This window comes from Hemibagrus wyckioides, linkage group LG20, assembly GCF_019097595.1.
Source record: "Hemibagrus wyckioides isolate EC202008001 linkage group LG20, SWU_Hwy_1.0, whole genome shotgun sequence".
In the NCBI taxonomy this organism is placed as follows: Eukaryota; Metazoa; Chordata; class Actinopteri; order Siluriformes; family Bagridae; genus Hemibagrus; species Hemibagrus wyckioides.
Window position 1 is genome coordinate 1,551,917 of NC_080729.1, and position 225,000 is coordinate 1,776,916.

The 225,000-nt window shown below is 40.8% G+C and overlaps 3 protein-coding genes across 7 annotated transcripts in view; 1 reads left to right on the forward strand and 2 right to left on the reverse strand.

The window, feature by feature from the left end:
- The window catches only part of dlgap1a (discs, large (Drosophila) homolog-associated protein 1a), an 81,587-nt gene extending 63,386 nt beyond the window's left edge, over positions 1-18,201 (reverse strand). For 2 of the 4 annotated variants that reach the window (XM_058418854.1, XM_058418853.1), the window contains exon 1: positions 18,038-18,201. In XM_058418854.1, the coding sequence (XP_058274837.1) occupies positions 18,038-18,061 (24 nt within the window). In that variant the 5' untranslated portion in view covers positions 18,062-18,201. The remainder of the gene's footprint in view (positions 1-18,037) is intronic. The other 2 variants (XM_058418852.1, XM_058418851.1) reach the window with 1 other exon arrangement.
- Positions 18,202-23,496: 5,295 nt separating this feature from the next.
- cahz (carbonic anhydrase) lies at positions 23,497-29,824 on the forward strand. The gene is made up of 7 exons (XM_058418625.1): positions 23,497-24,333; positions 25,225-25,422; positions 26,440-26,558; positions 27,102-27,194; positions 27,286-27,348; positions 27,439-27,594; positions 28,739-29,824. The coding sequence occupies exons 1-7, from the start codon at positions 24,300-24,302 to the stop codon at positions 28,856-28,858; spliced, it is 783 nt and encodes a 260-aa protein (XP_058274608.1). The 5' UTR covers positions 23,497-24,299; the 3' UTR covers positions 28,859-29,824.
- Positions 29,825-105,606: 75,782 nt separating this feature from the next.
- On the reverse strand, positions 105,607-216,563 carry cdh18a (cadherin 18, type 2a). 2 transcript variants are annotated; one of them, XM_058417857.1, is made up of 12 exons: positions 216,376-216,563; positions 152,365-152,963; positions 135,740-136,034; positions 131,889-132,008; positions 117,830-117,997; positions 117,521-117,708; positions 116,959-117,212; positions 115,946-116,082; positions 113,109-113,230; positions 111,078-111,192; positions 106,945-107,196; positions 105,607-106,427 (listed from the first exon to the last, which is right to left on the reverse strand). In XM_058417857.1, exons 2-12 carry the CDS (start codon positions 152,734-152,736, stop codon positions 105,907-105,909), a joined length of 2,544 nt encoding a protein of 847 aa, XP_058273840.1. In that variant the 5' UTR covers positions 152,737-152,963; positions 216,376-216,563; the 3' UTR covers positions 105,607-105,906. The 2 variants fall into 2 exon arrangements, with proteins under 2 accessions (XP_058273840.1, XP_058273839.1); XM_058417856.1 differs by lacking the exon at positions 216,376-216,563 and adding an exon at positions 167,915-168,086.
- Between the last annotated feature and the right edge of the window lie 8,437 nt (positions 216,564-225,000).

Below are 225,000 nucleotides of genomic sequence, written 5' to 3' on the forward strand. Positions count from 1 at the left end.
CTTGATTGTGAGCCTCAGGGGAATGAAAATGTTTTTGCTGTTTGCTCTGTCATTGTTCTAATCAGGTGGAAATTGCACTGTGTGCACGTGTGAGAGTGTGTGTGTGTGTGTGTGTGTGTGGCAGCTGTCGGCGTGCAGTGTGTCAGAACACACAGCTCACTTTTCACGCAGAAACACACTGTTGTTCCCGTGATGTCTTTATCACCTCTGATTGCTGTGTGTTGGATCAGGAGCTGAAATGTTGCTCCAGGCTCGTTTGACTATTTTTATTGTCTGTGATGAGAAACCGGGTCTGAAGCTGATTTATCCTGCGCTAACATCAGCGATGAGATGTGACATGACAGAGTGGGCGGGACGAGTGAGACAACAAGGTTAAGCAAACTTCTACTGTATGCAAATGAGAAACAAAGGGAACTGTGGTGAGATCCAATAGGAGCAAGAGACGGAGAAAGCTTTCACTTTCAGCCTAAATTATGAAACATTCTGTGTTTTAGGGCTCTGTATACTGTGCTCACGCCTCCTTCCTCCTCCATATACAAAGGCCACGCCTCCTTCCTCCTCTATATACAAAGGCCACGCCTCCTTTCTCCTCCATATACAGAGGCCACACCTCTTTCACTCAGATTGACATAAAGACCATGCTTCCTTCACTGAGACTGACATAAAGGCCACACCTCCTCCACTGAGACTGACAAAGGCCACGCCTCCTTCACTGAGATTGACACGAAGGCCACGCCTCCTTCACTGTGACTACTGACATAAAGGCCACACCTCTTTTTCTACACAGAGACCAGGTTTCCTTCATTGAGACTGACCTGGTGTGAAAGACACGGAAAAGTGCAGCCTTGGTCTCTCTCTCTCTCTCTCTCTCTCACACACACACACATATATATATATATACACAGAGAAACCCTCAGCAGATCCCTGAGGAGCGAATCTTCAGTAGTGGATCAATATGAGCATTATGAGGCAGGATTTTCCAGTCCATATGCTTAAAGCCATTGTGTGTTATTAACCTTTCTATAGGGATGTGTGTGTGTGTTTGTGTGTGTGTGTGTGTGGTGCATGATGTTAACTCTCAGGGATCAACAAGTCAGTGGATTCCTGTATAAACCTGAAGTGAACCAGACAACAATTTATTTTTTTATTTATAGAGCTTGAGAAAGCATGGGCTGAACTCAGAGATACTTCACACCAGATTTCTGCGTATGTGCTCACGTGTGAAACAGACACTATGACACTTTTACGACGGCTGATTAAAAACACAACGATGAAGAACGACCTTAAACGTTGACATTAAAAATAAACAGCAGAAATTTATTGCTAAATTTCAGAAGAGTACAGCTTTTTCAGCAGAGAAGAAAATTCTAATCTATTACTTTAAGATTTTTTTAGCACATTCTTTGGAAGTCAGTGAGATAAGTGTGTGTCTGTGTGTGTGTGTGTGTGTGTGTAAAGTGTGTGAGAGAGCGGTATAAACGCTGATCACCCATCAGCTCTCCTGTGGGAAATGTGATTTCAGCATCAAGCCCTCAGCCAGATGACTCGAGTCATGACGAGGTGAGAAACGGACTCGCTCTGGGGAGATACACCGAGCTGCTGCGAGGGCAAGAGAGAAAAAAATACATCAGCGCTTCAAGAGAGACTCAGGAGAGGAGGAATGAGAGGAACGAGAGCTGTGCTGCAGCTCACACATCATCTCTGCTCTCCTTTAAAGTCAGATTAGAATTTATTAGGTTTTAAATTTTTCATTCAGAGCATTTAGGAGGATTCCTTCATTTCAGGGCCGTCCAGGAACTCAAACACTGCTGAGGGTGCCAATACTTTAATCTGTAGAGGACATTCCACAGCTCAGCTAGCATGAGACCTGGGTTTAGTAGAGGAACCAAATTCACAACATTCTGACACCAAGTTCAGAACCAGGAGCACACTCAGAGAACCACAGGGGTCAACACACGGAGGAGATAACGAGTCTACCTGTACCTCAGACAAAAGACCAGAAATATCTGTGTGTGTGTGTGTGTGTGTGTGTGTGTGTGTGTGATAGCATGAACATTTAGCCTGTGCGACACTGAGAGACTAAATAAAGGCTGATAGAATAGTGAGAGTCTCTGAATGAGCTTTTATCTCCAGCAGTTTGGGATGATTAAGACAAGAACACACACACACACATACACATACATACACACACACACACACATATTATATATATATATATATATATATAGTGTATATATTCACACACACACACACATTTGCCCTACCGCTGAGAGATGGCACAGAGTGGGTGAGCAGACTGGCACCTCGTTGACGCCAGTCTCTCAGAACGCCTTCACACACACACACACACACACACACACACACACGGCTGGATCACCCTCAGTGTGGCCTCTCGTGTTGTATAAATGGCTGAGATTTTCTCATTGCAGCTCTGACATCACGTTGCCATGACAACCACAGAGGACCGAGTGTAATGTAAAGCAGCGACCAAGACAATTTTTTTTAATCACACACACACAGAAGTAGCTCTTACAAGAACTACTATACAAAAAAACCCTTCTTTTTATGCAGCATAAAGCTACAGAATGTTCTAGAAAGGTTCGACGCCTCCAAGAGCAAAGCAACAGGATTTCACTAAATAGAACACACCGGATTCTTCCTGTATTTACGCTAGTAGGTGTGATACGCCATGATTAACGCTAGTGTAACGCTGGGAAATGTGGCTGTGTCAAAACGCCTCGTTACTATACTGCACATGAAATAAAAAAACATCCACTAGAGCATAGCTACAAAGCTCTGACACTGGAGACTCCTTCCATTAATGTAAAGAACTCCATACAGGAAAAACTCCATATTAACTTCATGTGAAGGAGCCGTTCCTACAGAATCATTAACCCTTCACTTGCTGTTAAAGAAAAAAAAACTCAATACCTTCTAACCAATCAGAATCCAGAATTCAGTTCCGAACCCTATTTCCTGCTTTCTTCGCTAGTTCATTTCTACGTTAGCTCATCATTCAGATGCAAAATCTCCATAAACTGTAAATATTATGTCGGGGAACATTGGCTTATTTCACAAGCTGTTTAAAACATTTCCTCTCTCTCTCTCTCTCTCTCTCTCTCTCTCTCTCTCTCTCTCTCTCTCTAGTGCTCCATCTTCCCAAAATGAGCAATCACAGTCTGTCAGGGATTAGTGCCGATTACGTGTTCTGCATGGCTGATAACCGATTACATCATCCCCTCATCCCTGTCACACAAATATAATACTTTTATTGCAGCTTGTGAACATGGAGAAAAATACTGCTCCTTCACGTCTAAACACACGACACACGACCCGGAGCTGCGACGATGACGTGGACGTGTTGACCCTAGAGCTGTGAGCGAAACCCGGCAGGGAGCTTAACCCCTTACACACCCTCTGATGGAGCGTAAATGAGTGTGTGTGTGTGGTTCTAATTACATCTCATTGCATTACCATGTCACTGCTACTGTTTGTGTTTGCACCCATATTACATACTTAGAGGTCTGTGTGTGTGAGTGTGTGTGTCTCTACAAAGACCGAGATTTCATTGTACATGACCTTTAAGCTCACAGAGCACAAAGGCCATGCTGCCTTTCATATCACACGCCGCTCTGCCGAACACAGCCGCGCTTACCAACCGCATCTGATCTGCAATCTGACTCTCAGCGCCGGAACCAGATGGAACTGTGATCCCGACTCAAACCGCCTCGTCTCGACTAATCCCAGCACTTCACTGAAGCCTGCTCGGATCTGGATGGATCACGAGTACAAAAGACGAGCGCTCGAGTGTCCAAAAGAGTTAAACTCGACTTCCAGACAGATTCTGCTGATTCACTTTGAATAAAAGCATCTGCTACAAAAATAAATCAACCACCTGATGTGTGTGTATCGTGGGTTTAATTAGGAGTCTCACCACATTCATTCAAATAGAGCAAAACATGACAGACTCGCAAGATTTGACCCTAGATTTGAAATTTGGTCCTAAACTGATTCTATCTGATTCTGAACTGAATCAAATCAAATTGTAGAAAATATTGAACCGAATCATTAGAATCAAACCCGTATCCTATCATACATCACATCCTACAGCATCATAGCAGATATACTGATACTGAATAAACATTGCACTATACTGAATAACAGCAGACTCACTAAACATCGAATCGAATCGTATTGTATCAAACCGAATTAGTGGAAACGTCAAATATCGAATCATTTCATTATGAATCAAAATTGTATTGAATCCTTTTGTAGATGATTCACCTGTAGCGTCAATAATCGAATTACAGCTTTAAGAATTGCAAATGAAACAGATTCCGTGGCATGAATTGAGATTCAGACTCAGCAAATAAAGAATCATTTTCCAATGAATCAGAATCAAAATCATACCATAATGATACAGTGGCAACATTTAAATGTTATCAAATTAGAATCTGTTGGTGTGAACGTCTGAAGTTAGCAGGAACTTGCAGTGACAAAGAAATCTGAAGGCTTTGCTGAATTGTGTGAAAGATTCGGTTCCTCTCAGTATCTTGCTAGACCGATAAACAACCGTCAACACGTGACATAAACAAAAGACGCCACTGTGCTGCGAATATCTTCAATTCCAAAGCAATGACACATCCGCGGGGGTTTAAACTTTTTCAAAGGGCAATGCTGACTACATTAATAAATAAAAAAAAGAAAAAAAAAATGAAAAATAGATGCTCTGTTTGCTTTATTCTGTTCTGTTTCTCTTGCCAGCTGTGTACCAGCGGTTACTGGGGCAGGAAGGCGTAAATCCACCCCCACAGCTCCGTTTGAAAACACACACCGGTTCGATTTGCCTGATAAACGTCGCTAATTTGCAGCGTGAGTGTATTCTCTCCTATAACAGTAAAAGTAATATCGATTCCTTTTGACTCACATGTTGGACTTTTCTTCCTCCACAAGCTGCTTCTGAGCGCAACAGTGAAGTGCACTGAAACACTGAGGAGACATTTCACGCTTTTATAAATAAACATCACCAAAAAAAAGTTTTTTTCACCGAGTGAATCAGTCGGTGAATCAAACAGAAGTGTGTTTGTTTTGTTGAAAGCAATGACAGCATCTGAGGAACATCTACTGACGCTGCCGGCCGGATGTTAATAACTCTTTCACTTCATGCCACAATGATGCTAATGATGAGCTTCTGACTGTTGACCTTAGCTCACATCATTAATCTTGTAATAAATAAATCAGACAGCTCTGACCGGACAGTGTGTAACATCACGACTGAACACACTGCCAGCGTTGATCAAACCTTCCTTATTATTTTCTAGCCATAAAACAGCTACCGCTAGTTTCCAAACCTACTGAGGCATGAAACTACTGACCTTAAAACCTTCCTCTTAAATTCTCCTAAAGCAAATTGGAATCATAAGAAAGCTCCGCCGTCGGAAATTCCACCAAAGGTCAAACTAGCGTTAGCGTCGTGTATTGAATTACATCTGGGCTCAGCTGCATGCCATGATTACTTTTCCACTGAGGTATAAAAACGCTTCCGTCTCACACGTCCGCACCGAGCTGATGTTATTCGCAATTTTCCTACGTCACATGGCGCTTATTCTGCAGGGTTGAAATGTCTCGAAGGTCTCACTCCTTTTAGCACACAAACGCAGGCTAGCTAGAGTTCGCAATTTCTTCATGTTTTTCAGCTCACCGAGCTGCGTAACGCCACATGACCTTTTAGTTAGCGGTATAGGTAACCATGTGGCTGACTTTAGATAACGGGACGGTATCTATAGCAACCGCAGTTTAAACTGGAAACTGTTTACCTTTGCTAATCTGCAAAACACTAGAAACCGCTAAAGATCGTTTTTTTTTTTACTTCTTTTTAAACGCGATGCTTTAATAAAACACAAAAGCCTCATCAACCTTCACAAGAGCGTGCCTCTTCCTGTTTCCTGTAACTAACCAAATGTTTAACAAGGCTCTCATTTCCACTTCATAGATAATTACTATAAATTTTATTCCAGTCACGCTAGTTTTCAGCTCAAACCGGTGGCTCTCGGTTTAACTCGGCAATCGTCAGTAAATAAAACTCCTTCAATCTACTGACATGCTAATAATCTACACAGCTCTCACACTAATCTACTTTTTCTGCGCTACCTTGCTGTACCTTACACACGGCTAGTGTGTTACTGCGCTCCCTGATTGCTGCTAATATTTATAACACACTCAAAGGAGGAAATAAAACTAACACACAAAATACTTTATGTAAAGTCATGTCCCATGTGTTTTTCTAATGATCTGGAGATGTTATGTAAAAGCCTAGCTAGTAAACGTTCAGCATCGGGTTCTGTTTCAGATTATTGAGTGATTATTAGAACATTGTCAGGTCTTTGTTCCTCAATGGATTGACATTCCTAAAGACAGGCTAATTATGTAGCACAGAGCAAACTAAACTCTGTTTCTGAGGCACTTAGCATCCGTTTATGTCTGTTTTCTAGACAGATGCAGCGGAAATAAAACAGATAACTGATGCGAAAAACCATAACTGTAAACCATCATTAATCTTTAAATAAAAAACATAATGTTTTATGAAGCGTTTAATGCTAAATTCTGAGGAAAATTTGTTTAAAAAAGTTCATTTGATGATAAATATATCCCAGATCTATATCCCAGATAGAGATAACGGATGTAACGGATGTATATTTATAAATATTATGCGGATGTTCTTTGTACTCGTGTGTGTATCGATGTGTATTGACGCCAATCAGACGTCAATTACCATAAATTTACATATATCCACGCCCACTAAGCTCCTTAACTGAATAGGCTAAACGTGTGCTATTTCATTAATTTAATCAGTTAAAGGAAACGGCACTGCGCTGCTTTCTTTCATACTTCTCCTTCATTGCATGCTTTTTTTCCCCATCTACAGCCCTGACAGCTCAGAAGCGAGACCTGATGTTTCCAAACGTCTAAAGAAAGCTGGTAAGAGCAGACTCGCTCCCTACCTCCCACAAGGCAGTTAAACGGCCTGGTGTCAAATGACCTGCTTTCTTCCTTGAACCTTTAACAGACGGAGGGAATAAAGCGGGAAGAGAGAGAAAGAGCGAGAGAGAGAAAGAGAAATTGATAGAGTTTATTCTCTCCTGCTGCTGGATTCCCGCCGCAGGCGAACACTTTGCCTCGTTTCGTACTGCTGCTCAGCCCGAGCTGATTTGCAAACAAAAGGAGCCACTGATCATCCTCCACGTTTCGAGGGAGCCACAGGCATCAGACTGTGAGAGAGAGAGAGAGAGAGAGAGAGAGAGAGAGGCCCTCACCGGTTCTACTCACGTCTCAGTAGCGCTTTTTACACTTCCAGCTAGGTTTGTTATGGTGTCGCTGTTAGTCATGGCACACGGCCGGACGCTTGTATGTCTATTTCCGTGTATTCATTCATTTTTTTTCTTAATACGTCAGTGGTATCTGTCACTTCTGTGTACAGCTGCGACTCCTCGAACCCAATCTCACGGGACTCGCCCTTAATCACACCGCAGCAGCTACGATTCCTCAACTGACTGCACTGAAATCCTGCACACTCTTACCACCACTAGCATGTTTTTAACTTCATCATCCGCACGGAGAACACGGCATTGCTGATCACAGCTAAAAACAAACAACCTGCTATTTTTGGTTGAGCGGCTAACGGGGAGAAAATCAAAATGTCCTGATTACCTCAACGTTTAAGAACGTGTTTAGACGAGCCCTTTTACTATGCAAGCTAATTTCCGGCTCATGCTGGATAATGACGAAAGCAGAATGTAGTAAATTTATTTAATCGTTAAAAGATAACTGTTTATCTTATAATCTGACACGGATCTGAAAACACATGCTATCACTTTTCTGATTCAACTGGAATCTCGTACGGTAATAACGACCCATTTAACTTGAAAAGTGCTAAGGAACTGACTGATGGAATCAGGAATCGATTTTAGATTATGACAAGCAAACCCTAAGAATCAAATCAAACCAATAATAACATATAAAATATGTATTTAGCAAAAAATGTTAGCAAAGAATTTGCAACACACAAAAAGCCTCATCCCCAGGCTAGCATCCGTCATTGAGGTATACCACCTGAAGGAAATCTGTGCTACCAGCAACTTTCTGTGAAACCGTTTAATTACCTTAGAATATTACACTTCTGAGAACAAAATGGCCGACGTCCTTCAAGATGGATGATGCAGCAACAGTTCACTAAATAGAAACGCAAAGCTACATGATCAGTGGAGCAGGAACAAAAACTACAGCGAGAATAAAACACAGACAAAAAACCCCTGGGCTCCAGTTAGCATGAACACACCTGCATGAGGCTAATACGTGTCATTATGTTATGCTTTCACTGACCATTAGTCACATTAGCGGTCCTAATGGAGTTAAGCGTGTGTAAGCATTATGTATCTCGATTTCTAATCTTGAAAAACCAAATGCTCTAAAATGGGAAAAAATAAATAAAAACACAAGTTGCCACATGTTAGGCCATTGATCTTAAAGTAGAGAAGCCACAGCACGAGTCAGACAAATCAATCCGGCTTCATGGTAGCGCTTTCATTACCGACGGTGTCCACAAAAATAATGAGACCTTGCCTTTAAAAAGAAAATCATTACAGAAGCACACCTGCCGGCTAGCGGAGCCCACATACGGTGCGCCGAGTGAAAAGGTGCCGGATGTGCGCTCCATAACAGGCTTGTTTCTAAGCAACACTGCTGATCAACAGTGATTTCTGTGCTTATGGCATGGCTGTGTTTCAATTCCAGCACACACACACACACACACAGCTGCTGCTGTACATTATATATGTTATATTTATACATCACTTTAACTCTGTGTGTTTTGATAGAGCTGCTAATCAAATGTCTCCTAAAAACAGCTAACGGTCTCCGAGACGAAGCGTCCCTTGTTAACGAGCGTTGTAATGACCCCAGAGCTGTTTACAGACAACTTGAAAAACGTCAGACGACAGTTTGATCTTTAATCCCGTTACCGGTTAAAACAAGCCAGATGTTGCAGGTTTCTATGAAAGCTGGTTTCAGATAAAACTCGGTGTCGTGTTGAATCTTAGAGAATGATGACGATGATGAACGACAGGAAGGAGTGATGAAGATTATATGAAGTTTATTCTGAAGTTTCCTGCAGCAGTGCATCATGAAAAGTGTTCTACTCGGCTTGAAACACCACAGTTCCAGTTTTTTGATTCACTTTTTGATAGAAGGTGTTTCTATTCGTGTGAAACGTCCATAAAAGGAGTTCCTGTTCGTCGTTCCCTCACCAGCCTCAGCTTTTTTACATCTCAGCAGATGAACCGATTACATTCTGGATTTCAGCCCAACAGGATCAAAGTCATGGCAAGGTCAAACATCCGAACTAGTTTATCTTCCTCTCTGAAGTCTATTCTAATGATATTTCTGGAATATAAATAATTAATAATTACGTTTAGACAGACTTCTGACTGTTTCAAAGCACTGACACTGGAGACTCCTTCCACATCTTACACCTCTGTTAAATTAGAAAACCCTGTATGGCCATGAAAATGAGTGGTTACTATAGAAACGATATGAAATATAGACCCGCGGTTTGTTTGGACCAATCCGTGTCAATAATGCGGCAGTGTTCCTTTTATTTTACAGAAAGGATGCTACACCTTCACTCCGATCAGCTCAGATTTCTCTTTGTAGGTAAAATTTATTCTCTCTAGTATCAGTTATCAGTATTAATAATTTTAGAATTATGAAAAACTTTATAGAATCGTTAACGTGATTCCATACCGAATGACACACAGCAGTTTAAGTCACGTTGATATCTTACAGGCATTGTGTAAACGGTGAGAATGAAACACTTCTGAAGCTTCGCACCACCTTCACGATCCTTCATTTACAGTTGGAGAAGGCGTGAAGAAACATCTGGCGAGCTTTAATATTAGACAATAGCGTCAAACTTTCCAGCTCCGGATGACTGAAGATGTTCCACACACAGGAGTCTGAGGAGACCGAGTGTACGCTGTAGAGCTGCAGGTGTGTCCACAATGCCATTTTTGACCTACATCTGACCTGCGTGTGGATCAAACAGGGTCTGGAGCTCAGAGAGCCACTCAGGGAGGTCTGGGAGTGGATCGGATAGCTCTCAGGTGGAGGTGAACGCTGTTGATAAGCAGGATGGTGATCTCAGTGTGAATTTCACTCCAGTGTCATTTTGCAGCATCCGAAATGTTTGTATATGTAGGGATGCGATAACTGTGTGTGTGTGTGTGTGTGTGTGTGTGTGTTAATACAGCTACTAGCAGTGGATATGTGAATGTCATCACACTTTTGGAAGAATCGAGCCAAAGAGATTTTGTCGAATCCTGAGCAGATAACCTTGATGATATCTGTACAACCTTATAAAATATTTATGGTTCAAAATTCTTTTTAAATTTTAATAAAATACTAATACTGATAATATAGTCTTTTTTCATGAGCTATGTCTTTTATAAAGGAGCAATGAGAAGTTCTCCCAGACTAGAGAGAGCCCAAAGAGGATCTGCTGGTCCACTGGTGTGTGGAAGGTCAAAATATATACTCCAAAAATCTAAAATCTAATCTAAAATATGACGAGCCGTCATTACGAGAAGAGCATCAGGAGTTAGTGGCTTTATGACAGAATTGGACATAAAGTACCTGCTGGACACAGAGTTATCTGTTTACTTGGCTTTCATATTAACTTTAATTCGTGAGTAAGCTAGAGAGTAAATTACAGCAAAGAACTAAAAAAATGAAGCCAATTATCCTGTAACCAGGAGAAAGTCTCAGATTTTGTCCAGTTGAATTACTGATCCAAGTTCTGATACTGGCATCTGACTTCAAACTTTCTCTAGAGGCTCTGGTGCATTTCTTTAATAAACACGGCCAAGATCAGATCCGCCCACTTTCACTGAAGATGCGACTGACAGAGATGGAGCTCTGAGATGTTCCTGTAGCACGACTTCCTGCTTCAAACAACTCAGATGACTGGAGATTGTTGTGTTCAATCCACCGACTAGATCTACTTTAGCTCTGAGAGATATTTTGTGGTATTCTTTTCTCACTGGATAGAATACGCTCACAACTTTAAAGCTTCTGAAGATTCTAGAAAAGATTTCATATGGAAACCTCGCCAGGTCTGGTGTATTCTCTCATCACCGAATGCTTTGAATTGAGAGGGAGCCATAAATTGCGTAACACACGCACTACTTGACAGTCTTCTCCGACTCCTTCATCATTATCATCATCATCATCATCATTTTCTTCTTCTTCTTGTGTACAGTCAGTCCTGACACACAGAGCACTAGTGTGATTCACGGCTCGTTTTGTGACGCAATGCCCCTGCTATACCGAGAGCAGCGCTTTTTTCTTTTTTTCCCCTGTGAATCATCCTCCCACCTTGTGGAGCATAAATACCACCTGTTCAGAGTGCAAAAACTCGCCGAGACACGGACCGAACACTGTACAGAAACCTTCATTAGCATGCAGACCCCCCACCTCCTCCAGCTGCAGCTGAAATGCATATTAACGCTATTTTTAGCGCAGTGGGGGAAGCTCAAGAAAGAAGCTTCAGAGTCAAACAATCTAAAGTGGTCTGGAAATTGATTCACCAACAGAGAATAGGATTTTGATATAATTCGACATCAGGGATACATACACTGATCAGGCATAACATTATGACCACCTGCCTAATATTGTGTTGGTCCCCGTTTTGTCACCAAAACAGCCACTGCACTGTGTATTCTGACCCCTTTCTATCAGAACCAGCATTAACTTCTTCAGCAATTTGAGCAACAGCAGCTCGTTTGTTGGATCGAAGGAGAAGAAGGGGGAGAAGAAGGAGAAGGAAGAGAAGGAGAAGGAGGAGAAGAAGGAGACAAAGAAGAAGGAGAAGTAGAAGAAGGAGAAGAAGAAGACCAACTTTCTCCAGATTTGAAGAAGATCTGAAGAACATGTGAAGTCTTTCTTTCTCTACAGTATTACAATATACAATATAACTGTTCGTTCTTCGAGATGCTCCCATGAGCACACTTGGCAGCAATCGATCCTCATGGTCATTGTGAGTCCGGTGCTGTTCATTAGTTCATTATGGAGAGTTTAATGCACTCTGATGAGGTCATAACATGCCATAAAGCGAAACCTCCCTGTGCCATGTGAGAATAATTTACCCTGAAAGTGTGTCAGCTCAGCTGAATCATACCAAAGGAGCTGATCAAATTGAAAGTCATACAGCATTATGGCAATCAGGTTGACGCATTATGTCGTCTCTCACATCTGCACACACACACACACACACACACACACACACACACACACACTTCATCCTCTGCCCTTCCTCCACCATCAATCTGTACTATCATATAATAAACCCCTTCATATTTGCAAGACTAAATAGTTTTCTACATTTTTTTTTAATTCACTTTATTTTGAGTCACTGCGTAAAAAGTTGCAAGGACGTCACGGTCGCAGGACGCGAGTCACCCTCAGGCGTATTATTTTAATCTGATTATTGTCTTAATTGAGCTTTATGCCGCTAACAAGATTATTTCCAAATAAAGCAGCTCTCTAGCCAGTGTTTGTTCAGATGAAGCTCCAGCAGACCTGATAGAAACCTCTGAAACTTAATGCCATGTTGCTCTGTAGCTCTGCCCTGACACACTGCAGTCCACCTGTTGCTCTGACACAAAGTATTGGCACCCCTCTTACCCTCTTAGTTCTGAGAAACGTGAAGATCTATATGATGAGCAGATAGGATCCACAGCGCTGCTTTAATACTGACGTAGCTGCAGCTGTGATGATCCATGAGCCAAAAGTCTCCAACAAACAACCGTACTGTGGTCATAAACATCACCCTGATGAAGACTAATGTCTGGAATTAAACGCTGGGTGTGTAATAAAATGCTTTAAGTATTTATTACAGTGTCGAACATATACTCTGACTCTAATAATACTAATATTAATACTAACAATTACAATATTAAAAGTAATACAGAATCATATTATAATCATTTATTAGGTTTTCAAAACTGATGAATAATTACTTTATAAAAGTTATTTTTTCAGCATTAGCTCTGTCGTTACCTTTTATCATCCTCACTCAGAAATATATTTTATTTAAGCCAGAAGTGAAGCCGAATTTCCTCCAAACTGCTTCCTGTTCGCTACAGACGCTCACTACGCAGCGTATAACCGACTCTAATGAGGTAAAATGAAGCACATTTCTTGTCGTTAAAGAGTTCCTCGAATAAAACTGAAAGGACTTTTATAAAACTACTCTTACAAGCACAGTTTATTTAAAAGGGCCATAAACGCCACTGCTGCTGGATGAGTTGGAAACAAGGATTAGGGACGGAGACGGAGTCTGGTCTGAGAGCGTGAGGACTCTGGTCAACGTGAGGACTCTGGTCAACGTGAGGAATCTGGTCAACGTGAGGAATCTGGTCAGCGCGAGGAATCTGGTCAGCGCGAGGAATCTGGTCAGCGCGAGGAATCTGGTCAGCGCGAGGAATCTGGTCAGCGCGAGGAATCTGGTAAGCATGAGGAATCTGGGAAGCGAGAGGAATCTGGGAGGTGTGAGGAATCTGGTAAGTGTGAGGAATCTGGTAAGCGTGAGGAATCTGGTAAGCGTGAGGAATCTGGTGAGTGTGAGGAATCTGGTCAGCATGAGGACTGGTCAGCGTGAGGAATCTGGTAAGCGTGAGGAATCTGGGAAGCACGAGGAATCTGGGAAGCACGAGGAATCTGGGAGGTGTGAGGAATCTGGTAAGCGTGAGGAATCTGGTAAGCGTGAGGAATCTGGTGAGTGTGAGGAATCTGGTCAGCATGAGGACTGGTCAGCGTGAGGAATCTGGTAAGCGTGAGGAATCTGGGAAGCACGAGGAATCTGGGAAGCACGAGGAATCTGGGAGGTGTGAGGAATCTGGTAAGCGTGAGGAATCTGGTAAGCGTGAGGAATCTGGTAAGCGTGAGGAATCTGGTGAGTGTGAGGAATCTGGTCAGCATGAGGACTGGTCAGCGTGAGGAATCTGGTAAGCGTGAGGAATCTGGTAAGCACGAGGAATCTGGGAAGCACGAGGAAGTAAGCATGAGGAATCTGATCAGCGTGAGGAATCTGATCAGCGTGAGGAATCTGATCAGCGTGAGGAATATGATCAGCGTGAGGAATCTGGTCAGCGTGAGGAAGTAAGCATGAGGAATCTGGTAAGCGTGAGGAATCTGGTAAGCATGAGGAATCTGGGAGGCGTGAGGAATCTGGTAAGTGTGAGGAATCTGGTCAGCGTGAGGAATCTGGTAAGCGCGAGGAATCTGGTAAGCGCGAGGAATCTGGTCAGCGCGAGGAAGTAAGCATGAGGAATCTGGTAAGCGTGAGGAATCTGATCAGCGTGAGGAATCTGGTCAGCGTGAGGAATCTGGTCAGCGTGAGGAATCTGGTCAGCGCGAGGAAGTAAGCATGAGGAATCTGGTAAGTGTGAGGAATCTGGTCAGCGTGAGGAATCTGGTCAGCGCGAGGAAGTAAGCATGAGGAATCTGGTCAGCGTGAGGAATCTGGTCAGCGCGAGGAAGTAAGCATGAGGAATCTGGTCAGCGTGAGGAATCTGGTCAGCGTGAGGAATCTGGTCAGTGTGAGGAAGTAAGTGTGAGGAATCTGGTAAGCGTGAGGAAGTAAGCGTGAGGAATCTGGTCAGTGTGAGGAATCTGGTCAGCATGAGGAAGTAAGTGTGAGGAATCTGGTAAACGTGAGGAAGTAAGCGTGAGGAATCTGGTCAGCGTGAGGAATCTGGTCAGCGTGAGGAAGTAAGTGTGAGGAATCTGGTAAGCGTGAGGAAGTAAGCGTGAGGACTCTGGTCAGTGTGAGGAATCTGGTCAGCATGAGGAATCTGGTCAGCGTGAGGAATCTGGTCAGCGTGAGGAATCTGGTCAGCGTGAGGAATCTGGTAAATGTGAGGAATAGCGTAGCTTCAGTCCCAGGATCGTTTGGGTGGAGATGGCATGTATCGTTTAAACGGCAGGACTGTTTTACAGCTCAGGTCTTTGCTTCTTATTTTAATGAGCCATATTTAAATCATACCACTCTGAGATTCATGCTGCTTTCATTTTCTTTTAAGTACCTGGGAAAAGAAGAAAAAAATTAAAGCACCAAGGAAAAGTCTCTCTCTCTCTCTCTCTCTCTCTCTCTCTCTATCTTGGGCTCTGTGTGTCTGTCTTACTCTCTCTGTCTTGCTCCCTCCTGGTCTCTGACTGTTGGTCTCTCTGTCTCTTGGTATCTGTCTGTCTGTCTATCTGCCTGTCTCACTCTCTCTCTTTGCCAGACTGTCTGTCCCTCTCTCTGCTGACTTCTCTTTTCGAGCTATCTGTCTTCTGGTATCTCTTTGTCTGTCTGTCTCTCTCTCCCTTTTTTGTGTGTGAGTGTCTTTCTCTCTCTGCCTCCTACTGTCTCTCTGTGTGTGTCTCTCTGCCTCTGACTCATCTCCTTTCCCTGTCTGTCTTTCATTGCCTGCCTTTTTCTCTCTAGCTCTTGGTACCTGTCTGTCTGTCTGTCTGTTTGTCTGTCTGTCTCACATCTACAAAAAAATTTCCGCAGCCCAAAACACACAGTATGTTTGATTCACTTCCTGTAGGTGAGTCGATTCAGAGTCAAAACGCTTCTCAATTCATTCGAGTTCAGTTGGAATAAAATGGACAGAACCTCACTCTGGTGCTCCTGGATTCGTTTTTTTTGTCTGAGAAAGCATCGAGCTCGATAGTTTGTACATACAGAATGACAGAATAGCAAAATAAACCATAAACCAGTTGAACTGTTGTGATACAACACGTGATGTATGACAATATTAGCACAAAGCGCTAAGAGTCTTTTTTAATGATACTCTAATGAATCTAATTATACAGTACATCTCCTCTCTCTCTCTCTCTCTCCCTCTCTCTCTCCCTTTCTCTCTCTCCTGTCACCTTTCCTCACATCACCCACCAGCAGTCAGCTATATGAAGGCTTCCTGACTGAAGCCTGGAAGATTACACCACGTTTCCTCTGCAGCTGTTGTTAAACGCATCAATAATCACTGCACCATCCGGTCGTTTACTTCCATCTTTATTTCAGCAAAGTGAGATGAGAATAAAACACAATTCTGTTCGTTTTAAAGAAATCCGAAAGGTCTTCTTTAACCATGACACTGTTAGCTACCAGTTTATACAAATCAACACCATCCCACAGCGGCGTCTCTTTGGTCAGCTCTCAAACGTCTCAAACAGACGTGGTTTATGTCACTGTGCTTTCTAAAAACACTGAGAGAAGGACAGAGTTACAGATAGAAAACAATAACTGTGTAACTTTCATCCTCAGAGCATAATCCATCACTCTGGCACTAAACTCCGGATGGAGGCGTGGCCTAACGTTTGATTGGATGGTGAGATTTGTGCTTAAAGTAAATTCTGAGCCAAATTCCAGCTTCCTGTGTCCTTATTCGTGAAGCACACGAGGAAGAACTGACATTCACGTTGCCTGTTTTCTGCACAAGCTGATTTCCGGATCCCTCTGAGTGATGACGTGATGAACTTACAGGATCTACGTCTTATACTCTGACGAGGAGAACACACGTTACCAAACAGTCTGATGCGGAACTCAGCTGAGGATTTATCAGGATAAGGTACGGCGTGACACGTAATAATCACAGCCTAAAACTGGCTCAGACGTGCAGATGGAACGGCACACAACTTGTAGCTTTAAGCTTCAATTATCTGTTATTCTGTACCTTTTATTTTGCCTGAAACATTCCTCCTCTCTCAGGTTCCTGTTCTGGAGAATCACATGTTCTCCACATCCAGGATTTCTCCTGGTTCTCTGGTTTCCTCCCATCTCAAAAACCATACCCGCTTCTCTAAACTGCCCCATGTGTGAATACGTGTGTACAATGGACACACGTCCATCCCCTATCTCACTCAGCTTGTGTTCCTGCCTCACTCCCAGTGTTCCCAGGATCAACTCCGGATCCATGGAGACCCTGACCAGGATAAAGCACATGCTGAAGGTGAATAAAGCTTCCAAAAACGAGCAAAAGGAAGCTTCTCTCGTTTTGGGAGGTCATGGTAGGGTTTGAGAGGAAGTGGACATAATTATCTTAGAGAAAATAAAAGAGAAAAAGCACAGTCAATAAAACAAAGATTGGAGAAAAAGCCATTTCTGTGAGTCGAATCAATACGAGCTAGTGGCGTTTGTTGGTGTTTCACCTCATAACACAGAGAGACCCGAGAGGCCAGAGACAGCAGCAGGGATGTGAAACAGGTTGTGATGAGATACATAAACTAATCAACACACAATATACATATGTAATAATAACAATAAGTCAGACTGAAGAACCCGAGTGTTTAGATGGTTTACACACCGCCTGAGCAAATCCACAGCATTAATTAAGAGACTGAACGTGTGTGTGTGTGTGTGTGTGTTGCAATTTGATCAGATTTAAAAATGAAGAAGGCGAGTGTCGACTGATTAAAGCTCAAAAGCAGACTGCAGCATTTACACTCATCTCTATTTTTGGTCTGTCTTTAAGTTCCTGAGACGCAGAAAAATGCTGTCTGATGCACAATGAAGTGGAAAAGATCGGATTCTCTGGATAGATGAATCGGATCTCGGAGCATCTTTCTGTGCTGTTGCGCAAGAGCCTCCGCTCACTTCACCAGGCGAATCCGATCCCTAAATGCGCACTTAGGAATCTCTGACATTCCCAAATCCTTTGGCGCAACACGTCACGCCATTCCTTTACATCACATCCCTTTCCATCCATTCCCGTTTAAAAGCCTGCTGCCATTTCAGCACGCATCCTCGAATCCCGAACCATTCTCCATCCACCGAGCGAGCCGGACACTGCGGACTCCCCGCAATCCCCGAGCCTCGTAAACACGCACGCAGGAGGAAAACGCAACGTCGCGCGCGCGCTCACACAAATTCCCCGCACACACCGGACTCTAATAAAGCTGCATAAAGCCATCAAAAATCAGCGAGGTTTCATCTTACCTGGTGTTCTTTATTAATCACCATTCATGATCCTGCAGAGCTGATGGATGAGGATCAGAGAGAGAGAGAGAGAGAGAGAGAGAGAGAGAGAGGACCGCGCTGGATGAAGGAGAGCTGATTGAGACGCAGAAACAGAGCGGGTTCCTACACCTACACTTACTCTCTCTCTCTCTCACACACACACACACACACACACACACACACACACACACTTGACAGCGACGCTCTAATTCGGGGTGCGTCTCAAATCGAACACTGCTCCCTCGCTTGCGTCTGTAAGCTTACTTATTTATTTTTCTTTTATTCTTTATTTTCTTTCTTTCTTTTATTTATATTCATTTTCTTTTTTCTATTTTCTTTCTTTTTTTTTAATTATTTATGTTTTGCTTGCGTCTGTAAGCGACTTCTAGTGCGGAACTTCTCCAGCTGGCTCTCTGGCGCCTCATTGGCTAGAATATGTCACGTGATTACTCACTGACGTGGACATTATATATCTAATGTCTATAGAGATCATTTACATATGAGCGGACAGTATACGCTTCATGTTCACACAACAATGTTTGTGTCAAGTGCCTCGTGATTGTGGGCGTGTCCTGTGCAGTGGTTTTGTTTTTTAAGCACGAATTTAAGAATTTACAAGAAATTCTTATAGACAAAATATTTATCCTGCAGTTCATCAGCGGGTTAAATAAATAACGCACACATGAAATAACACACCAGTCGAGGTGAAATGATCGGATGTCATTGATTTTGTGCTCGGATTTATTCTAGCGTCATTCTCAGATTAGATTAGCAAACCACGCTAGCTGTACGGGCTATGTACACTCACCGGAGGCACAGCTAGCTTAATTCCAAGGTTTATTTTTTATTTGTAACGTCTCTACACGTTATTAATAAGCATTTTGATATTATACGATAAAATGAAACCGTTGTTATTCTTTCATTTTATTTCTTTTTTTTGCTATATATTTACATTTTTATTTTAAGAAATGATGCTACATTATATATTAAATGGTGAAATACAACAGATTTATTCACTTCATTAGGTATATCAATCAGTCCATTATATCCATTGTCTTTCTTAAAGTGTTAGCAAAGCGAGCGCTGCAGCAGGTTAGCATTCCCTGGCTATTTTTCTCAGGTGTCTTTGAGTGACCAGATCAGTCAGGGAGCTCGTGCGTCCAGTGAAATCTGCAGGACATTCTCAAATAATGAAAATTCCATCACATCTGAACGGTTTGTAGACAGAACGCACTAGAAAATGGCCGAATCTCCAGCTAGCTCTCAGAGCACGGAAGTAGCCGTCGATTTGAGACGCACCCCTGATCTCAGCTCAGGCTGGACTCCTGGAAAATCCGGAGAGGAGTCTGAGCGGAACTGAACTGAACTGAAATGAGGTGTGATTTGAAATAATGAACGGCTTTCGAGCTTGAAGTGGTGAATAAACTGAAAGAGCTGGAAGCTTGAGAGATAAAGAGGATAAAGAGATGAAAGAATTTACACAGAATTTAGGAAATCAAAGGCAAGAGAGAATAAAAAGCACTGTTTTTGGCATTAAAATCGGCTCGTTTAAGACTTGTGGTCAACAACAGCGTGTACAACTGATGACCCTAAGAGTAAAGATTCACATTTAACCATTTAATAATCTGATCAATCATTTTATTAAGAATATCATGTTAAAAATACCTTAAAATACTATTTCATCAACAATTATGGCTTCTTTCTTTCTTTCTTTCAGCAGCAGCTCTAACAGAAGCGCAGGTTTATATTAACACATTGGTTTTAATGCCTTGTCGTTTCTATAGCAACAGCTGATTCACATGCACGCACACAGCAGACTCACTGATAACAAACTGTGTTGATTTCACATTTATATTTATTTATTTCTATTGTTAAATTTTAAGTTAAATGGCTTAGACAAACCTGGATATAATAATAAATATATTTTGCGTTCATCTTTTCCACTTGATGCTGAGGCTCAGAAGAGAAATGCATTATGGGATGTAAAAGTCAGCTCCATTCCCTCCTTTGTGCTGCTGATTTCCAGTGCACTTTGCTCTGATTGAACCCTGAACAAGTCACTTTATCATCTGAGGTCACTAAAACGCAGAAAAAACAAAGACGTGAAAGGTCTCCGAGTCAGAGAGGAGGCCTCGGTCAAGCTGCTGTTCATTCAGATCCTTCAGATTCATCTGCAGCTAATGAAGTAAAATAAGTTTGTGTTTCGTTATTTTTCTGTCTTACGTTCAAACTCTTAGTTTGAGTTACTGAGCTAAATGTTGTTTTTTAAGGACATGCAGAGGTTTGCATGATGGTGAAGTGGGAGCTGTAGACTTCTGGCATGAGTCTGGTTCATGTCTTAGCCTTAAAACTTCAGGAGCAAAGGAAAGCAGCACAGAAGATGACCTCACTGATCGATGGAGTAAATCTGAGTTAAAGAAATCATCCTGTATTTTAGTTTTCTGGCTCGTGGTACAGCAGGTTGAGGCGCTGCCTCACAGCTCCAGGGTCCCAAGTTTGATCCTGAGTTCAGGTTTTACTGTTTGGAGTTCTCCATGACACGGGTTTCCTCATGGGTTCTCCAGTTTCCTTCCATATCCCAAAAACATACCTGGTGACTCAAATCTGGCCCCACTGTAAATGTGTGTAGCGTCCTATCCCCAGTTACATCTTGCTTCACACCCAGTATAGACTGCTGATCCACACCTTTATCCTGAGAGACTTTATACATAAGATAAGATAAGATAAGATAAGATAAGATAAGATAAGATAAGATAAACCTTTATTCGTCCAACAGTGGGGAAATTTCCATGTTACAGCACCAAGAATAAAAGAAAAAATATGCAAATATGAAGCAGAGATTAAGAAATCTGCACATTTGAGGGTTTAAGGGCCTTGCTCAAGGACTGGTAGCTCGGTGGTGATGGGATTTTAATTCACAACTCAAGAAGATGAATGAGTGCGCTTATTTTTATATAAAAATATGGGTGCAGTTTTAGGTTTTGGCCACAAGGTGGCAGCAAAGTGACGCTGGCGCTGGTGGAGATGAGACAGGTGAAGGCCACGCCCCCACAACCTGCCACGCGCTATTCATGCCAACAAAATTTCATCAGAAATAATAATAATTGTTGCAATTAAATTGTAAGGTCAATCACAATAAAATAAAAACCATAAATAAATTTTTAAATTAAGAATAAAAGGCATGGCGTGTTGTTTGTGGTTGTTGTGGACTGGTAAGGACAAAGGCTGATCAAAAGGACAAAAGGGATATAAGGTCATAGTCCAGTACAAGCTCGCGCAAAGTCCCACAGATAACTGCCCAGCGGGCACACTGATATCAATTTGATGTCAAATATTAGTCAAGACTTGATCAAGATGCTGTATAACATTATTTTAAATTCAGTTTGGAAGGCAATTTCTTCCAGTGATAATTGTTTTAAAACAGGAAGTTAATCCTACACTGAAATTGGTTTATTATATATGTAGGCCAAAATGTTTGACGTTCAATTTACATCAAATCAGTGTCATGTTTTAGACGTGAAATTGATGTCATATTGACATCACACTGACATCAATAATTCAGCTGTTTAGCACTTTTTTCTTAAGGCCTCATCATTTGGCATCTGCTGACTTTCCCGTTAATCTCAGTAATTTAAAAAACAACAACAAAAATATTTCGGAATGGTTATTATTTTTTTATTTTTAATGATACCATAATGCTGTGTAATTACAATACTGAAATTACTATATTTTTTTGTAATAATGTATTGCCAGTTAATTTATTTACAGTAAATATTTATTTATTTTTATAATTCCCTGGAATTATTCCTTTTCGCGTTGACAAATGCTTTCTCTGCAGTTCACCGCCACACCTGTAGATGGCGCAGGGGCGACGAGATCCAATTGAAGACTCCAGAATCAATCCAAACCCTTCCCATTCTCGTTAACGTGAACGTTTATCATGTAGGTAAATGTGTTGACAACTCATAAAAATGTAGAATATAAATTATTTTGGGCAAATTTTAAACGTTTTAATGAAATATGACTCTGTGCAAGGACGTTTGGTACTTTTTGTCTCTTTGTGCTATTTCCAAAGTTTTTATATCCTGTATTAGTTTAGCTTGCTGTGGCTTATGTGAACAGAATCGTTTTAATCTTACCTTTTGTGTTCAGACTAACGGGCAGCAGGGTGGCTTAGTGGTTATCGCTGTTGTCTCACAGCAAGAAGGTTCGAATCCCGGGTTCGACATGTATATTATGTTGGTTGGTAATTCTAAATTGGCCATAAAAGTGAGTGTGTAGTTGTCTGTCTGTGTGACCCTGTGATGGACGGGCAGGGTGGGATAGACTCCAGCAGACTCCTGTGACCCTAATTAGGAATAAAGCTGGTATAGACAATGGGTGTGTTCGGACTAAGAAAGTGTACAAACACCTGATAAATAAAATATTTCTTACTTTAGTTGCTTTTGTGTCATTATTTTGGTGTTCAAAATAAGACGTCAATATGTGGATAAGACGTCAATTTGATTTGCATTTTGACTTGTTTTTTGGCGTATTTTGGACATAAATTTGACATTTTTTTGGCATCAATCTGATGTCATTTCGACATCAAATTGCCCACTGGGTGACAACAACCTTTTACCGCGATTTTACGCAATTATCCCTCATCATCATCATGCCGTTATTTTGAACAGAACGTTTCGAACTATTATAATATAACAATAAACAGAATCATAAAAAAGTTCATGTAACCTGTATTTAGAGTTATTACATGGGTGTATTTATCATCGTGTTCTTCCCTCAGGGCCTCTTTAAATGCGCGCGCCACAGGAGTTCAGTCACGCGCTGCCGAGTCTCTTTACTGATTCGATTCTTTCGGAACGAACTGAATTCATGATTCATTGATTCTTCCTTCAGATGTGTGTGGCGTGGGATGGTGTCGACTCTTTCACACTACTTTCCCATACTTAAACTTAAAAAAAAAACATTAAACATTAATAAAACAAACTCTTGACATCTTTAGACAGTAAAAATTAGACAATTAAATACACATTGCATAACGTGAAAATGTTACGAAGAATCATGTTTGCAATCATGTGAAGGCGACACAACATACCAGAGCAGATAATAATAATAATAATAATAATAATAATAATAATATATCAGGGGCATCACTGATCATTAACAATTTATAAAACTACAAAGAATAACCCCGTAACCCCCCACGCCCCTCCAAATGAATCATTAGTTAATTTTTGTTAAATTATTTATTAAAGAAAACCGATTAATGTTAGAAGGAAGCCTTATAGTTTCTTATTATATTCCTGATGATATTCAGCCAATCAGATTCGATCTAAAGCCAGACGTAATCGAAATTAAACATATATGAATCTCAGAAAGAATCGTTCAAAAAAACAAAAAAGAGTCGGTTCCTTTTTGTCGATACTCGGCGCGTGGGAGTCACACCGCATGCGAAGCTTCTCGTATGGATTTCCTTCTTCTAAATAAAAATGTGGACTTACAGGTAACTAAAGCCAGATGTGGGCTGAAAGAAAGTGCTACTCTGTGTGTTTTAAAGACAGAGTTAATGTTTTTTGGGCGAGGATAAACGTGCTCCGTGGTTCAGTCCGGATGAATGAGGTGGAAGGAGTGAGGAAGATGGACTGGACGGAGCTCTCGGGACAACAGAAATTCTGGAAATAAATCAGAAAAATAGAACAAGAAGAAGAAGTAGAACAACAGCTACAACAGACCTCTATTGTGGATGTGTTTCTGTGCGGAAAGAACCACAGCTGTTAGCGCTGGACTGTTGATGACTCGGTTCATACTTGGGTGATTCGATTCCCCAGAACAGTTATGACAATAATGATGTTTTTCACTGTGCTTGAACCCTGGAGAGTTAGCTGACATTATCCAATGTGTTTTTTTCTTGAAAGTAAGCTTTAAGTAAGCTTTGAAGCTGCACATGAACCTGCAACCTGCAGTAATCCTGCTCGGAGTCGTTTGTTCGAAAGAACCGAGTCTTACAAATGATTCGGAGATAGCATCACTCCAGTGATCAACTGAGCCGGTTTGACCCAACCTCCATCTGTGTGTGTGTGTGTGTGTGTGTGTGTGTGTGTGTGCCAACCCCTCTGATGTTGAGACTGATGTGAGGCAGGTTTCTGAGTGTGTGTATAAAAGCTCCTCACACTGACTCAGCTGTCCGGCTGTAAGGAACCTAAAGAAAGGAGAACTTTAGAACTTGGACAAAAAAGGAAGCATGTCTCATCACTGGGGTTACAGCTCTCATGATGGTAAGAGCAGAAAAATTTAATCCATCAGGATGAAAACTGGTTGGTTTCTGAAACTCGAAGTAAAAAAGATCATTTGTAAATGTACAATATTTGTGAGTGTTGCACTGCATACAGTTCTGACTCAAGAGTTTATTTATTTATTTACTTATTTATTATTATTATTATTATTATTATTATTATTATTATTATTTTTAGAGGATCTTATGCTTTTAATGATTCAACAATTTACTTTTGATTAATTTTTAAGTTTAAAATAACAACTGACGAAAAAATAGATTTTTTTAACAATTCAGAAAAATATCTACTTATCTATCTTTACTTAAAAATGTACACATATTTAAGTAATATTTAAAATCTTTTTAAAAATAAATAAATAAATAAGTTGATTAATTAATTAAAGTTCTCACCTTATTATTTTTATTATTGTATATATATATATATTTTTTTTTTAAATATTTATTTTCTAACATTTAATAAACCAAACTAAGTATATATTTCAACCAAATCAATAATAATTATTATATTAATAATATTAATTATTATTTAATGATATTAATATTTAATATTAATATTAAATTAATTATTTAATAATTTCTCCCTTCCTCTCTTTTTTATATATTTATTGATTTAACAAAAATGTATTCAATTTTTTTTAATTTGCTCTACAGTGCTAGTCATTATAGAGTACAGGTCAGTTCAGGTTCGGTTGTTATCAGCTCAGTAAAGTGACCCCTCCTGCAGAGAACGCTTATATATGCACTCTGTCCTGCACACCAGTGAGAAGACGATTATAATATTTCCTGATTGCATATGAAAATGCATGCGTACTGCAAACTATTTTATTTCCTCCACTTTACTAAATAAATAAATATAATTATGTTCCTTGTCCAGGTCCTGATAAATGGGCTGACCACTTCCCCATTGCTAACGGACCCCGGCAGTCTCCCATTAACATCATCCCGAGCCAGGCCCAGTTCGACTCTTCTCTCAAGCCGCTCAAGATCCATTACGATCCGTCTACGTCCAAAGACATCATGAACAATGGCCATTCATTTCAAGTCAACTTCCTGGACGAGGACGACAGCACAAGTTAGTGCATCGGTCACTTGGTTACTCTGTAGTGCAACAAATCCATGTCAGGTCATTTTCAGTCACCGTCACTGTGAAGACTCATGCTGTGAAGACTCTCTAAACAAATGACAGCAAGGAATTTCTGAGCTACTAAAATTTTGATTACAGAAATTCCCCCTGAGACAGGCGTAGCAGGGTCTGTTTATTATTTCTCTTTAATATAGGGTTTGTCTTATTAACTTTTAAGAGAGAGGCTGAGGAGAGAATGACATTTTATAGCTCCCGTGACCTCAGGAAAAGCTCTGAGACTGAAGACTCCTTTCATAAATGTGCAGAAAACGTCCATATGAGCATTCAGTAATAAACCACCTGGTCTTTGATGATTTTCCTACAGCAGCACCACACACGGTTTTATTCCTCATAATTAGAGCTACATATTTAAAAGAGGTGTAGGTTTGACTTGCTCTTTGTATCCATGGTAACGCAGTAGCTTTAACAGGTCGAGTGCTACTTTGAGCTGGTCATCATCAGGCTCTTAGCTTTAGTGATATTATGGGATGGAGAAGAGATTCAGGATGTGCTGGTGGTCACGCCACACTGCCCATGAATGCCCTGAGAACGTTATGTAAAGTTTTTACACTCTGAAGAAGGAAAATAATTAAATGCCCTCCATCCATAATGTCTTAGCGATTTCTGATGTTTATGGTCCAAAGAAATTTCTAGTCACAGAGTGAGGTTTAATTCCAGTCGCTGGATATTGTGTCTGGAGTCGCGGCTCTGCAGGAAGTGTGTCAGTGCGTGAAGAGAGAGATAACGTGTTCTGTCTCTTGGGGAAAACAAAGCCTTCCTGCTGAAGTGTTTAGAGTTCTGCACTTTGTTTAGCTTCAAGTGACCTTTAATCCAAATGATGTGGCAATAAAACAAATAATAAAGCAAAAAACAAACCAACATGACAACATACTCCTTTACATCATGTGTGTGCAGTGTATACTGTAGCATCCTGACTGTAAATTGTGTGTGTGTGTGTGTGTGTAGTTCTGACTGGTGGACCCGTCACTGGCACCTACAGACTGACTCAGTTCCACTGCCACTGGGGTGCGAGTGACGACAAAGGGTCCGAGCACACCGTCGATGGCATCAAATACCCCTGTGAGGTAACACAATGTCCAGCACACACTGACCACGCCCACTCACTCCTTTAGATACTCGGACCACACCCACTCTGTGCTTTAGATATATTTAGTTATTCTGATTACTCACGTCTCACCTGAAGATCTTCTGACCACAATTACTGTTTCCTTTGGATATTCCTCCTGTAGAAACTCTGACCACTCCCACCTTTTCCTGTAGATATTCTGACCACTCCCGCATCTCCTTTAGGTTCTCTGACCACTCCCACATACTCCTATAGAATCTCTGACCACTCCCACCTTCTCCTGTAGTTTCTCTGACCACTCCCACATTTTCCTTTTGATATTCTTTTGCTTTTGCGGACACTCTGACCGCCCTCACCATCTGTAGAAACTCTGAGCATGAGAACAGTGACCGTGGGACCTTTTCTTCAGATACAGTGTTTTCTCTTTCTTCTTCTTCTGCTCTGAGTCATGGCACCACAGATGGTTTCACCTTGAACCTCAGGAACCGCAATTTTACATCTCTCTTCATCTCGCTCTGTGTTTTTTTTTTTTTGCCCTCAGCTTCATCTGGTGCACTGGAACACCAAGTATGCAAACTTTGGTGAGGCCGTGGACAAACCAGATGGCTTGGCGGTTATCGGAGTTTTTCTGAAGGTCAGACTTTTATCCCTAGCACCACACCTCAGTTGATTCTCCTGAAGTTTCTAGATTCAGACATAACTCTTTTCCTCTTCCTTCACCTCAGATTGGTTCTGCCAATCCCCGACTGCAGAAAGTTCTGGATACCTTCGATGCCATCAAAGCAAAGGTGACTCTCCGTTGATTCCTTAATTCTTTGCTGTTTCTTAGCTCATAAATACGACGTTGGGTGACTTTTCTTTTCTCTAAATTTCCTCAGGGTCACCAAACCACTTTCAAGAACTTTGACCCCAAGAACCTGTTGCCTGCCTCCCTGAATTTTTGGACGTATGAAGGTTCTCTCACCACACCACCTCTGTTTGAGAGCGTGACCTGGATCGTCCTCAGAGACCCGATTAGCGTGAGCTCTGCCCAGGTATGCAGTTTATCTAGCCAGAATAAATAATTCAGACAACAGTTAACAGTTGATAAGCTAACAGCTAACAGCGCCATGATAGAAACAGATACCCAAGTAAAAAAACATAGCTTGGGTTTATTTAAGCTAAATTTGCTAAATAGTGTGAACTGATGCTAGTTTTAGCTATAACTAAATTTTAAAATTTTAATTTTAATTTTAAAAACTAGCTTTCTTTACTTTTTAAAGTACTTCAAAGATTAGTGTTTACATTTTGACGTCAATCTAGTGCAGTTTTAGTTGCATATTTTTAGGTTTTTCGCACAATTCATGCTAATCCAAAACGTACAAGCAGTTAGCATGATACCACGTTCCACTCTGAGGCAACACACCTGAAACTGTTGAGCCGTAGAATTTTCACTTCTCTGATTTATTAAGCAATTAATATTCATAAGTTCACAGCTTATATTAATATTTACACAACTAGCATGAGTGGCCTTGAAGTAAACGTCCGTGCCTGAAAGGAAAAAAAAACAGGGAGGGTCTGTGAGTAGTGTTTAATGAGATTAGATTATCTACACTAACACTCCTCGAAGCTAGCGTTAGCGTCACATATGAAAAGGCTGAGTGTGGTAGCTGAACCGATACCATCTCTTCACACCTCATGTCTTTTATTTTTCTTCTCTCAGTAACCACTAGCCATCTGGTAGCACTGGTTTTTCCTAGAACATTCTCTCTCACTCAGACGCTGAAGAACATCCTCAGTTAAGGTGTGTTCTCCTCAGTCCTACAGGTCTCACCCAAATAACCTGCAATTTCTAACTAAGTTAATTTTAAACGTAGTGCAGCGTGAGGTTAAAGTGACTGCAGAGCACTGTGGCACACACAGGAAGTCAGTCAGGGTGCATCTGGTGCAGACAGGAAGTGGCAATGGGCTCAAGTTTGCTCTAAGTTTAATCTTCTCCCACAAACCCTGGGTGAAGTAAAGGTCCACATGTGGTATGGGAGTGAATGTGTGTCAAAGGTCAAGCTGAGAATGGCTAACAGGAGTAGAGAAGCGCCGCGTGACGTTAAGATTACACACAACCCGTTCTTCGCTGTCAGGTGGCTGTGCATGTTGGTACATGTAGTCATTTGTAGACAACATTTCTTTTTCTTTCTTTAGATGGAGAAATTCCGCAAGCTGTTGTTCAGCTCAGAGGAAGAACATCCTCGCTGTATGTGCGATAACTACAGACCGCCTCAACCCGTAAAAGGACGCAAAGTTCGCACCAACTTTAAATAAACCCCAGAAAGCGCCCCTGACTCCGCCCACTCGACGCACCTCGGCCAATCGCATCGCTTCTTTTCCTTCTGTCCTTTTTGAACTCTTGAGATCATGCTTATATTTTGCTATATTTTGTTCTATATTTTCTATATCCTATAATCCTATATTTTGCTAGGGTTCATTTGAATAATTGACTCTCTTTTCGATAACACAATGTTATGAATCAGTTCTTTAAATCGACTCATTTGTGCCAGTTGATTTGATTCAAATGAACCGACTGCCTTACTGGGTGGACTGAAAAATGAATCATTGAATGAATCATTTGAACCGAAGTCGGTTCATTCGAATTCTACTTGGCTGTACAAAGTATAAAGGTGTATAAATCAGTGGGTTTAAATCTTTAAAACAAATTTAGCAACTGAAATGAAAAGAAATGAACTGCTTTCTAAATTTCTAATTTTCTAAATTTTGGAGAAAAAAAACATTTGAATTGAAAATACCCGATTGAGTCAATTGGTTAATTGAGTTACTTGGTTAATCTATTCAAATGATTTGTTACAACCGGTTACATGTAAAACCAATGACCATATTGTATCAATTATTCATATTTTATTTCATTTTTAATTATAAATTGTTTACCTATTCAGACCTCCATGCTAGGAAAGAGATATTAATGCTCAATGTTCCCATTAATTTAAGTTTCCATTTCTCCTGATCTAATGGATTATTATTATTATTATTATTATTATTATTATTATTATTATTTTACAGTATATATATTTTAGGTTGAGATGTGTGAAATGTTCAGGGTGCAGAGCAGAGTGAAGAAGAAACCTTCTAGTGAAGCACTTTTTTCTTTCAGAAGCAGCTATAGAGAAAACCTAGAAAAAAAAATATTGTTTATAAAAAATATATCTATTGTTTTATCAGAAGGATGAATTCTTATAAATAAAGCTTTAATATATTTAAAGATAAAGATTTAAAGACTTTGTTGAGTGTGATTTATTGAAGCTAGAACAATCTGGTGTCTTTTGTGCAGCTGAACTGAAAGGAATCATTAGTGTCGTTATTGAAATAATGACATGTTTTGTTTTCACCTGCTTATTCTTTTATTCAGACTAACCTTTAGTTTCTTACTACATGTACTACACATACTACTAGCTACTGACATGACATGAAAATATCCTCAGGCTATTTTTACCATTATCTCACTCCAGGCCTGGTGTTTTTTTAATGAATTGAATGCTGAATTGACTCATTTGAACAAACTCTTTTGAATTTGTCCAAACAAATCAGTTGCTCATTTGAATTCTTCAGAAATACAAAATAAAATAAAACTCACTGAATGACAAATTGACTCATTTAAACACCCTTGTCTAAACTGGTCAAAATGAATCAGATGCTTTATTTGAATTCTTAAATAATGCTAAATGATATAAATGCTTTGAATGACAGATTGACTCATTTGTGGCTCAGTTGAATCAGTTGCTGTATTATAATTCTGAACTCATTTAAAATTTGAATCATGAGTTGACTCCTTTGATTCATTTGAACAAACCCAATCTCAGTGAATCATTAATTGTATTTGAACTCTGAACCAGAAGAAATCTAAAATGACACGAATCATTTGGAGTCTGTGCATCAGCTCATTAGGGAACATCAACAATCCCATTACGTCAATCATTCTGTTTCTGAAATGCGCGTTGATTTAAACAGTGAACTCACCCCAGGCCTTTCACCTTTGTTTGCTCTGTTTGCTCAGTGCGCTCATTACAGAACAAGGGATTATGAAAGACGTTTCTTTCATTAGGTGTTGGCAGACGGTTCTGGGTGCCATGTGTCCACTTCTCAGTACTGCTTTGACACATGGCTTGCGTAGGGAGTGTGTGTGTGATTGTGGTGTTTGTCCTTTTTGAGGTCTCTGGCAGCTTTGCGTACTCTGAGCATGAATAGATTTAGTCAGTGGAGTTATGACGGAATGAGACACAGCGAGAACACTGGGTCTGAAAAACAAAAAACAAAAACAAAATGTTGTGCTTTGTTTGCACATTTGGAGACGGAACGCAAAGGTTTGCACACAAAAATCTGGCCTAAAGTGTGTACACTTTTATCTCCTCTGCCTCAGAAGACTTTACTTCTGAGAGTTTGAACATTTCAATACAATAACCATCCCTCCATCCATTTTCTATACCTGCTTTATTCCTAATTAGAGTTACAGGGGTCTACAGGGGTCTGCTGGAGCCTATCCCAGTCACCAGTCCATCACAGGGCCACACATATAGACAGACAACCACACACACTCACACTCACTCCTATGGGCAATTTAGAATTACCAATCAACCTAATGTACATGTTTTTGGACTGTGGGAGGAAACCGGAGTACCCTGAGTAAACCCATGCACAGGGAGAACATGCAAACTCCACACAGAAAGGCCTCTGCCTGTTTGAACCCGGGATTCCAACCCAGGACCTTCTTGCTGTGAGGCAACAGTGCTGACCACTAAAGCTTCAATACAATATTTTCAGTCAAATTCAACAAAATGAACATGACCAGGTCAGTACATGCTTTCACTCTTGCTAATAAAATAATTGCCCTAAACCTGTTACTACAGTGTAAGAAGATCCCTAGCCTATAGAGGCCAAGAGCTACAGACATGTCAGTCTTTATTCTCTGAGCCACATGTTTTAGATCCTGAGAAGTCTCCTATTCAGAGTTCCATAAAAGAAAGAATGTGTAATTAAGTTGTGCCTATGCTGCAGGCGAGTGCAATCAGCCTACATGCACAGCTCAGTCTTACCCTCTGGTTACAGAGGAGAGAAATTAGAGGGCAGGCAGACAGAGAGGAATGAGATGGGACAAGGAGAAGTGACGATAAAAAGAGATGGAGGCAGACAGGAGACGAGGAAATGAGGTAGTGAGGTGTATCAGGAAGTTAAGCCTCCTCTCTTGCTGCTACGGCTACTTGGAGCATTCATGATATTAAAATAGCAACATTAATGAAAATGGTAAGAATATTCATTTGGAAAGCTGCTTACAGACTGAAATACACCTTCACAAGGAAGTAAAAACACAACCATTCATTTATTTACTCCATTTCATGCAAAGTTCATGAAAAACTTTTCAAAACGTCTGCTTATTCAATACAATACACTTTTTAAATGCAATGTCATCACATATATATGATCAGGCATAACATTATGTCCACCTGCCTAATATTGTGCCGGTCCCCCTTTTGCTGCCCAAAAAGCCCTGACCCGTCCTGCACTGTGTATTCTGACCCCTTTCTATCAGAACCAGCATTAATTTCTTCAGCAGTTTGAGCAACAGTAACACATCAACTTTGAGGACAAAATATTGACTTGCTGCCTAATATATCCCACCCACTAACAGGTGCCATGATGAGGAGATACTCAGTCTTATTCACTTCACCTCTCACTGCTCACAGTGTTTTATATATATATACACCCTCTGAGCTGTATATTCAGAGTAGAGATTTAACAGTTCAATCTGTCTGCAGGTTGACTAATCTGAAGGGAATCTGGATAACATTTTGAATAGTTAGGATAAAAATGAAGCTATTATTTATTAATAAATCTGTGTCACTGTTATCAAACCTTTATAACTGATTCCTCAGAGGAGACAAAGTGCTTTTGCAGAGTCACAGGAACACAGTTGCTGAAAGCAACAGGAAACATGTTGAGGAAATAAAAGCTGCTGCCATTAGGCTGCTCTTTTGTTCAAACACACAAATATTCTTTGTGTAATTTGTCTTCTAATTTAAGCAGCTATGGATTAAAAATCCTTCACCTGAACACACACACACACACACCTCTACAAAGCAGCTTAGCATCATATAACAAACTGAAAAAAAGACATAGACGTAAGTAAAGCTGTGAAGCTGATCCACCTTAATGGGCCTGTAGCTTATTATTATTAGCGACTAGCTGTAGCGAAGCTTAGTGTTGAGTTATAGGATTTCCAGACACTCACGCACTCAAAAAATCATTAAAATGCTGCTTTTGGGGGTGGACTCATTAGTGATTAGCTGTAACGTTAAGGTTTTTCCTACTGTAATGGTTTGAACTGCAGGAATTGCAGACCCCAATAAAACAACAACAACAGCAACAACAACAAAACACATTTAAATGCATGTTTTTGTGCTTTCTTGTTCATCAGCTTAGAAAGAGCTAAAGTTTCGGTCTCAGTCACAGTTAGCGTCATGTCTTAGCATCAAACTAAAAGAAAGGTTAGCAAAGTAAACTAGCAGCCAAGCAGCACAGTCTGAACCGAACCGAAAGTTTTACAGAAACAGCCAGCGATAATGTTTACATTTTTATTTTTTGTACAAAAGCTTTAGCAGAACAGTGGGCGAGTCTCAAGGCTGCGAGCTCGCTGATAAGCAGCGTGATAAGAGCTGGGTGTGTGACCCCGAGTGTACAATTATGCAACACCCAGTGCACAAACACACAGGCTTTCATTCTTTTCTTGTCCCTTTTTAAAATAATGGCATGACAAAAAAAAAACAAACAAAACGTGTAATCAGCTAGCTCTTACACCTCAACTGCTGTAAGATTTCTATGAAATATGGACTTATGGCTAAATTTCTAGTCTAATTTAATCTGTTTGTATTAACACTATATTGCCAAAAGTGTTGGGACACCCCTCCAAATCATTGAGTTCAGGTGTTGTTTTTCAGGGGTTGGGCTCGGCCCATTAGTTCCAGTGAAAGGAACTCTTAATGCTTCAGCTTCATACCAAGACATTTTGGACAATTTCATGCTCTTTGTGGGAACAGTTTGGGGATGACCCCTTCCTGTTCCAACATGACTGCACACCAGTGACCAAAGCAAGGTCCATAAAGACATGGATGAGTGAGTTTGGTGTGGAGGAACTTGACTGGCCTGCACAGAGTCCTGACCTCAACCCCATAGAACACCTTTGGGATGAATTAGAGTGGAGACTGTGAGCCAGACCTTCTCGTCCAACATCAGTGCCTGACCTCACAAATGTGCTTCTAGAGGAATGGTCAAAAATTCCCGTAAACACACTCCTAAACCTTGTGGAAAGCCTTCCCAGAAGAGTTGAAGCTTTTCTAGGTGCAAAGGGTGGGACAACTCCATATTACATTCATGTGCAGGTAAAGGCAGACGTCCCAAAACATTTGGCAATGCAGTGTATCTGTTGCATCACAAAGCGTACTTCCAGTTAAACCACTCCCTTGAAAGTGGAGTTAGTAATAAATTCACTGACAGGTTATAAATCAGTAAACTTTCATGGCCCTTCATCAGATGAAATCAAGAAGCTCAGAAACATCCTAAAATTCTAGTTTGGATGTTTGAGACAGTAATTATTCCTGTTGGATTTGAAGGCAGTGTTAATTGCAATGCTAACAGCGCATTATGGGAAATGACTGACGGCAAATATCTCATGTCTTTAAAGAGTTTGATGTTCTGTGTTTCTGAAATAGCTGCAGGTAGGAACATTATTTAAACATGACTAGCACTGTAGTGAATCCGCCCGTAGAATTTCTCGTTATAGGTGACGTTACTCCTACACCCGATTGCAACTCTGACCTCAAACTGCCTTTGAGGGTTCATAGATGTCTACTTCTCGACCAACTAACAGCACATCTTGTGTTTCTTTCTTTAACCAACACCTTACTTCTGAGTAAATGTGCTCTGTAATTAATCGCGTGACTGTACAGACCTGAAGAATGAGTTGTGTGAGAGAGAGAGTCTGTGTGTCTGTGTCTGTGTGTGTGTGCTCTTTTCACGTTTCTCATCGTATCTTCTCAGTGCTGCTCAGACGGATATCTCCAGGGGTGATTTTAATGCATGAGGAGGAGATAAATGAGGAGGTACAGGAGAAAGAGGTAAAAGATTAGAGGGGGCTAAAGAAGGATTAGGAGGAGGTAAAGGAGGAAGAGGAGGAAGAAGAGGTAAAGAAGGAGATGGTGGAGGAGGTAAAGACAGGAGGAGGTAAATGAGGAGGTAAAAGAGGAAGAGGTAAAGCATTAGGAGGTGGTAAAGAAAGATTAGGAGAAAGAGGATGTAAAGAAGGATTAGGAGGCGGTAAAGGAGGATTAGGAGGATGTAAAGAAAGATGAGAAGGAGGTAAATAAGGAGGTACAGGAGGAAGAGGTGAAGGATTAGAAGGAAGTAAAGATGACTCACATGGAGTTCATGACACCAGCTACCTCTCAGGTTGTGCATGTTGTCGAGGAACTGCTGAAACTCATCCTTCTGGTTGTTCTGTTTATTCTGGAACGTGTTCACTCGCTCCCACGTGATGTTACTCATGTTTCAGCAGTGTTCATTAACACACTCACTTTTTTAGATTACATTATATATGTGTGAATCACGGCATCACACAAGTGACAACACACACAAAGGAAATCTTTTTTTTTTAAACTCGAGTTGAACTCTGATGAACTCTCTGAACGCTGATGGCTCCGTGTAGATGTTCTTTAGCGTAATAGAACCATTAACCATCCAAAAATAATCTTTTCCTCAGAGTAGGAGGAGTTTTTTTAACTACAGAGTTTGCTCAGCAGCTAGCAGAGGTATATTATAATATGGCACAATTATTAGCTGAGTAGGGACACGTCGGTGAGCATCATGCATTTGATTTCATTTCATTTGTGTAATTTATACTGAATATTATGGTAACAATAGCACTAGTGTATTATATAATTCAGAATATCTTCTGTTTCTGAAAGAAAACAAACTTCTGATCATGAACTTTCAGACTAAAGTTGGAAAAAAGAGCTCTTTTTCGAGAGTTTAGTTTGAATGCAGCGAGCTAGTGGAGAGTAAATGTGGGCGGAGCTTGCCGTATCAGTTTAGCAGGCATTTCCTGTTCATAAAACTCCACAGACTCTGTAGAGGTTCAGCTTGTGAGAGAACGTGAGATATTTGAGATGTTTGTCGTACTCAGATCAGGTATCTCTAGCTAGCATCTCGAGCTGATCGAGCTACACAGAAGGACAACATTTCTTCTTATCAGCTAATTTGCTAATTAGTTAATTAATGTGAATAGTTAACTAGCTAGTGAAGAAATAAATACACTGCATTTTTGTATTATGTTTTTATATTTTTAATAATCCTTGGAAATTTTATTTCAACTTATTATTAAAATATTATTAGGCACTTATTAAAATTATATATAAAAATTGAAATTATATTTAATTTTTATAACATATTTGCCTTAGCTCCAGTGCTAACATCATGCCTCATTATTATATCTGAGTGTTTATAAAAAAACTAATGATTAAATCATCTCTGTCCTGCTGTTTACTCTCTCAGCTCTCTGGGTTATGATGACCTCCGCGCTCTCTCTCTCTTCTCTGTCTTTCTCTCTCTCTCTCTGTTTCTCTCTCTCTCTCTCCCTCTCTCTGTTTCTCTCTCTCTCTCTCTCTCTCTCTCTGAGATCACAGGCATGTGGGTGGAGGTGGGTGGGGTTTCTTTCTGCTCTAATCATGACTTTGCACCTGGCCTTAGCACCTTGTTGCCCACCCTGTTGACCCAGATGACATGCCCCCGGGGGCAGATGCTCACAGACTCTACCACCAGGACATCAAGATGGCTGGTACGACTGCCATGTTGGATTTTCTACCTACTGAGAATCAGAGATCCTGAATATCTCATTCCTGGGGTTAGAGGAACTCCAGGAGGAACTGGTTCTTGAAGTCGACACTGCCCCTGGTGGCATATCTACACTTCTGTACATTAACGATAACCAAATTAAAATATGTGCCATGTTGTTCTGTTACAAATATTCATTTGTAAATGTTGATTTTACTGTGGTGTAAAATAAAGGTTTCATTCTTCTTTTAAATCACAAATTTTTAGATACCGGTACATTTATTTTATTTATTTTAAATTTATTTTATTTTATATATATTACTTATGCGAACCTTAATGTGTATTATTTTCCCTTTAATTGTATAAATAAATAAATGAATTAATAAATAAAAAACCCAAATTATTATGACTATAATGCAATAGCTGCACATATAGTGAGTCAGAATTTAATATTCATGGGAAAATCCAGGGTTATGTGTCCGGTTCTGCCTGTACACGCTGTGATCAGAGATCGGACCATCCCATTGTAATGTTGGTGGGGGTGATGGGAAACGGGCAGTGTGTCTTTACATGTTTACTAACATTCCTCACCTCCCACACATCTGTTCCAGTGAGCCGAATAAGCAGCGGTATGTAACCAGAGCTGTGGGCTGAACCATGAGCTCATGCATCAGATTAAGATCAAAGTAAGAGAGATGGAAAATAAATGAGGTTTGCAGTTCACATGTATAATGTCATGGCATCCAGAGGTGTGAAACTGGCAAAAATAAATAGTGCCACGGACTTCCCCCTCCTTTACAAATGGTTTGTTCCATTCTGACACACACCATGGCCTAATTTTCAATCAGCTGTCAATCAAATGCAGAGTTTAAAATAGCAAAGAAATCCAATCACCTTTTTTCGAAAATGAAATTAATACAATGTCTCATGACTTCTTTCCTTCTGCACAGGCGCTACACGGCTAACGTCGCTACAGAGTGATGTAACGTATAGCTAGCTGTTTAGCATTGAGCAAGGTGACTGCATGAATCAGTAACATCTTCAGATTACAAAGTGTAACGATTTTAGCCACATTTTACGAATTACTTGTGAAAATGAATGAATCCCTTTTGAAAATGAATGAATCCCTTTTGAAAATGAATGAATCACTTGTGAAAATGAATCATTTGTGAAAATGAATCACTTGCGAAAATGAATCACTTGTGAAAATGAATGAATCACTTGTGAAAATGAATCTCTTGTGAAAAGGAAACAATCACTTGTGAAAAAGAATGAATCACTTGTGAAAATGAATCATTTCTGAAAATGAATCACTTGTGAAAAAGAATGAATCACTTGTGAAAATGAATCTCTTGTGAAAAGGAATGAATCACTTGCGAAAATGAATCACTTGTGAAAATGAATCATTTGTGAAAATGAATCATTTGTGAAAATTAATTACTTGTGAAAAGGAATCAATCACTTGTGAAAAAGAATGAATCACTTTTGAAAATGAATCACTTGTGAAAATTAATCATTTGTGAAATTAAATGAATCACTTGTGAAAAGGAATGAATCATTTGTGAAAATCACTTGTGTAAAGGAATGAATCACTTGCACTCGACACTGCCCCCGGTGGCTCAGGTTAATATCTACACTTCTGTACATTAAGGAAAATACACTATATTGCCAAAAGTATTCTCTCACCTGCCTTGACTCGCATATGAACTTAAGTGACATCCCATTCCTAATCCATAGGGTTCAATATGACGTCGGTCCACCCTTTACAGCTATAACAGCTTCAACTCTTCTGGGAAGGCTGTCCACAAGGTTTAGGAGTGTGTTTATGGGAATTATTGACCATTCTTCCAGAAGCGCATTTGTGAGGTCACACACTGATGTTGGACGAGAAGGCCTGGCTCTCAGTCTCCGCTCTAATTCATCCCAAAGGTGTTCTATCGGGTTGAGGTCAGGACTCTGTGCAGGCCAGTCAAGTTCATCCACACCAGACTCTGTCATCCATGTCTTTATGGACCTTGCTTTGGTCACTGGTGCACAGTCATGTTGGAAGAGGAAGGGGCCAGCTCCAAACTGTTCCCACAAAGTTGGGAGCATGGAATTGTCCAAAATGTCTTGGTATGCTGAAGCATTCAGAGTTCCTTTCACTGGAACTAAGGGGTCAAGCCCAGCTCCTGAAAAACAACCCCACACCATAATCCCCCCTCCACCAAACTTTACACTTGGCACAATGCAGTCAGACAAGTACCGTTCTCCTGGCAACCGCCAAACCCAGACTCGTCCATCAGATTGCCAGATGGAGAAGCGCGATTCGTCACTCCAGAGAACGCGTCTCCACTGCTCTAGAGTCCAGTGGCGGCGTGCTTTACACCACTGCATCCGACGCTTTGCATTGCACTTGGTGATGTATGGCTTGGATGCAGCTGCTCGGCCATGGAAACCCATTCCATGAAGCTCTCTGCGCACTGTTCTTGAGCTAATCTGAAGGCCACATGAAGTTTGGAGGTCTGTAGCGATTGACTCTGCAGAAAGTTGGCGACCTCTTCGCACTATGCGCCTCAGCATCCGCTGACCCCGCTCCGTCAGTTTACGTGGCCTACCACTTCGTGGCTGAGTTGCTGTCGTTCCCAAACACTTCCACGTTCTTATAATACAGCTGACAGTTGACTGTGGAATATTTAGGAGTGAGGAAATTTCACGACTGGATTTGTTGCACAGGTGGCATCCTATCACAGTTCCACGCTGGAATTCACTGAGCTCCTGAGAGCGACCCATTCTTTCACAAATGTTTGTAAAAACAGTCTGCATGCCTAGGTGCTTGATTTTATACACCTGTGGCCATGGAAGTGATTGGAACACCTGATTCTGATTATTTGGATGGGTGAGCGAATACTTTTGGCAATATAGTGTATCTAGAAAGTAATTAAATGTAAAGATAAACAAATTAAAATACGTGGCATGTTGTTCTGTAATAAATATTCATTTGTAAATGTTAATCATTTTCTGCGGTATAAAATGAGAAAAGGTTTCAGTCTTCCTTTAAATCGGAAATTCTTAGATACGGGTACATGTTTTTATTTTGTTTTATATATATTACTTATGTGAACATTTATGTGTGTTATTCTCCCTTTAATATTATAAATCACTTGTAAAAATGAATCAAAGGGAAATGAAACCAATCATCAGAATTTAGTCTAGTGTACAGTTTCACCCTAAAACATTAAGCTTTAAAAACAATTAGAGAACAGCGAGGAGAGGCTTCAGCTTGACAAACGTCTTCTATAATGTTCTGCTGTGTGGAGGTGTGTGTGTTTTGGTGCATCAACAATAGTGCAAGCGAGAACACAGATAAAGAACCTCAGATAAAGTGTGTGTGTGTGTGTATATGTGTGTGTGTGTGTGTGTGTAGTGTGTGTAGTGTGGGGGCAGATTCTTTCCAGGCTGCTTGTACAGGTAAACTGACACACCATTAGAGAGCACACACATTCTCTCTCTCTCTCTCTCTCTCTCTCTCTCTCTCTCTCACTGTTGTTTGCAAAAGGAGGGATTTTCAACCAAAGAACACTAAATGAAAGATTGCTAATCTATGGGGTGTTTCTCTCTCTCTCTCTCTCACGTTCAGGTTTTAGTCACATGATCATGGCTTAGCTGTTGCCCAACATGCCTTTTCAAGCCACACACACACACACACACACACACGCACACACACGCACACACACACACACACACACAATAAGGAAATCTTATTCTTAGAACTGTGTAGGAGAGACAGGATGACAGGGTGCTGCTTAAGTGTCTCACTTTACATCTGTGTGTGTGTGTGTGTGTGTGTTTGTTTAGATGAAAGGCAAGCTGACCAAATGCTTGGACTAAGCAATGATTAGGAAGACAGAAAAAGACAGAGTCACAGAGAGAGAGAGAGAGAGAGAGAGAGAGAGAGAGAGAGAGAATAAATCTTTCTCCCTGTCTCCATTTACATTTCAGTTTTTCATCTATTTTAGCCTTTCACTCTATCTTTATCTCATCTCATCTCATCTCATCTCTCTCTCCCTCCCTCTCTCTCTTTCCCCCTCTCTCTCTCTCTCTCTCTCTCTCTCTCACTCTCACACACACACACCATCGCTTAGCATTTTCCCACGGCCTCTCTCGACCTTCTCTCTTTTTTCTACCTGTTTCTCTCTCTCTCTTCCCCTCACACACAAACTGCCCATCACCATCCTCCTCACTCCCTTTTCATCTTCGTCTCTTTTCCCTTCCTCGTTTGTAACGCCTCAGTGCTCACCGTTTCCATAGCAACTGTAGGTTCATGGTTATGGTGTAGTGGAAACGTCAACTGATTTGGAGGAAAAACGTAATTTAATCTTCTCCCTACAGCCTGAACACTGACACACACACACACACACACATGGGTATAGTCTGGATTTATCCATGATCACTTTTAAAATGCCTTCAGTCACAAAAACACATTTTTGGGATGTTTATCTGTTGCTACACAGTACAGGGAAAATACACACACACACACACACACGCACACATGCACACACACAACATCTCAATAATAGAATAAATCATCTCACCTTAAACCCAGCTTCTCATCACTGCATCACTCTATCAGACAGAATTCTGGAATCTGATTGGTTACTGTTTCCATAGTAACAGCTCATTAGCAGGAATTTCTACAACAGACCCTCCACATAAACGAGTAAAGGAACAGGTCAGTCATTACTGACTTGTGAGGAGGCATTTATTTATTTAATATTTATGGAAGGAGTCTCCAGTGTCAGAGACATTTTTTTAACTGTATGACTAAAAAAATGGAGAAAAAGTGCTTAGATCTCTGTCTCTAATATAACAAGCTGGTTTATTTCATTTAAGCTGAAATAAAGAAAAAGAATAATTTTAGCTTCTAAATATCAAACTATTTATTGATTTTTGTTGGGAAATGGTCAATAGTTTGAAATCTTTAAAGACATGGATGAGTGAGTTTGGTGTGGAGGAACTTGACTGACCTGCACAGAGTCCTGACCTCAACCCCACAGAACACCTTTGGGATGAATTAGAGTGGAGACTGTGAGACAGACCTTCTCGTCCAACATGAGTGCCTGACCTCACAAATGTGCTTCTTCTATAGAGGAATGGTCAAAAATTCCCATAAACACACTCCTAAACCTTGTGGAAAGCCTTCCCAGAAGAGTTGAAGCTGTTATAGCTGCAAAGGGCGGGACAACTCCATATTACATTCATGTGCAGGTAAAGGTAGATATCCCAATACTTTTGGCAGTATAGTGTAGCTTTTCACCAAACATTATTCGAGAATGGGGTTTCTTTAAATAATGATAATAATGTTGTTGTTCTTTCGGCTGCTCCTTATGTGTGTGAGGGGTCACCATAGCGGACCAACTTTGGCACAGGTTTTTATGACGGATGCCCTCACTGACGCAACCCTCCCATTTTTTTTATCTGGGCTTGGGACCGACACTGCACCCAGTGGCTGGGGTTTGGGCACTGGCTGGGAATTGAACCCAGACCTTCCGCATGGTAGGCGAGAAACCTAATAATAATAATAATAATAATAATAATAATAATAATAATAATAATAATAATAATGGCTGTTGTTTGCCTACATCACTGCAGTCATGGTGTGTCATGTGACCTGTGGATCAGCTCTTTCACATTAATGATAATTCCTCATACACACTTCCCTCCGGTTTCACCTCCATTAAACCTCAAGCTGATGAAAGCTGCACCTGTTCATCAGAGTGTCACCTGAACCGAACCCGAGCAGCTTCCCCCCTCTCTCTCTCACTCTGTGGAGGCTTTGTTCATGTCCTGGGTTCTCTCAGGCTTCAGTGATCTCAGCACACACTCAGATTTCTGTGTGTTAGTGAAATACAGAGCCTCTTTATTACCGATGCAGAGACAGATGCAGCGCCTGACAGGGGAATAAACAGCATAAAACTAAACCTGGATGTCATTTCATCAGGGATACTCGGAGGATTTGGGACAGAATGTGATATCGTATCTGGGACAGACCATCAGACGTGGCTTTACTTATCCCCCAAAATTCCACAGTCGCTCTATACAAAGACAATCTGATGAAGTGATAAAAGGAGGACAGGAACTTAGGCAGTAAAATCTCATGAACCTAAACGTCACTCTGCTGCATTCAGAGATGAAAGCAGTTAAACCACTGATGCACATCTGGAGCTGGTTTACTCAAGACGTCAAAGATTACAAAGATTAGATCTGTTTTACTGATCATCGCTTACTAGAAAAACTGATTCATTACCTTCATCTTCTGGTTGGACTTCAGCGACTCGACATGAGCAGGCTTTTAGTGTCACACACAAGCTTTTGTGTTCAAAGCTAAGAAAAGATGTCTTTATTTATTTATTTATTTATTTATTTAAATGGCACAACAAAACATTGCTCCATATAACCTCATATGACCTGAATGAATCCCTCTGTATAATTTATGTGAGCTGTTCATAATCCTAACCCAAAAAACACAAGGATGATTCAGACAGAAGGTAGGTATAGTTTGAGAATGGAATTCTTCCCTCTGATTGGACGAGACATCGGTCACTCGGGATCTACAGGAAGTCCAGCAGTAGCTGCAGCAGTAGAAAGTGGATTGGTGTGTGTATGAACACAGTTCTGCTCTTATAGCGCTCCTTACATCCTTTAATCTGGTGAATCTTTCAGTGAATCATTGTTTCAGTTAGTGATTCCTTTTGAACATGAATTGTATTTAAAAGTGAATCATATGGCTTTTCATGAATCAAAAAGTATTTGACTCAGTGAATCTTTCTGTCTTGACCGAGATGCAATCCTGTGTCGTTCGGTGAATCAGTTTTGACTCTTTGAATCTTTTGGTCATGACTGACTTGTTCAGTGAATCAGTGTTTTTATTCACGACTAAAATCTGGAATAGTTTGGTCTTCTAAACATTCCTGGTGTGTTAGAGATCGCTAACTAATCTTTATGCCATGATACATTATCAGTATATCCAACATTTGAGTGAGTTTGATAAAGGGCCAAATTGTGATGGCTAGACCACTGGATCAGAGCATCTCCAAAACTGCAGCTCTTGTGGGGTGTTCCCGGTCTGCAGTGGTCAGTATCTATCAAAAGTGGTCCAAGGAAGGAACAGTGGTGAACTGGTGACAGGGTCATGGGTGGTCAAGGCTCATTGATGCATGTGGGGAGAGAAGGCTGGCCCGTGTGATCCGATCCAACAGATGAGCTACTGTTGCTGAAACTGCTGAAGAAGTTAATGCAGGTTCTGACAGAAAGGGGTCAGAATACACAGTGCAGGACGGGTCAGGGCTGTTTTAGCAGCAAAGGGCGACCAACACAATATTAGGCATGTTATTACATGTTCTTAAAAAACTTCAATCCTAATAATCTAAATTTGACATGAATTCTATTTGTATTTTGTTCTAGATTAAATCATTATAAAATAATAATTATAATTTGCCCCAATGTGGAAGATCTATCAGATTTCACATTAACCTTTGATTCATGACGCGTGTCATTAACTAGCCAAACATGCTAAAAACGTTCTGTTTTCCCATCATTCCTTGCTGTATAGGTCGGTATTCAAGAGGTTTGGTGTGAAACTCCGAGCTCGATGTTCACACACGTTTAAACAGACCAGGCTCTCTCCAAATGAGCTCCAGGTGTGAAAGGTCTAAGAACTTCCTGAATTCTTTTCTCACGCTGACCTCCCAGTGACACTGACCACATGGCATTACATTAATAAAATACAAACCAGGCTGCTTTCCTTACAGAACAGTTTGCAAGTGGTTTTCCTCAGGATGGGCAGTTTGACCACTAATTATGCTCCTGAGGTTTAACCCTGCTGAGATAACACCATGATACCACTTCCTGCTGGGATGCAGAGCGGAGCAGATTATCCGATTATATCAGACGCCAAGGCATCAGATAAACCTCCCGCATCAGACAAGTTCAGTGCAGTATCAAGCGTTCAGATCATCTAGTGCTTCATGCTTGTGGAAAACAAAAAAGTTCTTTGGAATAAACATTCTTTATTGAGTCAGTGATGTAATCACACGCTTGGTGACAGAACAGTGGAAACTTTTCTGAAGATGTATCTACAGTAAACAACACATTCATACCATGTAATAATGCTTCATAAAGCAAAGGACTCATGGTTATAATTATCTATAAATACTTTATATACTTTATAGCTATTGATAAATTCACAAAGTCAGTATATGTTATATATCTACTCCATGTGGTTGCTAACCGAAAGTCCCCAAAATCTGAAAATGTTAATGATGATCTCTGTTTAAAATCGTACACGCCCTTCAGGGATGTGATAGATATCGTCTAAGGACTTGATTAATCTGCTTTCTTTCCAACAGTTTTTGTAAATACACTGTTTTTTTTTCATCCAGAAACCACGGGATGCACAAACTTTTTGTGCAAGGAAACTTGCTGAAAAATGTATTTGTCCTTTTAAAGTTTTTAACACTTCACTTAACCCTTTGAAGATACTCTATGTAGTTTCCCTGTGTAGGTTCCATGTGTAGGTTCCCTGTGTAGGTTCCATGTGTAGGTTCCCTATGTAGGTTCCCTGTGTAGGTTCTATGTGTAGGTTCCATGTGTAGGTTCCCTATGTAGTTTCCCTGTGTAGGTTCCATGTGTAGGTTCCCTGTGTAGGTTCCATGTGTAGGTTCCCTATGTAGGTTCCCTGTGTAGGTTCTATGTGTAGGTTCCATGTGTAGGTTCCCTATGTAGGCTCCCTGTGTAGGTTCCATGTGTAGGTTCCCTATGTAGGCTCCCTGTGTAGGTTCCATGTGTAGGTTCCCTATGTAGGCTCCCTGTGTAGGTTCCATGTGTAGGTTCCCTATGTAGGCTCCCTGTGTAGGTTCCATGTGTAGGTTCCATGTGTAGGTTCCCTATGTAGGCTCCCTGTGTAGGTTCTATGTGTAGGTTCCATGAGTAGGTTCCCTATGTAGGTTCCATGTGTAGGTGCTGTAGGTTAAAGACATAATAGCTGCTGTTGTGTTTTGTATGTGTGTGTGCGTGTGTGTGTGTGTGTGTGTGAGAGTGTGTGTGTGCCAGATAAATCCAGGACACACAAGAGACTGGTGCAGGATCTCCAACCTTCTCTGAACCCTCTTTTTTGAGCTGTGACCTTTCCCATCGCTCGGAGGTTAGCCTCTTCACGCTAACCCCAAATTCCCACACAGTGTTTAGGTGAAGAGTGATCTGTACCTCACACATTCTCACTCTCCTTAGGAATGTTTATTTCTTTTACAGCAGTGATGTTGTTTTAATTCATTAGCAGATTGCTGGTTGAGACCTACAGCATGTTACAACATTAACCGGATTAGCTATCTACATTTAGGCACTTGAATTTAAAAGTACTAGCTAAAAATCTAGCAAAATCTTTTATAATATTGATAAATTTACATGCTGTGTCAGTTTAACTAGCTGAATTTAACCAGAAAGACTTTATTACATCTTTATTTTTTTAGTACAGTGTCTCATAACTGAATCTTTCCTGAAAACTGAACCAAACAAACGATTCTGATTCTTTCTCGTTTGACTCTGTTTGAAAGACTGATCACTCTGCAGTGTGTTACTTTACTCAGTCCTGCTCAGTTTTCAGTTCTTTAGTCACTTAGAGATAAGAGATATGGGAGAGATAAGAGAGTTCTGTGGAAATATGGAAATTAAGCCATGATGCAAAGTGAATCAAACATACACAAAGAATAATGCAAGATGCAAATTCTACCATGAGTCTGGGGTTCATGAACAGATAATAAGCGACTCATCATGGCTGAAGAGATGTTTATTTTGGGCAGGTGTGTGTATATACTGCCCTCTACATGACGTGTGGTGAATAACACCGGATTAACAAACTGAAGTACAGAAAAAGTACAGGGTTTATACCTTCATATAAAATGAGAAGGATGTTATAATAAAAAATCCTTATTTTCCCACCCTAGAAATTCTACCTGCATTACCACAGTGCAGCTGTGTTCTGTGTTGTTCTGTGTTGTTTTTGTGGACTCGCTGCCCTCCCACTGTATGTAAACACAACACACACAATTGTCGAGAGTTAGACAAAGTGACGCGTAACAAGAGACTATGATTAGATTAGATTAGAGCCGGAGCTCAGGATATGACAAAGACCAGAGAACATGAGACTCAGACTGATCCTTCATGCAAAAAACAACCCCATGAGATTCAGATTCAGAGTCATTTTTAGAATCAGACTCAGAATCAGATTTGAAGACTAATCATCTGATTCAGAATCGGTTTCTGAACAATAAGATTCAGGGTCAGAATCTGATTCAGAGCCAAATACAGAGTCCGTTTTGGAAACAGATTTGGAATCAGAATCAGATTTAAAGACGATGAATCTGATTCAGAGTCAGTGTCTGATCAATTAGATTCAGAGTCAGAATCAGATTCAGAGTCAATGTCAGATTCAATTTTAGATTCAAATTCAGTTTCAGATTTGAAGACAAAGAATCTGATTCAGAGTTTCTGATCAATAAGATTCAGAATATATTCTTGTTGTGTCACCTTCCAAAATCCATGACTATAAAAAAGGAAGATATGAATCACACTTAAGACAATGTAGAGAAGAAATAATATGAAGATATCACTTTATAAATTTGTGCAATAAAACTGCATTCAATCGAATTCAGAAATCATTGTTGATCATGAAATAAAAAGTTTTTGTATTATGTACAAAAGCTTGTGTTGTGAATTCTGGTGTAATTACAGTATATACAGATTACAGTTTATTTTACAGGAGCAGTTCATTATCAGCACATTAATCATTAAACGCAGGTAAAATAAAAAAGCTGATAAAGCTGAAAGCTTTTGCGCTTCATGTGCTTACACCGCCACCTGGTGGTAATGTACTAACACTACAGCGTAAGTCACCGGAAGTCTCTTGCCACCACAGAAAAGTCATCTGTTATTTATTTCCCCTCCAGTGAATCCCACCCGCCTCTCATGATGAGATCAGATCATTAGCAGGTGCGCAGACAGACGCAGATCCAGTCTGGAATTCTGTCTTTCTCCGACTGAGAGTGAGAAATGGCATGGGGAATGCTGAACTGCTGAAACATCCAGTTTTCTTTTTACTCAGATGCTTCAAAAAATGTTTTCAGTGCTTTCATTTTTACTCTCAGCTGCTTTTAGATGTGTTCAAACTTCTAACTTCTAACTTTATGACCTTTAATAACCTTTAATTTTCCCTGTGACGTGAATTTACTGACTGGAACTGGTTGAGGGAATGGACGAATGCATGGAGGGATGACTGAAGGGATGGATGAATAGACAGGTACACAAATGAATAAATAAATAAATGAATGAATGGGATTAGTGGAAGGATGGATAAATGCATGGATGAATGGATAGATAAATGTTTGAGTGAAGGGATGGAGAAATAGACAGATGCACAAATGAATTAACAGTTGGATGAATAGATAGAGGAATGGTGGATGAATGAATGATTTAGGATGAAAAACATGAATGAATGGATGATTAAGACAATAGATCAATGGATATATGAATAAATGAGTAGATGGATGGAAAGAAAAATTAAATGAGTAACTGATGAATGAATGAATAGATGCATATACACTATATTGCCAAAAGTATTCGCTCACCCATCCAAATAATCAGAATCAGGTGTTCCAATCACTTCCATGGCCACAGGTGTATAAAATCAAGCACCTAGGCATGCAGACTGTTTTTACAAACATTTGTGAAAGAATGGGTCGCTCTCAGGAGCTCAGTGAATTCCAGCGTGGAACTGTGATAGGATGCCACCTGTGCAACAAATCCAGTCGTGAAATTTCCTCGCTCCTAAATATTCCACAGTCAACTGTCAGCTGTATTATAAGAACGTGGAAGTGTTTGGGAACGACAGCAACTCAGCCACGAAGTGGTAGGTCACGTAAACTGACGGAGCGGGGTCAGCGGATGCTGAGGCGCATAGTGCGAAGAGGTCGCCAACTTTCTGCAGAGTCCATCGCTACAGACCTCCAAACTTCATGTGGCCTTCAGATTAGCTCAAGAACAGTGCGCAGAGAGCTTCATGGAATGGGTTTCCATGGCCGAGCAGCTGCATCCAAGCCATACATCACCAAGTGCAATGCAAAGCGTCGGATGCAGTGGTGTAAAGCACGCCGCCACTGGACTCTAGAGCAGTGGAGACGCGTTCTCTGGAGTGACGAATCGCGCTTCTCCATCTGGCAATCTGATGGACGAGTCTGGGTTTGGCGGTTGCCAGGAGAACGGTACTTGTCTGACTGCATTGTGCCAAGTGTAAAGTTTGGTGGAGGGGGGATTATGGTGTGGGGTTGTTTTTCAGGAGCTGGGCTTGGCCCCTTAGTTCCAGTGAAAGGAACTCTGAATGCTTCAGCATACCAAGACATTTTGGACAATTCCATGCTCCCAACTTTGTGGGAACAGTTTGGAGCTGGCCCCTTCCTCTTCCAACATGACTGTGCACCAGTGACCAAAGCAAGGTCCATAAAGACATGGATGACAGAGTCTGGTGTGGATGAACTTGACTGGCCTGCACAGAGTCCTGACCTCAACCCGATAGAACACCTTTGGGATGAATTAGAGCGGAGACTGAGAGCCAGACCTTCTCGTCCAACATCAGTGTGTGACCTCACAAATGCGCTTCTGGAAGAATGGTCAAAAATTCCCATAAACACACTCCTAAACCTTGTGGACAGCCTTCCCAGAAGAGTTGAAGCTGTTATAGCTGCAAAGGGTGGACCGACGTCATATTGAACCCTATGGATTAGGAATGGGATGTCACTTAAGTTCATATGCGAGTCAAGGCAGGTGAGCAAATACTTTTGGCAATATAGCGTATGTGCAGTATGCATGGATAAATGGATGAATAAATGAATAAAGTAATAAAGTTATGTTGTTTATATTTGTGTAGAAATGCTTATCATGACAAACAGCATCTTTAAATTGATTAATGGATGGGTGGGTGTGTCAATGGCTGGATGGGTGGATGGATGGAGGGATGGATAGATGGATGGATTGATGGATGGATGGATGGATGGGTGGGTCAATGGCTGGATGGGTGGATGGATGGATGGGTGGATGGATGGATGGATAGAAAGATGGATGGGTGGATGCATGGGTGGATTGATGGATGGATGGGTGGGTCAATGGCTGGATGGGTGGATGGATGGATAGATGGGGGTGAGTGTATGGATAGATGGATAGATAGATGGATGGATAGGTGGATGGATGGATAGATGGGGGTGAGTGTATGGATAGATGGATAGATAGATGGATGGACAGGTGGATGGATGGATGGATGAATGAATGGATAGATGGATGAATGGATGAATGAGTAAATGTAGTTTTACAGATTTAGAAATATTTGAACATTTAAAAATGACACATTGCATCTAAAGCAGCGTCCGTGATTCTCCTGGCTGTTAAAGTCAGAAGTTCCACATGAAGGTTTGTGTGTATGTGTGTGTGTGTGTGTTCTCTGGTATGGAGAATAATTGGGGTTGAGTTGGGGAGCAGAGACGAGGGCGGCCGCTGGGTGATCTGTAAAAGTAGCATCAGCGATCCTGTGTGTCCTTGTTTCCACAACACTTTTTCACTTCATTAGTCTTGTAAAGGTTAAACTTCATCTCAGCTGAGACTTCGCCCACAGCCGCTGGCTTTTAATAAGCACTTTTTAGCAAACTGTAACCGGGTCGTTCAGGTCCTCAAGCCTCCCAGAGGTCTGGGTCTAAAATATAATCATAAAAAAAAGCTCTGGGAAGAGACATGCAGGTTTATTGTGTCTTATTGTATATGCAGACTACAAGAGTTGTGCCCATATATGGAAATGTGGGTGTGTCTGTGAGTGTGTAAAAGGAAATACAAGCAGGTCTGAATGGACATAAGGAAAGTGCAGGAAAAGAGGCGTGTCTGAGTCCATGTATGGAAATGTGGCTGTGTCATTCATTTTGTGTATGGCAATATGAGCAGGTCTGTGCCTTTAGAGCGATAGACAGCAGTGTGGGCGTATCTTATATAAGTCCATATATGGAAGTCTTCAAGTAGAAACAATAAATCTATTAGCCAAGTGGTGTAACTTTGAGTCCATATATGGAAATGTATGTGTAATAAGTGTGGGCGTGGTTTATATGAAATCCTTTTATGGAAATGTTGTAAAAAAGTATAGCCACTGTAATATTTTATATATATATATATATATATATATATATATATATATATATATATATATATATATATATATATATATATATATTAATATCATTATTAATATCATTATCATTAATATCATTATTATATTATATATATATATAATATATACACATTTTTGTAAATATTTTATTATATCTTTTCATGTGACAACACTGAAGAAATGACACTCTGCTACAGTGTAAAGTAGTGAGTGTCCAGCCTGTATAACAGTGTAAATTTACTGTCCCCTCAAAATAACTCAACACACAGACATTAATGTCTAAACCGTTGGCAACAAAAGTGAGTCCACCCCTATAGCCTAGTCACACTACAGGATTTTAAGCCCAATTTAACCATGATTTGCAAATTAACGAGCTCGCCGACAGATCGGTCTGTGATCGTGGGAAAATCAGCGGGTGATCAGCGCTCTGCAATCCTACTCAACGACGCATCAAAGAGGCTCGCTGATGCGTTGCTGACATCTCGCAGACAAAATCCAGATATCTGGCATGTTAAATATCTGGGACAGTCAGCCGACTCGACATCACGTGGTGTCAATTGTAGTTACGACCTCCAGCCAATGAGAGAGCAAGTCAACAGGTTGAGGTCAGCGGAAGAAAAGCAGCAGAGTTGTTGTCAGATGGTGTGGTGTGTGACCCCTTCTTGTGGATCATTAACGAAGCATCACGTAGTGTGAACACCACAAGGACGAAAAGACATACAGTGAAGTCATGTAGTCTGAACAGCAAAGCGATCTGCCGACGGTTAAAGTCTTGTAGTGTGAACTAGGCTTAAGTGGAAATGTCCAAATTGGGCCCAATTCGCCATTTACCCTCCCCGGTGTCATGTGACTCGTTAGTGTTACAAGGTCTCAGGTGTGAATGGGGAGCAGGTGTGTTAAATTTGGTGTTATCGCTCTCACACTCTCTCATACTGGTCACTGGAAGTTCAACATGGCACCTCATGGCAAAGAACTCTCTGAGGATCTGAAAAAAAGAATTGTTGCTCTACATAAAGATGGCCTAGGCTATAAGAAGATTGCCAAGACCCTGAAACTGAGCTGCAGCACGGTGGGCAAGACCATACAGCGGTTTTACAGGACAGGTTCCACTCAGAACAGGCCTCACCATGGTCCACCAAAAAAGGTGAGTGCACATGCTCAGCATCATATCCAGAGGTTGTCTTTGGGAAATAGACGTATGAGTGCTGCCAGCATTGCTGCAGAGGTTGAAGAGGTGGGGGGTCAGCCGGTCAGTGTTCAGACCATACGCCTCACACTGCATCAAATTGGTCTGCATGGCTATCGTCCCAGAAGGAAGCCTCTACTAAAGATGATGCACAAGAAAGCCTGCATACAGTTTGCTGAAGATAAGCAGACTAAGCTGGAACCATGTCCTGCGGTCTGATGAGACCAAGATAAACTTATTTGGTTCAGATGGTGTCAAGCGTGTGTGGTGGCAACCAGGTGAGGAGTACAAAGACAAGTGTGTCTTGTCTACAGTCAAGCATGGTCTGGGACTGCATGAGTGCTGCCGGCACTGGGGAGCTACAGTTCATTGAGGGAACCATGGATGCCAACATGTACTGTGACATACTGAACATGGCAGAGCTGCAGGAATGTGGAAATAAATTGAACATGAACGCAGCAGGAAGCCGTTATGTTGTTTTGCAGCTCCATTATCATCGCAATGGCAAACCGGGAGCATGATCCCCTCCCTTCGGAGACTGGGCCGCAGGGCAGTATTCCAACATGATAACGACCCCAAACACACCTCCAAGACAACCACTGCCTTGCTAAAGAAGCTGAGGGTAAAGGTGATGGACTGGCCAAGCATGTCTCCAGACCTAAACCCTAAGGTGGGGGAGCGCAAGGTCTCTAACATCCACCAGCTCTGTGATGTCATCATGGAGGAGTGGAAGAGGACTCCAGTGGCAACCTGTGAAGCTCTGTTGAACTCCATGCCCAAGATGGTTAAGGCACTGCTGGAAAATAATGGTGGCCGCACAAAATATTGACACTTTGGGCCCATTTTGGACATTTTCACTTAGGGGTGTAGTCACTTTTGTTGCCAACGGTTTAGACATTAATGGCTGTGTGTTGAGTTATTTTGAGGGGACAGTAAATTTACACTGTTATACAGGCTGGACACTCACTACTGTACATTGTAGCAGAGGGTCATTTCTTCAGTGTTGTCACATGAAAAGATATAATAAAATATTTACAAAAATGTGAGGGGTGTACTCACTTTTGAGATACTGTATGTATATATATATATAGGTGTATGCTCATATATGGGTGGGAAAAGTGGGTTTGTCTTTGAGAGTGTGTATGGAAATATGAGTGGGCGTGTCTTTGAAACTGTGGGTGTGTCTTAAACACAAACATAAGTCCATATATAAAAATGTTGTGTGTTTGGTGTTCACAAGAGGAGTGTCCTCATGACCATATCTGGAAATTTGTGTCTGTCTGCTAATGTGAGTGTGTAAAAGGAAATACGGGTCATTTCTTAGTGGACATTTAGTGGACTTTAATCTTTAATACCATCGATAAGAAAAGTGTTTGATTCCACATAAGGAAGTGAGAGTATACGAGTTCGTGTCCAGCACTGGATAGTTAGGGACACTCTGTAGTGTGAAGCAGTTAGGGATCAAGGGAGTTCACCTACACACTCAGTTATTTAAAAGGGAGAGAGAAGAGTTGCTGAGATCCACCTTTTCTATTTCTGCTCCATCCATCCATCCATCCATCCACTCACCCACCCATCTATCCACTCACCCACCCATCTATCCACTCACCCACCCACTCCTCCCTCCATTCATCTATCCATCAATCTATCTATCCACTCACTCACCCACCCATCCGTCCATCCATCCGTCCATCCATCCATCCATCCATCCATCCACTCACACATCCATCCATCTCCTCGTTCTGTCTCTGTAACACAAGTATTCACTGTCTCGCTCTCACATTTTTTTCCCAGCCACTAAATAATTCAGATCATTCAGCCTTGAAACTGACAAACGCTTTACTTCTGGACTGCAAACTGAAACCTCTCCATCTGTTAAATCTCAATCTCTCAGTGTTTGCCCTGATCTTTAAAAGAAAAGATGGCAGATGTTTTCAAAATGTTTTGTTTATAGTTATTTTTTGAAAGAAATTGGCAAACAGTTACTGGTCATTAGGCTCCTGTTATGTGCAGACCTGGAAAAAAAACAAAAAACAACAAAAACCCATTAATCCATGCTAATAGCTGCAGGAATCCAGCTGCAGTGTTGCAGGTTGAACAGCAGGGGGAATCAGAGATCACTCTCACACGTTCAATCATCAGCTCTCAGGCTGGTTCACATTCAGAACTAATCTGTAATCTCTTTTATTACAGAGGGGATTTAGACACACGTGAAGAGCTAGAGTTCATTTGAGAAAACGGAGAAAATTCGTCTGATCTCCATCACAGTGTCTGATCTAGTCAGAGACCGGATTATGAACTGTCATACTTTTATTACAAAGATTCTTATACAGCAGGAACATGGTATAGTTTTACTGATCAAACGTCTTGCTTTTATGTATAATAACCAGACGTCTGTGTGTGAGGGTCAATAGAACAATGTAATAAACAAATGTTTGGAAGGAGTCTCCAGTGTCACTTTCAGACATTTTCAGGACAGAGGAGTTTTTTGTGGTTTCTCAGTAACAAAAAAAACAATAAGTTGTGTTTTGGTTTTTTGTCTTATTAACTTCACAAATATGAATAAAGAGAAGCTGGTGAGGGAAAAGGCTGTGTGTAGCTGCTGTAAGTGAGAATATTTTGTTTACCAACACAAGCTTTATTTGTAAAACACTGAATTAAAAATGACCTTATGTTAAATAAAGAGTATAAAGTGCATACACCGATCAGCCATAACACTGTGAGCAGTGAGAGGTGAAGTGAATAAGACTGAGTATCTCCTCATCATGGCACCTGTTAGTGGGTGGGATATATTAGGCAGCAAGTCAACATTTTTTCCACAAAGTTGATGTTAGAAGCAGGAAAAATGGACAAGCGTAAGGATTTGAGTGAGTTTGACCAAAAGGGCCAAATTGTGATGGTTAGACCACTGGATCAGAGCAACTCCAAAACTGCAGCTCTTGTGGGGTGTTCCCGGTCTGCATCTATCAAAAGTTGTCCAAGGAAGGAACAGTGGTGAACCGGTGACAGGGTCATGGGCCAATGGCCAAGGCTCATTGTTGCAGGTGGTGAGCGAAGGCTGGCCCGTGTGATCCGATCCAACAGACGAGCTACTGTTGCTCAAACTGCTGAAAGGTTTATGGCTGGTTCTGATAGAAAGGGGTCAGAATACACAGTGCAGGACAGTGTGTTGCGTATGAGGCACAGGCCAGTCAGGGTGCCCATGCTGACCCCTGTGTACTGCCAACAATGGGCACGTGAGCATTAGAACTGGACCACGGAGAAATGGAAGAAGGTGGCCTGGTCTAATGAATCATATTTTCTTTTACATCACATTGATGGGCTTCTGAGCTTAAATGTGTTCATTAGAGATGGATCTGGACTCAGACAGACTCACCTAAAGGTCACCCTGTGAAGAAGAAATAACAAAAAACCAGTCCTGGATGTTGGACCGACTGACCACGAGCAGCTCTGACTAATCCCAGGTGAGTGACTGTAATGACCCGAGTGACATCGGTGACAAATCCATCTCTCCGTACTCACGTTATTTTTAACCTGCTACTCTGCGTGTGGCTCGGAAATAGCTACGAATCCTCCGACTCCCACAACAGACACAAGATGTTGTGCGACAATGCGACATTTTTTTTAATCAAACCATCTGAAACATCCTTTTTGTGATCTATCTGCTTTTTTCCCTTCTGTCTCGAACCGGTTTGCCATTACGATGATAATGGAGCTGCAAAACAACATAACGGCTTCCTGCTGCGTTCACGTTCGATTTATTTCCACATTCCTGCAGCTCCGCCGTGTTTACAGGACGTTTTCCTGTCTGCAGGAAATGAAGGAGATATTTAACAGAACATACGCAAAGAAAGATGGCTTCTCACGTTACTTTGTGTCAGCTGAAATGAGGAAGAGATGGACAGGAGAGTGACCTGGGTTTATACGCAGCCTCACACGTGACAGAATAGTTTCTATTTCTAAACCCTGAGAAAAGAAATAAAAACGAGCGTGTGTTTGGTCTTTCAATTTAATTTACACTCTTAGACAATCAGCTGCACATTAACAAACTATGAATTTTACTGTAAATTTATAACCTTTTAAAAGAATAATCGTAAAATGGGACTTTTTTTTTTAAACATCCCTATTTAACTTTCTCAAACATTTTTTTTAAACTTTACTGTTCAAGTCACAATTTGTAACTTTTTTACTCAAGAACATAATATTTTTCCTTTTTTAAGCGGCAGTTTAATTTTATTAAAATTTATTTTTATTTTTAAGTGGTGTATAATTAACTATATTAAAGCGACAATTTGTATTTTTTACTCAGTAATGCATGTTATTTTAAAAAACAGAATCACTGTTTAAAGCATCAGTGTGTGTTTTTAATCAGTAATGTTTTTTATTTATTTACATTTAAAAAAAGAATCACTTTTTAAAGTGGCAATGCATGTTTTTTTTTTTTTTAAAGATTTACTTTTTAAAGCAACAATGTGTATATTTTTCAAACAGTAATGTATTTTATTTTTAAATTTTTCTTTTAAAGAATCACTTTTTAAAGTCGTAGTGTGTGATTTTTAATCAGTAATGCATGTTATTTAGTTTTTAAAAAGGAATCACTTTTTAAAGTGGCAGTGTGTGATTTTTTCCTTCCACTAACAGGCAAAGCTGAACCTATTTTTAAAACAGTAATGTACAGTACAACTTATTTTAAAGGAGCAACATGTAACATTTTTCTTTTTAAAGCAGTAGTGTGTAACTTTTTTACTTCTTTAAGTAGCATCATGTAACTGTTTTTTCAAACAGAAAGGTCATAATATTTTAAAGCAGCATCAAGTAGAAATGTGTAACTTTCTATTAAAAGACTGAGGAAGGTTCAGTACCTGGTTTAATAACTGAAGCTGTATTCAGTACTGTGGTTTTAGAATACTCTATTTAGCTCTCCAGTTTATTGCTAATGCTAATGCTCTGTGTTTTGGTTCATGGACTGCGCTAATTGCATGGAGTGAAAATGATAAATATGCTAATGCCTCTGTGCTGGAAAAGGTGCTGAAGGTTTCAGACAGAATCACACCAGGTGTGTGTTTTAACACATCAGAAGAAGCTCATCACAGGTTTCCGTACACCTGAGTGTGTGATCAGATTCAGCAGGAAACATTTCGTTAGGAGGAAATCATAAATCTGTGTGTTAATTACAGCTGGAGAGAGTCACAGGTCTGAGAGAGGAAAAGTTTATAATACGGCCACAGAAACTCGTAAACTCGTGGAGAAGGAGGGGTGGCCACTGTATCACTCAGTCATGATGAAGGAGGTGTGGCATCTGTATCAGTCAATTAGGAGGTGTGGCCCCTTTATCAAGCTGTCACAATGAAGGAGGTGTGGCCTCTTTATCTAGCTGTCACAGTGAAGAAGGCGTGGCTCCTGTATCAGTCAGCTACAATGAAAGAGGCGTGGCCTCTGTATCAGTTAGTCACTATGAAGGAGGCGTGGCATCTGTATCAGTCAGTCACTATGAAAGAGTTATGACATCTGTATCAGTCAGTCACTATGAAGGAGGTGTGGCATCTGTATCAATCAATCACTATGAAGGAGGTGTGGCATCTGTATCAGTCAACCACAATGAAGGAGGCGTGACCTCTGTATCAGTCAGTCACTATGAAGGAGGCGTGGCCTCTGTATCAGTCAGTCACTATGAAGGAGGCTTGACATCTGTATCAGTCAGTCACAATGAAGGAGGTGTGACCTCTGTATCAGTCAGTCACTATGAAGGAGGCGTGGCCTCTGTATCAGTCAGTCACTATGAAAGAGGCATGACATCTGTATCAGTCAGTCACTATGAAGGAGGCGTGGCCTCTGTATCAGTCAGTCACTATGAAGGAGGCGTGGCCTCTGTATCAGTCAGTCACTATGAAGGAGGCTTGACATCTGTATCAGTCAACCACAATGAAGGAGGTGTGACCTCTGTATCAGTCAGTCACTATGAAGGAGGCGTGACATCTGTATCAGTCAGTCACTATGAAAGAGGCATGACATCTGTATCAGTCAGTCACTATGAAGGAGGTGTGGCATCTGTATCCATCAGACACTATGAAGGAGGTGTGGCCTCTCTATCAGTCAATCACAATGAAGTAGGTGTGGCCTGTCTATCAGTCAGTCACAATGAAGGAGGTGTGGCCTCTTTATTAGTCAGTTAATAGGAAGGAGGTGTGGCCTCTGTATCAGTCAGTCAACAAGAAGGAGGTGTGGCCTCTGTTTCAGTCAATCACAATGAAGGAGGTGTGGCCTCTGTATCAGTCAATCACAATGAAGGAAGTGTGGCCTGTATGCCTGCCAGTGTCAGCTCAAAAGGTGTGGTCTCTGTGGGTCATTAGCGATGGAGTTGAAGTGACAGAGTCGTGGCCTCTGCATCTCTCAGTCATAGGAAAGAAGGTGTGGTTTCTGTTCCTGTCAGTCACTGTGAAGGAGGCAGTCCTGTAACATGAGGCAGTATTACATACATTTTTTAAGCCTCACTATTTTTAAGCAGCATTTTTTAAATATTAGTTTTTAAAAATTAATTATTAATTTATATAATTTCTTTAATCATATTATTCTTATTTAATAAAACATTATGAACACTTATTTGTAGTATTGTTTATCACATACATTGTTACCTAACCCCACCTCATTCATTTAAGCCCCACCCCCTCTTTTGGCATGCTGAGTGTTCAGAGTGAATTACAGGACAGACGGAGCTTTAGAGCAGGAATAAACTCGAGCTGTTTCCTATTTGCTCTGTATTTACAAGTTCAATCTGTGTGTGTGTGTATGTGTGTGTTTGTGTGTGTGTGTGTGTGTGAGTGATTCTGCTCTGACCTTGAAGTTCATCTTTAATAAAGCTCTTCTTTGTGGTGTCTAATATACCACGAGCCACACACTGATGGATAATGAGAAAATAACTCTGTGGTAAAATTAAAGCTTTTCATCACTGAATTATTAAAGTACATTTCATCTGAATTATTGAAACCTTTCCTAGGTGGGAGAATTCAGCATAAACGTTTGGTTCTGTCCGTGATTTAAGCAGCTTCGGGTCTTCGAAATGTTCCTCTGCCTTGACGCAGCAGTTTGGCTAATAAATGTGGCAGCGACTGCTGATGGGTTTCACCACTAAAAGGCTAACATCTGTCATGTCTCAGGCTACACATTAGCTCATTAGCATGCACGCTGACGCTTCAGTAGCTACAAGCTGAATATAAAAATTGATCCATTATGGAAGATGAACGTTGTGGACTTCTATAAGAGCCAAACAAATACAAACTTAACATGTGTGGAGTTCAACGATCCAGGGGTTCTCCCTGGAGGAAGGTTCCATGTCTAGCACTTCCACACTTTTTAGAAAAGAGCAAAGTGATGTCAAGATGCAACCAAGAAAAAAAAACATCAAGAAACCACAAAAAAAAGTGTAAATCTGGGTTCTGAAGATTTTGGAAAACGTTACCACAGACAGCAGCGTCTCTCGCTAGAAATTAATTAAAATAAACGTCTTGTTATATGAATTATTTTCCTTTGGGTAAAGTGGAACGTCCATAGTACACATCCCTGTGAATGAGTGGTTGCTATAGAAACGATAGCGTATTAATATAAACCTGTCCTAACGTCCAGGAAAATGAACAACCAGCCAATCAGAATCCAGAATTCATCATCAGTGTAGAAATAAGTGAATAAAAGACATGTGGTTTGTGTTATTCTTCCCTAATCTATTCCAGCTGTACCGGAGTTAGCTGAGCAGTTTAATAACTTTATAATTTATGACCTAATTTCCAGCATCGTGTGTAGCTCGTGTTTAAAAAAGCACGTTTCCCAGAACGCTAATTTGGATATATGCTGGTGTCCAAAATTTACTGCGTAGAAATTCCTCTGGTCGCACTTCTTCAGGATCAGCAGATCTTCCCTCGGTTAGTCGTTCCACGCTCCGGATTTGCTGACGCTCTCGGCTCTGAAGCGCGTTACACAGTAAAAACCTTCTCCCAGAAAATCAGCCTGGGTTTTATAGCGTCCTCCATCGTCGTTAAGGCTAGCGGGGCACGTAATTAACAATCCGGAATGAGACAGATAAGCCAGCGCCATGACGGTCTCGTTGCTCCGACTGAAAAGCCAACCCCTGGAATTTAATTACTAATACATGAGCTTTAATTGAACTTCTGTCTGAGCGCATGGCCAGAGTAATTAAAATGTGACTGAGATGCGCTTTAAAAGTTAATCAGAGAATCTGCGAGGATCCTTTTATGAAAAAGCGCCGATGGAAGACGGCAGGGATTAGATTTTGAGGGAAAGAGTGCTGCAGTCATCAAGCGAGGCCCTGGGTATCCAATCTCGGCCTTAACGTCATCTATCACATCCCCCAGGCAAACATTTTATCTCCTGTGGTGCTGCGAGCCCCGTTTAGTGGATGATTAAAAATGAATTTTATTAAACAATATATCAGAGGTCTTCAGTCCAAATCCCTCAGAGTCTCCAGAAAGTGCAGGTTTGAACTGCTGCAGCTCCCGAAACGCCGCTCATCATCACCTGGAGCTGCAAAGACGCCGCATCGCAAACGAATTACGGGACACATCTGTGGGTCGGATTAAAAAAGCAAATTACGTGCGAATTCACCCAGAACGGCTAGCAGGAGACGTTAAAGCGATATTGATGGAATGAAATGCAGAAACTTCCCTTAATTAAAGCAGCGGAAGTGTGAAAGCTCAGCTATAAAAAAATACATTAAATCCCTGTACTTTTGAAGGTGAAACACACTCTGATTTACTGATTAATATTTCAGGAATTTTTATTGGCTCTGAATAAATTTTCTGGCTCAAATATACATTTGCAAAATCCAGTAAAATTCAGCAGTAAAAAAATGATCAATTACAATTTATTAACCAAACAAGCTTTCTTATTCAGACTCTACACTTCAGACTGCTATAGAAAGGCCGTGCTCTCTGAGTGGGTGGGGCATAGAGAGGTGACGCCAGCCAATCACGAGTGTCCGTGAGTTCGTGTCTGTGGAAGAGGGCGGATAACGCTTTTGAGTTTATATCTGTATAATGTTCTGGACAGTTTATACTCATACACGTTAATCTTAGATTTTCTGATTTTATTGTTTTATTTTTGTGATGTTAATAGAATCTGTACGATTCTTTAGGACAATAAAAGTCAAAAATACTGACAGTTTTTTTTAGTTAAAAGGATGAGATGTCAGGAGAGATCAGCAAGAGGAAGACTTGTTTTAAATCAATGAGGAAAATATACTAAATATTATAAATAAATATAATAAATATATTCTGTTAAACTGTTAAAGCTGCTGCACTTTAACAGACAACACTTTAAGAGACATTTTTATTTTTATTTTCTTTTATCTTTGATTCATTTTTATCCGGGGTTGACAATGTATCTGTTTTTTATTTTAAAAATAAATTAATTAATTTTTTTTTAATTATTTTTAATTCTTTCTTTACATTTTTTGTACAATTTCTAAATGAATGTTTTTTTTATTTTTCAATTTCTCTGCATTTTGATGTAAACCTTTATATAAAGAAGAGAAATGTCAGAGTAAATCAACAGTAAATAATAAATAAAAAGAGTAAATAAATAAAAATACAAACAGAAAAACATATTAAACATTATAAAGACTAAATAAAGAGTAAATAATAGGAACATATACTAAATATATTAAAAAATATTAAAATGCTATTAAAAAGTTAAATATTAAAAAGTTAAATATTTAAAGTTAAATATTAAAAAGTTATCAGTAATAAGTCTAGTTTCTCTTCTAAGTAATCTAATTATTGTGGAGTTACTACAGTTACTAAAAATGTAAGCAGCACTGAAGTTGATTATTTTCCTGTGACTGCACACCATAAAGTGCTACTCATGAAATTTTCCCGCTTGTCCCGAGACTTGTAGCCGTGACGTTCCGGTCATCAGCACAGCAGTGCTCCGACTCAGTCCTGACTCTCAGCTCAGGTCTTAAATAACGCTTAAAGAGACTACAGCAATAAAATAAACATCTTTCATCGATTTTCATTAAACTCCAATAACATGCTCCCATCTAACGAGCGTAAAATAATTAGAGCTGAAACACTCAGAGATATCGATATTATATTAACCCAGTAAAACCTTTACGATTCTCCCCACGCTTTATTACAGTCAATCGTCTGAAATGTTTAGAACAATAAGATTTAATTTAATCCAGTAAAAATTTAATTATCCACAACTGGCAATTTATTACAGACAGATTTAAAAAAAAAATTATTCTGTAATATTCTGACATTTTTATTCTGTATTTTTTATCTTTAATGAATTTCTTTAATATTTTAAATGAATGAATTTCTTGAATTTTATTTCTTTAATTCTGTCTCCATTTCCTTACATTTTTTCTAACTATTTGAAAACTAATGTTTCTTTTTTAAAAGACTCTAATTGGGGGAAAAAACACATTCAAATGAATATATTGCATTTTAGAATTTCATTTCTCTCATTTTTAAGTAAAACATGTAAAGAAGAGAAATGCCAGAGTAAATAAACAGTAAATCATAAAAAAAAGAGTAAACAAACTATGCAACAAATAATTACAGAAAAAATAAAACCAGTCAAATTAATAAAAGTTCAAATAGCTCAACATAGTAAAGACTAATCTTTGGCTAGATTTCCAGTTTGTTATCCTCCCTAGTTAGGCTGCCTAGCTTGGGAACTTTCTTTCGAATAGAACACGATGTGATGATAGTTCTTTAGTCACATGGTGTAGATGTTTACATGATCATCGTCATCATCATCATTAACTGCTGAAAAGTGACATGATCTTCTGCTGAAGGCTTTTCAGTGTAAATGTCTTCCTTCAGCTCTGTGCTCAGATGGCAGAGAGCCGGGATATGAGCCACATGCAGCACCTGGCACCCGGACGCTTAGGAATAAAAGGCTCCTCCCATCAGACAGGCCGAAAGGTCACCTTTGATTTGCTCAGGCTGCTGCTGCTGAGCCGAATCCTGCCTGGGAAATATATGAAAAAAACCCAAGAACAAACAGGTTTCGGCTGTTGAAATTCTCTGAATGAACAAGGGATCAGCATGGGTCAGCGCTCCTGCGGTGCCGTAACCTTTAATTCGCCCAGACAGAGATGGAGGACGAGCGAGCCGCGGGTCTGATCAAAGCCCGGACGGACGCTTCTGACACGGACAGGCGGTGGAGACGAGGGTTCGATGGGAGAAGATGGTGGAGGTCGGTGGAGGTGTGAACACCAATTGCAGAGGTTGAGCTGACAGATTAGATCTAAAAAAGAGCAGCAAATGGAGTCGCAGTTTAAACCCGAGACCTCTCACCACCAGCAGCAGTAATTGGCTTTATGATAAATTTAGAACGCGAGCACAGCAGGGTTGAGGTTTATGTCTGGCTCCTTTGTGATATCACTTTAATTGACTGATAGTGACATGGAGATTTTATTTTGCAGCCACAAAATTAACCCTATTCACAGAAATAGACCCTGATCTAATGACATTTTAGAACTTTCAGTACTGGACAATGTCAGGAAGCAGCTTTACAGAACCCCCGGTGTGACGGTGGAAAAGAAGGAACCTTCAGAGAAACCAGGCTTGAACTGGAACCAGGGATCTTCTGGGTGACACGGTGGAGTGTGTGATTATAATTCATTACAGTATATACAGCTGGAGAAGAGAAAAGAAGCAACGGGATTGGTTTAATTAAATTCAATCACATTGCATTGCGAGTTTCTGGGGTGGTGGTGGCTCTGGGTTGTTGATTGAAAGATCATGGGTCAAGCTCCAGCACCAACAAGATGCCACTGCTGGGCAATTAGCAAGGCTCTTACCCCTCTCTGCTCCAGGGGTACTACATCACAGCTGCCCCTGTGCACTGACCCCAACTTCCTTAGCTTGTACATGCAGAAAGAAGAGAATGCTGTAATGTATTTGTGGTGATAATTAAGGGTTCTTCTTCTAAAATTCTTCTTCCTCATCCACTCTCCACCATTTTCCCATTACACACTGAAGTGACCAATCAAGCTACAGTTCGTTTGCATGAAAGTAAACCTGAGTTTATTAAACAAGCACCAAGCAGTGTTTATAATGAGGAGTTCAATCTCTTTAACACGCTTTAATTTTTCTTTACTTTTGAAAAAAAGATCAATAAGCATGCTTTTAAATTTTATTTTAAAAAAACAGATGCTACTAATCCTAAAAATATCATGTAGATTCGCCTCGGTTAGTTCAGAGAGCTAAAGCGGGAAGCAGATGGCTGGAGGTGAAAAAGTGTTTATTAACGATCGAAAAGCAAACATATGGTAAAGGTCAGAACAACAACAAAAAAACACACAAAAAAGTTAAAAAACCAAAATCACAAATAGAAAAAAAGCTCTGAAAGGCATGCTGGAACTGCAAAACCAGAGAGGTAAGGGTGGTGAGTGAGGAGGTAGAAATAGACAGAAGGGAAACAGGGCTTAACAGGAAACAGGTGAGAGCGAGTTTAATAGACAGGCGTGTGTGAGAGAGAGAGAGAATATCCGGGCTGGATTGTGGATTCATATAGTAAAGTTTTATACACTGATCAGGTACAACACTGTGAGCACTGAGCGGTGAAGTGAATAAGACTGATGATCTCCTCATCATGGCACCTGTTAGTGGGTGGGATATATTAGGCAGCAAGTCAACATTTTGTCTCAATGTGGGGTGTTCCCGGTCTGCAGTGGTCAGTATCTATCAAAAGTGGTCCAAGGAAGGAACAGTGGTGAACCGGCGACAGGGTCATGGACGGTCAAGGCTCATTGATGCATGTGGGGAGCGAAGGCTGGTCCGTGTGATCCGACCCAACAGACGAGCTACTGTTGCTCAAGTTGCTGAAGACGTTAATGCTGGTTCTGATAGAAAGAGGTCAGAATACACAGTGCAGGATGGGTCAGGACTGTTTTAGCAGCAAAGGGGAACCAACACAATATTAGGCAGGTGGTCATAATGTTATGCTTGGTTGGTGTATAATGAGATGTTTGTGTATGATGTGTGGAAGGAGTCTCCAGTGTCATTCTAGTGTAAGCTGGAAAGATTGTAATAGGACAAGCTGTGTGTTTTTAATAAAGAGAGACTGTTTATATCTGAGAACAGGAGCTAACTCACCTGGAAGTGAAAAATAGTTCAGAATTATTATTATCTGCATGACTAATTCCTCCCTTTATTCCTGCACTCTGTGTACAATAAACAGCATGAGGAATCACAGGCTGCTGGTGAACAGAGTGGATTTAACGGAGCTGAAGGAAAGCATCTGCAGGTAAAAAAGTCACGTAATGTTGACTCTTATCGACAAGACGGAAAAGATACCCGAGCTTTTTATCCCCCAGGACGCGACCCGTGATTTAGCGTTGACATTCAAACCTCCGCTTTTCCGATATGGGAGTTTGGAGATGACCCGACGTCTCGCTCTTGTGGTGAATGGCATTTAATGATTTTATCCACATGATGCATCATATCTCTACAAATATCACAAAACAAAAAAAATCAAGCAAACACAAAACAAGCAGCAGCTAAAGGAGGTTTGTGTTCGGTCCGCAGCAACGTTTAGCCTCAGCTGCCTTGGATTTATTCCATCATCATCATCATCATCATCATGTACGACTGAAGGCTCTTCACATGTTACGGTATGTTTTATACATTTATTTTTAATTTTTATTTACAAACAATAATCACATTTGAGACAGACAATAATCTCTAAAACTTTAGGGGCCCAGTCACTATAATGATAGGGGTCCAAGCACTAAAATATTTGGTGTCCAATCACTACATTTGTAGGGGTCCAGTCACTAAAAAATTAGGGGTCCAGTCACTAAAATGTTAGGGGTCCAGTCACTAAAATGTGCTGGGGTACAATCACTAAAATGTTAGGGGTCCAGTCACCAAAATGTGCTGGGGTACAATCACTAAAATGTTAGGGGTCCAGTCACTAAAATGTGCTGGGGTACAATCACTAAAATGTTAGGGGTCCAATCTCTAAAATGTGCTGGGGTACAATCACTAAAATGTTAGGGGTCCAATCTCTAAAATGTGCTGGGGTACAATCACTAAAATGTTAGGGGTCCAATCTCTAAAATGTGCTGGGGTACAATCACTAAAATGTTAGGGGTCCAATCTCTAAAATGCTAAGGGTCCAGTCACTAAAATTTTAGGGGCCCAATCCCTAATATGTTAGGGGCCCAATCACTAAAATGTTAGGGGTCCGAGCAAACTGTTATAGGAAATGAATCAACATTTAATCAACTGCAGTTCATCACATCATTCTACCATTGATTATTTTCCTAAAACAGCATGTCATGGTTTTGAAACAGGTTTGGAGAAACATTCCTTGTCTTTAGCTGGGAGCGAAGCTGAGATCCACATCTTCCTGTCCATGTGGAATGTCTGTTTTTTTTCTGCACCTCCATTATCTCACGTTATGTATTTATTCCTGGTTTCTCTTCATTACAGCTGAAGGAACCAACCAGTGCTCTCATCACTGCCTCGCTGTTCAAAACAAGAGCCGAAGATTAAAGATTAAACCACATCTGCTGTGTGTTTTTCTGCCTGATCCACAGCATTTGCTTGTTATTTCTCAGAAAGGAAACACAGAATTAAAGTCAGAGCTACAAAACAGAGCCTATTTATGTTAACAAGTGAGGAGACTGTTCCAGTGTAAACCCTGAGCTCCAGGGCAGAAACATGGCTGCCACTGTTACAGATACTTCCTGTCACTTTCCATCAAATAGTCCACCATGAGCTGAATGCAACAGGAAGCAGAACTGGCTGGTTCTGTCTAGAGGAAAGAGCAGGAATGTTCTGGAAATGTAAAGTTATGGAAATGAAAGATGATGGAAACAGTGCAGCCTGGAAATAGAAGAGTTTGGAAATACAGATACAACGAGTCTGACTCCAGCGCTGAGATGGAACTGCATTTTTTAACAGTTTCCTGCTACTTGGAGGATTGAGGTATATCTTTGAATGTCTACAGATCCGGTGAACATTAGTGAGCCGTTAGCATGCCGCAGTGAGCCGACTGTTTCACTCAGACGCCTCCTAACGTACCCTGCAGAGTTCTCGATCAAAGGGCAACGAGCGCGTACAGGCGAGACCGACAGAACAGCATGCACTTCGTCGTTTTCATGACTCGTTGACTCGTCTAAATAATTCACGAGCTCGGCCCTGCTGTACACACGCCGGCCTTTATAAAGCTCGGGCAAGCAGTGCGGTTCTGCGGCGCTGAGACCGAGGGCAGAGAGTCAGCCATATTAATAGACATATACACCGTTCACATGGCTGCATGACTTCATCTCTCTACAGCCGCTGACTGAATGTCAATGAAGCTCATTGTGCGGAGGGCAGATCTTCTATTTCATTAAATTGCTCCTCAGTATATTGCTCTTTCTTCAGGATAATGCAGAGATCAAAGCAACATTTCCACACACTGCAGCCTCATCTCTCTTTCTCATTCATGAGGAATAACATGTCAGGCTGGCTCACAGATCTGTACATAGAAGGAATAATGTATAGAAAGAGTAATAAATTAAATAATTCACATTAATATATTTACATAAATATATTTAGTGTAGTGTAAAGTGGAGAGTAGTGTAGAGTAGAGTTTAGTGTAGTGCAGAGTAGTGTGGAGTGTAGTCTAGTGTAATGTAGAGTGTTGTGGAATGTAGAGTGTAGTGTAGAATGTAGTATAGAGTGTAGTGTAGTGTGTAGTAGAGTGTAGTAGTGTGTGTAGTGTAGAGTTTAGTGTAGTGTAGCATGGTGTAGAGTTTAGTGTAGTGTGCAGAGTAGTGTGGAGTGTAGTGTGGAGTGTAGTGTAGAGTGTAGTGTAGTGTAGTGTGTAGTCTAGTGTAATGTAGAGTGTAGTCTACAGTGTAATGTAGAGTGTAGTGTAGAGTGTAGTGTACAGTATAGTTTAGTGTGCAGAGTAGTGTGGAGTGTAGTGTGGAGTGTAGTGTAGAGTGTAGTAGAGTGTAGTGGAGGGTAGTGTAGTGTAGAGTGTAGTAAAGTATAGTGTCGTGTAGAGTGTAGTGTAGGGTGTAGTAGAGTGTAGTGTAGAGTGTAGTGTAGAGTTTAGTGTAGTGTAGCATAGTGTAGAGTTTAGTTTAGTGTAGTGTAGAGTGTAGTGGAGGGTATAGTAGAGTGTAGTGTAGAGTGTATGGTGGAGTGTAGAGTGTAGTGGAGTGTAGGGTGTAGTGTAGATTGTAGTGTAGAGTGTAGTAGAGTGGAGTGGAGTGTAGAGTGTAGAACAGAGTGTAGTGGAGGGTAGTGTAGTGTACAGTGTAGTAAAGTATAGTGTCATGTAGAGTGTAGTGTAGAGTATAGTAGAGTGTAGAGTGTAGTGTAGAGTGTAGTGTAGAATGTAGTGTAGAGTGTAGTGTAGTGTAGAGTGTAGTGGAGGGTAGTGTACAGTGTAGTATAGTGTAGAGTGTAGTGTAGAGTGTAGAACAGAGTGTAGTGGAGGGTAGTGTAGTGTACAGTGTAGTAAAGTATAGTGTCATGTAGAGTGTAGTGTAGAGTATAGTAGAGTGTAGATTATAGTGTAGTGTGTAGTGTAGAGTGTAATGTGTAGTGTAGATTATAGTGTAGTGTGTAGTGTAGAGTGTAGTGTAATGTACAGTGTAGTGTAGTGTAGATTATAGTGTAGAATGTGCTATAGTGTAGAGTGTAGTATAGTGTAGATTATAGTGTATAATCTAGTGTAGATTATAGTGTAGAGTGTAGTGTAGAGTGTAGTATAGTGTGGTGTAGTGTAGACTGTAGTGTAGTATAGTGTAGATTATAGTGTAGTGTGTAGTGTAAAGTGTAGTGTAGTGTAGAATTTAGTGTAGAGTGAAGTGTAGTGTAGAGTGTAGTGTAAAATGTAGTATAGTGTAGAATTTAGTGTAGTGTAGAGTATAGTGTAGATTGTAGTGTAAAGTGTTGTATAGTGTAGATTATAGTGTAGAATGTAGTGTCGTGTGTTTTGTAGTGTAGTGTATAGTGTAGTATAGAGTGTAGTATAGTGTAGAGTGTAGTGTAGTGTAAAGTGTAGTGTAGTATAGATTATACTGTAGAATGTAGTGTAGAGTGTAGTATAGTGTAGAGTGTAGTGTAGTGTAGAATGTAGTGTAGTGTAGAGTGTAATATAGTGTAGTGTAGAGTGTACCTGTAGTATAGTGTAGAGTGTAGTATAGTGTAGAGTGTAGTGTAGTGTAGAATGTAGTGTAGTGTAGAGTGTAATATAGTGTAGTGTAGAGTGTACCTGTAGTATAGTGTAGAGTGTAGTGTAGTGTAGAATGTAGTGTAGTGTAGAGTGTAGTATAGTGTAGAGTGTAGTGTAGTGTAGAATGTAGTGTAGTGTAGAGTGTACCTGTAGTATAGTGTAGAGTGTAGTGTAGTGTAGAATGTAGTGTAGTGTAGTGTAGAGTGTACCTGTAGTATAGTGTAGAGTGTAGTGTAGTGTAGAATGTAGTGTAGTGTAGAGTGTACCTGTAGTATAGTGTAGAGTGTAGTGTAGTGTAGAATGTAGTGTAGTGTAGAGTGTACCTGTAGTATAGTGTAGAGTGTAGTGTAGTGTAGAATGTAGTGTAGTGTAGAGTGTACCTGTAGTATAGTGTAGAGTGTAGTGTAGTGTAGAATGTAGTGTAGTGTAGAGTGTACCTGTAGTATAGTGTAGAGTGTAGTGTAGTGTAGAATGTAGTGTAGTGTAGAGTGTAGTGTAGTGTAGAATGTAGTGTAGTGTAGAGTGTAGTGTAGTGTAGAGTGTAACATAGTGTAGTGTAGAGTGTACCTGTAGTATAGTGTAGATTATAGTGTAGAGTGTAGTATAATGTAGAGTTTAGGGTGTAGTGTAGAATGTAGTGTAGAGTGTAGTGTAGAATGTAGTCTAATGTAATGTAGAGTGTAGTGTAATGTAGAGTGTAGTCTAGTGTAATGTAGAGTGTAGTGTGGAGTGTAGTAATGTACAGTGTAGTGTAATGTAGAGTGTAGTCTAGTGTAATGTAGAGTGTAGTGTAATGTAGAGTGTAGTCTAGTGTAATGTAGAGTGTAGTGTGGAGTGTAGTAATGTACAGTGTAGTGTAATGTAGAGTGTAGTCTAGTGTAATGTAGAGTCTAGTGTAATGTAGAGTGTAGTCTAGTGTAATGTAGAGTGTAGTGTAATGTAGAGTGTAGTCTAGTGTAATGTAGAGTGTAGTCTAGTGTAATGTAGAGTGTAGTGTAATGTAGAGTGTAGTGTAATGTAGAGTGTAGTGTAGAGTGTAGTGTAATGTAGAGTGTAGTGTAATGTAGAGTGTAGTCTAGTGTAATGTAGAGTGTAGTGTAATGTAGAGTGTAGTCTAGTGTAATGTAGAGTGTAGTGTGGAGTGTAGTAATGTAGAGTGTAGTGTAATGTAGAGTGTAGTGTAATGTAGAGTGTAGTCTAGTGTAATGTAGAGTGTAGTGTGGAGTGTAGTAATGTAGAGTGTAGTGTAATGTAGAGTGTAGTGTAATGTAGAGTGTAGTCTAGTGTAATGTAGAGTGTAGTGTGGAGTGTAGTAATGTAGAGTGTAGTGTAATGTAGAGTGTAGTCTAGTGTAGTGTAGAGTGTAGTCTAGTGTAATGTAGAGTGTAGTCTAGTGTAATGTAGAGTGTAGTCTAGTGTAATGTAGAGTGTAGTGTGGAGTGTAGTAATGTAGAGTGTAGTGTAATGTAGAGTGTAGTCTAGTGTAATGTAGAGTGCAGTCTAGTGTAGTGTAGAGTGTAGTGTAATGTAGAGTGTAGTCTAGTGTAATGTAGAGTGTAGTGTAATGTAGAGTGTAGTCTAGTGTAATGTAGAGTGTAGTGTGGAGTGTAGTAATGTAGAGTGTAGTGTAATGTAGAGTGTAGTCTAGTGTAATGTAGAGTGTAGTGTAATGTAGAGTGTAGTCTAGTGTAATGTAGAGTGTAGTCTAGTGTAGTGTAGAGTGTAGTCTAGTGTAATGTAGAGTGTAGTGTGGAGTGTAGTAATGTAGAGTGTAGTGTAATGTAGAGTGTAGTCTAGTGTAATGTAGAGTGTAGTGTAATGTAGAGTGTAGTGTAATGTAGAGTGTAGTCTAGTGTAATGTAGAGTGTAGTCTAGTGTAATGTAGAGTGTAGTGTAATGTAGAGTGTAGTGTAATGTAGAGTGTAGTCTAGTGTAATGTAGAGTGTAGTGTAATGTAGAGTGTAGTCTAGTGTAATGTAGAGTGTAGTGTAATGTAGAGTGTAGTCTAGTGTAATGTAGAGTGTAGTGTAATGTAGAGTGTAGTGTGGAGTGTAGTAATGTAGAGTGTAGTGTAATGTAGAGTGTAGTCTAGTGTAGTGTAGAGTGTAGTGTAATGTAGAGTGTAGTGTAGAGTGTAGTAATGTAGAGTGTAGTGTGGAGTGTAGTAATGTAGAGTGTAGTGTGGAGTGTAGTAATGTAGAGTGTAGTGTAATGTAGAGTGTAGTGTGGAGTGTAGTGTAGAGTGTAGTTTAGTGTAATGTAGAGTGTAGTGTAGAGTGTAGTCTAGTGTAATGTAGAGTGTAGTGTAATGTAGATTGTAGTGTGGAGTGTAGTAATGTAGAGTGTAGTAATGTAGAGTGTAGTGTGGAGTGTAGTAATGTGTAGTGTAGAGTGTAGTGTAATGTAGAGTGTAGTGTAGAGTGTATGGTGGAGTGTAGAGTGTAGTGGAGTGTAGGGTGTAGTGTAGAGTGGAGTGTAGAATGTAGTGTAGAGTGTAGTGTAGTGTAGAGTGTAGTAGAGTGGAGTGTAGGGTAGAGTGTAGTGGAGTGTAGTGGAGTGTAGAGTGTAGTGGAGGGTAGTGTACAGTGTAGTATAGTGTAGAGTGTAGTACAGAGTGTAGTGGAGGGTAGTGTAGTGTAGAGTGTAGTAAAGTATAGTGTCGTGTAGAGTGTAGTGTAGAGTATAGTAGAGTGTAGTGGAGGGTAGTGTAGTGTAGAGTGTAGTAAAGTATAGTGTCATGTAGAGTGTAGTGTAGGGTGTAGTAGAGTGTAGTGTAGAGTGTAGTGTAGAGTTTAGTGTAGTGTAGCATAGTGTAGAGTTTAGTGTAGTGTAGAGTGTAGTGTAGGGTGTAGTAGAGTGTAGTGTAGAGTGTATGGTGGAGTGTAGAGTGTAGTGGAGTGTAGGGTGTAGTGTAGAGTGGAGTGTAGAATGTAGTGTAGAGTGTAGTGTAGTGTAGAGTGTAGTGGAGGGTAGTGTACAGTGTAGTGTAGTGTAGAGTGTAGAACAGAGTGTAGTGGAGGGTAGTGTAGTGTAGAGTGTAGTAAAGTATAGTGTCATGTAGAGTGTAGTGTAGAGTATAGTAGAGTGTAGATTATAGTGTAGTGTGTAGTGTAGAGTGTAATGTGTAGTGTAGATTATAGTGTAGTGTGTAGTGTAGAGTGTAATGTGTAGTGTAGATTATAGTGTAGTGTGTAGTGTAGAGTGTAGTGTAATGTACAGTGTAGTGTAGTGTAGATTATAGTGTAGAATGTGCTATAGTGTAGAGTGTAGTATAGTGTAGATTATAGTGTATAATCTAGTGTAGATTATAGTGTAGAGTGTAGTATAGTGTGGTGTAGTGTAGACTGTAGTGTAGTATAGTGTAGATTATAGTGTAGTGTGTAGTGTAAAGTGTAGTGTAGTGTAGAATTTAGTGTAGAGTGAAGTGTAGTGTAGAGTGTAGTGTAAAGTGTAGTATAGTGTAGAATTTAGTGTAGTGTAGAGTGTAGTGTAGATTGTAGTGTAAAGTGTTGTATAGTGTAGATTATAGTGTAGAATGTAGTGTCATGTGTTTTGTAGTGTAGTGTAGAGTGTAGTGTGGAGTGTAGAGTGTAGTAATGTAGAGTGTAGTGTGGAGTGTAGTAATGTGGAGTGTAGTAATGTAGAGTGTAGTGTGGAGTGTAGTAATATAGACTGTAGTGTGGAGTGTAGTAATGTAGACTGTAGTGTGGAGTGTAGTAATGTAGAGTGTATTGTAGAGTGTAGTAATGTAGAGTGTAGTGTGGAGTGTAGTAATGTAGAGTGTAGTGTGGAGTGTAGTAATGTAGAGTGTAGTGTAGAGTGTAGTAATGTAGAGTGTAGTAATGTAGAGTGTAGTGTGGAGTGTAGTAATATAGACTGTAGTGTGGAGTGTAGTAATGTAGACTGTAGTGTGGAGTGTAGTAATGTAGAGTGTAGTGTGGAGTGTAGTAATGTAGAGTGTAGTGTGGAGTGTAGTAATGTAGAGTGTAGTGTAGAGTGTAGTAATGTAGAGTGTAGTGTGGAGTGTAGTAATGTAGAGTGTAGTGTGGAGTGTAGTAATGTAGAGTGTAGTGTAGAGTGTAGTGTGGAGTGTAGTAATGTAGAGTGTAGTGTAATGTAGATTGTAGTGTGGAGTGTAGTAATGTAGAGTGTAGTGTAGAGTGTAGTCTAGTGTAATGTTGAGTGTAGTGTAGTGTAGTAGAGTGTAGGGTGAAGAATGTAGTGTAGTGTGCAGAGTGTAGTGTAGTGCAGTGTAGAGTGTAGTGTAGTGTAATGTAGTGTAGAGTGTAGTGTGTAGTAGAGTGTAGTGTAGAGTGTAGGGTGAAGAGTGTAGTGTAGTGCAGTGTAGAGTGTAGTGTAGTGTAATGTAGTGTAGAGTGTAGTGTGTAGTAGAGTGTAGTGTAGAGTGTAGTCTAGTGTAATGTAGAATGTAGTGTGGAGTGGAGTGTAATGTAGAGTGTAGTGTAGAGTGTAGTCTAGTGTAATGTATAGTGTAGTGTAGTGTAGTAGAGTGTAGTGTGGAGTGTAGTAATGTAGAGTGTAGTGTGGAGTGTAGTAATGTGTAGTGTAGAGTGTAGTCTAGTGTAATGTAGAGTGTAGTGTAGTGTAGAGTGTAGTCTAGTGTAATGTATAGTGTAGTGTAGTAGAGTGTAGTGTAGAGTGTAGGGTGTAGAGTGTAGTGTAGAGTGTAGTAAAGTGTAGTGTAGAGTGTAGTATAGCAGAGTCTAGTGTAGTGTAGAGTGTAGTGAAAAGTGTAGTATAGTGTAGTGTAGAGTGTACTATAGTGTAGAGTGTAGTGTGTTTTGTAGTGTAGAGTGTAGTGTAGAATGTAGTATAGTGTAGAGTGTAGTGTAGAGTGTAGTACAGAGTGTAGTATAGTGTAGAGTGGAGTGTAGTGTAGAGTGTAGTAAAGAGTGTAGTATAGTGTAGAGTGGAGTGTAGTGTAGTGTAGTGTAGAGTGTAGTGTAGTATAGAGTGTAGTACAGAGTGTAGTATAGTGTAGAGTGGAGTGTAGTGTAGAGTGTAGTAAAGAGTGTAGTATAGTGTAGAGTGTAGTGTAGTGTAGTGTAGAGTGGAGTATAGTGTAGTGTAGTGTAGAGTGTAGTACAGAGTGTAGTATAGTGTAGAGTGTAGTGTACATTATAGTGTAGAGTGTAGTAAAGAGTGTAGTATAGTGTAGAGTGGAGTATAGTGTAGTGTAGTGTAGAGTGTAGTGTAGTATAGAGTGTAGTACAGAGTGTAGTATAGTGTAGAGTGGAGTGTAGTGTAGAGTGTAGTAAAGAGTGTAGTATAGTGTAGAGTGTAGTGTAGTGTAGAGTGGAGTATAGTGTAGTGTAGTGTAGAGTGTAGTACAGAGTGTAGTATAGTGTAGAGTGTAGTGTACATTATAGTGTAGAGTGTAGTGTAGTGTAGAGTGCAGTATAGTGTAGTGTAGAGTGTAGTGTAGTGTAGAGTGTAGTGTACATTATAGTGTAGAGTGTAGTGTAGTGTAGAGTGTAGTATAGTGTAGTGTAGAGTGTAGTAGAGTGTAGTGTAGTGTAGAGTGTAGTATAGTGTACATTATAGTGTAGAGTTTAGTAGAGTGTAGTGTAGTGTAGAGTGTAGTATAGTGTACATTATAGTGTAGAGTGTAGTATAGTGTACATTATAGTGTAGAGTGTAGTATAGTGTACATTATAGTGTAGAGTGTAGTATAGTGTACATTACAGTGTAGAGTGTAGTAGAGTGTAGTATAGTGTAGAGTGTAGTGTAGTGTAGAGTGTAGTATAGTGTAGAGTGTAGTATAGTGTACATTATAGTGTAGAGTGTAGTATACTGTACATTATAGTGTAGAGTGTAGTAGAGTGTAGTATAGTGTAGAGTGTAGTGTAGTGTAGAGTGTAGTATAGTGTACATTATAGTGTAGAGTGTAGTAGAGTGTAGTATAGTGTAGAGTGTAGTGTAGTGTAGAGTGTAGTATAGTGTACATTATAGTGTAGAGTGTAGTGTAGTGTAGAGTGTAGTATAGTGTACATTATAGTGTAGAGTGTAGAGTGTAGTATAGTGTACATTATAGTGTAGAGTGTAGTAGAGTGTAGTATAGTGTAGAGTGTAGTGTAGTGTAGAGTGTAGTATAGTGTAGTATAGTGTAGAGTGTAGTATAGTGTAGAGTGTAGTAGAGTGTAGTATAGTGTAGAGTGTAGTGTAGTGTACATTATAGTGTAGAGTGTAGTAGAGTGTAGTATAGTGTAGAGTGTAGTGTAGTGTAGAGTGTAGTATAGTGTACATTATAATGTAGAGTGTAGTATAGTGTACATTATAGTGTAGAGTGTAGTGTAGAGTGTACATTATAGTGTAGAGTGTAGTGTAGTGTAGAGTGTAGTGTAGTGTAGAGTGTAGTATAGTGTACATTATAGTGTAGAGTGTAGTATAGTGTACATTATAGTGTAGAGTGTAGTGTAGTGTAGAGTGTAGTGTAGTGTAGAGTGTAGTATAGTGTACATTATAGTGTAGAGTGTAGTATAGTGTACATTATAGTGTAGAGTGTAGTGTAGTGTAGTGTAGAGTGTAGTGTAGTGTAGAGTGTAGTATAGTGTACATTATAGTGTAGAGTGTAGTATAGTGTACATTATAGTGTAGAGTGTAGTGTAGTGTAGAGTGTAGTGTAGTGTAGAGTGTAGTATAGTGTACATTATAGTGTAGAGTGTAGTATAGTGTACATTATAGTGTAGAGTGTAGTGTAGTGTAGAGTGTAGTATAGTGTACATTATAGTGTAGAGTGTAGTATAGTGTACATTATAGTGTAGAGTGTAGTGTAGTGTAGAGTGTAGTGTAGTGTAGAGTGTAGTATAGTGTACATTATAGTGTAGAGTGTAGTATAGTGTAGAGTGTAGTGTAGTGTAGAGTGTAGTATAGTGTAGAGTGTAGTAGAGTGTAGTATAGTGTAGAGTGTAGTGTAGTGTACATTATAGTGTAGAGTGTAGTATAGTGTAGAGTGTAGTGTAGAGTGTAGTATAGTGTACATTATAGTGTAGAGTGTAGTAGAGTGTAGTATAGTGTAGAGTGTAGTGTAGTGTAGAGTGTAGTATAGTGTACATTATAGTGTAGAGTGTAGTGTAGTGTAGAGTGTAGTATAGTGTACATTATAGTGTAGAGTGTAGTATAGTGTACATTATAGTGTAGAGTGTAGTGTAGTGTAGAGTGTAGTATAGTGTACATTATAGTGTAGAGTGTAGTATAGTGTACATTATAGTGTAGAGTGTAGTAGAGTGTAGTGTAGTGTAGAGTGTAGTATAGTGTACATTATAGTGTAGAGTGTAGTGTAGTGTAGAGTGTAGTATAGTGTACATTATAGTGTAGAGTGTAGTATAGTGTAGTGTAGTGTAGAGTGTAGTATAGTGTACATTATAGTGTAGAGTGTAGTGTAGTGTAGAGTGTAGTATAGTGTACATTATAGTGTAGAGTGTAGTATAGTGTACATTATAGTGTAGAGTGTAGTAGAGTGTAGTATAGTGTGGAGTGTAGTGTAGTGTAGAGTGTAGTGTAGTGTACATTATAGTGTAGAGTGTAGTAGAGTGTAGTATAGTGTAGAGTGTAGTGTAGTGTAGAGTGTAGTATAGTGTACATTATAGTGTAGAGTGTAGTGTAGTGTAGAGTGTAGTATAGTGTACATTATAGTGTAGAGTGTAGTGTAGTGTAGAGTGTAGTATAGTGTAGAGTGTAGTGTAGTGTAGAGTGTAGTGTAGTGTAGAGTGTAGTATAGTGTACATTATAGTGTAGAGTGTAGTAGAGTGTAGTATAGTGTAGAGTGTAGTGTAGTGTAGAGTGTAGTATAGTGTACATTATAGTGTAGAGTGTAGTGTAGAGTGTAGTATAGTGTACATTATAGTGTAGAGTGTAGTAGAGTGTAGTATAGTGTAGAGTGTAGTAGAGTGTAGTGTAGAGTGTAGTATAGTGTACATTATAGTGTAGAGTGTAGTAGAGTGTAGTATAGTGTAGAGTGTAGTGTAGTGTAGAGTGTAGTATAGTGTACATTATAGTGTAGAGTGTAGTGTAGAGTGTAGTGTAGAGTGTAGTATAGTGTACATTATAGTGTAGAGTGTAGTATAGTGTAGAGTGTAGTGTAGTGTAGAGTGTAGTGTGTAGTATAGAGTAGAGTGTAGAGTAGAGTAGACTATAGAGTAGAGTAGAGTGTAGTATAGAGTGTAGTATAGTGTAGAGTGTAGTGTAGAGTGTAGTGTAGTGTAGAGTGTAGTATAGTGTAGTGTAGAATGTAGAGTAGAGTAGACTATAGAGTAGAGTAGAGTGTAGTATAGAGTAGAGTGTAGTAGAGTAGTGAGTAGAGTTTAGTGTAGAGAGTGTTTGACAGGAAGAATTGGCATTTCATTAGACTGCTCTTCCTTGGGGAAACACTGAGATCAAAGCGAGTGTGTGTGAGATCCGTTATTCACTGTGTGTAACGTGAAAGGAGGCAACAGAGGGCTAGAGTCCAGAGCTGGCACCTGTCTGTCTCTCTCTCTCTCTCTCTCTCTCTCTCTCTCTCTCTGTCAGTCTCTCTCTGTCTTCCTGTCTGAGTATGAGAGTATGAATATACTATAGGACATTAGAAATATGGGAACATAGAAATATCTTTCACTTTGCATATAGGACTTTGGGAATATAGGATCCTTGAACTATCCGGAACTGACAACACAGGGCCCTGGGAATCTTAGACACTAGGAATATCAGGCACTGGGACTATAGTACACTGAGGAAATGGGTCCCTGGGAATCATTAGAATAAGAGATCCTGGGAATTTTAAAGACTGGAAAGGTAGCACCTTGGTAATATAACGCCTTGGAAATAGAAGACACTGGAAATAACAGCTACTGGGAATATTGGACCCTGGGTATAGCATCCTGGGACTAAGGAATATTGGGATTTTCAGCGACTGGAAGGTAGAACCCTGGAAATATAGGACTTTGGAAATCGAAGACACTGGGAAAAGTAGGTACTGGGAATACTATGCATTGGGAATATACAAATGGACATTAGAAATATAGGATCTTTGAAATATCAGGCACTGGAAACGCAGGGCCCTGGGAATCTTAGACACTAAGAATATCAGGCAGTGGGACTACAGGACATTGGGAAAATGGGACACTGGGAATATCAGGCACTGGGACTATAGGACATTGGGAATATGGGACACTGGGAATATCAGGCACTGGTACTATAAGACACTGGGAATATGGGGCGCTGGGAATATAGTGCACCTAGAACTTTGGAATTAAAACTCTAGGAAGTTAAGGAACTTTATTGCCTGTTTATACAGGAAGTATATTTTATTCCTCCTCTGGGTTCAGAGGTTTTGGTTCTCCTGAAGTTCACGTCACACAAACATGCTCTAGTTTTGACACGATTTTTTTTCCCATCGCAGCCCGGAGAAAACGGTGTGTAACACAGTCTGTGTTGTGTTTCTCAACCTCGTGACCTTGTTCTTTGCGGTTTCTTGTTTAGTTTCTTGATTTTCCCCCCTGCTAGTTCTCTTGTGTTTGTCTGGCTGTGACCTCAGCCAGCCTCGTCTGGGATGTGATAATGGATTTGCCAGCATTAAAGCCGTCTGCCTGCTTTATGACCCCTGCCTTTCCTAACAACTCTCAGAAAAGCTGTAATAAAAACCCTAAGACCCTGATTTACCATGAGCCCGAACAAAGAGGCTAATTTGTGTGTGCAAACTATGTGAAAAAAACTGTGTGTGAAATAAACAGAATAAAAACATCTACAGGATGTGCTTTCAGACATGAACGTACAGCAGAAAGCCACAATATTAAAGCCATAACCTCTAAATAAAAAGCCTCTTTATATTGACATGTTTTATATTCTTTGTACACCTGGATAGTAAAAAACTGATATACACTGTATTACCAAAAGTTTTGGGACACCCCTCCAAATCTTTCAATTCGGGTGTTGTTTTTCAGAGGTTGGGCTCGGCCCCTTAGTTCCAGTGAAAGGATCCCCAAACTGTTCCCACAAAGTCAGGAGTATGAAATTGTTCAAAATGTCTTGGTTATGAAGCTGAAGCATTAAGAGTTCCTGAATTTACAGTTAATACGCTCTGTAAATTAGCCTACTGATCTATTTGCATTGACCCCGCCCTCTAATTTGCATAGAATTTAAGACACAATCCTCTGTAGAAACCCATGGAGGATTTCTGTTCAAGTGTTTATCAAATTTTCATACACAAAACTTTCAATAAAAGAGGTCTTTAGTGTTTAAACCCGAGCTGCTCGTGATCAATTGATGCAAAATGAACAAATAAAGCTACCAGAAAATGGGAACCTTTTGAAAGTTATAAAGATTCAATCAAACGCGAGTCGGCTGAATCGTTTAATCTCGATTTAAATCTAATATACTGAGCAGGAGACGAATCGGTGAGGCGAAATCTACTTTTTTTAAGATTTGGAACCTCATGCAGAGCGAGCCTGAGTGGTCTCGTCATGTCTGGATGGAAAGACTGACACTTGAAAGCCCACCTGATGTGCGCTTGATACAGTCAAAAAAGAAACGGTTCCCTGTTAATGATAACGTTCTGATCCAGTGGAAATGTTAATCGTGTGAAAAGTGGTCCGTTCTGGGGAAAATGTCAGTGCCACCCTCTCCATTATCCTTCCTGTAATTAAAAGACGCTTACCGACTCGGTTTCGCCTTTTCGGCTACGCGGCCCTGGCGATTTCTCCGTAAATGATTGAGCGAGTCATTGCTTTGGACCTCGGAGTTGAAGTGGAAGATTGATCCCCGTTCATTTCAGAAGAATCGTGTCCTTTGTACAGACAGACAGAAGGTTGTGATGTTGAAGAGGAAAAAAAGAAAATTAAAACACAAATGCAGCTCGTGATGTTACAGAGAAACCCTCCTCATCACTGATTACACGGGATTTTAATGGCGTCTGCGAATGAGCCGTTACTATAGGAACAATAAGATGTTAGAACAAGTGCATTAATAGAAATTAACCTGGGACATGTAGGACTTTTATTAGATTTGAGATGAAAAGATGTGGATTATTTGTTCAGAAAACAGATTTCACGTTAAAAAGTGAACAAACAAAGCCTCAGGTTGTACTTTCATACTTTCTCTCTCTCTCACTCTCTCTTTCTTTCGCTCTCTATTTTTGTCTCTCTCCCTTGCCCCGTCTCTCACTATCTCTTTCTGTCTTTCTCTCTCTCTCTCTCTCTCTCTCTCTCTGTGCCCCCCCTCTCTGCGCCCCCCCCCCCTCTGTCTGTCTCTCTCTCTCTCTCTCTCTCGCTCTCACCCCTTGAATGATCACCTGCGAGTGTGAAGATGACAGATCCAGTAGAACGGAGTGAAAAGCAAAATCTCTCTTTCAGTAAGATCCGATCAATAATTTCAGTTTCAGCCGCAGGATAAAGTGTCAGATTTGCATGTGCGGAGCTCTGGCTTTGATCTCGGCAGTTTTTTCCTCTCCCTGAGGAAGAGCGATCTAATGAAGTGTTAATGAAAGGGGAATTCTCTCCTCGGCTCTGACACTGAGAGCGGGACTGAGAGCGGAGAGAGAGAGAGAGAGAGATGCAGTCACTTGGTTACAACAAGTAGAGAAAATGAACAAACATTCTACAGGACGGAGAGATTCAACCCATCATGGAGGAAGAAGAAAGCGTCGAAGAGCAGAAAAATGCACAGCACTTCTTAAAGGAGCAGTGTGTAACTTTACACGCCCCCTGCTGGACATTAGGCAAATTACACTCACAATAAAATCATTGAAATCTTCCTTCTCAAGAATTTGGATGAAAAATATTCAAAACAAACAACAAGAGTCGTACTTTCTATCCATTTATAGTTACATTAGATGTTGACAAAACAAGTTATCACGTATGTTATAGCAGGTTCCCTCACCAGCATCCTTCATCAACTTAAATATTCAAAAACAAACAAACAAATAAAATCTCTTGCCAAAAAACAACAAAAAATCATGAAAAACGTACAGTTTTACATCTGTTACAAAATGCTGACACCGGAGACTCCTTCCATAACTAAATAATCTTTACAGCAGACTTTACCAATGAGCTGTTGCTATAGAAACAATAATGTATTCACATCAATTATAAATAAACCCGTACAGTCAGAGCTGATCCTACAGGAAACTAATCTACACCTTCCTTTACTGTAAAACTGGATGCTAAAGAACGTTTGTTTGTGTTTCCTGAATTCGATCCAACAAAACAAGACAAATTATAGCCTACAGGTTCAGTGGGTGTGTCCAGGGTAGAGCCGGAGATAAAACAGGAAGTAAACACAAGTATTTCTGAGACAAAATGACAGCATTATGGCCCACACAGTCTGCATGTAATCTTTTTCTATTCAATTAACCTTCACCCGGCTCTCCGTCTCGTCTCACGCCTCGTCTCACGCCTCGCCTCACGTCTCGTCCCTCCTCTGCTTTAATGAAATGTTTCTGTGAAAAATGGCCCTGGACCTTCATAAACTTGTTTATATTCATGATTCACAGCCATCAACTTCTATCAGCTTGCCGGTCGAAACGCAATAACGTTCCCCGTCTCTTATATATCCGGCTCCTCCAGCCAGGAACGCTGAATTCATCAAATAAAAAAAAAAAACAGATTTAAACAAATAATAACAATAATAAACAACGCACAGAGCAGCACACCGGTGGTCTTCATGACAGGACAAAGGCACGCTTATGGGACGCTCATTAGCATTTTCTCGATCAGTATGCAGAGGAGGTTGGCTCTCATGACCACGAGACCTGAAAGAGCGGCAGAAGTGACTGCTCCGGACTTGCAGAGGTGAATGCTGATGAGAACCGGGAGCGCCAGGCGTGTGAATAGACGCTCGCTCGCATTTAGAATGGGTAAAGAGGCTTAATATTACAGCTGTGTAGTAGTAAAGCTGATTATGTGAATGATACACACACACACGCACACACACACACATCATTCATAAAGCTTCCTTCATGCTCACATTTTCTCCTTTTCATCAACAGATCAGATTCACAGCTAGTGCACTTCATATAAATAAATAAATAAATAAATAAATAAATAAAACAGCCATTTTAATGCTAGAAATGCCAGTACAATTTCTGTACAGGTTTAATAACAGACATTCCTGTTCATAAAAACGTTTCCTTAATTTTCTTTAAAACACAGCTGAGTTCTGGGCTCTGATTGGTCAGAAGATGTTGATTAATTCTCTCTAACAGCAGTTCTGACAGGAGCACAGCTTCATATCACAGGTTTATTATTAATGCGCCCCTTCTAATACATTGCTGTTCCTATAGCAACAGCTCATTCAGAGATATTTAAAAATGATATTTTCTTGTTGACTTGGTCTGTGTGTGTGTGTGTGTGTGTGTGTGTGTGTGTGTGATGTGAGTGCAAGGAGTCTTCAGTGTCAGAAGCTGGAGTTCAAAGTTCTCCACATCTTCAGGACAGAGGAGTTTCTCAGTAAGATGAGCAGCTGTGAGTTTTAGAGAGAATAAAGAGAGACTGGTGAGGAGACTAGAGTTTATCACTGCTATAATGTGAGTCAGAACAGGAAGTAACATGTTCCAATTTATCTTAATGGATTAAAAGTATGAGCTGTAGTTTTTTAATTAATACACATTGCAAATAATTTAGGATAAGAGGAATAAAACACTGGGGTTGTGATCAAAAATTCATTACATCACTCTGTTGAGTTTCTATTCTGTTTCTATTTTAACATTTAATTTAATTTTATTGAATTTTTTATGTTTTAATTTTATTCAATTTAATTAATATTTTTTATTTTTAAATAAATTAAAAATAAAATAAAGCTCTTTAAAAAAATACATTTTAGTAAAATGTTAGCATTTTCATTTTAATTAAATAAGACATATAAAATTAACAAATGACCAAAAAACATACAATTAATTTTAATCTTTTTATTTTATTTTAATATTTCTATGTTTTTTTAATTACAATTAAAATGAATATTTAAATGGATTTCATACTTCCTATTTTATACTCATTTAGCACTTTTCGGCCTTCACAAAAATCACAAATAAACCCCGCTCTTTACTGCTTCTACACTGAAAACCAGTGCTTTCCATTTAAATAAAAACTATTTATGAAAAATAAACAATATAGAAACACATTAACACATGCGCTTTGACTTTTTTTTAAATAATTTTTTTTTACATTTTCTTAGAAATGAATGAATCCCAAGGCGGTGAATCATATACGAGGGCGAGTCGGATGAACACTCTAACACTGTGACATGAATTAGGATGGGAATTGATTCACCTGCAAATATTTAATCAGGTTTTAAACAAATGTTTGAGTCGTAGTGTCAGGAAATGACATGGAGGTGCTGCGACATGTGGGATTTAGTGTGTTTAACCTTCATGCTGTCCATGAGGAGGATGTGAACACACACACACACACAAACAAACATTTTTTAAAACTAAAAGAAGCTCAGCATCTAATCCGAGGGTTAAACAGGTCAATGGTTCAGATCTCAGCCTCTTCTGACCCTCAGCTCTGTCTGCGCTTCAATTCTAACGTATTATCTTTAGTTTAAAACCTTCAGCTGAATAAATCCACTGGAAATGTGACCCTGAGATCTGAGGAACAGGTGCCAGGGTGTTGCTGTGTTTCAGAGCAGCAGGAATATACAGAATATTTATACACACATCAATCAGAGAGCGTTTAAAAAAGACGCTTGTTCTATAAAGAGTACGCGGTGTAGGTTAGCGAGAGCCGAGCAGCAGCAGCACAGGACCGCGATACAGATGAGGATCAAAGCTTTGTTTGTCCGGCGCGTCAGAAATCAATTTCTCGATCGCAGCCGTCTGCCCACACGCTGTCTGAGCTTGGGTCAGAGTGATGGACAAACGCGAAAACTTTAAATAATCTGGAAAGAAACGGTCTATAAATAGGTGTGATGTTCTTTATCTCAGTGGAGATTTGACTATATTCAAGAGACTTTTTATTCCTGATATAGAAAAGCAGCTAGTTTGGTGATGGGATGCTAGAAAAGCAGCTAATTAGCAGCTAGTTTGGTGATGGAATGCTAGCTAACAGGTCAGATTAGCTATCTAGCTAAATGTTTCTGTATTACATTTAAGTTAAAAGCCTTGCTGAGAAACATTACATTACTTTCACATAACGACCAACCGCACAACTTCTCAGGAAGACACACAACATTACAGTGTGAAGTTATTTACTCAACACCATGTGATGGAGGAGTTACAGACAAACCTTATGTCCACACAGAAAAAGTTAGACACAGTTTGACTGTCTGAGATCACTGACTGCTCATGAACCTGAAGCTTGCGGCTTGAAAAGTCCACAAAACGCATCAGCCGGTCAGTGGGCGGAGCCTCTGAGGCTAACTCTAGGAGTTGTGTAAATTCTTGGAAAATGTTGCAGCTAATTAATACCATGAAAGTAAAAAAATTTATTCATCTGCATTTCCATTTTTTCCCCAATAAACAAATCCCAAACACACAAGGACGAGTCAGACAGAGCGGGAAAGGTAGGTCTAGTGTGTGAATGGAATTCTGTCCTCTGATTGGACGAGACATCTGTCACTCAGGATATACAGGAAGTAGGAAATTGTGTATCTAACTTTATTTTTTGTACATGTGTGGAGTTCTGCCTTCACTTTAAAGCATTTTCTTTCAGTAGAGCAACTTTAAATCTTTTAAAGAAAATAACAAACATATATATTTATATTTATAAGAAACTGGATTTCATTCAGCTCTAGTGTGAGGAAGGACGTTCATATGGTCAGTGTGATGTTGGATATACTGATAGCGTTTTCCACTTTCTCTGAATTCTCCTTGTGTTTTTGGATTTGATATTTTATTTTGCAATTCTCGGCCACCGTAAACTTGTAACTCAAAAACATTACCAATATATAGCAGCAGATACATCAGTACACATCTGTTTGCTGCTAAACAGCTTTTTCCAGATGTTTCTGCTTTTATAATTAAAATCAAATCGCAATTACGGATTATTCATGCCGTCTTCCTGCCTTAAAAAACCCCAGAGCTATGCTTTGGGGTTGGATGTTTCCTTTAGAGACAGGAAATGGAGTGTGTGTGTGTGTGTTTGTGTTGACCTTAATGTGCCATATTAAATTTGGCATCGTCCATGCTGACAGACGGTCACTGGAGAACGGTGTTTGTGTGTGTGTGTGTGTGTGTGTGTGAGTGAGTGAGAGAGAGAGAGAGAGAGCACATGTCTACTCTTCAGCACATAAATGATGGACCTCCTCGGGTGAGATGTTCTCTGCATGAACGTTTGTCACTTCTTTTTTTTTTGAGATCAGATCAATTCAAAGAGTGAAAAAGATTTTGAAGAACATTTTCTCTTAATCCTCATGGACGGATTTGAGAGAGAGAGAGAGAGGGAGAGAAAGAGAGGGGGTGCGAGGGAAAGTGAGTGTGAAAGAGAAAGAGAGAGAGAGAGAGAGAGAGAGAGAGAGAGAGAGAGAGAGAGAGGGAGAGACTAAGATAGAGGGGGGGAGCGAGAGAGAGGGGTGAGAGGGAAAGTGAATGTGAAAGAGAGAGAGAGAGAGAGAGAGAGAGGGAGAGAGAGAGAGAGAGAAAGAGATAGAGGGGGGTGAGAGAGAGGGGTGAGAGGAAGAGAGAAAGGGAGAGAGAGGAAGAGAGGAAGAGAGAAAGGGAGAGAGAGAGAGAGAGAGAGAGAGAGAGAGAGAGAGAGAGGGAGAGAGAGAGGGAGAGAAAGATAGAAGGGGGGTGAGAGAGAGTGGTGAGAGGAAGAGAGAGAGAGAGAGATAGCTAATATAAAGATATAGAAGAAAATCATATAAAACCCCTCATGAAGATTTGATGTGATGCGACGGAAAGCTCTCGCATCTTGTGTGAAGGCGAGCGTGTGGAGAGCGTAACCGTGGCAACTGAATGTCTCATCAGCAATTCGAATCAAAGCGCACAGGTGTGATGTACTCTCGAATTACCTTCCCCATCATCGTCATGACATCAACATCACCTCTTTAGCTGGCTGAGCAAAAGTATTGGCACCCTAGAGCACTCACAGTGATTTTTACATGGGGGAAAACATGGAAAATGTCTGGACCTGTTTGTACAAAAAAAAACAAAAAAACAAGGCAAGATAATAAAATACACATGTTGTAACAATCAACATCATCCAACAATCAACTAATCCATTAAGGAGACCTTTATAGATGAAAACAGTCAGTTGTTGGAGGATGTTTTTATCACAGCTACAAGAGACAACATTTTAAACTCGGAAATATTTTCCATTATTTTTGGAATGCTTTATGTCCTGATTTCATTTTATTGCATCTGCGTCTCATTGAGGAGATTTCTTTTCATTTGTAGCTGAATTCCCACCGCGTTAATGCACTTCACCTCACTACATACGTTACATCTTCAACACGCAGCATGTTAGCATCCCGCCGCACTGCCTCATAGTGATGCTAGCTAGCTACATCAAATTCCAAATGGATTAATGAAAGTAATTTGTTTATTTTAGAGCATTTAAATGATAAACGTCTCTTTCTTTGTTCCACAGCATAGGGCAGAGAGAGAGATAGAGAGAGAGAGAGAGAGAGAGAGAGAGAGAGAGAGACAGACAGACAGAAAGAGAGAGAGAGAGACAGACAGAAAGAGAGAGAGAGAGACAGACAGAAAGAGAGAGAGTGAGTGAGTGAAGGAGACAGAGAGAGAGACAGAGACAGAGAGAAAGGGAGAGAGACAGAGTTAGAGAGAGAGAGGGAGAGAGGAAGACTGTTCCGTAGCAAGTTCAGATCCAGTTCCTTGGATTACGCTCAGAATCACAGGAAACTGGACAGTAAGTTTTTTTTTTTGTTGTTTTTTTCCGAGAGTCCAATTGAACTGAAATCTTATCATTATAAATTATAGACTTTTTAAAATTCTTTTAAAAAACAAACAAACACAACACAAAATCCCCCCCCTCCTAATTGGCCTCTTCAGCCTTCATTAGCTTCTGTTTCTGCAAATTTCTGTTCAAACCAATTTAGTGTAATTGAGGTTAAGTGCTTCGCTGAAACGTTCTCAGAAACTCGGTGTGCTTTTGACGTCTGACAACAATACGCTTTTATGCAATAATACCGTTTTTATGGAAACGGTTATTTAAGGCGGATTAATTGGTTAAAAAACAGAGCGAGCTGGCGAGGCGTTCGGTCAATGGGGTCATCTACAGCAGTGTAGTTTTTTTTTTCTTGAAGAAACTCCAAGCGACTTCCGGCCTGTTCCACTTTCCATCTCTCTCTGGCACAGCTGAATAAACAGCATGACAGAAATGCGGCTCAATTTTCTGAAAAGATCTGTTTACAAAGCAGCTAATTTTCCAAAGCAAGCGCCGGAGCGGGAAGCGCAGCCGAGGAGCTGCCACCTGAGTCACGGCGGGGTGGAGAGGGGAAGAAATAGCTCTCTTTTATTCGCGGCTCTCAAAGCGAGCGCAAACTGCAGCGTCTTCGTAATAAAGAGATCGATTACAATGCGCCATTAAACTCACACTCCTGTTGCAGACTGTTTTCTCCTCCACCGTTTCGGCTGGTTGACTTCCAAAGACGACGTTTTGTGCTTCACTTCACTGACGTCTGGACTGGATACTGGATAAAAAAAGAAAAGAATAAAAGCAGAACACGAGAAAATATGGGTTTGGATTGTGAGGAAAAAAAAACAACAGATGTTAGCAATTCTCAGATTTTGGATTGTATCTAAAGCTTGTACCATTAATTATAAGCATTAATTAAAACATGAAAAAAACTTTTATTCAGTCAGATTCAGTGAGTCGGATGTTTTTTTTTGTCTATTTTATCTTAAATCATTTAAAAAACACGTCAACGTTAGCTTTCATTTGTGTTCTGAACTCCAAATTTTTCCATTAACAAAAAAACCCTTCTGTTTTCTCATAAGCCTAAAGTCAAACTTGAGTATTATCCAGAGCAGTTACAGCATTTAGGGGCGGGGCTTCAGGATTTGGGGGTGGGGTTATACCAAACTGAACTAAGAACAAGCTTCAGCTACACTTCCTGTTGTCGCTTACGTTACAGCAGCTACACTACTTCCTGTTGTTGCTTACATTACAGCAGCTACACTACTTCCTGTTGTCGCTTACGTTACAGCAGCTACACTACTTCCTGTTGTCGCTTACGTTACAGCAGCTACACTACTTCCTGTTGTCGCTTACGTTACAGCAGCTACACTTCCTGTTGTAGTAACAGATATTAGAGAACATGAAGGTTACGAAGCTCTGGCTCTGGAGACTCCTTCCACGCATGTTTAATGAATAAAAGTTGCCATGTTTCAGTGGTGTAAGAGGAATACTTTATAACACTTTGTATCTCTATGAGAAAATAAAAATAATCAACATGAAAGTGATATCTGTTCCACTTCCTGTTTTCCTGCAGCAGCATGAAACGGAGTGTTTTATTACATACATCAAACCCTCTCTCGGTGTAGCGCCTCGACTCTGCTCCGAGCGAAAGCCGGCTCGTCTTCCCGAGATCACAGCAATATTTAAGACTCAAGAATCTTTTTTTTTCCTCTTCAGCCTTTCATTTCCTTTTCTGTGCAATCTTCAGGAATCCCCGGGTATACACACTCCAGCGTGTGAAATATGCTTTCATTGTCTTTACTGTGCTTCTGTATACAGCACCTGGGTGCCATAAACTTCCCGGAGCCTCTGCATCCACCTACACGCTCCAGCAATACATCACTTCTCCACGTCACTCCCATGCCATCCATCATCCGGCTGCGGCAATCGCGGCCTGCGCCTGTGGGAGAACTCTCTCTTGGGAAGCGGACGAGAACGAAGCCGAGCTCGAGGAAATAAACCAGGCGAACCTGATGGAGGAAAAGAGGTGAATTAAAAAAAAAACAGGCAAACTCAGCTGTATATTCCTGCTCCTATATATTCAGCTTTCACACAGAGATGGAGCGCTCGCTCGCCTCCCTGAGACAAACTGTTATGTAAAATCAGACGTGGGAGTTTAAGACGCGGCGGGAAAACGTTAATGGTTTATTTCTGGGCTTGAATACATCATTGGAATACATCCATTCAGCACTACTACTGTTTACACGAAGCCAAGACAAAAAAACATGCCTATGAGTGATATACAAAAATAAATGAATAATAAAAATCATGTAAATAAATGAATCATGTATGAATCATATGTGGACACTGTGGATGTGAACATGAACGAGTCTTGAACAGAAATCAGAAATGAAAACGAATGAATTGTGAATTGTATTAAGATTAAATAAGGAGTCAACAAAGAATCAAAAAGGAGTCAACAAGGCATCAACAAGGAGTCAACACAGATTCAATAAGGAGTCAAAAAAGAGTCAATAAGAAATCAAAAAGGATTTAACAAGGAGTCAACCAAAAATCAGCAAGGAGTCAATAAGGAATCAACAAGGAGTCAAAAAGCAGTCAACAAGGAGTCAACCAAGAATCAACAAGGAATCAAAAAGGAATCAACAAATCATTTGTTTCTGTAGTTAATATTTTAACCATTAAAGTCTGGATTCTCCCCAGTGCACCTTTAACCTTTTAGAGATAAAGATCTGTGTGAGGTGTGAGAAAGAAGCCCAGCACGCAGCGAGTCTTTCCCTCTGATCAGCAGCTGTAATTAATTAAAGAGTAATTATCCGAGTCTCCAGTGCAGGCTGTGTGAAAGTTCTCCTGCTCTCGCGTGGATGGAGTTATTTAGACTAGAAATGTGAAGGAAGCAGCTGAGGCTTTTCCTGGACCTCTCAGATCATGACTGTTTGTCCAGTGTGTGTGTGTGTGTGTGTGTGTGTAGCTGCCTACCTGTAGTCATTACAGCTTTGAAGTGTGTGATGCTATTCTTTCTCCATCGAAAGGAATCTCTTCATGACTCGGGGGGGAAACACAGGCCTGCGACTGTCATATTCAATTTACCTGCTGTCTCTCTCTCTCTCTTTCTGTCTGTCTCTGTCTCTCTAACTATCTAACTCTCTCTGTCACTCTCTTCCTCCACCTCACCCCTTTCCTCCCCCTCTCTCTAACTCTGTCTGTCTCTCTGTTTCCATCTGTGTCTGTCTATGTTTTTCAGTCCATGTCATTCTCTCTCTCTCTCTCTCTCTCTCTCTCTCTCTCTCTCTCTCTTTCTCCACCTCACCCCCTTTCTCCTCCATCTCTCTATTTCTCATCTTCAAAAAAACACCACGGGCCAAAACACGACATGTTTGATTCACTTCCTTCAGCTGAATCGATTCAGAGTCGACTCACTGCCTCACAGGAGTTTATATAGAAGAGAGACCACTTGGCTTGGACTCTCTGGAGTGTGATAACGATTCGCTGCCTAAAGAACCACGCCGAGGGCAAAAACACACCAGGTTCCGTTCAACACGCTAAACACTGCGTATGTGAAAGCACCGTCAGAACAATTAAGCACCGTGACTCACACGAGCAGCCGTGTTTGTACGAGTCGCTCCACACGGCTGCACCTCACACAAATTACACAGCAAATTACAATGACATCGTTAAAAGAACATATCCAGAACCACCAATTTGACCATAAACCTGCAGTCAATCAAGGTAAAAGTGCAGACTGCAGACCAGCGCAGAGGCATGTGAGGATAAGTGGTGGAATGAAAAGACCTGCCTCTTTAATAAGCACCTACACCAGCACTAATCACGCACCACTCACCACACTCCATTAGCTTCTTGGTGTCTTTAGATGCTAGAATAAATAAAATGTTCATTTTCGCTTTAAAAACCGTCGGCGGTGCGAGCGGTACAGAATTAAAGCGGCAATTAGTGTAGGTGCGAGTGAGTGATGGAGGTGTGTTCGTTCCCTGCGTGTGCAAACTTTATCCACGCTTCTGTGTAAAAATCTCAGGTGTGTGTGAAAATTACTAAACAAAAGTTAACACCTGCTTACGCTTTTCTAACTCCATGTGTTCTATTATTTCTGGAAAGATACTAGTTAAAGCGATTTGTATTATGCTTTGTGAATTATGTCATGTTTATAACAGATTATAAATTTGAATCATCTGTTATTTAGAGCTTTTTTCTATAATAATAAAAATTATAACAACAAAATAAATAATAATGATAATAACAAAACTAAACAAAAACGAATGAATGAATTAATTAATAATAACAACAACAACAACAATAATAATAATAATAATAAAAAATAAAAATAATAATAATTCCAGTGTAAATCTGTAAATGTTATAAGCTTAATAATCATTGAATAAATCCAGAATTCAGCAGCAGTGTGTTTTGGTGGTCAGAGCATGTGAAGTGTGAAATATGCAGCTTTTGTCAACCTCAAAGGAAGTGTGTGTGTGTGTGTGTGTGTGTGGTTTGACTGCCTGCATTTGACTTGCATTTGACGAGAAAGTCGAAAAAGTCTCCTCTTTTAAAAATAAAAGCTAATCTTCAGTTAGTTACACTATATTGCCAAAAGTTTTGGGACGTCTGCCTTTACATGCACATGAATGTAATATGGAGTTGTCCCGCCCTTTCCAGCTATAACAGCTTCAACTCTTCTGGGAAGGCTTTCCACAAGGTTTAGGAGTGTGTTTATGGGAATTTTTGACCGTTCCTCTAGAAGCACATTTGTGAGGACAGGCACTGATGTTGGATGAGAAGGTCTGTCTCACAGTCTCCACTCTAATTCATCCCAAAGGTGTTCTATGGGGTTGAGGTCAGGACTCTGTGCAGGTCAGTCAAGTTCCTCCACACCAAACTCACTCATCCATGTCTTTATGGACCTTGCTTTGGTCACTGGTGTGCAGTCATGTTGGAACAGGAAGGGGTCATCCCCAAACTGTTCCCACAAAGAGCATGAAATTGTCCAAAATGTCTTGGTATGAAGCTGAAGCATTAAGAGTTCCTTTCACTGGAACTAAAGGGGCCGAGCCCAACCCCTGAAAAACAACACCTGAACTCAGTGACCTGGAGGGGTGTCCCAAAACTTTTGGCAATATAATGTAGCTAACACTCCTAAATGCTAAATGTAACCTAGACAATTTACACACAATTATATAACGACACCAAATTTTCTCCTAAACTTTATATTAGTTAACAAAACCAACACTAACAAACTGAACAACTCGGCTCCTGTTGTCTACAGGTTACTGTAAATTAATGTGGGTTATTTTAATGCTAGTTAGTCTGCTAACGTAAGTCATGCTAACTTGCTAACTGGGATTAATGGAAGCAATTTTTTAAACTTTTTTTTCCTCACATTTCTCTTATAACAACAACAACAGCAACAAAAATAATACATAAATGAGTCAGAAATAGCTTTCATTTAAAGCTCTCTGTGTGTGTGTGTGTGTGTGTGTGTGTGTGTGAGAGTGGCAGGTCATCAGTGTGTTTGTGACATAAATGTAACACATTTTTTCACTCCTAGCAGGTTGTTTTTATTTATTTACTTCTCCATCTGTCATCACCTGCTTTTTCTTGTCTTCTGCATCACACCTTTTTCTTTTTTTTTTACAGTAAAACACATGCAGATTTCAGATAACACAAGCACACATAAATTGTCCTTATTGCTGTGTGTGTGTGTGTGTGTGTGTGTGTGTTTCTCAGTGAAGGCATTGCCTGTCTGTAATTTTGAATGAAATGGGTGTGGCCTGTTTTTTGTTTAAATTGCTTTAGTACTGAATCATATGAAATGATTCACTGCTTCATATCAATCTTTAAACATTAGATTGTGTACTGAGATGATTCTTTCTTTCTTTCTTTCTTTCTTTCTTTCTTTCTTTCTTTCTTTCTTTCTTTCTTTCTTTCTTTCTCTCTTTCCCTCCATCTCTCTCTCTCTCTCTCTCTCTCTCTTTCTATCCATCTTTCTCCCTCACCCTCTCCCTCCATCTCTCTCTCTCTCTCTTTCTATCCATCTCTCTCCCTCACCCTCTCCCTCCATCTCTCTCTCTCTCTCTTTCTATCCATCTCTCTCCCTCACCCTCTCCCTCCATCTCTCTCTCTCTCTCTCTCTCTCTCTGCTTGTTACCACAGTAAAAGACCTTGGATGAATCCTGCAATGTCAAGCACATGTATTCACGCTGGTAAAAACTGCTTGGAGAATCAAACCGTTTCAGCACAGACCTAGCTTTTACGCCCTAATTTCCCACGCTGCCTTTGATGACTGCTTTTATAGTGCAGCGCCGAACGCCAGACGATTTTCCACGCCCCTGTTCAACACGGCAGCCTGCATTAAAAATAATGAACTACATAATTGCCCATTTCATTACTGGCCCACGGATGACACGCGGCCTTTCTGTGCTCACGGTGAGGGTAATTACTTTCAGGGACCTCCGTGCCCTTTGTAAGATGTGGACCGTGCGTTAGTGCTGAGCTTGTTTATCAACCGGTTTGCACTTAGAGCGAACAATGGACGCTTTTTTCCATCATTCAACTGCTGCAGAAAAAAAAGGGGCAAAATGAGCAGAAAGAGGCATTTTGGAGCCGCTGATGTGGAGGCTGCTGTTTGGGTGCTGTTTAAAGCCTTTTTTGTATTAAGAAGCTTAGATACGAACGAATAACACCATAATTTCTGATGGTTTATTTATTAAAACACGACACGTCATTCTCGGTATCTGTTTTAAAACCTAAGCATTTACAAAACAGGTTAATTTTTGTCCTCACTTATGTTATAGCAGCTATAAACACCAGCTTCCTTCACCAGTTTCTCTTTTCTCTCTCTCTCTCTCTCTCTCTCTCTCTCTCTCTCTCTCTCTCTCAGTTCTGACACTGGAGACTCCTTCTGTAGATGTTAAAAGCACAGAAATAATACTTACAGAGAACCTGTTACTATAGAAATGATATATAGCTACATATAGCTCTTTAATCTCATTAGCACACCATTAGCCAGGCGGTTAGCTAGCTATGCCTTTGAAGAAAGAAACAAACATTATGACTAGCTACGAAGTCACTTTATTTTAAGGGGCAGTTGTAGCTCAACTGGTAGCTCAAAAGGCTCTGTGCCGTTGACCAGAAGACCAGGATTCAAGCACCAGTCAAGCTACCACCGTTGGGCCCTTGGGCATACCCACCCCACCCTGCTCCAAGGGTGCTGCATCATGGCTGACCCCCACGATGGGATATATGATGAAAAAAATTTCACTGTGCAGTTATGTATATGTGACAAATAAAGACTACTTAACTTTTACATACTTAGTTCAGAAATGTCCCAAACTAATGTACAGGTTGCTTTTTCTCCGATGCGACTTTCCATTTATTATTCGCAATATCCTCATTTGTGCCTTTAAGTCTGAGGTAAAGTTAGTTTGTTTTATTTCAGGAAGCTTCCTGAAACAGTAATGGAAGAGAAATCTGGGCTGGTTATGCAGGAGAGTAAAAATGCTCACAGGCTTATTTTGGAAGAGTGGACAGTAAAATGAAGAGCTCACCACAGGGAGGAAACGCTATATGGGCTACGCAGCCATGGTGATAATGAGGCCAGCGCAGGACAGCAACCATGCATCATGTGAAATTTTACTGCACTAGATTTAATCAAGGTCAGCCATGTTTTAACCGTTTAAAGTTGCTACAACTGTGGTGCTGGTGGTAATTGTTCGGCCCGGACCTGAGGGGGTTTTTACTTAAGAAAGGTCTAGCAGTTTGACTCAATTTGTGGAATCAGACCTAAATATAAGACGTTATGTCCCCTTCCTGTTCCAACATGACTGCACACCAGTGCACAAAGCAAGGTCCATAAAGACATGGATGAGTGAGTTTGGTGTGGAGGAACTTGACTGGCCTGCACAGAGTCCTGACCTCAACCCCATAGAACACCTTTGGGATGAATTAGAGTGGAGACTGTGAGACAGACCTTCTCGTCCAACATCAGTGCCTGACCTCACAAATGCGCTTCTAGAGGAACGGTCAAAAATTCCCATAAACACACTCCTAAACCTTGTGGAAAGCCTTCCCAGAAAATTTGAAGCTGTTATAGCTGTAAAGGGCGGGACGACTCCATATTACATTCATGTGCATGTAGAAGGCAGACGTCCCAAAACTTTTGGCAATATAGTGTACAATTGTGCTTAAAAATATAAATAAGGTATAAAATATAAAAGTTTTAATGTGGGGCTCGAATTTCCGAGGTTAATCTTACGAGGTTAAATTACATTTAGAGATTTGTTACAGACAACAAACAGGATATGATGTGAAATTTGGGGAAGAATTTTAAAAATAAAAAAGTGAAGATAGCCATAGCACATCATGTTATCTACATATAAATGTTTTCTATGAATCCATGAACTTTCTCTTCTTCATAACCCAAATCTAAAGCTGAAAAACTTTCCCTGTGAATAAATTCTGCACTAAAGTCACTCTGAATGCAGTTTGAAAACATTTTTCTGCCAGAGAACGCAAAATCTTAGAGATTTCCTGACAGAGTTTATTTAACTAAGAGATAAAACACTACACAGTGGACGTAGCATTGCTTAGCCTTATTTTAAACCCCACACTTTCTTTTTGTTTTTGGCTCTCAGCTCTTGCTCTCATTTGTTTGTTGGTTATTTGTCCATCTGTTCACTTGAATATTTCTGGATTAATGTTCTAACTACTGTAAGTCCCACCATCAGACCTTTTAGCCTTTACCCTGATGTTTCTTATTCCTGCTGGTCACTTTCTTCCATCAGCCCTGATCCCGCTGGTTGTTCTCTGCGAGTTTAACTGGAACTCAAGCAGCAGATGTGAAATGACAAGCTCCATATTGACTCAGTCATGCTCTTTCACACAGCAGATAATTAAACACAGTGTTTGTTTGTTTCTCGGCTGCCATCTTCAATATCAGCCCGTCTGTCATCTCTCTACTTCCCCAGGAGACCGCCGCTTTAAGCTGTTCAGACCACCCGGGAGAACAGGGACCGCTAGTCTGACCAAATCTAAACAAACTCACCTTCTCACAATTAGAACATCTCTGAGACGATGCTAGTCAGCTCTTGGGTGTCACTCCAAACACTGCTGCTGAAAAAAAAGAAAAGAAAAGAGATGATCAGGAACTGCAGATCATGAGGACCTGCTTGCTAGAGAGCAGAACTGCAGAACTGCACCACAATTAGCAAAGTCCCAGAGGAGCGTTCTGTGAAGATTCCTAGCAGGAAGTGATAGATACCGTTCTGAATAATTTCATGCCACCTCCGTATCCCACACGTTCACATGCTCTTCATTAAAGTCATGCGTTTGATGAATGTGGGACTGGATTCTGCTGTTAGCACAACAGGTAAAGATGAAAGGTTGTAGCTGCAGAAACAACAAGCGAATGTGTGAATTTGTGATTTTAATTTAGCAAGAATATTAAGTGAGGTGACAGAAATGAAATATTTTGGTAATCATGTGATGGACTCGCGCTAACATGCCCCCTGAACATCTCTCTACTGATACTCTAGGGCAGATTCTGTGTAGTGATTTGATCAGATTTATGATGCGTTTACTGTAAGAGGCCACGCCTCTTTCACTGACACTCACTGAAACAGAGACCACGCCTCCTCCACTCAGACAGACATGTTTAGAGGCCATGCCTACTTTTCTGACACTGACAGATGCATAGACAAAGCCTTCTCCATTGACACAAAGGCCACACCTCATCTACGGACACTGATGGAAACAGAGGCCACACCTACCCCATTAGAACTGACCTGTTCAGGCCACGGTTACTTCACTGACACTGACACAGAAGCCACACCTCCACCATTAGGACAGACATGTTCAGAGGCCATGCCTACTTCACTGACACTGATGGAAACAGAAGCCACACCTCCTCCACTGGGACTGACATGTTCATAGGCCATGCCTACTTCACTGACACTGATGGAAAAAGAGGCCACACCTCCTTCACTCACACGTGAATGCCAAACCATCTAAACTGACACTCACAGAGGCCACAACTCCTTCACTGTGACTGACAGGTTCAGAGACCACACCTCCTCAACTGACACCAACAGGCCACACCTTCTTTTATTCATCTTACCAACACTGGAGCGATACTGTATAAAGTAGTTCTGGCTTCGTTACCCTTTTCTGAAGATTTTATGATCTCTGCACACCATCACAGCCTCGCAGCTACAGATCCTTCTCTCTGAAAAAGCCTCAGCTCTAAAACGATACATTTGATGTATATTGAATTAGTTTTAAATCTTCAGAAAGGTGTATTACATAACTGTTTATCGACTGAGTTCAACAGCTTCAACAGCTGACCTTCTGTCGTCTGAGCTTGGAGAAAAAAGGGTTTCGATTATTTTATTCATTTTTTTTCAAAACATGTCAAATTTTTTTCCAGAAACAGGAGACAGAGACGGAGTTTACCTTCAAGACATTGCAAATGAAATGTAGAATAAAGTTGACTTTTCTCTACTGGAAAATACACTATAAAGTCAAAAGTTTTGGGACACCCCTCCAAATCATTGAGTTCAGGTGTTGATCATTGCTACTGCTTAAACTCTCCACATTCACCTGAACAATGCAGAACATATGATTAGAACAGGGGAAAGTTCTTGATTAAGCCGTCGGAGGAAATTGCCAAAGGAGATGTAATAAAAAATGGTGGTGTGTATAGGGTTGGACTTTTCCTCTGAATTAGCGGAGCAGCGTCATAAATATTATTGAATTCCCCTTCAGGGATTAATAACGTTTATTTTATTTTATCATAAATACTGAGACTGGTTCACTGATTCATGGTAAGGTTTTTACAGCCTCCGAGTCTTTCGTTTTCTTCTGCATTTCCTTTTTTAGTGACTGGACTGAATTTAAAGCTCGATAAATCGTTGAGAATTTTGTCTGAGATCCTCTCTCAGTGCCTCTCGCTCGATGTTTGGTCTTAGCTGATGATTAAAAGACTTTCGCAGCTCTTTTCTTGGCCATTGATTTAATGTGTTCATTTAGTTCAGAAAACACACCTCCTCCTCCTGAAGCCGTGAAGCTCATTACCAGCGTGAATATTATGCGGCGGTTTGGACAAATAACCTTTATGAAGGTCAATATGAAGGGACTGAAATGAATGTACAATCGTTTCAAAACCAAACGTTTCAATAATCCAGAAGGAGTCATTAGGGGAAATACTGCAGCCTGCTGCTCATTAGAAACAGGTTAGTAAAAAAAAGGAAGAAAGAAAGAGCTTCAGGAATGAATACCCAGGCTTTGTTCTGGAGCGAGTTATGCCTTTCTTTTATTCTCAGAAACATCTGTCCTGATGAATTTCTAATACAGGCACACTGATGTCGATATTATTGATTGTATTGAGCGTCTGTCTGATATCCAACAATAACTAATGTACGCTATATGTCCAAAAGTATGTACACCCCCAATCATCACACCTACAGAATCTCAATCCAGATTCCTCTTCTATTTGCTTTGAGGCTCCACCCTTCTCTTCTCTTCTCTTCTCTTCTCTTCTCTTCTCTTCTCTTCTCTTCTCTTCTCTTCTCTTCTCTTCCCTTCTATCGTCTTGTCTCTCTTCTCTTCTCTTCTCTTCTCTTCTCTTCTCTTCTCTTCTCTTCTCTTCTCTTCTCTTCTCTTCTCTTCTCTTCCCTTCTATCGTCTTGTCTCTCTTCTCTTCTCTTCTCTTCTCTTCTCTTCTCTTCTCTTCTCTTCTCTTCTCTTCTCTTCTCTTCTCTTCTCTTCTCTTCCCTTCTATCGTCTTGTCTCTCTTCTCTTCTCTTCTCTTCTCTTCTCTTCTCTTCTCTTCTCTTCTCTTCTCTTCTCTTCTCTTCTCTTCTCTTCTCTTCTCTCAGGGCTCAGTGCAGGACACTCCAGTTCTTCCACTCTCTCCAACCTTTGTGCACAGGAACATCATCATGCTGGAGCAGGGTTTGGAGATCTGAGTTCTAGTGAAGGGGAATTCTAATGCTACAGCACACAGAGACATTCTACACAACTGAAGTGGAGATGTATATGTGTTCTGAGATGTTTCGACATGTTCTAAGGTGTTTTCATATGAGGTTTTCTGACATGTTCTGATGTGTTCTGAGATGTTCTGACGTTTTATGAGGTTGTTCTGGGGTTCTGAGGTGTTTTGACATCATATTCTGAGGTGTTCTAATGTGTTCTGACATCATATTCTGAGGTGTTCTGGGGTGTTCTGAGATGTTCTGACCTGTTCTGAGGTGTTCTGACATGTTCTCAAATGTTCTCAAGTGTTCTACATGTTCTGAGAAGCTCTGACGTGTTTTGTCATGTTTTGATGTGTTCTGAGGTGTTCTTATGTGTTCTGGGGTGTTCTAAGATGTTCTGACCTGTTCTGAGGTGTTCTGACATGTTCTCAAGTGTTCTACATGTTCTGAGAAGCTCTGACGTGTTTTGTCATGTTTTGATGTGTTCTGAGGTGTTCTTATGTGTTCTGGGGTGTTCTAAGATGTTCTGACCTGTTCTGAGGTGTTCTGACATGTTCTCAAGTGTTCTACATGTTCTGAGAAGCTCTGACGTGTTTTGTCGTGTTTTTATGTGTTCTGGGGTGTTCTGAGATGTTCTGACCTGTTCTGAGGTGTTCTGACATATTCTCAAAGGTTCTCAAGTGTTCTGACATGTTCTGAGAAGCTCTGACATGTTTTGTCGTGTTTTGATGTGTTCTGAGGTGTTCTTATGTGTTCTGGGGTGTTCTGAGATGTTCTGACCTGTTCTGAGGTGTTCTGACATGTTCTCAAAGGTTCTCAAGTGTTCTGACATGTTTTGAGAAGCTCTGACGTGTTTTGTCGTGTTTTGATGTGTTCTGAGGTGTTCTGAGGTGTTCTTATGTGTTCTGGGGTGTTCTGAGATGGTCTAACCTGTTCTGAGGTGTTCTGACATGTTCTCAAGTGTTCTACATGTTCTGAGAAGCTCTGACGTGTTTTGTCATGTTCTGATGTGTTCTGAGGTGTTCTTATGTGTTTTGGGGTGTTCTGAGGTGTTTATTAGGTGTTCTGGGGTATTCTGACGTGTTCTGCCATGTTTTGATGTGTTCTGAGGTGTTATATTCACAGGATATATTTGTTAAGTCTCTCACCAGTGCATCATCATGGATTCTGTCTCTCTGTTGATGTTCTGCTGAAGCACAGGAGATGAAAATCAAACGAATCTGTAGCTCATTTGAGAAGATGCAGGTTCTTCATGTGTTCCCAAAGCCTCTGATGGTGTTAATTGGTCTGAAACTCCAAAGACACAAACCTAGACTCATCAGAAAAAATATGTATTAATAAAACTAATGACAGGTAGGAGGTAGAAATATATATATATAAACATGTAGATAAATAAATAAATAATAATAATAAATAAGTAAATAAACAAATAAATAAATAGATAGAAGTTAAGTGCTAAGAAAATAATATGAATAAATAAAAATAAAATGCATATATACCTAATTAAATAATTAATTAATTAATTAATTAATTCAATTAAAACAAAATATCTATCCAGTATATATAAAGCTGTATTTTTTTTCACGTTAATCAGATTAAAAGTATTATGTTGCAGCTCCTGAATTCTCAAAAACAAACAGCTGTTCTTTTCTATGTTTAATTTGTAAAATGTGGAGAGTTTCAGCTCTGGATGATCTCAAAACATTTCTGACTATAAAATGTTAATTTCCACACAGCACATAAAGCGCAAGGTTCAGCTCCATGTGCTCAAACCGTGAGTCATGAGCTTTCTGGATGATGTTCAGAGCTCATTCCAGAAGATAAAAAAAGAGAAATAAGTGTTTAAATGCCTGGATGTGAGCGGTATTGAGAAGAGTCGGATGTTTCCGTTCGGGTCCTAACAGGATTATGTTAAATGTGATCAGCACCACGGTGAGAATGAAGTCGCTTCCACCTCCTCCTCTGAAAGCATCACAGAATTTCAATACTGTCCTAACCTTAATTTACTGTAATCCATCAAGCGGCGGGTCGGTTAGCGCCGCGTCGCCGCATGGGAGCCGCTTTATTGACCGGCTTTGAAATCCCACACTGATTGTGGGGCGTTTGTGCCTTTTTTGACGATTGCTGATTGCATTGTGGCCCCTGCAAATTAAGTAAGGAATAGTGAATGGGACATGGCATTTAATTACGGTGCGCTTCACAACAGCGGCTAATTTACAGGATAAAGACTCCCGGGAGATTAGCGGCGATTGTTTAGCAGCGCTGAATGAGCATGTTTTCTGCTGTGAGGAGAGCTGCTATGACGGCTCGCGTAATGGCTAAGAGAAAACCATCATCAACACAACACACACACACATACCATCAGGTATCGATTTTTTTACTAGTAGTGTGTTTTAAATGCTTTACTTAATCAGCGAGAGCTCAAAATTACATTCTGTTCTTTTAATAACTCTGATCCGTATTCAGAGTCGAGCTGTCTGAATATAACCAGGGTTTTATTGCAACATTATGCAGATTATTGGTTAGACCTCAGATATAACTAGCTCAGAGAAATTCCTTATCCTCAAGGACTGAATTTATTTATAGATAAAATGATATGGGTTCGGTCAGCTTCTTACAGTGGACGAGAAGAACAAAACACAGCAATAAATCCGAATACACAAGGACGATTCAGAGAAAGTGGAAAAGGTAGGTATAGTTTGAGAATGGAATTCTTCCCTCTGATTGGACGAAACACCGGTCACTCAGGATCTACAGGAAGTCCAGCAGTAGCTGCAGCAGTAGAAAGTGGATTGGTGTGTGTATGAACACAGCTCTGCTCTTATAGCGCTCCTTACATCCTTTAATCTGGAATAGTTTGGTCTTCTGAACATTCCTGGTGTGTTTAGAGATGGCAAACTAATCTTTACTCCATGATACACTATCAGTATGTCCATCATCACACTGTCCATATGAACGTCCTTCATCACAGTAGAGCTGAATGACCTCCATTTTCTTATAAATATAAATATATGTTTGTTGTTTTCTTTAAAAGATTTAAAGTTGCACTATTGAAAGAAAATGGTTTAAAGTGAAGGCAGAACTCCACACATGTAGAAGAAATAAAGTTTCCTACTTCCTGTATATCCTGAGTGACAGATGTCTCGTCCAGTCAGAGGGAAGAATTCCATTCACAAACTATACCTACCTTTTGTGCTTTGTCTGATTCGTCCTTGTGTTTTTGGATTGTTATTGTGTTTTGCACTCCTCAGCCACTGTGGCTTGTCCTTCAAACCTTGAGACAGACTGCGCTGAATAAAAACAGCATTGTGTTATTCAGTCTCTCCAGGATTTCGGGTATTTGCGATCACAGAAATGAACACAAATCAAGCAAATTCCATGACATTGAAATTGAGGTTTTCTGCTGTGTGTCATGTGACGTCATCACAACACACATTCACTTTACAACACAAATTACAAATAGGTATAATAAACAGGTTTTTTTGGCTTTCGTTAGGTCAAAATGATCTCTAAATCTGAACAATCACCGTGAGACTTTGCTAAATTTGAAGCTTTGGGATTAAAATCGTTAGCTTCGAGGTATAAACACTAGCATGATGGCTAACAATATTCCATCTGGCTAAAAGTTACTACTTTAACTCTAATTTTCTACTTGAACTTTGATACTGTATTTAACAATGCTAACACTGTTAGCCATGTAATCATGACCTCATGCTAATTGGTTGCTAGCAGCAAGTGTTCAGCTGCATCAGCATTTTTTTAATTCAAAAAGATGTTTCTTTGCCTGACACGCTAAGAAATCCTTCCTCGCTCTCTGACTACGTGACTGCGTTTTGACTTTTTGACCAAGGACTTGACTCGCTCACGTCCCCGCGGTAATGAGGGGTTATCGACGCCGTCACGCGAGAGACCGCTAGCTGCTCGGAGGGGAAGGAAGCGGATTACGTGAGGTGAAACCGAAGCCCCGACGTTCTCTTATTATCATAACGATTACTAATTAAATGTCTGCCTCTTGAATAACAATTAAGATAAGACACACCGCGTGAGGACTCGCTACGTGTCTCCCAGCAGCCGCTTTGCTCTTTCTTGTCCTCGTCACGTCGCTTTCGAGGACTGCGGCGGCCGCGCGGTTTGATTTAACACGGCCTTAGTGCACAGCCTTAAACAATCACCACCTCATGAATTATTTATCAGCACCAGAGCCTCGGCTTTTATCCGGCGACTGTTAGATGAGGAGCTGTGACTGCTCGCTCTGATTTCTTCCTTAAACAGCCAATTAGAATTTCCCTATATATTTTGGAAAATAACAAAAAGTCTGCGATCAAAGTTGTGACTTTTCTGACGCTAATTTCGGGAAACAGTGCTGAATGTTGAAATTCAGAGCTAGAACTGAGCTAAGAATAGTTTTCTTATAAGTTATCACAAATATCTTGAACTTTATCCACTAACAAAACATGATAATGTTATAAATTCAGGTTTCTTTGAATATGCAAATCAGAAACCAACTCTAAGAATCCGCCCCTTTTCACTCGATACATCAGTTCTGTCTGCCCTTCATTTGCATATTATTATTTTTCATGATGCGATAACATCTGCCATTAACTGACATTAGTGGTTAAGGTGTTGGACTACTGATCAGAAGGTTGTGAGTTTAAATCCCAGGTCCAACCAGGCGCCACTGGTGGGCCCATGAGCAAGGCCCTTAATCCTCAACTGCTCAGTTGTGTATAAAAAAAAGTGATAAATTGTAAGTTTCTCTGGATAAGGGTGTCTGCTAAATGCCATAAATGTAAAATGACAGAACATTTGTGTAGCTGAAGTTTGTAAAAGTTTGTTAACTGCATGATAAAGAAGCTGGAGGAGATGTTGTGGTTATATGATTTCTCTTTCCACTCCAGCGGTAAACAGATGTTTATCTCTATTAATGAATGGCTAAAGTCAGTGAAGTGGGATTTAAACTTCATTTTGTTTGACCTTTCAGGCTGCTGTTATATTTATCATTTATTATTTATCATTGATTTTGTTTACAGTTGATGATTCAGATTTGAAGAGAAGTGTTCGCTTTTTTCCCCGTCAGGTTTTGATGAAAGCCGAAGCGAAGCCTTGCATGACTGACGTCTTTTCATAATATTTATAAAACAGTATTGTTCAGTATTTACATGAATTTCTCGTTGCTTTTGAAACAGTATTAATTATGTGGTCTGTTATCACAGTAATAACCAAGCGTGTTTCAGTAATAACTGGGTAATAACCATGTAATTACTGAGCATTGTGTAATAGTAACACTTCAGTAATAACTGAGCAAATTGTAGTAATAACTGAGTAGCAAATAAACATTCTGCAGTAATAATAGTAGGTTTGAGTAATAACTGTAATAATTTTGTAATAGCTAGCAATAATTAATCATCACTTTGTTCAGATCTCTGATCACACTTCTAGCCACTTCTATGCTCCTAAAAAAAAAAAAAAACAGGTTAGCGCATCCACATTTTGCTAAAACCTTCCAAAAAATAAGGAAAACGAATGATGCAGAATTTCATGGTGAGAAACGGTTCATGAACAGAGCGAGAGATCGGGGGTGTAACCATGGCAACAACTGTATTTATATAACAGTATTTAGAATGTTAGTTAAATGGAATAAAGGAAGTTGTTTTCTTTTCGGATCGTATCAGAGGAAGGCTCCTTCTTGACATTCAGGTGCGGCGTTATCCCTCCGCCTCGGGTTATTTTCTGATTTCCGGACGCTTCTTTTGGCGCCGTTATCTTTTTGCATATTGCGCAATTCTCTATGAAGCCATGCCTAGTGCGGGACAATCGTCCTCATCGCCGCCGTGTTCGTGAGCAGCACCGCAGCAGATATTAAAGCGTGTTGTTCCTGCGCATGCTGCGAGACTGAGGGATTGATCAGGACGAGATTGCAAACACAGACTTTTCACAGTTGATTCATAAGTCATGGGAAAGTAATAAAAGGTGCCCAGTGAAGCATTTGAATCCAATTACCTTCTACAGAATGCTGCTGTAATCCAATTATAATTCTTCCAGTTCTCAGGAATTATAATAAGTTATTTTCGTAGCTTTTGACAACAGTGATTTATGTTGAATTGCATGCCCTTTGACCTGAAGATGAAAAATGCAGTGTGAGGTGAATAAATGTTGGAAATGTGAAGGAAAATGGGACAGTGGGATTAACGGGAAGAGGACTGAGCTGTGTTTAAAGCGATAAACAAGCTCTATATTTCACAAGTAGTGTGATCATGTGACCAAAACTTATAAACTCAAAACCAATGAGTTAAATATGGAAATCAACAAAGAGTTATAATGTGAGGATTTTTCATATTTTTGACTCCACCCTCTTCCAATCAAACAAACATTTATTCTCAGTCACGAGGTGATTGGAAAAGGGAAAAGCGTGAAGTAGATTCACTGCAAAAACCATGCTAACAAGCCGTGTTTACTGCTAATGAGCTGTTACTGTCAAGCAAGACATGCCCCCAGGGGCGGGGCCTATCTGTGCTAGCGTTAGACAGACAGTACAAGACCAATACATGATGAATCTTTGTTTCTAGCTTGTAGTGTGTTATGTTGCTGTTGTCCTTCAGGAAGAGGAACAAGAAGCTCTGAAACACTGAGGTCAGTTTCAGGGGCACGTACCTGAGGAATATTGATCAGGACAAACCAGTATACAAACCCAGATCCTTCTAGTTGTGAGTTGATTCATCACATCATAAACCTCTTGCTGAAAAAGAACAAACCTACAAATCGAGTTTGATTTATTTATCCGCAATCATGGACTTTATTAAGCAATATAAAATATACACCAGGGAAAATAGTTTCCTTTGCTGGTCCTTGTTTTAGTATTTTCTTATTTTTTCTCCAAAAAAAACAAAAAACAAAAAACAAAAAAAAAAAAACAAGAGTCAAAATAATCCCACAAAAAATTTGGACCGGAAAAAAATACCCAAAGAAGTAAAAACGGAACAGCCTTCTGTGCAGGATCATCTGAACACCGATGAGAAAACAACGAAGGAGACGATATCAGGGTTTTAAACGCACGGCGAGTCGCATTAGAGCGTGTGCAGGCCGCTTCTCTCCTGGAAAAGTGTCGCGAGTGAGTGAACATCAGGCCACGAGGCGTCCAGGTCCAGAGTGTTGGGTTCATACGGAGGATCGGGAAGGTCCAGAGAGCTGATGGAGCCGGACGGAGAGCCCTGGCCTTCGTACGCATACGTCTGCAGTGAGTCGTACGGCGGCCCGCTCGTGTCCTGATCCGCCTCCACTACCTTTAGCTGAAGCACTTCCTGGATGTCCTGAGCGGGCGGCAGCAGGGACGGACTCAGCGTCTCTACCCCTACGGCTCCATACGGCTCGCACTGCGCCTCCTCCTTCCTCCTTTTACGCTTTTTGCGAGCCTCCGACGCGGCCTCGGGGTTCCTCAGAGCCGCCATGTCGAAGGCCTCTGTGTCTTCCTCGCCGCCACCTTCGTCGTCGTACGTCACCACGTTCTCCCTGATGTCCTCCTCCGAAATTATCAGCGTCTCTTTTTTGCTCTTCTTGCTCCGCAGGGTGACGAACAACACCACGATGGCTGAAAGAAACAAAACGACAAAGCCTGTGAAGCCAAACAAAATGGAGGACATGAAACTAGTTCAACAATGAAACACTGAAATTCACATTAGCCTTAAATCTCTTACTGCGAACAAGAATACCAGATACTATTCGCAAATGATGCTACATAGCTTTAAAGAAGTAACAGGAACAAACTTCTGAGGCTAGCTACAGCGAATTCTAGCAAGTAGCATGCCAAAATGTGGCTTGTTGATGTCAGTGTGATGTGGAGAATGCTAACACTGCTAAAAATGAAATCTACCATGAATATGGATTATGTAAGTGCTAGTTAGTGGATATTGATCTGATTTGTCATTAGCATAGAGTAACTGACAACCAAGTCCAGTGTAAATAAGAAAAAATATGTTAGCTAATAATCTGTATTATAGAAGTTCATGCTAATCAGGAGTTAGTTGATTGCTGTAACATGTTTAGCATTTATTAAACAAACAACAGTACAAGCTCTAGCATCAGTGTATGCTAATCCTCTGTGTTACCCAGCAGGATGAGGACGCAGAGCAGGATGGCGATGAGAGCTCCTGTGCTGAGGCCGGCGGAGGAGAAGAAGGCTTGGGGTCGGCAGGTGGGCGATCGGAGGCCGCGTTGACACGGACACACGCGCAGTGTGAGGGTGGTGGTGCTGCTGAGCGCCGGTTCTCCTCCGTCCCACACCACCACGGCCAGCTGATAGAGCTCCTGATCGGCCCGACTGAAGCCCCAGCGCCGGGCCATGATACTCGCACTGCTGTCTGTTAGAGACACAGCAGATGTCAGGGATGAATATGAGGGCCGAGTGTTCTAAACCCATACAAAAACACTCGCTAAAGTAGCTTTCCAATGCTAGATTAGCTTTCACTGGCCAAGTAACTAAGATACGAAGAAACTATCTGACCAGGAATACAGTTCTGGATGTAAATATCAACATCACAAAGACTTCTGATTGGTCAAAATAATTCTTGCCTTACATTAACCCAAGATAAGCCCCACCCACTTTATAATAAAAAGGCAGTAGTGTTAGTGAAGGGCTTGTAAACGTCACCGAGTCTCTGGTAAAGAAATAAACAGACATTTTGTCCTTCAACTGTGGTTTTCCCTCAATCTTCCATCTTCCTTCACCTGTCTGTATTCTCCCTCTCTCTCTCTCTCTCTCTCTCTCTCACACACACATTCTAATTTTTCCCCTCTCTTTGTCTTAAGCCCCACAGTGTATGTGTGATCACGATCATCTCCTCTGCGATGTTGATTCTGGTCTCTAAGGAGCAGATCCACAGCAGGTGATGGAGCGAGGGATGTAGTGAGGGAGGGATGTAGTGAAGGAGGGATGTAGTGAGGGAGGGATGTGGTGAGGGAGGGCACATCTCCACTTCAGGGTGCCGTCTGTCTTCTTCTGCATGCCAACTACAGTGTGCAAACAAACACAGCTGGAGTGCTCTACCTCCTCCACCTCTTCTTTATCATGCAGAACTTTTCTCTTCACAGATCAGAATCATGTGCCATGTTCACAAACACGATTCACATAAACGCCATGAAAGTGAGGATGGCTCACATGCAGAAACACTTTTTGTTATAAAAAAAACAGAGAAGCAGAAGCACACCTCCTGCAATAAGACTGACAGACACAGAGGCCACGCCTCCTACACTAAGACTGACAGACACACAGGCAATGCCTCCTTCACTAAGACTGGCAGGCACACAGGCCACGCCTCCTACATTAAGACTGACAGACACACAGGCAATGCCTCCTTCACTAAGACTGGAAGGCACACAGGCCACGCCTCCTACATTAAGACTGACAGACACACAGGCCACGCCTCCTACACTAAGACTGACAGGCACACAAGCTACGCCTCTGACACTAACTGACACTAACACTGACAGACACACAGGCCACGCCTCCTACACTAAGACTGACAGGCACACAAGCTACGCCTCTGACACTAACTGACACTAACACTGACAGACACACAGGCCACGCCTCCTACACTAAGACTGACAGGCACACAAGCTACGCCTCTGACACTAACTGACACTAACACTGACAGACACACAGGCCACGCCTCCTACACTAAGACTGACAGGCACACAAGCTACGCCTCTGACACTAACTGACACTAACACTGACAGACACACAGGCCACGCCTCCTACACTAAGACTGACAGGCACACAAGCTACGCCTCTGACACTAACTGACACTAACACTGACAGACACACAGGCCACGCCTCTTTCACTAAAACTGACAGGCACACAGGCCATGCCTCTTTCACTAAAACTGACAGGCACACAGGCCACGCCTCTTTCACTAAGACTGAGAGGCACACAGGCCACGCCTCTTTCACTAAGACTGAGAGGCACACAGGCCACGCCTCTTTCACTAAGACTGACAGGCACACAGGCCATGCCTCTTTCACTAAGACTGACAGCCACAGAGGCCACACTTCCTTCACTAAGACTGACAGATACAGGTTGTAGGTTTTGTAGAATGACAGGCCGGTTTCAGTAAAGGGGGTGTGGCCTTTGTGTTTTTTTCAGTATCAGTGAATTAGGCTTCCTCATTTCAATTCAGAGTTAAGCCAATTTAAACAGCCACCATTTTCTCCAAATCAGAAGAGTGATTAATTCTTCCTGAGGGAACTGCAATCTAATTTGTTTCACTGCTGCTCATGCCTGGCACTGGGAGCATCTGGTCACATGACCCTGTTCAAGTGAAACCCATGAAGCCCTTTGAATGAGAAGAAAAACCTCTTCAACATCACATGTAGAGTTCAGGCCACACCTCCTTAACACTGATTTACTGGACTAGCCACACCTCCTTAACACTGATTTACTGGACTAGCCACACCTCTTTAACACTGATTTACTGGATAAGCCACACCTCCTTAACACTGATTTACTGGATAAGCCACACCTCCTTAACACTGATTTACTGGATAAGCCACACCTCCTTAACACTGATTTACTGGATAAGCCACACCTCCTTAACACTGATTTACAGATGGATAAGCCACACCTCTTTAACACTGATTTTTTTGGATAAGCCACACCTCCTTAACACAGATTTACAGATGGATAAGCCACACCTCCTCAACACTGATTTACAGATGTATTGGACATTCTTTTACTATGATTGACACAGAGGCCACACCTCCTACACTGACACTCACAGATGTACAGGACCACCTGTGATATTTTTTTCCATGTGGACATTACTTAGTTGCAGCTGGAGAAACAGAAATGCCGAAACAAACCAGAGTAAAGCTCTAAAATCTCCGACAGCAGCACTCTGAGCTCTCCGAGTCTCTCAGCGTCTGTTTCTTATCTCCCTGATTGCTTCGTTAAACCCTCACAGCCCTCTTCAGGCCTCCTCCACCACTATTCCCTCGTTCCCTCTTTCTCTCAAACCTCTAAAGGAGCAGTCTGCTTTCTGCACATGAATCATTTTAGCCTGACCATCTCCAAAAAACACAGCAACACCATCAGGGAGCCGGTTTCCAGGGCAACACCACCACTGGCCTCTTGATATGAGAAGAGCGTGGTTTGATGAGGGAACGAGCGAAGATCTATGTGACAACACACAATGTTAAATATGTTTGTCTTGAGGCGCTCGTGCTTTACTCAGAGCAAACGTGGGATTCGGCACTCACGAGGTGAATTTCATTAGTGAGGATAGAGCATGGAGGCTGCTCTGGATCTCATCTGATGAGGTGAGAGAATCTCACATTCTTTCTTCTTCACTAATACACGTCTACGTGTTCTGATGTTTCAGTTTTAGATAGTAAACAATGTCCTATAAGGAATGTCACATTAGCACAGTGGGTATAGGTCCCGGGTTTGAACTGGGATTGTAGTCTCAGCAGAGTTCTTCTTCATATCTTCTACCTGTTTCCATGTGGGTTTCCTCCAGGTTCTCTAGTCTCTTTCTGCTACATTCCAGTAGCTGGTCAAAGCTAAGCTAAACTGGACCAAGGTGTGAATGTAAAGGCAGGGTGCTTTGAGACAGACTGCTGTCTCATACTGAGGAAAAATATAACATTTGAATGTAAACACTAGGTTTCACCCACTGATCTTCCCAGTGAAAGGAGTTTTTGTAGCTCTTTATGGGTCTACCCCAAAAATTTATGGTAATTGATGGTTTGCTGCAAAAGCGCATAGCACTAAGCACTATTAAACAAACTGCAAGCGTTATCAGATAGCCCAATGTGCATTTCTTCATGTGGTGTAACAAAAAACGTTCCTCCTACAGCCAGGAGATCACAAGCCATCATGGTTTGGAACAAATGGTGCATTATTGCTCTCTGGATGTGTGGCATGACATACTCTCACTGCCCTGTCAATCAAAGACACACTAGCCAATCACAGCTATCTGTGAGCTCATGAATGTGGAAAAGGGCAGACGGCACTTTGCCCTGAGGGAGATACAAGGGCTAGATGGATTTAAATGTCTGGGAGCCGTCACCTTGCCTGATTAGGGACGTTTGTATGATAGAGCAGAACTGGCTGGTGGTTAGGAATTAACATAATGGGAAGGGAAGTTCTTGGTATTGACCCTGCACAACCTTTGAACCTCTTAGAGAATGAGTAGACTGACCACAGCTCTGCGCAGTGAACTCTGAGATTTCTGGGTTTCGTACCTTCATTATCCTTGACGGTGAAGTTTGGGTTGGTTGGACCGTTCGCTGGCAGGGCGAAGGAAAAGCGTCCATTGGCGAAGTTGTCCCTGTCCGTAGCCCTGATGGTCTGGATGACCTGCGGAGACACAGAGCAGAAGCAAACGACTGAAATAACCCTCAAACACACATCCATGTAATTGCAGAGACTGAAGGCATGCCCTGTCTCTTTCTTCTCCATCTAATCCAGCAATCTCTTCATGCTCACTCAGCTTCCCTCGGCTTCCTTCTGCTCGGATTAAAGCTCGCTCGGCGCAGCGTGGCACCCGGATCGCAGGAAGCAGATGCATGCCATGATGTTTTGTCAGCTTGTTAACCTAATTGGCTTCCTGACGCAGGTCATGCCTGAGACGGACCAATTATTGCAGTTCACCTGTGGGCGTGGGGAGAGCTTCGTCTGCCACGAGCTGGAAGGATGAGACGTGTTCGCACCGACTCAATCACACACTGACTTTCGCTTCCTGCTTCTAATAAGGGCTCCAGGTTGTGACGGCATCTTCTCTCGCTCGTTACTCGCTGCTGTCACCGCTTCAAGAGACACAGCGCTCTGGTTTTGTTTCTCTTGTCATGTAGTACGTCGCGCTTGGCACGCAGCCAAAATAGACTGAAATGTATTGAAAAGAAAATTCTGACAGCTTTTACATTTGGAGGTGAACCTCAGTGTACGTCGTAGATGTTATACACAGAGGAAACAACATCCACTGGATTTGTAGCATATCAACAATCCGGTAACAACCGGAGATATTTTGTCTACATTGTCGGAGGCGTTTTCAGGGTTTTTTAATACGCCTTGTTTTTGTTTAAGTTTGTGTTACTGCTATGGAGAGGGGCCAATTAAAACAAGCTTTATTCAAAAGACTTTTGCAGTTCTTCTAAAAACGATCTCAAAGATAAACATTTCTACTACAGGCTGTAAAACCATAAATAAGGTAAATATCATAACTGTTTTTAATTGATAACATTTTTAAAACTAATCATGAACATTAGATCACATTGCTGTTGGACGCTGTTCTGGACTCTGATTGGTCAGATGGTGTTCTGTAGCAGAGCAGCTCTGACTGTAGCACAGCTGCACATCACAGGTTTATATGAATATTCATGAGCTTGTTATAACAAGTTATCGTTTCCATAGCAACAGCTCATTCACGTGTACAGTGTTTGCTCCACTTTATAAACAGATATAAAGAATGTGTATGTTGACTTAATGACACTGCAGTGGTAACTACCTCACGCCACATCACATCACCACACTGTCGATTAATTTCCTGTAACAGGGTGACCCTGAGCGTTTTATTTCGTCTTTGACCATTGATTATCCTCATGAATGAGGAATGAGTTTGTCCGAATAAAAAGCAGCTCGGTCATAAAGTGTCCTACACACCGGACCTCGGTTCAGCTCATGCTCCTGTTTTGTGATCATCATTCAATAGGAAAAAATGATCTGATGGTCCGATAGTCAGGAGCACGGCAGTGATGCAGAGCTGACCGTCTCTGCTCAGCTGCACACGGTCCTGAATCGCAAAGTGTGATGATTAGCATTTCCCGAGCCTCGGTGTGGACCATATCGGCTCCTGAACACCGGATACGCTGAATTATTTATGGGTTCAATAGGCTTCGGAAGTCTGCAGAGCCACAGATAAATCCAAGCCTGATGGTGTCAGACATATAAAGGGACACTGTGTGTGTGTGTGTGTGTGTTTATAAGTTCACACAGAGAAGCAGAATTAAAGACAGATGAGGTATAGAGTGGTTTTGAGCAGTTTAAAGAGATGGGAGCAGAAAAAAAAGAGTGTGAAGAGAAATACGAGAGCGTGACAGGGTGAGATGAGCGAGAGAGAGAGAGAGAGAGAGTGAAAGAGAGAGGGAGAGAGAGAGAGAGAGAGATTTAGACACTCAGAGAATAGATGAAGGATGAAAGTGTGACAAGGAGAAAGAGTATTGGAGAGTCGAGTGAAAAGAAAAGGAAGAAAGAAATTTCAGGAGTGATAAACCGACCTGGCCTGCTTTGGTACTCTCACACACGATGATGTCACTGTCGCTCTGGACGTATGGCGTGTTGTCGTTTATGTCCAGGACTTGGACTGTAACAGGGACAGAGCTCACCAACCTGGGATTGTCTGAAACAAACACACACACACACACACCCACACACACACAGTGAGAGAAATCTTATTTTTCATGATCGTTTTGATCATGCTGAATTCTCAGAGCTGATTGGTCAGATGATCCGTTTGTCAGTATTTCAGCTAAATAGCAGTTAGCTTATGACAGCTAGCTAACACTCACCAGAAAGATTTAAACATCTAGAAATATAATTTAAAAATTCTCACAAATCCTGTCAAGTTAGCTCATGATACTGGCTAGCTTAAAGATCACTAACTGGCTAATATTTTTAGTTAAATCATTATGCTAGCAAGCTGACTGATCCTAAATGCTAGCATTTACCCTTTAAATCCATCAGTATACAAATAAAAGCTTACAAAATTCCTGTCAGATTATCTAGTGGTCTGTCGAACATTAGTAGTTAGCTCCTGTCAGCTAGTTAGCATTAGCAGCTATCTTAAGTTGGCAAGCTGGTTACTTTAGCATTTTAGCTCAATGAGCTAGGCTTGTTTCTAGCTTGTCTTATTTTTTGGCAGATAGATTCGTTTTCTACTTTTAAGCATTTTCATTTAGAAAGAAACTAAAAATTTCTGCCAACAGAATGAGCTGAAAACATCAAAAGCAGGCTGACTGATCTGCTGTTTGATTTAGAATAATCTCATAATGAGAAATAGGAGATACATTTAACCATTTTCAAGATATTTTGCAGCATAATAATGACATTAGCGCACCTTCACACCTGAACTAATCCTGTCTCAATAGGGCTAAATTCCGAACGCTTCTAAAAACTCCTCAGATCTCTGTCAGGATGATTTTTGTCAAAACCTGACAGCTTGTTGTGTAGCGGGAACTGAGTCTGGATTTATTTAGCACATATGATGATGATGATGATGTCGGTGTTTAAAGGAATGGATTTCAGACGGAGATCACAGTTCATCAGTTCCACTCCAGCTCAGTCTGTCTATCTTATCCTGCAGGACCTATTTTAAACTCTCCGGAGCTTTCTTTACAAAATCAGCCGAGTGCAAACAAACAGAGCCGTGAGGAGAAGCGCAGACTCGCGTACAGCGGCGGCGGCTGTGCGAATGTAAATCACATGAATATTTCAGCAAGGCTGCTAAGATTATTTTCGCATTTTTAGCTGTCTATCTGCACAAGGGGATAACTGATGGCACTGAAACGCTGCCAGATGCTGAAAAGCAGCGGGGAAAAAAAAAATCGATATTATTGGTGGTTCGAATCAGACAATGACTCGATCGATCTGATCAGGTGACGTACCACTCAGAGAAAAGGAATGAAAGAAGATAAGAGCTGGTGAAAGAAAGAATGAAAAGAAATCAATCAACCCATCCACTTTCATCATGGCATCACATTACCTATGGCAACAGCATCAATCCCACAATGCACCACTCCCCCAGTGAGTAATCTGCTCCGGTCAATAACAGTTACAGCTTCCCTGCAGCTCCCGGCACTGGCAGACGAATGTGCCTGAACAAAACCCTGATAATATTCGCTGATAAGACTCTTTGCTAAGCTAAGCTCCGCCCACTTGGATACTGTTGCTAGGTTCGAGAGACTTTTGAGAAGTTGAGGATGTAAGTGATGAGTTCTTAATATTAAAGGGAAAAAACGTACAGAGAGTTTGCTACAGATACTGTCCATAGTAATGAGTGCTGGCCTTTGTGGGCGTGTCTTTGAGGTGTATTGAGGGGTGTGGCTTACTGTATATGGGCCTGTCTGAGCAAAGTATTCTGTCACAGTAGATTCCTTTAATCATCTAGACATGCTAACAGTGAATTATAGCAATTAGCTATCTATCTATCCAGCTAATGCTGGCAATTACCTCAAGAAGCAGTTAGCTCATGTTAGCTAGTTATTTTTTAAAAATAATAACAAATAATAATACAAAAGTAAAGAAATGTATTAAAATTAATTAATTAAAAAAATAAAGAAAATATAAAATATTCACTCAAATATTTTGTCAGATTAGCTAATTAGAGCTGGCAAATGTAATTGTTTACCTAGCTGGCTAATGTACGCTGGCTAATATACGTTATACAGGCCTAGCTGGCTAATGTATGCTGGCTAATATACGTTATACAGGCCTAGCTGGCAAATGGGTAACACTAGCATCAACAATTATGAACATTTATTAATGTTATTCTAAAAATCTGGTCAGAATTCCTGGGTTAGAAGTTTTTAAATAGCTACCAAACATTAACACATATTAGCTAGCTAGTCAACACTTGCAGTTTGCTAAGTTTGCATTTATAGTGTATATCATGAACAAAAAATCCTGTATTTATGTTAGCTCATGATAGTTACCTTGTGAATGTTAGATAATGTTATTTAGCTGAGCTAATGGTTAATAAAAGATTTTAAAAAATCCTGTTAACTGACGTTCTCAAGGTGGTTAATGCTAACAGTGAATCAAACAGCAAAGCGGGCCGAATTTGAATAAATGCTAGTGACTTCCTTCTTCCTGCTTCCATATAGGAACGTCACACTTCATTCAAAGACATGCCAGTATATGGTATTAATAGCATGATTTCTCAAATTAGCTCTTGTTTCTCTCAGAAATGGCTACGTTTCCAAATACAGAATTAAATGCACGCCCACTAATGAAGTTCTTTTTCTTCACTCACACACGCCCGTGTTCCCAAATGTGGTCTTAAAGTCACACTTTAGTGGCTTTGTGGAGATAATGGACCAGCAGTGTCATTACTTACCAACCTCTGCAGCACTGACAGTGATGTTGTGCCAAGCCACGCCCTCTCGATCCAGACTCGTCGTGGTTTTAATGAGCCCGCTGTTCTCATCGATGCTGAAAAGTGTCTTGCCGTCTGCACTCTCGTTGATGGAGTACCTGCGGATCAGAACTCCGCGTTATATGAAGATGCGTGGCTAATTCATCTGTGCTTTTCTGAGTAAACATAATGATATCTCATTAAGTGTTAGTAAAGTTGCTGAGATTGCAGAATATTTAAGTATTTAAATGAGCTGTGCTGAATAAGCGAGCGGAGCTAATGCGCTGAATCCGCCTCACGCTCGGGAGTCGATTCCCACGTGAATATCCAGCAGGTCCAGTTCCAGAGCTCCCATGGGAAAAGAAGTGTGTTCAAAACTACCAAAAACTGCAAGTCAGGGCATTTAGCATCTTGCTAAAAATACTTCAAGGTATTGAAAAGTTAAAAGTAAAGTGTAAGGAAAGTAATCAACGATGAGGGCGGTACCGTTAACTCCGCTTCATCACACCGCAGCGTAGCTAAAGCAGTTACACTGAGACAAATAAAACCATTACATTACTTATTGTGTTGTTATCATGCTAAACGTTAGGAAGCTAATCTCCCATCCTCTCTTATATATTTCTGGTCAAGTGTTTTCCTCCTTCTCTTTGTGTTTACTCCAGATTCAGGTAAAGCTCATTCCCCATGCGATACTTCACAGAGTACGACCGCTTAAGCTTGACAGCGGAGCCTGATTCGGCTCACAAGGGGCCTCGCTAATTAGCTAGCAATTTGGACACATGGGGAAAATACTAAACAGTGCACGGAGCTGCATGCTTGATATGCTCTGCTCTAAACATTTGACAAAACACAGAGGAAGTGGAAGTGACAACATCACAACATCGACATCACAGTGTCACCTGTCACCATCTAAATTACGTAAAAAGAATCCCACAGACGTGGACGTCACGCGTCACAGCGGACGATTTTCTTAATTTGTTCTCTCAGGAAGTCACCTGATTTTTCCCCTGGCGTTGTCAGGGTCTTGAGCCGTCACAATGCCGACGTCTGTTCCGACCGGCATGTTCTCGTACACATCCATGATGTAATAATCCATAGGAAAAATCGGCGCTTCGTCTACATCCCCAATGATTATCTTCAGTGTGGTGGTGTCCTTGAAGGGGCCGAGGTGCGAGAAACGTGGGTCCAGGTGAGTATTGGCTCCCTCGATGCTTAAAGAGTAAGCCTTTTTGGTCTCGTAGTCCAGATTCTGTACGGAGATAAATACAGAAGATTACTGGAGTTCATTACTTTCCTCTAACAGCACATCCTGAGCAGTGTTTTATTCCTCCTGAAATGTTCACCGTATCAACACATATCAACACACATATTTTTTGTCCCTGTGAATGAGCTGTTACCAAAGAAATGATAACATGATAGAAGGAGCTAATGAATGCAAACCTCTGATTTGAAGCTTCACTACTGTCACCACCTTCGGACCAATCAGACTCCAGAATCCAACATTTTATATTTTAATGTGAATTAATGACTTTTCAGTATTGATTAAGATCTTCAGACCTTTCTCAGAGAGATGACCCCCTCTCTCATGTCGCTGTCGGTAGAGATGGAGAACATGGCCGCCCCGTCCTCGTTGGTGATCTTGTACTCCATCTCTGCATTGATTCCGAGGTCTTCATCGTTGGCTTTGATTTTTCCCACAGCTTTCCCAACCTGAGCAGACTCGGGGACATACAGCTGGTAGTTTTCTGGAGCAGATAACAGGTGTTTGATGAAACAGAACTTTGTACTTGCTTTAAATTATGACTGCATTACATTAACTTCTCTACATGAGCAGCACTGACTGGCTTAAAAAAAAGTGTCACACACTTTGAGGAAACCTGGGTGGATTGTCGTTGACGTCCGTGAGCGTGATGTTGACGGTGGTGGACCCTGAAAGACCCCCCACTGAACCGGCCATGTCTTTGGCTTGAATGATGATGGAGTACATTTCTCTGGTTTCTCTGTCCATGTTGGCCAGTGCTGTCCTAATGACACCTACAACCAAGAAACAGCGTTTGATTATGGGACGGTCAGAACGGTGCACAAAATTGTGACAGGTCAAGATGTGGGAACCATCTAAATCTGATGACAAATATACAAAATATATGTGATGGGAGATGGTTCAGCTTTAGTTTAGTTGGTTTAGTTTAGGGTTAGTCAGGATTGTTCAAAAGCTCTGTGGTAGTAGTGGGATTGACCAAGATCGGTCAAATCTTCTGTGAAAGCAGACAGGATTAAAGTTTCTGCTGGAATATCTGGGGTTGATATATCAAATGTTCTGTGAGAATGCACCAGATTGGCCAAATGATCTGTAAGAAGATTGCTTAAACTTTCTTAGGTGGGATTGGTCAGCATTTCTGTCCAGGAAGTTGGGATTAACCAAATGTTTTGTGGAAGAAGTCAGGACTGGACAAAACTTCTGTGGGATTAGTCAGGATAGATCAAACAGATCGGTGGAAGTAATAGTTATGGTCGAAATTTCTGTAGGGTTAGTTGGGATTGATAAAAGGTTCCATGGGAGTAGACAGGATTGGTCAAAACTTCTATATGAGTTTTTCATGATTAAATAGATCTTCTGTGTGATTATTCAGGATTGGTCAGATTTCTTGTGGGACTAATTGTGATTGGTCAAATGTTCTTTGGGAGTAATAGGGATTAGTTAAATGTTCTTTAGAAGTTGTTGGGATTGGTCCAAATTTCTGTAGGGTTAGTTGGGATTGATCAATAGTTCTGCTGGAGTAGCCGGGATTGGTCGAACCTTCTGTGGGTATTGTTCAGGATTGGATAAATCTTCTTTGGGATAAGTCAGGATTGGTCAGATTTCTTGTGGGAGTAGTTCTGATTGGTCAAACATTCTGTGGGAGTAATAGGGATTAGTTAAATGTTCTTTAGGAGTTGTTAGGATTGGTCCAAATTGCTGTAGGGGTAGTTGTGATTGGTCAAACATTCTGTGGCATTAGTTCAGGATTTTATACATGTTCAGCAGTCAAATTTCAGTATTTTAGTATTGGTCAAATTTCTTGTGGAAGTAATAGGGATTGGCTAAACTTTCTTTAGGAGTTGTTGGGATTGGTCCAAATTTCTGTAGGGGTAGTTAGGTTTGATCAAACTTTCTTTGGGAGTAGTTGAGTTTGGTCAAACCTTCTGTTGTATTTTTCAGGATAGGTCAAAATTCTTGTGGGAGTAGTTGTGATTGGTCAAACATTCTTTTGCAGATGTGTTGATGATCCATGTGATTATTTATTTCATATTTATGTTTTAAATACTTGCCTTTCACATTATTTATTATTGTTATAAGTGACAAACATTACAGTGAACCTCAGCGACAGCTCTTAACTCGAATCGATGTTGTGCTTTAATTCTAAACCTGCTACTAATCTGTAGTTTTAAGTCAGTTCTAATACTGAAACTTTAACAATCTGTGCAGACTTGGGGCCCGCACGGTTTTTAAAGTACTGCATTAAACACACACACACACACCCACACACAGACACACACACACAAACCATCACGCAGCATCACCAGAGTGTTCATTTCTATTAGCAGGGAACAAAAGATTAATTGGACTGTGACATTTGAGTCAGAGCTTCACTTCCTAATTAAGTAACAGCACAAGAGCTGAAACCTGGCAAAAAGTTTGTGACCCCTCAGCGAATTCACGTCTCTTAAAGACACACACACACACACACGCACACACACTCTGTCATGCCCAATTACTGACTAACACACAGGCCAACAGGTTCTCCCGGCTTCATAAACACCAGCGCATACTTTCCCGATGGAATGGAGTCTGGCTGCAGAGAAAAACAGCTCGGTTTAGCGCAGTGCATCTGTACAAACCCTGAGGAATCAACACTCCTGTAGACCATCGTGCAAATACGGTTGGAAATGAGAAGCAAACCCCAGTCTGACACTTTGCTGTGAGCAAGATTTAGCAGTAAAATCTGTCTTTTTTTTGACAGAGCGTGAACTAATTATTAGCGCCTGCGCTTATTATATACCTCAGGATCTCAGGTTGCTCATTAGAAGCTGACATTGAGATAAATGCCAATGTGCAGCCTTTGATATGTAGATACAGTGTGACCTACGGAAATGCATAATTAGCTCTATTTCATGGTGCGGCATGTTAATGTGCGTTTCTCAAATTGTGTAGCAAAAAAATATAAAAAAATTAATGCAAGAGTTAGTAAAAGTATGCGTCCTATGCGACTTTCTGTAGTAGTGAAAAAGTTCACCGAAGTCCTTGAGGCCTATGAGTCCAGAGAGAGACACAAAGTCATTTTATAAGTCATTCTGGCTAAATGTTCATGACTCCGCTATCAATAGAGTTTATAGCCAAGTCATGAACAGAGCCATTTTTAACAAAGAGGGATATGAATGCTTCCCTTGGGTTCGACATAAAACACATGGATCGTCATCTGGTTCAGCAGAGAGTGATAAACTGTGTAAAATATGTTCTATACGTCTAATAAAAAAAAATCATAATGTTAATGCTTCACTCTGATGAGTAATTAAAATATGCTAGTAGTGCTTTAGCCATGTAGCTAATAATGACTGGACTTCACCTGAAAATACACAACACAAGAAGAGAATTTTTTGAACCTGTGTGAGATTTATTGATTCTACCCAGAGCATGAAATACATAAAAGAGCTTTTCACACGTGAAATATTTCCCCTGGGTCCTAGTAAACTCTGTGTAAAGGGAATCCTAGGTTCTCTAGTTAGAGGTTCCACACTGCTCACACTTTCCCCAGTGTGAATGCTAAATCCTGGCTCTTTATAATCTGAAGTTTCACACTCTACTTTAATAAACCCTCCAACATTTTTGCGTATCAACAACCTGATTGGAAAAACCCAGCAAGCGGCCGCTTTAAATAACGGCTCGCACTTTCTCTTTCATCAGTGAAGACAAAGCTTCAGGTCTGTGGTCCTGCACGTGAACAGGTTATCTTTCACAACTTTATCATATTTTTTTTATTTTTTAAGTTTGTCGCCTAGTCAACCAGCCACTCATTCATTCGCTGATATCTGACTTCCACTAATTTTTCAGCATGACATATATTTTCTCCTTGCTATGGCCGTGATGTTCTGTGTTCTCTATCTATCTATCTATCTATCTATCTATCTATCTATCTATCTATCTATCTATCTATCTATCTATCTATCTATCTATCTATCTATCTATCTGTCTGTCTGTCTGTCTGTCTGTCTGTCTAGCCGTGAGTTTGTTTTACTACCTGTCTGACTCTCTATCTATCTATCTATCTATCTATCTATCTATCTATCTATCTATCTATCTATCTATCTGTCTGTCTATCTATCTATCTATCTATCTATCTATCTATCTATCTATCTATCTATCTATCTATCTATCTATCTATCTGTCTGTCTGTCTGTCTGTCTGTCTGTCTGTCTGTCTGTCTAGCCGTGAGTTTGTTTTACTACCTGTCTGACTCTCTATCTATCTATCTATCTATCTATCTATCTATCTATCTATCTATCTATCTATCTATCTATCTATCTATCTATCTGTCTGTCTGTCTGTCTGTTTGTCTGTCTGGCCATGAGTCTGTTTTTCTATCTATCTATCTATCTATCTATCTATCTATCTATCTATCTATCTATCTATCTATCTATCTATCTATCTATCTATCTGTCAGTCTGTCTGTCTGTCTGTCTGTCTCTGGCCATGATTTTGTTTTTCTACCTGTCTGACTCTCTATCTATCTATCTATCTATCTATCTATCTATCTATCTATCTATCTATCTATCTATCTATCTATCTATCTATCTATCTGTCTGTCTGTCTGTCTGTCTGGCAATGAGTCTGTTTTTCTATCTATCTATCTACACTATATTGCCAAAAGTATTCGCTCACCCATCCAAATAATCAGAATCAGGTGTTCCAATCACTTCCATGGCCACAGGTGTATAAAATCAAGCACCTAGGCATGCAGACTGTTTTTACAAACATTTGTGAAAGAATGGGTCGCTCTCAGGAGCTCAGTGAATTCCAGCGTGGAACTGTGATAGGATGCCACCTGTGCAACAAATCCAGTCGTGAAATTCCTCGCTCCTAAATATTCCACAGTCAACTGTCAGCTGTATTATAAGAACGTGGAAGTGTTTGGGAACGACAGCAACTCAGCCACGAAGTGGTAGGCCACGTAAACTGACGGAGCGGGGTCAGCGGATGCTGAGGCGCATAGTGCGAAGAGGTCGCCAACTTTCTGCAGAGTCAATCGCTACAGACCTCCAAACTTCATGTGGCCTTCAGATTAGCTCAAGAACAGTGCGCAGAGAGCTTCATGGAATGGGTTTCCATGGCCGAGCAGCTGCATCCAAGCCATACATCACCAAGTGCAATGCAAAGCGTCGGATGCAGTGGTGTAAAGCACGCCGCCACTGGACTCTAGAGCAGTGGAGACGCGTTCTCTGGAGTGACGAATCGCGCTTCTCCATCTGGCAATCTGATGGACGAGTCTGGGTTTGGCGGTTGCCAGGAGAACGGTACTTGTCTGACTGCATTGTGCCAAGTGTAAAGTTTGGTGGAGGGGGGATTATGGTGTGGGGTTGTTTTTCAGGAGCTGGGCTCGGCCCCTTAGTTCCAGTGAAAGGAACTCTGAATGCTTCAGCATACCAAGACATTTTGGACAATTCCATGTTCCCAACTTTGTGGGAACAGTTTGGAGCTGGCCCCTTCCTCTTCCAACATGACTGTGCACCAGTGACCAAAGCAAGGTCCATAAAGACATGGATGACAGAGTCTGGTGTGGAGGAACTTGACTGACCTGCACAGAGTCCTGACCTCAACCCGATAGAACACCTTTGGGATGAATTAGAGCGGAGACTGAGAGCCAGGCCTTCTCGTCCAACATCAGTGTGTGACCTCACAAATGCGCTTCTGGAAGAATGGTCAAAAATTTCCATAAACACACTCCTAAACCTTGTGGACAGCCTTCCCAGAAGAGTTGAAGCTGTTATAGCTGCAAAGGGTGGACCAATGTCATATTGAACCCTATGGATTAGGAATGGGATGTCACTTAAGTTCATATGCGAGTCAAGGCAGGTGAGCGAATACTTTTGGCAATATAGTGTATCTATCTATCTATCTATCTATCTATCTATCTATCTATCTATCTATCTATCTATCTATCTATCTATCTATCTCAGGTTTTCACATGTTGTTGAGTTTATGATTAGGTGTCTGCTGCTGAACAACTAACCACAGCTAACCGTAACCCTAACCCGTTTCCCAGATTTAACTCTGTAAAAGCTTCAGAGCAGAGTTCCATAACCCCAATAATGATCCATGCTTCATAACCCCGCTTCTACATTAGAGGTGTGAGCTGTTCCTCTACCTGGGGGTGTTAAAAGTGATGAGAACCCGGGGGTAAGAGCGGTATTGTGAAATGCAATAGAGTCTAGTAAAAAAATTCATTATGTTTACATTACTGTAACTACAGCGTTAGGAAAAAAACTTGGACCATTTTTTACTTGAAAATCAACTCAAGCTAAATATGGGAAAGGTTTTATTTGAAGAGTAACGTTTTATTAAAGTCATATATGTAGAATAGTGTCTCTTTATTTAAAGAGGTAACTACGTATTGATTTAAAAGAGCACTTTATACCGTTTTTAGCTCCCTCTACTCATCCAGGACACGTAAGAAACTGCTGCATTTATTTAACGCTAGTCCTGAATGGATTTCGTCCAAATCACCTGGTCTTTATTTATTCAGCACGGTTAAGTCGATATCTGTCAGGATGAAACACTGCGCAGTAAAATTCAACAGACTACAGAGAATCTGAACCGTTTCTACAATCACAACTTAAAATAATCCATAAAAACCAGCAGCTTGAGCCTCAGTGCTGGATTAAACTCGGATTAAACCTGAGCTAACGCTGTTCTTGTCATCTAGTACACACAGATTTATATGCTACGACATCAGGAGTATTTCTTTTGCAGTTAGCGTACTTCGCTATGTTGATACAAGTTGAAACTTGTAATAGACTTTTAAGAATGTTATTTCTGAAAGCTATCACCTATTATTTGGAGATGATTTTTGTTTTTGTTAAAAATGTTAATTTAAAATGCTAAATAGAAGCAAGTCTCTTAGTGCTTAAGGTTTTTTTTAAATAAAGTTTGATCAAATAGAGCACTGTATGTTTGTTAGCAACAAATTAACTATAAGAGGAGCTGCTAGCATAGCTTGGAGCCATATTAGCTGAGCTGGAAACTTGTTAGGATCTGAAGCTGAGAGCGTGTAAAAGAAACGCAGCATGAAGTTTCATCACACAGAAAACATTCGCTCCAAAGTCCACAAAAGCCTTGAAGCTAAAACTGATTAGCATGGCGAGGCAGCCGAAACTCCGGCGGTGTTGCACTGATCGATAGCTGCAGGAAGTTTCTGGCTCCTGTTTTAACTCCTGAAGAAGAGCATTACAGCGAGGTGGAACACACAAACTCCATTTCTCTAATATGATCTTTTGGCTAAGTAGCAAGTAGCACGATAAAAGATAAGCGTGGAAATCCGATTGCGACAAATAGCTTCTTCAGACAAAGCTATAAAGCATGTTCAATTTAGCCAGCGCCTGCCTCCTGTATCACTTTAATATATCACGCTGCCCGAGCTTCATGGCCAAGGTTAGCCAGCTTTCCTTTTTCATTATTTTACAGTTGACTGTATAACCTTGAACGCTATGAAACCTGGCGCTCTGAAGGCCTGGTGTTTAAAATGCAGCCATAACATCAATTGAAGGAGTGAGTCATAAATTCTGATGAGGCGCTGCAGAGAGGAACCGGCGCTCGGGGACAAATCTTTTCTCCCAGCATAAATACAGATCAATGAGTGTGTAATATATTTATGTACACACACACACACACACAGAGTGTGAAGTGTACTAAAGAGATTAGTGTTAATTGAGATCTTTTCACCACGGAAATCACCAGAATGTAACATTCTGAGCAGAAGTTAAAAACGACAGAGATAAAAACAAAGCGCAAGATGTGATTTTACGATCTTTAAAACAAGTTTAGTTACAAATACTTTTGGAACAATTTACCCCAAAGCTTTCTAAAATTATTATACAGATAATAGAACCTATATATATATATATATATATATATATATATATATATATATATATATATATATATATATATATATATAATATAATATATAAAATATATTTATAAACTGTTTTTTGTGGAAAATTCCAGAAATTGTGAAATGTATGATTTAGAAAGCTAAAATCATTGAAAAAGCTTTGAACAGCTAATAAAACGCTCATCTTAATGCTAATCATATAATAAGAAAATAAAATAAAATAAAATAAATAAAAACAGAAAAATAATGAAACAGAACTTTATAATTCATGATAGAAATGCTAAAAAAGAAGCTAAAAGTAAAGTCCTGCGATAGTCGTTAGAGACAAATTTCAGGACATATAGTAGAAACGCTACTAAAAATACAGGATAGAATCTTGCTAATCTAAAATCTTTCTTTTATTCTTATAATCTTATAATCTTGCTTTTAAAATCTTTTTAAAACAACCCTCTGAAATCCGATGTAACTTTTGAATTGAACAACTCGGAAGGTCCGCCAGAGCGAATCAGCAGGACCTGGTGTTCAGCCCCAGAGAACGCCAGACATGTTCCACCTCACACATCCTCAGTAGATCCACCTGCCAGCTCGCAGGATTTCAGCACGCCACCGAGTGCAAAAAGCAAAATGTTCATGTTAAACAGTCCCTCGGCGTTTTGGCTACAGGCTGAGAGTGAGGAGAGAAAATAAGGTTGGACAGCGAGACGGAACAGGGCGAGAACTTCTGCTGCATTTAGCAGAGGAGCATGCAAGCGTCAGACAGCTTCTGAAAAGCTCTCAGATGGGATCAGCAGCGTGTGCGACGCTGTCAAGGTGAGTTAGCTAACAACATCAGCGCTGGGGGGAACAGGGGAGGGGAGATCGGTGGACGGGTGATAGGAGGATGGGGGGGGTCGGTGGTTGGTGGGAAAATGAGGGGATGAGAAACTGGGGGGATGGGAAATGGGGGGATCAGGAAATCAGAGGGTGGGGGGATCAGGGGATAGAGAAATGTGGGGATGGGGGATTGGGGGATAGTGGGATCGGGGAATGGGGAAACAGGGGGATGAGGGGATCAGGGGATGAGGAGATCGGGGGATGGGCAGCTGGGGAGATGAGGGGATGAGGAGATCAGGGGATAGGGAGATCGGGGGATGGGTGAATGGGGAGATCAGGGGATAGGGAGATGGGGAGATTGGGGGATGGGTGGATGGGGAGATCAGGGGATAGGGAGATCGGGAGATCAGGGGATAGGGAGATCGGGAGATCAGGGGATAGGGAGATCGGGAGATCAGGGGATAGGGAGATCGGGGGACGTGTGGATGGGGTTTAGGGGATGGGTAGATCATGGGATGGGGAGATCAGGGGATGGGGAGATTAGTGGATGGGGAGATCAGGGGATGGACGGATGGGGAGATCAGGGGATGGGGAGATTGGGTGATGGACGGATGGGGAGATCAGGGGATGGGGGATGGGGGATGGAGAGGCTGTGAGGGGAGGGGTTGTGGAGGAATTAAGTGGCTCTCGTTGGCTCATACACATTAAAAAAGGATTCAGTCATTAGTTTAGTTTTAAGTTAGCTTTATTCTGACTTAATGTTGTTACAAAAAATTATGCTAATATTAGAAAAGCATCAGCTAGTACAGGAAGTCACTGGTTTTATTAAAACGTTTTTTTTAAGTGACTTCTGTTGTTATAATCAAACAAATTTTTTCACGTAATAAATTTTTGCTCATAAAAGCCAGACACCAGACGTTAATCATATTAACAAGATTTTGTAGTAACACTGTGCTTTTTTCATTATAATAAGATATTGTTTTATAGTTTTCTTGTTTTTTTTTATGTGACGTTTTTCTTGTAATAAGTAATAAACATTTGCTTCTTGGAGGAATCAGATGCTTTTATTCGCATTAACGAGATCTCATAGTAATGACGCGTAATAACAACGTTTTCTCATAGTAACAGGAGAGTAACTGGAGAGTAATGTCTCTCCAGGGAACGATATGTTTTCTTGTTGTTGTAGTAACATGAACCTTTTATTATAATAAGATCATTTCTGGTGTCCTGAAATGTTTTAATTGTTTTCTTTTTTTTGTTTCTAATAGTAATTCTTTTCTTGAAGCTATGAGATATTTTCTGTTTATAACGTCATGTTCTCTGAGCAAAACAAGTCATTTTCTCATAATAATGAATGTTTTTTCTCACCAAGACCAGATGTTTTTAATCGTATTTACGAGATCTTGTAGTAACGATCTGTTGTTCTCGCTATAACAAGATATTTTTCTCATAGTAACGACGTGTTTTCTTGTTTTTGTAGTACCGTGAGGTTTTTCACGTAATAACGAACGTAATTTGTTTCTCAGAAGAATGAGATGCTTTTATTCGCATTAAGGACTTCTCGTTGTAACGATGTGCTTTTTCTGTAATAACGTAACATTTTCTCGTACTAACGACGTCCCTCCTCGGAATGAGATGTTTTCTTTTTTTTATTTTTATTACATAAAGCTTTTCTTGTAATAAGTTCATGTCAGGTGTAATAAAAAGTTTTCTGGGAATTTAGGGGATGTGTTCTCGTCAGGACGTGATCTCTTTTTGTAATAGCGAGATGTTTTCTGCTAATTACGTCATGTTCTCTCTTCACAACAAGCTGCTTTCTCACAAAAAGCAAAATGTGTTTTTTTTGTCATAAGATGTTTTGCTGTAATAAATCACTGAGTAACATATAAATGTGTCTGAAAAGAGGATGAGACTCGATTCTACTTGATTTTCCTCCTTCTATTTTTATCCTGAATATGATGCATACTCTCACATGCTAGCACACGACCTCGCACAGATGCCTCCATTCACACGCTGCTCAAAAAAAAAACATGAAAAATAATAAACAACTCTTCTTCTGAAGCCCTAAAACTCACAGCTCAGCCGTGTCTAACCCCGCAAACACGATCCATCAACCTCCAGCAGCCCTGATCATGACCTCTACCTGTTAGCATCGTTAAACCCGGCAGGTCCGTGCTACCTGAAGCCTGCAGGAACACGCAGTACAGGGAGAAGAACATCTCCAGGGGATTACTTGCTCCCAGGGAGCTGCTGCATCTCTCTGCAGGACGCTGCACCTCTACCATGACGTGCTAATAGGTTTCCGAGGGATCGGACAGCACGGAATCCTATACACGCCTCATTGTGAAAATTATTTATATGCACTACAACAAGCTGTTGATGCCTGGAACACATGCGGTACAGTGAGCTCAGATGGCCGAGGATTATCGATCTGGTGGAAATCTATATGCTCGCTGGCCAGGAGAGCCATGAGGAATGCTTTCTATGCAGCATGAAAGATTTTCCTTTCAAAGCGAAAAGGCTTGGAGCGACTCGGGAGATTGATATCCAACACACCAGGCACCGGCGCTGTGATGGAAAAATGTGTCATAATGCTTTATAAGTATGTACACAGTGAAACACTGGGACTGATGATGAAGAAGTTGCACGGAAAAATCATGCTAGGATGATGCTCAAGATTCTGAATAATTCTTCAACCCTGATCCTCTGATCAACAACCCAGAGCCTTAGCCACTTCAACCACCAGTGAAACTGGTGAAATTTATTCGCTAGTTTCATTGCATCATTTCCTAGTTAGAACTTTTCTCACATTATATTGCCAAAAGTTTTGGGACACCCCTCCAAATCATTGAGTTCAGGTGTTGTTTTTCAGGGTTTGGGCTCGGCCCCTTAGTTCCAGTGAAAGGAACTCTTAATGCTTCAGCTTCATACCAAGACATTTTGGACAATTTCATGCTCTTTGTGGGAACAGTTTGGGGATGACCCCTTCCTGTTCCAACATGACTGTACACCAGTGACCAAAGCAAGGTCCATAAAGACATGGATGAGTGAGTTTGGTGTGGAGGAACTTGACTGGCCTGCACAGAGTCCTGACCTCAACCCCATAGAACACCTTCAGGATGAATTAGAGTGGAGACTGTGAGACAGACCTTCTCGTCCAACATCAGTGCCTGACCTCACAAATGCACTACCAAAGAAGAATGGTCAAAAATTCCCATAAACACACTCCTAAACCTTGTGGAAAGCCTTCCCAGAAGAGTTGAAGCTGTTATAGCTGTAAAAGTGCGGGACAACTCCATATTACATTCATGTGGATGTAAAGGCAGACGTCCCAAAACTTTTGGTAATATAGGCTTTATATATATATATATATATATATACAGTAATACTTTGACTTATGACTTTAATTGGTTCTGTGTCCGAGCTCGTAACTCAATTTGCTCGTATATCAAATCAAATTTCTCCATTAAAATGAATTGAAATGCTATTAATCCGTTCCAGCCCCCCAAAAACCACACCAATTTTTTTTGTTACGTGTTTTTAAATAAGAAAAATGTACTTTATAAATAACAAATAATGTATAAAACAATAATAATACATAATAAAAGAGAATGTAAAGAAATAAACTGGTTTTATTAAGTGTATTTACGTTGAAGATCAGACGAAGATGCTGGCGGAGGTGGGAGGAGATTGGCGGAGGAGGGGGGCGGAGTTTTTCATTTCGTGCTCTATCACTTAACTTAACTTACTCGCTACACACTTAATGCTACAATTAATTGCTAAATTTAACTTACACACTATGCTACACTTTATCGCTAAACTTAATTACTACTTTTTTAATTTTATTAATTTTTTTTTTTCACTTCACTTAATCATCTTCTTCTCTGACTTTTGCCTTTTTCTCCACACTTTCCTCGATTTCCCTTGTAGGGCGTTTCAATAAAACCTGTCCAAGGAGGTTGCTTCTTCCTCCCTTTCAAAATGTTTGGAAAATGATTGAAGAAGTGTCGTTACACAGTGCCAATGCACGACCTGGAGAGATAACCACGTGAACTGACCACTCGCTGGGCGACCGAGTGTCGGGTGGGGTAAGCTCGCTCGCTCGTAACTCAGATCTCAGCTCGTATCTTAAAGCAAAAAATCGACCCGAGTGACGGCTCGTATCTCGGAAAACTTGTAAGTTGAGTCACTCGTAATTCAAGGTTTCACTATATATATATAACAGATTTTTTAGACAAAACGAGCCTGATTATAAAGTCTATCATATCATATCATCGAATCATCATATCGATTCGCCCTGAAAAGCTTCTTAAACAGTGGGAAAAAAAAAAATTTCACTCATAACCTTTACGCTGAAGCTTTTTCTATGGCGAAAGCTTGAAATGGTTTTTTTGGTGGCTTACAGCAGAGAGCAATATCATTCTCGCTGAAATATCACTGGAATTTTATATAATGGACCTTTACAGCCAGGTTCAAGTCCAGTTCAACATATAATCCATGCTCCTTCTCTCTCTCTCTTGCTCGACGCTATCCATCTCTTTCTCCCTCCTGCCTTCTACGCATCATCTATTGCTGTCTTCTCACACACACACACACACACACACACACACACAATCTGTCCACTTTATGCACTCAAAAGGCTATACAGACATTTACCGGGATGCTTTGCCCACAAAGACAAGGCAACAAAAGACATTCTGCTAGTGGGAGGGAGGGAAGCACTCAGAGACTCTCCTTATTTCTTTCCAAGCACAGAACAAGGCTGAAAGGCCCTCCACAATAAGAGAGGCCGTCAATTATAGTCTGCAGAGGCTGGCACAATAACCGGCGCAATAAGAAGGTTGTTTAATGGGCTTCCTGATGCTCTGGTCTTAAGGGTCTGCTGCAGTGGACTGACTCACTCGCTGATTACTTTTCACCAGGAGAAAACACAGAACATGGCTTTTATGACAAACGCCGCCATACGCTTATCGCTTACCCATGTTTTTCCAGCGACAGCAGCAACAGGAATACGAGGTACGAAAAGGAGATTTGCTTGAGAACAGTTCGAAATCTCTGTCAATAAAAGTGTCAATAAAAGTAACATCGGTAGATGAACGGGTTGTGTAGGAGTGTGTGGGCTATCCAATCGTAACTGAAAGCTCCGCCCCATTTCCACTTTTCCTGCTTTAAATTTGCACAAAGTAAATATTGGGGGTAAAAAGCAGGGTAGTGGTAGCGGAAGTGGCTAAGGATCTAGGTTGTTGATCAGAAGATCAGGGTTCAAGCTGCCACCATTGGACCCCTGAGCAAGACCCCTAACCCTCTTCTACCCCAGGAGCACTGTATCATGGCTGAACTTGTGCTTTGACCTCAACCTCCAAAGTTAAAGGGATATGTGAAGGAAGAATTTCACTGTGCTGTAATGTATATGCAGCAAAAATAAAGACGTCTTCTTCTATTGAATCTTTTGTTACACTGCTGCGTGTTTGATGTAGCTAAATATTAGACACGTAAAAATAAATAAATTAATTAATTCATTCATTAATTAGCACCAATAGCACAAATTAAAATAAATAAATAAATAAATAAATAAATAAATAAAGCTACTTTTTCACCAAGGAGTAAAATGTAAATCTCTTTTAGTGTTAGAAATGTTTATGGTAATGATAACTAGCTGGTTAAAAACACAGGTCCAGCCTCTACACAGAGTCGTAGTCAGTCTACATGAAGGAATGTTTCTAGTGTCTGCATCTTAACTAAAACATCCCGATGGCAGCTTTTCCTTTTCCTTTTCCTACCCAAGCCCTGGGTAATAACCTGAAACCCTGAACCCTGGGGTTTGTGTCTCAGGCGAGTGATTTGTGAGAGGACTGAACCGCTCGGCTCCCTGTAGGAGGCGTAATAACAGAGGGAAGGAGTGATGACTATATATAGACAGCACCGTTAGGGAGGAGAAGAAGGACGCATGCTGTGGTTCTGCTCACCGGTTTTGGGGTCAATGCTGAAATATGCCTGGCCCTGCAGGACGCTGTAGACTATCCTGGCGCTGTTGCCATACGTGGGGTCGTCAGCATCCGTGGCAGTGATCTGGAGAACCGAGGTTCCTGTGTGGAAGAAGAGAAAGACATGTTTTAGAGCACGTGGGTGGAGTTGGAGTGAATCTGTCATAACTCAAGACAGTGGAAGGGCTAATGGACATGCTGATGAACGCAACATTCATGTCCTTTCAGCTGGGAAAGTCTGTATAGATAAAAAGCCTGAAGATCTCTCAAGAACCTGACCTGTAGGCATCACATCATTTCAGCTCTCTTTTATGCCCTTTTATGGAGTTTTGTGGGCATGGCTTAATGTAAACGGTGTTTGATTACTGATTGTTTTTTTTCAAACCCCCACCCCACCCCCACCCCCACCCCACACACACACGAGCATGAAGTAACTCAAAAACTTGTGTTGGGAAACGTTCAGTTCAGTCTGCACTGCTAATAAAAAATTCATAAACAGATGTTCAACCTGAGACGCTGGAAATCACATCGTCTGTACTGTTATTTTTACATGGTAGCTCTGAGCCGCCTCTCACGCTCAGTAACCAAATGTTGACACAAAGAACAAAAATTCAGGCAGTCGGAGAGAATTTGAGTGAGCTGCTGACCGGGTGATTAGAAGTTCAAACCCAGACCTCCCAGAGCGCCACAGGAGGATGGAGCAAAGCCCTTAACCCTCAGCTCCAGGAGCTCGGTAGCATGGCCCAGGCTGCACCCTGAACTCCACTCCATGAGACAAAAAAAAAACAATTCCCTCTCAGGGATTACGCCGGTCTATAAAAACCTAGTTTTTTTTAACCAGCCGCTCGCTTCTGCTGACTTGTTCGTACAGGCAACGTTACGTCAACACAAACAAATCACTCCATCCATCAGCGTCCTGCGCCGGAGAGCTGCAGAGCTGCAGAGCGCTAACTCGATCCGCCGCAGTTATGTATTTCGTTTGGTAAATTTTTTATTTATTTGTTTGTGAGTGGGTGAAGTAAATCGAGTCAGTGAAGTAAGCAGTTCAATCGGAGTCCTCTGATGTGTGTGTGTGTGTGTGTGTGTGAAGAATCGATCACTTCACGGCTCCTCGGCCTGAGCTCGGCTAATCGATGGAGAGAGGGAGGAAAAGGTCTGCACACAATTAGCGCTTTCCTAACACGTTCCTGCAGAGTTATTTATCAGCTGCACGGGACGGCGCTCGCTCGGCCGAGACGCAGGTAAGTGTTGTGTTTTGCTCGGCTTAAACACCAGCGTTCCAGAGCCGGGAAACGGTCCAGGAAGGAATCACGCTCCAGGATCACGGCGTCAGCACAAATATTACTAAAAGGTTTTTTTTAGCATGTGAAGTGTAGCGTATACGGCGCTGATCCTGCGCGCTGCTGAAACAACAGTTTTCTCTTCTCCGCTGAAGCCGTTTTAAAAAGCTGCTCTCTTGTGGTTCTCTGTAACTGCGCCAAGATTCATAAATTGTAGCTGCAAACAAGCGGGATGTGGAAGAAGCGGAACGCCGCAGTGCTCCATCACAAACTGATGACCCAGCTAATAAAGCCATGAGCAGCTCTGAGATAAGATCAGACTCCTGGTCCCTCAGCCGCCGACTTCCTCTCACCTTCCTCTCACTTCCTGTTTGCTTTGCTTCTTGCTGCCTGGTTTGTCCTTACAAGTTATTTTTGACATAAAAACGTGTCTCAGCTGTCTCAGAGACGTTTATACACAACGTCTGAGTGTCACTGTTTTCTTTCTCGCTTAACAAAAACATGAAAAGAAAAATCGATGCACCAAATCGGACCAAATTACTGTTTCATGTACGGATAAAGATAGAGGTCTGGACAAGCAGTTAATCAAAACTACAAAAACTCATGCTCCTTGTGGGAACAGTTTGGGGATGACCCCTTCCTGTTCCAACATGACTGCACACCAGTGACCAAAGCAAGGTCCATAAAGACATGGATGAGTGAGTTTGGTGTGGAGGAACTTGACTGGCCTGCACAGAGTCCTGACCTCAACCCCATAGAACACCTTTGGGATGAATTAGAGTGGAGACTGTGAGACAGACCTTCTCATCCAACATCAGTGCCTGACCTCACAAATGACCACGCTTCTAGAGAGGAATGGTCAAAAACAAACACACTCCTAAACCTCTTCTTCACAGAAGAGTTGATGCTGTTATAGCTGCAAAAGGCGGGACAACTCCATATTACATTCATGCGCATGTAAAGGCAGACGTCCCAAAACTTTTGGCAGTATAGTATAATGTACTTTCTAAACAGATCTGTATAATGACTAAATCACTTATGAGCTGTGGATGTGCAGGTCGGACTTTATTAAGAAGGGGTTGATGTAAAAGAATTTACAGGAACCTTGTTCACAGCAGCTTGGAGGAGTGTAATGTTTCCAGAGTGTCTTTGGGATTTTTTTTTCTGCTTAAATCCACCATATTTTATGGAAATCATACAAAATATTCAGCTGTTTTTGACCTTCTACAAACCAAACACTGAATTTCAGCGTCTGTGAAATTGTGAGCCAGACCTTCTCATCCAACATCAGTGCCTGACCTCACAAATGTGCTTCTAGAGGAATGGTCAAAAATTCCCATAAACACACTCCTAAACCTTGTGGAAAGCCTTCCCAGAAGAGTTGAAGCTTTTCTAGCTGCAAAGGGCGGGACAACTCCATATTACATTCATGTGCAGGTAAAGGCAGACGTCCCAAAACTTTTGGCAAAATAGTGTAATAGAATTAGATTAAAGTACACTGTTGTTTATTTATATACAGTATTAATGTAAATGTTTCCAATCACAATTTTTATTTTCTCTGATTTTCTGATACACAATTTTTTTTAACCCTTGGCCCGGTACAGAACCAGGATATGGGTTCGGTGTCGTCTCTTATTGATACCGCGTTCCAGACCATGTACTAGTGCGAAGTTCTTGATTCTCATCGATTCTGAGACAGAAATTGATTCCTACAGAACGTACTTCTCATTAATCGATCAGAGACGTGACAGATTTACTGACACACTGACTCTTACAAGCACAAGCGTGAGTGTTTACGCTAGTTTTCACGTTAACATGATGTTTGGACGTAGCTGGAGAACTTACTCCCTGTTTTCCAGCAGCCACGTCTGAATTCAGTGCCTATTTGCTCTGTGCTAGCCATAAAACGAAGAGGAAACCACACACCATGTAGCGAAGTGATGGAACCTGCTACAGCGTCTGTAAACACATCACACACTCCTCCTGACCATCTCACTCGTCTGGTTAACTTTAACATCCAGAATAAATCTTTTCCAGACGTTTAGTTTCTCTGTGATCTTATTGTCTTTTTTTAAACCTCACTGCTGTTGTATTTTTAATTTCTTCTCCTCCCTTTCTCTCTTACACACACACACACACACACACACACAAAATCAATCCATCTCTTTAGGTCTTTCTGTCTCCACGTTCTCCCCTAAGGCTTTCTTTTCTTCTCGAACACACACACACACAAACACACACACACACACACTCTCTCTCTCTCTCTCTCTCTTTTTCATTACCCCCCCCTCCCTTGCTTCCTCTCTCTTTCATTTCCCCCTCCTTCCTTCCTTCCCTCTCTCTCTCTCTCTCTCTCTCTCTCTATCTCCCCCTCTCTTACACCCCCCCGACCCCCCTCTCTCTGTCTCTCTCTCTGTCTCTCTCTCTCTCTCTCTGTTTCTCTCTCTCTCTGTTCCACTGGTTCTATCTCTCTCTCTGTTCTCTGGTTTTATTATCCCACATTGCCCTGCAGAATCCCCTCCCATCAGCACACACACACACATACACACTCACCGATGTCGGCCATCTCGGGTACAGAGGCAGTGAAGGGGCCGTTGGGGAAGGTAGGCGCGTTGTCGTTCACATCCTGGACCTTGATGATGAACTCGGACTCGGGTTCCACGGTGTGATGCGTGACGCTGTGGATGGCGCGGGCGTGGAGGACGTAGTGGTTCTTCTTCTCTCGGTCCAGGCTCTTCGTGGCATGGATGTCTCCTGTAGACTCATTAATGGTGAAGATGGTCCCAGCACCTTCTCCTGAGAGGAGATACCGCACCGAGCCGTCACCTTTATCCGAGTTGGAGTGCAGCTGTAGGAGGAAATAAACGAGTCTGTAGTGGATTGTGTAATCATGCCGCAAGACTAGAAAGAATAAAAAACTGCAGGATGTGTGGTTAAAGGAAAATAATCAGCTTCGGAAGAGTCACACACTGCTGTCTAAAAGAAATCAACTCCTTCTGACCAATCAGAAGCCAGAATTCAACAGATTCAAAACACAAATGAGATGGACTCTACATTTACATAGGTTTTCTTCATCTCAGGTCTGAAAAATAAAATCCAACAAATAAAAGAAAAGAAAACTACTGAATAATTCTTTTGTGCCACTGCTCTCTTCACGTCACTTGTTTGTGCATGATGTTTGGTGAAAACCTTTCGTGGTGGATTTGTTAAATAATAAATGAAAGGGTTTCAGAGAGCAGCAGCTGTATTTAAACTTCTTTTACACAGAAATCTGAACACAATACAGAGCTTTTCTTCCTCACGCAGCAGCAGACTGTGATCTAGGAAACTCTTACATCTTGTTATTCTGCACAGTTTAATTGCTGTTAATTGAGTAAGATAAGTGTGTAGTGCTGCTGCCTCTGTAAAGCATTAAACCTTCACCAGGGACAAAAGACATGATGTTTTTTATAATATATTTTGATCAAATCCGTCAGTGATGGTCACCGAGTCATTCGCTTCACTGAAGATAAAAGTGAAAAGTAGAAGCCGAAACAACACAATTCCTCATGTATCTATGACCGACTTCGTGATTATCAAACAGAGATTTTATACAGGTTTGTTTTTTTGAACATAAGTCATATTTAAAAGTGAATCACATTGCTTTTCATGAATCAGTAAGTATTTGACTCAGTGAATCTTTCTGTTTTGACTGAGATGCACTCCTGTCTCATTCAGTGAATCAGTGTCGACTCTGTGAATCTTTCTGCCATGACCGTGATCTTCACTTGTTCAGCGGATCAGTGTTTGATAAAGTGAATCATTTTTATTCACCACTTTTGAACATGAATCATATTTAAAAGTGAATCATATTGCTTTTCATGAATCAGTAAGTATTTGACTCAGTGAATCTTTCTGTTTTGACTGAGATGCACTCCTGTCTCATTCAGTGAATCAGTGTCGACTCTGTGAATCTTTCTGCCATGACCGTGATCTTCACTTGTTCAGGTATTCAGTGTTTGATAAAGTGAATCATTTTTATTCACCACTTTTGAACATGAATCATATTTAAAAGTGAATCATATTGCTTTTCATGAATCAGTAAGTATTTGACTCTGTGAATCTTTCTGTTTTGACCGAGATGCACTCCTGTCTCATTCAGATTTGAATCTTTCTGCCATGACTGTGATCTTCACTTGTTCAGGTATTCAGTGTCTGATAAAGTGAATCATTTTTATTCACCACTTTTGAACATGAATCATATTTAAAAGTGAATCATATTGCTTTTCATGCATCACAAAGTATTTGAATCTTTCTGTCCTCACCGAGATGCACTCCTGTCTCATTCAGTGAATCAGTGTCGACTCTGTGAATCTTTATGTCATGAGAGAGAATCATGGGTAAAATTCACTCCTCTCTGGTTCAGTGAGTGAATCAGTTGAATCGGTGTTGACTCAGTGAGTCTTTTGGTAATGACAGAGATTTGCTTCTCATTTACTTGCTTGATTTAGCGAATCATTTTGCTCATAACTAAGATGCAGTGAATTGGTTGAATCAGCCAATCAATGAGTCATTTGGTCATCAGAGTTTCAGATGATTCTTCTAAACACAGACATATAACTGCACATTTATTCAAACTGAACAAATCTGAATGATTCATTTAACTGAACTGACTCAAATGAATCTTAAACAAATCTTTGCATATTGTCAGTATAAATAAAATACACACTTACAGTAGGTGTTATATATGATATATGATGACCTCAATGTTGAACCCAGACATTGATCTGGACCATCCATGATTTGTTAAATAAAAGAGCAGCAGCTTCATCCAGCAGAGTGGATCAAAAAGGGAAAAAAATAAAACAGATTTAATTAAAGAATGTTATCTCAGAAATCACCTACGTTTTAGGAACTCATTTCGGAGCGTTCGGGTCGCCTCGGGCGAGGAATCATTTCTGTTTTTATTAGTGCAATAAAATCACAGACGGAGCACCGAGCAAGCGTTAAAAAAAAAAATCAAGAAACAAAAAAAAAATCCCGACATTGATCGTAGCTTAAAGGCACATCTGTGAAACTGACCGCAACAAGTTAGAAAGAAATTGCTTTTTTCCCAAACAAATGAGACAGCACTGGAAACAGGTTTCAGATGTTTCACTAGAAAAAAAGCGTTGTTTTAATCTTTTACCTGCTAAAATTTTTCACCTGGCCTCGTCCACAGAGACTGTTAATCTCCTGTGTCATTCAGAGGATCAGTGTCCACTCTGAATCTTTCTGTTTTGACCGAGATGCATTCCTGTCTCATTCAGCGAATCAGGATCGATCTTTCTGTCATGACTAAGATTTGTTTCTCTCTTGTAAAGCAAATAATTTTTAGACTCTTTGAATCTTTCGGTCTTGACTGTGATCTTTACTTGTTCAGCGAATCAGTGTATAATAAAGTGATTGATTTTTATTCACGACTAAGATTTACACCTCTCTCATTCAGTAAATCAGGGTTTCAGTTAATGATTCCTTTTGAACATGAATCATATTTAAAAGTGAATCATATTGCTTTTCATGAATCAGAAATTATTTGACTCAGTGAATCTTCCTGTCGAGACCGAGATGCACTCCTGTCTCATTCAGTGAATCAGTGTCGACCCTGTGAATCTTTCTGTCATGACTGAGATTTGTTTCTCTCGTGTTCATCAAATCATTTTTGACTCTTTGAATCTTTTGGTCATGACTGTGATCTTCACTGGTTCAGCAAATCAGTGTTTGATAAAGTGAATCATTTTTATTCTTGACTAGGATTTACATCTCTGTCGTTCAGTGAATCAGTGTTTGTGTGAATGAATCCCTTTTGTCATGACTAGGATTCGTTCCTGTATCCCATTCACTGTTTCACTGTTTCAGTTAGTGATTCCTTTTGAACATGAATCGTACAGCAAATCATTTTTGACTCTTTGAATCTTTCAGTCATGACCGTGATCTTCACTTTTTCAAGGAATCAGTGTTTTTATTCACGACTAAAATGTCTCTCGTTCAGTGAATCATTGTTTGAGTGAATGAATCTTTTTTTTTTGTCATGTCTAAGATTCGTTCCTGTATCCCATTCAGTGAATCATTGTCTCAGTTGTTCAGTGATTCCTTTTGCACATGAATCGTATTTGAAAGTGAGACTGTTTATCTCCTCACGCAGTAAAACCACTCTCTAAGAGCATTTAAAGAGCATCACTGATTTCACTTCACGTTCAAAACTCCTTTTTGTAGAGAAGATGGTCTTTTTTATGCGTCTCTGTATAAGTAAGGAAGAAAACAGTCAGTGTCACGGTGTCACAGGAAAATAATCAACCCAGGCGTCGAGTCGAGTTACTGCCTTCAGCCTGAGGGGATTTCCTCATAACACCACACGCTTTTACGGCTTTTATTTACATCCGTTTTATAGTTTAATGTCGTGGAAACGAGTTCATTCCTGATGTCACTTGCGTTATAGCAGCTATAAACACTTGTACCCTCACCAGCTGAACTTTATTCTCTCTCTGTGTTACTGAAAAAAAACTCCTCTGTACTGAAGATTTCAGAAAACCTCCAGCTTCATCTCTGACTGTTACAAAGCTCTGACACTGGAGACTCCTTCCATACATGATAAACAAACCTTCATTACAACTACAGTTTTTGTTGTCTGCGAATTCCCTGTGAATGAGCTGTTACCATGGAAACGATGTCCTTCAGTCCCTACAGGATTTCACACTTTTACAATCGAAGGACTGAACAAAATCGAGAGAATTCAGAAAACACAATCAGACAAAGTGAAAAAGGCAGGTATAGTTTGAGAATGGAATTCTGACCTCTGATTGGACGCAACATCGGTCACTCAGGATCTACAGGAAGTCCAGCAGTAGCTGCAGCAGTAGAAAGGGGATTTGTGTGTATGAACACAGCTCTGCTCTTATAGCGCTCCTTACATCCTTTAAACTGGTGAATCGTTCAGTGAATCATTGTTTCAGTTAGTGATTCCTTTTGAACATGAATCATAATAGAAAGTGAATCATATTGTTTTTCAAAAAAGTATTTGAATGAATCAAAATGTATTTGACTCAGTGAATATTTCTGTTTTGACCAAGATGCACTCCTGTGTCATTCAATGAATCAGTGTTGCCTCTGTGAATCTTTCTCCCATGACTTACTTGTTCAGCGAATCAGTGTTTTTATTCACGACTAAAATCTGGAATAGTTTGGTCTTCCGAACATTCCTGGTGTGTTTTTAGAGATCGCTAACTAATCTTTACTCCTTGATACACTATCAGTATATCCAACATCACGCCATATGAACGTCCTTCATCACAGTAGAGCTGAATGACCTCCATTTTCTTGTAAAGATAAATATATATGTTGGTCTTCTTCACAAGATTTAAAGTTGCACTGTGGAGAACAAAAAATGGTTTAAAGTGAAGGCAGAACTCCACACATGTAGAAGAAATAAAGTTAGATACACAATATCCTACTTCCTGTATATCCTGATTGACAGATGTCTCGTCCAATCAGAGGTAAGCATTCCGTTCACACACTACACCTACCTTTACCGCTCTGTCTGATTTGTCCTGATTTGACGTGTCACATGACATCATCACAACACGCATCCATCTTGTGTAAACATGAGATGAGTCCAGCTCTCAGAGAAAGTCATTACAGATGTGTCTCATTGGTTGGGATTTCACCAGTTCAAAATGCACAAAAACTCAAATTTTGGGAAAAAAATGTTGCTAATTCAAGCCTTTTCAGTTGTAACAATATAAAAAAAACCTGATTATGGAAAACGAATCAACAGATTCTGACCAATCAGGATTGAGCGCTGATTATAATGTGATTTCCTGTGCATTTCTTAAATCCTTAAAACCAATGGTGAGAGTATGTAACGCATCACATGTAGCTCCTGATTACATTTTCCCCAAATAAACTTTTGTTCCAGAAACTTCTCCAGCCACAGTGACACCTCGAACACCAGAGTTCTCCTCGCACTCCATCAGTGTAAAAAGTGTAAAAGTTGCTGGTACTTTTTCCGCTCAGGTGAAACAGCGAGTGCAGACGCTCAGCTCCTCTGACATTTTGAGGATAAAGCCTTTGGCGCCTGGCGGAATAAAGTGGAGCTGAATATGAAACATGAGCAGAGGAGGAAGCAGTGTGGACTGATTCACGCCGGCTTCATCCCACTGCAGACTGCACCATATTTCCCCAAAGCACTGCGCTTATAACAACTTTAATCATCAACGGCTCCGAGTTACACTGCGGCGGGAAGGTGGTGCGGACGGAAATAAAAGCTGAAGAATGGGAAAAAATGAAAAAGATGCTGTTAAATGACTCACTTCGAGCTCAATTTGATTGGTTTGTGTTTGTCGTATTTTGTTTTTCCAGTAAATTTTTCCATTTAAAGGTGCAATATCTGATTTTATTATTTCATACTTCAACAAATAAACTGGAAAATATCTTAAACATGATTAAAACGATGCATTTAAGTGCAACTCTATTACACGGCTGAGGCATTCTGTATGAAATGCAAAAACGGTGCTTGTTTCTGTTTTCTGATGAGCCTCCGGTCAGCTATTTTGTGGCCACGCCCATAGTTAGATGTAATTCTGCCCATTTCTCATATCAGGCTGAAATCTGCACAGCCAGGTCACTCCCCCATGAGCCAAAAACTAAGCTTTGAATAAATCTTGGCTAGTTTTTTTGGATGTCTTATCTATCGATATAAATATTTCCATTCCGTAGCCACGCCCCCCGTTTAGACTTAACTCCGCCTATTTCTCATATCAGGTGAGACGTCTTATCTATCAAAATTTCCCTGATTTTTTATTTCGAAATTTGCGTTAAACTTTTGAATCATCAACAATAAGTTACCTAAACGTGACAGGAGTAGAAGAATGTGGTCTAAGCGGATGTATCGAACCTGTAATTGTTTGTCTCACGAATCTTAGAGTAAAAAAATTCACTCTTGTCATTTCCATCGTGATTTTTTTCTTTTTTCCAGAAATTATTACCGTGTTGGTAACATTAGAGAAACACACAGCCTGTGGTGTGTGTGTGTGTGATTTGCATTTCTTTTCCCCTTATCCATAAGTGTTTATGAATCTTTTATGTAGATTTGGAGCATGCTTATAGCGGTAATAACGCCTCCCTCGCTCTGTATCCAAACCCGGAAATTCAGACAACTGCACGTTTTTCAAATTTCCGCCGATTCGTAACGGCAGAATGTTAGCGCAAAGTTTTTTTCTGCAACAATCCATAATTACAGCAAACACATTTACAGCTAAGCAGCTCGGTGCCAAAAAACAAGCCCGAGGGCAAACAGGAAGCTGAGAGAAAGCGTGAATCGCTCGAGAGATGCGATCATTTTCAGGTTACTTATCCAATGATCCATGCTGGCATTTTATTCGCTAATGATCACTACAGAGGACGCCGAATGAGCTTCATCCAAAAAAACTGAATCACACAATCTGCCAGAGCAAGTCCCTGAGTGTAAAAAAAAAAGAAAGAAATATAATAACTTGGCATGCTGATCAGGCTGATAGTGAAACAACACACACACACACACACACCTACACACACACACACACACATACACACATACACACACACACACATGGTGCATCTCTGTATCTTGGCTACTCCTAAAATCCCACAACAGAGAGCAATTAGTCAGGACGACATTGACCTTCTAAAGTTCCTCCCTGTGGCTATTGAGGAACGTTCACCTTCACGGAGACGTGTGCAAGGCCAACGCTTTTCCTGCTTTCTCTTTGCACCTGCAGATCCCACCTCGTGCACGGGAGTCATGTTTTTTCACACACACACACACACACACATATACACACACACACACACACAGTGAGACTCCTGTCCCCACCTCCCATGACCACACAGCATGAGAGCGCTCATTTAAAGAGCTATGCGCATGATGATTCATTCTCAAATGATTCGACTCTTTGAAACAGTAGGATTCTTTGAGTCAACTGGAGTTGACTCACATGTCTGAAACAAATTCTGTCACATTATTTACAGAAAAAAAATAATGTAATCATAAGTATAATGAGTTTTCCAAACATTTATTATGTGATTATATGAGTAATATGCGGTCACGTGTGCAAAAAAGAAAAAACGTGAGAGGTGCATTTCAATGTACTGTATGCACACGTGAACCTGAGCCTGAATCATGAAGAATAAATGAATAACTCATGTAGAAAAAGAATCACATGTGATTCAACATGTTTTTTCATGTGAAAACATGAATCATCTGAAAAATATAATGTTTGATTATGAATCTGGGAGATGAGAAACCAGGTGAAGTGAATCGCTTGGAAATATGATGTGGAAATAAATGAAAATGTGAAATGTCACGTGAAAATGACACGTAGAAAAAAAAATCATATGAATATGAAAGTAAATGAATCAGTATAAAAATTCACAGGTAGGAATGAATCTTGTGAAACTCATGTGAACTTCAAATGAATGAATCAAGTGAAAAAATCATGTGAAACATGAATCATATTGACATGAATCATGTCTAAAAATCAATGAATTGTAGAAATAAAGTAAATGACTCAGGGGTCTGGGAATCAAATTATAAAAAAGGAACGATTCATGTCTAAAAATCATGTGTGTGTGTGTGAGGGGGGTGACTGAATCATGTGTAAAATCATGCTGTTATAAACAAATCATATAAAATGCAACACTTAAAAAGAAATGAATCATGTGAAACAAACTGAATCATTCAAATGAATCATTTCACAAATGGCTTGTTAAAAAGAACAACGTGTACAATCATGTATAATAAATCACCAGGCTGAGTCTTAATAAAAAACTTTATAAAGATGTTCATTGTTGCTAGCCGCGTTCCTGTTAGCGCCGCGCTCTACACCGCTCCTAGCATAACGGTATAATAGTCGGCTTTTACAGTCATCAATTAGTGTCAACTGCTTGGAAAATGATGGTTTTATTGTGTAATTGTATTTGTTCTGCTGTGAATGTAAACCAGTGATGTGTGAAAATTTAATTAAAATATCTATCCTGTAAACTGATCAAGTGTTTTAAGTGGCTAGAGTTATATTTAGCATTGTAGCTGAATAAATCCACTGTATATGATCACATAGAAATGCATATTTAGCAGTGTGTGTGTGTGTGTGTGTGTGTGTGTAAGTAAAACTTGTCTGTTTTAATGTCATAACAAGCTCCTCGTTAGAGATTCCTCGCATGGCTAGCATCATTGATCCCGTTCCTGACAGCTCCTGTTAAACGCCGTATCAATATTCATAACACGTCATGCGTCCAGGAACGTGAATAATCGGAGCGTTTCCTCTCTCCTGCCTCTTACTGCATGGACAGTGTGCCGTCCGAGCGTCTGAGCTCAGGCCTGCGTGATAAGAAGCAGGAAAAAGGAAACGCTTCATTTATCCGATACACCGTCCACGCCGCAAAAGCCTCCTGATTAGATCAAGACTCGGGCGCTGCATCCGCTCACCGCAAATTACAGCAGCGTCTGGCAGAAAAAGGTCAATTTTACACTGCAGCAACACCACCATCTAAAAAGCACACGGTGCAGATGGTGTGGAAAAAGGTGACCGTCTGATTTTTATCTGGGATTCCGACGAGGAGCGGTGAGAACCGCCTGCAGCCGAGTGATATCATTCTCCATCTGACATCTTTATCCTCTTCACATACACACACACACACACACACACACACCATAACGTCTAATACACAGCTACAGGATGTGGATTACACAAAGTTAATAATGAAACCGCACTCATCGATTAATAATGCATAATTAGCATTTTCGCTCGTAGATGTTTCGCCATTTTTACCTCAGTTCAGTATAACTAACCGACAAAGCAGGATATAAACTAAGAAAATGCAAAATTGTGCTTGATCAAGTGCTGCTGAATAATTTAGCTCATGTGATATTTATAACTAGCGCTAATCTATGATTCGTTCTTCATAATCCAAACGACGAGCTCAGAAAATCCACGGGAGAAACTTTCCTAGCATAAATACTAACGTATACTATATTGCCAAAAGTTTTGGGACGTCTGCCTTTACCTGCACATGAATGTAATATGGAGTTGTCCCGCCCTTTCCAGCTATAACAGCTTCAACTCTTCTGGGAAGGCTTTCCACAAGGTTTAGGAGTGTGTTTATGGGAATTTTTGACCATTCCTCTAGAAGCGCATTTGTGAGGACAGGCACTGATGTTGGATGAGAAGGTCTGTCTCACAGTCTCCACTCTAATTCATCCCAAAGGTGTTCTGTGGGGTTGAGGTCAGGACTCTGTGCAGGACAGTCAAGTTCCTCCACACCAAACTCACTCATCCATGTCTTTATGGACCTTGCTTTGGTCACTGGTGTGCAGTCATGTTGGAACAGGAAGGGGTCATCCCCAAACTGTTCCCACAAAGAGCATGAAATTGTCCAAAATGTCTTGGTATGAAGCTGAAGCATTAAGAGTTCCTTTCACTGGAACTAAGGGGCCGAGCCCAACCCCTGAAAAACAACACCTGAACTCAGTGATCTGGAGGGGTGTCCCAATACTTTTGGAAATATAGTGTAGCTTCATCACACTTCAGTCGCAGACTTAATGAGGTCACACTTTCCTTTTTAAACTGAATGCTACATTTACTGATGTATGATGATGTTCAGCTTGTGTAGTTTTTGGAACATACTGTAACATCTCCAACACACTGCTTCCTGGACATAAAAATCCCCAGAGGAAGAATTGCAGTGGATTCAATGATGAGATTAAAAGGAAGGAGCTGTTACAGAGAAGAACAGGAAGTGACGTTCCTCGGAGGAAATCGGTAACATCATCAGGTCCGAGTCTTGGTGTGAATTTATTGTGTACTAATTCCTCCATTTTTTTTTTGGGCATTAGCTTTTAATATCCTTAGATTTAAAGACTGATGTTTCGTTTTAGTTCTGAACAGAAACCATATTCCTGTTCCAGTCTTCCCCTCACTCCTGTTTAACTGGAAACCAGTTTGAGATCAATAAAAGGACAGTTCTTTGCATATGAGCATGTGGATGAAGTGAAATATGTTTTGCTGCAGATTAACACCAAAACAGGAAGTCAGGAATTCCAGACAGGAAATTAGATCTGTCTGGAAAAATGATTAGGTTTTCACAATTCTGAGGATTTTTTCTTCACCTAATACTCGATATTAAATCGACTGAAAGCCTTTTTTCTTTTATTCTGTACCTTTTATTACTCCGGAGTGACCCATTGTCTGGGCAATACTTGTACCTGCTAGTGATGATCACAATTTCTCCATTGGATTTAGAAATAATGTAGAGATGTCGCTAATTGGCCGACGGAACGCGGGACATCTGCGCGATCTGGACTCCATAAGTGAAAACATGGGACTGTTTGGAGATGAAGCAGATGGTCAGTGTGCTGCTGCGATGCTGGAAATTAGATCAGTGTAATTTTTTTCTTTTTTAACCTCAGCTGCAGCTCTTCAGTTTTCTTCCTGCCCTTCTCCACTCGCTTGAGCTGCCAGACTGTTACCAAGGAGATTAAATAGAGAGAAACGGAGCATATTGCTAAGAGCAAAGCTTAAGCTGTTTGTTTCTGCGTGCACGCGGGTGCCAAAGAGATGAAAAGCCAATCTATTTGCTAACAGCAGCATATAGGAAATGATGAGTGCGCAAACAAAGTGGAACCGCAAACAAATCCCTACATTTTCATTTTATTTTTCTTATGAAACGACTGAGAAAAGAAAAAGAAAAAAAAAACCCCACTTGGCTAAAACGCGAGCTGGATTTCTTCCACGCCGCTGCGGCTCGGGTGATGGAGGAGAAATCAAAGGCCTGACAGAGTGAGTCCCTCAGGAGCGTTAGTGTTACTTTGCCCTTGAGCTAGGCACTTAGCCGACAATCCCACTGCACGCTCTCAGTAACAAATGCAGCGAGCAGACGGCGTGTTGATAACGCGCTAGATCACGTTGCCGTGCGTGTCTTTTTTTTTCTTAATCTTTTCAAGTTCTGAACAAATCTCCTTACAGTAAGCTCTTCCTGCGTCTGAGTCTCACACGCGCCTCGCCGTTTACAACGCCATTTGAAATCCGAGAGGATGTTACTGAAGGAACTGAATATTTTAACCAGGTACTCAAGTGTGTGTGTGTGTGTGTGTGTGTGTGTGTGTGTATTTATCACATCCTCCTACACATATCCGGGAGAGATTTCTGGAAAAGATAAAGTGGAATAAAAAAATATAATAAATTATTCACTGTGGTTTTTTTTTAGTGATTAATAAATAATGAGCCAGTTTCAGTGTGTGTGTGTGTGTGTGTGTGTGTGTGTGTGTGTGTCCTTAAAACATTAAGGATGTAAAATGACACGATTAAAAATATCTGATGTGAAACTCTGTATGTTCAGGACTGTGCCTAGATTTCACCTCATTTAAATAAAAAAAGACGAACTTCTTTTCTGAGATTACAGAAAAGTACAGAGGCCACGCCTCCTTTACCTGGATTGAAAGACACACCTCCTTCACTGAGACTGACTTTTAAGCCACACCTCATTCACTGAGACTGACACAGATGCCACACCTCCTTCACTGAGACTGACAACAAGGCCACACCTCTTTCATCAACACTGACAGAGGCCACACCTCCTGTACCTGGACTGAATGACACAGAGACCACACCTTTTTCACTAAGACTGACACAGAGGCCACACCTCCTTTATTGGGACTGACAGAGGCCACACCTCCTTCACTGAGACTGACACGGAGGCCACACCTCCTTGATTAACACTGACCCACACCTGCTTAAATGAAACTGCATGAAAGACACACTTCTTTTCCTGTGATGCACAGGTCCACAGGCCACGCCTCCTTCATATACATATATTTTGCATCACATCACATCACATTTGTTGTTCAGTCTAAGTAACCATCATGGCTGAGCTTTAACTTCAGCGCTGTCCTTTATCTTGTTGCCATGTTTACTGATTAATTACATGGTGCTTTATATTTAAAGATTATAACAAAGGTTTATTATCTTATTATTTGAAGACAAAACACGTTAACAGCGCTACGAACTTCAGACGAAATTACAGCATGTGAGACAAAAAACAAACAAAAGAGAGGATTTAATATTTAATCATGAACATGTTAATGATTATTTTATTCTGTTTCACAAGTGGTCAGAGGCTTTTAAACAACAGATATCACAATTAACATCTGCTCCTTTATTATTAATATTAAAATAAAATAAAAACAAATCATTTATTCATGCAAATGAGGCTTCATCTGATTAAATTTGCATTTTTAATAAAAACAAAAAATTCGACATAAATCCCTGTTCTCTCGCTGCGTGAGCTGTTTGTTGGAATCATTATTGTTTAATTAGGAAAAATACTAAAAACTTTTATTAAAAAGTTTGAATGTCATTTTTATAGAGAAATAATCAGGAATGTCCTTTAGAACAGGGACAGGAATTTATGAATTCACCTCATAAAAGATACAAAGAAATTAATTTTTTTTGGTTCAGAACTGAAATAAATCAGTAATTAATCAGTAATAAATCAGTTATAAATCAGTTATAAATCAGTAATAAATCAGTAATTAATAATTAATAAACCAGTAAAAAATCAGTAATAAATGGCTCAGTTCTGGGATTTGAACTCTTTCCCTCCAGATCATTAGAACTTTTCCTCTGCTCAGGTTCCTTTTTTTAGAAAATAAAGTAATGGAGTGAGAGAGCGAGAGAGTGAGCTCCAGACAGTCGGCTGCACTTTATCTGGAACACTTCCTGCTTTATTTTGAAGATTCTCTCAGATTTTGGCATCGAACCCGTGAAACAAGACTCCAGAGACGATTTGTGTTTTTTTTAATATGACACACTTTCATGCCGTCGTCTTCAGTTTGAGGTCAGACGTGTTTTTAGTACACACAGTCTCGCCTCATGTCGCCTTGTCTCTCGCCTCGTCCTCGTCTCGTCTCGCCTGTTTGTGAGACCGCTGAGTGTGTGTGTGTGAGTCTCCAGTCCCTGAAGGTTTGTGATGTGAAGGTGTGTGTGAGAAATTTTAAAAAGAAAAAATAAGTGCCATCAGATTCTCTCTCTCTCTCTCTCTCTCTCTCTCTCTCACTCTTTGTATTAGTTTCTAGATCCCAGAGCTTACATTTGTACATTTTATCTGTGAGTCTACTCCATTTGGAAAGCCTTTTCAGATCTCTCTCTCTCTCTCTCTCTCTCTCTCTCTCTGGTCTGTCTGCATTTATATCTCCTTGTCTCTCTTTGAGTGTCTTTGTCTTTTTTCTCTGGACCTTCATGTCTCCATCTCTCTCTCTGTATCTGTTTGTCTGTCTCTTTTTTTCTGCCTCTCTCTCTCTCTCTCTCTCTCGCTCTCATTATTGAATAAGTCTGTTATAATTGGAAAAAATGACACCCTGTATCTATTTAAACTCGATAAGCAGCATTATGGGAAGCAGCTCGGCGCTGCAGCTCATTTGGCTCGGTCACGTGACCTCAGTGGTGCGAGATTCATTTCCTGCAGGTCAGAACTCAGTCTGTGTGGAAGAGGATATGGCGCGGACGAGGCACTAAATCACAGGAAAGAGAGTTGATAAGAGGCGTAAACGTGAGTTTGTCTGGTGGAGGTTTGAACCTTCTGTCAGGTGATGTTTAGGAAATAAAGCTCACGTTTCTGCACTCGCACCTGTACCCGAGAGACGCAGGTGTGGACACATGACCTCTGCTGCCCCTCACGTCAGGTACATACACGTCAACGTCAAACGATGTCTAAACCACGTATAATCAGACTCCCACTGCACCTCGATGTTTAATCCAGAAACTTCAGAAGAATCATATGAACTTCAAATGATTTGTTTTTAACATTTGATTCTTTCAGATGATTCATTCATTTTCAGTTTGTTCAAATGATTCTGATTCATTTATTTTCATAAAATCCTTTCCCCAATCTACACTACCAGTCAAAAGTTTGGACACATCTTCTAATCCCATGGTCTTTCCTGATGTTTATTTCTTTCTACATTGCTGAAGGCGGCCGAAATCCACAATAATGTCGTTTGAACAGTTGATATTGAGACATGTCTGCTACTGATGCTCTGTAAAGCCTTCATAATGCCTCTAATCTGAGGTGCTGTTAATTGGTGATTTCTGAGGCTGGTGACTCTAAATGAACTTCTCCTCTGCAGCAGAGGTCAGTTTTGGTCTTGCTTTACTGGGATGGTCTTCATGTGAGCCAGTTTCATCATGGTGCTTGATGGGTTTTGCAAATGCACTTGACAATACTGTTCTTGCAAGAACTATTCCAGAACACCTGACCTTCGTGTCTTAAAATAACAACTGACTGGTTTTTGTTGTTACATATGGATTACTGAAGTCCATGTGTGTTATTTCATAGTTTTGAAATCTCCAGGATTGTTCTAAAATGTAGAAAATACAAAAAACATTGAATTAAAAGGTGTGTCCAAACTTTTGACTGGTAGTGTATTTATTTATTTTCACCTGATTTTTTTCAAAACATAATGCATGTGATTCTTGCGCTGTGATTTTCTTGCATGAATCGTTCTTTAATTTTGATTCATTTATGTTCATTTTTATACGATTCCATTTATTTCTCTGGCATTTTTATTTTTTTTACAATTTCATTTATTTTAAATTGTGATATTCTTTCACAAATAGCCTTCCTTAAAACATTGTTCACACGATGTCACGGCTTTACTGCGATTCCAGGGTACAAAAATTGGAAAAATGGATCTCATGCTGTGAAAGAAAATACACATCTTTTATTTTTAAAGGTTAGAACAACAACAGCATGCAACAAAATTAGCAGCGAGCTCTCTACTTCGCTCTCATAAATCACGAGGCTCGGGCTGAAACAGAACAAACGTCCTCGTTTTAATTATCGCAGCGGCTTCATTGTTGCGTACGAGCTTTTTATGAGCCGGAGAGAAATAAACAGATTAAAATGACCAGATTTGTTGCCTCGACTCTTAATAACAGTGTCCTGTTCTCTGGTCTATGCGAAGAAAAACCTAATTAATGACCCAATTTTCTGAATGAATGTCGAATACAGTGTGCTGTCAGACAGAAAAAAATTAAAGAAAACCCTGCAGTTAACAGAAACAGGAATTAATCTCCGAGTCTGTTTACTCTGCTGTTCCAGGACAAAGACATTAGCAAGAAAACATTGAGATTTCAAGAGCCTCATGCCAACGGAATTTAACAGCACTCTGTCAGAAGCTTAAAGTCAACACACGGCTAACAGGCTGCATTTTAATGAGATTTGGGGAAAAATAGGGGACATTAACTCCAAGTAAAAATATCCCTGGTGACAAAAAGGGCAGTTAACTTACAAAAAAGCAGATGTTTGAGCTTTAACCAGCTGTGCTTTATGTGGACAAACAACCTGCTTCACTGGCAGGGTTTGATACGACGAACAGCACTGAACACTAACTTTTACACTTGTGACTGCCGAGAGTCTGAATAAGACGATTACAACGCGCTTACATTTGTAAATTAACACTTTTTAGTAACAAGGTAATCAACAATGGAACAGTGTGATGAAGCAGCGTTACTGCTAATACCCTAAAGCTCCTATAGCATGGTTTATTCCTCTTATGCCACAGCAATTCTACAAATTAATTTACTGAATACTTATCCAAGTAGATAAAACATAGCAAAACTCCTCTGTGACAAACCATTAACACTGGAGACTCCAATTCTACTTACTGAAAAACTCAAGATCCATGAATGTGGTGCATCTACTTATCAGTCCCTGTGAATTTTCTACTGGTCGTTCTTCCTGGGTTCTTTTGGGTTCACCTAAGGATGCTAGCTTTCCTTTCAGAGTAAAGTTTAAAGGCTCTTCTAAGAACATGAGGTGTGGAGGAAAACTTGTGTGAGAGAACTATTCTAAAATTCTATTTGTATTTGGAAGTATATTTTTCTGCTTCTTTTTTGTCCACTAATAAGGCTTTGCTATTCCTGTTTTAGACCAATTAACCATCTAGCTGTACAGGTCCATTGTGCTTGAGAAGACTGAAAGTAAGTAATTGCTGGCTGGTATTTGGTGGCCCTGCTGTTTGGTAGACGTCAGAGGAATAGAGACGTTTCTTTACATTAGCAACCGGGGCTCTAGTCAGTCAAACACTTGAGGTACAATAGCATCTCTAGACATTTGTAAACAGCTCTTACCTTTCCGACATACTGCGGTTCCGGTCCAATGTGCTCCTCCAAAACATAGAACTGATTCCACACCCAACCCCTCTTGGGCCGGTGATGGGGGTCCTTTCCTCCTCCCTCAGAGAGTTTAGTCCGATTTTGTGTGTGTGCATTCAGGACAGAGCCCACATAAAGTCTGGTTCGGTTGTGAGTGTGTGTGTTTAAGATCGGCCCCACCGGAAGTCTGGTTCTGTTATGAGCGTGTGCATTCAGAACCGGGCCCGCACCAAGTCTGGTTCTGTTGTGAGAGTGTGTGTTTAGGCCCAGGCCTGCCGTTGACGTGCTGCCGAGGCTCCTCTGGAGCGCAAAGAGGCCCAGCAGCAGAGAGCTCAAACAGGCTCTCATGATAAAGAGAGGCCTGAGGACGGAGATCAGGCCCAGCCGCCCAGCTCAGCCCACCACACATCCATCTTTATGCTTTAAACCCATCCTCGTGCTTTAAACCCAGACACCTGCGGAAAGCTGACAAGCCGTATTCACATCCTGGAGAGACGGCTGGCTGCTGCGGGGGTCACAGCTCGTTGGAAAGAGGGATTCCTCAAAGGGATCACTACAGGCACACCATAAAACATCTGTGGGAAGACAGAGAGGATGAGTCAAGCGGTTGTGCTTTTGGCAAACTGAAACAGAGATGAATGGACAGTTCAGATGAATGATAGAGTGATAGAGTGACAGGATGGTTTACTGCTAAATCAGATTTCGATAGTGGTTCAGATTCTCACCAAGTTCACACCCATCTCTTAAAGCGCTAAAAGTAACAGATAACATTATGAACATTAACATAATTACAGAGAAGGATCAGGGAATGGGTCGATTACTGGGAATATGCCAGTTAGACGATAGGATGGTGAGTAAGCCAGAAAAGGAAGATCAAAGAGTGCTGAGGAGTTGCGAGAGAACGGGAAGGTGAGGAAGACAGTAAATATCGAGATAATTAAGAAACATTTAAAGGAGAAAAAGGATTTTGAATTGAATTTGCTCATCTTTTGGGGAGGTTTGATATAGTCTCGGGATCGGGAATTGAGGAGGAGGGGTATGATCTGTGTTAGAATGGAATGGGACTGCAAGGAGCAAGGCATCATACAGTAATGTAAGCTATTTTTATAACACAAAATTGCCGTTAGCAATCTTTAATGGTTTTTGAGAATAATCTCCGCTACTACTCTATTTATTGAGCTTCAGTCTATTGCAACAGAACTAAAAAACACTTCACAAAGAAAGTCCCGGCCATTCAAATACAACTCTAAAGACAGTGTCAAGGAGGCATCTGTGCTGTGTTTATTATATTTTAGTCGTGAAGTGCAGTTGGTTAGACTCACTCTGAATAGTTTGAATCCTTTTAACCGAGACCCAGAATAATCTGCTGCTGGTTAGCCACCCAGTAAAACACCTAATGCATTTTTGATGGAACAGCTGTTCTGCCATAATAGCAGGGATTGTATTTGGCAGGCCAAGACTCCGCTGTACAGCATGGCAGTGGGGCATGAATTTTCAGCACTAATAGAAATAAAGTGCACAACCTTATAAATTTGGGTGGACAAGCCATAAATCCATAACCTACATAACGCACATATAGAAAGTACTGAGCATAATTTTATAGCTTATACACTGAAGGACTGCACTAGAAGGTGTGTACAGGTTCATTATTAATATCCTACATGGTGCTTATGAACTGAATCCAAAATAGGTCCTTACTGGGTGTATAGAATTGGGTGCTACATAGGGTGAAGGTCCCATACATTCAGACTTAATGTCATTAATGTCATGTACTGTATATTTGTTTTACCTGGAAGTCATGGAGGATAAAAACTTAAACTTAAATAACACACTACGCTTATATACAGCATTACAAATGGCTTTTATAAGTCTTGTCCAACACACCCATACACTATTTTGCCAAAAGTTTTGGGATACCCCTCCAAATCATTGAATTAAGGTGTTGTTTTTCAGGGGTTTGGTGTAGAGGAACTTGACTGGCCTGCACAGAGTCCTGACCTCAACCCCATAGAACACCTTTGGGATGAATTAGAGTGGAGACTGAGAGCCAGGCCTTCTCATCCAACATCAGTGCCTGACCTCACAAATGCGCTTCTAGAGGAACGGTCAAAAATTCCCATAAACACACTCCTAAACCTTGTGGAAAGCCTTCCCAGAAAAGCTGAAGTTGTTATAGCTGCAAAGGGTGGGACAACTCCATATTACATTCATGTGCATGTAAAGGCAGACGTCCCAAAACTTTTGGCAATATAGTGTATCTCATAAGTGAACATCTCATTCCAAGTTTATTCCCCTTCTCTTCAATGTTATAATCAGCTCCACTCTTCTCTTTTGTTGGATTCTGGTTGTGGGAATTAGTGATCATTCAGCTACAAGAGCATTACTGATATCAAACTCTGATGCTGGGATGTTGAGGAGACTCCACCTTCACCTCTCTATCATGTCTTTGTGGAGCTTAAGGGCTTTGTGCACAGACGCATTGGGGTCACACTGAAGCAGTGTTCCAGTGAAGGAAAATTCTAAAGCTAGAGGATGCAAACACTTTCTACACAATTGTGTGCTTCTGAATTTGTGTTAAAGGCTTACGGAACAACAACCTATGGGTTCACATACTTTTGGCCATATTGTGTATCATATATTGGAGATAGCTTTAAGATGCATGATATGTATGCTGATATCTTTGGAATTCTAAGTTTATGAATATAGGGATCTGACTTTTTTTGCAACATAAATGTTATCCTTAATGTCCTTAATGTTTAAATAAAACAAATCAGGAAAATAATCAAACTTCAGGGTGGTAACAGTGACTCAGCTTCTCCACATGACACAGCATGAGTGATGAAACCACTTCAAGGTCCAGTACAATATTATTGACCTTCATTTCCCAGAGGTATATGTTTACATGACCTGCAGATTTGTCATACTCTGAACTCTAGAAGTTTCCCTAACAAATCTCCTCCACCACTCCAGCATCATCACTCCACAAGCCTGTATCTACTGAAAACATCTCGCTCGTGCTATAGGATAGCGGCTTCCCTTCGCCGTCTTTTCAAGAGTTTATGTTCAAAGAAATGTTGTGGTGAAATCCCAAGAGCTTTCCTCGATATGAGCACAATTCTGTCCTGCGTATCACGAGCTGACAGCTGAACGTTCACTGTGTTGTGACAAAGATCTGAGCACAACACGTGAAAGCAATTGTAATCTCTCAGGAATGGCAAGATGTCTGTTTTCCGGCAGTGTTTTGGTGAATAAGATCACCTGTCAAAAGACAAGCTCGCTAGATAAAAAACCTTTTATCAAGAGGTCTTTCAGCCTACGCTGTGATGAACATGAAGGGAACCTCGACTTTCATTCTTTTATTATTTGACATTCTTAGATACCAGAGACCAGGATTGAGAGGTCTTTATTCTTTTGCTTGTTCATATGGGAAACAATTTTATCTTGAAATTCACAATAAACAGCAAATCCAAGCCTTTGTCAGAAACTAGCGACCTTCTACAAGGTTCTCACAGAACCAGCTGCGGTCGATGACCATAAATTTTAATGAAGCAGGACAGTAATAATGACAAATCCTTAAACAAAATCAAGTCAAGAGGCTATCACACTTGACTCATGTTAAAGGCTTCTATCTTGAGAAGTTCTAGAGTAACCCTGTAATAGGTGGTTGAGACTCAACATCATGCAGTCATCCATCCAACGTATGGTCCAGTGGCACGTTTTGAGTGCTTGTGTACCACAGGTCTGTTTCCTGAAGAGCTAATGTCATTAAACAGGGTTGCCAGGTTTCAGCTAAACTACACCTCAAAATCCACACAAAGCCCTGCAACTAGACCAGAGAATTCGGTAAGTGCAAGAGGGAGACACATGTATTCTTTCTCTCAGCCTTTGCATGCAAAAAATAGGAATGAAATAATAGGAATGATTCTGAATATCGTATACCAACAAGATATTGGTGGAGTTTGCATAGTCTCCCCATGCTTCAGGGGTTTCATCGTCAGGGGTACTACAGTTACCTTCCATAGACATGTGTTGGTGACATATTTAAATTGTCCATGATGTGTCATTTGGTTGTGCATGATTGTGCCCCATGATGGGTCTTCACCCCATCCCCTGCCTTGCACCTTGAGTCCCTTAGATAGATCGGAGGTTCCCTGCAACCGGTTGTAGGATCAGAGCTACAGAAAATACACAAGATATTGGACTTGCTTATAGATCCTTTTGCTGTTACTAAACCTTGTGATATTTCTTGTGGGCGGAGCTTAGGTGGGGGCAGAAAGATTTCCCTGAGTGACCTGACGTCTACACCTATCTGATAGAAAAACTTGGTGCTTCTGGCAACTGTAGAAAGGGAGATGACACAAACAGTTTCCTTTGTTTAGTCTCTGGTCATTAGCTACCAATTAGCTAACTTACATGCTAAAAAGAAATCATTGAACTTGTTCCCCTATTTCTGATGAGGTGGGCTGCAAACACCAGCATTTTTGATGATCGTTTCTGTCCACTGGTCCAGTTTGACCACAGCTGTCATGTTTTTTTTTTTGTTCAGCAGTGGTAGCAGGTATGCAATAAAACTTCAGATTGGAGCCTGTACTCCGTCGATTCTGGCACACAACAACACAACAAGATGACATTTGTTTTCCTAGTGTAGCCGACTCTGTACTGGCCGTCTCCAAATCTGGTTTAAATAAATAAATCTAGCAGCCATGTTATTAACTGCCCTAATGGCTGCAGTACCCAGTTTGATCACAAGACAATAAAAGGCAATATTGACTTTATGGAACTAAAAGATGCAATAAAGACACTGCTGGTCACTCAAAAAGCTAACTTATATTTCTTAATTTAAAATGTATGAATAACCTCAAACCTCAGTTTATGAAGGTAAACATGTGTTGAACAGTTGATGTACATGCAACCTGCCCCTATAGAAAAGCCACAACATACTCAGAAACTAAACCACTAAGAAGTTACATATCTTGAGAACAGTAATCAGCAACCCAGAAATTTCAGGCTCCACGAGCTCGGCCCTCGGAGTCGCACTAATCAGAGGCCGAGAGATGTATAGACATCGTACACTTAGCTGGCTTGATGACCCGTAAAATGAAGAGCTCTAAAACACAAAGCAATAATCAGGCCACTAAGTACATTCTTCACCATGTTCTGCCGAGTTCCAGAGGAATCACTGAGGTGGCAATCAGCCATCGGCGTCAAAGCCTCTAAACGGCAAATCGTTGCGTTCTCATTTTCATTCATTGAGTATTTTCAGGAAACACCATTATCATAAGGAATTGCACTGAACAGCACCGAAGCCATCAGGACGAGCGGCGCAGAACGCCAAATCGCTGTTTATAGTCATTTCTGATTGGGTCCTGCTTTGTGTCAGTGACACACATCTTTTAGACCTTTCCTTCACAGCATTAAGCAGGGGACGTAAATTCGCAAAATAATATCCGGTGCCTATGAGTGCTTCCACGCCCTTTCCCAAATCTGAATCAGAGTCACATGGATTCTTTTAATTCATTCATTTGATTCAGTGAAAATATGTAAGACTGAAAAAAGACTAGACATTTTTGTTCATTGGTCCGACTCTCCTGACCACATAACATTTCAGCAGCGCTAGAACTCTGTCCTTTTAGCATCATTAGTAGCTCAAATCTAACCAGAACCTCTGTTACTCTAATCACACGACCTGTTGATTCACTTCCTGCAGTCGAGTGAGTTGATTCAGAGTTAAATGGATTTTTTCACCATAGACTTCACCTGGAAGTGTATTGAGGCCATCTCACTCAGTTCTCACCTCTCATCTGTCTGAAGAACCACACTGAGTGTGAGAACATACCAGGGTGGTGTTTAACCAGTGTGTATGTGAAAGCAGCCTAATGAACACACCACTTACAGTGTGAAGCTTCATTGACCTTTAGAAACCTTTAGGAACTCACACCATCAGCATCCCATTCTCTGTAAGGACTTGTAAAAGATCTTAAGATTCTAATATCACAATACCGTAATCGTGTCCAATAGCTCTAGTTAACAGCAAAAGTCACATTTAATAATGTAAAGCTTATTTTTGTGTTCAGTGCTGAATGTCACTGGAGTCTTCCTCCATAATGGTGTGTTTCCATAATCACTCACTGTTCCATCCAAGGACGTGTTTGTTGTTTTTCGTTACAATGTCTGCTGGTGTTGTATTCTCTCTCTCTCTCTCTCTCTCTCTCTCTCTCTCTTTTATATCCTCTGCCTTATATTCTCTCTCTGTTTCACTCTCTTCTTCTCTCTCTCTTTCTCTCTCTCTCTCATATACTCTCTCACTCTCTTCTCTTTCTCCCTCCCTCTCTCCTTCTCTCTCTCTCGCTCTTCTTTCTCTTTTATATCCTTTCTTATATTCTCTCTATCTCTCTCTCTTTTCTTTTATCTCTCTTCCTCTCCCTTTCTCTATTTTATATCCTCTCTCTATCTTTCTCTCTCCCTCTCTCTTTCTATCTCTCTTTTCCTCTCACCCCCCCCTCTCATTCCCATCTTTTTGTAATGAGCTACCTGTTGAATTTGGTGGCTTTGAGGACAGACACAAGGACGCTACCTGTACGATTTTCTTTCTCTCGGCACCAGACGCTTTGTGCTGTGTGTCTGCTTCTGGCTCTACTCATTCCTGCACTGCTGTCTATTTGGATATTTCACTGCTGCTGAGATTTCTTTCTGCGTCATCCATCTGGGAGTGTGGCGCTAAACCAGACCTGTTGTTTTATAAACCGCATAAAAGTAAAGGCTAACGTTCAAATATATTTAATATGCAAATACTTTAAACACCTTTTAATCCTGATAAGCTCTCAGTGTTGTATTGTATATTTTTGTGGGTTTACTGTGGTAACAAAAAACAGTTGAAATAGAAAATCTGAGCCCTATTTGGACGGGATTATTTTCTTTGTGTTTTTTATTTTTATTTTTATTTTTACATGTTAGCAGTTATATAGAGAATGTTACTTTTGCATTTATAAAGATTTTTTATCAGCATCTTCTTCAATTTTTTATTCCTCTAACAGCTGTTTCATTATACAGTATTAAACACTGTAGCAGCCCTAGACAGTCTGTTTATAGCTAGGTTTAACTTTGTAGAACATTCATGACGTTCCTCCTTTTACTTATAATCATGCAGAAAAAAAAACAAAAAACCTCAGGTAAACCAAGTGCTAACACTGGAGTCTCCTTCTTTCTACAAATGTTATATAAATAAAAACAAAAAAATGAACCAACATCATTCTGACCAATCAGAACCCTCCAGTTCTAACATATTTACAGTTTAAAACAGTACTATTTACCTTGGCCAGTCATACTTACTGTCTGTGTAACAGAGGCCAGCGGTAGGTGCTGTGCAGGTAAACCTCACTCCCCTGATCTCAAGAGGCGCACTAGTAACTGCGTCAGTGGCTGCAGTCTTTAGCCTTTAGCCTTCTTTAGCCTCAGTACGAGTAGGACCTGAGGGGTTGCATTGGTGCCATGACCCGAATGGGAGTGAGGTTTAGGGGCGTGAGTGTAACGGAGGCCAACAGTAGGTTCTATGCAGGTAAACCTCACTCCCCTGATCTCAAGAGGCACGCTAGTTACTGAAATCTTTAGCCTCCTTGTTAGTGTGCCCGTCTCCCATGCCGGAGACCTGGGTTCAAGACCTTGCTCAAAACGGATGCGAGTAGGACCCATGGGGGTTACAACCCAGTCTGTCTGCTGCACTACCTAAAGTATTGGCACCCCTCTGGCTTGTTTGTGACTGGAAATGATGCAGCGCTGAACAGATATTATTCATGAGGTGGTTTATTCTCAACACTGCTGTGGATGATCCATTCAGATGTACCAGCACCACATGACGCGCTCTACTGAGAATAAACCGTCACCTAAGTGATATATCAGCTGAATGGCACTCCTACAGTGCTTTCTTTTCACTGATGGATGGAGTAAAAGGTGATAATATATTATCTACCCAAGTCTGGAAAAAATACCATTTCATTTCATATCTCATATTAGCGTCGTTTATAGATGAATGGACCAATGGCACGGTGAGTAATATCGGAAGTGTTACATCACTTAACAGATGACACAAAACTCACTGGGTTCCAGCGAGCTGAAGAGAGGACACGCCCTCGATTATCCTTCTCAGTAATTTGTCTCATGAAGTAAGACACATGTACTCAGTATCTAATGCACATTTAGCACTTGTGTTCTCCCTCTAGGCTACGACGGCAGTCTGACAGCGAGATCTCCGGCAGAACATGTCTCTGAAATCTCCAGACCTCTCCACAATGAACAATTCATGAGCCGGATTCCCGACAAGGCTTGATTTTTGACGCAACAGTCCTGTGACATGAAAACAGTGCGTGAGTCTCTCTGGCAGGTTTTAATTAGCATGCAATGATTTCATTAAAAATGGAGTAGAATTGATTAAACAAATGGATAAAGAGAGAAAACTGAAAAGACCTTGAGAGCAGGGAAGGCTGAGATGAACAACAAAACAATGCCAATTAAAAAGAGAGGAAGCTAATTAAGTTAACAAAATAAAAGCGCCGAGTGGAGGAAGTTTTCAAAAGTCATAAAGAACAAAAATATTTCAAATAAAAACAAACCATCATGTGAGTGAAGCCTTGATATGGATCTTGGCGACACAGTGATATAATATTGACATTTTGTTAAATAATGTATGTAACAATACATTCTTCTTAGATAACGTGTGCATCATGATATTTTTCTTTATTATTTTTTAAAGAACAATTAAACACTCTGGAAGCAGCTGATTTTATATTAGCTGTTAAATATAAATTTTCTTTAATTCTTTAAATAATTCTTTGAATTAATTCACATCGTCTTATAAATATTGTATTGTGTATAAATATTATAAATATCGCTATATTGACAAATGTTTTGCTTTTACATGCGCATGAATGTAATATGGAGTTGTCCCGCCCTTTGCAGCTATAACAGCTTCAACTCTTCTGGGAAGGCTTTCCACAAGGTTTAGGAGTGTGTTTATGGGAATTTTGACCATTCCACTAGAAGTGCATTTGTGAGGTCAGGCACTGATGTTGGATGAGAAGGTCTGTCTCACAGTCTCCACTCTAATTCATCCCAAAGGTGTTCTATGGGGTTGAGGTCAGGACTCTGTGCAGGACAGTCAAGTTCCTCCACACCAAACTCACTCATCCATGTCTTTATGGACCTTGCTTCGGTCACTGGTGTGCAGTCATGTTGGAACGAAGCTGAAGCATTAAGAGTTCCTTTCACCAGAACTAACTGGCCGAGCCCAACCCCTAAAAAAACAATACCTGAATTCAGTGATTTTGGAGGGGTTTGGCAATATAGTGTAACTTGGATTATATTGACCCAGCCCTAGTCAGAGAGTGATTTGTTGCAGTTTTTAACTCAAATACTGTATAAAAATAGCAAGAGAACTTAATAGAACTTTTACAGTGTTTTTTGCTAAATGTAACTATAAACAGATAAAGTACAATGTCATCTTTTTTAATAAATAAATAAAAATTCTAACTGTTGTTGCATGTTAGAGGAGAATCATCAGCTTCAGTGTGCTAAGAGTTACTCCTGACTTCCACATTGTTTGAGTCATAAGATCCTCCCAGATGTTATGCTTCTCACTGAGCCTGGGTTTATATAATCGATATATTTCTTAAGCGAAGGCATGCTATCATCCTTTATCCGCTTCCCAGGACTTGTAGCGGTGAAGACAGCTGCCAAGGTGTAGATATTTCAGAGCTTGCAGTCGTGATATGCCAAACGAGACACATTGCTTAATTACGACTCTATCTAAGGGCAAGCATTTGGCAAATAGTCGGATACGCTTCAGCTGTTCACGACAACCAGATGTTTACGCTCAGTCATAAGCGAGTGGCGGTATTAAACTGTCTACGCTGTAAAGAATTACACTTCTCTGCAATAAAACCCTGGAAGTGTTTGTGTGGAATTCTGGGGTACAGTACAGGCAGATGGAAGTGAATCGGATCAGAGATACACTATATTGCCAAAAGTTTTGGGACACCCCTCCAAATCATTGAGTTCAGGTGTTGTTTTTCAGGGGTTGGGCTCGGCCCCTTAGTTCAAGTGAAAGGAACTCTTAATGCTTCAGCTTCATACCAAGACATTTTGGACAATTTCATGCTCCCAACTTTGTGGGAACAGTTTGGGGATGACCCCTTCCTGTACCAACATGACTGCACACCAGTGACCAAAGCAAGGTCCATAAAGACATGGATGAGTGAGTTTGGTGTGGAGGAACTTGACTGGCCTGCACAGAGTCCTGACCTCAACTCCATAGAACACCTTTGGGATGAATTAGAGTGGAGACTGTGAGACAGACCTTCTCGTCTAACATCAGTGCCTGACCTCACAAATGTGCTTCTAGATGAATGGTCAAAAATTCCCATAAACACACTCCTAAACCTTGTGGAAAGCCTTCCCAGAAGAGTTGAAGCTGTTATAGCTGCAAAGGGCGGGACAACTCCATATTACATTCATGTGTATGTAAAGGCAGACGTCCCAAAACTTTTGTAATATTACTTACAGTATTATTGACTTTACCTATCTAAGCAGCTGAAATGCTAGCATGTACCTGAAATACTAGCTGATGTTAGCAACTATAACCAGAGTGTGAGATGAGATTGGAGCTAAGGGGCGGCTAGACTGTGAATAGACTGGGTGGGCCATTTTAATGAGTCTGAGCTAATTAACAATCTGATCATACAGATTTATAAATGATGTAGGAAAATCATTAACATAGTGGAGTTCAGGTTTCACACCATCCTCATAACTGTGTTTTATTTCTTGCCTTAATCTGTTAGTTCCTCTTCTCACATAGGTTATAGCAGCTATAAACGCTCCTTCCTTCACCTCTCTCTTGTGATTTAATATCACAGCTTGTCATGTTACAGAGAAACTCCTCTGTTCTGAAGATGACTGAAAACTTAAAGATACAGCTTTACCTCTGAAACTGAAACTGGAGACTCCTTCCACACATGTTCCATAAACATCTCCTTACAGAACACTTCACCATTCCAAAGATTTCACATTGTTTTATAAATCATTACAAGTTTCTCTTAATGCACTGTTACTATAGGAACAACAACATATGCATATCAACACCTTCTGACCAATCAGCATCCAGAATTCATCAGTGCTGGGTTAGCATGCTCTGTTTATAAGGAGAGGTTCATTTCCATAAAGCTGAAGGAAACAGAGGACTGAAGACGGTATGTTTTTTCTTCAGCAATGTAAATAACACATTATCATTATTAACCTTTAGCCAAGACTGAACGCAGAACCGATTCTCTAATGTGATGAGCTCAAACAATTAAAGCTGAATACATTAATGACCCTGAGACCGACATCTCTCCATCGCAAACATTAGCCTTTTGCTAAAAAAAGTCAATAAGTCATTCTCCATGAGGGAGAGAGAGTCCTCATTTTCATTTTCATCAGCTTTTCAATTTGCACTTATTCATTCAGCAAGTGATTTTTATCCAGATGGAGGCAGAAACCCAGCTCAGAAACCCAGAACCGAGCAGCCAAGGGGTTAAGGGTCCGGCTCACGGGGCTGAGATCGGATATGAGGGATTTGTTCTCACAACCTTTCGGTCACTGGTGCAGAATCTGAGCTGTGGAGGTTTACGCGAGTGTCTGGAGGTCATGCAAACACATTTGTAGTCCTGGATGAGCTCCAAGTGTCAGAGTGGAGCTCACAGAGCCAGACCCTGCTCTAACGGCTGGGTTTAATGTGTCGAAACCTGGGAGAGAACATAAATCCAAGCCTTGTGGGGTCTTTGAGGACTGGTTAAAGGAACATCATTAGGGTACTGATTAGACCTTAAACAGGAAAGGACATTCCCGAGTTTAACAGTTCCATTGATTCAGGAAGCTTGTGTGTGGATGTATTTACTGTATGATCCTCCATCTGATTGATTAGAAGGTGTTCATGTTCAGGCCTTTCACTCTGAAAGATACAGGATCTGACATGATTCCTGGTCAGGGTGGATGGTTCTATGAAGAACCTTTAACATTCATGGATCGTTTCTATCGAACAAAAGGTTCTTCGGTCTATGAAAATGTTCTTTATGGCTCCATGAGAACAAAACAGAAACCCATTTACTAAAAGGTTCTTTGAGGAACCAGAAATGATTCTTCTATGTCATCAGTGTGAAAACTGCTTAGAAGATGTTTAAGTTAGGAAGATCAGAGGAGTTTACACTTTGTGGTTTCTCAGGAAAACGACTGTGATTTTTTCTTCTTAATGTCCAGAAATGAACAGAACATACACTATATTGCCAAAAGATTTGGGACACCCCTCCAAATCATTGAGTTCAGGTGTTGTTTTTCAGGAGTTGGGCTCAGCCCCTTAGTTCCAGTCAGTCGTGTAGATATGGGTGGGCCTGGGTGGGCCAGGGCCCACCCACCTGTCAGTCAATTGCTTGCTACAGAAAAGATTGCTTTGACTACAGCGATCGCTGGATGAATTTTTACATGCCTTTGGTTTTTTGGCACGTCAAACGTTACTTCTATGAGTCAATTTTTGTACTTTCTACGCAAGAGTGCCCTCCGGCTTCGAGGATGAATGAAATGTCTCTACGCTCATGCTGCCCCTACCCCTCCACATCGAGCACATTTCACAGACGGTCACTGAAGTTTAGTTGCATGTTAAACTAAAATGAAACAGTGCAACTTACTAAAGTTTTTTTAAAAAAGACAGTCGGAGGAGGAAGATAATTCCGATGTTGAGGAGCCATCAGTCTTGAGAAGTAAGGAGCTCTGCTAGTGTTCATTCACCTATTACTCCATCACCAGCAGCACTTTATTCTCCAGCGTGTACCTCCCCTACACACCAGTGTAAAAGTAAAACCGATCTACGTTTTCCTACTATATAGTTGTATAGTCATTGTTGTTCATTTCATGTGGTTTATATGGCTGTTGAGCCATATATCGGACAGTTTACATACTGTCCTGCTGATTTGATAATGGTGTTGCAGCGTGTCTGTCAGATGCATGCACATGTGTGTATGGTGTGGCCGCCGTGCTCATGCTGTTCTTATCGTTATGTTCTGCTTACGATAACATACAGGCTTATGCTCTAAATGGTGGTTTGCATTCAAGCAGGTGTAGCTGTGTTGGCTTATTTTGATAAAATATGCATTTTAGGCTAGGCCCACCCTATTTTCTCTGGGCCCACCCACATTGTGATTCCTGGCTAAGCTAGTGGTTCCAGTGAAAAGAACTCTTAATGCTTCAGCTTCATACCAAGACATTTCATGCTCCCAACTTTGTCGGGACAGTTTGGGGATGACCGCTTCCTGTTCCAACATCACTGCACACCAGTGACCAAAGCAAGGTCCATAAAGACATGGATGAGTGAGTTTGGTGTGGAGGAACTTGACTGGCCTGCACAGAGTCCTGACCTCAACCCCATAGAACACCTTTGGGATGAATTAGAGTGGAGACTGTGAGACAGACCTTCTCATACAACATCAGTGCCTGACCTCACAAATGACCACGCTTCTAGAGAGGAATGGTCAAAAACAAACACACTCCTAAACCTCTTCTTCACAGAAGAGTTGAAGCTGTTATAGCTGCAAAAGGCGGGACAACTCCATATTACATTCATGCGCATGTAAAGGCAGACGTCCCAAAACTTTTGGCAGTATAGTATAATGTACTTTCTAAACAGATCTGTATAATGACTAAATCACTAATGAGCTGTGGATGTGCAGGTCGGACTTTATTAAGAAGGGGTTGATGTAAAAGAATTTACAGGAACCTTGTTCACAGCAGCTTGGAGGAGTGTAATGTTTCCAGAGTGTCTTTGGGATTTTTTTTCTGCTTAAATCCACCATATTTTATGGAAATCATACAAAATATTCAGCTGTTTTTGACCTTCTACAAACCAAACACTGAATTTCAGCGTCTCACTCCAGGAGGCGTTTGCTCTTTACCCTTTTCTTATCGTCTCTCCACAGACCCAGATGTTTAGAATGCAGAAGGATGAAACACAGACAAGGTTTAAAAGCAGAAATGTAGGTAAGGCATTGTTCAGCACCAATGCAGCCTACAGACACATGGTCATGTGACCTACTAATGACGTAGTGCAGCTTGCGAGACCACGCCCCCTACAACAATCACTTTGTATTAAGGAGATTGTTAAGACACGCCCATTGCTGTTATTTACACAGAGATCATCAGCAATTATGCATTTATTATACATTTATATCATTCTAATTACTACTAATGCTACTGAAAGATGTTATTACATTTTAAAAGATTAGATCCCTTTTCCCCCCTTTGTCTTCTTTTTTATGTTAAGAAACTTTTATACCCCTGGCTGTGTGTGTGTGTGTGTGTGTGTTTCAGATCGTAAAACCGTGATATTTTACAGCTTGTCACACTGTAAGAAATCTGAACCGTAACACCCATAACTATCGTCCTGTCACATTAATGCATCGCTAGAGTGTATTTTAGGGTGTGTTGTTTGCTTTGCTGTGGAAATAAAAAAGGTGTCTAAATGCTGAAAAATCACACACACACACACGCACCCGGCGCACGAGCTCCCTTAAACCGTTCTGCTCGTTCAGTATCGTCAATCAAACGATCATGTGACACCTTTCATGTCACTCCACTTTTCCTTTCCTCGACAAGTGCAGAAGCTTACAATTTGCTCGTGCACTTCTCAGCTCGTGCAACCTTTCCTCTCATTTTTCTTCTTTTTCTTTGTAAACCGTGAAGTCGATAGCTCATTTTACAGCACTAAAGCATTAAACCATATAACCGGGATGGACTTCAGAGAGGCTCTTAGGTGCTGTTTTGGCACCTTGACATAACCGCGGCTTGAAAGCACTAAACCTGAAGACTGAAAGAAAAAAAACCACCACCCGCGCGCGCAATCAAACAAGGCGGCGGAAAAATCAATGCATCACACCCAGACGGTATCTGATCATCACATTAACTTCACTTCCGCTTAAAAGAAAACATTACAGACACATCAGACACCTGGGAGACATCTACACATCCCGCAATGCCCGCTCTCTGTCCTCTCTCTCTCTCTATCAGGATGAACATGCGGTTATTTTAACCCCGCGTGCGCCTCGTGCACACTTTACAGGAATGCAACACACAGAAATATAGATATTTTTTTCATACAATTTAATCAGTGACTAAATAAAGATAATAATTAATAGTGTGCTTCTCATCTCATTACATCTCACAAGCCATGCAGCTGGACAAAAAAAGAAGCAGAGATTGGTTTTTGTTTGTTTTCTGCGCGCGCCGACTTGCAAAAAAACAATTCCAGAGAGAAAGTGCGGGATGATGATGCTCATTATAATCATAAATATGCACGCGCATCGCTCCTCATTCCCTGCGTATTTAATTCACTACAGCACACACACACACGCACTCACGCGCAGTCGTTCACACACTTTCCTCGCGCGCCACCGGAACAGCAACCCTGCCAGGTTTCAGCACGCGCCCAAAAGATTCGATAAGCGGTGACTCTTACCGTGAGCTTCTGTCTTTACATCTGCAAAGGTGTGTAACCAGCTTTACTTCCACATCTTAGATGGTGTGTGTGTGTGTGTGTGTGTGTTCACAGTCCAGTCCACTCTCTCGATCCCAAATCTGCCAACCAGCCGCAGCTCATGAAGAGGAGATCTGATTGGCCGGGTGCGCGCGCGCGTGCACGCATACAGAAGTACTTCTCTCTCTCTCTCTCTCTCTCTCTCTCTCTCACACACACACACACACACACACACATTCAAATGTACATGCGCACTGTCAGCGTCTCATATTCCTTCTCTCTCTCTCTTTCAGTCTACCTCTCTATCCTTTCTGAATCACCTCTCTCTCTCTCTCTCTCTCTCACACACACACTCACACACTTTCTGCTTCTTTCATCACTCTCTCTACATTTCTTAACCCCTGTCATTTCCCCTCATCCGTCTCTCTTTCACACATTTCTTGCACTCCTCTTTTTTTATTCTCACTTCTTCACCTTTCTCTCTCTCTTGCTCTTTCCATTCTTTAGCGTACCATTTCCTGCCTCATTCTCATTCATCTCTCTCTCTCTTTCATTTCTCACCCTGCTCTCTTACATTCTCACTTTCTCTCAATTGTTCTCTCTTTCTCTCAGACTTCTCCTCTTTTTCTTTTACTCCTCCTTTCACTGCTTTAGATCAACTCTCTGTATCTCTTCACCCTCTTTCTCTTATTATTTCTTTCTTTCATTCTCTCTCTCTCTCTCTCTCTCTCTCGCTCTCTCTCTATCCATCCTTGTCTTCTCAGCCTTTTGCTCTCCTCTCTCTCCTCTCTCTTTCTTTACCTCCTCCTTCAATCCCTCTCTGTGTTTTTTTGGACATTCTTCATATTTTCATTCCTTTTTTTCTCCAAATATCTCTCTTACTCTCTCTTTCCATTTCTCAGTCAACCTCATTCTACCTTTTCATACCTCTCTTTCTCTGCCTTTCTCATGTTTCTTACGCCTTTCATCCCTCCCTCTTTGTCGATTTCACACCAGTTCTGTTTCACTGTCCTTCTCCTTTTCCCATATCAACCTTTCTCTCCCTCTTTTATCATTCTCTCTATACATTCACATTCCTCAACCTCTATTTATCTTTTCATGCTCTCTTCTCTCCCTCCACGTTTCGTACCCTTGCCCCTCCTCCACCTCTTTGCGTCTTTTGATCACTTTCTTACTCTTTCCATGCGTTTTATTCTTATTTCTGTCTCTCTGGCTTCTTCCCTGCATTTTTAAAGCCTGTTACTGTCTTTCTTTCTTACGCAATCTCTCTCTGTCCATCAAATCCTACTACAGCTCTTTCGTTTCTGTAAGAAGAAAACACTCTGTCGTGCTGTAACTGAAAAATCCACACTGTTGGTGTGATTTTTATAAATTTATAGGAAAAAATATGATGTAATTTTTATCCATTTGTAGTTACATTTTAGAAATAGATCATAGAAAATGTAGCAAATCCTTCTGACCAATCAGAATAGACAATTCCACAGCAATCATTTTTAGCAAGTTATGTCTTTCCATCCTTCCTTCCTTCCTTCCTTCCTTCCTTCCTTCCTTCCTTCCTTCCTTCCTTTTCTTCCTTCTTTTCTTCCTTCCTTCCTTCTGTCCTTCTTTCATTTCTTTCTTCCTTCTTTCCTTCCATCCTACCTTCCTTCCTTCCTTCCTTCCTTCTTTCATTTCTTCCTTCCTTCTTTCCTTCCATCCTACCTTCCTTCCTTCCTTCCTTCCTTCCTTCCTTCCTTCCTTCCTTCCTTCCTTCCTTCCTTCCTTCCTTCCTTCTTTCATTTCTTCCATCCTAACTTCCTTCCTTTCCTTCCTCCCTTCCTTACCTACCTTCCTACTTCTTCCTTTCCTTCCTTCCTTCCTGTTAGCTCATCCTGACAGGGGAAAACACTCAGCGAAGATCTCATGGGAGAAAGCGGAGATCTACGCACCGATGCTTCGAGCCACCCGGCCTTCATCCTCATCTGCCAGCTCTATCCATCACTCCTCTCCTTCTCTCCCTCCCTCCCTCCGCACAGCCCCATAATTTATCATTTCCGACTGTTTATTTATTTTTTCTTTTTTTGCCAGGGTCCTGCCTGCGTCCTGGCAGGTGGGCCTGAGGTGAGCTTATGTAAAATGAGGCTGCCTTGTGTGTAGGAAGCAAACTCCATCACGCCATCGTTCACATCCCACAGCGTGATTCGCAGATGAATGGGGCTTCCCGCCGTTCGGAAATGCGCTTCTTGCCGCACGCTAAGCCTTATTGATTCGTAGCGGCAGACGGCTGCAGAGCGAACAACGCTTTCACGCTCACACTGTTGCATTTCCTAGAGACGGCAGTAAAACCCACGGCATTCTAACTGGAATGACAGTACAGTAGGGGGAAAGCACAATTACACCACGTGGATCTGTTTAACGCTCACCAAAATCCCTTTCTGTGTTTGGATTTGTACCTTAAACCGCCCTGTTTTAAACTGAAAGTCTATTTTTTCATGTTCTGAAGGCTCTGTTTCACAAAATATAAAGAATCTAAGAGCTTATGTTATTTATAATGTGACCCTGACCAAGCACTTACCATGGATGCATGGATGTTCCCGTTAATATACGTCGTTATGGCATTTCCAAACACGACAGAAAAGGGTTTGCAGTATCCTCCAGAGATCTGGAGTCTGAATCCAGATGTTGCTTTCCTTCCTTCCTTCCTTCCTTCCTTCCTTCCTTCCTTCCTTCCTTCCTTCCTTCCTTCCTACCTGACTGAGTCTGAATCCAGATGTTGCCTGAGACATCTGAGGCCTGGGAGTTGAGAGAGCAAGGTTTGCTGTACTCTCAGGGTGGGAGGGGCATGTGCTCTCTCTCACCTGTCAATCACATTGACACCGGCCAGATGACAGTGTCTGTGAGCGGACAGTGATTTCCTCCGTGTCACAGTGATGAGCAGCTTGAAAAGATGCACCAGTCGTGATATTTTAGAAGGAAGAGGTAAATAAATTGGAGAGAATTGGTCCTGATATACACCAGATGCTGATCATCTCAACCAGATTCTCTGTGAAACATCATGATGTGGAGAACGGGATAGAGTTTTAGTTGCTGTTCGGAACTTCTATTTCTGATTAATATTCATGATGAACTCGATTTCTATGTAGGAATTAAGGTTCTTAAATGATTCTAAATCAGAGTGGATGGTTCTGTGAAGAACCTTTAACATCTGTGGAATCTTTCCATGCAAATTAAGGTTCTTCAGGCTGTACAAATGTTCTTTATGGCACTAGGATGAAAAAGAGCCTCATTTAAGATCGCTTTTACTACAACATGTTCACGCTGTCCACAACTCACACACATCTGAAGAGCAGTGACCACAAACCACCGTAAATATACAGCAGGAGCACTCGGGTTTCAGTCGTGTCCGGCTGGACCGCAGTCTGCAACACGAGTTAAAATCAATGGCAGTGTGCTGCGCTTGATGTAAGTCACACTCGCATCAAAGAAATCTCTCTCGCTGTGAAGTTTTCTCATCAGTACAGTTACAGTGGTCAGAAAAAACTGACACAGTTTGACTTCAGGTGGAAGTCAGTCAGCAGTCAGAGCACTGATGAGGCTAATTTATTCTTTATCCTAATCAATAAAGACTGGTGGTCCAGAAGCATTTACATTTTTTATACAACTGAGCAAGTGAGGGTTTAGGGCCTTTCTCAGGGGCCCAGAAGTGCCAGATTGGTGAACCTGGGCTTCAAACTCACAACCACTTAACCACTAAGCTACCACATCCCCTATATGGCAGGATCTCACGCTCTCATTGCCGTGGCCCGGGTTCGATTCCCAGGCAGTTAACCAAGACACTGAAGAGTTAACTCTCGGTGCCGGTTCCAAGCCTGGATAAAATGGGAGGGTTACATCAGGAAGGGCATCCGGCGTAAAAACCTGTGAAAAAATCACTACATGCGGACTTGTGGTGACCCCGAACAGTACCCCTTCCTGTTCCAACATGACTGCACACCAGTGACCAAAGCAAGGTCCATAAAGACATGGATGAGTGAGTTTGGTGTGGAGGAACTTGACTGGCCTGCACAGAGTCCTGACCTCAACCCCACAGAACACCTTTGGGATGAATTAGAGTGGAGACTGTGAGCCAGACCTTCTCGTCCAACATCAGTGCCTGACCTCACAAATGCGCTTCTAGAGGAATGGTCAAAAATTCCCATAAACACACTCCTAAACCTTGTGGAAAGCCTTCCCAGAAGAGCTGAAGCTGTTATAGCTGTTAAAGGACAACTCCATATTACATTCATGTGCAGGTAAAGGCAGACGTCCCAAAACTTTTGGCAATATAAATCATAAATACACTATAATGAAACATCACACTGTTTCAGAATCATGGCTTTAGTGATTCCTGTTTCGAACAGATGACATGCTCTAGGTTGTGAAAATCGAGCCGTAATCAGTTGCATCCCTCCGTTTTATTTCCCTCCTTCTGTTCACACAAACAGCGCTGATGATTTTATAAAGAGAATTCGGTAGCGATCTGGTGAGCGAGTTCAGCATTGGGCCAGAGGCGATAAAGAGGCGATAAAGTGCACACAGCAGAGGAGCACTTGACCCTCTGAAGTCCCTGTAGTGCTGACACAGTGAAGTGTGTGTCAGGACATGACAGCTTCAGACAGCTAATCGAACGCGTGGGTTTAACCATTCTGGAAAAGCCTATAATCCTGTGCCTCATCATTTACTGATATGAAAAAAAATGACAAACTACAGGAGTAAGAGGAGGAATATATGTGTGTGTGTGTGTGTGTGTGTGTGTGGTGAATACAAATCAGTAAATACAACAGAATTTCGACGATTTAGATTTTAGAAGGTTTTCGGCATCGAGCTCAAACACCCTCTGTGTCACGCTGTTACAGAGAAATAATCAAGGTTGTGCTGATGTGATGAAACAGCAGGGTTTTATTCCACTTACACCACAGCAATCTAAACAATTACAGCTGTTTCATTCGTTAAAGAACCTCGTACTTCTCACCTCTGACACTGGAGACTCGTTGTTTGTTATTCTTTCATTTAAACATAGTTATTCTATTAAAACTATGTCAAAGCTAACACTAAAAAAGACTATGTAAAAAGTCAAAACTAATACTCAAATAAAGTGATATTTTAGGAGGTATATTTTTGGATTTGTTTTAATTCTTTGTCATTGCGAATAATTTCACCATTTATGCCATTAAGAGAAATTATTATTAAACCAGACATTTAATCATTCATTTAATAGATTTGACACAAAAATATGAATATTTATACAAACTATTCCGCTACTTTCCCCTTTAAGGGGGCCAATATTTTTGGATAAGATGTTGCAATGAATTTGTAAACCGCGGTAAACGTTCGGTGGATGATCGCGATGCGGAAATGTAGCTCATATCAGCGCATGTCTACTTATATGTAATAAAGAGTTTATTAGATTACTGTGTCTGCCTAATGCACTGGGAGCCATGATGTCTCTTTCTCTCTCTCTCTCTCTAACACACACACACACACACACACACACACACACACTTAGATCGAGATCAGGTCGACTTTTAGAGGCACACGGAGACAGACGCCGAGTTTTCCATCTGTTTGGATAAAGGAGGAGAGAGAAAGAAAGAATCACGGCTTGGAGGAAGTAGATTACGGAACATGAGGGAATCTCATTTCAGGATTTCAGGCCTGGGTTCCTGGTGTGTGTGTGTGTGTGTGTGTGCGTGTGTGTGTGTGTGGCAGACGAGGGCAGACAGAGACTCTCCGGCACGGATCTGGAACGACGTTTCCTTTCTTTCCTCTGCCAGATCTCGTCTCTTGGCGAATGCCAGAGGAAGATTACGACTGTCGAGTGAAATTACACCGCCATCGACGGGAAGCTGTTAAACGCCACGCGCCATCTGTAGCCACAAACATTTGCTGTTCGTGGAGGTGAAGTGAATCCTGTTCAATGTGCTGGACACTAATTAGGCAGGACACCAATCCGTATCCAGATTCCTCTATTAGTTCACATGCGCACGACGCCGCGACTGCGGCTAATCGTGTACACGGGAGACGGCATGTAGCGGCCATATGGTCCTCGACACCGAGCTCTATGAGTGGAAATGTGTGAGGATTACAATGCTATTATTTACAAGGAATTTATAGGCATAAATAAACAGTTTAAATAAATTGTTTTATTGTTCACTCTTATTATGTTTTATTATGTCATGTCACACGGTACTTGGCCCCCTTAATCGCTTCTTGTAGCTACACTATATTGTCAAAAGTATTGGGACGTCTGCCTTTACCTGCACAGGAATATGGAGTTGTAATATGGAGTTGTTCCGCCCTTTACAGCTATAACAGCTTCAACTCTTCTGGGAAGGCTTTCCACAAGGTTTAGGAGTGTGTTTATGGGAATTTTTGACCATTCCTCTAGAAGCACATTTGTGAGGACAGGCAGTGATGTTGGATGAGAAGGTCTGGCTCACAGTCTCCACTCTAATTCATCCCAAAGGTGTTCTATGGGGTTGAGGTCAGGACTCTGTGCAGGCCAGTCAAGTTCCTCCACACCAAACTCACTCATCCATGTCTTTATGGACCTTGGGGTGTGCCAAAACTTTTGGCAATATAGTGTATCTTTTCCACAGCCAGACTTTTTTGCCCTCCATGTTCCTGAGCACTGGGGATCATTTCGGTGTAACCACACCTGAGTGATAGCGTTCCAGAGCAACACTTGATGCTGAGCTGAATTCAGGGAAGCGTGTGTTTTAATAGTTAATATTATGTTAGTAAATTGAATCAGGGAGGATTAGGACAAGCCGACAGTCACGCCTTTCCTCTCCGAGCCGCTCCTCGGAATTCCTCGGTGGAAATGATTATTCTATTAGACTCTATCAGATCCAGGGTTTATTATTTCCTGAATCTGTTAGAGTGGAAGCTGCTACATGCTTTAGATGAACAGAAATATCTTTTACAGTCAGTTTGGTCCGGCTCGTGTTACATTTACGCCGTCTGGATTTGATCTCCTTTCAACAACCTGCCACTGACGTGTCGCTGATCCAATGCCTGACGTTTAACGTTAGGAAAAAAGTAAGTATGAAGCTCACATCGAACTGTGCAGCTCGTATTAAAATAGCTGTACATTTCCATAAATCCATAACTCAGAGATCAGAGCAGGAAGTGTGGCATTGTCCTGCTCGGGCTTGAAACAGGAAGTCTCGTCATCCTGTAGTCTCCCGTTTAAGCGTTTTTTTCTCTCTCCATTACACAGGTAGCTGGTTAATGAAGCATGAACAGCGACGCTTCCAGAAGAACGCATTATCTCACGCACAAACCTGCCCTGTCAATTTCCTCTGCATTTATTTATTTATTTATTTATTTAGTGTTTACAAGGACAAACGTTAGGCTCCCTGATTATTCCTGCTTCTTCATCCCAGACCTCGCAATCTTCTGCGAGAGAAACGATCTCGATCGTTTGAACAAATCCTCCCAAATCTCACCACCGTGTTTTTGGCGGCTTTTGGGCAGAAGGTGGCATGATAGACAGATGAACGAATGCGCGTGAGTCAGAGCTTCGTCTGATGGCTCACTGGGGTGCAGATAGAACGGAGACATGAGAGACGGAGCAGATGGGACGTGAGGAATGAATGATGCAGCGGCGGTACGAGCCGAAGGAAGGAGATTCGGGACAAACTGCTGAACAACAAGAACCAGAACGCCTCGGAGCTACAGGATGGGGAGATAACAACAGTGCTGATACGGTTTCCATATCGTTTCCATGGTAACAGCATGAAAGGGACGTGAAAAGCTGATGCTTCACATAAACTGTCGATAGACTAAACAGGAGATTTTTTTTTTTTTACAGAAGGAGTCTCTAGTGTCAGTCAGAAGTAAACAAAAAAAATAAGGAAGCGGGTGTAGGAACCAGTGTCTGTTGCTATAACGACCTGAAGCGTAGCTATAAAAGGATAAAAAGTACCACAATGGGTTTCAGAAACAAAACTCGTCAGTGTTTGGTGTTTAGCAGCATAATGTGACGGGGCCGAGTTACTGTTATTAAAATAAAGTGTTTTTTATCTGTTTTTGGTTACTTTTAGTTTTAGCTTTATAACATAGCGTGATACGGATAAACTCGTACACTGTCATGTAATCCTCTGGTGTGTGTAAAAAAAGGGTTCTGGGATCCGGTTCTGACCCACTGCACACATCCTGATACTATTTTATTTCCAGCAAAACAGACAATCTTGACGTCTGACACCGGAGCGACTTTTTTTTTCTCACTTTTTATTTCTTTATTTCGCTCTGGTTTGCTGCTACAACTGAAACTTTCCACTCATTGATTTTACTCCTCGCTCCGCACTTGGCAGCTGCGCTTTCAAAATGTTCTGCTTTTATTTCCTTTGAATGATGACACTGTTGTGGAGACTCAAAAAAAGGAGAGAGAAGTTGAAGAAGACTGTCTGCAGGAGTGAGGAGGCTCTGGAGCTGTCAGTAGGCAGCGCAGCACGGCGTAGCGTAGCATAGCGCAGGATGCACTCCTGATCTGTGGCTTCACGCGACCTCTCGGCTTTTTCTGCAGTTTTCTTGTGTGTTGTTTAATTTAAAAAAAGATTAGATTTATTTTCTGGGAATAAAGATGGACCCGGTGACCCAGAAGAACAAAGCAACAACATGCTTTTAATGCATTTTGGCAGACGATTTCTTCGGTGTTTTTTCTTCAATTTTTGGCAGTAACTACAGAGTTAGCTTCGTTTGTTTATCCTCTACAAGATTCATGCTTCCTAAAGCTTACACCGATCAGGCATAATACTGTGAGCAGTGAGAGGTGAAGTGAATAAGACTGAGTATCTCCTCATCATGGCACCTGTTAGTGGGCGGGATATATTAGGCAGCAATTGAAAATTTTGTCCTCAAAGTTAGAAGCATGAAAAATGGACAAACGTAAGGATTTGAGCGAGTTTGACGAAGGGCCAAATTGTGATGGCTAGACCACTGGATCAGAGCATCTCCAAAACTGCAGCATTTGTGGGGTGTTCCCGGTCTGCAGTGGTCAGTATCTGTCAAAGTATCCTTTAAGTCCTGTAAGTTGCAACTTAGAGGACTTAAAGGATCTGCTGCTAAAATCTTGGTGCCAGATCCCACAGCACACCTTCAGGGATCTAGTGGAGTCCATGCCTCAACAGGTCAGGGCTGTTTTGGCAGCAAAAGGGGGACCAACACAATATTAGGCAGGTGGTCATAATGTTATGCCTGATCAATGTATATTTGTACACATAGAAGATTTTAAATTATTTTCCTTTCATTTGGAATAAACATGAAACAAGTGTATAATGACAGCTAACAAGCTAACCTAGCTACCTAGCTAAATCCAGAATCTTTACATGTTCTTGATTTGTCTCTTTTGGAGAGCTCTTATTTAATCTAGAAACCTTAAACAGGATTTCACAGAACCCTTGTATCAACTGGAGCTAATGTTAATTAAGGAATATAAAAACTCTGGAGTCACGCAGCTGAAGGAAAACCATCAGCATCAGGACGGTGTGGTGAAACTGCCGGAAAACTTCTGTCTTTAGCTCAAAGCTCTAAGAGCGGAGACTCCTTCCAGAAATGGCACATAAGGGTCAAGAAATCCCTGTGAAGGAGCGGTTGCTATGGAAAGGAGATTGTCTCAGACTGTCTCAGATTGAGCGAATTAACGTGGCACGTCGTGGAAAACGTCAAGCTCCAGAACTCAGTGTTCATCACCGAGGTTCGACCAGTGGACCACTTCCTCTCTTCACTCCTTCCGTCCGTTCGCTTTTAATCCAGCTGAGCGCCGACCTCGTCTGTGACACGCTCAATTTATCTCAATTTGTTGGGAATGAATTTTCAACAGGGTTCCGTGGCCTGATCGCTCTAATTGCTAGTTCCTCGTTCCCATTACAGAGCCGAGGCACGACACGGCCGGCGCCGGCACCATTAATCACATGGCTACACAGGATCAGCTCGCGATAAACAAACAACTAACGCTAGCCATCGAGCTGCTTTCACCAGCATCTGGACCGTCCGAACATCAAGCAGGACCAGAGCAGATGTCTGATGGATTTAGAGCCGTAGTGATTAGTGTTGAAAAAAACAGGAAAGATGAGCATGATGTTCCCCTTTCTTTCATGAAGCTCAGAGTTGTAGCACCTCATCATTTCCTCAAATCAATCAGAACTTTTCTTCCTCTCCATTGATCCTGATCAGATCCTCCATAGCACTGCCTTACACCACCATGTCAGAGGTTCCACCATGTTCTCACCACATCATTGACTCATCTTCTCCGAAACGTTGTGAAGGAACCTCCTCAGATTTCGCAAAGCTTCAAACCTTGTAAGGTCTTTTATATAAAGTAATGATCCTGCAAGAACTGCTGGAGAACCACAGGGTACTTTAGAGGTGGTGCAGTGGGTGCATGTGGTAAAGAGGTTCACGCTGGTCTCAAGGACATGTGTTTCTTTACTAAGTGTTGTTTGAGGGTTCTTCAACTGGTTTCCCTCAGACTTCACTGAAGAACCCTTACAGGTTGAAGATTTGGTATCTGACCATTTAAAAAAAAAAGATTCTTCAAGCATTCCTCAAAGGGTTCCTATCACAATGCATATCAGAGCATCCTTAAAGGTTCTAGATTTGGCAATATAAATCTGACCACTTTAGAAAAAAGGGTTGTTTAACAGTTCCTCAGTGGGTTCCTATCACAATGTCCTCAAGAAAAATCGATTAGGGTTCTAAGTTTGGGAGTTTTTCCAAGAGGCACCTATAGTATATCAGAGCATCTTAGAAAAGAGATTCTTCAATTGTTCTTCAGTTGTTCCAAGACTGGCCTTAAGAAGATCCCATAAAGGTTCTAGATTTGACCATATAAATCTGACAACTTCAAAAATAAACCAGTGTCCTCAAGAAGAATCCTGGTGCAATCCAGGTTTAGATATTCATGGGTTCCTCCATGGGTTCCTCCATGTTTATACAGTTAAAGATTCTTAGCCTTCTGAAATGGTTCTAGTTTGGATTCCTTTCTGAAAAGTAAAAATCTATTTAGTTCTATTGGCATTCTGCATAGAAGCTTTAAGTGGTCCCTTCAGATGAACAGCTACAGAGCCTTTAAAGGTTTTAGATTTGACAGTGTAAAGTTCTGTGTAAGAGGATTGTGGGTTCTACCTACCAGAGAGCCAGTGTTGGAATCTTGAGCAGAAATCTATGCCTAAGACTCAGATTTGATTGGACTTTGATGTCTTTCACATGAAGTTTTCTTTGCATAAAAGCGATTACAAATTAGCTTCATGCTACAATCTACAGGGCTGAAGAACCTTATAGCACCACCTAGGTAAAAGACTACAGCTGATCATTGTGTTCTAATTAGAGATTAGAACAAAATTCCAGCTCGGATTTCAGAGCTTTGACTTCTCATAAATGTAAATCTAAAGCTAATTAAAGTTAGCATTACACTCATTCTTCACTCCATGACTGCTGATTGACCTTCATCACCATGTTAGGGTTCCCTTGGCATCCCGACCTGCCGGAACATTCCACGCTTTCAGTTTTAAGGCTTAGCAGCCACACACATTAGCGCTGCTCACTCGGTATCTGAATCAAGTCACCAAAAAAATCCCCCTGATGAATAATTGAATACGTTTGCTTTCTTTCTAACCTGTGTGGGTTTTCCTCCTGCGCCCGAGGCTCCCGTTCTGCAGAAGTCATTCAGTTCCTGCTGTGTTTTGGTGCCGTTTAAAAATGAATAACTTTCTAAGAAGAAAGAGAAAAGCGCAGTGAATTCTGATAGGAGCGTTAGCACAGTGTGCTGCATGCTAAACAATGCTAAACCTTCAGGTTACAGTCCTAAAAAAAAAAAAACAGACCACAGAGCCATGTACTTTTATTTGTGTGAACTGATACTGAGACGTTCTGAACAAGGAACCTGGCACCAGACCAGTGCTCTCTCTCTCCAGAGCCTACAGCCGAAAAGTTTTTATCTCAGCTATTAGCAAAGCAAACCACACTGATGGAAAACAAGATGGAGGGATGACGTATCACATCTACATCACCAGTTTCGTTCAGATTTCTAAACAGCATCATTTTAAACACTTATATTTCACAAAAAAATAATAATTAAAAAAAATGTATAATTTTTTAAATGAAAAAAAATAGAAATAATAGATAATAAAAGAGAAATAATTATGAAATAAGATTTCTAAACAGCATCATTTTAAACTCTTTTTAAAAACACAATAATTTAAAAAAATGAAATAACTGAAATTAATAATAAAATTAATTAAATGTATTGATTAATTAAAAACAAGTATTGGTGCTCTGTATTAAAGTTAAAATTGGAGAAATGTTTTTATATATATATATATATATATATATATATATATATATATATATATATATATTTAAATATATATTTTAAAAAATTAAACACAACAAACATTTAAAATCAAATGTCATTTTTTTTGTAAAATTTTTTTTAATGATTTTTATAATGAACTACATTGTGTTTTATGTATTAATTCACCAACTTATTAATATTTATAAACATAGGTATTTATAATTCATAAAATATATGGTTTGGACACTTTTCTTCGGAAATTAAAATATAATATAATATAATATAATATAATATAATATAATATAATATAATATAATATAATATAATATAATATAATATAATATAATAAATACTTTTTATAAATTTTTTTGTTGGAGTGTATTTTTATAAAATTTAATAGAAACACTTTCACAAGTTCAACAGGGTGCCAATACTTTTGGAGCTAATCAAATAAAGCAGGCTTAATAGAGAATAGATTTATTTGAATATTTTACACTGTGTTCTTGACTAAAAAATATTATTAAAATAATTTTTAAAAGATGAATATAATGATGATTATGATGTAAAGAGATAAATCTGATAAAGCGTATAAAGATGGAGAGATAATTCAGTCCTCTTCCTCTTCTCTTAACCCCATGAAGACTCAAATGAATTTATTTAGGTGTTTAATGAGGTTATTCCTGTATGAATATAAATAAAGAGAGAGAGAGAGAGAGAGAGAAAAAGGCAGAGACAGTAGAGACAGACAGAGAGAGAAACAGAAGGACAGTGTGAGACAAAGAGAGACAGACAGAGACCTTGAGAGATGGAGAGAGAGGCAGTGAGAGACAGAGAGGCAGTGGAAGACAGACAGAGAGAGAGAGCGAGAGAGAGAGAGAGAGAGAGAGAGAGAGACAGACAGACACCTCTTTTGCTCCACTTGTTCTGTCACTTCAGCTTAATTTCCTCTTTTCTTTCTCGGAGTGTGTGAAAAGCCTCACGCGGTCATTAGGGATTTAAAGACGCTACGATTTCCTGTCAGTCCTGTTATTAATCTTCTTTATTACTTTTCTTCACCCCATGTTCTTCTTCCTCTGTTGTCCTGATGAAGTTCTCTGCACTCCAATACACCTCTATCAGGTGATCGTTTTTAGCCACGCTAGGGAAAATTATCATTGCTTAGCAGCAGTGAGAAGAAAAAATAAATAAATAAAATAATTTAAAAAAAACTAAAACCTGTCAGAATTTTAAGAAGTGTTTCTGCCTTCCAGCAGGAGGGGTGGATGAACTGCTGAGTAAAAGACACATCCATATAAATAAATGTCCTTTTGTTTACACCTTTTTTTTTAATGATAGAGATGCTGTTAGCATCTGGGTCGTTTACTGACAATTTAGCTTCTAAACTGAATTACACACTTTGTGTTATTTCTGGACAATAAGTCAGTGTTTGTTGCGCTTTAGAAGTTGCTGTGAAGTGACGTAGCCTAAAGTTGATAACTTACACATTAGGGTCATTTTCCCGCTTGTTATGCTAATGATTTATTAGCATGATAATAGAAGCTGTGATTAGCAAGAGAAATGTTTACCAGCTTTGTGACTATATGACCTCTTTATTTGTTTATTTGACTACCCAGTACTGAATCAAATGCCCTACATAATGAATCAAATGTGGTAGGTGTTGAATCAAATGCACTAGATAATGAATCAAACACAATGCGTACTGAATCAAATGCCTTAGGTAATGAATCAAATGCAGTAGGTCCTGAATCAAATGCCCTAGATAATGCATCAAACACAATGCCTACTACATCAAATGCCTTAGGTAATGAATCAAATGCAGTAGGTCCTGAATCAAATGCCCTAGATAATGCATCAAACACAATGCCTACTACATCAAATGCCTTAGGTAATTAATCAAATGCAGTAGGTGCTGAATCAAATGCTCTAGATAATGAATCAAATGCAGTAGGTACTGAATCAAATGCCCTACATAATGAATCAAACACAATTTGTTTACGTTTGCCTTGGGAATTATATGTCAATGTAACATATAGTATGTTATAACTTTTGTTAGAACTTTTGTTAGCATACACATGGCAGACATGCTAATACAGGAGTTTCGCTAATTTTCCAGTCAGTCTTCCACTCTAAATATGTATAAAGCTAGCAGAGATCAACATGTGTGTACCACACAAACTTAGATGAGATGGTATTAATTGACAAAATCGGATGAGAACATGAGCTAACTACAGGAAACAGGAATAAAGTAGATTGGACGTGCTCAAAACATTCGAGCCAATCGTCTGGATTCTTCGCAATGACACGGGTCGTGCCTAATTTGCATAAAATTTGAGGATGGATTGTGGTGTGTTGTTAAGACTGAGCGCTTAAGCATTGCTGTTTTGCTCGCTAGCGTTCATCAGGACAGCAGGCGATGACAGGACGACGTCATAATCGACACATCTGGACACATCATCATCATCATCATCTTCATCATCATACGTTGGAGGCTGAGCCTGAACATAAAGAGACGTGACAGCGAGCGTTTTCTGGACTTGGGCTGTGGAGAAGATTTAAAATGAGTGGCACTGACAGGGGGCCATTATCCGATCTCTTAATCTGGCATGTGTGCAGCAGCGTGTCAGAGTGTATTTAGCCCTGCAGCGAGCCAACGAGGCCAAATTACTAAACTTACTTAAATGCCAAGGCATAAAGTCGATGGCTGTGCGTTTAGATGGAGGGAAGGAGGCACTTAGGCTGGAGGAACAGTGCGGGAAACTCATCTCATCAAAAGGATTAATGAGGATTGTTTTTAGCATTTAATATTCGATGACATCGGATACGTCCACGCCATTCCAGCTCGTCTTTCTGCTCTTTTCTAATTAGCTGTAGGCCCTGATATCCTTTGAATTAGATATGAAGCACTGTTAGAAATAAAATAACAAAATAAATATGCTCCGTTCTGAAGGTTAGAACGTCCATCGCTCTGTCACACCAGGACATCTGTTCTTCTGCGATTCCACCAAGAATTAAGACACAGTGTACGCAGCGTTCCTCCTGATCGAGCGCTAACGACTAGCCGCATCATCTGCTCAGACTCGGGGAGGAAGCATCGGAGCGTACACCAGAAGAATTTGTGAACATCATTTCTACAAGCCGCAGCAGGAATGGAAATCCGGTACAGAAGCTGGAGCCTTAACGCTGCTAATGATTTCTCATGCAGTAGTAACACGTCATCATGGTGAGTTGACAGCGGGGTCGGGGGCGCGAGGCAGCCGAGGTGAAGAGGTGCATGAGACTCATCTCACTGGCTAATGGTCCGTTAGACAGCAGAGCAAACGGAGGAAGGTGGATTATTGACAGTCCATGGTGGTGTGAGCGTCCTCAAGCCTGTTTCTCACAACGCTGATACACACAGAGGGATAAAGTCGCTTCTCAGGACACGGTAGAGACCCAGTCCAACAGAGACAGAAACATCACCGCTCTCATTTATCTGCATGAGTTTACGTAAAATTGACGTAAAATGCAAGATGGCGTAAATATTTACCCCATTATTGGCTATTTTAGAGCTGAGTGTAAGAGCTGTGGGTATTAAACCTTGTTCCATGTGGATAATCTGGACAACACCTGAGTAAACTGTTAACTCCTTGAAGGTTTCAATAACAAAAGTCATCGTAGGTCACATGACAATACCAACATGGCGGATACAGTAATCTAGATAGTATTCATACTACACTGTATATACTGACCAGGAAGGCAAACAATAAAGAAACAAACATAGTAGCTACTGAATCAAATACAGAAGGTACTGAATTGAATGCACTAGATGCAGAATCAAATGCAGTAGTTTCAAGATTCAAGATTCAAGAAGCTTTATTGTCATTTCAACCACATATAGCTGATGCAGCACAGTGAAATGAAACAACATTTCTCCAGGACCTGGTGCTACATAAACATACAACATACACACAAGATCAAACACAAAAAACAACACAGAGCTAGGACAGAAGTTTGTCTTAGCCACATAAAGTGTAAAGTGTGCAGCTTCAATCAAACGCAATATATACTGAATCAAGCACAGTAGGTACCGAATCAAATGTCCTAGATAATGAATCAAGCACAATAGGTACTGAATCATACACAGTAGGCACTGAAATACACAAAGTAATGTATCAAACACTATGACTACTGAATCTAAAGCTGTATCTACTGAATCAAATGCAGAAGATACTAAATTGAATACAATATGTACTGAATCAAATGTAGTAAGTACTTAATCAAATACAGTAGGTACTGAAGTAAATGTAGTAGGTACTGAATCAAATGCCCTAGTTAATGAATCAAAGGCAGTAGGTACTGAATCCAACACAGTAGGTACTGAAATACACTTAGTAGATAATGTATCAAACACTGTAGCTACTGAATCAAATGCAGTATGTACCTAATCAAATGCCCTAGATAATGAATCAAACACAACAGGTACTGAAGCAAATGCCCTATATAGTGAATCAAACGCAGTAGGTGCTGAATCATATGCCCAAGATAATGAATCAAACACGATGCATACTAAATCACATGCCTGAGGTAATGAATCAAATGCAGTAGGTACTGAATCAAATGCACTAGATAATGAATTGAATGGAGTAGGTACTGAATCAAATGCCCTACATAATGAATCAAACATGCCCAAGGCAATGAATAAAATACAGTAGGTACTGAATCAAATGCCCTACATAATGAATCAAACATGCCCTAGGTAATGAATCAAATGCTGTAGGTACTGAATCAAAAGCAGTAGAAGCTGATGCAAATGCAGTGGGTACTTAATGGAACTCTGGAGATAGAGAATCAAGTGCAGAAGGTACTGAATCAAATGCAGAATACAGGATTCAGTCACAGTAACACCAGATATATAAAACACACTGGAATCAGACTATTAATATTTTAGCATAATTTAACAGAAAACAGAAGGATGTTTTTATGTGTTGCAGTTTTTACAGTGGTACACAGTTCATGTGTAGATGTGGAGAAATAAATCATCAGAGTACAAATAAGATTATATATATATTTTTTTTAGAACTACAGGGCTGTAAATAAAGAAAGAACAGGAGGCTTAAAATAGACCCTCATGAAACGAAAGGTTTTGTTAGTGGACAAAATCGTAATGGTCTGAGATGTATGATTTAAACATGGCAAGAACTTATTGACCCTGTTTTTAAACTTGTCAATTGAAATATCTTGCTCAGAAGCCTCTGGAAATTAGCGAAGCGGAAACTAGCCGGCGTGATGCTGCGGAAAAACAGACTTCTGTACTTTTAGCTCAGAGGTTGTTATTTTTTTAAAAGCTTTCTCACTGTCTGTAACATAAATGAGTAAACACACACCTACGTCTTTCAATACTGAAGAGTGTTTAAGGATTTTTATAGGAAGAAAGCAGGTGATGAGTCACCAGCTGGTCGACTGTGGTCCAGATGCAGAGCCAGAAAATGGACAAAGCTAACTGTATGAAGATGAACACGGAACAACCGGTCTTCACACTGCTTTTTTAGCCTTAGAAGCATTTAGCATATTATCACTGCTACAGTTTATGATCGAAATAAAAAAATAAAATGCTAGACAAGCCACGCCCACAAGTGAGAAGCGACATGCTAGTTTAACCAGTTAGCAAAAAATACAATAACTACTAAACAGGAACCTGGATATTAGCTAAATGTGATTTAAAAAATAAATGAATGATTCTGAAGGAATCTCTCGCTGATGGGATGCTCGTCGACGGGAAGGCGCTCTGAGATTCACCAGCTTCTCAGAAATCAGATTAAAGATCGTTGTTGCGACATTCGGATGGAAATCAACCCGAGGAGCGCTCCGAGCTCGGTCAGCGCCGTGTAAAGTCTAATTCCGTGAGACTGGAGTCTTTGGGATGATGCCATTGGAGTGATTGCACGGTCTGCCTCCTGCTACCTTTCACTGCCCTGTACTTCCTGTCATTCATCAGATCTGCTGCCATCAGGGAGGCGTTTATTTAAGAAATAAACGATGCCCCGTGGACGCATGCCAATAGGAATCTATCTGCATTAGAAAGAGGGAGATATCCCTTTTCATTTGTTCCTCAGCCATAAAATTGAATTGCATCGCTGAGCACGCATCAGATGTCAGAGGGAGAAAAAAAATCGCAGCCAAATCGCTGCAGAATATGAGGGTATAATTCACAGGGTGGTGAGTCAGACGGAAAAGCAATGTGTCTGTCACTAGACGCGGGGCAAAGTGGGCGTCAGGGGCACCCATGTCATTTTGGTCTCTATGAAAACGAGGAGGAAAATATCGATAATGCCGCCTCCGTGTGTTCCTCCTGTAACTAATCAGAAGGATCTACCAGGTTGTTGTTATGATTGAGCTGACATGTCAGACAAGAAATGAAACACTTCTTGGAAAAAAATTCCTATTAGGCTGTTTTGTTTCATCACATTTTCACTAAACGCAATATGAAGCTCACACACACACACACACACACACACAGCCGTGATTAATACTCGATCATATTAGCTGCATGCAGAATCTTTTCATGCTCCAGCTCTCCACAGCGGTTGTAATTAGGTCCACGGCCCTGTGCTTCGTATCTTTCCAGTTTGGGGATAAATATCGCATTGAAATTCCACACCAGGGCATTATTCAGCCATGATGGATGGATGCAGTGCGGCACAATCTATTTCCGAGGCTCTGCTGGTACTGAGGTACTGAGGTTTCAGCAGAGGCGGTATTAATCTGCTCGTGATCACGCCGGCCACTCTTACTGCTGAATGGTCAGAATGATCCAGTGACTCACTGACTGGAAAATATATTCAGTATATATATATATATATATATATATATATATATATATATATATATATATATATATATATAAATTAATAATTAATAATAAGTTGGATAAAATCATGAGTTTGTAAAGTAAATGAAAAGTGCTGCTCTGGAAGTCTGTAAATCCAGAATGTATAGACTAGTGGCGTCGTCAGCATTGCCACGGTAACGCCACTTTTCCTCTTTGATGGAATTACTGACTCTTCTTATAATAAAACTCTTCTTAAAGCTAGCTCGTGTTTATTCACAGCTTCACTATTTTCAGCGTGGTCAGAATTCTGGATTCTGATTGGTCAGAAGGTGTTGATTAATATCCAATAGCGGCAGCGCTTTATATTAACATGCTCGTCGTACTAATCCCGAATCGTTTCTATGGTAACAGCTCAATGGTAGAGAAGCTATGATTCCTTTTATTTTGTTTTGTTGAGTTATTTTGACGGAGATGTTTCTTTAACATGGATGGAAGGAGTCTCCAGTGCCAGAGCTTAGTAACACAAGTTTACATCTTTTCCTTTTTTGTTTCCAAAGAGATACTGGTATTACTGTATAATGTAATGTAGCTATAAATGGATAAAAAAACAACAGCCACATGACATGTTATAAAAGCTGTAATGGTTTACACACAGCTGTGGTATTAGAGGAATAATTCTGCATACCCCCCCCCTCGCTGATTAGTTTCCTGTAACAGCTCATTATTAGCAGTTATTAATAGCAGTGTTTAATTTCTCTCAGATTCTGTGTGATTAGATCGCTCTCTCACTTGCTCTGGATGTTACACCAATTTCACACACGTTCATTACACGGATCTGTACGATTCCAAACGCAAGCTTTATCTCAAAACGCTGCTCTCCAGCGAATCATGAACCGGTCTGACGGATTTCACTCGGACAAGTGAGTGAAAATTCCCATATCTCTCTCTCTCTCTCTCTCTGTCTGTCTGTCTGTCTCTCCCCCCTCTCTCCCTCCCTCTTTCCTTCTCTCTTCTCTCTTTTCCTCTCTCTCGCCCTAACCCCCCCCCCCCCATTCCTGCACTCCTTCACTGTGAGTTTTCCTGTAAATGTTGTTGGATGATTCGTTTAGCGTCTAAATACACGAGGCTCGTTTTACCCAGCGGCTCGCTTCACTTTGTTCTGCCGTTATCTGATGGTGGGAAAGTGTTTGTCGGGATGCGATAAGGAGAAGAAGAACCACTTTCAGGAAAAAAACAGTAAGAAGTAAAGAACCTGTCAGTCATAAGGAAGCCCAGCTGGTGCGGTTGATTCTGATTGGTAAACAGCGTCAGGACTAATGGCGTGAAATCTCACTGCATCTCATTAAAGAGGACATTTCACAGGCGTTTCTTTACGTGCCGCACGTTTAAGCCCATGAGCCGTGATTCTGACAGAACTCGTGCTCATAATGCTGGTAATTAGCTCCGTGCTACACTTACCATCGTGCTGCATGCTAGCTTCGGTAGCATTTCCCCAGTCTGGCTGCTTTACTCCCTCTTCACTGAACATTATAGGGGTTTTTATCAGCTCATTAACGAGGCCTTCATTAGGGTAAAATGAGCGCGCTCGAAGAGGAAAGCACACTACAATGCCATTAGCAGCAATGAGAGACTGAAATATTGGCAGGAAAATGATTCATTTGTGTTTAATTAAGCCAGTGGATGTCTTCCTGCGCTGGCTCTCCAGCACGCCTGTCCAAATCGCTTTAGGTAACGGCTCGCGTTAGACTTCAGCAAATGTCAAGTGGGCTGAACCTGAACAACAGCATCGACGTCTCCTCTTAAACCGGATCCTTTTATAAACAAGAGATGATTATCGAGCCTTAGTCGATTATTATGGATCAAGGAAAGATAACAGGTGTGCAGAAAATAAATGAAATTCTAATAACAGGCTAGTGAAGCTAGTGATTCAGCTGAAACTTTTAAAATAATACATCATCATCAATTTATTTCAATTTCATTAATTGTAGGCCTTCCACAGAGTCTGAACAAAGACTGCAGCTAATAAATCATATTATATCGTATCATATTGTAATAAGTGTTGTATTGTATCATATATCGTATCTTATTGCATTGTATCATGTTGCAGCTTATCGCTTTGTATTGCTTTGTATCACATGGTATTACAGAGTATCATGTAATATTGTATTGTATCATTCTGCATCATTTTGTATCATATCTTTTCATATCATATCATATTGTATCATATGTTGATCGTCATCATCAGATATTGACTCATTGTTCAATGAACTGAAATTTTTTATTGTACTGTTTGAACACCCGAGACTTTCATACGGTGGCCGAGGAGAGCCAAACAAAATAACAAATCCGAGAACAAAATCATGAATCACAAATCCTGAGTGACAGATGCCTTATCCAATCAGAAGTAAGAATTATATTCACAAACTATAGCTACCTTTTCCAGTTTGTACGACTTGTCCTTGTTTTTCCGGATGTGTTATTTTGTTTCCAGATTTTTATCATTTTGTTTCTGGATTTTTATTATTTTGTTTCCAGATTTTTATTATTTTGTTTCCAGATTTGTTATTTTGTTTCCAGATTTTTATCATTTTGTTTCTGGATTTTTATTCTTTTGTTTCCAGATTTTTATTATTTTGTTTCCAGATTTGTTATTTTGTTTCCAGATTTTTATCATTTTGTTTCTGGATTTTTATTCTTTTGTTTCTGGATTTTTATTCTTTTGTTTCAAGATTTTTATTATTTTGTTTCCAGATTTTTATTGTTTTGTTTCAAGATTTTTATTATTCTGTTTCCGGATTTTTATTCTTTTGTTATTTTTATTTTGTTATTCTTGGTCACTGTACTTTCACCCCATAATGACTACAGTTCACAGTAACAGTGCTCTTTTCATTAGAATTAATTCACAAAAATAAGTTTTTTTAAATAATACATTTTGCTTCATTTAATTTCTTTCTTTCTTTTTTTTATCTCTGTTACAGCCTAAAAAAATAATAATCCTGAAATAACCTTGCTTTTAACCCTGAATTAGACTGGGCGCTGATTTTCTTTTCTTTTCTTTTCTTTTCTTTTCTTTTCTTTTCTTTTCTTTTCTTTTCTTTTCTTTTCTTTTCTTTTCTTTTCTTTTCTTTTCTTTTCTTTTCTTTTCTTTTCTTTTTTTTCAGTAAAGGGAAGAATATTGTCAGGGGGCTTTCAGTCAGTGTATTTCTCTCAAACATTTTCTATTATTTCTGCTATTGACTGCATAATAAATAAGCACAGTGTGTAATGTAGATTTCTATTCCAAAGAAGTTAAGAGGTTGTGTGTTTCCATAGAAACGACTCATTTCCCAGCTCTCACCACTTCAGAGTCTCGCATTAGGTATAAGCGCTCAGAAATTCGCTTAAATTGAGGAAATATGGAATCTTTGCTGCATCTAATATTCATACTAATTTTCCTGCGGTTCATGGCGTATTATATTACATTCAATAAAAAATCCAACCCTGCGCTAACCTCGTGACTGAGGACGACTGCGGGGAGGGAAAATTCACCAAAGCGTACTGACCTAACATCGTCCCAACCCCAATTAATCTCCAGATATTGTTTCTTTTTCTCAGATTTCAGGAAATCTGAGAATTTTTTTTTATCCCACTCTGTAATATCCTCCGTTCACACCGGAGCGCCGTCTCATCGCTGAATAATAATGTGAGCCACAGTGACGGGTGTGGAGGGAAGACTTCATTCCTGTCCAACTGTCCAACTGTAAGACTTCTGATCAAAGGGCGATTCTTTGATTCTGATCAAAGATTTCTCCTGAAATGTTTTACAGTCTTGGAACAAAATGGTGCCCTGAATATTTATTTATTTATTTTTGGATGGTTAACAATTCCAGATTTGTAAAATGGGAAGTCAAGTGGGGACAAAATTCCCAAATGATGAACAGTTCAAGGTCCTGAACACTGTGCCATGATGTTATGGGAAAATAATAATAATAATAATAATAATAATAATAATAATAATAATAATAATAAAAGAAGACAATAAACCAAATACAAAATTATTAAAGCAGTTTTTGGATATATTTGAATATTGTTTAAGCTTAATTTTGTATTTATTTTATTGGCATAAACGTTGCTTTTTTATTTTCTAGAAATGGATGCTTAATATTAGCACAGGGAAATATAAAGATTAAAAATAATAAAATCTATCTCTCAATGCATTTAAGAATCTTACATTTGATTTCTTTTAATAGTCAAAAAAGAACATGTCCCTGTGGATGAACTGTTACCATAGAAACGATAACTACACTACAGTCAGAGCTCCCGTCAAAGAAGATCCATCAACACCCCCTTCTGACCAATCAGAATCCAGAACTCCAGCAACTCCATTCCGATTCCTAAAAGTGTCCCAAGTTTGCGAGAGACCGAAAGTTGAGAGGGTGAAAAAAGCAACGCTGCAACGTTTCCTGCGTCGACCAATCAGCTGCTAGAACTTCATTGTACAGCTCGTTAACAGGAGCAAGCCATGCTCAGCATCCCACAGTGACTTCCTGCTGTGACTCCACCCCCAGGACAACTGCAGGCATCATGCTGAGCTGAGAAAGCAATCTTTTGAAGTTCTCTGGCTGTTGCTCAGGGCGATGGTCATGTGTTGATTATTTCACTGACGTTTCTTTCTTCTTCATCCCTGCACCTGTGTGAAGGTTGAAATGAAAGCAGGAATGAGCTCTTCTCAACATCTTTCTCTCTCTACACGGCCTTGACATGCACTCAAAGCTGGGTTTTTTTTCCTGCTGGTTTTGATCCTGCACCAATTCACTCGTCTTAACCCCAAACATCGTTGTCTGTAATCAGGGGAGAATTCAGTCAGGAAGCTTACAGGTCAGGACTCGGTGAAATGACTCCAGGAAGCCGATGATGATGATGAAGATAATAATGATGATGCTTTGAGAAAGAAATGGAGGATAATAATCAGCACAAAAAATTCAGTAAAAAATTAATTTGCTGATTTTCATTCTCTTCTCATGCAAATGTTTTTCACAGCACTTCTGATTTGCATATAGCCACACCTACAAAAAAGCAAAGCTCAGAGAGCTGAAGAAGACAAAATGATGAAAGCACACCTCCTATGCTTGGAACATTGAGTTTCAGCAATCGAGTTTCATTAAATAAATCAATTGTATTTGAATTATATTCCAGAATATTTTCAGCCTCGTGTCGTCAGAGTCACACTTCACACCTGGATGTGAACATAACCACAAGGACTTAGGCGCAGAGGTCCTTGGGCTAAGACACTGCAGCTGTCCGTGTGATTGATGAATCGGCCTCCGAGGACACTGACGCCTGCTGGGACGCGCATTAATCACGGGGGTGGTCCAGCTGATAGCCCGGAGCAGGGCCACGGGCTTGGACTTGTCCACACCAGCAAGTTTGTGTCAGCGTAACAAGACAGACCGGTGATCAATGTGTTTGGTAGCGTGTCAGGTCTGCCGGTCACTCCAGGCTCTGCTTTTAGAGCGCTCTGAACAAATCACATCAGGAGCCCGGCTTCCTCCTGAGGGACGCTTGTGGTGAGCGTGATGGGGTTTTAGTCTGAGGCATGTGAAAAGAGCTGTGGGTAGGAGTTCAGATGACATGACTCCGAGGGGAGAATCTTCAATAGTGTATACATATATATATATATATTTATATATATGTGAAAAAAGGGAAAAATAAGAAAAAGAACTTACTGAATTCTACTGAATAATAAAACAAATAGAAAATACATGAGTTCTGCTGAACTCTATTCAATATTAAATTCAAAAAATCTTAGACCACCAAATCTGCCATAATATTTATTTCTGCAATTAATAAATATTATTACTTAATTAATTAATAAATTAATGTACTGAAACCAAACTGCTGGGTGTGTGCAGTAAAATATGCTTTAGAAATGCCTAAATAATAATAACAATAATAAAAAATAATAATGAAACAAATATAATGGCATATATATATATATACGCACACTATATTGCCAGACATTTTGGGACACCCCTCCAGATCATTGAGTTCAGGTGTTGTTTTTCAGGGGTTGGGCTCAGCCCCTTAGTTCCAGTGAAAGGAACTCTTCATGCTTCAGCTTCATACCAAGACATTTTGGACAATTTCATGCTCTTTGTGGGAACAGTTTGGGGATGATCCCTTCCTGTTCCAACATGACTGCACACCAGTGACCAAAGCAAGGTCCATAAAGACATGGATGAGTGAGTTTGGTGTGGAGGAACTTGACTGGCCTGCACAGAGTCCTGACCTCAACCCCATAGAACACCTTTGGGATGAATTAGAGAGATTGAGCAAGACCTTCTCATCCAACATCAGTGCCTGACCTCACAAATGTGCTTCTAGAGGAATGGTCAAAAATTCTTCCACACTTCCCAGAAGAGCTTTTATAGCTGCAAAGGGCGGTACAACTCCATATTACATTCATGTGCATGTAAAGGCAGATATCCCAAAATTTTTCAGAACTTTGAGGCAACCAGTATACAGTCATTATTTGCGGGAATGTAGTCATCAGGAGACGCCTGGAAGACCATACCATTAACTTCTTCTTGGTGCTGATGAGATTGTCTGTTTCTTCAATTTCAGTCATTACAGGAATCAAGCCCTCAGCCAGGCCACCATTATTCACTGATAAGAGGTCTTGGTGAAGCTCTGCTTTCACCCGACGTTCAGCTGTATGCAAAGGATTCACGTGACCGTACAAAGAATCTATTGATTTGGTCTTGTGCTTTAGCTTCTTGAAAGCACACCGTTGTAGTAGTAGCAGCGAGGCTACGGATTTATATTATCTGCCATACATCATGGGGAAATGATGTTCTAGCTGCGTAAATGACTGCTATTAACGTGCTTAGATGTTAATAATAATGATTTTTTTGTACTGATACAACAGTTTGTAATTAGTCCAGGGCTATCAGCGGTTTAATTCATGCGATTAATCAGGTGGGGAAGTCATTAAAGTCTAATCATCATTTAATTCTAATTGACATCCACAACTCATGCATTGTCTATTTGATTTGCTTATGGAAGTGCTGTAGATTTCCAGATTCCAAGGTAAATAGAAGAAAGAAGGTTACAGCTTGTAGCCAAGAAAGATCCTTTGGTTAATTTCTAAGGAAAATTATATTAATGCATGTAATTGAATACTTAGAAATGTCATAGAATGAAGTGCTGCACTTTCCAGATGTACTTGAGATTCCTGTGGTGCCTGTAGAGCGATGGAGTAGTCTCTCCCTCTGGACCAGACTGATGTTCCCAGCTTCATAGTTCTGCTCTGTGGGAGACAGCTTTTTTGACATTTATACTCAAGGGGACAATTTAGCAGGTCACCTTGAGGATTTTTCCCACTGCTCTCCCACAAACAACAGTGACGGGAACTCTCTGTAATGTCTGGGCAGGAAAACCTCCCTCTGAGGAGCTTTGAGGCCAGGCCTGGTGCTGAGGTTGTATGTATGAATCATTGGTAAAATGAATAAAAAAATGTCACAGTGGTCAATTCTAGAAGGTGCAGGAGTACCTGAAGCTTCTGCAGTTCCTTTTTTGGAATCTACCTAGAAAAGCTTTTCATCACAACAATAAACCTCTCAGTATGAGGTAGTCAGGAACCTGACCACAACAGTCCAAGTTTGTTCCAGAAACTTCTTTGATGACATTTTAATCCACATTCCAGATGCTTCATTGATGAGAGTTTGTTTCAAGTCAGGGCATTGGTCCAAGATCCCTATTCATGAGACTTCTTTGGTGGGTTTTTGGTCCATGTTAGACCATTTCACAATGCTTCTCCAAGTTTATTGGTCATGTTTTAGAGGCTTCATTCATTCATGGGGCTTAGGCCAAGAAGCTTCATTGGTATTAAGATGGTCCGTCTTCCAGATGCTGGTCTATATTCCAGAAGCTTCATAGATGATGAGATGGTCTGTGTTCCAGATGCTTCATTAATGAGTCACTGGTCCATATTGAGGAGTGTCTTAGATGAGGAGATGGTCCATCTTCCAGATGCTTCATTAATGAGTCATTGGTTCATATTCCAGAGGCTTCTTAGATGAGGAGATGGTTTGTGTTCCAGAAGCTTCATTAGTGTGTCAGTGGTCAATATTCCAGAAGCTTCATTAATAAGTCATCCATATTCATGAGACTTTTTTGGTGGGGTTTTGGTCCATGTTAGACCATTTCACAATGTTTCTCCATGCTTTAGAGGCTTCATTCATTCATGGGGCTTAGGTCAAGACACTTCATTGGTATGGAGTTGGGCCATATTCCAGATGCTTCATTAATGAGTCACTGGTCCATGTTCCAGAAGTTTGATGTGGAGATGGTTTGTGTTCCAGATGCTTCATTAATGAGTCACTGGTCCATATTCCAAAGGCTTCATTAGTGTGGCAGTGGTCTATACTACAGAAGCTTCATTAGTGAGGCAGTGGTCCATACTCCAGAAGCTTCATTAATAAGTCATTGTTCCATCTTCTAGCAGCTTCATTAGTGTGGCAGTGGTCTATCTTCCAGAGGTTTCAGTAAGGATTTGGTGAGAATTTTATCAGTGTTTAAGACGTTTAAATGGATGGGAAATGCTCAGCCCAAACACCGTTACTGATTACTCTCATTCCCCAAGGTGCTTTAAATCCAAAGGAATCTTTACGCTGAGTATAAATGTAGCCTGAAAAAGACCTTACATCCTTTCATCTGCCGGTGGAAAGAAAGCAAGGATGACAAAAGGTAGCTTTAACCAGCTCCTGGTTCATGCCTCCGCAGTTAATACAAGAATGAAGAGTACCATCTCTTCTTTTAACAACAGGACAAAAGTCATGGTAGCTGGGAGGTGTTAGCTCTCTCACATTGTTACAGACCTTTGTCTGATTTTTAGGATTGGATATTACTGCTGCAAGAATGGCTGAGGCTCACAACAGACTTTCAGACACATGAGATCTGGAGATGCCAATAGTAGTGAGGCAAAATGGCAGAAGCTGGCCTTTGAGGAGATATCTGGGTTATGTTTCTACATCTAGTGTAAAATATGCCAAGGTCTAAGAATATTACCCAGAAGTTGATACACAAACAAAAATAGTACAAGTTGAGTATTTTTTTTTAACTTTAACTACTTCACATCATCTGCAGTGATGAGGTATGACATACAAATCTATTTTAAACTTGAGCAGTTAAGCATGTGCCTGCTGTGCGTCGCGAGAAAAAAGTGTTGAACATCTGAAACAGAATATTTATAGGCATAAGCACAATATTAACAATTTAGTTATTGTAAAATGGGACAGGATTATTTTTAGATTGAAACGCAGTAGTGGTTTATATGGTGCAGATGTAGCATCTGACAAGTGATGAGTGTTATAGGTTTTGCGAGGCTTAAAAAGGCAAAGAACACCTCGTTCATTCATGTCTGAGGTCGTGCTGGTTAAACATAGAAATGTCAGCCATGTGTGAGGAGGAATAGTGGAGAGAGATGAGGATTAATATTACATAGAATATAAGCCATGGCCTTGTACTCGGCAGCATGGAACAATTTAATGAACATGAAGAAAGGAGCGGATTTAGAAGGCAGATAGATGCGTAGCCCAGCATCAGCATCAGCATTCTGCGTGTTTGGATAATTCATCCTACTTTATTGATCAATAATGTGAACACAATTCATCCATCTCGACTCTTCAGACAGATCAGATCCCTGGAGGAATCATCAGACGTGTGTTTCCATCTGACAGCATGGGTTAATGTGTTATTACACTACAGCGGCAGTGCAGCTGCAAATCACAGGTTATATTAATGCCCTCGTTATCGTTTCTATAGTAACCGCTCATTCACAGGGACTGGCATGGAGGATGTGCAACATCGAAGAGTTTTAGAAATGTGTGTAATTGTTGATATGGTGGAGTTTTCCATAAGTAGACCCATCCATCTTTCCAACCATCCTTACTTCTTTTTTTCCTTCCATCCATTCATCAATTCCTCCATCCATGCTTTCATCCATCCATCCATTTATCCTTCCGTTTATCTTTCCATCCATACATCCATCCGTCCATCCATGCATACATCCATCCGTACGTCCATCTTTCCTTCTTTCCTTCCGTCCTTCTGTCCATCCATGCATTCATCCTTCTATCCTTCCTTCGATCCATCCATTTATCCTTCCATTCATCCATCCATGCATCCATCCATTCATCCTTTCATCCTTCCATCCTTTCTTCAATCCATCCATTTATCCTTCCATCCATCCTTCCATCCATCCATCTTTTGTTGCTCTTATCCTACACAGGGTCACAAGGAACCTGGAAACTCAGGGCAACTACCAGAGAATTTGGGGCAAAAAATAGGGGATATCCTGGACAGGGTAGAAACCAGACACAAGGCACACACACACACAGGGAGGAGGCAGAAATTAAACCCCAACCCTGATGGTGGGAGGCAAATGTCATCACACTGACTTAAGAGAGGTAAAGACGGAGCATTACATTTACACTTTGAGGTTTGATGCATGACATGGACTGTCATTTTACTCCTTACATATCCTCATGAAACATCATGACTGCATCATCAGTGAGACAGGACCTGGCTTCGGTGTCTGCACAGAGAAAACACCAAAGTTTTCTCGACAGCAGCGGAACAGTTTTGAAAGCACAGAGATACACTGATGCGTGATGAATTCGGCTCTGGATTCTCCTTGTGCACACTACAATACCCTGCATCTTCCTCTTCATCTTCAGCACTAAGTGCTCGCCTCTGGTCAAATGGTCCATTACTCTCGCTGGCCCTCTCAGCACCCCTTCATTACCTGCTTTATCCAATTGGACCCGAGCCAGACGCTTTGCTGTACTAAGGTCACATGGCTAATGCAGTTTATCCGTCCTCGCTGCAACTTTGCAAAATAAATAAATAAATAAATGTCACCATAAAGCTGCACATTCAACTGATTTGTGCTAAACCACCAAAGATCTTATGCTTCAGGCACAGCTATTTTCCAGGCCAGGTCAATACAGGTCACTTCATACACACTGCCTGCTGACATTAAATTTTTTGGAGTGTTGCGAATAGATCAGAGATGTACATATAAGGAATGGAAGAAGAACTTGCTGAGATCAGAACATTTTATCTTCTCAAAAGATCCATTAGACGTTTCTACAAACAATCTTCACGTTTATTACAAGGCACACACCGAAGAACCTTTAGATTTTTTCTGTACTAAATGAATTAGACGGTAAAGGTGGCTTTTTCTGTGTTTGTGTTTGCAGATGAACTCCTGCAAAATCTTCCTCGTTAACTGTGACTGACGGGAGCCAACCTCTCAAACCAATCAGAGGGCAGACCTCGGTCGGATCTGCTGGCAGAGAAGCGACACGAGCCCGAAGGTGGGCGTTTTTACTAAATGCCTCAATTTGCTTCCACGGCTATGTTTCGTGTCATTAACTGTCCGGCCGGAGTCCATTTCCGGTTAAACATTTTCCCGCAGATTATTTGCTTTATTACAGAACTAAAGAGGACGGCGCTGGTAAAGAGCTTCCATTGCCCTTCGGTTTCACAAATTCACTGCTGTCATGGATTTTTCGATGCACAGCCTGGTGTTATGAAAAGGGATATGAAACTTGTATAATATGATTTAGAGCTCGGTGTTTTTGATAAATGTGAAAGAATGAGTCTCATATAAAGCAATCCATTTATTCCAAGAGAGCCGACACCTCCGTATCAGTTCACTTCTCTCAATTATTCATCTTAGGTGAAGAAGGTGAAAAAGAATATAAAACACTGATTAGCAGATTTTAATGAAAGGGATCATAGATTATAATTTTACCCACCCCAACTTTCAGGAACAAATCTAACAGGAATAAATCAATAATACTGAAGAATGTGATGAGATTACTCTGCTAATGAAACACTCATTTATAATAAATTATAATAAATCAAAATACAAAGCTTACCCCCTCCACCCCTTTACCATAGAAGGGAAAGCTTTTCAGCTCCACCCTTTTTGCTCCACTCCTCTTCCATGAAAAGAAGAGATTTTCATCTCCATTCTTTTTCTGTAAAAGACAGAGCATCTCAGCTCCACCCCTTTTCCATAAAAGACAGAGGTTCTCAGCTCCACCCTTTTACCATAAAAGGCATAGATTCTAAGCCCCACCTCTTTTCCTTAAAAGACAATCATTGAGGCCTACCTACAGTGCGTGGCCTTGGACTGAGGAATAAAACCGGAGAAACCAGATGAAACCCAGGATCTGTTTATCATGGATATATATTTAGTTAATGGTTTCCTTTATTACCCACAATGCTCTTCCACTTCGTGCTGATAGCAGTGCAGTTTTATCCCCCACTTTATCTAATTATCTATTTTTATTAAAGAAAGTCCTTTACTCTGTCCAGTGTTCTCAGCTCTTCATCTCTACTCTCTGTACTCTCACATCAGTTTCTTAAGCTTTTATCCCAACGCCACCATCGCTAACTAGCCAAGCCGAGTCTCTTCCGTCACGTACATATTTATATCTGCGTTACACTCAGGGACTTCCATTTACACCACATGTGGCTGTTATCCCATATGTTTGACACTGTTATTTTTTTCTCCTTTTAAATCCTCTTGTTAAGTATAACAGCATGATGGCAGCGTGACAAAACAGTTAGCGTCTCTTGGGAATAATGCTACTACAGCTAATACAACACATCACCCAATAAATTAGCACCTGACTCTCTGAACACATCAGAAATATTCAACACAAACATATTAAACGTCTTTCACAGAGGAAAACATCTTATTTACAGCAATAGAGAGGTCAAGATGCGCAAGATTTACGAGAGTTATGAGAACGCTGTACGTATGTTCACGCCTGACTTCTGGCTGGTTCAGTGTGGAAGAGTCAGAGATGTGTGAGGAGGAACAGAGGAGAGAGATAAGGATAATAATTGCGTAGGATGTAAGCCATATGCCAGAGAGAGAGAGAGAGAGAGAGAGAGAGAGAGAGAGAGAGAAGATGTCTGCATTGCACTCATCTGATCAAAAATGTGAACAGTTCATGTGTCACTACAGAGTAAAATATTGTCCAGCTGGAGGAATAATCAGACGAGTGTTGAGGTCTAACTGGAAGCTTGTGCTCTAACTGGTACCCTGAACTGTACAGGCGGACATCTTCATCCTCATTCACTGCTATTACAGTTAAATAGAAGTACAGTTTGTACAAATCATTGATTTCTACCAATTATTAACGCTCCTCCTCCTCAACTCTTCTCCTCCTCCTCAACTCTTCACCTCCTCTTCCTCCTCCTCTGTCCAACTCCTCCTTTGTCCTCCTCCTCCTCCACCTCAACTGTCCTCCTCCTCCTCCTCAACTGTCCTCCTGCTCCTCCTCTTCCTCCTCCTCCACCTCAACTGTCCTCCTCCTCCTCCTCAACTGTCCTCCTGCTCCTCCTCTTCCTCCTCCTCAACTGTCTTCCTCCTCCTCCTCCTCCTCAACTGTCCTCCTTCTACTCCTCCTCCTCCACTGTTCTCCTCCTCCTCCTCCACTATTCTTCTCCTTCTCCTCAATTGTTCTCATCCTTCTCTTCCTCCTCAACTGTCCTCCTTCTCTACTATTCTTCTCTTCCTCCTCCTCAACTGTCCTTCTCTTCCTCCTCCTCAACTATATTCCTCCTCCTCCTTAACTGTCCCCCTCATCAACTGTTCTCCTCCTCCTCCTCCACCTTAACTGTCCTCCTCTTCCTCCTCCACCACTTCAACTATACTCCTCCACCTCCTCAACTGTCCTCCTTCTCTTCAACTCCCCTTCCTCCTCGTACTTCTTTTTTTTCAGCAGCCTGAAATGAACCCTGAACCATGGTGTAGTGATGATGGTCGAACTCCACGTCCTGCCGCTTTCATGTCCGAAGGCGAGTGCTAATTAGTTTTGATTCGAGGTAGGAGATGTTATCAGCACGGTGTAATCCGGTCAGAGCGAGAGGCGTCAGAACTGGTGGACGAAAGGATCAGGAATCATTCTGCTCACAGAGCTGCTCTTTTCGTCCTCTTGTATAACCTGACATTTTCATAATATCTTGCACATAATTTGATCACGGAGCAAAGATCAGACTGAGGCTGAGACGGGATTTGGTTTCGGTATGAAGTGGAACCGAGGAACAGAATAGAAGTAGGGGTCATTTTACCGGAAAAAAAAAACAAAAAACAGAAAAAAAAAGTACATAATGGTTGATTTGGTGAATTTTTCTGTAAGGAGAAATATTTTGATGTAACACTGATGGAAGGAGTCTCCAGTGTCAGAGCTTCAGAACAGTCGGAGGTAAAGCTTGAACTTGTTTATTTATTAATGTAATATATTTTATTATTATTATTTTTAATCCCGCGGTGGAAAAAGTTAATAATAATCTAATAATATACTAATATAGATAGACAGATAGATAGATACTTTATTCATCCCAATGGGAAATTTACATATATTATATATTATATAATATAATAATATATTACAAAATAATAATAATAATAATAATAATAATAATAATAATAATAAATAAAGAATAAAAATTTTAAAAATCGTAAATTATAATAATAATAAAAATTATTATATACATTCAATGTATACAAATATAAAAAACAAAAACAAATAAATAAATAGAATAAAATGACAAGTGACCTTACTGTCAAACAATGAGCTGTTTCTATGGTAACGTGAGAAGATTAAAAGCAATTATAATGTGAATTTTATATTATTTCCCATAACCGGAGCATCCTGAGTGACTTCCCTGTGATGACAATTTCTCCTTCTCAACGTCCGTTCATTAAAACTCACGCTCACATGATGTTTTGCTGAGACGGGAATAATATCTAACTCATTAAAACACTCGCATGTTGAGATGAAAAGCTGACAGGACTCGCTGTGATGGACACGTCCACTCTGAACACCGACACTCGCTCCACGCCTCATGACTTAGCTCCAGTTTATTAGGAAAGAATTAATCCAAATCTTTATCCAACTTTATCCAAAACCAGGAAGAGAGGGAGTGAGTGGAGGAAAAGAGGAAACAGAGCAGACTCTCAAGCTTCCACTTTAGTAAATAAAAGATAAAAGAATTGAATTGTGTGGTGTGTTGAGTCACATCCACGCTCTCTTTCGCTCGAGTGTCCACGCTGACCGCAGCGCTGCCGAAATTTCACTCTCACTGCTTTCTGAAACTGGAATAATTCCAGTTCGGAGACTGGAAAATTGTAGCAATCTTTCAAAGCTCACTTAATCTCAGGGTTCAGAGAGCTGTGAGCATCGGTGCGCTGCAGGAGGGCGTTTCACTACCGCTCTTTTCTACACAGAAAAATAAAAGGCTTTTATATGCAGAAGGAACCTACTGTAAAAGGAGTAAAAGCAGATGGAAAGACTGAGTGGGATTCCAGTTCAGGAATTTACACTGAATAAACCACTGAGACTCAGGTGTCTTTCTGTACTTAGTGGAATTTTTCATCTTAAAGGTAAGATCATATATATATATATATATACACTGACCCCTCTCTCTCGCTCTGTCTCTCTCTCTCTTTCACTCGGTCTCTTTGTGCCTTTCTGTCTCTCTCTCTCTCTCTCTCTCTCTCTGTCTGCATCTCTCTTTCTTTCACTCGGTCTCTTTGTGCCTTTCTGTCTCTCTCTCTCTCTCTCTCTCTCTCTCCCCCTCTCTCTGTCTGCATCTCTCTTTCTTTCACTCGGTCTCTTTGTGCCTTTCTGTCTCTCTCTCTCTCTCTCTCTGTCTGCATCTCTCTTACTCATTCTCTCTCTCTCTCTCTCTCTCTCTCTCTCTCTCTCTCTCATTGCCTCTTAGTCTCATTGTCTCTCTCTCTCTCTTTCTCTCCCTCTCTCTGTCTCTCTCAGTCTCTCTTGCTTTCACTCAGTCTCCCTCTGTTTTGCTCTCTGTCTTGCTCTTTCTCTCTCTCTCTCTCTCTCTCTCTCTCCCCCTCTCTCTCTGTCTGCATCTCTCTTACTCAGTCTCTCTCTCTCTCTCTTTCTCTCTCTCTCTCATTGCCTCTTAGTCTCATTCTCTCTCTCTCTCTTTCTCTCCCTCTCTCTGTCTCTCTCAGTCTCTCTTGCTTTCACTCAGTCTCCCTTTGTCTTGCTCTCTCTCTCTCTCTCTCTCTCTCTCTCTCTCTCCAGAGTACATGTGTGTTTCATGGTTTCAGATCTTGAGGAAGTTCTAATGAGTCATCTGTGAGAATTGATTGGGTTAGGGTAAATGCTAGGCATGTGTTCGGCTCACGCACACGCTCAGTAACGAGGCTGTATTTAGATGTACAGAACATGTGTTGCTGGTGCTGCTGGTCTTTCTTTACTTGACCAGCCATTTATTAAGCTGTGCTGCAGGTTCGACTAGACGTCACGTTTATCACCCTATAGTATACAAAACAGTAGGATAATTGCCTTTAGGTAATGTTTTAATATGTAACTTTGGAACCGTAAGCGCTTCTCCGCCTGTGCGATCACACACAATTAACACTCAGGATGAACACAACCTCCATTTTGGATCTACAGATGCTTTCACACATGGCGTGAAGTCACACGTCTGTGTTTCACACGCGTTAATTCAGGAACTGTTATTTTGTTTATTCACCCAGGAGATGTTGTTTATCCGCAGCTCTATGAGCGCTCTGCACTGATACTACGACAGCAGTGCTGCATTCTGATTGGTCAGAAGGAGTTGCTTGAAACAGCAGCTCTGACCGAAGGTGCAGGTTTATATTAATGCACTTGTTTTAAAAGGTTACGGTTTCTATAGTAACAGATCCAGTGCAAGGACTCGTACAGTGGACGCTCTGATGACATGTAGATTGACATTTATAGAAGTCAGATATGGAGGGGTGTTACGGTTTCTCAGGAATGTGACAAGCTGCATTTTTTTTTTGTTTGTTTGTTTGTTTGTTTTATTAACAAGAATAAAAAGAGGCTAGTGAGGGAACGAGCGTTTATAGCTGCTATAAGGCAAGTAAAAAAACGAAGAACTTGATTTGTGGACATTTCACAACATTAAATAAAAGCCTTGTCTTTCTAATGTCAGGATTTAAGCACACAAAACTGAAATACTGTATAAAAAGATTTTTGACTCACCGTTTCTACTTCAGCCGATCCACTCGACTTGACTCGCATGAACAAGCACTTTTATTTATTTATTATTTATGCCATTTATTTCTTTATTTTTTTTCTAGATGAATACAATGCTGTCACTTTTGCAGTGTGATTTAATCAAAAAGCTTTTGCAAGAATCTCCTTTTTTTCAGTAGAGACGTTTTTGTTAGCATGAACGCATTCATCTTCACTGTGTGATTCAGGGTCATGTGGAGGTTTTGAATTAGTTTTAATGATTAAAACAAAAAGTTTTTCTTTCTTATTCAGCACACACTCATCCTCTGCGATTAAAACACTGTCATGCACTCAAGAAAAAGAGAAAAAGGACCAAAAAAAACTTAAAATAATTAAAATAGTGAAGATTTGTCCAAACAAACTGTAAACGGAGCCGAAAGAGTCGACTCTTCTGCGAAGTGAGTCAAATGAACTGACTCACTGAAAAGACTCGGAATTCACATCACGATTAAATGAGAGCTTTTTAAAAACATTAAACCGATTATTGCTAGTTTTGCATGTTAGGTGATGTGTCTATATATCTTTGAGCTGAATTCATAATGGCAACTTCACCCAGAGGAATCCTTTTCCACTTGATTTTTAATAAACGAACACGACACCGATTCAAATTCCTTCGTCATCCTGCGTGTTCGTATTAAACTGCGTACGGCTCGCGTACTTGAGCAAAACTGTCAGATGCTAATGAGCTCATCGAGCCGAGCACTTTGATCACGCCTGTCAGGAAGCTTTTCCCAGCCTCTGTAAAAGTTTTGGCCCCCTGCAGCGGTGTATAATCAGGGAGCTGTAAACTGGAGTTAATAAAGTGCTGCAGGTGAAGGTGCCTTCAGTCTTCATCACAAGTCGGGGTCCTCGGAGTTATCCTCTGAGCCTCGTCATGCTGAGAGAAACCTTCTGTAACTCCGTACAGCCAACAGCCATTGTTTAGGAGTCTAATTTTAAAAGCCTCTACCCTCGGGTAATGATGCATTATTGTCAGACAGTGAAGGGCACAGCTGGCAACGACTCTCACGCTTTCAGACATAGTGGTAAAAAAATATATATATGTATATATATATATATATATATATATATATATATATATATATATATATATATATATATATATATATATACACTATATTGCCAAAAGTATTCGCTCACCTGCCTTGACTCGCATATGAACTTAAGTGACATCCCATTCCTAATCCATAGGGTTCAATATGACGTCGGTCCACCCTTTGCAGCTATAACAGCTTCAACTCTTCTGGGAAGGCTGTCCACAAGGTTTAGGAGTGTGTTTATGGGAATTTTTGACCATTCTTCCAGAAGCGCATTTGTGAGGTCACACACTGATGTTGGACGAGAAGGCCTGGCTCTCAGTCTCCGCTCTAATTCATCCCAAAGGTGTTCTATCGGGTTGAGGTCAGGACTCTGTGCAGGCCAGTCAAGTTCATCCACACCAGACTCTGTCATCCATGTCTTTATGGACCTTGCTTTGGTCACTGGTGCACAGTCATGTTGGAAGAGGAAGGGGCCAGCTCCAAACTGTTCCCACAAAGTTGGGAGCATGGAATTGTCCAAAATGTCTTGGTATGCTGAAGCATTCAGAGTTCCTTTCACTGGAACTAAGGGGCCAAGCCCAGCTCCTGAAAAACAACCCCACACCATAATCCCCCCTCCACCAAACTTTACACTTGGCACAATGCAGTCAGACAAGTACCGTTCTCCTGGCAACCGCCAAACCCAGACTCGTCCATCAGATTGCCAGATGGAGAAGCGCGATTCGTCACTCCAGAGAACGCGTCTCCACTGCTCTAGAGTCCAGTGGCGGCGTGCTTTACACCACTGCATCCGATGCTTTGCATTGCACTTGGTGATGTATGGCTTGGATGGAACATGAATGTCAGAGAGCCTCATTACATGCACAAGAACATCACACACACACACACACACACGGTGTGATGGTAAGATGATACCAGTTAACAGGAACGAGAACGCAAGCTGACCTTGGAGCCACTTGGTTCACAACAAAGTGGCTCATTAGCGGTTAGCATTGTGACTTTGCTTGAAATTAGTGATGTAGTTTATTTGGAATTTTCAAACTGAAGAGGTCTGAGAGCGAGAACACAAGGAAGAGAAAGAATAGAGGAAGTAGAGCTGTAGGACGAGGTGAAGATGAGCTAATAAAATAAATAAGGATGATTATAAAGTCATATAATGCTAACTCTAGGAGCCGGCACTGTAGTGTTGTTCATTTAGCTAGCAGTCTTGGTAGAATTTGTTATTTCTTTCAAGTTGCTGTATCTCTGTCCACTTCATCTGGTTTTAATTGTATCCTATAAATAAAAGTCACTCCAAAGGGGATTTGGGACGCAGCCACTGGACTAAAACGTTTGAGAAACCCTTAGCGGAAGTTAAATAGATGAGCTAATGGCTTAAGTTTAGAGCATAACATTATCTCCTGATGCGCTAACGCTTTAATGCTAATCATGATCTTTGAGAATGTATGTGAGAAAGCATATAACATCTAAATTAACAGAAAAAAAGAACACGTCAGAGTGTTTTCTGCACAAAAGCCAGATGCAAGCTTTCCAAGAAATGATTGGCTTTTTACCTGAACACAAAAAAAGGCCTTCAGATCTTCAGACCTGCGATAAAACTCCTCACCTCGGGTTTAAGTGATAACGGCAGCGCTGCTAGACCATAAAGCCACATGCTTCGAGTCGCTAATCACAGCCATTCATCACCACCCTGCTCATTTCCCAGCATGCCGAACCGTGCTCTCCCCTGGCCATGTTTAAGACACCGGCTGTGTCTGAGCACCGAGCGGCATTTAGCGCTCCAGCACTGACAGGCTTCTATATATCAGAAGAGCGAGTTAGCTTCCAGCTATTTATACACATATGTAGACAATTTAGCAGAAGGAATCTGGTGAGGAAACAGAGGACGGAAAACAGGAAAAAGAACCAGGACATCTTTATAAAAGTTTGCTTTGTGATGAACAGGAAACCAACAGCTGAGCACAAATCCTAAGCAAGCGCTAAGCGCTAAGCAAGTCCACAACGCTAAACATCATGCTAAACTGGTGGCTATAACAGCCCATTCATTAGCCTTGTATTAGCCTTGACCTTCAAACATCAAATATATTTCAACTCATTAAAACAAATCACAAAATAAATCCTGATTTGCTCCGGTTACTCAAGGAATATCTCAAGGTTCAGTACTGGGACCATTTTTAAAATTTCCAACTTGCTTTTCTTTGCTAGAAATGACATGAATTCTCGCCTAGAATCATTTCTGATAGAAAAACACTTTCTTGTGAGGTTCTGTAAAGAACTATTAAACCAAAACAACTAAGTTCTACACAGAGTTACTAGAAAAACAAGACCCTTCGGTCTTTAAAAAAAGTAATTTTTAATAATCGTGTAGCCTTTTTTTTTAAAAAAACAAAAAAACCAAAAATGTTTATTTTAAAGAAAGGAACTAGCGCTGTGTTTTATTTTGTCCATCTTCTAAACTTCATCACGTGTCCTGGAAGAGCTAGGGGTCATGTTAGCTGCAGTGCATCGGTTGCTGTCGTTGAGAATCTTTTTTGTAAAAATCTCCTGAAAACACAAACACACGTTTTAGTGACACAGATGTTCCAGATGTTCCGTGTTAAAACTGAGAAAGTGTGATGAAAAAAAAAAGCCATCCATTTACTTGCTGAGAAAGTTCTCCCACAGCATCTCCTCCTCCAGGCAGATTTACTCGCTGCTTTTTTTTTTGTGCCGCGTCAGTATTTTTATAAGCGAACCTAAAACCTCCGAGCTATAGGAGGATGTGTGTTGCATGCAGCAAAATGAAGAAATGACTCAGTGTCTGACGGCTAAAAGAGAAAAGAACAGAAAAGAAACAAAAAGCGTGACCTTAACTTCACAATTTCCTTCACGTTATTCACCTCACTGTGACGTCCGTCACGTTTTCTAACGGCGAGAATTAAAACTTGAAATTAAATCTAGCTTCTACACAAATTTTCATCACAGATCACCAAACACACAAAGAAATACAATCACACACACTCGTTCACAACAACGGTGTAGCTGGAGGAAACCGGAGAACCCTGAGGAAACCTGCGAGTACCTGCAGAGAACACGAGGATCCAACCCTGGAGCTCTCACAGCTCTACGCTACGCTACGCTAAGTTACCTGCTGCCTTATTTACACAAATGTTTATTCAATTACACAATCTTCTGTTTTTTTTAACATACTAGTTCTCACGCCTCAGGCACTGTTTTTTTTTTTGGTATAGTAATTAAAAACCTGCTGTTTTGTATTTCTCTCTTTCCTGCACTCGTTTTTTCTCCTCAGCAGCTCACCTTCACTGCAGATCGAATTCTTTTAGATAATTCGTCCTTGAATTAGTTTTCACAACAAAGTAAATCTGTAAAATAAAGAGTGCTGGATTTTGTAGGGTTTATTTTGTATAATTAAACATTTACACCAAATTTATAGAATCTTTATGACATTTCTTCTTATATATGACATCTTTGTTCTTCAGGGATTAGGGCATGGTCATCCAGAGTGGGCGTGGCGATGTGTGATGGAGCTAAAATTTGGTTCTGTAAGCTGATCTCTGACGCTGACTCACAGTAACAGCTTTCATGACAGCTACGTTACAGTCGAGCTCCACGAAGTGACAAGCTCACGCTGTCCTAGAAACTTCTCATGGAGCTGTGGAAGAAATCCCGCTGTAGAGTAAGGAAAGCTGTGTGTATTAGCATCCGCCCACGTTAGCCTGGCGTCTTGCTGACGACGGCCTCTTCAGCGCGGCCGTATTTACTCCGCTACTGACTCACGACTTCGGCACCCATTAACGAGGGCTTGAGTGATGGAAACAGTTGCCCCATGGAGTGATGAATCAGCCGTGCTGGAGTGGAAATTAGCCCCGTAGCCTCTCATCACGCTCGGGTGGGAAGCGGGGGGCTCTATTAAGACCCCGGTGCCTTGTGCTCCATCTCAGGTTTATTTAATTTGATCTTTATTTCCTTCTTTATTAGTTTGGCCATGAGGCACGTTTCAGAGGAACCCACCGGGAACGGAGCGTGACGACACTGGAAATAAACACGGCTTAGCGAGGAGGCTCAGAGATTGATCGAGAAAGAAATGAACAGATGCCTGAAGATCATGATTGAAGGACAACAGGAAGTTCAGGCCTGGATATGAGGAACACAGGAAGTTACAATGAGATCTATTGATCTGAGCTTTTCTAGCATCAAGTGTGTGATATGTGTATTTGTACTACTGAATTCTACATCCTGATTGGTCAGAACTTTTCTGTATACCACAGTGCTGTGGAATGCTGAAATCTGATTGGTTAGAGCTTGTTGATGGCATTTCTGTGTACCACAGTGCTTTTTCAATTATTTGATCTGTCTTAGTGAGACAAAAAAGTGAGAGAGGCTCCTGATGGAAACTATAAACAAATAAAATGCCTTCTTTAATTAATTGTATACAAAAAACATTTACTTTTTATTTCATGGATTCTTGAAATAAAAGACTCCTTCTCTTCACTCTTCTCCCTCTGTTATTAATCCAGCCGGTGTGGATCAGACCTCCTCACAGCTGAATAAAAGAGCGTAGAGTTAAATACAGAGCTGGAACTTTTACGTCAAAAAGCGCCAAAGTGGAAAATCAGAAGGAAATAGGAGGCTAAGCGGCGACCTGTCCAGCCGCCCCGTGGCATCCGGGCAGTTCAATGGCTCTCTCCAGACGCCGTTGTGATGCTCGAGTGTTTTAGTAGAATCAGAGAGTAAGGAAGAAAATCACAACATGACACTCGCCCAGCGGGGGGCTTTAGGAAGCTTTAAGGGTTTAAGGGCTACGGTCTCTCTGTTATTAGGAACTTTAAGGTATGACGGCTTGAGACAGAAGCAGCTGAAGGCAGAAAGAGAATAGCGCTGGAGAGAAGAGCATCGCGAAGTGTCTGAGGATTGAGAACGTCTGCGAGTGATGTAAAAAAATCCAAAAGAATAAATCAAAATTGCGCTCATGATAGTGCGGAAGTTCATGAAACAATTATCCTTCTGACTTTCTGCTCATTCTCACTGTAACCATAGCAACCATGTTTACTGTCAGGCTACGTCACTTTCTACGATTTACAATAAAAAAAAAAAATCAACGCCTTCTGTGCTTCATCGATCGTGTCTGAAGCCAGACTCTGTCATTACACCAGGTGTTCCAGCAGGTGACACTCATCATCTCTCTTACAGGTAGAATATTAGCGTGAACTTGGAGAATCTGAACGCTGTGCTAGCGATGAGTGAAGAGCTAAGTTCACATTTTAGTTTTTTATTCGCTTGATTTCACAATAGGAAGAATCTTCCACAACTCTGTCTGGTCCATATGAAGGAAATAATAAGGAAATAACACAAGATCACACGTGAGATCAGAGTTCTCGCGCGAGACTGGAAATTTTACCCCACAAAAAGTTCACGAGCCAAATGGTCAGTGTGGGAAACAAGGATTGTGGCTTCTGCAGAATTGCCTAAATGAATAAATTTTTGCTGCTGCTGATGCGGCTGGTCAAGCAAATGTTTCTGCTTTATTTCTGTTTGATGTAACTGTAAAGCTTATTTATTCTGATACAACTATATTTAAGACATTTTTTCTGATAAAAACCTATAAACTCTATTAAACTACAATATTGTGCTCCAACCGAAGCCGTGCTTGCTGATATTGTGGTCTATAACTCCTCCCCGAACTGACCGCTGCCCTGTATTTCGCTCTCTCATTAGCTGTAGGTCATCAATGAGGTGTTTTTCAGTCACAACTCCTTTCACACTGCAGGATTTTGCGACTCATGGGCGATTCTCTCAGATCGCGTCTTTGGTCATTTACACTGCGTGATTGTCACTCGCGTGCATGAGCTCCGATTTGCTGGCGATTTTGCAAAACCTGTCGGGTCCACGGCCTGGTGGTTGGGGACCCCTGCAACTTCCTACACATTCACTTTCTACACATACACACACACACACACACACGCTACACACTCCCAACACACAGTATATAAGAAGGTCTGACGTCTCCAGCATGAATAATCATGACGCTGTTCTGGCTCCAGATGGTGAAGCTGAAGTCCTGCTGTAATCTAGTCAGAAAAGTGTGTTTCTTGATTAGATCGCTCAGCAGGAACATCACGTAAACCCTGCTTCATGTCCTGAGTGATCATCTTCATAAACACCCGAGGATTTATTGAAACCCTCGCCCACGGCTCCGGCAGGATCTCATCACCATCCGTTCATTCAGATCGAGTCACGGGTTTAAAAAAATAAATAAAAATTAATCCAGAGTTTTTTTATAAAGCTGATCATCATGAATGAAAAAGTTTTACTTGTTAACTTGTCTCATCTGTCCATCTGTCTGTCTGTCTGTCCATCTGTCTCTTCTGTCAGTCCCATCTGTCCATCGGTCTGTCCATCTGTCTCATCTGTCAGTCCCATCTGTCTGTCTGTCTGTCCATCTGTCAGTCCCATCTGTCTGTCCATCTGTCTCATCTGTCAGTCCCATCTGTCTGTCTGTCTGTCCATCGGTCTGTCCATCTGTCTCATCTGTCAGTCCCATCTGTCTGTCCATCGGTCTGTCCATCTGTCTCATCTGTCAGTCCCATCTGTCTGTCCATCTGTCAGTCCCATCTGTCTGTCCATCTGTCAGTCCCATCTGTCTGTCTGTCTGTCCATCTGTCTCTTCTGTCAGTCCCATCTGTCTGTCCATCGGTCTGTCCATCTGTCTCATCTGTCAGTCCCATCTGTCTGTCCATCGGTCTGTCCATCTGTCTCATCTGTCAGTCCCATCTGTCTGTCCATCTGTCAGTCCCATCTGTCTGTCCATCTGTCTCATCTGTCAGTCCCATCTGTCTGTCTGTCTGTCTGTCGATCGGTCTCATCTGTCAGTCCCATCTGTCTGTCTGTCGATCGGTCTCATCTGTCAGTCCCATCTGTCTGTCTGTCTGTCGATCGGTCTCATCTGTCAGTCCCATCTGTCTGTCTGTCGATCGGTCTCATCTGTCAGTCCCATCTGTCTGTCTGTCTGTCGATCGGTCTCATCTGTCAGTCCCATCTGTCTGTCTGTCTGTCTGTCTGTCTGTCCATCTGTCTGTCTCATCTGTCAGTCCCATCTGTCTGTCCATCTGTACCATATGATATCATGCTGAAGTGTATGGAAACACACACACACACACACACACACACACACACACTACACTCTTCCTACACACACACACTACACTCTCCCTCCCCCCACACACACACTACACTCTTCCGACACACACACACACACTACACTCTTCCCACACACACACACACACACACAACACTTTCCCCCCCACACAAACACACACTACACTCCCCCCCCCACACACACTACACTCTTCCTACACACACACACACACACACAAACTACACTCTTCCTACACACACACACACACACAACACTCTTCCTACACACACACTACACTCTTAATACACACACACACACACTACACTCTTCCCACACACACACACACACACACACACTACACACAACACTCTTCCTACACACACACACACTACACTCTTCCGACACACACACACAACACTTTTCCCCCCCACACAAACACACACTACACTCCCCCCCACACACACACACTACACTCTTCCTACACACACACACACACACAAACTACACTCTTCCTACACACACACACACACACACACACACACAACACTCTTCCCCCCCACACAAACACACACTACAATCCCCCCCACACACACACACTACACTCTTAATACACACACACACACACACACTACACTCTTCCTACACACACACTACACACAACACTCTTCCTACACACACACACACTACACACAACACTCTTCCTACACACACACACACTACACTCTTCCGACACACACACACACACACACACTCTACACTCTTCCTACACACACACACACACACTACACTCTTCCTACACACACTCTACACACAACACTCTTCCTACACACACACACTACACACAACACTCTTCCTACACATACACACACTACACTCTTCCGACACACACACACTACACTCTTCCCACACACACACTACACTCTTCCCACACACACACACACACACACACACACTACACTCCCCCCCACACACACACTACACTCTTCCTACACACACACACTACACTCTTCCTACACACACACACTACACTCCCCCCCCCCACACACACACTACACTCTTCCCACACACACACACACACTACACTCTTCCGACACATACACACACACACACTACACTCTTCCCACACACACACACACACTACACTCTTCCCACACACACACACACACTACACTCTTCCCACACACACACACACACACACACACACACACACAAACTACACTCCCCCCACACACTACACTCTTCCTACACACACACACACTACACTCTTCCCACACACACTACACTCTTCCCACACACACACTACACTCTTCCCACACACACACACACACACTACACTCTTCCTACACACACACACTACACTCTTCCTACACACACACACTACACTCTTCCGACACACACACACTACACTCTTCCTACACATACACACTACACTCATCCTACACACACACACACACACTACACTCTTCCTACACATACACACTACACTCATCCTACACACACACACACACTACACTCTTCCTACACACACACACACACTGCACTCTTCCTACACAGACACACACACACACACACTACACTCTTCCTACACACACACACTACACTCTTCCTACACACACACACTACACTCTTCCGACACACACACACTACACTCTTCCTACACACACACACACACTGCACTCTTCCTACACAGACACACACACACACACACTACACTCTTCCTACACACACACACTACACTCTTCCTACACACACACACTACACTCTTCCGACACACACACACTACACTCTTCCTACACATACACACTACACTCATCCTACACACACACACACACTACACTCTTCCTACACATACACACTACACTCATCCTACACACACACACACACACTACACTCTTCCTACACACACACACACACTGCACTCTTCCTACACAGACACACACACACACACACTACACTCTTCCTACACATACACACTACACTCATCCTACACACACACAGACACTACACTCTTCCCACACACACGGCACTCTTCCTACACACACACACTACACTCTTCCTACACACACACACACTACACTCTTCCTACATACACACACACACAGCACTCTTCCTACACACACACACACACACACAACACTCTTCCTAAATACACACACACCACACTCTTTCTACACACACAAACTACACACACACACAAACACACACTACACTCTTCCTACACACACTACACTCTTTCTACACACACTACACTCTTCCTACACACACAAACACTACACTCTTCCTACACACACACACTACACTCTTCCTACACACACACACTACACTCTTCCTACACACACAAACACTACACTCTTCCTACACACACTACATACTACACTCTTCCTACACACACACACACTACACTCTTCCTATACACACACACACACACACTACACTCTTCCTACACACACACACTACACTCCCCCCCCACACACTACACTCTTCCTACACACACACACTACACTCTTCCTACACACACACACTACACTCTTCCTACACACACAAACACTACACTCTTCCTACACACACTACATACTACACTCTTCCTACACACACACACACACACACACACACTACACTCTTCCTACACACACACACACTACACTCTTCCTATACACACACACACACACACACACTACACTCCCCCACACACACACACACTACACTCTTCCTATATACACACACACCACACTCTTTCTACACAAACTCCACTCTTCCTACATACACACACACACACTACACTCTTCCTATATACACACACACCACACTCTTCCTACACACACTACACTCTTCCTACATACACACACAAACACTACACTCTTCCTACACACACTACACACTTCCTACACACACACACACTACACTCTTCCTACATACACACACCACACTCTTCCTACACACACTCCACTCTTCCTACATACACACACAAACACTACACACTTCCTACACACACACACACATACACACCACTCTTCCTAAATACACACACACCACACTCTTTCTACACACACACACAAATTAGCTCTCTATCTGTACCACAAGCTCAGATCTCGCTGGTCCTCAGGTCCAGAGGAGTTTAGAAGATGAATAGCTCTGGCTTGAGATCTAGCTCTGGGTTCTTGTGGCTTCCTGTGTGTGTGTGTGTGTGTGTGTGTGTGTGTTTTGTTTTGGAAAGGCTTACTCTCTGAGACGAGGCCAGATGCCCGACGCCTGGCAGGGATTCAGCGTCGACACGAATTCACGTCATGCTCGAGCAGCAGAAGGCATGCTGGCAGACAATGCGGCTCATGTTGCAACTGTTCACAAACTTCTGGACTAATGAGGCATCTTTTCGTGTAGGATCGAACATGCTCGCTCTCTCTCTCTCTCTCTCTCTCTCTCTCTCTCACACACACACACACACACACACCTTAACAGTAAAAAAGCTAAAGCATTTGCACATTTTTCCCCTCAGACTTCACAAACGGAATCACCACCTGAAAGCCATTTGAGGACGCATCCATTCACACAATCCTGAATGCTGCTGGACGTGATATCGCACAGCTCACGGTATCAGAGATCTCAAACATCATCCAAACTCCAGTCTCTAATCAGACATCAGTCCTTTAATCATCTCCAGGAAGCGCTTTATCCAGGTCAGGGTCATGTGTCAGGGTCTAGCCGGAGTTTACTCCTAGAATACAATCATTTAGAGACACCGGTTCACCTAATGACATGTTTTTAGGAGTTGGGAAAGCACCAGAGAACCCTGAAGAACCCTGATGAACCCACAAGAAGATGGAGAACATGTGGAACTCTAAACAGGAACTGAGGAACAGAAGGAGAACCCGGGAGCTGTGAGGTAGCAGCCGCAGCCGAGTGTCAAGTCGTTAACCACGCTCCTGATTAAATAAGCTAATAAATAAATAGCTACAATTTTCACTGTTTATTTGATATAAAAATAAAAGACTGAGGATCTTTTTTCCAAAGCCGAGGGCAGACGAGGAAAAGGAAAGAGCTTTACCTGTTCACTTCCTCCCTCTGCTCTGAGCTCCGTGTGGGAAAAAAAGACAAGCTGGACACAGAAAACTGCTGGGCTTCAGGAGATTCCTCACCATGTCCTCGTCCACATCTCTGTGTGTGTGTGTGTGTGTGTGTGTGTGTGAGAGACACTCGTACGCTGAGAGGAACAGCACAACATGAAGAGAAAATCAGAGCGTGAGAGAGAGACAGAGAGAGAGAGAGAGAGAGAGAGAGAGAGAGAAGCTCTGCTTGCTTTCCAGCGGTTCTGCTTGCTCTGCGTTATCATTCAGTCACACCCCCATATCTCTCTCTCTCTCTCTCTCTCTCTCCCTTTCTCTGTATCTGTTTCTGTCTCTCTCTCTCTCTCTCTCTCTCTCTCTCTCTCTTTCTCTGTATCTGTTTCTCTCTCTCTCTCTCTCTCTCTCTCTCTCTTTCTCTGTATCTGTTTCTCTCTCTCTCTCTCTCTCCCTCTGTCTCTCTCTAGATAATTAATGGTTCCAAGTTAAAAAAAAAAACCCTCCTTGACAGAGAAACACTATGCTTCTACCCAGAACCTTCTCCAGTTCCTCCAGAACCGTTCATCATAACGATTTCAAAAATTAGTATCTGATTACATCTAGATTTATGACACTCTTTCTTTTTTGGATCTTAAACACAAACACGGACAGTCAGGGCGCTGAGTGATGATGTCATCGTGCGTCATGCTTTTTTGCGGGTTCATGACATCATGTTGTTCAGGAGGAGGTGATGAGCTCAGGCTTGTGATGCTCCTCATGCTAATTGAGGTTATTTTTAGCGTAGCAGGCAGTTGAGGGCAAAAGTTTGTGCCCCCTCGACAGTTTAAAATGTAAAATCCGACAGCGTAAAAACCCAGAGCGGGAAAGTTTGCGTCTCTGTTAATATGCTGGTGATAAATTTCCCAAATTTACCCCATTAAAGTGTCTAATGACTTAAAACACAATGCAGATCGTTTAAGGCATGAAGAGTTCAATCAGATTATAACTTAAATGAGTTTCCTGTGAGCAGCTGAGTGTAAAAACTCTCTTAAAAGCCTGAAATCCAGAAGATAATGGTGTTCCACAGACAGAAGACCTGAGAATATAAAGATATCAATGTGTTTTGGAGACATGAGACCACCACAGGATGGATGGACAGACAGGAAACTATAAATTACATAAGAGAAAATTTGCAAGATTGGCATGATTCATAAAATAAACCTCCCCAAACAATCAGCGTGAAACACAGAGCAGCATCACAAAATGACCAATGACAGGACAGAGGGGTGGAGTCAGGATGTAATGACAAACCAAGCTCGTTGTCAAGTGGCGAAACTGGAGGTACGTCCCAAACTGTATACTGATGCAATTAATGCCACAGTGTGGTATAAATATAAATATTGTTTACATTAAAAACATCAAGAAGAAAAAGAAGATGAAGAAGAAGAAGAAGAAGAAGAAGAAGAAGAAGAAGAAGAAGAAGAAGAAGTCGTAGTGCACTTTAAGTGTGAATGTTATGTTTGGACCACACAATGGCATTCAGTGCACAAGTATGTGATTTGGGAGGCACCTCCAGTTCCCATCACCATAAGCTTGCTTGTTCTGTGTTGTGATTACATCCTGACTCCGCCCCCTCTGTCCTGTCATTGGTCATTTTGTGACACAGCTCCGTGTTTCACGCTGATTATTTAGGGAGGTTTATTTATTTATTTATTTATTTATTTATTTATTTTACGAAAGATGATGCAATTTGTAAATTTTGCTAATTTTCTTTTAACAGTACTTTTTTAGATTCCTCTCTGTCTGTCCGTCCGGTGGTGTTCTGGCGTCTCCAAGAACACACTGATATCTTTATATTTTCAAGTGTGAATGTTGGACACTTGCAGTTTTGCTTATGTCGCAAAAAAGGGGCGGAGCTACCAGACACTGATGCTGGATGAGAAAACAATTTCAAGATGGCCACCGATACTCCGTTGGACGAGACGTCTTAGTAACGACTTTAAATCAGCTTGCGCTCGTTGTGATTTATTTGAGACGCAGCTCGACGCAGTTTTTTACCCAGACTGCCTCAAAATGACATCATCAAGAAGGTAGCCACTTTCTTTATCTCACACTCTCTGACTTTTGCACTCTGTCTGACTTTTCGTGTCTCACTCCATCACCGGCCCTCATCGATCAGCCAATCAGCCTTTCCAGAGCGCGTCTCTCATTAAGCAGCTCATCAGCAGGCAGAAACGTGCGGCTGTTCCGCGTTACATTAGCGTTCGCTCGCTCGCGTTCGCTCCTTATTACATTTCTCACGATCAGAACGAAGTGTCTGTGCGTTTCGTTCGAACCTAAACGACGTGATGTAAATGGGACCCGGACATTTCGGACGTTTGTATATTGTAGACGTTGTTCTTGATTAAAAAAAGGAAAATATGAAAATTCATCTCGCTCATCTTCATGCAGAAACGAATCGTCTGTGGAATCAGAGCTGCAAAAAAAGAGGAGGAGAAGAGGAGGAGAAATAATGACGGCTATTAATCTTTCCTAAATGTATTCAAATCCCCTGAACCGCTGTATAATAATCTGAATTTTCCGAGATGTGAGGTGTCCGATCGAATCAGATGTGACCCGTGAAAAATATCCAAGCTCTTATCCAAAATTGTTTATTTGACCGTTTGGGCTCTGTGGGATTCCACATCAGTGCCATGGGGAAAGTTAGCGGGTGCAGATTGCAGAAAATGAGCTCTGGAGCACAGGAAAGCGCGAGCGCAGCAGGCGGCGTGGTTCGGTTCGACGCTTCAATCCTCTGGGGTACCGTGGTATTTACGGTGCCGTGTTTAGAAAACAGCAATTAGAAGAGACGGCCGGGATTTGGGCGGAGATTTGTTCAGGCGTTCTGACCGAGCGGGTTCGAGTTCGAACTGAAGGAGGATTAGAGGAAGAAAGATGAATCGTTTTCCCGCGCTCTTGATGTGAAAGGAAGCCAAACAAAACATGAAGCTAATGCTGAGACTGTGCTAATGCTGTGTAACAACACGCTAAAATGCTTTCCTTCATTGAGTTTCTGTAAACGATGTGAGGGGAGAGAAAATAATGGCTTTTTTCCGGTGACAGTTCGTGACGTTCTGCTGCTAATAAACACTAAAAACAACAATGAGGCTTTTTACCTACTGAACAGAAACCAGTGTTACTCTTCTCCATGGCAACCTGCAATAACCAGCTAAACCAACTCGCTTAAAATGCTAACTAAATTTCTCATACCGCTTTACAACATGCAGTGGAACAAAATATAAGAATAATAATAGCTTAATAGGAACAGGTTAAGCTAATGTTAAAGGACACATATAGAAAATATGAATGTATATGCATATATAATGCATTAATATTGATGTATGGATTGTTTTGCTGATGAAATGGGATTAATTCTGTTAAATCAGGTGTAAACAGTGTGAAATAAACAGAATATAAATAAATATAAAGCTGTTTCATTTAGCCTCTTTATGTTTCCTTTATGTAAAATAACATCTGTACTGATTAGTGTGGCTATTTTTCACACATGCCTGCTTGTGTGTGTGTGTGTGTGTGTGTGTGTGTAATAATTATCATTAACAGGTTGAGGTTGCTTTGCTGGGTGCTGTGGTCAGGAGACTCGAGAGCAAGCCTGAGCAGCAGCAGAGCCGGCGGTCAGTGTGAGGCTTTTCTACTTCTTCTGAGAAACATCCAGAGCGATTGGAAGTGTCCATCAGGAAATTTGCTCAGGTTTGAGACATTACTGCTCAATGCCCACAAGACATGATGCAGCCTGCAGCTCTGGAATGATCTGGAAGGTTGCAACACAAGAGCCGCTGGTCAGAGGGGCAGCCGTGGGCAGCGAGAAATGCTGAAAGGAAATCTGGAAGCCATAAATACTGGAGTCCAGTTAAAAATAAAAAGGCTTGAGTTAGCATGCAGGCGAGCTAGCGTTATATAACATGAAACATGCTAGCTTTCACTTAACACGGGGCTGGAGAGTACACTGAAGCTTTTAGTCGCCCTAAAGGCTAGTTGATACATAAAGGTTTCATCCAGCAGCTACCTAACTGGCCAGGCTAGCTAAAATTACAACTACATGCATACAGCTAGCTAGTTAGCTGGTTAAGCAGAGGAGAAATTAAGAATTTATAATCATCTATCAGCAAGGATTTATTTTTATCCTGTCATGTGCAACTAATTCTGAAGAAAATAAAGCTTCTTGGTGATCATAGAGAGCTAGTCTAGCTAGCATGCTTTGCTAATCTGCCTGTGAAGCTAAAACCTGAGCTGTAGCCTTTTAAACTCGACTCTCTCACACCTTCATAACACTCTCTCGTCCTTCTCTGTGCCGAGCGCCAGCTTCCTGAGGTATTTTAAGGCACATGGTATGATATAATTGCCATGTGCAAACTGCCCCATGGGGGTAATACCGCACCTTAATGGAAGCGCACGCCGGATTCTAATAACATCACGCTAAAAGCTAATGACCCGTGATTATGAAGTGTCTCCGAGCAGAACAGCTTCTGTCTGTAATTATATTTATGATGATTTTAATAGGAAAAGGATCTAGCTTCGGTTCAACACTCGAGGAGAAAAAAAAAGAAGAAGAAAACGTGTAAGTCACGTGTCAGGAAGCGAAACACGGCTATGGAGAGGAATGAAACACTGTTCGGTTTATGATACGGAATAAAACTCCAGAGGTGAGGAGAGGTTTTATCAGTTTTATGGAAAATCAGCAAAAACGTGACGTTTCTGTTTCACCTCCACAAAACAGCCAAGATGCAAATAAATAAATAAATAAATAAATAAATAAATAAATAAATAAATAAATAGAGTGCTGTGACTGGAAGCTGGGAGTCAGTCCAGCCGAAGGGAAACAATCGCTTCAGGCTCTCGTTGACCGGTTCTGTGTGTCGAGAATAAGAACGGCAGATTTATATATTTATATATTTATTATTAGAATGGAGATATGAGTGACCCACAGAACAGGATGATGTTTATAAGGAAAAGGTATTTTTATTTTTTTGTTTTTTTTAGACAGCTCTAAACATCAATGCTGAAGTTCTGTAATAAAAAATTGAAACAATGAGTGAATTGTGTGGAATAAATAAGGTTTAAATGAAATAAGAAATAAAAAGATTAAAATATTCTATTCACAGTCAAACATTTAACCAGACTTTATCTTTAAAGTGATTTCTGGAAATGTGAGAGGAAGTGGGAGAGAAGAGGGGAGGAGAGGAGAGGGGAAAATATGAAAGGAAAGTAATGGGAAATAAAGGAAATGAGAGAGAAGGAGAGGAAATGAGAGGAGAAAAGGGGGAAAGCTATAAAACCCTTCCCACACCTGTAGAAGTGACAGACAGGAGGATTGAGAAGTGAGTGACAAACATGGGCTGAAATCCATGCTCTCTCTGTCCAAGGTCAGTGGAGCGAGGTGTCAGTGTGGAGATGAGATCTCAGTCACACGTCTCCTCCACCTAAAAGATTTTAATTGGACTACAGCCAGAGCTGCGCTTTCTCAAAGCCGGATCAAACCGTCTGCTCTGACAGGAGTGCCTCATTATGGCTGCTGGAGAAAGGCAAGATGCGAGAGAGCGCTCTCCGGCCATCATGCAGAAGAAAAGCAGAACAATACGCAGAAAAATAACCTCCAGTGTCCTGTAAGAAGGTTTAACACGCGCCTCAGACCTCAGGTCACATCACATGCGACTATCTGAGTAATGTCAAGAAAACAAGGTTATGTCCAAGAATTCAAGTTAAGCCATGTGACATCAATGTTAAAATGAATCAACCAATAATAAACAATAATATATATATACAAATATAGCTGCAAGCAGCGATTAACGGGGCCAAGCACCGGCAAAACGTCAAGCTCTTGCCGAGATACTGCTTTACTTCCTGCTTTCGAATGGACTCAAACGGAAATATTTGGTCATTTTAGATTGTGTTGATAAATTTGTCATATATTTTTTCATGAGATATGACCTCACTTCCTGTGTAATGACTTCTTATTCATTCATTTATTTGAAGGTTAAGGATGAAATGTCACTCATGCTTGGTTATGGGTAGATTTTAAGATGCTGGGGTCCACATCTGGTGATAACGGACCAGATTTCTAGGACAGGAAGTGAAAAAAATATTGTATTTGATTTTGAACCAATACAATATAGCGGAAATTATATTATGGTATAGAAAGAAGAAGAAGAATGATACACAATACACAACGATATACAATTCCATCAGGTTGCCTTTACATCTTTGGTGCTTGGCCCCCTACCAAAAACACATGCAAAAACGTGTCAAGATTAACAACACGTGAAGAGCTCAAAATCCTCTTATTAATTTCTGGTGATGTTCCTTTTGACTTTTCTGTAAGCGGAATACAAAAATCAGCCGGCGCTCGACTCTCTCCGGCTTCAGTGGGAGATTAGCCGCGAGATTGATGGGGCCGGATCTTGATGAGTAGGCAGTAGATGATTAAAATTCAGAGTTTGCCGAAATTAAAAGCATTAAGAACAATCCTTTTTGGGATTCTGCGAGCAGGAGACGGGAAACAGCTTGTTAAGCATCGCGTTTGTTTTCGGCTTGCTAACCTCGATATGCTAATGCGGACTTAAAATAATACCAACAGCAGGGTTTGGACTTTCTGTAGTTGTTGTAGAGTTAGAGATGTGGGATTCATTATTCCATCAGGTGAAGGAACAGACTCGACCTGAATGTTAAGAAGATGCAGAAATTCCTGCAGGACATCATCAGGGTTTTTTAACACAGTCTATAACCATATTCCTGATTTCTGCTAATAATTTAACTCTAATAATCTCTCGAAAATCTCTAAGTTTTGTTGTTTAGATTTCTGTCAAAGCCACTCAGAATATTAAAATCCCTTGTGTGTAAATATGATTAAAAATAGAACAGAAGCACCCAGCATAGAGGTTTAGCACAAGTGCTAGCTTTTAAGTGTGAATAAATTAAAAAATAAATAAAAAGGGATAGAAAATACTGACTGAAGAAGTAGAAAGTATGGGTTTTTTTAGCGTCAAAACGAGATAATTTAAAAATACAAATGAGAACAGACTAAGATGAGGATATATGACTGAGAATTGAATTAAATTGAATACGAGTCGAAGCGAAGTTGAGCAGCGCATCAGAAGAGCACTGGATCCAGCACATCTTATTATAGTGTTTCTGTTTCTTCCTAATAATAAGATGTTTGTGGATTGAACAGGACAAAATAATGTAAATAATCAGTAGTAGGACAGGTGTACAATTTTAGAATATAATATATATAATAAACTTAAACTTTGCTGGCTGCCGGTTTCATTCTCAAATGGTTTTAAATACCGTGTCCCTTGTTTTGTAGTTAAACAAGCGATTTATAATATTTTTATTAAGATTTAATGTTAAACATCTTACTCAACTTAATCATTTAACAGGAGTTGAATCACTCAGCGATGACGTCATGTTTTAATCATTATAAATGAATAATAATGAAGTCTCTCTAAATATTCTCAGAGGATTCCGATCAGTTCTAAAGGCAGCAGATAAATAATGAAGAGATGATGCAGAGGAGCTTTTAAGGTGTCTTTCGAGTTGGGAGAGAGAACAGAAGGGATTCTGAGCACAGTTAGGATGATTTATGAAGATGGGCTTCTTAGAAAGTTGAAGCCTCTCTGAAACTTCGACACACTGATCTGTTGCGTCCGCACCATTAACTCACTGACGAGCAAAAAATTCTTCACATCATCTTCCGAGCCCTGTTTATGTTCACCAGCTTTTCTTCTCCACAGCGTTTCACTTCGTCCTCACACCATAATATTACAAACACCATCTGGCTCACCTCCAAGAATCCTCCTCCTCTTCTGCAGAGGGTGGGTACACTAATTTTCCCGATCTATCGCCGCCCCTGTGAAATCTCCTGTGAAGTTTTTCCTCATTAGAGTCAAAGAGGTGAATTTTGCTGAGGCAGGAGATGTAATGTGCTCTTTAACGCCTCTGATGTTCCTGTTAAAAAAAAAAAAATTACCAATCACGGCGAGGTGCGAGAACCGGATGATTAGAATGACGGTTTTCCGGAACGTGTATAAACTATGGAAATACTGTCGGGAATTTTCGGATTTGATGTGAGTGAGTTATGTCTGTAGCGTGTTCCAGACCTGCAGCTGTACGTAAAACTAATACAACAACATCTTTATCATCAGTTTAAAGGAGTTTAAGGTAAAAGATCTTAACTGTGGGTGGAGACGCATCCAAATCCAAACAAGCATTCCGGACCGAAAGTCAGTTTTCCATGTGGGCTTAACCCTTTAACTCTTTTTTAAATGGTATTTTACATAAATTAAGGAATAAAAGAATTTGTCTTTTGCACCTTTAACAAACAACAAACTGCTCCTTAAAATATATGTAAGGAGATCTGATATCATTTTAATGAATGATACACTATATTGCCAAAAGTTTTGGGACACCCCTCCAAATCATTGAGTTCAGGTGTTGTTTTTCAGGGGTTGGGCTCGGCCCCTTAGTTCCAGTGAAAGGAACTCTTAATGCTTCAGCTTCATACCAAGACATTTTGGACAATTTCATGCTCTTTGTGGGAACAGTTTGGGGATGACCCCTTCCTGTTCCAACATGAC

Excerpts from the sequence above, each read along its gene's own strand:
- cahz (XM_058418625.1), top strand. The coding sequence starts at position 24,300 with ATGTCTCATCACTGGGGTTACAGCTCTCATGATG. Across the intron at positions 26,559-27,101 it reads GCATCAAATACCCCTGTGAG|CTTCATCTGGTGCACTGGAA; the intron begins GTAACACAATGT and ends TTTTGCCCTCAG. Across the intron at positions 27,349-27,438 it reads TCGATGCCATCAAAGCAAAG|GGTCACCAAACCACTTTCAA; the intron begins GTGACTCTCCGT and ends AAATTTCCTCAG.
- cdh18a (XM_058417857.1), bottom strand. The coding sequence starts at position 152,736 with ATGAGAGCCTGTTTGAGCTCTCTGCTGCTGGGCCTCTTTGCGCTCCAG. Across the intron at positions 136,035-152,364 it reads AACCGCAGTATGTCGGAAAG|CTGCACTCCAACTCGGATAA; the intron begins GTAAGAGCTGTT and ends TTCCTCCTACAG. Across the intron at positions 111,193-113,108 it reads AGAGTACCAAAGCAGGCCAG|GTCATCCAGACCATCAGGGC; the intron begins GTCGGTTTATCA and ends GTGTCTCCGCAG.